At 44.4% G+C, this 288,358-nt stretch overlaps 7 protein-coding genes, 1 non-coding gene and 1 pseudogene across 32 annotated transcripts in view; 5 read left to right on the forward strand and 4 right to left on the reverse strand.

Moving 5' to 3' along the window:
• Nucleotides 1-8,006: 8,006 nt before the first annotated feature.
• Nucleotides 8,007-15,710, reverse strand: LOC139415414 (DNA-binding protein RFX6-like). Its single transcript, XM_071163516.1, has 19 exons — nt 15,515-15,710; nt 14,751-14,904; nt 14,479-14,602; nt 14,301-14,362; nt 14,124-14,201; nt 13,924-13,951; nt 13,634-13,741; nt 13,189-13,266; nt 12,986-13,099; nt 12,843-12,892; nt 12,532-12,691; nt 12,219-12,360; nt 11,998-12,107; nt 11,795-11,912; nt 10,975-11,097; nt 10,560-10,757; nt 9,852-10,370; nt 9,501-9,707; nt 8,007-9,330 (listed from the first exon to the last, which is right to left on the reverse strand). Exons 1-19 carry the CDS (start codon nt 15,708-15,710, stop codon nt 9,158-9,160), a joined length of 2,742 nt encoding a protein of 913 aa, XP_071019617.1. The 3' UTR covers nt 8,007-9,157.
• Nucleotides 15,711-18,934: 3,224 nt separating this feature from the next.
• LOC139415415 (tudor domain-containing protein 15-like) lies at nt 18,935-21,199 on the forward strand (annotated as a pseudogene).
• A 1,660-nt stretch (nt 21,200-22,859) lies between these two features.
• trnal-cag (transfer RNA leucine (anticodon CAG)) lies at nt 22,860-22,942 on the reverse strand. Its single transcript has one exon. It is a non-coding gene; the product is annotated as a tRNA-Leu (tRNA).
• A 5,404-nt stretch (nt 22,943-28,346) lies between these two features.
• Nucleotides 28,347-162,089, reverse strand: LOC139415114 (afadin-like). Of its 25 annotated transcripts, none has more exons than XM_071162938.1 (35): nt 161,764-162,074; nt 89,633-89,828; nt 88,947-89,056; nt 86,883-87,037; nt 86,546-86,706; nt 85,128-85,285; nt 82,177-82,264; nt 79,472-79,630; nt 75,035-75,079; nt 74,109-74,203; nt 73,716-73,969; nt 70,398-70,467; nt 70,115-70,206; nt 69,255-69,316; nt 67,785-67,990; nt 66,486-66,506; nt 65,023-65,168; nt 63,769-63,863; nt 61,735-62,000; nt 61,328-61,471; nt 60,736-60,934; nt 60,329-60,432; nt 58,635-58,715; nt 43,897-43,962; nt 43,474-43,547; nt 42,465-42,583; nt 41,820-42,020; nt 41,375-41,466; nt 40,587-40,775; nt 39,215-40,390; nt 37,948-37,983; nt 36,307-36,441; nt 33,664-34,192; nt 30,206-30,290; nt 28,360-30,028 (listed from the first exon to the last, which is right to left on the reverse strand). In XM_071162938.1, the coding sequence occupies exons 1-35, from the start codon at nt 161,863-161,865 to the stop codon at nt 29,869-29,871; spliced, it is 5,871 nt and encodes a 1,956-aa protein (XP_071019039.1). In that variant the 5' UTR covers nt 161,866-162,074; the 3' UTR covers nt 28,360-29,868. The 25 variants fall into 25 exon arrangements, with proteins under 25 accessions (XP_071019051.1, XP_071019039.1, XP_071019040.1 ...); XM_071162939.1 differs by having other exon boundaries at nt 37,948-37,980; nt 88,947-89,059; nt 161,764-162,060; XM_071162952.1 differs by having other exon boundaries at nt 34,096-34,192; nt 88,947-89,059; nt 161,764-162,060.
• A 24,134-nt stretch (nt 162,090-186,223) lies between these two features.
• LOC139415416 (protein unc-93 homolog A-like) lies at nt 186,224-195,443 on the forward strand. Its single transcript, XM_071163518.1, has 8 exons — nt 186,224-186,313; nt 186,437-186,618; nt 186,997-187,226; nt 187,467-187,589; nt 194,343-194,554; nt 194,674-194,809; nt 194,906-195,037; nt 195,133-195,443. The coding sequence occupies exons 1-8, from the start codon at nt 186,224-186,226 to the stop codon at nt 195,441-195,443; spliced, it is 1,416 nt and encodes a 471-aa protein (XP_071019619.1).
• Nucleotides 195,444-236,774: 41,331 nt separating this feature from the next.
• LOC139415585 (12-(S)-hydroxy-5,8,10,14-eicosatetraenoic acid receptor-like) lies at nt 236,775-238,800 on the forward strand. The gene has a single exon (XM_071163696.1). It carries the CDS (start codon nt 236,914-236,916, stop codon nt 237,928-237,930), a length of 1,017 nt encoding a protein of 338 aa, XP_071019797.1. The 5' UTR covers nt 236,775-236,913; the 3' UTR covers nt 237,931-238,800.
• Nucleotides 238,801-250,584: 11,784 nt separating this feature from the next.
• Nucleotides 250,585-252,373, forward strand: LOC139415587 (hydroxycarboxylic acid receptor 2-like). Its single transcript, XM_071163697.1, has one exon. The coding sequence runs from the start codon at nt 250,620-250,622 to the stop codon at nt 251,559-251,561; it is 942 nt and encodes a 313-aa protein (XP_071019798.1). The 5' UTR covers nt 250,585-250,619; the 3' UTR covers nt 251,562-252,373.
• Nucleotides 252,374-257,817: 5,444 nt separating this feature from the next.
• LOC139415117 (plasminogen-like) lies at nt 257,818-283,072 on the forward strand. Its single transcript, XM_071162963.1, has 19 exons — nt 257,818-258,106; nt 258,784-258,919; nt 259,015-259,121; nt 259,593-259,707; nt 267,939-268,078; nt 268,301-268,421; nt 269,325-269,443; nt 269,684-269,846; nt 270,001-270,125; nt 270,344-270,503; nt 270,841-271,034; nt 273,818-273,966; nt 274,094-274,187; nt 278,037-278,151; nt 278,278-278,352; nt 280,172-280,312; nt 280,423-280,529; nt 280,691-280,836; nt 282,742-283,072. The coding sequence occupies exons 1-19, from the start codon at nt 258,058-258,060 to the stop codon at nt 282,904-282,906; spliced, it is 2,421 nt and encodes an 806-aa protein (XP_071019064.1). The 5' UTR covers nt 257,818-258,057; the 3' UTR covers nt 282,907-283,072.
• An 81-nt stretch (nt 283,073-283,153) lies between these two features.
• Nucleotides 283,154-288,358, reverse strand: part of LOC139415118 (solute carrier family 22 member 2-like) — a 5,413-nt gene continuing 208 nt past the window's right edge. The window contains exons 1-11 of the mRNA XM_071162964.1: nt 288,104-288,358; nt 287,516-287,619; nt 287,272-287,426; nt 286,415-286,583; nt 286,172-286,286; nt 285,983-286,083; nt 284,498-284,712; nt 284,284-284,392; nt 284,073-284,185; nt 283,847-283,946; nt 283,154-283,741 (exon numbers count right to left, since the gene is read on the reverse strand). The exon at nt 288,104-288,358 is cut by the window's right edge and continues 208 nt beyond it. Of these exons, the coding sequence (XP_071019065.1) occupies nt 283,654-283,741; nt 283,847-283,946; nt 284,073-284,185; nt 284,284-284,392; nt 284,498-284,712; nt 285,983-286,083; nt 286,172-286,286; nt 286,415-286,583; nt 287,272-287,426; nt 287,516-287,619; nt 288,104-288,358 (1,524 nt within the window). The 3' untranslated portion in view covers nt 283,154-283,653. The remainder of the gene's footprint in view (nt 283,742-283,846; nt 283,947-284,072; nt 284,186-284,283; nt 284,393-284,497; nt 284,713-285,982; nt 286,084-286,171; nt 286,287-286,414; nt 286,584-287,271; nt 287,427-287,515; nt 287,620-288,103) is intronic.

The raw sequence follows: 288,358 nt of genomic DNA on the forward strand, positions 1-288,358 counted from the left end.
CAGGCGAAATCATGCATCATTAGCTCATTGTTATGGATGTATCCAAATAAATGTCACTAGAAAACAGCTTAAACAAAACAAATGGAGCTACTATGCTGTTATTATTTTTGACGTTTGACGTGAATGTAAATTACCCCTAGTTGGCTAGCTAGCAAGCAAGGGATAAGATCGTTGGCATTGAGTATGGAAATGGAACATTTAGAACGAACGACTGGGTTGCGTCCATAGATACAGAACAAAAGTCTGAACGAACGACCAGCTGGCTTGGGTAGCAACCCTAGATTAGTGTCAGGACCATATCTTGTGGAAGGATGAAATAGGATGAATAAATTAATTAAAATGTAAAAAAAATATGAATATATGACAATCATTATTTGAATATGTTGGTAACCCGTTGTATAAAAGTGATAATGCTCTCGAAGCCGGTGTTTGGAGGATATATTAACAACACCCATGCCAATATCCTCCAAAGACCAGTTTATCGGGCATTATCACTTAATATAATTCAATGGCTATAGTTCATTCTTACGTGTTCTATGTTTGAGCTGCTTTTGAAACCAAAAGTTGAATTGAAAACATTGATATTGTTGAATATGATTTTCATAATAGCAAGCTAGGACTGATGGCTTGGTTAGCTAAACTAGCAAGTCTGTTTGCTTGGTTACCCATGCAACTACTGTCGTTATCTAGTAAACTTGCTAGCTACCTCAGTGGATGTTGAACACATTTATAGCAGCAAATGCGTTAAATTATACCCATGGTATAAAAGGGATAATCAACTCGTGGCTCTATGCGTTCTCTGGAAAATAATGCAACTCTGTGGAAGGTTAGTTCCACTCCAGCACCATCCATCCGTCGTTCATTATTTTCCATAGAACGCATAGCCTCCTGTTGACTGTCCCTTACTTAACATGCAACAGAAGAGTAAGAGAGCAGTGTGTCTTTTTCTTCATTTTGAGTCTATTGATATTGTATGAGCTGATCCCCAATAAGCTAGTGATCATTTACTGATTAAGCTCTCCAACACACACACACCAGATCCAGTACCACTTGCAGCAGCCAATGCAAAACATAAGGCGCAACTTCAGACCTATTCTAAAATGTAACAAATGTTGTTTACAAACATTATTCCATTCCTGTAACATTGCATTTATTTGGTCTGCAAATTGGATCGGTTGTACAATATGATACAATACAAGAGTTCAATAGAGTAATTCAAACCATATTACTACACTTTTAGAAAAAAAGGTTCCAAAAGCGTTCTTCAGGTAGCTAGGACAACCCTTTTTGGTTCCATGTAGAACCCCTCTGTGGAAAGGGTTCTACATGGAACCCGAAAAGGGTTCTACCTGGAACTAAAAATAGTTATTCAAAGGGTTCTCCTATGGAGACAGCCGAGGAACCCTTTTAGGTTCTAGATAGCACCTTTATTTTCTACAGGTGTAGGTAAGGCAAAGAACTAAAGAGGAAGGTTTTAAAGAACCAAAACTGTGTTTGAGTTTCTAATAGACAATTTACCGTGAAGTTCTGCTACATGTATGCGTAGAATGTAAAATGCTTCAATGTAAGCGTGTGCATACAGTACATTTTGCCCCTGCCTTTGACTGACAAACCCCTCCGCTATTCAGTTCAAACTGAGACTTGTTTTCCACAGATGGCATTCAAGCACCCTCTGCTTTGAAATATACAAGAGAATGAGTGAATAAAGCCACTATTCAATCAAAGATGGCACAAAGTGGAAACTATTCACATGATTGGAAACCATTCACATTATAGGCTATACACCTCTAGTTCTTGACAATGTCGAAGACGTTCAATAGAGTTGGTAAGAAAATGAGTCATGTTTAATTAGTGCCTCTGCAGTTAACCTGTGTTTACAACATCAAGATCACATTTAAATGTAAATAGAAACATCAGTTTACTCTCAGCATTTTACAGTTTAATAATTCAACGATGATTAACATTTGAATTATGTCTGGGTGACAGAAAGGTGTAAAGACATGCTTGGAAGATAACTGTTAAGGAGAGATGAGCATACAGATGTAGGATCTTCATTTGAGCTAGTTTGCTACAGCAGGAAAATAATTCTGCAGCAACAGGAAATGTGAATTATTACGTAGATTACAATTTTTCGTTATGGCAAACCAAGTCTGAAATTTCCAAGTGGAAATGACAAACTTTAGAAATCTTTTCAAACTCAAATTGTCACGTCCTGACCTTAGTTCCTTTTTTATGTCTCTATTTTAGTTTGGTCAGGGCGTGAGTTGGGGTGGGCATTCTATGTTTTTGTTCTATGTGTTATAGTTCTATGTGTTTGGCCTGGTATGGTTCCCAATCAGAGGCAGCTGTCAATCGTTGTCTCTGATTGAGAACCATACTTAGGCAGCCTGTTTTCCCACTATGGTTTGTGGGTAGTTGTTTTCTGTTTTGTGTATTGCACCTTGCAGAACTGTTCGTTTGTCGTTTTGTTGTTTTTTGTTCAAGTATTCGTATTGATTAAAAGGTATTATGAATACTTACCACGCTGCACCTTGGTCTTCTCCTTCTCCCGACAACAGACGTTACAGAACTACCCACCACCAAAGGACCAAGCAGCGTGGTGAAAGGGACTCCTGGACAGGTGAGCAGCGCTATCTGGAGTATGAGACAACCTGGGAGGAGATAGAGAGGTGGTCGGTCGACCCAGGGAGAGTGCCGGAGCCCGCCTGGGATTCTCTAGAACAGTGCGAGGAGGGGTACCGGAGAATGGAGTTGGCGACACAAACACGGCTGGCAAGGAAGCCCGAGAGGCAGCCCCAAAACAATTGGGGGGGGGAGGCAGAGTCAGGTTGTAGACCTGAGCCAACTCCCCGTGCTTACCGTGGCGGACGTCGTACTGGTCAGGCACCGTGTTATGCGGTGGAGCGCACGGTGTCTCCAGTACGCGTTCTTAGCCCGGTGCGCTACATCCCAGCTCCCTGCATCTGCCGGGCTAGGGTGAGGATCCAGCCAGGGTGGATGGTGCCAGCCCTGCTCTCCAGACAGCCAGTGCATCTCCTTGGGCCAGGATATCCTGCGTCGGCTCTGCACACTGTGTCTCCCGTGTGTCTGCACAGCCCAGTGCGTTTGTACCTTTCGCCCCGCACGTGCCGGGCTAAAATCACCATCCAGCCAGGACGGGTTGTGCAGACCCTTAGTTCAAGACCTCCACTGCGCCTCCACGGCCTGGTCTATCCTGGGCCTCCTCAGAGGACCAGGCTGTCTCTCTGTCTCCTCCCTCCAGGTTCTCCCCCTGTCCGGAGCCGCCAGGGCCGCCCATCAGTCGGGAGCCGCCAGAGCCGCTCGTCAGTCAGGAGCCGCCAGAGCCGCCCGTCAGTCGGGAGCCGCCAGAGCCGCCCGTCAGTCGGGAGCCGCCAGAGCCGCCCGTCAGTTGGGAGCTGCCATAGCCGCCCGCCCGTCAGTCGGGCGCTGCCAGTCTCCCGCCTGTCCGGCGCTGCCAGAGTCTCCCGCCTGTCCGGCGCTGTCAGAGTCTCCCGTCTATTCGGGGCCCGCTGTAAGGGCCCCCAGTCCGGAGTCGGCGGCGAGGGTCGCCGCTCCAAAGGCGCCATCTAAGTGGGCCAAGACTAAGGTGGAGTGGGGTCCACGTCCCGCGCCGGAGCCGCCACCGCGGACAGATGCCCACCCAGACCCTCCCCTATGGGTTTAGGTTTTGCGGCCGTAGTTCCTTTTTTATGTCTCTAGTTTAGTTTGGTCAGGGCGTGAGTTGGGGTGGGCATTCTATGTTTTTGTTCTATGTGTTGTAGTTCTATGTGTTTGGCCTGGTATGGTTCTCAACCAGAGGCAGCTGTCAATCGTTGTCTCTGATTGAGAACCATACTTAGGCAGCCTGTTTTCCCACTATGGTTTGTGGGTAGTTGTTTTGTGTATTGCACCTTGCTGAACTGTTCGTTTGTCGTTTTGTTGTTTTTTTGTTCAAGTATTCGTATTGATTAAAAGGTATTATGAATACTTACCACGCTGCACCTTGGTCTTCTCCTTCTCCCGACAACAGACATTACACAAATACACTACAGGTTTGCATTTCTGAGCAACAAAGAGTGATCAAATTAAGACCTTACATCTGTAGAAAAAATACAACAAATGGCAAGGCTAGCCTACATCATGACAACAAAAGAATATGCAAAAGAATATGGAAACCTACAGTTATTATGAAGTCCCAATGTATATTTTGCCAGATGTTATCCTCTTCACTGGTTTGCATTCCCACACATAGCAACTACAATCAGGACCTACTCCACAGCATCATAATGGACTGTCATAGCTTAGTTAATTAAAGTCTATTGCACTTAGCAAGGAAAACATAACAAGTAATTATATTACAAGACAGAGGCAATGTGAGGCTAACAATAGCAATGACACTCCACTGTCTTTCACATTGTATTTTCAATGAGGGGTAGGAGTCTGTGGTGAATTGAATGGTCTTTCCTTTCATGTGACTGACTGAATATAGGCAAAAAAATTGTGTGTGTGTGTCAGTGACAGAGAGAGAGGGATTGTGCTTCCTTTAAAATTGTCTGGGTTAGTTAGAAAAGGAGCTCTCTGTCTCTCATATATACAGTCATTTAATATGTTGTGGTTAGGCATTTTGCCAGTCACATAGCTGCTTGTATAAACACTGTACTGTATAGACAAATCATGTATGTCTGTGGTTGCCAAACTTCATCATGCACTTCACCTATCAATCCATTTCAGAAAAAAACAAGCATCCTTTTTAATCATGTCACTATTGAGCCAAATTGGCAAGCACTTAGTCGACGGTCACGGATTTCAAAGGCCTTCAATGTTTGTCCTCTTGTTGTTGGAAGTTTTGCCTCTCACTATTTCTTCGGTGATGATCTGCAATGATTCAGAGTTTCTGTGCCAGAATATGCAGTGAGATTCCCCCAGATATTTACCACCAATGAGAGAAATGCCTACCATGTCTGATGCTGCTCTTCAAATACAGCCACACTGACCTGCTGCTCGCTCCGGGTTAAGACGCATACAGTTGTGGAATTCTTGGACCTCGCGTTAGTCAAAACCCATAAACTGATCGACAACCTCTCACAGGAGGACTGTGGGCAACAGTGAACAGAGAAAATGCAGCTAGTATTCATTCACATTCACTATGATGCACTTTCCAATCAAAGGGATTCCTCTTCATAAACACATGAACTTAAAAATGCCTGGGTAGGAAAACGGACAGGCAAATACAGTCTCCACAAACGGCAGAATAGGAGCTTACTCATATATATATACCACTAAACCATGCATTAACCAATGTTTCCTCAAAAGGTACTAATGCCATAAGGGGTTAGGGTGAAACAAATAGCTTCTCCTCTTTCTGTCACTCTATCAATCAATTTCAAGCTGCAGGTTGATCTTTCTAAGGTTGTTTCTCTGTAATCTTAGATCCCAGTCGTTTCCAGAGGTTAAATTCCAACAGGGACCTGGAAGACCAGTGTGTGGCTAATAGAGTAGGAGAGGAGACAGAGTTGCTTTCCATAACGACTTAAACTAACAGCAGGCCGGGACTTTGGGAGGAAGGCTCTAAGAAGGGTGTGACGGGAGGTTTAGACATCAAATCCCAGGCTTATCTCTACACTGGTCAGGTTTTTAACTGACGACTTTGAAGTCCAGTTTCTCTCCCTGAGGATCAATATCACTGATGGTGTCTTTCTTTAGTATTCAGCGTAATGATATAATCTGAGACATAAAGATAGAACAAGATAACTGTTTTGGATTTTTAGAATGTGTGTTTTATTTATTTGCTTTAGGATTTATAGTGATAGTATCAATATTGATAAGATATTGGAGGAAATCAATATTTTCACCGTCAAAAAGAAAATATGTTTCCTATCTGAAAAGTGATCATATTCAACAGTTCAACAGAGGTCAATTGTTTGCTGTACATTAAGTCTCTAAAATACATCAGATACTGTTCCACCTATTATTTAGTAGCATGTTAACAAAGCTATTGGTTGGAATGTGTATTTGACCTCTGTTTCTCCAAATACAACACACAGTTTAGTAATAACAGATTTACCGTGGGGCCAACCAAAACAGAAATGGATGTGATAAATGTATTTTGTACACTATACTGCCATCATATGGACACTTGCAGACCTACACGTAACTCAAGGAGATTCATCATTCAAGACAAACACCAACCACATCATCATTTTCCAGCTGAATAAGACAGCGTGGCAAAGATCTTGTCGGATAAAAGATCATTTTGTTTTTACTAATACAAAAAAAAAGAAGTAGCAGTTTGATATTTAGCTGCAAATGTAGATTTGTGAATGATCCCATTCAATAAAAGCTTAATCATTGACAGTACAGGACACCTCTAAATATTGTCCTACCAGAGGCTCCAGCAGGCAGTTGTGTGCAATGCACTCATTATAGACACACACTCATTAAGACACAACACAAAGACAAGATGTCAGAGGCTCATAGTGGGCTCTACTCTAACCTCTGACAGAGCTCCTACATTACAGTGTTGCTAAAGGTGTCCGCTCACTGTTCTTCCCAACACTGACATCTGGAGTGGCTTGGACATATTAATGCAACCTGTACAGTTGATATTGTGATAAAAAGGCAGCTTCTAGCATGTAGAGAGCTTTCTATATGGCCATTGTTGATCCTGTATTGCTGATAACGTGGTCTCCAACCCTCACTTTACTGAACTTGTGTGTTTGAGGTATGAGTAAAAAGTACATAATAACCACTCTCCTGCATTGAAGGCTTCAGTGGATATACAGGTGAACTGGACAAGGATGGAGATTATGTTTAAATATGTCCTAGTCAGACCCCTTTTTAAATGAATATCCTGTAGAAATACACTATGAAATGTCCTGCTAAAGTCAGCTAAACGGAAATGTAATTTCACAGTATGACTATACAAATAGCAAAAACCCTTCAAGGTATAAAATGAAGGATATATTTTTGCATATGAAATGATATCTGAGGTGTCTAAGGGTGGTTTTTAGTGGGCCTGAGAGACCCGTGAGGTTAAAGCAGTGTTGTGGTTTGATTCTCTGACATACAACAGTAAAGCCATCAGTCTTACACATCCCTGGATCTCTTGATCTTTGGTCCGCCTGGCCTACATATGGAGACTCACCGCCAAATGCAAAGTTCTGGTTAAACATTGTCCCAACGTTTGCGTTCAGCCTGCTGTTGTTTTTACACTAAAGGTCCCGCAATTGTTGGAGGCATTATTGACTTTGTAATTAAACTATTTTAACGTCAGGATTTGGTCATCATTAGCTTTCAAGCCATCTGTTCCCGTCCATGGGCTGAAATGGATTTTCCCCTTGAGTAGATAAAGGATAACACTGATGGGGAATATCATTAATTTTGCTTTATTTATTCATGTTGTGGAGACAAATGCTGAATCCTCTACTTTAATACATAGCCTGTGCACGTACGTATCAACTCAATACATTTAAATAGTGTATCGCTTCGAAATGATATCATTTCGGCACACAAATGCCCTGGTCAATCTAATGTTACTGATTATGGTTTTATTGGCTTCCATCTGCTCAAAGGCTAACAAAGCTCCATTTAGACAACTCCCCGGAAGTTTCTCTAAAGGGTCACAATGTATAAACAGCTTGATCCCGCTGTGGGTCAAACACCTCTATTGGTTCTAGTTTCTGGTAAACACCTTTATCTGACCATATCTCCCTCTATTGTACAACGAAGAAATCAAATAATAACAGACAAAGCTCAACTTTGATCCACTGCTTCTTCCATTGTCATTCCGGACAGTAATCTTTCTCACCTCACCTGGTGTAGATCCAGTTGAGCCATTAAAGGGATGTGTATTCAGAGTTTTGACACTGGGGCTTTCAATTGAGAGATTAGAGATTGTTATTTTGGATGTACTGACAACCAGACAAATGGCTGAAGAAGCACATGAACGCAAACTAACAAAGTCTCTCTCTCTATCTCTCTCTAATGAATGAAGCCTTACAGTATTATTTAATAAATGTTCATCTGTATTGCAAACAACAGTAATTTCTAAGCTCCTACCTCTCATTCGGTTATATACAGGTCAAACACCTCTATTGGTGTATAAGTAAATTTTCTCCTAATTTTACATTTATCAAAAACTAAGATACAAAAATGTTTTGCTTACAGTTTAGTTTCAACACCGTCTGGCCTAACTCAGATAGAGAGTATATACATTTCCAGCATTAATATTACATTGTAACAGGCTATAAAGGCAACTAAAATAAATAACATGCTGTTTTAAAACTTGTATAATCAATCAAACCTGTCTTACATGAGAGACTATATATTTTACATTTAAAATGTTTACATTCCTGGTATTATTCTACAGGTATTTATTTACATGTTGACTCAGAAAATACACAAAGTCGCCTTTGACCACATGAAGATGAACAGATTGAATTATATTAAAAAGGTTAAATTGCAAATTATTCATTACTTCAATTCATCAAAACATTTGACTGCCCATTGACTGAACAGCTGAGGGCTTCATAAATGGACAAAAGATATATAGGCTACATAAGAGATACTTTAAGCATATTTCTGTCTGTGATCTGAGTCATTGCTTACAGTGACTGAGTGGTGTGGGAGGGAACGGAGGACCTTGAGGAGTGGTGTGGGAGGGAACGGAGGACCTTGAGGAACGGTGTGGGAGGGAACGGAGGACCTTGAGGAGTGGTGTGAGAGGGAACGGAGGACCTTGAGGAGTGGTGTGGGAGGGAACGGAGGACCTTGAGGAACGGTGTGAGAGGGAACGGAGGACCTTGAGGAGCGGTGTGGGAGGGAACGGAGGACCTTGAGGAGCGGTGTGGGAGGGAACGGAGGACCTTGAGGAGCGGTGTGGGAGGGAACGGAGGACCTTGAGGAGCGGTGTGGGAGGGAACGGAGGACCTTGAGGAGTGTTGTGGGAGGGAACGGAGGCCCTTGAGGAACGTTGTGAGAGGGAACGGAGGACCTTGAGGAGTGGTGTGGGAGGGAACGGAGGACCTTGAGGAGCGGTGTGGGAGGGAACGGAGGACCTTGAGGAGCGGTGTGGGAGGGAACGGAGGCCCTTAAGGAGTGGTGTGAGAGGGAACAGAGGACCTTGAGGAGTGGTGGTGGTTGGAGGTTATGTCACAGCTCACGGTCCTCCTCCACTAGACCCCATAAACACAGTGTTGATGGGTGGCAGCGATGACACCATGTCACGTACCTCAGATGATCCCTGGTGAGGAAGCGGTGCATCCTGGGAGTGGAACTGGGCAGGACCTCCATACATGCAGGGTGCGGAGATCGAGGAGGGGAGGGGAGGAGCTAGAGACAAAAACAAGATTATCTTGAATGGGAAACTTACTAGAACAATTATACAAAGCACTCATCGTTTCACCCAGGCCATTGCTACACATTGGTAGTGGAACAATGCCGTTCCCTATTACAATGTAAAGTGCCTTGAGCACTAAATATAAATTAAATCCATCACTGACCTCCAGGTGTGCCCAGTGAGTCAGACTCAGGGTAGTAAGGGCCTGCCGGCTTTCTGCCTGTGTCATCCAGGATGTTGAGGGGGTCGTGTATATCAGCGTATGTTGGGACGGAACGGATACTGCTCACACTGCTGATAACTGACACATGCTGGTCTATCATGGAACCCAGCCTCTGGCTATCCAGGTAGCCACTGTTTCCATAGTACCCTGAAAAACAGAGAGGTTCCTCTATAAGCAGAATACACATTTATGGTACAACTTATTGTTAGGGCCCTGAGTTATTTCTGACTAGGTGACGTGACCAGGGAAAACAGACTACTCAGGGCCTATTTCAATATAATTCATCCTTACCACTGTGTCCTGCTGTTGAGTAGGCAGACTCCTGACAGCCACTACTGTTTAACCCACTCATGACAAAGTTGTATCCACCAGAGTCCAGTAGCTGAACCCCCTGAGTCTCCATCCCAGGATCAGGGACTGTGCTGTAATTGGAGGTGGGTCTGGAGCTGTAGGGGGACACAGCACAGCTGCTGTTGAAGTAGTCTTTGGCCAGGTGCTGCTCACTGAAGGACGGGTAGTGGCTGCTATCGGAGCGGGTGTGGTAGGCAGGGGCCTGAGCGTGTGTCTGGGGCCTGAACACAGCCTGGTAGTTGGAAGTGGTTGGGTAGTAGCTGGGGCTACTGGAAGGCAGGCTCTGGTACATGGTGTCTGGGAACGCTTGGCAGGAGATGTGGGGCTGGATGGTGGTGCAGGCGATCTGGGGTATGACGGCCATGGGTCCCTGGTTGATGACACTGCCCCTGTTCGCCATGGCTGGGGAGATGGGAGGGGTCATCAGAGGGCCACTGTTCTGGGAAAAGTCCATTTGTCCTTGGAGTATAGAGGAAAGTGACTAAGATTTTAGACAATACAATAGGAACATTTATTATTAAATTAGCAATTGTCACACAAACTTATTTATGTTAAACCAATGAAAGTTTCAATAAAGCTCACATACAATCGGGCAAATTCAATTCAGGAACTGACTGAGAAAATGTCACCCTAAAAATGCATTTGCACCTGACAGAGAGAATCCATCTGTTTCAGAGCCTTGGTAGACAGTCATGTTTGCCTGCTGATTAGCTGACAGGGTCATGTATGTGTGTTCTGAGAGGGACTCGTTCTTCACAGACAGATCACTGGACACCGCGCTGGGCTTGTTACGGTTGGCCAGGAAACAGGAGCTAGGGGAGGCAGTGAATGCCGCCTTGCTGCCATCTGAAAATAATCACAACAATGTACCTCAGTGATCCTACATCCTCTACAATTACTCCATACTGCTTCATAAAAACGGATAGCATTAAGATGAATTTCAATAACAACTTAATGAAAAAAAAAACAATCAGAGTTCTACATAATATAATTAGATACTCTATGTATGACATGTAATTGTATATTTTCGATCAAAAGTAAAAACAGTCACGCTTGCGTGTACCTGCATTTCTCATGTATTTATCTAGGATATTCTGGAGGTCTTGTTCTTTGTCATTGTTGAATTGTGTCTCAATAGCCAGAAGGATATACTCATCCAGCAGCATGCGGATTAGGTGGAACGAACCTGGGATGAAAAAAAAACACATCTTAGTTTGCTACTAGCATAACAACCTCTTACTGTCCTAGTTTTTCCCACCAGAAATCAACCTATTATCTTATCACATTTTTCTGAAGCTCAGATGTGCACTATCATGACAGAATATCCAAATATTCTCTAACAACCTTCACCTTACAAATTGTGAAACCGCTCCAAAGGCTGTTCTGTGCACCAATCACCAGGTGCGGAGGGTTTGACCCAACCAGCCCCAGAGGTCTGCCTTCACCTGGGCTTTCATCTCCCCAGGCCTGCTGTTTGACCTGTTGGGCCATGTGATTGTTCTCCAGTCTGTTTGACTTTTGTTTGGTGATAGACCCGTCATGGCCAGGAGGTGAGGAAGGTGCATGGAAGTCTGTCTCCAAACACAGTGCACGCGACCGAGAGATAATGCTTTGTTTACCTGGGGCTAGGCCATTATAATTTATGGCTCATTGTAGCATTCTGTTCAGAGCCAGCCGACCTAACAAAATGATAAGTGTGTTTGTGTCTGTCGTAGTGCCCGACCGGGTATCATTTAGGCTATGGCAGTAGTAATGAATTTAACTAAAAGCTGAAATGACATATAAATAGGCTAGTGTACAGCATTTCCTGAATGTTCTAGATGTTCCATGGATATACACATTATCAGGAGGAACTGTTATAGAGGGATGTAGTCATTTCTTACCAAAACTTGTGGCGTTGTTCAACGTGAGGTTGTGCATAACACGTGCTCCAAAGAAACTCCACTTGAGGAGGAAGTCCTGAGCTCGCTTCTTTATGGACCGTCCGTTCTGCTTCCCAGGCTGGAGAGAAATAGAAAGAAACAGATTAGATGTCAACATCCAATCTGACAACCCCAATCTTAGATTGGAAATGGGGACAACGTACCTTAATGACCTTCTGCTCTACAACAGTGTCCAGCCACTCGATAAAGGATTCCACAGTGGCATTCTTCTTCAGTAGGTCTTTCAGCTCTTGGAACGCTGTTATAGAGTCATCTAGCAACACGAGGAGAAAGCTAATTAACATTGTTCACAGGAATTAACCTGCCAGTGTTTTCCATGTACAATGTAAATGTTCGATGAGGGAAAATGATTCAAGTCTCTCACATTCAGAGTAGAGGTCAGAGTCTTGGTCACCACTTGAGATGGTGAAAAGGGCTTGTGACCCTATGCTGTTCAAATCCACTTGATCTATATCCACCACCATGGAGTTCACCACATTCTGGTCAAAAAGAGCTGGTCTTGCGATCTGTTGTAAAAACAAAAAATGACCAAAAATGACATATGCAAATTCTATATCTTAGAGTCATAATAAAATGAATGATATATAGATATACTTCAAATACTTTTAAATATGTATTTGTAAAGTTCAACATGAACAAAATATGTATATTCTTCTGTGCTGTTATCAGTGCTTTACCTGGGCAAGGTGTAAGAAGGAGGTCTGACGTTTTAGAGAGGACACAAATCTGCGTGCGATCGGGAGCTTCTTCTCTGAGAGGCATTCTGGGAGGTTTTCCAGAGAAGACACCATCCAGTCTTCCCAGTGCTTGGCCAAGTTACGGATGTCTGCCAGAAGACTGCAAACAAGATACTCTTTACACACAACAGTACGTGACCTGGACCGACTGCCATATCTTATGACTAGTAATTCCATATAGCATAAACCTTACAATACATCTGGTGTCCAGGTGAGCAAAACACAAATGTCGAAAGACAAAAATACTCTACCTTTCAGGCATCTCCTGCATCGTAGCAGGGATCAGGACATCTGTCAGAACCTGAAAAATGGATAGCACAACCTGTCCAGTTGAGGTAGGAGTCCTTCAACAACTAATGAGGATGCTGCTCTATGATTCTGGAGAAACACACACCTTATATAGTATAGAGTCACACACACAGAAGATGTCCACGATTATGGAGTTATCCAGCAGTGGTAAAAGATGGTCGGGCATTCCTTGCCAGAAATGCAGCAGAAAATTCTGTATCTGAAACGTAGTAAATATAAATAGTGAGTCATGAGAAAATTTGTCAGAAAAGGCTACAAAATCTTTTGTCTGGATTTTGTATAGAATACCTCTTCAAAGTTGACATTGATGGCATTGTCCAGGATGCACTGACAATGTGTTTTGTACATCATGATGAGCGTGTCCACCTATGGGACATAACGTTTTGCATTTACATTTGAGTCATTTAGCAAATGCTCTTATCCAGAGCGAGTGCATACCTTTCGCACTAACATAGTGTGAAGATAATTCACAACGGTTACAGTCTTCTTGCTACTGAATACCATATGTGATCAGCAATCTTAATCTTAATAATCCTCCTAGGTTTTGGCCTTTCTAGGGAGTTTTTCCTAGCCAACGTGCTTCAACACCTGCATTGCTTGCTGTTTGGGGTTTTAGCCTGGGTTTCTGTACAGCACTTTGACATATCAGCTGATGTACGAAGGGCTATGTAAATACATTTGATTTGATTTGAATGGCACAGAAAGTTGAAGTGTTGATGAAAAAAATACAAACCTTCTCTTTAGAGACAGAACCTTGAAGCACTAGATGCTGTACACTTGGGAATTCTGGGAGCAAAGTTCCTGTTTTGGAGCTGAGGGAGTATTTCCGAGTATATCCTCCCTGTTAAATAGAGGAACATCAAACAGTATGAATGTTTGACGCCGTAGTCTTGTAACAGGTAGAATGTATTAGAAAACATGATTCACGTCACTAAAATCTTACAAGAAGATATGAAAATGAAAAGAAACTGTTATTTGTCTGTTATATATTTGCTAGAGACTGTTCATTCATTACAATCTTACCTCATTCTTGAGTTTGCTCCCTGAAAATCTAGAATCAAATAATAAATCAGACTGAGATTCAATTCCAGAATGTCATTGCAATTTCAATTCCATAGTTGAGTAAGTAGCCTCAGACCTGGCTGATCACTTCCTATAACAAACATTACAGATTGATGTGTATTATGACAATGCTCCAGAGCAAATTCTGTGAATGATCTTACCTCGTCAAGCCTTTTCCTGAGTACACCAAGTGATAATAGGCACTGCTCTCTTTGATGCCAATGCCGTAATAATGATATCTGTCGAATATCAACAACATCCATACATGTTATATTGAGGCATATCATATGACAAGAACAATTCTATTTGAAAAGCAAATATTCCCCTCTACATCTTACTTTGAATGACCTCGGGTCCCAAGTCTTCTTGTTGTAAGAAGTGGAAATTTCTGACGAATTGTCTAATGTGCACAGAGAATACAAAAAAAAACATAATTTACATTTTCCACCACCATAAGTTGTGTTTATCTATAACATCACACCACAAACTCCACCGCATCCTCAAGACTCATATCACCTTGCCAAATGTAGCAGCACAGGCTGGATCCAGTTTCTCCTTCCTACAGAAGTCTAGGTAGTGCGCGTACAGGATGCAACGTGGCAGACAAACCCCTTCACAAACAATATAGTTTTCCTCCAGCCTAGGGAACCAACAGTCACACAAATCAAATGTATAATCAATCATCAACAACAAAAAATAAACATTCACATTCGTAAGAAGGATTGTTACTATACAAATGCATTACAACACAATAAATATTATAAAATGTTGTGACTTTGGAACACTACCATTGAAGGGTGAGCTGAGTCTGTTTCTTCTTGTCTTTTATGATCTGAGTGATGCTTTTCCTCGGGGTCGTCTGTTTGAAAGCCAAATCTTTGGAATACTCAACAAAATCCTGGTCCTCCTCAGAAGACGGGGTTTCATTAGTGTCCTCTGCTTCTGACAGTGTTGTGGGGGAGAAAACAGTCATGAGGTGAAAAATATTTTTCAGTTGTACAGGGCAATGACAAGGTAGGTGGCTAAATGAACCATACAATTAGAAATAAGTATTCCCTATACAGGATTTCCAAGAGTCATGAAAATTAACATAATATAGAAAAATGGGTCCCATGTGGCTCAGTTTGAAGAGCATAGTGCCTGCAACGCCAGGGAGGTGGGCTCGATTCGCAAGTGGGACCGGTACATGGTACGAAAAAATGTATGTCCTCACTACTATATAATTCGCTCTGGCTAAGAGCGTCTGCTATGACTTATTTCTGGTCAGATTGAGTAGAATGTTTAGGCTACAAATGGTAAGAGAGAGGGAGAAAACATGGGATTTGGAATACATGCTTTTCTTTTAGCCTACCCAACAAACAATAAAAAATATACTTTGGTGCAGGCATATTTCAACAAAAAACGATCCACAATTTAATACAGCACAAACTACTGCTTGACATCAACAAGCGCTCAATTTTTAATGGCGTTTATAATTTGATCACTCTTAAGGGAAGAGGGCCTCTCAGCAATCAATTATGTGTAGGCCTATTAATCCGAATTTATTCATCACCTGATTTAATTCCCGAATCATCTTCCTCGTCAAACTTTGAGAGTGAATGTCCATGGAAATCACGGGGTAATTTCTCGTCAGATAAAGCGGTGTGCATAAACTCCTCAGAGGCATCGCAGAATTTCTTGGTTGAAGGTGGATGAACTTGAAGAAATGGGCCATCCCGGATCGGGCTTGTATTCCGTTTCATAGGCATGTTCAATGAAAATATTATGAGGTAAAAAGTAAAACAAAACAAATACAAAATAACTGAAATAGAACATTTAAATGCATGTGTAAGAACATGTACACAGATTGTCTTCATGAGGCAAGTATCCTATCCGCACAAATACAATTCTCTAAATAAATATACTTATATATACTTTTCCCCCAATTTCGTCATCTCATCTCATAATTAGATATCCATTTTCAGTAGCCTAATAGAAAAAAAACAAAGCGCAGTTCTCAAGTCTCTCCCTACACCTTACAATGAAACTCTGATAACGACCTTTTTGGAGTCAATGCTGTGGTTAAAGAACGACGTCACATTGGTAATTGCCTAGGGAATCATTTATCATATTTGCAGAGGACGGGGCGCTGATTCAGTCTATCAATGATTAACTAAAAAGCCAACATCTATCCTTGGTCTGCTGTGGTCCTGCACTGCCTCGCACCTTATGCCGTTAGCAGACAAATAAGTGTTTGCTATTTTAATCTAAAATTGAATCATCTATGCAATAAAGCAGTGTATTTGTTTACGCATAATTATTTCCTGTGGGTTTATGCGAAATACCTAAATGAAACAGTTTTTCAGCAACAAGGATATAGGCCTTGTATCAAATGCTACTCGGGATGTCCCCCTCCAGTGTAGTCAAGCCAATACGTTTTTTTTTCTCTAAAGTTGCATCTGAACACAACAAATCCGTTTCAAACCTGACATTTAATTAAATACCGTGTTATTTTATCGAATATTTAGTTTGCTGGGCAAATTCTCACATAATTCTCCATACATTTCTTAGGGGGGGATACCTTGTGCTATTCTTACCGATGCAGCAGGTACAGTTGAAGTCGGAAGTTTACATACACCTTAGCCAAATACATTTAAACTCAGTTTTTCACAATTCCTGACATTTAATCCTAGTAAAAATGATCTGTCTTATGTCAGTTAGGATCACCACTTTATTTTAAGAATGTGAAGTGTCAGAATAATAGTTGAGAGAATGATTTATTTCAGCTTTTATTTCTTTCATCACATTCCCAGTGGGTCAGAAGTTTACATACACTCAATTAGTATTTGGTAGCATTGCCTTTAAATTGTTTAACTTGGGTCAAACATTTTGGGTAAGCCTTTAACAAGCTTCCCACAATAAGTTGGGTGAATTTTGGCCCATTCCTCCTGACAGAGCTGGTGTAACTGAATCAGGTTTGTAGGCCTTCTTGCTCACACATGCTTTTTCAGTTCTGACCACACATTTTTCTCTAGGATTGAGGTCAGGGCTTTGTGATGGCCCGTCCAATACCTTGACTTTGTTGTCCTTAAGCCATTTTGCCACAACTTTGGTAGTATGGTCATTGTCCATTTGGAAGACCCATTTGCGACCAAGCTTTAACTTCCTGACTGATGTCTTGAGATGTTGCTTCAATATATCCACATAATTTTTCACCCTCATGATGTAATCTATTTTGTGAAGTCCACCAGTCCCTCCTGCAGCAAAGCACCCGCACAACCTGATGCTGCCACCCCGTGCTTCAAGGTTGGGATGGTGTTCTTCGGCTTGCAAGCCTCCCCCTTTTTCCTCCAAACATAACGATGGTCAGCTGTTTAAAGGCACAGTCAACTTAGTGTATGTAAACTTCTGACCCACTGGAATTGTGATACAATGAATTATAAGTGAAATAATCTGTATGTAAACAATTGTTGGAAAAATTATTTGTGTCATGCACAAAGTAGATGTCCTAAAAGACTTGCCAAAACTATAGTTTGTTAACAAGACATTTGTGGAGTGGTTGAAAAACGAGTTTTAATGACTCCAACCTAAGTGTATGCAAACGTCCGACTTCAACTGTATAGGGAGGAAGTTCGATTTTTCTCCGTCCTTTTCAAGGTCACAGCTGTTGACTGCTGATCCGAAGTTGAATGGGTCTTCAATGAAATGAAAGTAGCCTACAGTCATTTCTAACAACAAAAATGTAACAGCCAACATGCTATTTGTCACAGAATGATTGTGTTTATTGTAGCTGCCTGTCAGCTTACATTTGTGGTAGTTGTGTAATTTAGCTACCTTGCAACGCAACCAGCTACATGTTGTAGCTTGTATACTTCTCATGTGTAATGATGTGCGCTGAGAGTCGGGAAGCTAGTTCAGGGAGTGATTATTTTAATTAATAAATGAAACATAATACAAAACAAGTAACACAAACAATGCACAGACAGGAAACAGAAACAATGACGCCTGGGGGAGGAACCAAAGGGAGTGACATATATAGGGCAGGTAATCAAGGAGGTGATGGAGTCCAGGTGAGGGTCATTATGCACAGATGCGCGTAACGATGGTGACAGGTGTGCACCATAATGAGCAGCCTGGTGACCTGGAGGCCGAAGAGGGAGCACACGTGACATCATGACACGTGTGAGGTCACTATGTAGCCATGCACCAGCTAACGTTTGTCTATGATCATTTGCTGTTATGCATACATCTTCACATATTCTAATCTAGGGCAGTAGGTGCGTGGGTAAAATGACCAGGGAAGCTAATACAGGAAGAAAGACATATTACAACCTGTGTGTTGTGATAATTGAATTGTTTTCTGTGAGACTAGTCAGGATCGAGAGGAAGATAAATGGAGCAAAGTACAGAGAGATACTTGATGAAAACCTGCTCCAGAGCTCTCAGGACCTCAGACTGGGGCGAAGATTCTCCTTCCAACAGGACAACGACTATAAGCACACAGCCAAGACATCGCAGGAATGGCTTCGAATGTCCTTGAGTGTCTCCGAATGTCCTTGAGTGGCCCAGGCAGAGCCCGGGCTTGAACCCGATCTAACATATCTGGAGTGACCTGAAAATAGCTGTGCAGCAACGCTCCCCATCCAACCTGACAGAACTTGAGTGGATCTGCAGAGAAGATTGGGAGAAAATCCCCAAATACAGGTGTGTCAAGCTTGTAACATCATACCCAAGAAGACTCAAGGCTGTAATCGCTGCCAAAGGTGCTTCAACAAGGTACTAAGTATAGGATCTGAATACTTACATAAATGTGATATTTACGTTTTTTAACATTTTAAATAAATGTGCAAAAATGTCTAAAAACCTGTTTTTACTTTGTCAGTATTGTGCGTAGATTGATGAGGTGGAAAAATCTTACATTTTAGAATAAGGCTGTAACGTAACAAAATGTGGAAAAAGTCAAGGGTCTGAATACTTTCTGAATGCACTATATATGCATCAAGAAGATCAATTTGTCCTCAGTTGTTCTCTCGTGAATGACAAGCCTTTTGACGACGACGATGTATGGAGAATCTTAGCAACAGAATACTTCAGACGAGCAGTCTCCAACAAAGCTCACTTTGTGCATGTTGTCCACGTAAGGAAAGATGAATATGTGGTTGATTTGTATGAGATGGAAAACATCACATCACAGAGCTCCTGACCACAACCAAGTATGTATAATTCCGGAAATACACTCCCTCTGAGCCTGTGATACTTAAGAACGAGATGGAGAAGAAAATGATGAAACAGAAGTTCTGTAGAAAAGGACAAGTTAGTGGAAATGGATTAAGCACGAGTGGAGTCAACAGGAACTCTCCCAAAGATATGTGGGACATTTCTGAATCGGATGGCTGTGAAAAGAAACCTGAAAGTCCAAAGTCAAGAACCCCAAAAGACAAGAATCCGACTGTGAAATTCAAAGCACTGACATTCGGAGGTGAGATAGCTGTGCAATGCGCTCACATCAACACACCCTCAGATTGTTGGTGCCAGCTGAAAAGCAAGATCCCCAATTTGGAGGAAATGATGGAAGCGATCCAGGAGCATTACCATACACACACAATTCCCGTGCAGGCAGGTGTTTCATGTTGTTGCCAAGTCTGAAGATGACGGCAGATGGTACAGAGCCTGCATTGTCGGAGCACAGTAAGGCGAAGTTGAAGTGATATTTGTGGACAACGGGATAGTAGCAAAAGAGTGTGCACGATCTTCAAGCAATAGTGCCAGAATTCCTTGATCTTGAGGGGCAAGCGTTTAGATGTAGCCTTTACAACTTGATTGAACCTGCAAAAGGCAGCGGTGGTGATTGGTGCACAGAGGCATGAGATTTACTGAAGGACATCACTCAAAGCCACTCAGGGAATTTGACATGCAGTGCACACTTTCAACTGTATGTAAAAAACAATGTTGTTGACCTCCAGAACACTCAACAGAATGCAACAAAGAAGCTTGCGGAAAAAAGGTCTTGCAACAGAAGGGCAAACCTCTATGCAGCTTATGCCATCAGTATTCCCAGACTCTTTTGTCCATTCCTCCTTCAACTTGAGATGCATAAAGTGAAGAGCAAGTCTGTGTCACTCATGTGTGCAGGCCATGGGAGATGTATTGCCAGTTGGACAGAAATACTGAAATGATTGAAGACTTGATGTAGAAAGTCACCATGGAAAGTGAAGAAATTCTGGTCCTGGTATTGGAAAACTTTGCCTGGCATAATATAACGGTAATGGCAAATGGTACAGGGATGTGGCTTGCCCTGTTCAGTCTACTCTGCTTCTAAACATGTTTTGGCTGTGGACTATGGAAACATGTATATTGTTGAAAAAACTACAACTATTTCATGTATATTCCCAGACATTCAGCAGATGTACTGTTCACTCCCATCCAGGCATTGAGATGCAGTTGAACAAATCCTGAAAAAGGACAACTTTGCAGAGGTCAACAAATGGCTGGAGAAATCCATTCTCCACTAGCCACTTCAAGCTGTTGTTGCAGGAAATAATGAGGATGGGACTGTCTCTTTCGATCTGTTTGATGGAGACATAAACATCAATGAGAACGTCAAAACCACTCATTGCTAATCAAAAACACAAGGAGAAGAAAAGCAACAGTGGACCTGTGACTGGTCACGAAGGACACAAAGAGCAATTGAAGAACAAAACTTGATAAAAAACTAGACAGACATCATCTGAAAGTGTTACTGGCCACAACAAGCACCAACATCAAAACAAACAGTCTTTAAATGCTCAAAAAGCAAACCCACCAAAGTGTCCTGATGCCCAGTAAGATTAGAAAGAGCACAGTTAAAAAAATCACATAGTTCAAATGTGAGGAAAGGACAGAAGGAAAAACAGATCAAAGTGATGTAGACAGTTCCTCCAAACTCCCAGAAATAGTTGGCTCCATCCAATTGCCAAAACTTGCACAACTCCCCCTTGTTCCCAAAATAAAATCAGGGTTCCGAGGTCTGGGGTTTGTTTCCCACATCAATGCCGTAAACAGCTCCAAATGTAAAATGATGAACAATCCATTCTGAAAATGGATTGAGCTGTTTAACGCTGAGCTGTTTAAAGAAACCATGGAGAACCATGTTGCTGCTGAATATGAAGAGGATGGTGTACTCTACTGTGCAGTTGTAACAGATAATACATCAAATGGCCATTTTACGGTTGAGGTTGTTGACTATGGAAATTCAGACAAAACACACTCTGACAAGTGAGGAGTATGTCAAAGGACTTCAACGCTTGGCAAAATTAACAAAAGTCGACCAGTGGCACAGGGCAGTTGTACGGCATGCATCTATTTACCTACAGAGGACATCTCAATGGGTTGATGAATGGAGTGTTCATCATCCAGCAAATGGAGGCTGCAATTTCTGAATGTGCTGAAGACCCCCCCCCCCCCCCCCCCCCGAAAGGTAATATGACAAGAGTGTGATGAGGAACAAAGGACTTCAAAGCTATTCCTGATCACCTTTTAAGCATGACTTAAGTTATCTAAATGAAGATTTCAGTATGACAACATCTTCTTGGAGTGTATTTGAAAGAAGATCAATGGTGTTGCTTTCTGACTGGCACAGTTTAGTCTTGATATTCATGTATCATAAATAACTGAAGTGGAATGTCCTTTTGTTTGAATGATATTGTGCCTCTTGCTTATCGAACAAAAATACTATTGGGATATTCAGGCAAACTGCTAAAATGTTATGACTATACTGATATTCAAGTTAGTAATTTGATAGGCCTAGTTTTTTTATATTTGATTATGGTTATTTTCAGTGGTGTAAAGTACACGCCCAATTTTTCAGTTTTTGATTTGTTAAAAAAGTTTGAAATATCCAATAAATGTCGTTCCACTTCATGATTGTGTCCCACTTGTTGTTGATTCTTCACAAAAAAATACAGTTTTATATCTTTATGTTTGAAGCCTGAAATGTGGCAAAAGGTCGCAAAGTTCAAGGGGGCCGAATACTTTCGCAAGGGACTGTAAGTAAAAATACTTTAAAGTACTACTTAAGTGTTTTTTGGGGGTATCTGTACTTTACTTTATATATTTTTGACAACTTTTCTTTTACTTCACTACATTCCTTAAGAAAATATTGTACTTTTTACTCCATACATTTTCCTTGACACCCAAAAGTACTTATTTTGAATGCTTAGCATGACAGGAAAATAATCAAATTCACACACTTATCAACCAAACATCCCTGGACATCCCTACTGCCTCTGATCTGGTGGACTCACTAAACACACATGCTTCGTTTGTAAATGATGTCTGAATGTTGGACTGTGCCTCTGGCTTTCCATAAATACATAAACAAAAAAACAAGAAAATGGTGCCATCTGGTTTGCTTAATATAAGGAATTTGAAAGGATTTATACTTTTACTTTTGATACTTAAGTATATTTTAGCAATTACATTTAATTGTGATATTTAAGTATATTTTAAACCAAATACTTTTAGACTTTTACATAAGTAGAATTTTACTGGGTAACTTTTACTTGAGTCATTTTCTATTAAGGTATCTTTACTTTCACTCAAGTATGACCGTTTTTCCACCACTGGCCACAAAAATAACCAGTTGTGGGAAAAGCACCCAACCGTCAAATTGAGTAAAAGTAAAGATATCTTAATAGAAAATTACTCAAGTATGCCTTTAACAAAATAATCGGACTCATTTCAGTAATTGATACGCCATTTCCATTTTTATAATGCTGTTATTTGTTACAGATTGGTCGTGAATGGATTGTCAATAATCGATGTGTAACAATCGTTTGTTAAGTAAAGATACAATTTTTAAAAAAGAATAACAATTAAAGCCGTCGAGAGTGGATTCAGGTCACAACGCTGTACCATACTGTTAATGTAGAAAAATACACTGTCAGAAGTGGGATTCGAACCCACGCCTCCAGGGGAGACTGCGACCTGAACGCAGCGCCTTAGACCGCTCGGCCATCCTGACTCATGTTAAGCATAGCATTAGTTGGCTATTAGTATAGCTATTTGAACCAGATAAGCTGTTTTTTTTTAGGTTTAGGCATCGAATCTATCTGTAAAATGTAAGTGTTACAGATTCCGTGATAAACTATACAAATAAAGAGTCGCACACTCCATATATCATCTTCCATTAATTTATTGGGTAGACCCAATAATCATCCGGGAGTTGATATATGGATTGTGCGACTCTATTTTTTTGAGTTTATAGTTATTCCCTTGTTTGTCAGCACCTTCACACAAAATAATGTGTCTGGGTGTGCGCCAGTTTTTTATTCTACAGATTCCGCGATAGAAATATAAAGGTCATTTCAGATTGAGCCGACATATGCAGCGTTTACTGTGAATGCAGTCTCCGTTTATTTTTTAAATTTAACCTTTATTTAACTGTGCAAGTCAGAGAAAAACATTATTATTATTATTATTATTTTTACAATGACAGCCTACCAAAAGGCAAAAATGCATCCTGTGGGGACGGGGGCTGGGATTAAAAATAAACATATTGGACAAAACACACATCATGACAAGAGAGACACCACAACACTACATTAAGAGAGACTTAAAACAAAACATATGGTAGCAGCACAACATGGTAGAAACAGTATTGGGCACAGACAACAAGGTATAATTGAAGCGGGAACATTGCCTTTACATTCCATTCACGCTGTAAAATTGCATTTCCGCGATGCGGGTTGAATGTAGCACTAAATTGCTGTCTAGAAATCACGTGCTTTTGCAAGATGTTCTCGTGCTCACTTCCTTGTTAGCATTACATTAGCACACAAAATCTGATAATCATGTTAGTGGGTTGTGGTATATAGCATCGCAGTTAACCTCCTTTAAGCAGGTTTTCTATGCATTTTGTAGCCAATTCATTTCAACCAAAGTGTTGAACATTATGTTATGTGGTTGCAACGTAGCATCTCGTGCAAGGCTGCTAACACATTCTAGACTGCTTCATTGTTTCTTCACTGCTGTTAGACAGCGTCGTCTTTGCCGTTGGACCATCTAATGGTATAGCATTCTCTACAAATTGACCTACACTTGCCTAAAGGGTATAAACATTGCGCTTGCTCTAGTAGCTACTGCAGTGCCTGTTTTGCGTGTTCTTTTGGCATTAATGTGTCACATATCAGTTTGCAAACAATGTAAAAAAATATATCACTAAGTTAATAAAGCCTTATACAAACATGGTCTCTTTTTTTGTTTTCTTGAGTAAAGGAGCTCCAAAATGCATGTGTTTCAGCCTAGCTCAGGGCTTTCTGTGGTGGGGCAAACCAGCAGAAAATCCAGAACGTTGCACCGTGATTGGCTCAGTGTTCTGTCCCTCAAGGGGATACTACGTCACCGCCAAGTCTAAGGGTAGAGCTTGAAAATTCAAGCCCCTTGGGTGCTGCCATAGTTACATTAGAAGTGCCCATCCAAGAAGGCTCAAGGTCATTGGGGGCTCCCGAGTGGCGCAGCAGTCTAAGGTACTGTATCTTAGTGATAGACACATCACTACAAACCCTGGTTCAATCCTGAGCTGGATGTGATTGGGAGTCCCATAGGGTGGCGCACAATTGACCCAGCATCATCCGGGTTAAGATTTGGCTGGAGTAGGCAGTCATTATAAATAAGAAATTGTTCTTAACGGACTTGCCTAGTTAAATAAAATTGGCTTTTGAAGTAGCTTTGATACTTTCAAAATCTTAACTAGCAGTCATCATCATGAATCAAGTCAATAATCTACTGGCAAATCCTTTTTAAGCCTTGTCATATGAAAATAAATTATAGATAGCACGTATTGGTGCTCATTGGCCATTGGACATAAACAGTGGCAATTTTAACATGTAAATCTTGGTGGGGTGGGGGAAAAAAAGCGGGATGCATGCCAGCAAAGCGACAACACAACACTAAACAATACATTAATTGCACTAACGGTGACAAACGGTGCCCACAAACTGTTAGGGCCTACATAAAGCTGTCCTAACATCTTACCATTGCTACAGCTGGCTATCAGTGGAGCCTTGTCTGGCAGCGAAACAGTTCATTCAGCTAGGGAGATATGTACAGCTGAAGTTGGAAGTTCACATACACCATAGCCAAATACAATTAACCTCAGCTTTTCACAATTCCTGACATTTAATCCTAGTAAAAATTCCCTGTCTTAGGTCAGTTAGGATCACCACTTTATTTTAAGAATGTGAAATGTCAGAATAATAGTAGAGAGAATGATTTATTTCAGCTTTTATTTCTTTCATCACATTCCCAGTGGGTCAGAAGTTTACATACACTCAATTAGTATTTGGTAGCATTGCCTTAAAACTGTTTAACTTAAGTCAAACGATTTAGGTAGCCTTCCACAAGCTTCCCATAACAAGTTGCGTGAATTTTGTCCCATTGGAAATTGCTCTCAAGGATAAACCAGACTTGTGGAGGTCTACAATTTTTTTCTGAGGGCTTGGCTGATTTCTTTGATTTTCCCATGATGTCAAGCAAAGAGGCACTGGGTTTGAAGGTACACCTCCAATTGACTCAAATGATGTCAATTAGTCTATCAGAAGCTTCTAAAGTCATGACATAATTTTCTGGAATTTTCCAAGCTGTTTAAAGGCACAATCAACTTAGTGTACAGTGGGGCAAACAAATATTTAGTCAGCCACCAATTGTGCAAGTTCTCCCACTTAAAAAGATGAGAGAGGCCTGTAATTTTCATCATAGGTACACTTCAACTATGACAGACACAATGAGAAAATGAATGAATTTATTTGCAAATTATGGTGGAAAATAAGTATTTGGTCAATAACAAAAGTTTCTCAATACTTTGTTATACACCCTTTGTTGGCAATGACAGAGGTCAAATGTTTTCTGTAAGTCTTCACAAGGTTTTCACACACTATTGCTGGTATTTTGGCCCATTCCTCCATGCAGATATCCTCTAGAGCAGGGATGTTTTGGGGCTGTTGCTGGGCAACACAGACTTTCAACTCCCTCCAAAGATTTTCTATGGGGTTGAGATCTGGAAACTGGCTAGGCCACTCCAGGACCTTGAAATGCTTCTTACGAAGCCACTCCTTCGTTGCCCGGGCGGTGTGTTTGGGATCATTGTCATGCTGAAAGACCCAGCCACGTTTCATCTTCAATGCCCTTGCTGATGGAATGAGGTTTTCACTCAAAATCTCACGATACATGGCCCCATTCATTCTTTCCTTTACACGGATCAGTCGTCCTGGTCCCTTTGCAGAAAAACAGCCCCAAAGCATGATGTTTCCACCCCATGCTTCACAGTAGGTATGGTGTTCTTTGGATGCAACTCAGCATTCTTTCTTTGTCCTCCAAACACGACGAGTTGAGTTTTTACCAAAAAGTTATACTTTGGTTTCATCTGACCATATGACATTCTCCCAATCTTCTTCTGGATCATCCAAATGCTCTCTAGCAAACTTCAGACGGGCCTGGACATGTACTGGCTTAAGCAGGGGGACACGTCTGGCACTGCAGGATTTGAGTCCCTGGCGGCGTAGTGTGTTACTGATGGTAGGCTTTGTTACTTTGGTCCCAGCTCTCTGCAGGTCATTCACTAGGTCCCCCCGTGTGGTTCTGGGATTTTTGCTCACCGTTCTTGTGATTATTTTGACCCCACGGGGTGAGATCTTGCGTGGAGCCCCAGATCGAGGGAGATTATCAGTGGTCTTGTATGTCTTCCATTTCCTAATAATTGCTCCCACAGTTGATTTCTTCAAACCAAGCTGCTTACTTATTGCAGATTCAGTCTTCCCAGCCTGGTGCAGGTCTACAATTTTGTTTCTGGTGTCCTTTGACAGCTCTTTAGTCTTGACCATAGTGGAGTTTGGAGTGTGACTGTTTGAGGTTGTGGACAGGTGTCTTTTATACTGATAACAAGTTCAAACAGGTGCCATTAATACAGGTAACGAGTGGAGGACAGAGGAGCCTCTTAAAGAAGAAGTTACAGGTCTGTGAGAGCCAGAAATCTTGCTTGTTTGTAGGTGACCAAATACTTATTTTCCACCATAATTTGCAAATAAATTCATTAAAAATCCTACAATGTGATTTTCTGGATTTTTTTCCCTCATTTTGTCTGTCATAGTTGAAGTGTACCTATGATGAAAATTACAGGCCTCTCTCATCTGTATACTGTAGCTAAGAAAGTAATACAGTGTGTGTGTTGTGTGTTGTGTAGTAAGCTGTTAGTAGCCCATGTGCATCACCCTAATAATTTGGTGCACATGTAGCCTATAACTTGTTTTTGAGAAATGTATTTGAATATTGTAAGAGCTTTCATTGTCTGCTTATATGCCCCCTTTATTTATCCTACGGTTCTGAGTTGGTGTACAGGGAGAACACTAAGAACGGCCCATGTTCTGAATTCTGTCTCCGTACAAAAAGCTATATTGACTATGTCTGTCATAGCTCGCTTGGCTTAATCGAAATTACAGATTGCCTCTTATCCACTTGTCCCCTTGTGCCATAGTTTGTACATCTCAATTGTCAGTAGAAACCACATTTGTTTAAGCAAGTCAGCCATATCAGCATTTTTTTAAAGGCAGTAAATGAGGCTGTTTCATTGCCAGACAAGGCTTCGCTGATAGCCAGGTGTAGCAGTGGTAAGGTGTTGGGACAGCTTTATGTAGGCCCTAACAGTTTGTGGGCACTGTTTGTCACCCTTATAGTGCAATTAATGTATTGTTTAGTCTTGTGTTGTGCAGTGGCTTTGCTGGCATGCTTCACCCCCCCCCCAAGATTTACATGCTAAAATCACTACGGTAACTAATTAAACAGAACAGTGTCCATGTTTCAGTTTATTAGAAAAAAATGGTTGCAAGTGAGAGTAGAATTTGGCCAGTTTCTGTGCTCCCAGCTGCAGCAGAACGTGCCATTTTCAAAAGGCTTTGCGGTCCCATCATGATCAGACCTATACATTGTTATCAACCCTAACAGTTCAATACCACACCTAACATAGACTTCAATGTTTTCCTTCTGATAGGTGTTGTGTGTTGCACAAAATGATAATCGGTGATGTGAAAATAGGCTGCCCAGTTCCACAGTTTAGGACTGATGCTGCAGGTCTTAATACCTGAAGCCACCCACTGTATGGAGTTTCTTCAGTCACCGAAGAAAGTCTTATAATAATGTAAAAAACAACCTTAGTCCAAAGACAGACATACCAAGGTTAGGCCTACTACTCACGTCAGTAATCAGATATGTTCCTCTCAAATCCATAGTTCCTTGGAGGAGTCTTCAAGATGTGCATGTACACAAGATACATACGCCAGTACACACTGCAAAGAGGTGCATTATCACTATCACAAAGAAACTATAGCTAAAGTATGTAAAGAAAACAATTGTAAATATTTCTATACAAATTTGTACAGAGTTCCAGCATTTTGTAAAATCTGTATTTATTAATGATTTACAAAAGGCTATCATGAAACAATTTAAATGATTCAAATGTGTTACCTAAAATGAGAAACATGAATACATTTGTATACATGTCGGTTAACATCTTTAAAGCTGAAACAGGATATTGATACCGTTACTTTATGGATAATGAACATTAACATAGTCAAATCTGGCCCATGTTCTGAAAAAAATTAATCATATTTACACACAAGATGGAGTCTCTCAAACAGCTGTGAATGAAGAGATGTACTTCATGTAAATAGCATTCTGCCCAAATCCTTAAAACAGCATTTACCTACAGTAGCCTATAGGTCCCAAATGTATTCCATGTTTGTATCGATTTAACCGAATGCTCAAGCATTTTAAATAAACAAAAATCTGTGCAAGTACATTACATAAGGTTCAAATAAATACCTGTTAAACAAAACAAGGTTTTTACTTTGGATTTTTATTATCATTTGAACTGAAAATGAAGTAATTTTCCATCATGGTACGCTTCCACTTTCCGCATACTGGCAATGTATATAACTGGTCAAATTTCACAACTCTGCAAATGACTGTTAAATTCAAACAAAGAAAATCAATACTAAAAAGTGTGGGGGGGGGGGGGGGGGGAAATAGAAAACATAAGACCCCCCCCCCTTCCCAAATTTACAGTGAGAACCAAAAGGTAGGAGTTCCTTATCTCAATTTCCTACGTCACACTTGTATAAAATGCCCTGTTGGATAAACTCTGAACCGTCCATTTCTGAAGATGAAAACCAAATGAGAGCTGTTACTATTAAGAATTGAGAGTTATGTTTGGAAGGAGAGAGATATTTACAGTGTGGGCGTGCACTCAGGTGGACCCCCAGTAAACCAGTTTATATATGTGGAAGTCATAGTGAAGACATATCCTCTTCCAGTGATGCCTGGATCAAAACTAAAGCCACATTCTAAGGAATGAATAATACAGTGTATCACAAACCAGAATGGACAACTTACTCCATTTGAATCAATGAGTATAGAAAGAAGTTCAACTTAAAAGATTGGTCTGGTAAGCCTGGGCATTTATTTAAAAGTGTGAAAATATGTAATGCAGAAAGAGCATAAAATAACATCATAAAATATTCCACATTACATTAAGCTATTAAAATTGTTTAAATGAACAAAACTTTTTCATCCCTTAACCCAAGAACCATTTTACAAACAAAAATATATTCCCCTTCATGTGATTTCAAATTTGTCTTAGTAGTATAATTAATTTTTGTTATTTCTGATTATTTTTTACAGTGCTTTATTATAATATCTGATAGTTTAAGAGGGAAATTAAGCAAATAAATGTCTCACCTATTGCAACGATACATCTAAATTGTATGTAATGCATGTAATGGGTCCAGTTGTTCAATAAAAACAACAAAAAAGGAGAGTCACTGGGAAACAAAAGCTGTCTCTCTTTCCCATTGCTCAGTCGGGGCCTGGCGGTCAATTTTTCTTGCTAAGGCTACTTGTCTACTGCTTTGTATTGAGTTCATTTTCCAGCTCCATGAGTTTTCGCGAGGCCTTGACTTTGTTGGATACTTCCTTCCCTTGGGAAAAAAGCCGCTGGCGCTCCTTGAATGTCATACTCTCCGGGGCTCCTTCAGTTAAAGTGTTTTCCTGTTCTTGACCACTGCAATGAGAAAAGCAACCACAATACGACTTAAAACATATACTGTACAACGTTGTGTGTTCTGAGAATTCCTACATACGTCTCAGTTTCTTATGGTCCTCATTCGGTCTAAAAGTATTTCCTCTGACCCAGTTGAATTGTCTGTTTATGAAGAGAGAGATGCATGGCAGGCCTCACCCTTTCGTCCACTTTTCTCGCGGGTCCTTGTAAACTTCTCCTGATCCTACAAGCCCGGTTGTGTTTCCAGTGTATGAATGAAATCCTATGTTCATTCATTAAATTGGGGAAACAGAGCACATTAGTTAATGAATATGTTTTGTACCATGTTGGGAGGTTAAACCCATAGCGTTTATTTTTTAGATTTTTTAAAAAGCTGCTGGGTACATAACTTCTGTGTAGAACACATCTTTACTAAATGTATTCCCTGGGATAACATTTACCTGCTTCAGTACACAAAGAATATCGCACACCAATGCAAAGTTATTGTGACATAACACCGTGTGAACTGTAAATTGTTGCCAAGTCACAGTCCAGGCTACATATGATCGTTATCTGTACCCAGCAACTTTTCAGTCACGTTCAAATTATACAACGGTGCCTTTTCCACAGACCAAAACAAGCCACAGGGACTAGATTAGCTGTGGGAATAGCGTTAGTACAGTCCAAGGCACGCCTGAAGCAGCAGGGTCTGCAAAACAAGTTTGTGGGATCAAAAGTGGAGGTCAACCACTAAGTCATGTAGCACCCAAGATAAACTGTCATCAAGCCTGTTATGACTAAAACTTTACTTAATAACCACTGGATGTTAGCTAGGAACTCATCAAAGCCACAGGTGGCTGAATGAGGACTGATTCGGTATCTTAACTGGCATTCTAACTTCTAACCCAACACTATTGACCCCCAGGTGACCTCTATCTCTGACCCACAGTAGGCATTAATCAGTAAGATCACGTGTCCGTGTGTGCCCGGGCCAGGCAAACGCAGTTGCTGCTGTCTATCACACTAACCCGGAATTCCCACTAATAGAATCTTACTGGTTGTGTTCCAACCTGCTGTGTCTGAATGGAAGCACAACCATAATTCAAATGCATGTGGATTTTTCTTTGTTTAAAATGAATGAAACTAGGGATAGCAGGGCAGACACAAACACATTGACGTGTGAACCGAGGCAGGTCTCCACTGGCAGGGTCAAGTTCTTCTGGCACAGAACAGGCTCTCGGAGTCTACAGACTGGTTGACAAGTTGGTACCTATCCAAGATCAGTTTGTCCCCTGAGATAAAACTATACCTTCTGAACCCTCCAGTAACTAAGTCACCACAGAAACACAGTTTTTCATGGTTTGTTGATTTCATTCTTTCGGAAGCCAAATTTAAGCTTATACAGAACAGTACTTGGCTTCAGATGTAATTGTAAAAATGCTTAAAAGTCAACCAAAGGTCTTTCTACATTCGTGTGCCATGGATAATGTTTTCCTTTCCTTACACCTGGTTCCAAATATTCACATTAGTCAGATTTAGCTGATATTCTTTTAAGATAAAGTGGAGCAGAAGGTGGAATCTGAGCCTTCTCAAAACCTTTGGCTAGACATCTAGACGTCTTCTCTACCAGAGAGCTGGGTTGCCCTTCTTCTTGATGCTGCCAGTGGATTCGTCTGCCTGAATGTATTATTGTTAACAGAGGGAGCCAATGATTCAGGTGGAGACGGGTCACGTGAACCATGGCATGGCCCTCAGAGGAGGTGGTGGTGGCAAGCAGCAGCATTAGACAATATCACTGACACAGACAGACTGACAGGACAGCCAGAGACACAGAAGGCACAGACAGATAGACAGGGCATACCAGATGAAATCCACAAAAACAGAGACATGGCAGACAGACGGCAGAGACTGGAACAGTCATAGAAGACACAAAAAGGAGTGAGCAGAACACTTGATCGCTGAAAGGAGGAGTGCAAAGCAGCAGAGGCAGTAGATAGCAATGGATATCAGGTCGATTGGATTGAGTATAGATTCAACGCAGGGAGGCGTGTGACGGAGTGAGGCGGGTTATGTTGATGTGGGGTTATAGCAAGGTTAGTGATTGGTCTCTCAATTTGAGTGAGGAATGCAACACAATAACAAAAGGCCCAGACATCATCATCATTCATACTGGGTAGGGGAAGGGCACTGGTGCTGTGTGCAGATGTTACATGCATGGTGACAGTCACTGAACATCTTGACACTGTTAGACTGTGTTGCATTAGTGACATCTTTTCTCCATGGCTGTTTAAAGTGGTCATATCCGCGGGGGGGGGGGGGGGTCACTTTCATATTTTCTTTTAGAACATGTACCAACAAACTCATCTGTCTGGAAAATGAAGGCACAATCCTGTGGTTCCGGACAATGTGAATATTAAGTTATTTACTACAGTAGTCTATGCTACGGCTTACAATGGAACACTGAACATGTATTGTGTTTAGAGTAACATAAGATAGAGATATTAAGGGAAAGGGGGATACCTAGTCAGTTGTACAACTGAATGTATTCAACTGAAATGTGTCTTTTGCATTTAACCCAACGCCTCTGAACCAGAGAGGTGGGGGGGCTGCCTTAATTGACATCTACGTTACACTTGAATTCTGTTCTCACCAAGAGGCTTTAAATATTGTGGTTTGTTGAGCAAAAATGTACAGACTATTCCTAAAATGTAAAACAAAGCTAATCTTTAAACATTTTATGAAAGCATAAATACTGTTTTAATAACTTATAAAATAGAATGTCATTGGTTCCAGCTGTTGATGAAAATAACAGAACGTTTCTACTTTTGTCAGTAGGGGTCACTAAAGGCTTAAATAGAAAACATTGTGTCACAGATGAAGACCATAGAACTAGATTCAAGTGAATTAGTACTGCTCAGTAATCTAATCAGTGATTGGTTGGGAGCCCTGACAGAGCTTTAAACAGCCACAGACAAAGACAATGCCTCACTCAACAGATCTTTCCCCTTTGCCAGGTGTGCAAGTGAGCCTAAAGAGAGCTGCTCCTCTCAGGTCCCACCACAGTGTGTGTGATAGATAAGCCAGTGTCTCAGTGTTCCTTAAAGCCAACACCACCATCAAGCAGCCGTGGGGCCCGCAGGCGGGAGGCCACCCCCTCAGCAAAAACAAACACACATGGGCGGGTGGGCGTTGAGCGGCAACACCAACAGTACTATGATTGGATATCTGGAGTGCTTTCACAGGGAATCACGGGTTGGTAGGTTTACCGATTGCTTTTACTCACTAGAAAGATGATTGGAGGAAGAGGAATGGGTGAGGACAGAGGACATTTTCTGACAGAAGGATTGGGAAAATTAAACAAAAATGGAACCTGATTTGCTAGTGGTGGAGTGGAAATTCCAAAAAAAGAGGACAACAAACTATAACACAAACTGATGGGAGAAAAAACAAATTGATTGGCAACTACAATACAGATCTATTGGATTGTCGATAGAGAAATAGAGTGGGAGAAAGGGAGAAGGGGAAATGGAAGACAGAACGCCTCTGTACTGGAAAAACAGGAACACAAAAATATAACAAAAAACACGAACGACTGAATGAGAGATATGGAGTGAGAGGTATACGGGAGGCGTGTCCTCTCTCCTTTCTGTGTCTACCTTTAAAGTTGCCTGTCGGGATGAAGCTGAGGCTGGGTTTGATGGGAGGGGGAGGGGGCTGCCCTGCAGTACTGTTGGCATTGACAGCCGGCGGCTGGAATGAGCTGGACAGAAAGATCCCATCAGACATAGGACGGGGCTTGCGCGCAGGCGGCTGCGGCTTGTGCGCGGGCGGGAGGTCGCCATAGGACTTCCTGGTGGAGGAGAGCTTAACCTGACCTGCTAGGCCTGTAGTGTCCTCATCCTCCTCGTCATTGTACGAGACAAACTTGGCAGTGTACAAGGCATCAGGGGAGACGACCTGGGTTTTGAGGTAGGAAGTGTTTCTCTGAGGCGGGGGTGGTGGAGCGTTAGTGGCAGTGGTTGCGGGGGATGCAGTGGGAGGGGGGGGCTGAGGCTGGTAGTCCCTGGGGAGGGGAGGTCTGTACAGACCAGGCTCGTCAGGCGTCAGCAGCTTGCGCTCGGCCTCCTCGTGCTGCCGGCGCCGCCCTTCCTCCAGACGTGTGTAGTACTCCTCCTCCTGCCTCCTCTAAGGGAATGGGAAGAGCCTGTTAGTGTGGCCTACTCTCACCAAGGCATGGCTGGCTGGACCTGACTCACTCTTCCTCTGCTGGAGGGAGACTACCCATGGCCACAAGACACCCAGACAAGTCCTCCACCTTATCTTTCCACTATGTGTCTGTATGTCTGTGTGTGTGTGAGGTGGGGGAGACTACTCTGTGTGTACTGGGTTCTGTAATACCTTAGTAGAGAAGCCTAGCGGTAAAGAGCGTTGGGCCAGTAACAAAGGTCGCTGGTTTGAATCCATGAGCCGACTAGGTGAAAACTGTCGATGTGCCCTTGAACAAGGCACTTAACCCTAATTGCTCCTGTAAGTCACTCTGTATCAGATCGTCTGCTAAATGACTAAAATGTAAATGTGCTGTTTTTCCTCTCCTTCCCTCCATGCTGTGTTGAGAACCACCAGAAGTGAGGATGGATAAAGAGACTTCTCTGACAGCTGGGGCCAACAGTTTGAAGTGGTTTTGGATAGACTACAGTCAACTGATCCGATAGGCTTGAAGACTCCAATTCAGGGATTTTTGGAGGGATTCTATGGTTTTAGCTCTGGAAAGTTACCAGCTGGTAATAGAGATTGGTCAGCTCTGGATTCTGTACATGGATCCCCTGGGTTAGTGTGTGCGTAGTGGGTGGTATGGTGGGTAGGTATATGTCATCGATGAGAGGATGGTGGGGGAACAGATATGTATTGTACTCTGGTATGACCACCACAAACCACAGCGAGGGTGGGGCATTCCAATAGCGGTTCCAAGCAGTGCCTGATGGAATGACTATGGCTTCCCAGCAAATGTAAAATATCGTAAAAAGTGACTACCATGCTTTTTGGGGGTAGGAGGGTTACATGCATACATCCATACATAACATTACATAACACAGAGGAAGGGGACCATCATGAGTCCATGCAGTTGGACATCATTGCCATTATTACAGGGCTTCAATTACCAGTGGTGTGAAGATGACTCACAGGAAGACAACAGCTGAATCAATGGTCACACAGTAAAACAAAATGGCACTGGGATGTTGTAACAATGTCACACAAGGCAAGATGAAGGGGTGCTGCTGCTCTCAGACCACTGGTAATTCAATGTCCTTGTAACTAACTGGGACTGAGGACACAAAACACTAGTGCTCCAAAAACATGCTTAGCCTCTGACAGACCAAACACCACCAGGTTTCATTAAGATAAGTCAGCATCCTGTCTGTCTGCAGACTCCCTGTCCACACGCCCTTTGCTCTCTGGCCCAATAACACTTCCCCTGAACACAGGGTACTACTTCCATCACTAATCACTGTCTACTGGCTTCTTCTTATGTTCCTAAAACCCTGTCAGACAGATTACCCTTCACAGTTCTGTGACTGGTTCAATGTAGAGGGGCGTGTTCACAACTCCTCCCACAAGATCACGTACAGCTCTGTGGGAGACTGACCAACTGGGAACAGAACAGTAGAAACCTTGAAAAAGCTGATCATGTTAGCAGATTTCACAAAAAACTACCACCTCAGTTGACCCTTTCCACCCCCTGAAGAGAAGTGATCCAACGGATCGGTCTTTGTTTTTCACTGTGTATTCTGCTGCTGGGCTGTTTTGTTGAGGCACAACTCCTGTTTCACGAGGTAAACTACAATTAGCTGGGCAGATCCCCACAGGGTAATACTATAATTACCATGCAGGTAAGACTCTCTCTGGGTTTTCACTTTGATGTCCTCTGTTAATAGATCTGACTGGGGCATTCTGCTTAAATCTGCTCTGCTGGCAGTGACATCAATCCGTTCACATAACTAGCTTTAATAAAATGGAACGAATAATAATACTGAAAGACAGCTGTGGGCAATGCAAGCATCTGGATTTAATTGCGGTCTATTGCATTCATATTATTTTATAATCGTATTGAAGTCTGACTGAACAGAAATCACAGATAGAAATGTATGATACAATATTTTGCCTGTATGAACATAAATGAGAAATCATATTTTGACAGCACCTGTCTAACCAGCTGTGTGTTAGCTAGCTAGCTATGTGCTGTGTGAGAACTGTGTAGCGTCGATATACGTGGTTCTGTGGGTCCTGTCAGGGAGGTGTACCTTCACATCGACCTCTCGTCTGGCCCTCTCCTCCTCTCTCCAGCGTCTCTCCTCCTCCTGTTTGGCCCGGTCCTCCGCTTCGCGCTTACGGATCTCCTCCAGCTGTTGCTTCCTCCGCCGCTCCTCGTCCTGCAACTACACACAGACACTTCAGCACCATGTACGCGGCCCAGGAACGGCCTACAGTCTAGTGATCTCAGGAGTCCTTCAAAATTGTGTGCTTGGAGATGAATCAGTGGAATATACTTTTAAATCAACTGTTTCATATACTATTCAAATGCATTGTACATTAATGTTGTGAGGCCATACTTCCTAGCGTGAAAAGGTGGAAATATAATTTAGTAACAAACTATCCTCAGCTCTGCAACTAGAGCAGCGCCTACTGCTGCGCTAGTCTGTCTGTGGTCTCAATGCATAGTGCAGGTCAGGTTAGTTCACACAGAACCTCCTGTCATGGGCTCATATCACTACATTTGTTTACTCACTCAGTCACAGCTCCACAGTAAATCCCCAAAGCCCTAAGGACCCCTATCAGGTCTGCATCTACACACATCTACACAAAGGCTAATTCAGTAGATTGGCCCCCCTGTGAGGTACCTCACACTGGCATCGGGTTTCCAGACAAGGGCTTGTTGTGTTGAAAACTTCTAGGTCTAGATATGCTGATGGTATGCTCTGTATGCTGTGTAGAAATCTAGAGGTTATTTTCTCTTTGCCACAGGATAGGTCGTCTGTGGTGAGGTCTGCACTGCAGACAGGCATATGGCGACAGCTGGACATGCAGAATGAATGGCAACGTGCAGCGAGAACAAACAGCAGCATGGCTAGGCAGAGCAGAGGAGCGTCCAGTTCAAGCCTTAGTTACATCACTGATGTCATGGTGACCAAACACAACAGACTGGAAGTCAATCACCGGATGAAACATGATTACAGATGGACAGTAGAAACATTTGCTACACGGTGCAACTTCCCCAATGAGAGGGGAGTTGAGGAGGAGAGCGATGCTATATTGGCTGAGCACCGGCGTTGTTCACACAGAGCTGGATGAGTTGAATGAAGTGGACTGACAATGACACAATGATGGGTTACACCCCACATGCAGATGACCACTGCTGGGGGAGGGTCTCAAATCATGCAGACAGACCCCCACTGCAGGCCAGGCAGCTCCCTGTACTGAAACAGCTGCATAGTACTGAGTTCTCTGGAACAAATACAGTATTTAACCATGCCCCAGGTAGTTCTTTCTTTCTAACCTTCTTTAAGGTTAGATGAGTTATCATACTGATTTTCTTATTCTTTTTGGGATTTTTTTTTTCTTCCAGGGATGATTATTTATGTTATGAGGCATTATTATGTGGTATTGTCTTTAAATGAGCCCTGACCAAATTACTAAGTGTGACTGTCTGTTAGACCACCGTTCCACAGCAGCAGTTATCTAGTGGAGACAGACAGGGTTCCACAGCATCGCAGGGTGACTTCCCCGTACCCCGCCCCACGAGAACAGCAGCCCACACCCCCCCCCCCCCCCCCCCCCCACCCCCCAGATGACAGGGAGGGGACAGAATGAACGAAAAGAGAAATACAGGTGGAACCGAAGACGAGAAAGGAGGATAAGGAGGAGTGCGTAAAGAGAGAACGTACCAAGTCTAGAACAGAGATTGCTGGGACAGCAGTCTGCTGCGGGAGAAGAGAAAAAAACAAATAGAAAGAAAACAGGAAGAACGAGGGAGAAATAGAGTAAATAAATATAAATTAAAAGGAGGGCATAGAAGAAGACAAAAGTACTTTTTTTTTTAGGGGTTTTGGAGGCAGCAGTGATGTGGTGCCAGGAACATTTCTCCACAGAATGGGGCTTATTACTGCCAGCGGCCGAATGAGTGGCCCACTTCCCCTCAGACAGACAACGCTCCGCTCAGTCCCATCCCTCGCATGGAGCTCCAAAGTGCCCCGTTTACAGGAGGAATTTACACATCGTTCCACCACCAACCCCCTGGCCGAAACTAAGACCATCTTTCTCCCTCAGAGACAGACAAGAAGGGGATGTGAGCCTTGGCCTTGCTGGCAGGGACTGCTCACTACATCCTGGAATCATTGTCTCACTAGACAGTCTGGATACAAGGTCACAGCAGACTGAAGATAGTACTGTTGTAACAGTTACAAATGAGAAGCAATACACTGTAGAGGGGTTTATGTTGATCTGTGGTGTCGTCTGAGGGGACTAGCGACATTAGCCCAGGTTAGATGGCATTTTATTCTGGTGTTTTTTTTGCATGTACAATGGTACAACACTTTTAATGGGCAAAAATATGCTACTCTAGCCATCTTGTTAGACCAGGAAAATGAGATGAATCATTTCCAAATGGCCATAATACATTTGTTAAAAATAACCAATTTGTACTTTGCCATGTTTCCATGTAAGTTTGTTGTGTGTCCGGCATCCTCCCTCCCTCCCTCCCTCCGCAGCCAGTCGAGTACAGCAGCTCAGCTCAGCATGGCAAAGCAATGACGTAAGGATGTTGAATGTTTTGCAATGTGCACCTGCATTGTAGCTAGCTACTTCATGGGGTTCCTCATGGGAATTCCATATCCTATTCTGTAACCATTAAGCCCAGTTCCATTTCCTCTTTTCTTAGTGTTTTGCTTCCCATGGCTCGCCCTTCCTTGGCATGAGAAACTTCAGTAGAGGCTAAAAACCTTTCAGAGCACAGAACATTTATAATGGGTGTACTGTAACCAATGATGGGTTCATGTGCATCTAATTGCACTATGAAGATCTTGGGCCACTGGTCTTCCTCCATACACCTTACCTCTGATGTCCGGTATGATTCTCTATACTGTAGCCTACCTTCTCCACATCCTCCTGTTCTCCCCTGTGCACACTAGACCTCTGCTCTCCAGGGCAGCTCACCCTTGCTCTCTTCTCTGCCTCCAGCCGCTGCATGATCATCATGGTGTCCACGTCCTCGTCGTCATCCTCCTCATCTTCCTCATCACTCTGCTTGGACTCCTGCAGTCTCTTCTGGAACTGCCACTCCAGCATCAACTTCCTGAGCCGGTCGCTCTCCTCGGCCGTACGCTCCGGCTTGGCCTGCAGGTCCTGGATCTCCCTGTCCAGCAGATCTACGATGTGCAGCTGCTGCTGCTTCTCCAGCTTCTCCCGGGCGTCCCTCTTCCAGGGGTCTGGGGACAGGCTGTCGCTGGAAGACAGCTCCTCCTTGCTGATGGTGATGTACTGTAGGTCCCGGCGCTCGATGGTGCGGGGCTGCTGCTGGGGGAGCAGCTCTCTGATCACTGTGTCCATTGGGTTACCCTGAGGGGGCAGGGTGCCCGCTCTGGGCAGGGTGGACAGTTTCTCTGGCCTGGGGGGCTGCTGCTGCTGGGCCTGCTGTTGGCCCTGGGGGGGGAGGTAGGGATGGGGCACCTGCTGCATGGGGGACCGGGGAGGGGGCATCTGCTGGTGCTGTGTGGGAGGGGGGAGTGTGCCCCCGTGTTGGTTGTTGTCGTGGGCTACAGGCACAGCTGGGTTACGGACCTGTCCCAGCTTCCTCTCCTGCTCCCTCCTCTTCCTCTCCCTCTCCTCCTCTAACCGGGCCTTCTCCTTCTCATACCAGCGCTGCTGCTCCTCGCGCTTCTTTCGGTCGGCTGCGGCGGCTGCGGCCTGCTGCTGGGTGGCCGAGGGAGGAGGGGGCAGGGGCAGGTCGGGTTGGAGCTCAAAGTCCTGGTAGTGTACGGGGGGAGGGGGCGGTGGAGGGGGAGGGAGGTCCGTGCGTGTGGACTGGGCCACGGGGCCTGGGTGGGGAGCGATGGGGCCGGGGGTCTTCCAGCGTCCCGGGCCACTCTTGTGGTTGCTCTGGGTCTTGTTGGAGGAGGACGAGGAGTAGTTGAGGTGCTCCTGGCTGGAGGTGGAGGACTCCACAGAGGAGGAGACCTGGTGGTGGTTGACCCAGTGTTCCCCACTGCCCCGCTGGTAGTCAGCCTCTCTCTGCTGCTGCTGGTGCAGGTGGACCAAGTCCTCAGGACGCAGGCCGGTTGGAGGGTAGCCCCCTGGGAGGTCACACAGCTCCTCCTGAGAGTGGTCCACCCGCTGAGAGGACAGACACGGCAGTCACACACACATTAACACAGTGCAAGAGCAGAACAACACTTTTTCCCAACTGTATACACCTAATTCCTTTATAAATGAACACGCTTTTCATAGTATATACTCTGAGGGAGGCTATTCAGAGAAAACATTTCTGTATGATTCCTTTGCTCCTGGAGTGATGTCACTGTGTGCACACCTGCATAGCTATGCTGTTGTGGTGGTGGTCTTCCATGGGGCCGGGAGGACCCCTGTCGTCAGCGTATATCTGTCCTGGGGCCGAGTCCATCCGGTTCGTAGACTTGGAGGCTGGGATGGTGAAGTATTCCCTGGGGTAGGTCTGAGTGGGAATAGGATAGGCCTCCGGATGGGGAGGAGAGGGCTCGTCCTATAGACAAGGAAAAAGGGACTACTATTTAACCAGACATTACGGTTGTCTAAGAGATCAAGATAATCGTTCTTGTGGTCGCATAGAGAAGGAATTGTGTTAGTTCAAACCATACATTAAGGTTGGCTACCGGACACCTGATAAACTAGACAATTGTTCTTGTGGTCTTGGATTTCTGGAATCAGTGTTGTTAACGGTAGATGGCGTTGGGGTGCCGTAGTCAGGAAGACCATTGTTTGTTGGTGAGGCAGCACATGAACACAGCACCACAGCTGGGTAGCTAATCAGTAAGTGGTTCGAGAACTGATTAGGATTCATTAAAGGGGAACATGAAAAACAAGAGGTAAAGCTATTTTCAGTAACGCTGCTTTCGGTTTTTACCACCAATGACTCATGACTCATTACAGTTTTGAGTGCTGAGAAAAACGGGTTTAAAAACAGGAAATAACGCAATACTGTACAGTCTCTGCATGATGGACTTCAGCCCTGTCCAGTGGTGTGACTGGTAATGTCTTGGTGTGGTCTCATAACTCGGACAGAGTCAAATTTCTCCTCAGAGAGACATTCCTCTGGCTGCTGTTGCTGCTGTGTTTACTCACGTCAACACACAGGTTGCCCGTGGAGACAGAGGTGATCTTGGTCCCAGGTCCTCGTGTGTAGACGGCCTTCCCTCCCGGACTCTGGCTCTGGTCTGGAGGAGGAAAACGCCATGGAGTCAGAGCTGAGCAGAGGCAAACTCAGTGGTCACACACACACCATACTTTACCCCAGTGGTCACACACCATACTGTACCCCCGTGGTCACACCACATACTGTACCCCAGTGGTCACACCACATACTGCACCTCAGTGAGCACCGTTCACCATCTCTTGCTATGGGGTTTGGAGGCTTTTGTTCCAGCCCGACACTAAAATAATCTCCTAATCAAGACACACTGGCACAAGTCCCCAGGAACAGGGTTGGGTAGCACTGCCCTCCGGACATGTACAGTATGTCACAACAGGCCTAATAAATGTCCCTCTATCACCCCTTCGATCTACTCACTGGCCACGTTGGGGCTGGAGCGGTGGTCGGCCCGGTTCTTCAGTAGCCTCTCCTCCCCGCTCATCTTCTTTGGTTCTGGGTAGGCCTGCCAGTCGGCCTGGGGGCTCTCTGGAGAGCCGTTCTGGACCGAGTTGTTGTACAGTTCAAAGCCTTCGCTCTTTGGTCTCAGTTTACCATTCTTGTCACGCCCTCCTTGCGACGCTGAGAGGGAGAGAGAGATTAAGGAGCCAACCACAGCAGACAGTTCATGCACAACTATCTGCAGTCATGTTCACAGCACACACTAACAGCCAGCACCTCAAACTACAACTGTCTCTCTAATACCACAGAAGTCTATAGGCTGGATGTTGAAAACAAAACAACTCAGACTTTGGCTTCTGACATTTCAATGGAATTTTGAGCCCTAATGACAACTGCTAAGTTTAATTGTGTGTGACTGATTTTTTTTGGGGGGGACGACGACGACAGAGCCAAGCCACAAACCCTGATTATGCTAGTGTGGTAACACTGACTCTAGACCATGACAACAAGAAGGGACATTGTCTACATCTGGAATGGTACCCTGTGGGCCAGTAGTACACTATATAGGGGACCATGGGGGGAATTTTCAGACACCACCATTGCCCTAGCAGAGCAGACCCGTACCTCTGGGCATCATAGGAGAAGGCTGGTTGAGGAGCGTGGCCAGGCCGTGGTAGATGGCTCCCTGTTTGGCCACCTCCAGTGTCACCACAGAGCCTGTCCGCGTCATCAACTCCGCAGCCCTGACAAGAGAACGAGGACATCACATATATTCCTGGGACTCAATCAGAATAGATTGGAATGGAGAGATGATTGAATGTAACAGATCAAAACAAATATGCCAAAGTTGTTGTTTTTCATCGTGGTAGTACCAAGTATAGATGTTTATGAGACTTTCATTGGCAGACAAGGAGTTGACATAACTTGATCAGGAATGGCTTTAAAACATTCCCCATATGCAATAGCATTTAGAAATTCATTTCCCCACAGTTTTAGACTGTCTGTTTGGAGCTCAAGGCCTTGTGGTTAATCACTGGCAAACACATACACACAATAACTTCTCAAAGCAACCAACAAATCCAAGAGTTGGAACAGATTCTCAGCTGAAGAGCAGATTGAGTGTAATGCTTTCATTTCAACATGGCTATTAGATTTTAAAAGTTCAAATCAACTCTTTGAAAACAGAATGTTAGCGATTGAGCACTGAGTTTCAACTGTTCGGGCATTTGGAAACCAAAGGCACACAGACAAAAAGGTTGTGGGTGTTTGAAAGGGTATAAAGGATTAATCTGTGAGAGGCGTGGACCAAGGATAAGCTATTCATTACTATTAGACCCAACATAAACATTGTGGAGGTCATTGTAAGTCAGTGCACTGTAGATAAGTCCCCCGCTCGTTCAACGTGATTGAGCCAATTTAGTTCCATGGTGTGACGGGCTTCTATTGAAATGGCTCTTTGTATCAACTTGGCCTTGATGTTCCCTATCTTGGGTTCTCTTCAGTGCGTTATAAGGACAACAGCAGGACATTACATGTCTTGATTCAATCCTAAACCGAATCTGTACACAAGGGCCAAGTAGTGTTGTGGAGTGACCCGGGGCAAGGCAGGCCAGAAATATTTCTGAGGCATTACCTCTCCTGGGAGAGGCCCACCAGGCTGCGGCCGTCCACACTCAGCAGCTGGTCCCCTGCAGCCAGACGCCCGTCCTACACACACGCAGACACACACACCCAGACACGGACACGCAGACACGGACACGCAGACACGGACACGCAGACACGCAGAGAAAGAGGGTGAGGGAAGAAGAGACAGGTTGTATAATAGCAGCAGTACACACATGTATTTGTCATTGTTGTGAGTCAGTCTAGATTTTTGATTTGAGTAGATTTATTAGGACACCCATTAGCCAACGCCAATGGAGACAGCTAGTCTTACTGTCTTACTGAGGTCCAACATATAACAAAAAAAGACATTACAGCCAAAATACTTCACAATTGACATACTAGATGAGGTCGTTCTGAATACAGGATGTAGTCGTTGATCTAAAACACTCACCATGTCAGCCGCGCCTCCCTTCACAACAGACTTGATGTAGATCCCGAGCTTGTCCTGCCCAGCACCCTGGAGGAAGACCGAGGAGAACATTCAGTACACAGGCCAAGGAGACAGACAGAACACTTGGACATAAAGAAGGTCTGGCTGGGACACTTGGCCCCAGTGTTCTATTGTGACACATGCTACTGTGGCGCAGCTGCTGATCAGCTGGCCTACTGGACTGGTGAAGCATTGTTAACAGCATCACAGACCATTTAGGGTTATAGCACATCACTCAAATCACACAGCTACTGTAGCACTGTCTGGAGGCATCTGTCTGCAGTGAACTGACAGCTAAATTAAACTATTCATCTGGAATCTAGAGAGCCTGAGAGCAGGACAACTTAGATTCAATCAGCACTGTTGACAGAAGTATCAACAAAACATGCTGTTAATAATGACGCTACATGAGACAAGGCCTAAGGAGGGTTGACATGATACTACGTGCCATCTGCTGTTTTGACATGATACTACGTGCCATCTGCTGTTTTGACATGATACTACGTGCCATCTGCTGTTTTGACATGATACTACGTGCCATCTGCTGTTTTGACATGATACTACGTGCCATCTGCTGTTTTGACATGATACTACGTGCCATCTGCTGTTTTGACATGATACTACGTGCCATCTGCTGTTTTGACATGATACTACGTGCCATCTGCTGTTTTGACATGATACGTGTCATCTGCTGTTTTGACATGATACGTGCCGTGCCATCTGCTGTTTTGACATGATACGTGCCGTGCCATCTGCTGTTTTGACATGATACTACGTGCCATCTGCTGTTTTGACTAGCCACTTCAGCCAGTTTAGGTTCCCTTTAAGCGTCACCACATTTGAAAGACCGGGAAACCCTATAATGAGTGGTTCCCCCATCCCTCTGGCCTAACTAAAACTCCAACAAGGCCTCAAATCACCATACCAGTTAATACCGCTTAAATCATTCCACAAACTATTCAAATACAATCCTAGAGTAGTGTGGGAGAATCCTTGAGCGTCAGCGTTTTAGAAAGAGTGGACTAAAAATGTTATTTTGATGAAAAGTATTTTCCCATTGCTGATGGCCTGGCCAGAGCCAGCTGTAATATTTAGGGAAGATCAGGTAGAGATCACATTGAGCTGCCTGGGATAGTACTTGTTCTGTTCGGTTTAATATCATTCCATTTCAAAATAACACGAGAGAACAGTTTACATGGAGCTATGGCCCAATAATACCAGACCACTCTAAAAAGAGCTTTCACCTGTACAAACATAGCAGGCTAGATAGTAGATACAGACTTTACTCCTACTTTGTAACTCCAGAACTCCACTGAACAATTGCTCCTTAGCCCATTCAAGATCGACAATTCAACATCATGCTTGCCTGAAGGAACCCATGGAACAGCATCAAATTAACTTGACAGAGAACTTGGCCATTATTAGTGTTACTGAGAACAAACGGTTCATCTCTGAAGTTGAACATGAACTCCTTCATGAATTCAAGGGAATTAGTACAGCTTCCGTTAAAGCAATGAAACTGCTTTACACTCTCACCTGCATCCGCATGTAGGCCTATAACACACAGTCCTGACCTCTTCAGATGAGCCACCAGTACAGTACAAAACCTTTAGAAACATGTAGGCCTATAACACACAGTCCTGACCTCTTCTGATGAGCCACCAGTACAGTACAAAACCTTTAGAAACATGTAGGCCTATAACACACAGTCCTGACCTCTTCTGATGAGCCACCAGTACAGTACAAAACCTTTAGAAACATGTAGGCCTATAACACACAGTCCTGACCTCTTCTGATGAGCCACCAGTACAGTACAAAACCTTTAGAAACATGTAGGCCTATAACACACAGTCCTGACCTCTTCTGATGAGCCACCAGTACAGTACAAAACCTTTAGAAACATGTTGGGCTCCCGAGTGGCGCAGTGGTCTAAGGCACTGCATCTCAGTGCTAGAGGTGTCACTACAGACCCTGGTTCGATTGCAGGCTGTGTCACAACCAGCCGTGATTGGGAGTCCCATAGGGCTGCGGATAATTGGCCCAGTGTCGTCCAGGTTAGGGTGTGGCCGGGGTAGGCAGTCATTGTAAGCAAGAATTTGTTCTAAACGGACTTGCCTTGTTAAATAAAGGTTAAATAACATATTTTTGTGAGAATGTGTGTTGAGAAGCAAAGGGAGAGAGAAAACAGAACAGGTGTTTTCCTCTAGACAAACCATAGCATCTTGGAGCGGAGGAATATGACAAGCCAGAGAGACAGCAGCCAGAGGAGAGGGAGATCCCAGCCCTCGTCCTCAACGGTCAACAACGCATTCCACTGTGCAGCAGATAGATACCGCCACACAGCATAGCCAGCCTGGTGGTCCTTCTCCTCCACAGCACCAGTTCAACACCTCACCACCACACCAACTTATGCTCCTACTCAAGTGTAGTGACTCACGATAAGACCCTGTATTTACAGAATCAACATTCCAGTCTGAGCACTAATACCTCTTGACGCTGGGCCACGAGTCTTTGGAAGCGACATTAAAGGAGGGGTGTGGGGCTCTGGTGACCCTTAACAGAGATCAGCAGGGGGCTGTGGGTAGAGACTGACTCCAGCTGGAGGTGCCAATAATATACAAGTCAAACACGAGAACCGGGATTGGACGGCTTCACCAGTAAAAGCCACCCATGTGTGGGCCCATTGCACGTCTCACGCGAGGGCTGCCGTAGATGCGACACACTGTTGTTTTAAGGCTAGTGTGTGGTGATCGGCTGAGAAAGGCTGGTGGTCGACACTAAAGCTACGGGAGAGGTTTGGGCGGTCGCCTGCTGACTTGATTCCTCAAAGTGTTTGATGATCTGTTGTGAAGATCTGCCAAAACAACCACTGAAATATAAACCGCTGAGGAGTCAACTACCACACTCCTTATAATGTGATGCTTTACGTCTGATGCCAATGCAAACAATGTAAAGACAGAGGATCTGAAGACTAAAGAGGGCGAGACAGAGAGAGAGGATGGACAGAGAGAGACCGAGGGGATCTGTGGGTATTCGCCCAGAGTAGGGTTCAGCCACAGTAGCGGAGAGGCAGACACAGAATCTGCCTGAGAAAGCTGGGCCATTTACTCTACATTATACCCCCCTCTCCTCCCCACCTTGATGTCCATGTCACTTTATATCTACTGCACCATACAATTGTTCTAATATAGCACAACCACCACCACAGAGCATCAGATAAACAAGAATGAGCCAAGAATATGAAAACCACCAGACCTAAAACCCTTGAATAGAGGGAAGAGTCAACTAAACCAGCAGCAGATACACTGAAGACATCGCTATGTTCAGTCTGGCACTGTTGTGGTAGTCACTATGTTCAGTCTGGCACTGTTGTGGTAGTCACTAATCTGTGTCTTATCACCAGTGCTGTCACTTGGTGCTGGGTGACAGACTCCTCTTAGAGGGGTGTCACCTAAGCCCAGAGGGGGACATTCCAGAGGGCCTCCCGTCCTCCCCGGGGGACATAATGGTCCCCATCACAGAGGGGGGGGGACAGGAGGAAAAGGTGTCCCCTTACCCACATGAGGACTACTGGCCCTCTACCAAGCTGATACAGATTCAGGTTTGTTGTCCTACAAGATGGAAATCTTATCATAGCTCACATTTGGGCAAGTGAGAAACCCAGGCTGTCAGTTTCATCTATACTGCCACGGGGAAGAAACAAACCTGGAAATGCGTGTGTGTGTGAGATGCAACGCCACTTGGGTTGTTGTTACCGACACGACGACGTCATTAAGTCACCAAAAACCCAAATGGTACTTGTGTTCTTTCAGGTATCCAATCTAAAGCCATAACTAGGTGCTACCTGATCTCCCCAAAACATGTCAGAGCTTCTGTTACCACAGAAACATGTAGACTAGTAGAGTATGAGTAATGTTCTAGATGAAGGCCTTTACATCAAGTAGAGATGTGAGGGAAATAGGAGCTCTAACCCAAAGACAGAGAGGGAGGCGGTGTTTCATGGAATCCACAACCCTGTAAGGTAGTAGTCATAGACCGACACAGCAGGAGGGCTACTGTACCCCGCCTCGGCCGCTCAGCCAAAAACACACACTGTGCTAGGCTCATAGGCTCAGTTAGCACAGCATGAAACAAAGAAGGTCTATAAAGCCCATTAATACAACTCTGCAGTGCTTTAACGAGAGCTCTAATTGCTACTGTTTTTTAGTATGACGGCTGGCTAGTGTAGCAGAATACAGGGTAATGTATCTCACCTATGTCACTAAAACCCCTTCCTTCAGACCTAAAACACATAGACCTAACTTGATTTATTCTAGTAAAGGAGAGGAAGTTGACACTAATGGCTGAGTTCACAGAAAGCTTGAAAAAGGAGAGCCACACACCCTAGGAGGTCAGAAATAATTTAATAGTCTAATAACCAGCGTTATTCAATTATTACATCTGCGCTCCTAGAGCGTCTGGCTCTCCATTTCTTTTTCAAATGTTCTACTCTGCCAGCCAGCATCTCGTCTAGCCAGGTGTTCTACTCCGCTAGCCAGCACCTCGTCTAGCCAGGTGTTCTACTCCGCCAGCCAGCATCTCGTCTAGCCAGGTGTTCTACTCCGCTAGCCAGCACCTCGTCTAGCCAGGTGTTCTACTCCGCCAGCCAGCATCTCGTCTAGCCAGGTGTTCTACTCCGCTAGCCAGCATCTCGTCTAGCCAGGTGTTCTACTCCGCTAACCAGCACCTCACCTAGCCAGGTGTTCTACTCCGCTAACCAGCACCTCACCTAGCCAGGTGTTCTACTCCGCTAGCCAGCACCTCACCTAGCCAGGTGTTCTACTCCGCTAGCCGGCACCTCGTCTAGCCAGGTGTTCTACGCCGCTAGCCAGCACCTCGTCTAGCCAGGTGTTCTACTCCGCCAGCCAGCACCTCGTCTAGCCAGGTGTTCTACTCCGCCAGCCAGCATCTCGTCTAGCCAGGTGTTCTACTCCGCCAGCCAGCATCTCGTCTAGCCAGGTGTTCTACTCCGCCAGCCAGCATCTCGTCTAGCCAGGTGTTCTACTCCGCTAACCAGCACCTCACCTAGCCAGGTGTTCTACTCCGCTAACCAGCACCTCACCTAGCCAGGTGTTCTACTCCGCTAGCCAGCACCTCACCTAGCCAGGTGTTCTACTCCGCTAGCCGGCACCTCGTCTAGCCAGGTGTTCTACGCCGCTAGCCAGCACCTCGTCTAGCCAGGTGTTCTACTCCGCCAGCCAGCACCTCGTCTAGCCAGGTGTTCTACTCCGCCAGCCAGCATCTCGTCTAGCCAGGTGTTCTACTCCGCCAGCCAGCATCTCGTCTAGCCAGGTGTTCTACTCCGCCAGCCAGCATCTCGTCTAGCCAGGTGTTCTACTCCGCCAGCCAGCATCTCGTCTAGCCAGGTGTTCTACTTCGCTAGCCAGCACCTCACCTAACCAGGTGTTCTACTCCGCCAGCCAGCTCCTCACCTAGCCAGGTGTTCTACTCCGCAAGCCAGCTCCTCACCTAGCCAGGTGTTCTACTCCGCAAGCCAGCACCTCACCTAGCCAGGTGTTCGACTCCGCCAGCCATAATCTCGCCTAGCCAGGTGTTCCACTCCGCTAGCCAGCACCTCGCCTAACCAGGTGTTCTACTCCGCTAGCCAGCATCTCACCTAACCAGGTGTTCTACTTCGCTAGCCAGCACCTCACCTAACCAGGTGTTCTACTCCGCTAGCCAGCACCTCGCCTAACCAGGTGTTCTACTCCGCTAGCCAGCATCTCACCTAACCAGGTGTTCTACTTCGCTAGCCAGCACCTCACCTAGCCAGGTGTTCCACTCCGCTAGCCAGCACCTCGCCTAACCAGGTGTTCTACTCCGCTAGCCAGCACCTCCCCATACCAGGTGTTCTACTCCGCTAGCCAGCACCTCCCCTAACCAGGTGTTCTACTCTGCTAGCCAGCACCTCTCCTAACCTGGTGTTTCTTTCGCCTCCTGACAGAATGAACATGTGTAGCTAGCTACAACACTGTTTTTAATGAACACATTGTCGGAGGAGGGTGTTAAACGTGTTGATTCGCAGTCATGCTGCACGCCTCGCCCGATGCCAAGAGGAGATTTGTGTCTGTGTGGATTAAGTGTGGCACACATCACACCTGTGATTGGAGCCTCGGCGCATGTGGCTCCAGAACAACACTGTAGACAGCATGTTCAGCCTCGGCGCACGTGGCTCCAGAATACACTGTAGACAGCACGTTCAGCCTCGGCACGTGGCTCCAGAATACACTGTAGACAGCATGTTCAGCCTCGGCGCATGTGGCTCCAGAATACACTGTAGACAGCACGTTCAGCCTTGGCACCAGAATACACTGTAGACAGCACGTTCAGCCTCGGCACGTGGCTCCAGAATACACTGTAGACAGCACGTTCAGCCTCGGCGCATGTGGCTCCAGAACACACTGTAGACAGCACGTTCAGTCTCGGCGCATGTGGCTCCAGAACACACTGTAGACAGCATGTTCAGTCTCGGCACATGTGGCTCCAGAACAACACTGTGGACAGCACGTTCAGTCTCGGCGCATGTGGCTCCAGAACAACATTGTAGACAGCATATTCAGAGGAAAGATCAATGCCCAAAAACATCTGATAGAAACTATCATGCACTTCATTTCTATGAAGAACTTTAATAGGGAGCTGCAGTATCACAAAGTTTTCAAACACTTTTTGGATGAAGTGCCTTGCTGTCCATTTCAATGTTACGCTTCTGTTAACTTTTTACGCCACAATTGTACTTACTACAAGAGCTGTTTTTCGGACAGACACTGACGCCTTTAAATGTGTGGACTAACAAGTGACCGCATCACTCTTAAGTAACTGGTCAACAACACAGGGTGAGCAGGGGAAATGACCCTCTCCTTTGTAGTTTGTGATTAGTTTACCAGGTGTTATGATCTGAGGCTGAGCACACTCACACTGAGGTGGCAAGGTCCAGTAAGGACAGAGAGTACTTCATCTCACACACACCTAGTGCAGCCGCCACCACACACTTTCACAAAGCTAGCACTGCCCAGAGACACACACAAAGCTAGCACTGCCCAGACACACACACAAAGCTAGCACTGCCCAGACACACACACAAAGCTAGCACTGCCCAGAGACATACACAAAGCTAGCACTGCCCAGACACACACACACACAAAGCTAGCACTGCCCAGACACACACACACAAAGCTAGCACTACCCAGACACACACAAAGCTAGCACTGCCCAGACACACACACACACACACAAAGCTAGCACTGCCCAGACACACACACACACACACAGCTAGCACTGCCCAGACACACACACACAGCTAGCACAGCCCAGACACACAGCTAGCACAGCCCAGACACACACAGCTAGCACAGCCCAGACACACACACAGCTAGCACAGCACAGACACCCACACAGCTAGCACAGCCCAGACACACACACACACACACACACAGCACAGCCCAGACACACACACACAGCTAGCACAGCCCAGACTCACACACACAGCCCAGACACTCACACACAGCTAGCACTGCCCAGACACTCACACACAGCTAGCACTGCCCAGACACACACACACACACACAGCTAGCACTGCCCAGACACACACACACACACAGCTAGCACTGCCCAGACACACACACACAGCTAGCACTGCCCAGACACACACACACAGCTAGCACTGCCCAGACACACACACACAGCTAGCACTGCCCAGACACACACACACAGCTAGCACTGCCCAGACACACACACACAGCTAGCACTGCCCAGACACACACACACAGCTAGCACTGCCCAGACACACACACACAGCTAGCACAGCCCAGACACTCACACAAAGCCCAGACACACACACACAGCAAGCACTGCCCAGACACTCACACACAGCTAGCACTGCCCAGACACTCACACACAGCTAGCACTGCCCAGACACTCACACACAGCTAGCACTGCCCAGACACACACACACAGCAAGCACTGCCCAGACACACACACACAGCTAGCACTTCCCAGACACACACACACACAGCTAGCACAGCCCAGACACACACACACACACAGCTAGCACAGCCCAGACACACACACACAAAGCTAGCACTGCCCAGACACACACACAAAGCTAGCACTGCCCAGACACACACACACAGCTAGCACTGCCCAGACACACACACACAGCTAGCACTGCCCAGACACACACACACACAGCTAGCACCTCCCAGACACACACACACAGCTAGCACTGCCCAGACACACACACACACAGCTAGCACTGCCCAGACACACACACACACAGCTAGCACTGCCCAGACACACACAAAGCTAGCACAGCCCAGACACACACACACAAAGCTAGCACAGCCCAGACACACACACACAAAGCTAGCACTGCCCAGACACACACACAAAGCTAGCACTGCCCGGACACACACACAAAGCTAGCACAGCCCAGACACACACACAAAGCTAGCACAGCCCAGACACTCACACAAAGCTAGCACAGCCCAGACACACACACAAAGCTAGCACAGCCCAGACACACACACAAAGCTAGCACAGCCCAGACACTCACACAAAGCTAGCACAGCCCAGACACTCACACAAAGCTAGCACAGCCCAGACACTCACACAAAGCTAGCACAGCCCAGACACACACACAAAGCTAGCACAGCCCAGACACTCACACAAAGCTAGCACAGCCCAGACACTCACAAAGCTAGCACAGCCCAGACACTCACACAAAGCTAGCACAGCCCAGACACTCACACAAAGCTAGCACAGCCCAGACACTCACACAAAGCTAGCATAGCCCAGACACTCACACAAAGCTAGCATAGCCCAGACACTCACACAAAGCTAGCATAGCCCAGACACTCACACAAAGCTAGCACAGCCCAGACACTCACACAAAGCTAGCACAGCCCAGACACTCACACAAAGCTAACACTGCCCAGACACATATCACACCTCACTGTAAACTCACAGTTCAACTTCAGTTAATTTATTGTTTTAACCAATTAGAAGAGAGGACGCACTGCCACAAAATATAGATCTGCTTTATCGCAATGTGTGCTTTTACAAAATCTAAATTAAGTTTTACTACTTTAATTGAGAACTGTTAAGTTTTTCACAAACTAGCTGACAGAGGAAAAATGTAGATTCAGGAAGGGAGCCCACTAAAGCAGTCCAAATGTATTTTATGTTTATTTTTTACTTCAGTCAAATGTACTGTGTCACAAACAAACAGCTCTCCCGACCTGCCCTGCCCTGCAATGAGTCTTCCTGCCCAGGGAAGGGCCCTGTAACCCAGATCTGCTTTATAGGAAATTAGAGCAAAGACATCCTGTCACACAACTACTGTCTGTCTGTCCCTTCACACTGAGGCGGCATTCATACTGTGTGTGAGTGTGCATATCTTAAACCAGACTCCTAGAGGACATAAAATCATACTATGATATGCAGTTTCCTGCCATTGGGTTTAGCACAGGAAAGAATAGTTAATCACACCAAGTCGAGTGCAGTGGACTGGAGTCCTGAGGAAGTTTACTATAATACACACACAAGTCAATTTGTCCACAGCTCTTTGGTATTTAAGCTGAGCTCCATAGTGAGACGTGAACAGCTCCATCCATCCATACACTCATTATTTCAGGCTACGCTACACAATTTGACTGGAGAAAGAAGGAGCAAGGAACTAGCAGCATAATATCATCTCACAAAACAGACTTATTTTTCTCTCTCATCTCTGTCCTTATCTCTATTTCTCAAGATGGAACATTCTGTCTGTGATGACAGCGAATTAAGCAAAGAGAATGTGTCCTTGAATCGGATAAGAAGTGTGTCAGACAGTGCGATCGTCACACTGGGCCAACTCTATGCAACTCCAGATGAACAGGATACAGACACACTTAGGCACCACACTAATCTGACGTCTTGACATCTGCCTGCGGTCTAAATAATTCCAGTATGCTTCCCTCTGTTGTGTGTGTGTGTGTGTGTGTGTGGTGGGGGGCAGGGCTTGCTTGGTTTAGTGGAGACCACACAGATCGGTGTCTTCGCCCCTCTGTCTGAGGTGTGTGATGGTTAAAGGAGGCTGCTAGGCTCTTCATGTGGTTTTCTATTAAACAGGCTCTTCAGTCTTGACAGAGGCAGACGGGGCTCTGGTTTAGAAGGGGGGGATTTAGATATTTCCCTGGAGAGTACAATCCATCTCTCGCTCATTCCTCGTCTGCTATTCAAGTCTTTCATTTTGTTGTTTAATAACTTCTGCCTCTGTCTGACAGTCTGTCTAAAAGCTGCAAGGCTGTAGACAAGGACACACACACACGGCAGGCTCACTGCTCTAATGAAGTCATAAAAACAGTAGTTCACAGAGCGGCGGGAACGAGGGACCTTTCAGGGGCTAACTCAAGCCAGATGTGCTATATGTCAGTCTGATAAGAACCACGTCCAACATGGTCAAATGCACGCGCACACACTCACAAATCATTGGAACCAACGCTCCACAGATTGAAGAGGGACAATTATGGAGAGGGAGACTAGATGTCTGGTCCCCTGGACACACTACTAACCGCATGGAGAGGAGAATACCTAGAGAACAGCATGTTTAAACCTCTAGCAGCTTTTCCTTCCATTCCTACAACACTACGTGGTGGTCATATATCTGTTGCCTTAAATTAGACACTCCCTCCCTCTCTCAGTACCTGCTCCTAATCCAGACAGTTGCAGTCAAACATGGAATGAGTGCTGTCACAAATGTGAGCATCCACCCCAATCCTAACTGACAGTATGAGGCAGTTCTATATGGGCAAATGAGAGTGCTGTCAAATTCTACTAGGCGCCAGGATTCAAAGTGGCAAACTGTCTCGACACGAGCATGGCTCCCATAGAGGTTAGATGATTAGATCTTTGGTTAGGGAGGCAACAAGGCCAAGTGTTAAATTGCCCGTGATAATGTGTGCGTCACCGTGTACAACTTCACCCCAAACAACGTGCGTTTGACAGAAGGGCAATTAGAACAGTGAACTCGCTGGGCATTGAACTAAACATTCCATTTGTCACAGAGAAAGAATGGCAAAGGAAAAAGGGGAGTGATCATTAGCTGGGAACCCACAGCTGGGTTATGCCATGTTCTTAGTAACCACTGTCATTCAGTTGAGTACATGCTGTAGAACCCACCCAGGAAATATAGACTACTGTAGTGGCTACATGTTGTAGCTCTTGCTGTGCCCCAGGGCAGGACTGGCAGGCAGTGAGTGACCAGTGCAACCACATTCTGAGAAGCACACACACACACACACACACACACACACACACACGTAAGCTAATGCTCAGAGTCCCGTCTCACACACAGCCAGCCAGCGAGCTAACCAGCAGCAGGAAACACAGCCCCGCGAGCTCAGAGCACATCCTCCCATTGTTACTGCTGCTACAGCGCTCTACTGGAGGGAGACCATAGAGTTTGTACTCTACCAGCTAATCATTGTATAGCTGCATCTACACTACTGTTCCATCACTATCGCCTCAACATCTTCAAAACAAACAGACTAGCAAACAGACAAACAAGCCAACTTATATTATATTTAAAAAGCACCGAAAGGAATGAGAACATCTGTTAAGTTCGAGGGCCAGTCTGTCTACCTCCAGATTGGGGAAAGATTAATCAGAATCGCTTCCCCAGGCCTTGGGTTGTCGTCAGTGTGGGGAAATGCTGGACAATGAGCAGCAGGACTCCCCTGTGAGGTGGAGTGGAGAGAGAGGGTCAGGATATCCCCCTGTTCTTCCTCATTTGGAACCCAACACTCTGTCCCCACAAAACCCTTTAGGTGAACATCTGCAGAATTTTTTTTATTTTTTTTATTTTACCTTTATTTAACCAGGCAAGTCAGTTAAGAACAAATTCTTATTTTCAATGACGGCCTGGGAACAGTGGGTTAACTGCCTGTTCAGGGGCAGAACGACAGATTTGTACCTTGTCAGCTCGGGGGTTTGAACTCGCAACCTTCCGGTTACTAGTCCAACGCTCTAACCACTAGGCTACCCTGCCGCCCCAGAATAACAGCCTGGAGTAAACAAAACTAGGCCTGTCAGAGCAGAATCAAGGGGACAAAAGTTAAGCAAATCAAGCTCTTGTCCCAGAGATGAAGTTCTGGCCTGTGTGCCTGTATCGCCTTGACAATCATTAACTGTGTGGTCTTGAGATAGCAGCAGTAGAGCAGCTGGATAGCCCAAAATAGCTCAGTAGAGAACCGTCCTAGGTTCCTTACATAGTGGGTCACAGCAATATGATAAACTGGTGTGAGCTGGAGGCTTATTTGGTCTGAGTTTCTGGCTAAAGAGAAATCATACATTTTGAATGAGCAACCCTGCAAAAGATGGAATTTAAACCCAAAACAATACTTGATTAGAGAAAACTCTACAGGTGTGAAATATGAAAGACGGTGTGAAGCTTACAGCAGTAGAGAACACTGAGCAAGTGGAACTGCAGCACATACTGGAGGTCTATTACCTGTGTCTTCCCATCCTCAACCCCCTCTTCTGACAAAACGGCTACACACCCCCCTCCACCCACCACACATACACAGTCACACCTGTATTTAACACAGAGAGAGACAGAGAGAGAGCGCCTCACCGACTCGTCCTTCTTTCCGACCACAGAGAACCACATGGTGTAGGTAGATAGTTCCCGCTCGGCTAGAACTGGCTCGTGCTCAGGCTCAATTAAAAGTCCACAAGGAGGGGCAGATCACAGCCCAGATGTACTGGTGTAATAATCACAGAGACCAGTCAGAGACCAAAACAAAACAGCTAGCGAAGGAGGAGATACTAGGTGCGGCGCAGTGGGAGAAAGAAAGAGGTCCACACTACATTCTACTGTAGGACGCCATATGACAAATAATCAGCAGCCAGCCAGAGTAGGAAATACCATTTACAGACTTAAGTAAACAGTCCGCCAGCGTTAGCCACTCACTACTCTGCAACAGTTTGGGTAAACTTTCAGAGCACTACCCAGCTGTGTTCTGCACTGGGCAAATTACTCTCCTCTCGCTCTCCCCCTCTCTCTCTCATTCCTTCGCTTCTCCAGTCTGCCTCGGACTCATGCCTTCCTTCTGTCTCCTGTCCTCCCCTCCCATTTTCCCCTCCCTCTGCTCTCTCTCCCCACCTCTCTCGGTCTTTCTCCCTAGCTTCCTCACACCACCTCAGGTTGAAAATAGCAGTAAAAACAGAGGGTGTGGCCCCCACCTCCTAAAATACAAAAACTATGCTTTGAAAATAAACAGTTCAGGGAGGCTACTCTATTCGCCCCCCCGCTCATCCTCCATCCGCCTCCCAATCACCCCCCCCCCCCCACCACCATCCATCCGCCTCCCAATCGTCCTCCATCCACCCCCCCCCACACCATCCCCCCCCCCCCCCCCCCCCCCCCAATCCATCTTCTTCTCAGACTCTCATTCATCTGTCAGTGACAGTCTAAAGCCTCATGTCCACCAGACGCGTCAAAATCATTGCCAATGGAGTAGTCCGCAACGCGGCGTTGGGGATGTTGCACTGGGCTGTGATGTGCTTTACCGCATGGTGGTACAAACTACAAAGCTAACCACTTGGCTAGTTAGCCTCCCCTTTCCAGCTAATTATTTCACATTCAACTGACCAGCAACATTTTTTGCATGGAGGCCCCGGTAGCAATTAGTGCTTTGGTGGAACAGGGCAGAGAGCCCAGAGACAGGCAAAATGACCTTCTCCTCCATACTGCAAACCTTTCTGCAGCCTTGCGAAGCACATGTGCGTCAAGTAGCGAAAATGCGGACTAGACATCCGGCAAAACGTATACGCATCTGGTGGACATACAGCATAAGCCCCCAGAAACACACACAGACCAACCCGGGTCAGACCTGGGCTATAATGGTGCCAGCTGAAACATGACGGTCACTTTTTTTTATATATATATATATATATATATATATATATATATATATATATATATATATATATATATATATATATATATATATATATATATATACACACATATATATATATATATATATACACACATATATATATATATATATACACACATATATATATATATATATACACACATATATATATATATATATATACACACACACACACACACACACACACACACACACACACACACACACACACACACACACACACACACACACACACACACACACACACACACACACACACACACACACACACACACACACACACACACACACACACACACACACACACACACTTATCCAGAGTTACGGCAGACTAATGCAGTAAACAACCACAGAAGAGAACCCAGTACAACCTAAGGCTCTTATATCAATCCACACCAACAGTGTTAGAAACAGCATGTTCCACCGGCAATGTTGTTGAACTGAAAATGAGGACACCCTCAGGCAGGTTCTTGACAACGATTGAGAGAAGGGCTTATTTTGGATTATTTATGTGTTCACCAGGCAGTAGTCATCAAGTCTGCTTGAGCATGGACGCAACAAATGTTTCTGGGTTATTTCTTAATTGAATCTGTGTATTTCACATCACTCACATAACACTTCCCTTCCAGCCAGGAAGTCACAAACCTCTTCCAGGAGCACTAGCGGGTATCGACAAAAACCTTATCAATAATGAAAGGAAAGGATTGAAAGATGTCTTACCTTGGCAGCCACAATGCTGAGGCCCATGCCATTGTGCTTCTTCAGGGTGACCGTCACAACTTCCGGTTCCTTCCGCATTTGCTGCAACGAGAGGACACAGCTTAGAGAGCGTTAGCTTAGGAAAAATGTGCTTCTACAGGGCTCTCAGAGCTGGGAGCTCTCTCCTGGACGTTTCTCAGGCAGAATGAGGCGCTGGATGAGGGAGCAGAGGGATAGGCGCAGAGCAGGGTCGTCATACAGAGAGAGAGCTGGGTTGGGGCGACCGCAATGAGAAATGGCGGGGGCTGGAGAGGAGTCAAGAATGAAAGCCACATGCGCTTGGCTCCAGAGGATCTCAATGGGATCGTTTAAAAAGAGGGCTGCCTGGGAGCAGGGTGGGGAGAGAGGGAGAGGGCAGGGCTTTCCACACAGACTGCCTCTCGTCCCTATGGCACTGAACACATTGAGACTCAACAGCCCCAAAGACACAAACAACTCTTCGCTCATGTGCTGAGCTATGCTGTACAGCCACATAGTTCAGACACAGAGAGTGGATACAAAGCCACATTAAGTAACAGGGATCTGGTGGCATTTCTCATCGTGTGATGTGGTGTAGAACAAGTCTTTCTGAATGCCATTGGAGTGATTTCACCAAGTGCTAGAGGGCAGGGCAATGGTGATGCAGGGTTCAGCTGGCTACAATGAGTAAAGAAAACATTCATTCAGACAACAGATATTCTGCAGTAAGAGACTAACTCTCAACTCAAACAACACCTGCCAGCGAGAGCATCTTCTCCAGAGAGAAAACGTTTTTAGGATGACAAAAGTCTGACTGCACTAGGCTAGCTACAGTAACACCTCCTGTCTGGACTAGTGATCAGGGAAACCTACCCGTTGTTGTCCTCGGGGATCCCCTGTCTGTCTCTGTGTGTCTTATTAACCCTGTAATGGTTGCTAACAGCGGGACTCTATGGAACACTAGAGTAGTGATTCTGGAGCAATGTGGTGGAAACATGAGGCGGGGTGCCGGGGTCGCCCTGCCTGGCACACGACCAAGAGCCCATTAATCAAAACCTCAGCGGTACTTAAATGGTTTGGGCGCCCTCCTCCTCTCCGGTCCCTTTACTAGTGTGGGGGCTGGGGCTAATGCCAACCCTGAGCTGAGGTTTCAAGCATGAAAAATGAGAGCTGGGGGGGAAAAAAACAGGGCAATTATACAGGAAGCAGTGTAATTTCTTTTTTTGTGTGATTAGGGTGAGAAGGGTATAATTTACTGCTGTTCCAGAGCTCTCTGGTCACTTATTGGCCTCTGTGGTGTAATTGGTGTTGATTGAAATCGAGCAGGAGGAAGTGTGTGTGTGTGTGTGTGTGTGTGTGCGAGTCTGTTAGTGTTAAGTAGAGTAGGGCAGAACGGTGATTGCATGACAGCAGCATGGGACATTAACGTTTTCCATACGATCGTTGGAAACAAGTGATGCCAAAACATTAAGCCACAAACAGAGAAGTTGAGTAATTGAAATATTCAAGTGTTCTAAACAGCTAAAAGCAGCAGCCTATTCATTCCTCTGTGCTTCTCCGTTACTTAGTAATATGGTGGCTAATGTATAAGGACATGTCTGCGTCATGACTAACAGGCACTAATGTGCATGATCATGCAGCTCAATGTAATGGTGTCCTGCATAGTCCTAAGCTGTAACGGTTGGAGGGACACCTACCAGGTCTGAGTTGTCTGCAGAGAAGTGGCTGTCGCAGTCGACTCCTTCAAAGTGGATGGTCCAGGTCCCAGGGGAGCGCGGGTGAGGGGTTAGCCGACAGAATCCTGCACAGGACACGAGAGGAAATCACAGTTATCTTCTTCTACTTAGTACAGATCTGAGACTACATTTACACGGCAGCAGGAACAACTCTTGGAATCTCTCTCAAACACTCTGATGAGGACAGGAGCAAACAGCTCTAAAGTCTCCTCTTACATAGCTATTACATTCCACTGCCTACGCGTCAACAAAACAAACACAGGCCAGCCCAGCCTCTGATTGGTTCACAACTTTAGGTTTAGACAGAACACAACCGGTGTGACATTCCGAAATAGAGTGTATTTTTGTATCCTCCTCCACACAAGTACCTCTCTGACAAAGGGGGTCCAGGAACTCCTGGAATCCGTTGGGAATGTTCCTCACAACGTCGCAGGAGTAGCCGTCCTCGGGCAGCAGGAAGGGCAGCTGCAGGTCGGGGTCCTCCTCTAGCTGGACCTCTCGTCCGTCGCTACGAGCCAGCTCATCTGCTGTGTTCTCCGCCACGGCAACCACGTGGTCTATAAGCTCCTATAGGGGGAGACACCAGACGGACCAATGGGGGTTTAGTTACATCAGGGGAGAGGGATGTGTGTAATGGTCCTTTGACTGTTTCCTCCATATTCCACAAAGTAGAAACAGCAACCTGGACTGGAAAAGGGAGCTAGGAAGATCAGTCAAGCGGTGAGCTTAGCTAATGTTTACCCCAAAATAACAGCTCAAACTCCAACACATTATGGGAGGAGACTTGTGTTAAGCAATACTTCAAACCGCAAACCCCCATTTCTCCACTTCAGAGTCATTCATTGTATCTCTAGTGTGTGAGTGCGAACGTGAATAGAGGAGTGCGCATGTGAATAGAGGAGTGCGCACGTGAATAGAGGAGCGCGCACGTGAATAGAGGACCGTGTCGTCATGTCTTACTGGGGGGATGTAAGGCTCGTCGGGAGCACAGTGGTAGTTGGTCATGAGGGCGTTGAGCTGCAGGGAGTTCAGCTTGAAGCAGGTGTTGTGGATGTTCTGCACGTCCTGCATGGAGTACTTGTCCATGGTGAGGAGAGTCGTAGCCTGGGGAGGAACAACAGAACAGAGTACAATTAATGACAGAGAAGGACTTGATTTATAGTGACCTTTTGTCCACGCTGAAGTCCTTCCCCTACAACTTTCCATAGGAACAACGGCTCCTAAAGCATCACCCAGAGCTGCTGACAAGTATTCAATAAAAACCATTCTTCTGAGGTAGAAGTGCCCTGCCAACAGTAAGTCACCATATGGAAAACAGTGGGTAGCTAACAGGTGTGCCATGCTGGACAAAGATAGGTGCATCATACCTGTACGATGCGACTGAGGTGGCAGTCAGCAGCCAGCTCCAGGCCCTGTTTCTCTGCCCAGGCCTCGATGTGGCTGAGCTGCTGGCGGAGGATGGCGCCCCAGTAGTGTGAACACAGTCCAGAGTCGGCCTCCATCACCAGCTTGTTGAACAGCCACATGTTGATGAAGTGGAAGAGCTGGGAGAACAGCTGGATGGTCAGCGCCGCGTTGACACGGCAACGACGCAGCAGCGACATGGCGCCCGTCAGGGTGTGCAAAACATCCTCTACGTGGGGAGAGAGCGAGATGGAGGATGAGGAAGAGGGGAAGGAAGAGGAATGTCTTTTTACATTTCCACTACTGCTGGAGTACTTAGTGAATAACCAGTCCACCAAGGTTTCAGTTGATTTCTATACACTATGTCCCCACTAGAGGGCTCACTTTAAAAAAACAAGCAGAGTGACATACGGTGTAGCTGTGAATGTAAATAAACTCTGCAAAAAAAGAAACTGACCTTTTTCAGGACCCTGTCTTTCAAAGATAATTCGTAAAAATCCAAATAACTTCACAGATCTTCATTGTAAAGGGTTTAAACACTGTTTCCCATGCTTGATCAATGACCCATAAACAATTAATGAACATGCACCTGTGGAACGGTCGTTAAGACACTAACAGCTTACAGACGGTAGGCATTTAAGGTCACAGTTATGAAAACTTAGGACACTGAAGAGGCCTTTCTACTGACTCTAAAAAACACCAAAAGAAAGATGCCCAGGGTCCCTGCTCATCTGCGTGAACGTGCCTTAGGCATGCTGCAAGGAGGCATGAGGACTGCAGATGTGGCCAGGGCAATAAATTGCAATGTCCGTACTGTGAGACGCCTAAGACAGCGTTACAGGGAGACAGGACAGACAGCTGATTGTACTCGCAGTGGCAGACCACGTGTTACAACACCTGCACAGGATCGGTACATCCGAACATCATACCTGCGGGACAGGTACAAGATGGCAACAACAACTGTCCGATTTACACCAGGAACGCACAATCCCTCCATCAGTGTCCGCAATAGGCTGAGAGAGTCTGGACAGAGGGCTTGTAAGGCCTGTTGTAAGGCAGGTCCGCAACACACATCACCGACAACAACGTCGCCTATGGGCACAAACTCACCGTCGCTGGGCCAGACAGGACTGGCAAAAAGTGCTCTTCACTGACAAGTCGCGGTTCTGTCTCACCAAGGGTGATGGTCGGATTCGCGTGATGGAAGGAATGAGCGTTACATAGAGGCCTGTACTCTGGAGCGGGATCGATTTGGAGGTGGAGGGTTCGTCATGGTCTGGGGCGGTGTGTCACAGCATCATCAGACTGAGCTTGTTGTCATTGCAGGCAATCTCAACGCTGTGTGTTACAGAGACGACATCCTCCTCCCTCATGTGGTACCCTTCCTGCAGGCTCATCCTTACATGACCCCCCAGCATGACAATGCCACCAGCGATACTGCTCGTTCTGTGCATGATTTCCTGCAAGACTACCATGGCCAGCGAAGGGCCCGGATCTCAATCCCATTGAGCACGTCTGGGACCTGTTGGATTGGAGGGTGAGGGCTAGGGCCATTCCCCCCATAAATGCCCGGGAACTTGCAGGTGCCTTGGTGGAAGAGTGGGGTAACATCTCACAGCAATAACTGGAAAATCTGGTGCAGTCCATGAGAAGGAGATGCACTGCAGTATTTAATGCAGTTGGTTGCCACAACAGATACTGACTGTTACTTTTGATTTTGACCCCCCCCCCCTTTTGTTCAGGGACACATTATTAAATTTCTGTTAGTCACATGTCTGTGGAACTTGTTCAGTTTATGTCTCAGTTGTTGAATCTTGTTATGTTCATACAAATATGTACACGTTAAGTTTGCTGAAAATAAACAGTTGACAGTAAGAGGACTTTTTTTGTTGTTGCCGAGTTTCCAAATGTAACAGTATCCCCCCCACTGTGGCCTGGATGAGTTTAATATATACACAGTAAGAGTGTCAGACTGTGTATGAACAGAGGGGAGTCACCTATTTTGGGCCTTTGAGGGTTCTGTTCCTCTGGGTCGTCCAGGAAGGCAGGCATGTAGTTACTCAGGTCAGACTGCAGACACTGGACCAGGTACCTGAGATAACACAACAACACATTGGTTCTGTACGGTCCACACGGATATGGATAAACAAAAAGACACATACAATGCATATACACGTCCACCTACATGAAGTCAAACACACATACGTTCCCTTGTCCTGAGAGCAACACTTGTCCTGAGAGCAACACACACACATAAAAGACAGATATACAGAAGAATGCAGAAACGTGCACACACACAGCCCTAACGGGACTTCCTCTGGAATCCCACAGTAAACCAGTGGTCTGGCCTGGCCGGCACGGCCACCGCTCTGCTCCGGGAAAAAGACAAAGCACCAGTTGTTTCAGCTAGCCATTCCAGGGAGCAGCGAGCAGAACAGGGGAACGGGAGAGCCGTGGAAACGGGACCTTTCCCCTCTCCCCAGGCCCATACAGCCCTGCTCCAGCCTGGCCAACACAAGCCAGGCCCAAGACATTCCACATATTCACAGCTCCCCTTTGTGTTCCTGCATCCACACACAGACTCCAGAAACAGTACGGACAAGGGCTAGATTTACTTCCTCCAGATCCTTACATGGTCCGAGCTGAAGCAACACAATTATCTTGCTTAACCCCCTGTCCCTCGGCTACTTTTATTGCTCATGGGACATCTCAGACAGAAGTTAGCATGGGCCGCTAACCACTAGCTACCACACTGTGAACGAGGGCCATTTTTCCATGGGCAGCAGACATCTATATTTTGTTTTCCACTCAGGAGAATCGATGCCAGCAATGGCAGGGTACTTCACATTTTGATCTAGAATTAGCATAATAATTGTCCAATCATACTATTACTCACATGTGGTTTGAGTTAGCCCTGATGGCGTACATGCAGACATGACATACACAGGATTGACAGGGTAGTGTGGGCTGCTGCTCCGTGTGACTAGCACACAAACAGAGCTGGGAGCAGGATAAGGTAAAGCCTGGTCTCCAGGTCATGGGTGAGAAAGTGGGGGGCAGAGAAGTGATCAGAAGAGGGACAGGAACAAGAAGTGGGAATGATGGGGCAAAGAGGAGTGGAAAGAAGACAAACCGGGGCAGTTAAAGAGGCTGGCCAAGAAGACGGAGGAGCATCGAACTACATAGAGGAGAGGACCAGGCGTTAGGAAAGAGACGGGGCCAGAGGGTAGGGAGGAAGTCGGGGCACTCACTTGAAGGCCATCTGGACGAGGTGTGCCAGCACGTCCTGGGCGTCCAGTGTGATGCGCGACAGATCCTTGTCCTGCTTGATGAAGTTGAGCAGCTCTGAGGCATTGGCCATCCAGAAAGCCAGGGCCCCCGCAATGTTCTTCTGCTTCTGGAATACACCAATCACAGAGCAGGACAGACCGAGAGAGAGAGAGCAGGGGGTCAGAGAGGAGGTATAGACAGACACGGGGTGAAGGGGGGACTTTCTCAGACTCACAGCCATGAGCAGTAGCAGCACTCAAGGGATAGACTCGTGCACCTGCCACCCTACCCCACCCAAATCCAAGACGTCCAGAACCAGACACTGGCCCCCAGTTATAGCCTCTCACAGAGGGTCAGTTTTGGAGGGGGGCGGGGGGGGGGGGGGGCTGTGCAGAGTAGACTACTGGATTAACAGGCTCTTTGTCATATCAAATAATATATTGAATAAACATATTGTACAGCTAATAGGCACAGATCTAAGATCAGTTGACCCTCACCCAATCCGAACCGTAACCATTTAGGGAAAACTGACGTTAGAACAGTGCCTACAGGAAATGTAATTCCACTTTTATTTTCTTGCTAGCTTCTGTGTGGAGCAGTTCCCTGCATGTCCTAATATAAATGCGGTCTACTTCCTCTAGCAGTAGCTACTGCATCTCTGCAAGGGGACCACATTCCACATCAACCAGTATACAAACAAATACTGGTCTGGGATGGACATTCAGCGCAGTTCTCATGTTTTTTAGCCTGTGAAGCGGTTCTTGAACACCTCTAACATGTAGCAGAGATAAACAGGAGTAAACTGAACAGGCTGCTAAAGCTTTAGAGCCCAGTGTCTGGTCTGTGTGATGAGCTAATGTCAATGTCCCCTTAACACAAAAAATAAGGGATACACAAGGTCCTCCCCGACTTGTCTCGGCCGGCGCTGGTCCGTGTGTATTCCGCACTCGTCTATCCCCACAAAGAAACGACAACACCCCCACTTCAGAACGGCCACAGGACAGAACGCATCCAAAAGAACAACCATGTCAAACCACAGACAAAATTAAAAATGGAGAAGGGAAAAATTCAACAAAAGCTAAAGAACGTTGGGGTTTGTCTCTCATCCACACTGAAGTGCAGTAAAGCATGAGGTCACATGGAAATTACAATTATTTCAATGTTGCCACAATCAGAGATTTGTTGTTGGTTTTAGTACCACATGTTCCAGGTTGAAGGCTGAATGAGGGTTATTATGTTGGTGTTTTAGAGTCCAGCTGTTGGAGAAGGGATTATTTGGCTGTTGGAGAAGGGATTGTTTGGTTGAGGGGGTTTTTGGTTTCTGTTATGGAGAAAAGAAGCATGGAGGACTGAGCAAAGCTTGACTGAGACGATAGAGGGCGAGACTGAGTGAGAGATGAGAGAGAGAGCGCTCTCTCCCCGAGCAACGTGTTAGGTGTCCTACCTGGTCCGCTTCAGGAATCTCCTGTCACAGAGGTGAGGGGGGGAAACAGACAGACATCCCACAGGACAGAGAAAGACTGTCAACAAAAGCCATGGCATGGACAGATTCACACACAAGTATGTCAACAGAACACAACACACAGCACTCACACACACAAATGGTCATGTGAAATACACATGAACTCCACTTTGGTAGTGTATGGGAAATGCCTTTTCCTTTAAATATAGCAAGAGAAGGCACAGACTCTACGGGCAGAAACTAGTTTTGAATGTACCCACAATTCTGTTCCCTGTAGGAGGCAGGGACATTGCTGTGCAGATTGCTTATTTAACGAACACAGATTACATTTCCAATGTCCCTCATGAAGGTTTAAGACTTGGATTTCCAAAATCATCAGGATGATTTCTATAAGATTTCTATAAGACACACACAGAGCAACGCAGACAGATATCCCTAATGCTCCTGCACTGTGTGCCTAGTATGTGTCTGTGACAGACACTGTCAGTGTGTAGAGAGATAATCATCTATCTATTAACAGACTACAATCGGTATGTAAATTGAGTGTCTTTAAGGTTGTATATTGACAGGATGAGGAATCCCAGGAGAACTGACCAGACAAACAGGTCTAAACTCACACCATATTAGAGTGCTGTGAGGAGTCAGTCAAACTCTGCTAGGTTTGATTGTTTTGGACCATTTCTGTTTTTCACACATAACTCAGGGTTGGTGTCCCAGAGTATGGGTATTACTGCTACACTAGTACAAAATGTCATTTGGGTTTTGTGCTGGCTGAGAGTGCTTTTGGAACACCACAATGATCCTGTATTTCAGTGTGTTTCAGTGAATACATTAGGGAGGGGGACACAGAGACGTCGGACACACAGACATAACATGGGCTTCACGCCTCTACAAATTATTCAGTGGAAATGACCTGGTTGAATAAACCAAGAGAAATCTTACAAAATACTACGACTACCGGGTCGACTACCGGGACGACTACCGGGACGACTACCGGGACGACTACCGGGACGACTACCGGGACGACTACCGGGACGACTACCGGGACGACTACAGGGTTTGGGGTTTTGTTTCGGTCCTGGGTCACCTGTATCTCTAGAGGGAAGTGAAATGAACTAATCAAAAGAAAAACATAAAAGTGCAGAGTCCTTTTTCCAGGCAACTGGCTGAGGATATAACGTGGTCATATACACACCAAACCCAGGCCTTAAACCTTGAATGTCCTCCTAATTAGAATGAGGAGGAGAAAAAATACGGCGAGGAGGCAGGATGGACACTCACCTGGATGACTCCTTCCATCATGCTCACCATCTTGTTGACGATGGCTATGACTTTGTGGGTGCGCTCCGAGGGGCCGATGTCGGGCCGGTAGTGGCTGGACATGACGTAGCGACAGGTCATGTACAACACGTAGGTGGGGGACAGCTTGAAGTGCACCGTGGAGCTGTTGGTGTAGTTGATGATGGCCGTCAGGAAGGTATCTTCGGCTGGAGGGTGACAACGGTGCGGTGTGAGTTCACGTGACACAGACAGATGGGTCAGTCCTGATTTTGCTACAGGAGTGACTGTGTGCATGTTTGTGTGTTTACAGAAGGGCCTTGTGATAACATTGTCCCCAACCCTGGCTTCCTGGTTCCCCAGCAGGGGCTGTTTATAGTGCATTGTGAGAGAGCAACTCCCCCCGATATTAGAAATCAAAGGCCTCTGCTCCACGGCCAAACACATAAGCTCACACAACTTCAAATACACAGAGACTGATTTCAGCCGGGCCCAAGACTAGAGTCCACAAACAAGGTTCTGCATATAATAGGGCTTGAAAGGCAAGTTAAAATGGCTTAAACCAATAAAGCTATGCCAAAGGGGGAGCGGGAGAGCCCATCACACACATCAGAAGTAGCAGTATATTCAGTGTGTGTGAATCATTGCATGTCATTCACAGAACAGACTGGTGGGTTTGGCTCCCTATTGAATAGAAGGTAATCAACCAATTGCTCGATCAAGAGAGAGAGGGAGAGAGAGAAAGAGAGAGAGAGAGAGAGAGAGAGAGAGAGAGAAAGAGAGAGAGAAAGAGAGAGAAAGAGAGAGAAAGAGAGAGAGAAAGAGAGAGAGAAAGAGAGAGAGCGAAAGAGAGAGGGAGAGAGAGAAAGAGAGAGCGAGAGAAAGACCGAGAGAGAAAGAGCGCGAGAGAGAGAAAGAGGGAGAGAAAGAGAGAGAAAGAGCCCTGCATGCTACCACCTGCTATTTTCACAGCCTGACTAATTCATGTCGACAGTCATACAGATATGACCTCTATGGTACCAAGGTCTAACAATGTGCGTATTTACATAATAACATTTCAGTTAATGTTGACATGACCGTGTTCAATAAAACCACTAGGGGCAGTGGACAACATTAAAAGCCAGTTGGCGGCAGCTTGCAGACAATGAGTCAATACCTTTCAGACACCAGCTAAATGCACTGTAGCAAGATGGTGTGGATGGCCTTTATCTAGTTATCATTAAGTCACACTATTACTACACAGCAGGTATAGAGAGAGATATTACTAAACTACACAGCAGGTATAGAGAGAGATATTACTAAACTACACAGCAGGTATAGAGAGAGATATTACTAAACTACACAGCAGGTATAGAGAGAGATGGTAAGAGAAAGACTGAGTGAGAGAAGAGAAAAAGCTAGAAACAAAGAAAGAGAGAAAGAAGGGCAGAGTGAGCCAGTACTCAGCCAGGACTCCAGCAGAGAAGGACTCACAGTTGTCCCTGAACTCGATGCTGGCCGGCAGCGTCACTTCTGGGCTCAGGCTGTCCTGGGACCTGCAGGGAGGACAGAGGCTCTCAGTAAATCAGCACACATAGGACCTGTTCACCCCGCCCGTTCACCCCGCCCGTTCACCCCGCCCGTTCACCCCGCCCGTTCACCCCGCTGTTCACCCCGCTGTTCACCCCGCCCGTTCGCCCCGCCCGTTCGCCCCGCCCGTTCGCCCCGCCCGTTCGCCCCGCCAGGTTCACCCCGCTGTTCACCACGTCCGTTCACCACGCTGTTCACCACGCTGTTCACCACGCTGTTCACCTCTCCAGAAGCAGGGCCTGCACACGCTGGTACAGCGTCTGCTCCGGATGTGTGAATGCATGAGCTTCCCTGTGCGTCAGAGTGAGCAGTCGTGTGTGTATACCATGCACGTGTGTATGTGTGTGCCCTGCGATCTGTATTATTGATGAGGGACCCCAGTGCAGCTCAGTGAGGCTCGGGTTTCCCCTGGTTCACAAGGCATGGCTGGAGATGGTGTGTCCGACAGAGCAGGGGACTGTAGCGTGACAGAGTTATGACGTAAGCTACTGTACCACTGCTCTCTAGGCAGCACCACTGTAAACACAGATGCTGTCTCGAGTAGCAGTTGACCTAGCTTCAACTGAGTTACCTAGAGTGGAGATTTCATTTACATTTAGCGGACACTCTTATCCAGAGGGATTTACAGTAGTAAGTGCATTCATTTTCATACTGGTCCCCCGTGGGAATCGAACCCACAACCCTGGCGTTGCAAACGCCATGTTCTACCAACTGAGCTACTAATGTCCCCATTAATTCATTGATTCCAGGTGTGTGTGTCTCACCTGCTGTCCTGCTGCTCCCCGCGGATCATGGGTTTGACCATGCCTCTCTCGCTGCCGTTGGATGAACGCTCCATTTCCAGCTTCCCTGAGCTCTGCAGTAACACAGCAATACACTTCATGGTGGAATGTACTGCTGCCCAACGATGGCACTAAGATTCCTCAAACACAGCAACTACACACACAACATATGAAACACTCTGACCGCAATCACATTCAACCACCACACACGTAGTGCTGAGAACACCAAGGGACACACATTGACATGGAGGGGGAGCTACTGTACCTTGCTGGTGGAGAGGGCCGTCCCACTGTGGAGGTCCCCTTGCAGGTCAAAGGTCGTCTCAGGAACACTTCTGCTTGACAGATGGGCCAGAAAGAGAGAGGTGGCCAGAAAGAGAGAGGTGGCCAGAAAGAGAAAGACAATAGGCTCAAGGACAGAACATCTCCCAGGCAGAGCAGGAGGGACTTTCATTACTGGGAGAGAATGACAGGAGCTCAGACATAATCCACAGCACCACACACACACACACACACATACACACCAGGCGACGCACACGAGCACACACACCAGGCGCATGCACACACGCACGTACGCACACAGACACACACACCAGACGCACACTCACACCCACCAGGCGCATGCACACACGCACGTACGCAAACACACACCAGACGCAAAGACAGAGCTGTCTGTTCTAAAGAAAAGGACTTACTATTTCATATGCTGACCCATGACAAGAGGACGCACACATCCTGATCTCTACAGTACAGCCATACAGTCTGCCCTGAGGGGAACATGTGACTGTAGCCTCTCTTACTGAAAGCTGTGTAATTGACCAGAGAGGACTGGTTCAGGCCAATCACAACACAGTCCCATACTTAGAGCAAAACCCATAGTCTGAGTTTGAACTAAATTGGTGTCATTTGATTTCCATTGCTGTTCAAAGCCATTGAGTTTTTGGAGGTCATGGAGCATGGAGGTCCCATAGCAAACATACGTGTCCCAATGTACAAGTAGCAAGAAATGCACCATAACTGTCCCAAAAGTCCTCTGATCTATTCTCTTTTCCAATCCCTCGTTCCGTCTCTCACCCAGATGTCATCCTCTCTAACATCAGGCCACAGCATTAACGGTGGATTAGGGTTTATCACTACATCCACAAACATGAATAAATTAACCAGCCCAGCCAGCCAGCCCAAATGTTATACATCAAGTCAACGTGGCTGGTCAAATTAACATCCTGGGAATTCTGTCCTTAGTCTAAAGCCCAGATATACACAGACTTAATGACTCTCTAATTAGTGGATCTACATCAACAGTTAGTCTCCGCTCACCAAACGCACTCGAGAAGACATTACTCTGTCTCACCTGGCAGTGTCCCCGTCCTGTTCTCTCTCCCCCTCTCTCTCTGGTTGGAGTAGTGTTTGTAGTGAGCAGAGGAGGCTGCAGCAGTGATCTGTGTGTGTGAGCATGTGGGGCGCCAGGGTCCTGGTCCTCTCTGCCTCGTTAATGACACAGCACTGCAGGCCACACCCCAGCCAGCCAGCCCGGACTGATCAGATTAGAGTGTCCTTACAACAGCCCAAGCCTGGCAGGCAACCCAAATCTACCTCTTTACCCTCTTTTTCCCCATTCTGGCACTTCCGCTCCCCCTCTTTCCCCCCACCCTCCTCTCTTTCCCCCACTCTCTCCCTACCTCCTCTCTTTCCCCCACTCTCTCCCTACCTCCTCTCTTTCCCCCACTCTCTCCCTACCTCCTCTCTTTCCCCCACTCTCTCCCTACCTCCTCTCTTTCCCCCACTCTCTTCCTACCTCCTCTCTTTCCCCCACTTTCTCCCTACCTCCTCTCTTTCCCCCACTCTCTTCCTACCTCCTCTCTTTCCCCCACTCTCTCCCTACCTCCTCTCTTTCCCCCACTCTCTCACTACCTCCTCTCTTTCCCCCACTCTCTCCCTACCTCCTCTCTTTCCCCCACTCTCTCCCTACCTCCTCTCTTTCCCCCACTCTCTCCCTACCTCCTCTCTTTCCCCCACTCTCTCCCTACCTCCTCTCTTTCCCCCACTCTCTCCCTACCTCCTCTTTCCCCCACTCTCTCCCTACCTCCTCTTTCCCCCACTCTCCCTCCCCCACCTCCTCTTTCCCCCACTCTCTCCCACCCTCCTCTCTTTCCCCACCCTCCTCTCTTTCCCCCACTCTCCCACCCTCCTCTCTTTCCCCCACCCTCCTCTCTTTCCCCCACCCTCCTCTCCCACCCTCCTCTCTTTCCCCCACCCTCCTCCCCCACCCTCCTCTCTTTCCCCCACTCTCCCCCGACCTCCTCTCTTTCCTCCTCTCTTTCCCGACCTACTCTCCCCACCTCCTCTCTTTCCACATCTCTTTTCGGCTCCCTCTCTCTGCAGCCAGAGTTAAATTAGAGCTAAACCTGCTGCACCCAGATGGCTCCTCCCCTTCCCGCCCACGTGGCATCTGTTTCCATGGCAGCGATGTGGTCAACTACGGGCTTAGAGTCACATCCCAACCCCAGGGAACGAATCTCTTTCTCACACACACACACACAAACTAATACACCTTTGAGAAGGTCAGAATCCTGCAAAATGGAATTCAGCAGCACTGACTGAGCTGTAGAGATGGGTAGGATACCTGACAGGATATAGGTTTTGACTAAAGATTCAACTATCAGAAGATAGTTTGGTGTACTAAGGCCACAGGGTTCTAGACCAGAATGAGTAGCAGGTAGGCCATGGCTGGGTTAAATGGCACTCTATTCCCTTTAAAGTACATTGGTTTTCACCAGGACCCAGAGGGCTCTAATTAAAAGTAGTGCACTATATAGGGAATACGGCTCCAATAAGGATGCACATGTCATCGCTGGTGGCTGGCAGCGATGTGTAAACAGGAGGCTATGCTGTCATGGCCTGTTCAGAACACACCATTGTGCTGTTCAGTCAGGCAGCTGAGAGATACATCCTGGGACTGATGACACTGGTTTCAGCCGGTCTCCGCTGCTTCCTGTCCCATTCACAGCCATTCCTGTCATCACCACTGGGATGAGCGAGCTAGCTTTCCAAATGTGTCTACATTCGTAGTGTACTGCAAGTGTGTGTGTGTGTGTCAAAGCCATGGGAAGTAAGGGGGGGGTTGAGGGTGCCGCAGCACCCCCTAAAAATAAATAACCCCCCCAGACCCATCTTGGTTGTAAAGATGGGGAGAGGTCTGTACGTAATGAGATGCTCTGATGTTTTGACACCACACTCCACAAAGCAGGTCCTACAGGCTCTAGTTTTATCTTATCTTGATTATTGTCCAGTCATATGGTCAAGTGCTGCAAAGAAATACCTAGTTAAGCTGCATCTGGCCAAGAACAGAGCGGCACGACTTACTATTCATTGTAAATCAGATGGCTAATATTAATACTATACATGCCAGTCTGTCTTGGCTAAGAGTTGAGGAGAGACTGACTGTCGCCATAGGTGTCGGCTAACGGGGATCTTTATAAATAAATAAAAACTATTCTCGCGGCCAGGGTGTGTGTGCGTGTGTGTGCGCCGGTGAGTGTGTGTGAGTGTATATGCTGGCGCCAACACCCCTCACCCCACCTACCCTGACTTGTGCCTGCCTCTCATCATTTGTCCGGGCCCTCCCTTGCCCATGCTGTGGTCGTAGCTGGGGTCCACAAACTTGAACACGTGGGAGGCGCCGAACTGCAGTGTGGCTCCGCTTCGCAGCACGGTGGTCTCGGTGACACGCTGGCCGTCCACATAAGTCTCAGCCTCCAGACTGTGTGGTGTCACTGTCACCAAACCCTCCGTATGCATCAGTTTACAGTGGTGGGGCAGGATACCTGGACCAAACAGCTGGAGGAGAGGAGACACTCAGTATTACTAGACCTTTAGCTCAGATAACTAGCTGTCCAGTCTGCCATCGTAATGTACAGCTACATCAATGTAGCATGAGACAGACAGACAGACAGACAGACAAAGGGCAGGTCCTTACCTGGATGGAGCCGTCGTCTGTAGTGTCTGAGCCCACCTCAGTGACACTGTGCTGCAGGCGGTAGAGTTTCGGTTTGTCCCTGGAGTCTGAGCCGTCTATGGTGGAGACCAGGAGACAGTCAGTACTCACAATATGGAGGGACGCTCGCTCGCTCACTCACTCACTCACTCACTCACTCACTCACTCACTCACTCACTCACTCACTCACTCACTCACTAACACATGACAGAGTCATACACTTCACACACAAAATACATGAGGGGAAATAGACATACAAAACCCTGTTGTCATAACTTCCAGTAGACCAGATAATCTGTGTATTTTGATTAGTAAAAACAGATTTTAGTAAAAGCAAAGCAGCAAATTAGTTAACAAGGGTGGGAAAAAAATATATCTTCTGAAAATCCTATGGGTTTTGCGAAAATCCTCATTTGCAAAAAGCACTTGCTATTGCTAAGCTCAATAATGTCTGGCAGGGGCCCTAAACGTGGCTTAGTGCAGTGGAGTTGACTTAAGGTCCCATCCTAGATAGTGAGGCCCTTCTCTGATTGGCTGAGCCACTGATCAACAAAGCATTCAGGCCAGTAGCATTCAGTTGCCCACAGACACTGATCTAAGGTTTCCTTTCACCGAATTGTTATGGCGAGCATTTGGGGTGGAGAACCTGATCCTAGATCAATGAAAGGGAAACTTAGGGTCAACTCCTACCCGATCTCCTAACAACTAACCACTGATACAAGGTCAGATAGATATTTTGCCATCACAATAATGGTCAAAACAAGAATAACCAATAATCTTCAGGGTAGTCTGATCCTAGATCTGTACTTAAGGGCAGGTTCTACCACAAGTCAACTTCTATCCAGAGAAACACAGCAGTAGATGGGTGTGGTGGTGGAGAGGACGAGAGGCGTGGGTGGTAGGTTTACCTTCGTGGTGCCGATAGGTGTAGTAGCCATAGTGATTCCCCCTCCCTAGGTGAGCAGACATGCAGAGGCGGCAGCAGTAAGACACAGCAGTAAGACACAGCAGTAGGTTGTAGCGACAGACAGAACACACCACAGGAAGCCAGGAGAGAGAAGACACAGCATGGGGTGTAAATGTTGCACCAAGGAGAAAACGCAGAGCCCTTCTTCGCCTCACACACTCACAGTAATAATCACCAATCATTTTTAAATCGCAGAATCCACACTAACACACACAGCCTTCACCTAAACCCTCAACACACCTTGAATCACTTTCCTGCAGAAAGAGCAGATAACCCTTGCCTGGGAGACACACTTTTGTGGCAATGTAAGCAAACAGATTGCAAAATTTCAAATCTTTTAAGTACTAATCAAATCCCTGAGGTTAAAAATGGTTCTGAGAGACAGGGTTAGTGCACTGCATGGTTGGTCAGGGGAGCAGAGAGAGAGAGCGAGAGAGAAAGAGAGGGTCAGTGGAAACAGGCAGCTGTTAGGGCCAGCCCAGCAGTGAGGACTGACCATCATACTGGACCCAACACCTAGGCCAGGGATGGGCAACTTGTTGTCCGCGCCTTTTGTAGGGGGAGGGGGACTCAGCCAGGGTCTCAACACTGGTGCAACTTTGAAACTTGTCAATTAGCCCATGTCAGCTATTTTTTGGAGGTGATTGGTAAGTTAGTCTATCGTCCAGCTATCTAAACTTGTAGTAAGCATGGTTAAATTACCCATGCCTCTTGATCAGTAGTTATATTAAAAACTGCTAACATTCACCTCCACCCTAATTCGGGGGGGGGGGGGGGGGGGGGTGTACCCAGACCCGAGCCACAGCGACTCTTAATGATGTGTTCCATGTTTTTTGTGGCCCCCACCCCCATCAAACCACCCCATTCCTGACCAAGGAAGAACACGAGCAGCAGCTACTGTAGTCCTGAAAGCATTCTCTTGGTGGGGAAGGGAAGAAACCTAGTCAGTTGTACAACTGAATGCATTCAACTGAAATGTGTCTTCAGCGAGTGGGAGAGAGAGGGTACAGTTAGGCTTGGGAAGTATACCGCATACTGGAGCATTTGGAAAAAGCAACGGGATGGTTTTTCAATACTATCAAAACTATTTATTTGAAGTAGAAGAAGTCAACCGATTATGATTTTTCAACGCCGATACCGATTATTGGAGGACCAAAATAAGCTGATACAGATACCGATTTACATTTTTTTTAATTTTTTTTAATTTTTATTTTATTTCACCTTTATTTAACTAGGTAGGCTAGTTGAGAACAAGTTCTCATTTGCAACTGCGACCTGGCCAAGATAAGGCATAGCAGTGTGAACAGACAACACAGAGTTACACATGGAGTAAACAATTAACAAGTCAATAACACAGTAGAAAAAAGGGGAATCTATATACATTGTGTGCAAAAGGCATGAGAAGGTAGGCGAATAATTACAATTATGCAGATTAACACTGGAGTGATAAATGATCAGATGGTTATGTACAGGTAGAGAGATATTGGTGTGCAAAAGAGCAGAAAAATAAATAAATAAAAACAGTATGGGGATGAGGTAGGTGAAAATGGGTGGGCTATTTACCAATAGACTATGTACAGCTGCAGCGATCGGTTAGCTGCTCAGATAGCAGATGTTTGAAGTTGGTGAGGGAGATAAAAGTCTCCAACTTCAGCGATTTTTGCAATTCGTTCCAGTCACAGGCAGCAGAGAACTGGAACGAAAGGCGGCCAAATGAGGTGTTGGCTTTAGGGATGATCAGTGAGATACACCTGCTGGAGCGCGTGCTACGGATGGGTGTTGCCATCGTAACCAGTGAACTGAGATAAGGCGGAGCTTTACCTAGCATGGACTTGTAGATGACCTGGAGCCAGTGGGTCTGGCGACGAATATGTAGCGAGGGCCAGCCGACTAGAGCATACAAGTCGCAGTGGTGGGTGGTATAAGGTGCTTTAGTGACAAAACGGATGGCACTGTGATAAACTGCATCCAGTTTGCTGAGTAGAGTGTTGGAAGCAATTTTGTAGATGACATCGCCGAAGTCGAGGATCGGTAGGATAGTCAGTTTTACTAGGGTAAGTTTGGCGGCGTGAGTGAAGGAGGCTTTGTTGCGGAATAGTTTACACAATAGTTTAAACAATTACAACAATACTGAATGAACACTTATTTTAACTTAATATAATACATCAATAAAATCAATTTAGCCTCGACTAAAATGAAACATGTTCAATTTGGTTTAAATAATGCAAAAACAAAGTGTTGGAGTAGAAATTAAAAGTGCCATGTTAGAAAGCTAACGTTTACATTCCTGAGAACTTATGAAAGCTGGTGGTTCCTTTTGACATGAGTCTTCAATATTCCCAGGTAAGAAGTTTTAGGTTGTAGTTATTATAGGAACTATAGGACAATTTCTCTCTATACGATTTGTATTTCATATACCTTTGACTATTGGATGTTCTTATAGGCACTTTAGTATTGCCAGTGTAACAGTATAGCGTCTGTCCCTCTCCTCGCCCCTACCTGGGCTCGAACCAGGAACACATCGACAACAGCCACCCTTGAAGCAGCGTTACCCATCCCTCCACAAAAGCCCCTCTGCAAGGGGAACAACCACTCCAAGTCTCAGAGCGAGTGACGTTTTAAACGCTATTAGCGCGCACTCCGCTAACGAGCTAGCCATTTCACATCAGTTACACCAGCCTAATCTCGGGAGTTGATAGGCTTGAAGTCATAAACAGCTCAATGCTTGAAGCACAGCGACGAGCTGCTGGCAAAACGCACGAAAGTGCTGTTTGAATGAATGCTTACGAGCCTGCTGGTGCTTACCATCGCACAGCCAGACTGCTCTATCAAATCATAGACTTAATTATAACATAATAACACACAGAAATACGAGCCTTAGGTCATTAATTTTGTCGAATCCGGAAACTATCATCTCGAAAACAAGACGTTTATTCTTTCAGTGAAATACGGAAATGTTCCGTATTTTATCTAACGGGTGGCATCCATAAGTCTAAATATTCCTGTTACATTGCACAACCTTCAATGTTATGTCATAATTACGTACAATTCTGGCAAATTAGGCGGCCCAAACTGTTGCATAAACCCTGACTCTGCGTGCAATGAACGCAAGAGAAGTGACACAATTTCACCTGGTTAATTTTGCCACCGTTACTAGGCCGTCTTTGAAAATAAGAATGTGTTCTTAACTGACTTGCCTAGTTAAATAAAATGATAAATAAAGGTGTTAAAAAAATAAATAATAATTCGGCCAAATCGGTGTCCAAAAATACCTAATTCCGATTGTTAGGAAAATTTGAAATCGGCCCTAATTAATCGGCGAATCCGATTAAATCGGTTGACCTCTAATTTGAAGTTTTCAATAAATGTGAATATTTGTAGCCTTCTTAAGTTAATACCTGAGGTCAACTTGTGCAACTTCATTTCACCGGTCACATTATTTCACATGATGAAGTTTACCGTAGTTTACGGTAGTTTACAGTAGTTTACCGTAGTTTACCGTAGTTCCCCAGAACAGTTGAGCCAGTCACGTGTTTGTTTGTAAATAGCACAACGGGAGAAAGCGGGATCTAGTCAGTCCATAGCGTTCTCTATCGGTGAGTCTCTGCTGTGCAGCTATGGATAATTTATCTGTACAGCAGCCATTTTTTCCCAGTGCTTCATAGTGTTTTTTCCCCTCTGTTCTTTGGTGTACATATGCTGCTCTTCCTTCAGAAAAGCATGCATCACAACTTTGTTCTTGTGCACAATTTGCCTCGTTCACTTTTGCTTTTAAATGTCCACACTCACCGAAAGTGATTCGGTAGCTACACTAGCTATGCTTGTAAAACTTTATGAGTTGGATTTGCCCATCTTGCAATTCGTTTAAGTTCGTTTTCGCTCATTAGCATTTAGCTAACAGCTTCTATGTGAGTTCACTATAAGTTGGGGCTAATTTTGTTAGCATTCTGGTAATAGAGGCCCAAAAGGGCTTTTCTTGCATGTGCCGGTAATACCGTAAATCCCGGGATGAGAGAAGGACGGTATGACAATATGAAAATCTGGATACCGCCCAAGCTTAGGTACAGTCAACTTGGCAGGAGATGCTTCTAGGGCCCACCTCACTCCCCTTTCAGAAGACTAGAAAGTTCAGGGCATCAGGTTTGGTCCATATTGCCTACCATGCCTCTACTGGTGTGTGAATGTCATTGCGCAATTACAGTGATTATACTGTTCTGTTAGCTATGTGAGTAGAATTAACTGTCGTCTTACATCCTGCAGTTCTGTACACGCCAGCATTTGGCGTCGGCTGGGAATGTGTGTGTGTGTGTGTTCTTGTTCAAGAGTGTGTATATGTGTCATATATATGTGATCTGCAGTGCGTGTGTGTATGACACACCTGGGCTGAGCTCCACCAGGTAAGGCAGTTTCTCTGGGGGTAGAGACCCATGCAGGGACATGTCCATGCCCTTCCCCCTGGGGCCCTTGTCCTCTGGCTTGCGACCCTTCTTTGGCACGTAGTCTGGAGGTCTCTTCTTCAGCTGGAATACTAGGTCTCCTGAAACAACACATGCATTATGACCCAGAGCTACCAGGAGAGGGCAGTATAGACAGGGGATTTCAGATTAAAACAATACAATCCTTACAGACAACGGACTATCCTCAACGCAACATGCAATTCATTAGGCCCAAATCTATGGATTTCACATGACTGGAAATACAGATATGCATCTGGGCACAGGTGTCATTTCCGGTCACAACTTGCAGACATGTTTACGTGCTGCTGTGCGTTTTGTTGCTAACCTTACTTTGCTACCTGACAACTTAACGGTTTTTACTTTTTAATTACCATTTATATTTTTTTGTTATTTCCCCTCACTCAACTTTTTTTTTTTTTTTTATACAAATTTTTCGCTCCGGACGCTTTATCTGGACTTGGTTCGTCAGGACTTCCACCAGCCGAAGATAAGTAGTAACATTAACATGATGCCTTCTAATTGCAGTCGCTGTACTCATAATATACAGGAGAACGATCGCCTTACGGCGAGGATAGCTGTGCTACAAGCCCAGCTTCAGACGCAATCGTTAGGCAAGGGTAATTTCAGTGTAGGAAAGGATGAAACAGCGTCTGTGCCACCAGTAAGTACAGATAGTAGTATAAATCCCCCCGCACAGTCCCCGCAGCCGGACAACCTTCTCATGGCTTCTGGAGGGAAATGCTGTAGGAATGCTCAACCGGTGTCGCTCATTCAGTCGACAGAAACTTTCAACTGGCTCTCCCCATTAAGCAGCAAGTCGGAATCAGAGGACGAGCCTTCTCTGGTCTCTACTTCTCCCGTTACGGGGTCTGAGACGCCGAAGCCTCCCACCATTAGCTCTGGCAAATTGAAAACCCTAGTCATTGGAGACTCCATTACCCGCAGTATTAGACTTAAAACAAATCATCCAGTGATCATACACTGTTTACAAGGGGGCAGGACTACCGACGTTAAGGCTCATCTGACGATCGTACTGGCTAAAGCTAAAACTGGCGAGTGTAGAGAGTATAAGTGTAGTCTGGCCCAGGAGTGTGAAGGTGAACGGAAAGGCACTGGAGCAACGAACCACCCTTGCTGTCTCTGCCTGGCCGGTTCCCCTCTCTCCACTGGGATTCTCTGCCTCTAACCCTATTACAGGGGCTGAGTCACTGGCTTAATGGTGCTCTTCCATGCTGTCCCTAGGAGGGGTGCAACACTTGAGTGGGTTGAGTCACTGACGTGGTATTCCTGTCTGGGTTGGCGCCCCACCTTGGGTTGTGCCGTGGCGGAGATCTTTGTGGCCTATACTCGGCCTTGTCTCAGGATGGTAAGTTGGTGGTTGAAGATATCCCTCTAGTGGTGTGGGGGCTGTGCTTTGACAAAGTGGGTGGGGTTATATCCTGCCTGTTTGGAACTGTCCGGGGGTATCATCGGATGGGGCCACAGTGTCTCCTGATCCCTCCTGTCTCAGCCTCCAGTATTTATGCTGCAGTAGTTTATGTGTCGGGGGGGCTAGGGTCAGTTTGTTATATCTGGAGTATTTCTCCTGTCTTATCCAGTGTCCTGTGTGAATTTAGTATGCTCTAATTCTCTCTTTCTTTCTCTCTCTCGGAGGACCTGAGCCCTAGGACCATGCCTAAGGACTACCTGACATGATGACTCCTTGCTGTCCCCAGTCCACCTGGCTGTGCTGCTGCTCCAGTTTCAACTGTTCTGCCTGCGGCTATGGAACCCTGACCTGTTCACCGGACGTGCTACCTGTCCCAGAACTGCTGTTTTCAACTCTCTAGAGACAGCAGGAGCGGTAGAGGTGCTGACCTGTTGCACCCTCGACAACTACTGTGATAATTATTATTTTACCATGCTGGTCATTTATGAACATTTGAACATAATCTCCACCCAGCACAGCTAGAAGAGGACTGGCCACCCCTCATAGCCTGGTTCCTCTCTCGGTTTCTTCCTAGGTTTTGGCCTTTCTAGGGAGTTTTTCCTAGTCACCGTGCTTCTACACCTGCATTGCTTGCGGTTTGGAGTTTTAGGCTGGGTTTCTGTACAGCACTTTGAGATAGCAGCTGATCTAAGGCTATATAAATAAATTTGATTTGAGATAACGGGCCTCAGGATCTCGATGTTATTTTTGTGCATTCAAATTGTCTATCAATCAAATGCAATGTTGTTGTCCGTAGCTTATGACCTTCTATTGTCCCCAGCACAAGGTGCAACTGTGTAACAATCATGCTGTTTAATCAGCCTCTTGATATGCCGCCACACCTGTCAGGTGGATGGATTAGCTTGTCAAAGGAAAAATGCTCACTAACAGGAATGTAAACAAATTTGTACACAAAATTGAACAAAAATAAAGTTTTTACTCATAGAAAATTTCTGGGATCTTTTATTTCAGCTCATGAAACCAACACTTTACAAGTTGTGTTTCTATTTTTGTTCAGTGTAGATTCACTATTAGTTAAAATGAGCTTTTGGCTGTGTATAAATCATGCAATGCTGTCAATGGAAGAGGTGCTGTAAAACTTCAGATACAAGCAGGATCTGAATCTATGATTGGGCCCGTAGTGCTATGGTGTCCTACCTCTGTCGTTGGGCCAGTCTCTGAAGATCTGAAGAGGACACTCTGTATCATCCAGGATGATCTCCTTCCCAGACTTGTCATCTGTGTGCTGCAGAACAACAAAACCACACCCATGAAACAACCACACATTCCACAGCAAATTCCAAATCAACCAAACAATAATTCACATAGAATACCTCAATGCTCAATTATAATGTATATAGGGGCCATAAAAGATGTGTACCAAACCAGCCTTTATAACATGATTACTGCACCTAAGAATGCTCCAGTTCCTCATGCTCCAGACATAACCTCTCTCCCTCCTACTCTCCACTCACTCTGGCTGTAGTGATGACCTGTCCAACACAAGACGCTGGCGAGGCAAATGTCCATGTCTGATTGGAGCATTTGAAATGTTTCCTTTTTTAATGACTCGGATGTATAAATGAGAGGCGGATGGTGGAGGGACTGAAGGGGGAGGGACTGCTTTAATGTGATTGGCTGTGACCGAGGCCAGGATGTGAGGTGGCGAAGGTTGACGCTGAAGCATGGAGATGTTTGTCACACGATGACAGGCGATATTAGGCCAGCCATGGTGCTGCTGCTCTGCTATCCCTACCCTGCAACCACACACACACACACACACACACACACACACACCTGCTGGCCTGGCACTTTGGAGAAATGCAATTCAATTACTATCAAACAAAGGCCTGTGCCAACAGACCCCTTCATGCTTTAATCTGTCAGACCACAGGGAGGAGTGTGGCCGGCCAGATGGGAGATACGGAGAGAGAGATGGATGAAGGGAAGGAGAGAGGGAGTGAGACACACACACACACACACACACACACACAGAGACAGAGAGTGCAGCCGGCTGATTAAATACTGTATGTAGGGTTTAAATAGGACCTAGGCCAGTTACCGCAGAAACATTAAATCAGCTTAAAATGTGGCCCGGCAACACCCACCCTGTCCTCTAGTTCACCCCGGAGACAAATGGAGGGGAAATCGAGCAAACATTCATTCCTTACTCACACCTCCATTTTCTAAATAGGACAGCATGGCGGCTCAGGGGTGTGTATTACACAAGGGTGACCTAAGCTCCTCTTGTGAGGCATATATACAGTGCCTCACAAGCCTACCCATTACATGATGCAGCCATGACTATGCTTGGAAATATGGAAAGTGGTACTCAGTAATGTGTTGTATTTGCCCCAAACACACCACTTTGTATTCAGGACAAAAAGTTAATTGCTTTGCAGTATTACTTTAGTGCCTTGCTGCAAACAGAATGCATATTTTATTTATTTTTAAAATTCTGTACAGGCTTCCTTCTTTTTACTGTCAAATTAGGTTAGTATTGTGGAGTAACTACAATTTTGTCAATCGATCCTCAGTTTTCTCCTATCACAGCCATTCAATTCTGTAACTGCTTTAAAGTCACCATTGGCTTCATAGGGAAATCCCTGAGTGGTTTCCTTCCTTTCCGGCAACTGAGATGGAAGGACACCTGTATCTTTGTAGTGACAGGGTGTATTGATACACCATCCAAAGTGTAATTAATAACTTCACCAAGCTCAAAAGGGATATTGAATGTCAGCTTTTTTTCAATTTTTACCCATCTACAAATAGGTGCCCTTCTTTGCGAGGCATTGGAAAACCTGCTTGGTCTTCGTGGTTGAATCTGTGTTTGAAATTCACTGCTCGACTGATGCACCTTACAGATAATTGTATGTGTGGGGTACAGAGATGAGGTAGTCATTCATGCAACTTATTATGTGACTTTACCACGTTGTCACTCCTGAACTGGCTTGCCATGACAAAGGGGTTGAACACTAATTGACTGAAGATATTTTAGCTTTTCATTTTTGATTCATTTGTAAAAAAACATAATTACACATTGACATTATGGGGTTTAGTTTGTAGGCCAGTGACAAACAACCCCATTTAATCCATTTTAAATTCAGATCATAACAAGAACATGTGGAAAAGGTCAAGGGGTGCAAACACTTTCTGAAGACACTATACAAACGTTTCACTTTTGTGAACTGTGCTCCCAAACTAAGAGTGTTCCCTGTAAAACTGTGACCACAAGTGGGTGCGTGATTTGATGATGCTATAAAACTAGAGATACAAGGTGAGAAAGGTGAGTCTGTCATATTGTATAACTGTGTACAGCAGTTGTAGTCCAATTTAAGCTGGTACACCATTTTTTCTTTCAGAATTTCTGAGGACCCCATCCCACCCCAAAGCTAACGACACAACCTTAAAAATCACTATATTTATTTTTAAGTCAACAAATAACCTTCATTACATTTAAATCTCTTATCAAAATGAAAAGAAACCAAAAAAATAAATGTAATAAAATTACAAATTCACATTCTTACTCAAAAAGATGTGTATATTGTCCTATACAATAATGTGTACTCACTGTTCTGTTCAATTTCTTTTTTATTGTTTATTTTGATGACCCCACTAGGGGCCACAACCTCGACTTTGAATACCACTGGTGTACAGTAATATATAGAGCAGGGTATTGACCTCTTACCCAACGAGGTCCGGAGCCTGCTGGTTTTCTGTTCTACCTAATAATTAATTGCCCACACCTAGTGTTCCAGGTCTAAATCAGCCCCTGATTAGAGGGAAACAAAAATGCAGTGGAACTGGCTTCGAGGTCCAGAGTTTAGTTTGAGGGATCTAGAAGCTTGGTAGGTGAGGCTAATATGGAGGAGCGATCACCAACCCTGGTCCTGGTGAGCTACATGGTGTGCAAGGATTTTGTACCAACACTAACAACCCTGATTTAACTAATAAACTGCTCATCTAGGGTGTGAAGAGCTGAATCAGGTTGGTGCTGGGTTGGAAGAAAGGCCCAAACCCGCTATAACTCTTCAGGCCCAAGGTTGGCTTCTAATGGGGCAGAGTAACGTCTAGTTGTGTTTGGAATGGAGTGGTGTGCTGACTCTTACCCTGGCAATGCAGTACTCCCGGGGGTTCTCCTTCTCCAGGCCGTACTTCTCCAGGGCCTCCACCACAGCAAAGTCTGCCATGTCTGTCGTGGACAGCAAGATGGTCTTATAGGGGATATTGGGTTTCAGACTGTCTGCATAGATCCTCAACGTCCCCCCTAAGAGACAGAGACAGGACACTCGCACGTGTGAGCATATTCCTTGGATTATGCTAATCTATTAGAGATATTTTACTTTCCATTGTGGGAATATTCCATATAGCAGTATTTCTCCCAATCAGCACTCTGACACACACACTTTATTTTTTATCTTTCCCTCTCAGACTAAGCACTGGCTCTGAGTTGAGTTAAAAGACAGGGCTGTAGGGCTAAACTGCTGCCCTATTTTACACAGGGCTTTATCCTCTGGACTGGGACGAGATAGAGAGGAAATATGAGAAGGAACTGGGATAAAGGTTTATATCTGTGCCAGAGAGGGGTATTTAGCTGGGAGTGAAGAGGCTGACCAGACCAGAGGGCTATGGCCTCCCGATTACATAACCTCGGAGGTCTGGGCAACATAACCTCGGAGGTCTGGGCAACATAACCTCGGAGGTCTGGGCAACATAACCTCGGAGGTCTGGGCAAAATAACCTCGGAGGTCTGGGCAACATAACCTCGGAGGTCTGGGCAACATAACCTCGGAGGTCTGGGCAACATAACCTCAGAGGTCTGGGCAACATAACCTCGGAGGTCTGGGCAACATAACCTCGGAGGTCTGGGCAACATAACCTCGGAGGTCTGGGCAACATAACCTCGGAGGTCTGGGTAAAGAAGTGTCAGGAGGTAGAAAGTTGCCCCGAACCACAGATCTAGGGATTAGATTACCCTAGATTCAAGACAATGTTTTTACTTATTCTAAACACTACGAGATGAATGCCTTTTTAAACAACAGTTATGCCACCATAACCACTTGACCAAAAAAGTTCTGGGATGCAGAGGTCAGGCGGACCAATTCTTTTTTTTACACGTCACTAACTATGGGAGAAGAAAAATAACCTTCTGAGGCCATTTTTGGTGTTGCAGCTTGCTGTTCCTGCATTGGTTGGCAGAGGGCTGTAAGCCACAGGGAACAAGATGTGAGGACTGGCAGTACCAGACAGTGTGTGGTGTTCACAGAGGACATTGGCTAAAGCGGGTTAGAGTGGACCTCTGCTCTGACTGATCCAGGACTTATGTAATTACAGTATGGTGACAGGGTGTTCTCTACTGGTCATAGACGGGACACGACAAGAACCAGAGACAATGGCTTTTGGACTTCACCCTGACACACACGCTCGGCTCTCACACTCGTGTCCTCACACCGCTAGTCTGTTCAAATAAAAGATGAATAACACATTGTAAGTTTTTAATTGACAGACAGTCCCAGGGTGAGTGTACCCGAGTCTGGCCTGCCGTCGCTGCTGCGGAACTCCTGCATCCTCTTCTCCAGTTTCTGCTGCCGCCTCCTCTTCATCACCACCTCAGGGTTGGAGATGGTCCGGGTGAAGCTGTTCTCCGGCATGTCCTTGTACACCTCCGCCGCCAGTCTGGAGTTCTCACTGGAGGAGCAGGAGAAATACATTCAGAAGTGCTCCTTGGGCTCCATTTGCTTTACCATGCCTGTTAATATACTATCAGGTGGATGAGGGGACGTTCTTCATCAATTATATAATTTTCAACCAGCAAGACTAAGTAAGTAAACATTATATAAAGCGTGTGACATTGCCCTCTTTACCCATCTTCTCTGCTCAGTGCTTGCTCATCTCCGTCAGAAATGTGAGCCTCCTTCTCTCGCTTCTTCTCCTTCTTCTTCTCTTTCTTGGACAGTGTCCGTTTGAAGTTCTGGATTACTCCCTCCTTCTCCCTCTCCGGCCCGTTGCTCTGCGCCTTCTGTGGTGAGAAAGGGCACGGAAGAAAGAGAAAGAGTGAGAGAAAAAGAGCGCAAGCAGTTACGATGGGAGAGGGTGTGAGGTTTGTTATTAAGGCAGTTCACTTAGTCTAATTGTGTCATTTAGGTGATCTGTGGTATTAGGAACTGGCTGGCTGGCTGGAAGGTTGGCTGAGGGCTATGTAGGATTCAGTGACCCAGGGCCTCCACACAGAGGGAAGTACTGGGGCATACCTAACACCTAGAGTCTGAGGCCTGGGCACCACTCTGCCAGCTAGTCGATTCAGCTGACAGACAAAAAAAAACATGGCCTGAGTTCAATCAAACTGGCAGTCCCACACATACTTAAGACTGGCGTTTATAATGCTGCATATGTAAACAGAATAATAACCAGCTGACAAAGGATTTCATTGCTTTGGCGGCAGTAGTTTTGTTTGGCCATTTCACAAAAAGCAGGCTGAAAAGTCAAAGCCTAATGTGAACTGACAGAGGCATAGACTTGGCCATAGAAAGCAGAGAGAGAGAGCGCGAGAGAGTGGGCCTTTTCAGAAGGGATCAGTCAGAGTCTAAATCCCCATAAAGCATTAGATGTGTTAAAGCAATCCAGTGTTCCAGGCCTGCCCTGTCAAACGGCTGAGCAGGGGACTCTTCTGATAGGACTGACTCTCTTTCCACTTCCCAGAAGCACTCCAGATGTCCTAGTGTGGTTAAAACACTCCAGACATTTCTGATGTCCTAGTGTGGTTAAAACACTTCTGATGTCCTAGTGTGGTTAACACACTCCAGACACTTCTGATGTCCTAGTGTGGTTAAAACACTCCAGCCACTTCTGATGTCCTAGTGTGGTTAACACACTCCAGCCACTTCTGGTGTCCTAGTGTGGTTAAAACACTTCTGATGTCCTAGTGTGGTTAACACACTCCAGACACTTCTGATGTCCTAGTGTGGTTAACACACTCCAGACACTTCTGATGTCCTAGTGTGGTTAAAACACTCCAGCCTAACAACACTTTAGGGAGTCCTCCTAGTAGCAGATACTTTTAGGAGAGGGTGTGGTTTCAGATCTGGTCCTCCTGCTATGACTGGACTTACACACCATTTCAGTCTGGGTAAGATAATCAAGCTTGTGTGTGTGTGTGTGTGTGTGTGTGTGTGTGTGTGTGTGTGAGAGAGAGACTGAGTGCGTGTACACAAACATGTGTATATTTTAGAGCTCTTTACTGCTCTCCTGGGCAGGGGAGGTTAAACTCTCACTGGTCAGTGTAGCCACCTGTACCAGAAGATTACACACATAACGCAATCATACATCTCAAACACAACCACACACTACTGCATTTTAACACACATCTCAAAACACACCCAGACACTACTGCCTTTTAACTAGAGCCAGGGGGGAGAAGCATTTATTTGTCTGAGGAAATGGAAGCGAGGCTTGGGGCACTGAGGTACTTGAAGTCAAGTGCTCCACTATAAAAAAAACATTTGCATCTCTCTGGGGTGCTAAAGAGCACTAAAAAGGTCTCAGAGCAGGAGGCACTTCATTGCATCAGAGTCAAGATGGACATAAACACACTGAACAGTCAGTCCCATTGAACAGCCTCTAATGAAATATAGACTAACAAGATCATAGCGGTGAACTTGATGGTTGGGTATTTAGTTACAGTGCTACAGAGTAACGTGATAGTGTTATCATGACAGAGGTCCTGCTGTGCAGCAGTTGGAGTAGTTTTACTGAGGGCCACATCTAAGACTTGCCTCGATCCACTCTTTTTCAACAGTGTTACGCAAATTCACAGGAATCCACAAACCTCGGCATATAGCGCACTACTTTGTTTAGCTGAAGCAGAAACAGACTGGAAGACAGGCTAGCCTAAGGCTGATCTGCCTCTTGATGTTGTTGTTGACACTCACCTTGGGGATGATGTCGTTCTCATTCTTGAGGACGAAACGTCCCTCGCGGTCGTCTTTGTTCCAGTTGAGCTGCACAACCAGTGGCTTCTCATCCAGGTCCAGCTTCCGTTCTTCTGTCAGAGAGGGTGGAGTCTACCACTTAACACACTGTTAACCCACCAGTTTACCTATACCCCTATACAGCCAGCTAGCTAGCTCTGGGCTATATATTAACATAGATAAACATGGATTAGGATAAGCTTAAGATAGTGTTAATGATTTACATAATGTGGTAGGACTGCAGTTTATAAATATTACTATTTAAGAAGCTGGTCTAAATTAGCTTTCATGACCGCTGCTAGTGGAAAACCACACGACTGTGCTATGCAGGCACACACGTACATGCTCTGCCTATCTCTCCGTATGATGAGTGTTCAAAGCCTGAACTGCGGGCTGTTGATCTCAAGTTCACATTAAGCACCATGGGAGTTGGATACCGCTCTCCTGTTTTTGCCCTACTGCAGGCTAACAGTGTTTGTCTAGTAACCCCAACAGAGTAGCTAACGCAAAGCAGATTGTCAAACCACATACCCAAACAACCCTCTTCAATACCCTTGGTCTAAGCTACTTTACTACAGACCCACCCTACAAATCCACACCCATCCATCCACATATCCAACCATTGACCCACCCACCCCCACACTTACCCCCGCTGACATGGACCTCGTAGAGGGAGTATTTGGGCGAGGAGAGCATCCTCATGTCGGGCCGGAACTTCTCGGCCAGCGTCTCGATGACATCCTGAGTGGTGGCCGTGGAGGACACGCGGATACACTTGGTGGCAAAGTTCCCTGCTACGCGGTCCTGGAAGTAGAAACGCATCACGCCGTGGAACTCCAAGTCCTGGAGAGAGGGAAGAGGAGAGAAAGGGCGAGGTGAGGGTCTGTCCTTTACTTCAGAACTGGTGACGACCTAAGGGTCAAGTTTGGGATTTTCTTTCCTTCTCTCAAACACTCCATGCAACACTGCCTTCGCATCTTGAACCCCCCCCCCAGGTTAGGCCAATCACAAAGCTAGTCAAACGTACAGGCCACTTTCACCGCTCTCACTCGCTGTCCGATAGAAAAGTATGAACAAACACTGCAGCAACTGTAGAAGGCATCAACTCAACTTCCTGGTTAGGAGAGTAAGCCTAAACCCCTGCTCTCATCTTCTCCTTGCACTGTGAAGTCTGGAGCAGCAGTCTTGTTTTAACATAGCCTTACTTTGACAGCAGTAAGCTGTGGATGATATTTGAGCGAGGAGAATACATTTCTCTGGGACAAGAGAAAAGAGGACAAGTAGCCCAGTGATAACTGTCCCTGTTCCTAACACCACGGGGAGCTAAGGGAAGAAGAGCCTGGAGGAACCTGCTCTCCTTCGTTTCAGTACAATAGACAGGCAGGCGCTTCATACTGTAGCCCTGCCAAGCTACAGTGATTGTGTCTGAGGAATACGAGCTTAGCCAGGAAAGCGATAACGGTCAAGTTTGTAACACCAGAACACCCTTCAATAATCATATCATACAGAGCTCATTACCAACCACACCCAGACACTACTCCTGGCCCTGTCATGTCTCAGACAGACTGCTCATTGTCTCCCACAGGTAACTATGTGAGTTGCAACTATCAACGGTGTGCCTGTCATTTCCAGCTAAACCAGCCTTCTGTAGAGAGTTATAGAGGATGTAAGCTGGTGGTACCTCCAGTGAGTTAATTATAAAAAAGGGGCTTAGAAGGGATTCAGGGTCAGGACTGTATGTGTGTGTGTGTGTGTGTGTAACAGCCAGCTCAGGTTCAGGCCCTGAAGGTAGATGACAAAGCAGACTATACACTCCAGCGCTCATCTCAGTCTGTTCAGCTAGAGACAGAAATAGCCTGCTTGACCACACAGGACCTTGTTGTGAGTACTGCACACTACAGGTGATGCCAGGGGCAACACACAACCACATGATATTTATACCTAAACAATAAAACCCATGTGATTGTCTTCCCCTGGGCAGTCCAGTATTACATGTCCTCTGTCTCCATTCCCTCAGAGTGACATCAGCCTAACCCCAGGGACTCATGGACCAGAATCACTCATTCTCGGCCAATGACAGCGGGAGGAATGAATGAAGTCGCACCAACCAGAACGATGGATTCAGTAGCGTCACTGTGCGTTTCCTTACCTCCGAGAACTTCTTCCTAAAATTACTGCTCAATATGTGTGTGTGTGTGTGTGTGTGTGTGTGTGTGTGAGAAAGAGAGAAAAATAGAGGTGTGTGTAAGAGAGGGATATAGAGAAAGAGTCCCACAAAGACCGCTACAGTGGGTTAGGAAAGTATTCAGACCCCATTCACTGATTCCACATAGTTACGTTACAGCCGTATTATGAAATGTATAAAATAAAAGAAATTCCCTTCAATCTACACTCAGTGACAAAGCAAAAACTGATTTTTTTTCTGCAAATGTATAAAAAATATGTAACTGTGATATTTCAGTTGTACAAGTATTCAGACCATTTCATCAAATCAAATGTTGTTATTTGTCACGTGTCAAATACAGTGGCGAGAACAAGTATTTGATACACTGCCGATTTTGTAGGTTTTCCTACTTACAAAGCATGTAGAGGTCTGTCATTTTTATCATAGGTACACTTCAACTGTGAGAGACGGAATCTAAAACAAAAATCCAGAAAAAAATCATACAATATGATTAAGTAATTAATTTGCATTTTATTGCATGACATAAGTATTTGATACATCAGAAAAACAGAACTTAATATTTGGTACAGAAACCTTTCTTTGCAATTACAGAGATCATACGTTTCCTGTAGTTCTTGACCAGGTTTGCACACACTGCAGCAGGGATTTTGTCCCACACCTCCATACAGACATTCTCCAGATCCTACGGGTTTCGGGGCTGTCGCTGGGCAATACGGACTTTCAGCTCCCTCCAAAGATGTTCTATTGGATTCAGGTCTGGAGACTGGCTAGGCCACTCCAGGACCTTGAGATACTTCTTACAGAGCCACTCCTTAGTTGCCCTGGCTGTGTGTTTCAGGTCGTTGTCATGCTGGAACACCCAGCCATGACCCATCTTCAATGCTCTTACTAAGGGAAGGCGGTTGTTGGCCAAGATCTCGCGATACATGGACCCATCCGTCCTCCCCTCAATACGGTACAGTCGTCCTGTCCCCTTTGCAGAAAAGCATCCCCAAAGAATGATGTTTCCACCTCCATGCTTCACGGTTGGGATGGTGTTCTTGGGGTTGTACTCCTCCTTCTTTTTCCTCCAAACAAGGCGAGTGGAGTTTAGACCAAAAAGCTCAATTTTTGTCTCATCAGACAACATGACCTTCTCCCATTCCTCCTCTGGATCATCCAGATGGTCATTGGCAAACTTCAGACGGGACATGCGCTGGCTTGAGCAGGGGGACCTTGCGTGCTCCTCAGGATTTTAATCCATGACGGCGTAGTGTGTTACTAATGGTTTTCTTTGAGACTGTGGTCCCAGCTCTCTTCAGGTCATTGGCCAGGTCCTCCCATGTAGTTCGGGGCTGATCCCTCACTTTACTCATGATCATTGATGCCCCACGAGATGAGATCTTGTATGGAGTCCCAGACCGAGGGTGATTGACCGTCATCTTGAACGTCTTCCATTTTCTAATAATTGCACCAACAGTTGTTGCCTTCTCACCAAGCTGCTTGGATATTGTCCTGTAGCCCATCCCAGCCTTGTGCAGGTCTACAATTTTAATACTGATGTCCTTACACAGCTCTCTGGTCTTGGCCATTGTGGAGAGGTTGGAGTCTGTTTGATTGAGTGTGTGGACAGGTGTCTTTTATACAGGCAACGAGTTCATACAGTTAATACAGGTATTGAGTGGAGAACAGGAGGGCTTCTTAAAGAAAAACTAACAGGTCTGTGAGAGCCGGAATTCTTACTGGTTGGTAGGTGATCAAATACGTATGTCATGCAATAAAATGCAAATGTATTAATTACAAATCACACAATGTGATTTTCTGGATTTTTGTTTTGGATTCCGTCTCTCACTGTTGAAGTGTATCTATGATTTAAAAAATACAGACCTCTACATGCTTTGTAAGTAGGAAAACCTACAAAATCGGCAGTGTATCAAATACTTGTTCTCCCCAACAGGTGACCTTAATGAAATGCTTACTTACAAGCCCCTTAACAAACAATGCAGTTTGTGTTAACAATGTGAAAAAAACGAACAAATAATTAAAGAGCAGCAGTAAAATAAGAATAGCGAGGCTATATACAGGGGGTGTCAGCACTTTGTTGAAGCACCTTTGACAGTGATTACAGCCTCGAGTCTTTTTGTGTATGACGCTACAAGCTTGACACACTTGTCTCGAAGCCACTCATGTGTTGTCTTGGCTGTTTGCTTAGGGACGTTGTAATGTCGGAAGTTGAACCTTCACCCCAGTTGGAGGTCCTGAGCGCTCTGGAGCAGGGTTTCATCGTGGATCTCTCTGTACTTTTCTCTGTTCATCTTTCCCTCGATCCTGACTAGTCTCCCAGTCCCTGCCGCTGAATAACATCCCCACAGCATGATGCTGTCACCACCATGCTTCACCGTAGGGATGGTGCCAGGTGACCTCAATCCTAACCTGTGACTGGGGGGGTCATCTATGGTTCATTTACAGAACCAAACTAGTCCAACTAGACACCTGGGAGAGCTCAGCTCACACACATCCTCCTATTTCAGGAAACCTGCCTCCTGAGTCATGAAGAATCCCATCCACACACACACTAACCATGCAGACAAACACATGTACCCAGAGGATATTTCTTTGAAGGTAGTGGACTTGACAAAGAGAAGGGTGAGAAGACAGATGAGGTAAGACACTACTCTGTGTGTGTGTCTGTAGTCTGCATGGTTACCGTGTACAGCTATGGACAGGACCTCGGAACTATGAGATACCCAGCTAGCTCACATCCACCCCAGGACTGCCTCCACAGACAGTCTCCCACTCTTTGCTCATCTGACTAGTCTCCCTCTGACAGAGGCCTGGCCTGAGCCGCTTAGAGGTGATAAATCAGCTTCACTCCAATACAGCTCCTTTCATCCCTATACCCGCTTCACATTCCAAAATTCCTCCCTGCCTCCTCAGGCACAGCGTCTGTCTGATGATATATATACCCCACATCCCTCTGTCCTGGGGCAGAAATATTGCTGCTGTCATCCCCACCCAGCCTTATGAAAATTCATGTGGAGGAGAGAGATATTATTAAAGAGTGGAATGGGGGATATTAGAGGGGAACTTAAACCATAGCTGATATGGCCAGGGAGGCTCTCTGGACATGGATGGTGGTAAAATCAGAGCCTTGTCTATAGTCCAGGAAAACATGGACGGACAGCAGAACAGACTGATGGGTTTGAGAGACCATGCTGAAGTTATTATCGTGATGGGCCAGTCTACTTCACATACAGTCTGACTGACATCAATCTACTAGCATCAATGCAGTCAATATGCTAGAGCTTTAATGAAAAGCTCCATTCACCTCAGTAAAGCCTTTAAATAAATAATTGGAAGTCTTTTGAAAAGTAGTATGAGAATTCCAACAAGCAAAAGAAGATACATTACTATTTTTGTAATAGTAAATAACTTTTCACAACGTCACAGTTTTCTTTCCAATTCAAGTATACAACATGCAGTTGCCCATCAGCCCAGCAGGTGGCACTGCCATGTCACAGTACACTAACTGTAACAAAGCAGTACTCTAACGCTCATCACTCCATGATGATATCGTGATGTAAACAATCCCATAACAAATTCAGTCCACCCTGACTCCACCTGCCTATACCGTTCAGTACCCCTGAGACGAGAGCAGAAGAGTAAAGGCACTTCCATCAGCACTGGTTCAAGTAAAAAATCTCTCCCTCTGTCTACCTCTGGACCAGATGCAGGCTCACTAGTGGGCCGATGAATGTACATCTGGGGTTTTATCTCTAGTTAAACAGTGTAGACAGAGACCAGCTTTATAAAGGCTATATGATCATCTCTAGTTATAAACAGTGTAGACAGAGACCAGCTTTATAAAGGCTATATGATCATCTCTAGTTATAAACAGTGTAGACAGAGACCAGCTTTATAAAGGCTATATGATCATCTCTAGTTATAAACAATGTAGACAGAGACCAGCTTTATAAAGGCTATATGATCATCTCTAGTTATAAACAATGTAGACAGAGACCAGCTTTATAAAGGCTATATGATCATCTCTAGTTATAAACAGTGTAGACAGAGACCAGCTTTATAAAGGCTATATGATCATCTCTAGTTATAAACAGTGTAGACAGAGACCAGCTTTATAAAGGCTATATGATCATCTCTAGTTATAAACAATGTAGACAGAGACCAGCTTTATAAAGGCTATATGATCATCTCTAGTTATAAACAGTGTAGACAGAGACCAGCTTTATAAAGGCTATATGATCATCTAGTTATAAACAGTGTAGACAGAGACCAGCTTTATAAAGGCTATATGATCATCTAGTTATAAACAGTGTAGACAGAGACTAGCTTTATAAAGGCTATATGATCATCTCTAGTTATAAACAGTGTAGACAGAGACCAGCTTTATAAAGGCTATATGATCATCTCTAGTTATAAACAGTGTAGACAGAGACCAGCTTTATAAAGGCTATATGATCATCTCTAGTTATAAACAGTGTAGACAGAGACCAGCTTTATAAAGGCTATATGATCATCTAGTTATAAACAGTGTAGACAGAGACCAGCTTTATAAAGGCTATATGATCATCTAGTTATAAACAGTGTAGACAGAGACCAGCTTTATAAAGGCTATATGATCATCTCTAGTTATAAACAGTGTATACAGAGACCAGCTTTATAAAGGCTATATGATCATCTCTAGTTATAAACCATGTAGACAGAGACCAGCTTTATAAAGGCTATATGATCATCTCTAGTTATAAACAGTGTAGACAGAGACCAGCTTTATAAAGGCTATATGATCATCTCTAGTTATAAACAGTGTAGACAGAGACCAGCTTTATAAAGGCTATATGATCATCTCTAGTTATAAACAATGTAGACAGAGACCAGCTTTATAAAGGCTATATGATCATCTCTAGTTATAAACAATGTAGACAGAGACCAGCTTTATAAAGGCTATATGATCATCTCTAGTTATAAACAGTGTAGACAGAGACCAGCTTTATAAAGGCTATATGATCATCTCTATTTATAAACAGTGTAGACAGAGACCAGGTTTATAAAGGCTATATGATCATCTAGTTATAAACAATGTAGACAGAGACCAGCTTTATAAAGTCTATATGATCATCTCTAGTTATAAACAATGTAGACAGAGACCAGCTTTATAAAGTCTATATGATCATCTAGTTATAAACAATGTAGACAGAGACCAGCTTTATAAAGGCTATATGATCATCTCTAGTTATAAACAATGTAGACAGAGACCAGCTTTATAAAGGCTATATGATCATCTCTAGTTATAAACAATGTAGACACAGACCAGCTTTATAACGGCTATATTACTTCACTTGCTTCTACTTCACTTGCTGTGGCAATGTATACATGTATGGTTCCCATGCCAATAAAGCCCCTTAAATTGAATTGACTGATTAGTTGCCGTACTTTCGAGAACACAAACACTCGCATCTTTCATAGCGAACTAGCGAGGGACGGGGAGAGGGGAGGCTCACATCATAGGCAGGTCCGCCGCCAGACAGCCAGTCAGAACCGTGCACTAGGACTATATGCAATCAAAAGTTGTATATCACAATGGAATGTTGTATCTCACAATTTCTTGGCTTGCAATGTCTCGCAACTTCATTAAAGCAGGACCTATCATCAATGAATAGGCTACGATATTCTACACGCAACTGACCAAAGACTGAACACACGCTGGCATCATTAGCGAAGATAAAGAGCCGTCGAGCCAGCGCGAGGCTGTATTGCATTAGTGGAAACCAAGACTGTTCTCAGGGCAGGTATGCCCGTTTTGACTAGCAGAAGTGACTTTTCGTAGCAGGTTAGGAGAATTAGAGGTTAATGTAAGGGAAGGGTTAGCTAAAATTGTCCCAGATTACACGACAACCAGGCCTGCCCTGAGAACTGTCTTGGTTTCCACTAATGCAACGCTGCCAGTGCAAGGGAGAGAGGGGATGGGGCAGGCAGAGAGAGAGAGAGAGAGAGAACCCTGGTGCACGTTTTGGTAATCTGTATCCTTTTTGAGCGCCTCGCAAATTCACTAAAAGTATCCTAAAGTTCGCCTCTGGTTTTATTTAAATTTCACACTTTTCCCGAGGCCTTTATATCCAATTGTCTACATCGTCTATAAGAAGGAAAATAATGTTATGATAACGGCACTGTGATTTTAACTTTGAGAAAGGGAGAAAAAATAATGACTTTCACACCCCTAACGACCAGCCTATCACGTCTGTCAGGCTAACTGATGAACAAACAAAACAACAACCTGCCTAGGCCATCGCTAACCACTGCCAGGCAAAGAACTGGCCCCGGTCACGTGACCAGAGCTCAAAGGACTACAGAGGAGGGGGTGGAGAGAGAAGGGAGTGGTTGACGTGGTAACAGGGTTAAACCAATGCCCCTGCTAAACCTGTATTTGGCATAGTAACAGCCAGCGGTCAGGTCAACCTTTGTCAAGACCAATATTCAGGGCCTGAAGAGAGACACAGTCATCTATTCTCTGTAGCACCTTCCTCCTCAGCATGAAATATGCCAGGAGAAATCACTGTCTTTCCTCCTCAGCATGAAGTATGCCAGGAGAAATCACTGTCTTTCCTCCTCAGCATGAAGTATGCCAGGAGAAATCACTGTCTTTCCTCCTCAGCATGAAGTATGCCAGGGGAAATCACTGTCTTTCCTCCTCAGCATGAAGTATGCCAGGGGAAATCACTATCTTTCCTCATCCAGCAGAGTTATGTCAGTGTCCTGGATTAACACGACTGACTGACTGAGTGTGTGTGTGTGTCTCAAACCTCTCACACACACTGACCTTGTCAGCAGAGAAATGGAGGGGTTCGAGAAAGCCACGTTACCACAGACCTAGAATCAGCTGAGGCAACCTGATCCATTTACTGCTGTTAATCATCCACCATTACCACAGACCTAGAATCAGCTGAGGCAACCTGATCCATTTACTGCTGTTAATCATCCACCATTACCACAGACCTAGAATCAGCTGAGGCAACCTGATCCATTTACTGCTGTTAATCATCCACCATTACCACAGACCTAGAATCAGCTGAGGCAACCTGATCCATTTACTGCTGTTAATCATCCACCATTACCACAGACCTAGAATCAGCTGAGGCAACCTGATCCATTTACTGCTGTTAATTATCCACCATTACCACAGCAACATCAACCCAGCTCCCTGCACACATAGCATGTATGCTGTCCCTCTTCCTCTCTTCCACTCATCTCCCTTTCTCATGTAAGACCATGTCTGCCAAGCAGCTGGCTGGAAGGAGAGCACTTAGCAGGCAGGTCATTGGCTGGGTGGGAGGAGAACAGGCAGGTTATTGGCTGGGTGGGAGGAGAGCAGCCAGGTTAATGGCTGGGTGGGGGGGGAGCAGACAGGTTATTGGCTGGGTGGGAGGAGAACAGGCAGGTTATTGGCTGGGTGGGGTGGGGGTGGGGGGCAGGTAGGGTACTGGCTGGGTGGAGGGGGGGGGGGATTGGCTGGGAAACGTATCACAGCGTTCTCTCTCTCATTGCATGAAAGGGAAATAAAGCATTACATCATCGTCCCCAAGGCGGCAGGGTAGCCTAGTGGTTAGAGCGTTGGACTAGTAACCGGAAGGTTGCGAGTTCAAACCCCCGAGCTGGCAAGGTACAAATCTGTCGTTCTGCCCCTGAACAGGCAGTTAACCCACTGTTCCCAGGCCGTCATTGAAAATAAGAATTTGTTCTTAACTGACTTGCCTGGTTAAATAAAGGTAAAATAAAATAAAAAAGGCTCTGACTGGACAGGCTGGAGAATCTACACAGCTACTGTAGGGACAGGGACATACTGGAGAATCTATACAGCTACTGTAGGGACAGGGACAGACCTGGAGAATCTACACAGCTACTGTAGGGACAGACTGGAGAATCTACACAGCTACTGTAGGGACAGACCGGAGAATCTACACAGCTACTGTAGGGACAGACTGGAGAATCTACACAGCTACTGTAGGGACAGGGACAGATTGGAGAATCTACACAGCTACTGTAGGGACAGACTGGAGAATCTACACAGCTACTGTAGGGACAGACCGGAGAATCTACACAGCTACTGTAGGGACAGACTGGAGAATCTACACAGCTACTGTAGGGACAGGGACAGACTGGAGAATCTACACAGCTACTGTAGGGACAGACCGGAGAATCTACACAGCTACTGTAGGGACAGACTGGAGAATCTACACAGCTACTGTAGGGACAGGGACAGATTGGAGAATCTACACAGCTACTGTAGGGACAGGGACAGGCTGGAGAATCTACACAGCTACTGTAGGGACAGGGACAGGCTGGAGAATCTACACAGCTACTGTAGGGACAGGGACAGACTGGAGAATCTACACAGCTACTGTAGGGACAGGGACAGACTGGATAATCTACACAGCTACTGTAGGGCCAGGGACAGGCTGGAGAATCTACACAGCTACTGTAGGGACAGGGACAGGCTGGATAATCTACACAGCTACTGTAGGGCCAGGGACAGGCTGGAGAATCTACACAGCTACTGTAGGGACAGACTGGAGAATCTACACAGCTACTGTAGGGCCAGGGACAGGCTGGAGAATCTACACAGCTACTGTAGGGACAGGGACACACGTGGAGAAATAAGCTACTTTGCATACAACACAGTGACAGTGCTGCTTAACTAACAGGCATCATGGTATTAATGCATTTTGAGTCCTGCTGTGACGTGGCTGAGAATGAGAGCAATATGCAGCAGCAGATTTGACTCCGGCAATGAGAGGCTAGATTGGGTCTTAACTGAGCCCAGCACATGAAAGGGCAGAGGCTCAGTCAGTCAGTGAGCTGGCTGAGATTTAAAGGAGAGAATGAAGATTCCTCTCTGTTATCGCTTCTCTACAGCGAGGCCAGATTAGGCATTTCCCAGGTGTTCTTTATCAGATAGTGACTGAGGGGAGAGAAGTGCCTGTGAAATGTAATTGGGTCAGTTTACATAGAGGGCCAGAGAAATGCCCTGTATCAACACACTAACAACCAGTAAACACAGGCTGAGATAGAGGAGAGATACAACATGGGGCAGTGATCCTGCCAGGGACAGACCTATCGGATATCTAATGATTTCTATAGTTCATAGCAACTTCTTTTTGAGTAGTCTGATTTAAGGCAACTTACATATCAATTATCAACTCACCTATAAAACATGTAAATGATTATCAGGAACTCCATTTCCCACCCCCACTGTATTTGTTTATTAACAACGCCTTGGTTTTGCCCACAAAGAGATAGATGTGACCTGTCATAGTAGTTGCCAGGCAGATGATGCCATGGGGAGAAACATCCAAAACATATGATCTCATATGGCACAGACAGGTGAGAGGGGAAAGAATTCCTGATGAAAACAGGCCTGGGGCCTCAGACAGAAAGTTATAAAGCCTCAATAGAGTCCCTACAACAACCCTTCAACTCTTAATTCCAGACCAGCACTGAAAAGTAGTAAAATTGCAGAGGATCAACCCTATATTTGTCTCTCTTTAATCACTGGACTTGTCCTTTATGTAGAACAGTGTTTTGAAGAGGGAAAACAAGGCTAATACTGTCTATTGTCCTGTGTTGGCTAAAGTATAGACAGTGTTCTCTTTTCCAGAGAAGGAGATCACAGCTGATGCAGGAGCAAAGCACTACGGTCAACCCTCCTCTTCTTTCTAGCTGTGGAGACAGAAGTGTGTGTCGGCGGGAGTGGCCTGAACACGCACACAGAGCGGAGAGTGAGCGAGTGTTTATCGCAGACCTACATTAAACGTGACAGGACAGGCCGCAGAACGGACAGTGTGGTGGAGAGGAGAGACTCACAGCCTTTCAGGTCAGTCCATCAGCAGCGCAGGCAGAGCACCTCTGTATGAACCTCTTAGCTAGCATGCTGTCAATCCCCCAAACATTCTCCACACATTCTCCTGTGTCGTTACTTGGCCATTAGGATTGTTCTGATTTATGCGCAACTCTGGGTGAACCCAATTCTCCAGGAGTGGAGGCTTTTTCTGCTCCATCTCCCTCCACTGAGATAAAATAGCAGTCAGTTGTTGAAAATGCTTCAGTTCTGCTTGTTGACAACACACTGCTGGACAGGTGGAGCGAAATTACATCAATCTAACGTTGCCTATTTCCAGTGCCCAAAATAACAGTCTTGCTCATAATCCATTACAGCCAGCTCAATGTAACTTCCTTCATGCAATGTAATTTGGGGCCAGGTAAATCACTAAGTTCCAATCAATTAGGCTTCACTGACTTCTATAGATTCTAAATAGCTTAATCTGTTATGAAACCACACGTCTGCATTTTCCCTAATGTGTCCACTGGGCCCAAGGAGAGCAGCACATTATGCTTGGGGCAGTAGTAGCACCTAATTCACCCGGAGCAGAATTCCCAGTGTGACACTCGGACATAGTCCCATGCCCGTGAAGGGGAGGAGGGCTAGGGGATGGGATGAAGAGGCCCCAGGGGGACTGTGGCCGTGGGGCCACTGGACCAGGCATGGATGAAAAGTCAGTTCTCTGGGCCAGAAGGAGCTATAGGACCAGTGATTTAACACCCTACACAGCTGCTGCTGCTGCATGCTGACACAGCAGCTGTTAAGATCCCACTGGATCCCACTTCAACACCAACTGTCATTTGGACAGGAAGGAACTAGTCTTAACCAGCATATCAACAGCGGTGAGGAACAAACTTGTCATTACAATTGAGAAGGCAGAGCATAGGACAGCAAAGGTAGTCAATAGAAGTCAAACCGCCCTGGCGCTCTTGATGATGGACTGGTGTGGTGATGGAAACAGACAGCCCAGTCAGATTAGTCCATCTCCCTCACAGACAGCGGACCAGAATAACACGGCAGACCCAACCCAGAGTCTGTAGCTCTGGCCTGTTGGCAGCTGTCAGCACAGCGTGGGAGACTTCTGCAAAGACAAGTCTACCACACACCCATTCACACCACTTGGTAGCACATCTCTGGGCTCAGCTGATGTCACTAGCCTTGTCACCAAACACTGCACTTTGACACGGAGGACAGTAGCAGGTGAGAAACGGGGTGCAGGTCAATCTTCCCTCTAAGCTGTGCGAGGGAGCGCAACAGTCCTGAGAAGCTGCCCCGGGACTAGAGCTCAGCCCACGGAGAGAAGCACGAGATTAAACTTAACACAACATTCTAGAAATGGTCACCAACCGGCATTCCTAGTCAATCGGCCAACATTTCTGTAAAATAGTTCTTACTCAGCACTGTCAACACTTTGTATTCAACATGTTTATAAGCCATAAAATGCGTGTTTTTCCTATTTCCACTCAGTGCTACAACAAGCAGTGCAGCAGTAATGAATGAGGTGGAAAGCATCTATAGGCTGGCATTGTTGTTGTTATTAGCGGCTTGGGTCTTTTTTAATGTCGAGGAATATTTCACTTTGTTTATAGGAGTAACAACATGAACTCAAGTTTCACCATCAGCTGGTCAGTGTCAGTGGAGGGAAGGGAGAGAGGAGGGATGTTGAGAGACGGTCAGCCTCAGCGGAGGGAGAGATCAGCAGACTGAGGGGTCCATCAGATGCAGGCACCATCAGCCCAGTAAAATAAAAAGTGAATTATTTAAACGTATGCGCACTCAGTTGTGCCTCATAAGTCATACAACAACGTATTTATTACCGGTGTGATCGTTTAGCATACCTCAAAATGTTGTCATTTAAAAAAGATGCCTGATATGCAAGCAAAGCCAATATGGGGTGATCATGTATTGGGCCTATAGCTTACTGCAAACATTGTTGCTAAAGGAGTGTTTTTAATTGGTTAATGCTGCACAGGCTTAAGTTCTACGTAATGTTTAAAAAAACAAATCTGAGCATCTTATGGAATGTAGCCCTACATTGAACACCACACATTGGCTGCTACTGTAGGCTGAATGATCCATGTTAAAATACTATTGGATGCATTTTCTCCCTAGTTTTTAATGGTAGGCCACTCTGGTAGGTCTATGATCAAATAGCCACAGTAGTCTACTTAGCTTGGAGAACAACAGCGGGTACAGCCTCAGTGTCCACAGTAAGCACGCGCTGGAAGTTGCACAGAATTTTCATAACATTCAAGTTTGCGCTCAGCAGACCAGAAATGATCTCAGTGCCATTTTTTTTTAGGGAATATTGGTGCAGGGTAACATGAAGCCATCTTCTTCAGGCGTAGTCATTTTGCATTATGTACTGCCTCCTGCCTTATACTCTGCTCAATTTAGAATGAGCAGTTGGAAACTGCATGTACCAATAAACTGTTACACCCCTACTTCATCAGAATCTGTCTCCGTTCATTCAATGAAGCCGGCCGTGGGCAGTAGTAGTAGTAGTAGTAGTAGTAGTAAACAGGCCAGAGCTGAGGTAGCTGAGGAGGAGTCACGTGGGCGGGGGAGGTGTCTGCCTGGCATGGCCTTAGCGTAGCGGTCTAGCCTAGCGTCAGAGTCACACTGGGACGGGCCTGAGGAGAGGCGGGAAGGCTAATCCTCATGTCTGAGCTGCAGTCTGCATGAGAGGAGGAGGGAGTTAGCCCCCTCTCTTTCCTTCTCTCTCTGTAGTACAAAGACCCAGGCTGGGCCCCAGCTCAAACGCACTAGCTACGTAATAAACAAGCTCGTTTTCTCCAGCCGTGTGTATGTTAGGCTGGTGGCTTAATTCATTTTACTTAATCTTAGAGCCCCCCCAGCCTGACAATACTCTGGACCACCTGCTATTCTCATAAGATCCATCTAAAAACATTGCTCAGACTGTGTGTTTGTTTGGCTATTTGTCTCAATTTTGTCTGGGCAGAAGAGGCATGTGCAGCTGTACGGCTACCACATCTGGGGTCCCCATCTGTCAGAACCACAGTCAGCACGTGCAGCTTGGCCTTGTCACTTCATCATAGGAGGGAGCAGCTAATCAAATACAGTACAACCACAAGCAAGAGGACCAATCCGAAGCGTTGCTTAAATCAAGGGTCAAGCGTTTGATGAGTAGCTTGCTACTAGCTGGTCTCAGGATGGGGAACATTGGAACTAAGCCAGCTTTGAGCCGACTGTTGTCCTACTAGCGTGACCTGAAGAAACTACAGTAGTGTATTCAGTGCAGTGACCCCCCCTTACCTTCATAAGCCCTGGGCTTATCACACACATGACCTGGGAGGTTACCGTGTGTACAGCAGAGCACAGAGCACACTTCCCCCTCGTCCTGTTAACCCTCCAATCAGGTCACAGGGTTGGGTGTGGCGCTATTAACGCCCCTGCTCTCAGCAGAGCGGAGGGACTGCCAGAAACATCTAGGCTCAACCACCACACACCCTAACCTAAGCATTAAAATGAATAACACAAAACAGACAGTGATTCTTCCTTCTGCAGCTGAGGCCTGTAGTGTGCAGGGCCCTGGTTATTGGAAATCACAAAATCTGATTAGAAGCCCTGTTTGTGTACCTGCGCAGATTAGAGTCCCTGGAGTCTGGCTGGCTTGCCCTGTGCTCTACTGTGGCTGGCTGACTCTGGGTCTGACGTGGCAGAAGGTGCTGCTGCCTCACCACCCGGCCCAGGGGGAAAAACCAGAATAATCATTCCCCGGGAAACACAGCCCTGTTACTACTGGTTGCTGGCCTGGCCTGTGTCCAACCACCTATTCCTCTGTTTTTCTCTTCCCATCTCACTCTCCTTCAGTCTCTTTCTTCCTCATTCTCCATCTCTCTCTCAGTGAAGGGGCCAGGCGAAGGGTTGTGTGCAGTAAGTAGGAGAGGCATTCCTCTCTCTCTTGCACGCTCTCCACTGTGCTGCTCATTGCTCGTTAGGACAAAACTCTCCCATCATGCACCACTGCACACTCATCTCTGCACACTGCGCACAAAATAACCAATAGTTACATTTTATTGTCCGGAGCGAGAGAGCGAAAGGGGAGAGCGAGAGAGAGTGCGAGCAAGACAGAGCAAAAGGGGAAAGCGAGAGAAAGAGGTGGAGGGAAAGAGAGTGGAGGGGGGAAGTAGAGAGAAGCCCCCAGGGCAGCATCTTTAATCAGTGGCTTTAGGAAGACATTCACGGGGGCGATACGTCGTGGAGGGTGACAAGAATCCAATAATGGCCCCGTGCCCTCGTGTTAGATACAAGAGCAGCACTTGCACAGCAATAACACAGAACCTATCCAACGGAGCTGCTTGCCCTGACCCCAGGACTCATTAACAAGGCCTGGAGAGGAAACACAAACAGGAATGTGGGAAAGAGATGGTAGAGGAGAAGTGGTGGGGACATAGAAAGACACTAGCAGAGAAAGGGTGAATCAGAGAAAGATAGCACAGCAGACCCTTCTCTTCCAGCCCTACATCTAACAAGGCTGTCCTAGACTGTGGTTTTCATCACCCTGCTATTAAGGCTAAGGTAAAACAGGCCCCAGAGAGAGAGGCCAATGTTCTCAACAGGCTAGGCCTGTGAGCTGGTGACCACTGAGAACATACACTGCTACTGCTAACACACACACACCCCCCACCCACCGCAAACACACACCCTTTTTTATTAGGTGGTAGATCAGCTTTAATATTGCAGATAGATTGTTGCTTACATCAATGTAATTGCCTGCATCATTTCTAATCCCCCATATATTTTTGGGGTATATATATATATATATGTTTTTTTTTTGGGGGGGGGGGTAAAATAAATAAATATATATACACTTAGGCTTCTACCTTCAGTTTATACATACTACACACAATCTAATTTACAATAGTTATATTTAGTTTGTTTTTAGTCCCTCTATTTCTGATGTCCATCCAGTTTGATTTCTATTTGTAACTGTGCTATTTCATAAAAGTTCTGAACCTATATACATTTTACAGACCCCGTATGTTTTACATTGGTTCTCTTGTTATTAGTCCCACCCTTCAGCTCCATTCAACCTCTCCCATCTCTCTCTCTCAACATCATCCATATTGAATTTCTATTTGTGCTGTGATGCTTCATAAAAGTACTGAACCTTTCTATTCTCCGTTTCTACAGATTGTAAATTAAAGACAATTTTTTTTTGCTAAATAATGATTATATTATTGATCGATTAACTATGACTTTCCAAATCACCCAGTACTGCTATCTGCAGCATTAGTTCTAGGTACAGTGCCTTGCGAAAGTATTCGGCCCCCTTGAACTTTGCGACCTTTTGCCACATATCAGGCTTCAAACATAAAGATATAAAACTGTATTTTTTTGTGAAGAATCAACAACAAGTGGGACACAATCATGAAGTGGAACGACATTTATTGGATATTTCAAACTTTTTTAACAAATCAAAAACTGAAAAATTGGGCGTGCAAAATTATTCAGCCCCCTTAAGTTAATACTTTGTAGCGCCACCTTTTGCTGCGATTACAGCTGTAAGTCACTTGGGGTATGTCTCTATCAGTTTTGCACATCGAGAGACTGAAATTTTTTCCCATTCCTCCTTGCAAAACAGCTCGAGCTCAGTGAGGTTGGATGGAGAGCATTTGTGAACAGCAGTTTTCAGTTCTTTCCACAGATTCTCGATTGGATACAGGTCTGGACTTTGACTTGGCCATTCTAACACCTGGATATGTTTATTTTTTAACCATTCCATTGTAGATTTTGCTTTATGTTTTGGATCATTGTCTTGTTGGAAGACAAATCTCCGTCCCAGTCTCAGGTCTTTTGGAGACTCCATCAGGTTTGCAATTCTTCAGCCATTCCTGGACCTGTGACCAAAAACAAGCTAAATATGGACAATACCAAAATAAATGATCTAATGACTGCCTCCTCACAGCAAAATCTGCAGAGCTGGGAAGATATATATATATATATATGGGGGATACATTCTATTGGTTGCAAGAATTTTGTATAATCATTTAAATCCGGCGTCGAGTCAATTCATAAACCATGTGCCACGGAATAGGTATATCGAAAACCTCTTCACAACTATTTTGTAATTTATAAATGGCACAGCTATACATTTTTTGGTCCTTAAATGAAACTGGTATATATTTTTATTTATCACACACACACACACACACACACACAGCTAACACACACAGCTAACATTTAGAAGCTAACATGTAAAACTGACCCTCTCCCCCTCGCTCCAGGGAGAACAACATGCTTCGTTACAGTCAACAGCAGTAAGACATGCTTAGTCAGCCCAAAGCATGGCACAGCTACCAGAGACACACCAAAGACCCCCGGCTACATCCCCACTTGCCCGTCATTATCAGCTGTGTGTCAGACTGACTGGGAATCAGTGTGTGGCCGTGAATAGAGACAGCCGCTGGCACACTGAGCTGACTGGATTTGACCTGGGTCCTGCCATGGAAGGAGCAGACCTGGGGAGGGGGAGAGAACAAAGACCCTTTTCACTGAACACTTGTTGCCTCCCCCTCGGCAAATCTCCCCCTCCCTGACTCACGAAAGAGGTTTAGAGCAGTTTCGGTAGCTTCTCTCTGGAAGAATGACCAGGCTGCACGTACAGTTTGCACACACAGACTAACCTGAGGGACACACACACACACAGACTAACCTGAGGGACACAAACACACAGACAGACTAACCTGAGGGACACAAACACACAGACAGACTAACCTGAGGGACACACACACAGACTGACCTGAGGGACACACACACACACACACACACACAGACTGACCTGAGGGACACACACACACACACACACAGACTGACCTGAGGGACACACACACACACAGACTGACCTGAGGGACACACACACACACAGACTGACCTGAGGGACACACACACACAGACTGACCTGAGGGACACACACACACAGACTGACCTGAGGGACACACACACACAGACTGACCTGAGGGACACACACACACAGACTGACCTGAGGGACACACACACACAGACTGACCTGAGGGACACACACACACAGACTGACCTGAGGGACACACACACACAGACTGACCTGAGGGACACACACACACAGACTGACCTGAGGGACACACACACACAGACTGACCTGAGGGACACACACACAGACTGACCTGAGGGAGACACACAGCGGAGTGTTATTATCAGTGAGTTGTACACTGTAGCGCTACAAAGGGAGGAGTTACAGCAGTGCAGGCTGATTTATTTGCTGGAATGTGGGAGACCAAGGGCTGTCAGGCCTGTCTGATCACGGCAGTAACTGTCTCCTAGGTGACGAACGCAGCTACGGCAAATTAAAACATCCAAACCAACACGGATGGGACAGTAGACGTTGAGGGGGAACAACAACGTATACATACAACACTGTGTTGAACTCACCCTGTTGACCTTTTCATCAAACTAACAGAGTCCTGCAGGCGAACAGGACTGAAACATGTCAGTGAGGAGAGAGTACCGTGTAGCAGCTCATTCCTCATCCGTTACAGAGGGAGCGCGGAGGGGAGAGGAAATGGAGATGACAGCTCATCACATAGTTGTTTCTTGGTTGGAGGGGCTACACTCTCTCCAACCTGCTCTCTTTCTGAGTGACTGTACACACACACAACCACCCACGTAACCGCACACGCGCACCCACACACACAGCAGGGCCTCGGTCTGCACTGCAGACTGGAAATCACTCCCTCCAAGATCTCATTTCCTCTTCTCCTCTCCTCCATTTCCTGTCCATTCCATGACGTCTCGAGCGCTTCAAAGTGTCTATTTAAACCAGATATCAGAATCCATTTGGAAAAGCAGCAAAGAGAGACTGAAAGACAAGCGGGGAGAGCATTCCCCCCACCTCCTTATCCCCACCCCCTCCCCTCACAGCCCAGTGCTACATTCTCCAGTCTCTTTACTGTTGCTATAATCCCCTAAGGCAGAAGACTAAGGTTGTTTTCCTTCTCCAAAGCCTCCCTTTCATACCTGGCCAGGGTTAACACACAGAGACTTCAGCTCCATAGGCTGTGATAAATATGCTAATAGCAGCGTCTCCCAATTCCTACACACAGAGTAGTGCTTCAGATAAGGCCTGCCTCCCAGCTCCCGCTCTCACACACACAACGGGTTGTTTTGAAATGTTCACTAGCCTTGGGGGGGGGGGGGGGGCCCTCAAACCTTTCAACGCAGGTTCAGGGGATTTATATTTATATAGCTCTATTTCATTCTGGATGGTGTTTGTGTACGTGTGTGAGAGAGAAAGCAGAACAGTCAAAAGCATAACCTAACTGTATGCCAGTCCTCCCCAGTAGGCAGAGAACACAGAGAAGCAGTTAACACTGACCAGTCACTTCCTGTAGTAATCACACTCCCACTTCCCCTCATTCAACCCCACCTAAACAATGGTAAACCTGCCCAGTGCCCTGCATACAATGCAGAGCTGGAGGGGCAGCTAAACCACAGTGCGCTAACAAAGTGAAAACTCATTCCCTTTCACACATGCTGTGTATCAAGGCTAGAGGTCGACCGATTAATCGGAATGGCCGATTTCAAGTTTTCATAACAAATCGGAAATAGGTATTTTTAGATTTGGCAGTTTACATTTATTTTTTATTTTTTTACACCTTTATCTAATCTTTATTTAACTAGGCAAGTCAGTTATTAACACATTATTATTTTCAAAGACGGCCTAGGAACGGTGGGTTAACTGCCTCGTTCAGGGACAGAACGACAGATTTTCACCTTGTCAGCTCAGGGGATTCAATCTTGCAACCTTACAGTTAACTAGTCCAACGCTCTAACTACCTGATTACATTGCACTCCACGAGGAGACTGCCTGTTACACGAATGCAGTAAGAAGCCAAGGTAAGTTACTAGCTAGTATTAAACTTATCTTATAAAAAACAATCAATCATAAAATCACTAGTTAACTACACATGGTTGATGATATTACTAGTTTATCTAGCGTGTCCTGCGTTGCATATAATCGATGCGGTGCGTATCGTTGCTCCAATGTGTACCTAACCATAAACATCAATGCCTTTCTTAAAATCAATACACAGAAGTACATATTTTTAAACCTGCATATTTTGCTAAAATACATCCAGGTTAGCAGGCAATATTAACCAGGTGAAATTGTGTCACTTCTCTTGCGTTCATTGCACGCAGAGTCAGGGTATATGTAACAGTTTGGGCCGCCTAATTTGCCAGAATTTTACGTAACTATGACATATTACATTGAAGGTTGTGCAATGTAACAGGAATATTTAGACTAATGGATGCCACCCGTTAGAAAAAATACAGAACGGTTCCGTATTTTCACTGAAAGAATAAGCGTCTTGTTTGAGATGATAGTTTCCAGATTCGACCATATTAATGACCAAAGGCTCGTATTTCTGTGTGTTATTATGTTATAATTAAGTCTATGATTTGATAGAGCAGTCTGACTGAGCGATGGTAGGCACCAGCAGGCTCGTAAGCATTCATTCAAACAGCACTTTCGTGCGTTTTGCCAGCAGCTGTTTATGACTTCAAGCCTATCAACTCCTGAGATTAGGCTGGTGTAACCGATGTGAAATGGCTAGCTAGTTAGCGGGGTGCGCGCTAATAGCTTTTCAAACGTCACTCGCTCTGAGACTTGGAGTAGTTATTCCCCTTGCTCTGCATGGGTAACGCTGCTTCGAGGGTGGCTGTTGTCGTTGTGTTCCTGGTTCGAGCCCAGGGAGGAGCGAGGAGAGGGACGGAAGCTATACTGTTACACTGGCAATACTAAAGTGCCTATAAGAACATCCAACAGTCAAAGGTTAATGAAATACAAATCAAATCAAATTTTATTTGTCACATACACATGGTTAGCAGATGTTAATGCGAGTGTAGCGAAATGCTTGTGCTTCTAGTTCCGACAATGCAGTAATAACAAGTAATCTAACTAACAATTCCAAAACTACTGTCTTGTACACAGTGTAAGGGGATAAAGAATATGTACATAAGGATATATGAATGAGTGATGGTACAGAGCAGCATAGGCAAGATACAGTAGATGGTATCGAGTACAGTATGTACAAATGAGATGAGTATGTAAACAAAGTGGCATAGTTTAAAGTGGCTAGTGATACATGTATTACATAAGGATACAGTCGATGATATAGAGTACAGTATGCATATGAGATGAATAATGTAGGGTAAGTAACATTATATAAGGTAGCATTGTTTAAAGTGCTAGTGATATATTTACATCATTTCCCATCAATTCCCATTATTAAAGTGGCTGGAGTTGAGTCAGTGTCAGTGTGTTGGCAGCAGCCACTCAGTGTTAGTGGTGGCTGTTTAACAGTCTGATGGCCTTGAGATAGAAGCTGTTTTTCAGTCTCTCGGTCCCAGCTTTGATGCACCTGTACTGACCTCGCCTTCTGGATGATAGCGGGGTGAACAGGCAGTGGCTCGGGTGGTTGATGTCCTTGATGATCTTTATGGCCTTCCTGTGACATCGGGTGGTGTAGGTGTCCTGGAGGGCAGGTAGTTTGCCCCCGGTGATGCGTTGTGCAGACCTCACTACCCTCTGGAGAGCCTTACGGTTGAGGGCGGTGCAGTTGCCATACCAGGCGGTGATACAGCCCGCCAGGATGCTCTCGATTGTGCATCTGTAGAAGTTTGTGAGTGCTTTTGGTGACAAGCCAAATTTCTTCAGCCTCCTGAGGTTGAAGAGGCGCTGCTGCGTCTTCTTCACGATGCTGTCTGTGTGAGTGGACCAATTCAGTTTGTCTGTGATGTGTACGCCGAGGAACTTAAAACTTGCTACCCTCTCCACTACTGTTCCATCAATGTGGATAGGGGGGTGTTCCCTCTGCTGTTTCCTGAAGTCCACAATCATCTCCTTAGTTTTGTTGACGTTGAGTGTGAGGTTATTTTCCTGACACCACACTCCGAGGGCCCTCACCTCCTCCCTGTAGGCCGTCTCGTCGTTGTTGGTAATCAAGCCTACCACTGTTGTGTCGTCCGCAAACTTGATGATTGAGTTGGAGGCGTGCGTGGCCACGCAGTCGTGGGTGAACAGGGAGTACAGGAGAGGGCTCAGAACGCACCCTTGTGGGGCCCCAGTGTTGAGGATCAGCGGGGAGGAGATGTTGTTGCCTACCCTCACCACCTGGGGGCGGCCCGTCAGGAAGTCCAGTACCCAGTTGCACAGGGCGGGGTCGAGACCCAGGGTCTCGAGCTTGATGACGAGCTTGGAGGGTACTATGGTGTTGAATGCCGAGCTGTAGTCGATGAACAGCATTCTCACATAGGTATTCCTCTTGTCCAGATGGGTTAGGGCAGTGTGCAGTGTGGTTGAGATTGCATCGTCTGTGGACCTATTTGGGCGGTAAGCAAATTGGAGTGGGTCTAGGGTGTCAGGTAGGGTGGAGGTGATATGGTCCTTGACTAGTCTCTCAAAGCACTTCATGATGACGGATGTGAGTGCTACGGGGCGGTAGTCGTTTAGCTCAGTTACCTTAGCTTTCTTGGGAACAGGAACAATGGTGGCCCTCTTGAAGCATGTGGGAACAGCAGACTGGTATAGGGATTGATTGAATATGTCCGTAAACACACCGGCCAGCTGGTCTGCGCATGCTCTGAGGGCGCGGCTGGGGATGCCGTCTGGGCCTGCAGCCTTGCGAGGGTTAACACGTTTAAATGTCTTACTCACCTCGGCTGCAGTGAAGGAGAGACCGCATGTTTTGGTTGCAGGCCGTGTCAGTGGCACTGTATTGTCCTCAAAGCGGGCAAAAAAGTTATTTAGTCTGCCTGGGAGCAAGACATCCTGGTCCGTGACTGGGCTGGATTTCTTCCTGTAGTCCGTGATTGACTGTAGACCCTGCCACATGCCTCTTGTGTCTGAGCCGTTGAATTGAGATTCTACTTTGTCTCTGTACTGGCGCTTAGCTTGTTTGATAGCCTTGCGGAGGGAATAGCTGCACTGTTTGTATTCGGTCATGTTACCAGACACCTTGCCCTGATTAAAAGCAGTGGTTCGCGCTTTCAGTTTCACACGAATGCTGCCATCAATCCACGGTTTCTGGTTAGGGAATGTTTTAATCGTTGCTATGGGAACGACATCTTCAACGCACGTTCTAATGAACTCGCACACCGAATCAGCGTATTCCTCAATGTTGTTATCTGACGCAATACGAAACATCTCCCAGTCCACGTGATGGAAGCAGTCTTGGAGTGTGGAGTCAGCTTGGTCGGACCAGCGTTCGACAGACCTCAGCGTGGGAGCCTCTTGTTTTAGTTTCTGTCTGTAGGCAGGGATCAACAAAATGGAGTCGTGGTCAGCTTTTCCGAAAGGGGGGCGGGGCAGGGCCTTATATGCGTCGCGGAAGTTAGAGTAACAATGATCCAAGGTCTTTCCTCCCCTGGTTGCGCAATCAATATGCTGATAAAATTTGGGGAGTCTTGTTTTCAGATTAGCCTTGTTAAAATCCCCAGCTACAATGAATGCAGCCTCCGGATAAATCGTTTCCAGTTTGCAGAGAGTTAAATAAAGTTCGTTCAGAGCCATCGATGTGTCTGCTTGGGGGGGGATATATACGGCTGTGAATATAATCGAAGAGAATTCTCTTGGTAGATAATGCGGTCTACATATGATTGTGAGGAATTTTAAATCACGTGAACAGAAGGATTTGAGTTCCTGTATGTTTCTTTCATCACACCATGTCACGTTGGCCATGAGGCATACGCCCCCGTCCCTCTTCTTACCAGAAAGATGTTTGTTTCTGTCAGCGCGATGAATGGAGAAACCCGTTGGCTGCACCGCTTCGGATAGAGTCTCTCCAGTGATCTAGAGAGAAATAGTCCTATAATAGTCCTATAATTCCTATAATAACTACAACCTAAAACTTCTTACCTGGGAATATTGAAGACTCAAGTTAAAAGGAACAAGCTTTCATATGTTCTCATGTTCTGAGCAAGTGACCAAATTGAACATGTTTCATTATTTATTTGAGGCTAAATTGATTTTATTGATGTATTATATTAAGTTAAAAGTGTTCATTCAGTATTGTTGTAATTGTCATTATTACAAATAAATGTAAAAAAAATATATAATATATATATTTTTAATCGGCCGATTAATCGGTATCGCCTTTTTTTTGGTCCTCCAATAATCGGTATTGGCGTTGAAATCATAATCGGTCGACCTCTAATTGAGAGACCACACACTATAAGGCTAGCAGTGTCTTCATCTACATGGGAGTTCTGGTCAGTGTGCTGCATTGTCATGGAAACATGTTGCACCCCTGTCCCCGTCCCATCCCCCTAGAGCTGACATCATGATAGATGGGTGCCCTCCCGCACAACCAAACCCATGATGCCCTTGTCTGGTGAGGGGTGCAATGTGACCAGTCTCCTCCCCCCTCTAATCATCTCACAACCTCATCACCCCATCCCACTGTCACGGAGAGAAAGGCCTTCTAGCTAGCCCTGTCAACCACAGGCCTGTTTTTAGATTGGAAGGACCTTCCTCCACCATCCATCAGACAGGGAAGTGGGAGGAGAGGATCTCTCCATCCCACAGGGATGAACGCCTCCGGCTGTGGTGTGTGTTGTCGCTGGCGTCAGCGTTCTTCCAGGAGGGCAGCTCTAGGGCCTGCTAAGCCCCTCTGTGCCCCCAGGCGGACCCTAGTAGAGAAGGGGGAGGGGGGACAGCAACCCTTCCTCACTGGCCTGTTGTCCATCAGCACCACTACTGGAGGGGAATTACAATGAGTCAGGCCCCTGGGAAGCACAGTCGGTGCCCAGGAGCTCAGAACATGGGCTGTGTGTCAGATATGTCGGTCTATGTCTTTGAACATACAAGTATACACTTTTACTTGACATACTTGATTTGATGCCTTGGCCAGTGGACACAATTTTTTCCACAGAACATAGTCATAGAAAACCAACTGACATGTGTTCCAATGTAGGTACAGTCTGTATGGAGTCATTGGATGTCGAGTTTTATTATGGTGCAGCGTCTCAGAGATTCAGCTCTGCTGGCCTCAGTAAAAGGTGTGGTAGAAAGGGAGGGAGAAATGGACACGTCTAGGCCTGTAGAAGGTCCAGGAGGAAAGGCCTTTTGACCTAAATGATTACCTGACAGGAAACATCCACTTCCCCTGCAGCTCGTTAAAGGGGAGTATGGGAATGAGAAACCACCCTCACCTCACACTACATACCCCCCCCTCCTCTCCCAAGAGCCAGCCTTCCTGAGGATAAGAAAACATTGACCTAACTCACCACCTCAGGAGTTTGGGTACAGAGCCACACCCTGCTAGCCCTGCTACACCCAGCCTACAGCCCCACACAGAGACCCTCACACACCCTGCTAGCCCTGCTACACCCAGCCTACAGCCCCACACAGAGACCCTCACACACCCTGCTAGCCCTGCTACACCCAGCCTACAGCCCCACACAGAGACCCTCACACACCCTGCTAGCCCTGCTACACCCAGCCTACAGCCCCACACAGAGACCCTCACACACCCTGCTAGCCCTGCTACACCCAGCCTACAGCCCCACACAGAGACCCTCACACACCCTGCTAGCCCTGCTACACCCAGCCTACAGCCCCACACAGAGACCCTCACACACCCTGCTAGCCCTGCTACACCCAGCCTACAGCCCCACACAGAGACCCTCACACACCCTGCTAGCCCTGCTACACCCAGCCTACAGCCCCACACAGAGACCCACACACCCTGCTAGCCCTGCTACACCCAGCCTACAGCCCCACACAGAGACCCTCACACACCCTGCTAGCCCTGCTACACCCAGCCTACAGCCCCACACAGAGACCCTCACACACCCTGCTAGCCCTGCTACACCCAGCCTACAGCCCCACACAGAGACCCTCACACACCCTGCTAGCCCTGCTACACCCAGCCTACAGCCCCACACAGAGACCCTCACACACCCTGCTAGCCCTGCTACACCCAGCCTACAGCCCCACACAGAGACCCTCACACACCCTGCTAGCCCTGCTACACCCAGCCTACAGCCCCACACAGAGACCCTCACACACCCTGCTAGCCCTGCTACACCCAGCCTACAGCCCTACAGAGACCCTCACACACCCTGCTAGCCCTGCTACACCCAGCCTACAGCCCCACACAGCCCCACACAGAGACCCTCACACACCCTGCTAGCCCTGCTACACCCAGCCTACAGCCCCACACAGAGACCCTCACACACCCTGCTAGCCCTGCTACACCCAGCCTACAGCCCCACACAGAGACCCCCACACACCCTGCTAGCCCTGCTACACCCAGCCTACAGCCCTACAGAGACCCTCACACACCCTGCTAGCCCTGCTACACCCAGCCTACAGCCCCACACAGCCCCACACAGCCCTACACAGAGACCCTCACACACCCTGCTAGCCCTGCTACACCCAGCCTACAGCCCCACACAGAGACCCTCACACACCCTGCTAGCCCTGCTACACCCAGCCTACAGCCCCACACAGAGACCCTCACACACCCTGCTAGCCCTGCTACACCCAGCCTACAGCCCCACACAGAGACCCTCACACACCCTGCTAGCCCTGCTACACCCAGCCTACAGCCCCACACAGCCCCACACAGAGACCCTCACACACCCTGCTAGCCCTGCTACACCCAGCCTACAGCCCCACACAGAGACCCTCACACACCCTGCTAGCCCTGCTACACACAGCCTACAGCCCCACACAGAGACCCTCACACACCCTGCTAGCCCTGCTACACCCAGCCTACAGCCCTACACAGAGACCCTCACACACCCTGCTAGCCCTGCTACACCCAGCCTACAGCCCCACACAGAGACCCTCACACAGCCAAAGTTAATATACACCCAGCCCACAGCCCCACACAGAGACCCTCACACAGCCAATGTTAATATACACCCAGCCCATAGAGACAGACCTAACCTGAGGGAAACCAGCCCCTTAAAGCAAACATTAATTTCCAACACAAATACACAGTTGGTTAGCCAGAGGAACAACATCAGATTCCATTTCCGCCCCAGTCAGCCAATGAAAACTGCTCAAGTGCACCAGTTTTATCAAACCTTGATCTGTCAGAAACTAACCCTGTGTAAACAACAGATTGGAACAGGAGCCAGGCCTGGTAGTAATGGGGAGAGTGTTGTGGGTGTTTTGGCATGTGTGTGTGTGTGTGTGTGTGTAGATACTGCAGGAAGGAACAGGGAGGTACATTGAGTTAGCTGCTGGCCTGAGTCTCACTGTGGCCCAGAGTTGTCAGTCAGACATGGCCTGTGGTATTTTCCCACCCAGTGAGAAGGGCAACACCGTCATGGGGAATGTGGCTGTGCAGTTTCATTATAAAGCTGTCAGTCTACCTCACTGGTTAGAATGGTTAAACCTGCTTCACATATGTAATATCACATCATAGCACATTGATTAGAAAACGTCCACATCTAAATGTCCCTAATGAAGTGAGGAAACGGCCAAACTCAGCGAGACCACATGTGGCTTCAGAACACTGACACAGAACTGCTATTGGCAAGTGTTGATGTGGGTCAGGCCAAGACAGATCGCTGCAAACCAGCGTTGTTGTCACTACAAGCCAACGTACACAATGGCACTCTCTCCAATACTCTCACACAAACACACAGTGTGCTGAAAAAAAACAAAAAAAGGAAGCACTTATTCTGTGGCAATTAGTGAGTGGATATCTAGAGGGAATAGACAGCCCATACAGCGACGTTACTATTGACTAGTGACCACAGACCCTCTCCTCTTACAGCTGCAGCGTGCATTTCCTCCTGACCCTACAGACACACACACACACACACACACACACACACACACACACACACACACACACCTGGATAGCACTCATCTCATCCAGAGTCCTACAGCCCTGTCTTTCATTTCCTCCTGACCCTACAGACACCAGGCCTTATGAGTGCATCATGAGCACGCACGCACACACACACACACACACACACACACCTGGATAGCACTCATCTCATCCAGAGTCCTACAGCCCTGTCTTTCATTTCCTCCTGACCCTACAGACACCAGGCCTTATGAGTGCATCATGAGCACGCGCACACACACACACACACACACACACACACACACACACACACACACACACACACACACACACACACACACACACACACACACACACACACACACACACACACACACACACACACACACACACACACACACACACACACACACACACACACACACACCTGGATAGCACTCATCTCATCCAGAGTCCTACAGCCCTGTCTTTCATTTCCTGCCCAGAACTCCATACTGACTGAGATAGAGCCAGTGGGTTAGGACACAAGGCCAGGTTTTGTTAGGATACAAAGATGGGAGAGCGACAGCGAGGGAGAGCGAGCGAGTAGGACCCTGTCCTTTGAGGTAACGGTCAGTCTGGTTAGGTTGGTTCTGGCTGGAGTGCCTGCGAGTCTTCCTGCTGTACCGACGACGCAACAGGTTACACATGGATTGAACTGAAATTGTGAGAGAGGGAGAGGGTCAAAGAGAGAGAAGAAAAAAAAAAGAGGGTGAGAAATGGAGTGAGACACTCAGCTGTCTGAGCACTGTAGGGAAAAGGGGTAATTAGACTGTCACTGAGGGAGTTCCACGAAGACAGACATGAATAGTTGATGTGGGCTTCTCAGAGACAGACAGTGTCAGACTCAGGCCACTGCTAAGTGGATGTGTATTGTGCTGCTGGACACAAGCCACAGAATAGAGCAGTCAAAACACGCAGGTAGCATTCACATGAAAGAGCTGGGACTGCAGAATTCTGCCGACAAAGACGATCAACAACCAAGAAAACAACAATACGGTCAGTCTAGTCTGTGAGACTACAGGAAGGGCAGTGTGAATGTGGATGACTGCGTTGCAAGTGTGTGTGTGTGTGTTCGGGTTTCCCCTTGCAATGCAAAAAGGCAGACGGACGGACCACTCAAGCTCTGTGCACTAAGTAGCTGGTCTGTCATACATACAGATGTAACACAGTGAGGACCGTTAAGCTAAACGAGTTGACAGGCCTTCAGATCCCCAGGCTCGCCGAGCTGCCCAGGTCACAGACAACAGGAAATTACTACTCCCACAGAGCAGAGCTGAGAGAAGCAATCTAGCAACAGCTGGCATGGAATCCAACAATCTTTTTTTTATACCCCAAACTCTAGTATTGTATCCTGATTGCTTGAAGTGTCCTGCTATAAGCTAGTCTAATCAGCTTAATTACAATTACATCAAGTCCATAGCTCACCCTGTAATACCTTACCTTACTGTGAAGAAACTGTCACCTGATAAACTGAGTTGACCAGCCAGGCCATTTAATTTTATTATTTATTCTAGGACCACACACACACCCCTCCCCAACTGCTTTCCTATGCACGCACACACAGAGCTTTATCACATTGGTAAAACAAGTCTGCAGGCACCTTTGTGCCTCTGCGTGTGATATTCCCATCTACATGACCAAATGCAAAAATAAATAAATAGGCCTTTTAGTTTAGCAACAGCACCACAGCAACAGCACCACAGCAACAGCACCACAGCAACTGCAGAGTCCTCGAAAAGGTCATTAGTGAGGAGAGATGCTGTGCATCCACCCAAGTTACAGGAAGAGATGGACGGCTGGGTGATGGCTGTCTGTCAGTCAGCTGCAGGCTAGCTCATTAATCAGAGATGGAGAGAAAGCATATAACCAAGCAAGAGAGAGCTAGAAAGCGAGAAAGAGAGCGCTAGGCAAAAGGCCTGAGGTGTTTCAGCAGCAGCATTATGAGAAGCTGTCCTGCCCTGCCCATCAATAGTCTATCACAGGAGCTGCTGGGCCTGGAGGAGGCACAGTGTGCCTTGTGTTATGAACCACAGAGCATCAAAGAGAGGAACTCTTTCATTCACTCCCTCTCTCCGACACACAGAGACAGATGAAATCACCAGTTTCACAGAGCAATGGGGTTCTCGCTCAGGAATAAAATAGTTTTTTAGATTTTGAAACCCCCATACACCCGTAGGCCTGCCTTTGACTTTTAATACACTGCAGAGCAGGTTTTTTTTGTTGCTAGGCAGCATTAGCTAGTGCTGGTTGGCTGTACCTGCGTCAAAACTCTGGTATTTATCATCCTATACCTTCTTTATAAATAGTGAGCCAACATGTTTTCATATCAAATCAAAATCAAATTGCAGTAGCGAATCACAATACATACAGAATCGTGAGAATTGCAACACATTTCATATCAGCACCAAAGCAGTGTTCTCCCCATGATTTTTAACAAAATGGTACTGCTGAATATGGCGGGATAACACATTTTTCACAGTACACACAGCCAGTACACACAGCCAGTACACACAGCCAGTACACACAGCCAGTACACAAGGTGGCGCAGCGCCCCATATACATTATATTGGGAGAACCCTGCTAAGTATCGTGATAATATGGTAATTGTGACGTCCCTTGCAATTCCCAGACCCACTAGCCGGCTAGTTAGCACCTGGAAACACTTAGCTTCAAACAGCTAGCAACGGCGGCTATGCTAGGAAAACAAAATCATTTCATTTCCTGCTTCCAATTCCCCCCAAACACCTGACCCTTCCAGAAACCTCTGGAGACCAAGCAAGCATTAAGTCATTTGGGATAAATCCACAATTAACAGGGATAACGGGCCAAGGTGTTCCTATAGAATGAAGATGGAAATAAGTAGAGTTAAGACTGACCACACTTTCAAATCAGGCTACTGGAGAGAGGAGAGGGGAGGAGAGGGGAGGTGGAGGAGAGGGGAGGAGAGGGGAGGTGGAGGAGAGGGGAGGTGGAGGAAGTGGAGGAGAGGGGAGGTGGAGGAAGGGGGAGGTGGAGGAGAGGGGAGGTGGAGGAGAAGGGGAGGAAGTGGAGGAAGGGGGAGGTGGAGGAGAGGAGGAATTGGGAGGTGGAAGAAGGGGGAGGTGGAGGAGAGGGGAGGTGGAGGAAGGGGGAGGTGGAGGAAGGGGGAAGGGGGAGGTGGAGGAGAGGGGAGATGGAGGAAGTGGAGGAGAGGGGAGGTGGAGGAAGGGGGAGGTGGAGGAGAGGGGAGGTGGAGGAGAAGGGGAGGAAGTGGAGGAAGGGGGAGGTGGAGGAGAGGAGGAATTGGGAGGTGGAAGAAGGGGGAGGTGGAGGAGAGGGGAGGTGGAGGAAGGGGGAGGTGGAGGAAGGGGGAAGGGGGAGGTGGAGGAGAGGGGAGATGGAGGAAGTGGAGGAGAGGGGAGGTGGAGGAAGGGGGAGGTGGTGGAAGTGGAGGAGAGGGGAGGTGGTGGAGAGGAGGAGGAGAGGGGAGGTGGTGGAGAGGAGGAGGAGAGGGGAGGTGGTGGAGAGGAGGAGGAGGGGGAAGGGGGAGGTGGAGGAGAGGAGGAATTGGGAGGTGGAAGAAGGGCGAGGTGGAGGAGAGGAGGAAGGGAGAGGTGGAAGAAGGGGGAGGTGGAAGAGAGGAGGAAGGGAGAGGTGGAAGGGGGAGGTGTAGGTGGAGGAGAGGGGAGGTGGAGGAAGGGGGAGGTGGAGGAAGGGGGAGGTGGAGGAGAGGAGGAGGAGGAGAGGGGAGGTGGAGGGGGGAGGTGGAGGGGGGAGGTGGAGGGGGGAGGTGGAGGAGGAAGGGTGAGGTGGAGGAGGAAGGGTGAGGTGGAGGAAGGGGGAGGTGGAGGAGAGGTGGAGGAGAGGTGGAAAGGGGAGGTGGAGGAGAGGTGGAAAGGGGAGGTGGAGGAGGAAGGGGGAGGTGGAGGAGAGGTGGAGGAGTGGGGAGGTGGAGGAAAATGGAGGAGAGGGGATGTGGAGGAAGATGGAGGAGAGGGGATGTGGAGGAGAGGTGGAGACTAGAGACAGGGGTAAAGTGAGGGAGACGGAGAAGGGGGAAATAGATGCGGAGAATTGAGGCAGCTCAGGCTGTGTCTGACAGTGAGCACGTAGTAGAGTGTAGTGAAGGTATGCACATGACTCCAATCACCAGAGCTCGGCTAAATCAGCAAACCATCAAAGCAGAAAACAATTTGGCTTCCCTCAATCACAATAATGAATGATGTAATAAAGCAGTCAAACGTGATTAACACATTTTAGGATCGAACTTGACACACACAGAGAGAGAGAGAGAGAGAGCAACACTTCCTTCTATAAGGGAGATCAGAGACCTGGCAGTGTGGTGCGAGGAAAACAACCTCCCCCTCAACATCAGCAAGACAAAGAGGCTGATCGTGGACAAAAGGAAACGGAGGGGTGGGCACGCCCCCATCCACATTGACGGGGCTGTAGTGGAGCTTCAAGTTCCTGGTGTCCACATCACATCACTGGGGCCGAGCTGCCAGGATCTGTAAGCGAGGCGGTGTCAGAGGAAGGCCCTCAAAATTGTCAAAGACTCCAGCCACCCAAGCCGTAGACTGTTCTCTGCTACAGCACAGCAAGCGGTACCAACAGAACCCTGAACAGCTTTTACACCCAAGACATAAAACTGCTAAATAGCTAATCAAATGGATACCCGGATGTCCTGCATTTACCCTTTTCTGAACCTCTTGCACTGACTAAACACACACACACACACTGACATCGCACACACACTTTCACCACATACGCCGCTGCTACTGTCTATTATCTATCCTACTATATATGTACATAGCTACCTCAATTACCTCGAACCCAGCACGTCGAATCGGTACACTGGAAAGAGAGAACACACACCCAAACCCTTGCCCTGTTCAGTGTGTTGTTAGGGACAGAGAACAGTGTGTCAGCTCTGATCCCACTATGGATTCTGACCTCACCGTTAGCTCTTCACCAATGGCATGACAGTTATGTGGCAATACATAACGCCATGCTGCCAATGGTAACGGCTAACCACGCTTCTTACTGGAACACCAGGCAGCCATAAGAGAGCAGAACACGCTAACCAAGGCCTCAACTACAGAACCCTGTTCTCCATACACTCTTTTGTAACAGTGAGAGTTGTTGGACAGTGGCAATGTACTCTGGCCCCCCAAGAACCACTTGCTCATGAAATAAGGCCCCAGCAGAGCAGCAAGGGTTTTGACCTCATCTCACCTTTACCTGGGTGAACCCCAATGCTGAGCCTCAGCTGTGGCCCTGGACAATCCTAGACTAGCTCTATCCATCTACTGCAACCTTTGATACACGCAGCAGCAACAAATGAGGGCCATTGATACAACAGATGAGGGCCATTGATACAACAGATGAGGCTATGCACATTAGATTTACACAGGGCACATCCACAGGGCTGGCAGTGGAGTCAACTTAGCCTGGTAGCCAGAGGTGTTGGCTCCAAAGAACGTAGAAACACATCAGGCTACAGTTAACTCAATGAAACCACTGGTAGATGACTAAGTTCTTAGCTCAGCCAGGCTGTAATGACATCAGTGCCAAATGCTAGATGACTACAGCCGTAGTACAGAGAACGCTTGTGTAGATTTCTCTGGAAGTAAAGCCAGCCTCTCCACAGCAATAGCAGCTGGGTCAGAGTCGTACCACCCAGAGGATCAATGGCTGGCATGCTGTTCAGGGGGATCCAGTGGACAACAGGTTTCAGTCAACTGTCAGCCAATTATTTCTCACCCTGTGGAAACACTGATCTGGATTAGTCATTGTTGATGGGTATTGAGATTATTGGGTGTATAATTTGTCACTGGATAAACACAGGGATTAAGTGACACTCAATGCTGGTGTGCTGATTTCCAGTGGCTCAGGTTAAACAGAGGGGCTGAGAAAGGCGTAGTGGGGTATAGATTCGTCTCTGAGCAGAGCCTGGGAGCCTAAGGCTAGAGGGTGGTGAGGAAGGAAGGAATGTTCTCCTTCAGTGTGTGTGTACTATTAAGGTGTCCACCCACGGTGCTCAGAATGACAGACATTTTGCATTACCATTTTGATTATGGGTTGCATCTTAACAGAACATGTACCTGATGTAATTTTCAAATATTTGCCAAAATGCAATGTGCGGGAAACCACCATTCTAAACAGCCCACCTGGGAAACCACCATTCTAAACAGCCCACCTGGGAAACCACCATTCTAAACAGCCCACCTGGGAAACCCCCATTCTGAACAGCCCACCTGGGAAACCACCATTCTGAACAGCCCACCTGGGAAACCACCATTCTGAACAGCCCACCTGGGAAACCACCATTCTGAACAGCCCACCTGGGAAACCACCATTCTGAACAGCCCACCTGGGAAACCACCATTCTGAACAGCCCACCTGAGTGGTTCCATATGTGACAGAGTTGAAAATCTCTGTTAGAACTTTTGAAAGATGCAACAACTAGGATGGTTTGCCAACAGCAGAGAAATGGCATGGCTGGGTCCAATAGGGAAGTACATTAACCAAAATTATAGAATTAATCCTGTCTATACAGAAATTAAATCCTTAAAAACACTTTACCAGAAAGCATGAGTTAGCCACAGAGGAATCATTTCATTCTTTATAAAAAATTATCTGTGGATTGTTTCAAATCACAAGCTTGTAGGCCTATGTGTATTCAGGAAGCCTGTGTGCCAATAGGCCTAGCTGATTATTGAGTTGCGGCCGTCAGTGAAAAGCATCTAAAATATGTCTGAAGATAACGGGTCTCGAGTATAATTTAAAATGTTGAGACAAGGGGAGGGGTGTTTGGCGAAGATATAGGCGAGTCTCTCCAAAACGGCACAGCTGTCTCCCTCTAATTATTGAGCATTCATTGTGTGAATAGTTTTTCCTTTGATTTAAAATTAAAATAAATTACCCATTACATGTCACAAGTAGTTAGAGGCCATAATTTGGTTACATTCATTTCTGTTAATGCATGTATTGCAGTTATTTACAGTTGAAAAGTTATTTGCAACCTGCTAAAAAAAATGTGTTTATTTCATAACCATCATTTATGAGATTTGTAAATGTTTTCATTTTCTTTTGTTTGGAGTGCGCCGTGTGAGCAAGTGTCTGGTCTCTCTGTCCTGATGATGTTGAGGGAGCGTACACACAGAAGTACCTGGCCATTTGCGCAGAAACGTAGAATTATTTCTTTAACATCCCATTGTGAATTATAATTATTACAACTATAGCTCCTCACAGTAAACTATTTAAAACCTTTCCAACAATCTCTCTCTCAGTAATCCTCGGTGTGAAAGATGGAAGTTATTAGCCTATAACTTCCATGCGCTCATTTCTTAGCCGCCATTGGATCACGGTGTAACAACGAGTCCATATGGCAGAGGATGCTGCTCTCGTATTAGTTCACTTTTCACTTTGAGATTATCATCATTTTAATTCAAATGTGTATGATTGACCACGTGACAATGATTCTGAGAACGAAAACATTATTGAAATGAAACTGTTCCACGAAAATACGCATTTGAAAATCATAACTGGCACACAGAATGGTAGCATATATTGTAAACTTCCCCAAACTTCAAACTCACGCTCCACCTATGAAGACTTTATAAAATAATTCCCTCCACATTTCCATGGTCAGATTTTGCCTGAAGCAAGGTAAGACATGCCTCATAATATGAAATAAAACATTCAGATTTCAAACCATTAAGTATATTTTCAAAATGCATACTGCCTTCAGCTCACCCACAAGTGGTGGGTGACACACTGATAGCCTGTTGCCTGCAGTTGAATAGTGAATGGGAGGAAATGTGTAACTTTTTAATTGTGCAGCAAAAAACATAACATATGATTGCGTTTAGAATTGTTGCGCAATGAATGGGCTTCTAAAAGCAGGTTTTAAATTTGCAGCGAGCCAAGTAGCTACAGGAGAAACCCGCACAAAACAATATGCTGGATAAATAAGATACATGATGACTAATGAAAATATACAGGGCAATTTAATTCCAATAAATGATGCAAATTAACCTATAGACCAATAAGCAAGGAAATTAATAAAAAGCATGAATTTGCAATAGGATGTTTTTGGCTGACTTCCATTTATACATTTTTCATCCAAAAGCCCAATTGCTGGCTAATGGAAACCCTGGTGTGTGTGTCTGTGTGTGTGTGTGTGAGAGAGATAGGCTGAGCTAATCCCTCTGCTCAATTCGTACCAGGCCGAGACAGCAGAACAGGAATGCACAGGCCTGCCCACTGAAAACATGAAACGCCAACCCTAATTACTATAGCAGAGCGAGAGCGGAGAGCGGGGAGAGGGAGAGAGAGCGGAGAGCGGGGAGAGAGAGCGGGGAGAGAGAGCGGAGAGCGGGGAGAGGGAGAGAGAGCGGAGAGCGGGGAGAGGGAGAGAGAGCGGAGAGCGGGGAGAGGGAGAGAGAGTGGAGAGCGGGGAGAGAGAGCGGAGAGAGAGAGAGGGTGCAGAGAGCGGGGGGAGAGAGAGAGAGGAGAGGGGGGCAGGAGCGGAGAGCGGGGGAGAGAGAGCGGAGAGCGGGGAGAAAGAGCGGAGAGAGAGAGCGGAGAGCGGGGAGAGAGAGCGGAGAGCGGGGAGAGAGAGCGGAGAGCGGGGAGAGAGAGCGGAGAGCGGGGAGAGAGAGCGGAGAGCGGGGAGAGAGAGTGGAGAGAGAGAGGGGAGAGAGAGCGGAGAGCGGGGAGAGGGAGAGAGAGCGGAGAGCGGGGAGAGGGAGAGAGAGCGGAGAGCGGGGAGAGGGAGAGAGAGTGGAGAGCGGGGAGAGAGAGCGGAGAGAGAGAGAGGGTGCAGAGAGCGGGGGGAGAGAGAGAGAGGAGAGGGGGGCAGGAGCGGAGAGCGGGGGAGAGAGAGCGGAGAGCGGGGAGAAAGAGCGGAGAGAGAGAGCGGAGAGCGGGGAGAGAGAGCGGAGAGCGGGGAGAGAGAGCGGAGAGCGGGGAGAGAGAGCGGAGAGCGGGGAGAGAGAGCGGAGAGCGGGGAGAGAGAGTGGAGAGAGAGAGTGGAGAGAGAGCGGGGGGAGAGAGCGGGGGGAGAGAGCAGAGAGAGAGAGCGGGGGAGAGAGAGCGGAGAGCGGGGAGAGAGCGGAGAGCGGGGAGAGAGCGGAGAGCGGGGGGAGAGCGGAGAGCGGGGGGAGCGCGGAGAGAGAGCAGAGCGCGGAGAGAGAGCAGAGAGCGGGGGGAGAGAGAGCGGGGGGAGAGAGAGCGGGGGGAGAGAGAGCGGGGGGAGAGAGAGCGGGGGGAGAGAGAGCGGGGGAGAGAGAGAGCGGGGGGAGAGAGAGAGCGGGGGGAGAGAGAGAGCGGGGGGAGAGAGAGAGCGGGGGGAGAGAGAGAGCGGGGGGAGGGAGAGAGCGGGGGGAGGGAGAGCACAGAGAGGAGAGAGCACAGAGAGGAGAGAGAGCGGAGAGAGCGCAGAGCGGGGGGAGAGAGCGGAGAGAGAGAGAGCAGAGAGCGGGGGAGAAAGAGCGGAGAGAGAGAGAGCAGAGAGCGGGGGAGAGAGAGAGCGGGGGAGAGAGAGAGGGGAGAGCGGGGGAGACAGAGCGGAGAGCGGGGGAGACAGAGCGGAGAGCGGGGGAGACAGAGCGGAGAGCGGGGGAGACAGAGCGGAGAGCGGGGGAGACAGAGCGGAGAGCGGGGGAGACAGAGCGGAGAGCGGGGGAGACAGAGCGGAGAGCGGGGGAGACAGAGCGGAGAGCGGGGGAGACAGAGCGGAGAGCGGGGGAGACAGAGCGGAGAGCGGGGGAGACAGAGCGGAGAGCGGGGGAGACAGAGCGGAGGAGACAGAGCGGAGAGCGGAGGAGACAGAGCGGAGAGCGGGGGAGACAGAGCGGAGAGCGGAGAGACAGAGCGGAGAGCGGAGAGCGGAGGAGAAAGAGCGGAGAGCGGGGGAGAAAGAGCGAAGAGGAGAGAGAGAGAGCGGGGGGAGAGAGAGAGCGGGGGGAGAGAGAGAGCGGGGGGAGAGAGAGAGCGAGGGGGAGAGAGAGAGAGCGAGGGGGAGAGAGAGAGAGCGGGGGGAGAGAGAGAGAGCGGGGGGAGGGAGAGAGAGCGGGGGGGGGAGAGAGAGAGCGGGGGGGGGGGAGAGAGAGAGCGGGGGGGGGGGGAGAGAGAGAGCGGGGGGAGAGAGAGAGAGCGGGGGGGAGAGAGAGAGAGCGGGGGGAGAGAGAGAGAGCGGGGGGGAGAGAGAGCGCGGGGGGGAGAGAGAGCGCGGGGGGGAGAGAGAGAGAGCGGGGGGGAGAGAGAGAGAGCGGGGGGAGGGAGAGAGAGAGCGGGGGGGAGAGAGAGCGCGGGGGTGAGAGAGCGCGGGGGTGAGAGAGCGCGGGGGTGAGAGAACGCGGGGGTGAGAGAACGCGGGGGTGAGAGAACGCGGGGGTGAGAGAACGCGGGGGTGAGAGAACGCGGGGGTGAGAGAACGCGGGGGTGAGAGAACGCGGGGGTGAGAGAACGCGGGGGAGAGAGAGAGAGCGGGGGGAGAGAGAGAGCAGGGGGGAGGGAGAGAGCGGGGGGGAGGGAGAGAGAGGGGGGGAGGGAGAGAGAGCGGGGGGGAGGGAGAGAGAGCGGGGGGAGGGAGAGAGAGCGGGGGGAGGGAGAGAGAGCGGGGGGGAGGGAGAGAGAGCGGGGGGGAGGGAGAGAGAGCGGGGGGAGGGAGAGAGAGCGGGGGGAGGGAGAGAGAGCGGGGGGAGGGAGAGAGAGCGGGGGGGAGGGAGAGAGAGCGGGGGGGAGGGAGAGAGAGCGGGGGGAGAGGGAGGGGGGGAGAGAGAGAGCGGGGGGAGAGAGAGAGCGGGGGGAGAGAGAGAGCGGGGGGAGAGAGAGAGCGGGGGGAGAGAGAGAGCGGGGGGAGAGAGAGAGCGGGGGGAGAGAGCGGGGGGAGGGAGAGAGCGGGGGGAGGGAGAGCACAGAGAGGAGAGAGCACAGAGAGGAGAGAGAGCGGAGAGAGCGCAGAGCGGGGGGAGAGAGCGGAGAGAGAGAGAGCAGAGAGCGGGGGAGAAAGAGCGGAAAGAGAGCGGAGAGGGGAGAGAGAGAGCGGGGGAGACAGAGCGGAGAGCGGGGGAGACAGAGCGGAGAGCGGGGGAGACAGAGCGGGGGAGACAGAGCGGAGAGCGGGGGAGACAGAGCGGAGAGCGGGGGAGACAGAGCGGAGAGCGGGGGAGACAGAGCGGAGAGCGGGGGAGACAGAGCGGAGAGCGGGGGAGACAGAGCGGAGAGCGGGGGAGACAGAGCGGAGAGCGGGGGAGACAGAGCGGAGAGCGGGGGAGACAGAGCGGAGAGCGGAGAGCGGGGGAGAAAGAGCGGAGAGCGGGGGAGAAAGAGCGGAGAGCGGGGGAGAAAGAGCGGAGAGCGGGGGAGAAAGAGCGAAGAGGAGAGAGAGAGAGCGGGGGGAGAGAGAGAGCGGGGGGAGAGAGAGAGCGGGGGGAGAGAGAGAGCGGGGGGGAGAGAGAGAGCGGGGGGGAGAGAGAGAGAGCGGGGGGAGAGAGAGAGAGCGGGGGGGGGGAGAGAGAGCGGGGGGGGAGAGAGAGCGGGGGGGGGAGAGAGAGCGGGGGGGGGGAGAGAGAGAGCGGGGGGGAGAGAGAGAGCGGGGGGGAGAGAGAGAGCGCGGGGGGAGAGAGAGAGAGCGGGGGGGAGAGAGAGAGAGCGGGGGGAGAGAGAGAGAGCGGGGGGAGAGAGAGAGCGCGGGGGAGAGAGAGAGAGCGGGGGGGAGAGAGAGAGAGCGGGGGGGAGAGAGAGAGAGCGGGGGGAGGGAGAGAGAGAGCGCGGGGGGAGAGAGCGCGGGGGTGAGAGAGCGCGGGGGTGAGAGAGCGCGGGGGTGAGAGAGCGCGGGGGTGAGAGAACGCGGGGGTGAGAGAACGCGGGGGTGAGAGAACGCGGGGGTGAGAGAACGCGGGGGTGAGAGAACGCGGGGGTGAGAGAACGCGGGGGTGAGAGAACGCGGGGGAGAGAGAGAGAGCGGGGGTGAGAGAACGCGGGGGAGAGAGAGAGAGCGGGGGGAGAGAGAGAGCGGGGGGAGAGAGAGAGCAGGGGGGAGGGAGAGAGCGGGGGGGAGGGGAGAGAGCGGGGGGAGGGAGAGAGAGCGGGGGGAGGGAGAGAGAGCGGGGGGGAGGGAGAGAGAGCGGGGGGGAGGGAGAGAGAGAGAGCGGGGGGAGGGAGAGAGAGCGGGGGGAGGGAGAGAGAGCGGGGGGAGGGAGAGAGAGCGGGGGGGGGGAGAGAGAGAGAGAGAGAGGGGGGAGGGAGAGAGAGCGGGGGGAGGGAGAGAGAGCGGGGGGAGGGAGAGAGAGCGGGGGGAGGGAGAGAGAGCGGGGGGGAGAGAGAGAGAGAGGTGGAGGAGAAAGCCCTTGCTTACATCTACTAGTGCTGGAACTGCACACACACCATCATCCTCCGATTAATGGTAGCAGCCGTTTGAACCCATTGGAATCTCTTCATGATGGAGTAGCACAGTTCAACTAAAACATTGGCTGCTGGAACTGGGCCTTTTAGCTAGTGGGCTTGGTCTCTCCCTCTCATGGTCTTTCTGCAGGAGCGCTGGGAGGTTGTGAGAGCGCAAGTTGCTCAAGCCCAGTTTCTCCCCTTTGTGATGGCCTGTACAAGTGTTCTAAGAGACCAAACACTGCTTGCACCTTTTGCTAATAACAACAGGCACTATGCCCATGCTCCTTTGAAGAGGGCTTTTGTGATGTGTAGCAGCACAAGCAGGGAGACTCCCCCTGACAGTGTCTACGGCATCAGAGTTCTCCTTCCCTTCTCCAAATCTCCCGACAGATGAGATGTCAAAACAGGTTCTTTAAAGCATCCCAAATTCCCTTTTACACCAGCAGTGCTTTCATCTCCCAAGTTTGACAGGACAGCATTTCTGAGGTTTAGAGGCGTAAAAATATGACCACATATGCACAAATCATCACTTCACTTTACTGTTGCTGGGTGTATACTGTGTTGAGAGAAGACCCACCAGATAACCTACAATGCAGACCACAATAAAAAGCTTCCATCTATCTTCACAGGATCTGGTAGCCCCTAACCACAGATACAGGGTCAGATTGTCATAACCCAAAATGGTTATGGTAACCTGATCCTAGATCTGAGATTAGGGGGTAACTTCTACCTACTGCTGGGTTTGTTGGCCCTTTGATGGTCCAAATAATTCTGTCTCAGTTAGCCTTTCCCCTTTCCCAGAGGGCAGCAGGGAGAGAGTGTCCAGTAGAGAGAGGAAGGAGGATCTCTGTGACGAACACACTGACAGAACCAGGTGATTTACAACACACACCTCTTATCAATCAGTGTGACAGACAGGGACAGGTGGGGACTATACAGGCTGTCTGCAGTGTGGGAGTGAAAGTGACAGCACATTCCAAGGCTTGGTCTGTGCTGGGGTCACCTCTGACCCAAGGCCTTCGGGTGTCCCGTGGGAACTCACACAAGGTCAAGTTAAGTTCTATTAGTCATATGTACCGTCCAACGAAACACTTACTTGCAGGTTCTTCCTCAACAATGCAACCGCAATAAGAAATAATAAGATACTAACAAAGTAAATGGCCCAGTAAAATATGTATATTTTAGTGTAAGTATAATACAGGAAAGCACAATTTATAGTCCAATACTTACCTGTGTTTTGGGGAAGGGTGGGATTGGTCAACCCCCAGAGTCAGCTAGCGAGAAGCACAGTCTTGGGAGAATCATCACTTCAAATATGCAAGCATAAGCCAGACACCAAAACCATGAATTGATCTCAATGGAAAATTTGTATGGTGATTTTGTTCACAGATCTCAAGTTAGGATTTGGCTCTCTGAGAACTTCAACTACTCAAAAGATAGTTCACTTTTAGATGTTTTAAGTCAAAAATATCAACGCCATCTCTGTCTAGGCTCAGTAGGCTGGTCTTTAGTCCAATGTTATCTAATAACAGCCTTGACCTTGCTTCCACTTCACCTCACTTCAACCCATCAAAAATCCTCTCCAGTCACAGCCAGCACTATCTATGTTCCACTTTGAAACGGAACGCACTCTGAGGCAATGAGAAGTCCCAATTTGGAACTTGACAGAAAGAAACACCACCACATTTACAAGGCGAGACAGTTCTATTTAAATCTTTGGGAGTGGCGGTGTTAGAACCGCCTGACGAAGCCATTGTGAGCCTGTTGTTTGAGGCGGGGGTAGCCAGATAACTAATAATCCTGCATGCAGGCAGCCATAGTGCCGGCCATCTGCGGAGCCTGTTCCTAGGCAGACAGACACGCAGGCAGGCAGGCAGGCTGACAGTAATGCCTTCTCCCCGTGTGGGCTGCAGGGGTGCAGGCTGATGCTAATGCGCTCCGTCAGATTTAACATTCTCCCAGCACTAATGCTTTTAATGAGGAGCTACCCCCCCTCACCCTCAGTATTCTCACACCATCCTCACCACCGCCTCACCCATGCCAGCCCAGAAATATTATCACACCCCCTACAGGTAGGTAGAGCCCCATGATGACAGGAGATGAGAGGATTAGGGGAGGGCAGAGGGGCCAACATGTTTTAATAGAGCTCTGGCTGACAGGCAGTCTGGGTCAGATGCAGCACCATGCGTGGATGAATGGATCCAGCTGTGGAAAGACGATGGATTTCAGCAGAACTAACTGTTTAATGAAGTACTGAACAAAGCTCCTAAAAAGCAAGGCCATCTTTACAGCGCAAAGTATATCTAGGATAATGTCCCCCTCGGCCCTCTGCACACCATCATGACAATACTCATCCTGTTTCTCCACTACGCCAGCCAGCCATAAAGCACAAGCTATGTCCATGTGTATGTTCCTGTCACTAGTTTTATGTAACTAGACAAGTCAGTAAGGCCCATCAATCAAATGTATTTATAAAGCCCTTTTCACATCAGCCGATGTCAGCAGACGTTGCATGTAAGTGTCAAGTGTAGACACGACCTGATACATGGAGTGTGTGTACAGAACTTCCTCCCCATCTGTTCACGGCAGCCTATATCCGCACACTTAAACTAAATAGTGCCGCAGCAAACTGCACACACACATCGTCCCACACAGGTAAACAGCTGAGGACATACTGTACACACAGTACAGAAGGGAGGGAGAGATGGGAGATTGCTGGGCCACAGCCAGAACTTACATTATGCAGTACCAACACCTGTGACTAGACATTCAAGCTACAGTGTTGTCTGTGTATGTGAGTGTTCTCAATCAAAACAGAAATAGGCCAACCAGATTTTTTGACAAGAGGAAACATCAAGGGAGTAACTTACTGTAATATATGAGTGAACAATCAGCAGAGTGAGAGAGTCTTCTAGTTCATTTGAGGCTGCTGCTGCAATTCACATAACAGCGATCCAACAGGGGAGCACAGCAGGAAGTCAGACAGGTTCCCAGCCTGACCCCAATCAACACAATGGGCCTTTTCCCATCAACACCTGTCTGCTGAAGTCAAACTGGGGCCAGACATGGGGTGTATTCATTAGTCGGATTCCGTTGCAAAAGTTTCCTGTTGCAAAACATTTTGCAACAAAAAACGTTAACTCCAACCGCTCTTCAACGTGACGTAAAAGCCATTGTGCTCTTAAAAAAGGAATTTGTAGTTATTTACATTTAAACATTTTGCAACAGACAAAACAATTTACAACATAATCCGACTAATGATTACACCCCATGTTCAGCAGGGTGGTATGTTGGGCAACGATCAGATAAGTATTTTCTGTAGAATAAGGAATTCAGTATATCAGTTCCATTAGTGATCTTTCGATCTGCAACCTTCCACAACATTTGTGTGGAGACTGAACGAGGCCCATCAGCATCTCCATAGCATGCCCTACACCAGGACAAGGCAGCCCAGAGGGCATCCAGTCAACATCTCCCCAGGCAAGGCCTAGTGATAAGAGCACACACTCATTCAGGGCCCAAGGTTAGGCTAAAGGCAATCAGTACACGGTCCACCCATTCACAGCCAGTCAGTCCACCCCCACCCCACAGTCAGCACCATAAAAGGCACTGTTGACTGGCATGGCAAGGCACTCTCACTCTGCAACACTTCACAAAACTAAGTGGCTGTGATGGACTTTGACCCAGTTACGCTCCTACTACAACAATATAAATCAGTGGTTGAACTAATCCCACTCTACAAAGGCTTTATCTGCTTATTTACACCCAGCGGATAAGAGCTGCCAAGATGAACTAACGGTTTAACCAACTACCTGTGGACATTCAAACATGGCGCCATCTTAGGGGTTGTGACAAAGGGATTTGAAAAGTAATGAGTCAGGTGACTCACTATCGTTGATCTGGTTTTGTTGCCGTCTAATTTTAGGCCCTGATATGCCTCACAGTAAGTGTAATCAAAGCATTAAAGATGATCATTGTTATGACTTTACCACCTTTAACCATAAGGGGGGAAACTGTAAGCTGCCCTAGAATCAGAATCTAGGGCAGTGGTATTCAAAGTCGGGGTCACGAGCCCTACTGGGGTTGCGGGGGAATTGCAGTGCGGTCGGCATTTCAAATAATAATACAAGTACAGATCATTGTACGGGCATGGCAAGGCAAACATTTTTGCGAAAGATCATTTGAATAATACTATTTTATTGAGTAAATCTATTTATTGGTTTCTTTTCCTTTTGATAAGAGATGAAAACGTAATGAATTTAAATTGATTTGTTAATGTAAAAATAGAAATGTACTGATTTGAAGGTTGTGACATTAGATTGGGGGTGGGGTCAGCAGAAATTCTGACAGAACAAAAACGGGTCCCCAAAGAAAATAACTGAATACCACTGATCTACGCTCAACGTCATTGAAGTGAACTTAATTCTAATCATTCAAGATAACAGATCAGGCATATCAGGCCCACTCTCCACACTGAGTCTTAACACAAGGGTCCCCGAGGGGTGTGTCCTCAGCTGTACTCTCTGTTCACCCACGACTGCATGGCTTGGCACGACACCAACTCCAAGTTTGCTGACGACACCACAATTGTAGGCCTGATAACCAACAAAGACGAGTCAGCCTATAGGGAGGCGGTAAGTGAACTGTCATTGTGGTGCCAGGACAACAACCTCTTCCTCAACGTCAGCAAAACAAAAGAGTTGATTGTTGACTTCAGGAAGCAGAGGAGGGAACATGCCCAATCCACATCAACAGGACTGCAGTAGAGAGAAGAGGTTTTATGTTCCTACTGCTGCATCATCAAGAGCATCCTGACCAGTTGAATCACGGGAATTGCTCCATCCAGCAGGTGGTGAAGACAGCCCAGTACATCAATGGGACTGTGCACCCAGCCATCCAGGACATCTAATCAAAACAGTGCCGGAGGAAGGCCCTCAGCATCAAGGACCCGACACACCCCAGACACGAGCTGTTCTCTCCCTTACCGTTGGGCGGACGATATCGGAGCATGACGCCTGATACCAACAGGCTCAGAGACAGTTTCTATCAAAGAGCCATCAGACTGCTGAACACTTGAAATGGACTGACCACCTGCTCGGATTCTCCGCACCTTGGCGCGCACACACACACAATCAGAACTGCTGCTATCAGACTCCTATTATGATAGCTAAATACAACACAATTTAAACACTGGCCCACCAAATGTTTATTCTGCTGAGCCATATACTTTAAGGTGGTATTCTTAACTTGTATTATTTCTTATTGTTGCTACGTTGTCGAGAAGAAACGTGCAAGTAATAATTTCATTGGGACGGTGTATACCATGTGTATCCCGTACATACGACTAATAAAACTTGAAACGTCTAATCACATGAAGAGCAAGATACATTTTATTTACCTTTATTTAACTAGGCAAGTCAGTTAAGAACAAATTCTTATTTTCAATGACGGCCTAGGAACAGTGGGTTAACTGCCTGTTCAGGGGCAGAACGACAGATTTGTACCTTGTCAGCTCGGGGGTTTGAACTTGCAACCTTCCGGTTACTAGTCCAACGCTCTAACCACTAGGCTACCCTGCCGCCCCATAAATGAAGCCTGCCGGTCTCTGACATCACTTATATCCTCCCTTACAGCCATGGTCTTAATTCAGCAAACAGGGCCAGTGGGGTGGATGATTAAGGCCTATGGTTAGAGAGAGGGGAGGTGGATGGCTGAGTAAAGCCCTCCCCCAGGCCACATGTCAGTCATAGGGAGGAGGAGAGGGAGAGGTTACTGATTGATCAGGAGTCCAGGACAGTCAACAAGCCTGATGGTTGGGATGACGTCACCTCAGTCCCACCTCCTACTCTTGCTAATTCTCTCCCTATATCCAACTCTACTTTCCAGTCTCCTTCCCACTACTCCGGTCCCGCTCTCCTCCATCTGTGTTATCCCTGTTTGGAGGATGCCCTCTCTCTTGGTGCAGCACCTTATGAAGTCAGCCCAGTCTGTTTGAGATGCATTGATCTCTGTCTCTGCAGCACAGTACAAAGGGGATTGGGAAATTCGTTTACAGGGAATTTCACATGAACACCGTCTCAGGATTTACAGCACTTTTCTCGGTCTCACAAGGCTTGGTTCGAAGAAAATCTTGACTTTAACAAGAAAATAATACACTAAAATACTGAAGTTGGGCATATTCAACAACATTCAAGCAATGGCTCCAAAATGCCTGAAGCAATGGCTCCAAAATGCCAGGTCTCAATCCTAAAGTACAGCAAATGGGCCAATTTCTGTGGCCTTTTGCTCTAGTGCATTTCCACCAAGTGCGTGAAAAGCATAAGTTCACACAAATGGGCCCTATAAATCCTGGAGGGTAGGTCAACCCTGCAATTCTGGTGTTTGACAAGCCGTCCTCCCACGACAAACTGATCTGAGAACAGTAATTAGTGTTGTGCAGGGCTTTTAACTACCTAGTGAGCAGGCAGCCACCTCCCCCAGACATACAGTGTAGTTTATATGGGAACTATTAGACAGGGTCTGACAGACACAGCAAAGTAGTGATAGGGGGCGGGGGTGGGAAAATCAATGGTTAAATATAGGGAAATTATTTTCACTGTTTATGGTATCGTTTTGACAATATCGTAATATTTTTGTGCTCGTTGGCTGTACCTGCACCAAAACTCCAGTATTGTCTTCTTAACTTGTTCTACATCTGTCTTTTTGTTTGTTTTTTTTAATAGGGAGACAATTGTTTTTCAGCACTTTCAATTACATGACTGATCAAAAAAACGTGTTCAACGTCCCTCTGCAGCAGACATATGGAGAGCAATATGACTGGAACATTGAATCGTAATGAAATCACAGTATCGAATCACAATACATATCGGTATCAAAGTATCATGACAATATTGTATTGTGAGGTCCCCTCTATGTCAAATTTATTTTAAAGATACTTTATGCTTGAAAGCCCATTCTGTTGACTTCTGTGCAGACAGTCAGAACAACTGACCATTCTGTTGACTTCTGTGCAGACAGTCAGAACAACTGACCATTCTGTTGACTTCTGTGCAGACAGTCAGAACAACTGACCATTCTGTTGACTTCTGTGCAGACAGTCAGAACAACTGACCATTCTGTTGACTTCTGTGCAGACAGTCAGAACAACTGACCATTCTGTTGACTTCTGTGCAGACAGTCAGAACAACTGACCATTCTGTTGACTTCTGTGCAGACAGTCAGAACAACTCAAGAACTGCAGGGTCAGTCAGAAAGAAGAGGGTGCTGACAACACGCCAGATACAACAACATGTCACCACGTGTTTGAGAACAGCCTTGCACAACGACGTCTGACAAAACATATCATATCACTCAAAGGGTTCAGTCACATATCGGAGCTTGCGCAGTTCTGAGAGAACCGAAGCAGAACAGTGAAAAGCACCAACCGCTCCAAATCATGGTCAGGAGAATCACAATCAGGAGAGCTAGATTAGACTTCTAAAAGGGAGTTAAAACAAATTTGAAACGTTCAATCTAATAAACACTAACGTATCTAACAAAACTTCCAGGCAGCTTGGGGACAGACACGGCTATTAGTGCAGGTCTGGGGAGGGAATGGAGGCTACAACACTCAATGGAGATACTATCAACACAGGGGCCAAGACCTCAGGGTAGATTTTATCAGTCTGAGAACAGACACTTTCCTCCTGACAGCCCTTACATCACCCTCCACTACCAGCTCTATGGACAACCAGGTCTCCTGAAAGCAGCCCCTCTCCTATACAACTCAAAGAGCCCAACTCACACTTTGCCTAGACAAAGATAATGTATTGTAATGGAGGACTAATTGGCTTGTCAGGTTCTCTCTAAAGGCCTTCCCACATATAGGGCCTTGATCTGGAAGTGACTGGTGGGTTTCCAGCTTCATACGCAGTCAGACAGGAGGGGTCCTACTAAATAACATCTCCTCTGGGAGGCTAGTGGTGGTGAGACACACACTAGGACCCGTCGTAACCATAGCAGCCACTGTGGTGGTGGTGGTTGTGAAAAGCCAAGAGTGGAGAGCTGAAAGCCACCCAGCCAGTCAGTCCATCACCCGGTTTATGTTAAGACGCAGCATTACAATCTATCCCTCCTTAACCTTCACTCCCTCCATTCCATCGCTCTCTCCACGCACCGTGAAGTCTGAAGGGGACATACTTCGGCCGGCGTTAAGAGCGAGTCGTCCCATTATGGGGAGAGCGGCACATCGCTGAAATGCCATTAGGTCCCTCGCAGTGCTTAGTTCAACAAAGAGGCTCTCCCTCTCCAGTAATAAAAGACAGATGCACAGCTGCAGCCTCCGCTGGACCACTGCCCCTGAAGGGCCTTAGAGAGAAGACACAAGGCGGGGCAAGAGAGGCCAGAATCCAGCCACATCCTCCTCTACAGCTGGAGGGTCATACCAGAAAGAGTGAGAGAAGAGAGTCAGTGAAAACAGCCTTTATCACTTCTCCCTGATTCCATCTCTAGAGCTGTGTGTGGTGCAACATTGACTAAACATCCAGACAGTGCAGCATGGCTAATAAAACCATGGTAAGCATGTTAAATTAGCTACATGGCACATTTCTAAGAAAAATCTCAAAGTGCACTGCGTGGGGTCAGCTGATACAAGCACATCTGCACTAACTCTCTCCACTTAGCTAAACAGCTAGATACACAGCTAGAGACCCATGGAGCTAGACTGACATTATAGACATGTTCCAACAGCAAAAACACCAACATTTTTACTACAGAGAGGAATTCGCACTAGTACCATATTCCCATTAGAAAACCTGGATACAAGTGTGAGAAGCCTAAAATGTTTTTTTTTTTTAAATGGCTTTCGTTTAATTTTAATTGAATAGAGGAAAGACTAAACTTGAAATTATTTTTAATGCTTACACCTTAAAGTCAATGTTGACAGTTCTATCGTCTCAATTTTAAAGCTAAAAACCACACGTTCTCTCAAGGTCATGAGAGGACCAGCATTAAACACTGCATCTTCTGAAGAGGGAAAAGGTCAACAACAGCTCTGTATAGCAGACTCAGCCTGAGGATATGGAGCTCTGGCAGGGATGACATCAGTCTCAGACCTCCACCACAGGGGAGTCTCTGCAGGAGATCTTCCCCCAGGAACGAAGCCCTGTTCTGGGACACGACTCAAAGGAGACCTGGATCTGTATCTTTGCTGGCCCCATGAAACAAACTTGGCAGGTGTCACCAACGTCAGTCACCCCATCAGTCGAAAGTCAGAGGGGACGGTTCAGTAGGATCGGCGAGGATAGACTAGGAGCTGGAGGTATTTACAGGTGCTTTGTGGCTGATGACAGTAGTGATGTGCAGTTCAAGAACGAGTAATGATTCGTTTTTCTGAGTGACATTTTGGCGTTCGTTTGACCTGCTGGCCGCAATGACTACAGCAGGATTAATAAGCACTCCTCCAGGTCATCGGCTCTAGAGACGCTCTTCGACCAACAACTAAAATAAATCATGCTGCTGGCAGAAATAACAGCTTAGAGAAGGAAAATACATGTTTGGAACTGCTAATTGATCACATGGTGCAAGAATGAACACAATTAATTGGTTATTAAATTCTGGTCAACAAACTAACTCGAGAACGGATAGTTTGGGCTGCTGCAGTTCGAACGATATTGTGCTTATCACCCTCACGGCAGTCAAGAAATGCATTTCGCCAAGAGGCATTCATTGTAAATAAGAATTTGTTCTTAACAGACTTGCCTAGTTAAATAAAAATCTAGTCCGTTGCAGCCACAACTAGACCTCGTTTCAAATGTATCAAGAAAATCGTATTCTATGTATAGCAAATTAACATTGTTTAACTTTTACAAGTCTGTCACAAATGACAGCTCCAATAAGCCCCTTAAGGTGAACAATGTGAACAAGAGGCATGTAGAATTATGACTCTTTCGAGTTGTCATTTCATCGTTCACCAGTAGGGGGTCCCGCGAGCATTACTGACCGAAATGAACGAAATTAGTCGAACGATGTTATTTTTACTGAAAAGATCAGAACTTCCCATGACTAGATGACAGCCCATCTGATAACAGAGCCTGTTCCAGGTCGTTGTTCAAAATGAATTCCAGCTGCATGTAGTCATCTCCCCAGGAATCTGGGTTATTAATCTGACCTTCCTTAAACATGCTGTGAGGCGTGACCGCCTTATGGGAACAGCTCAGCCGAGGAGGGGGGGGGGGGGGGGGTCCTCTACTTTCTAAGTAAATATTTTTTGACTTAAGCAAGACTTCAGAGGAACTGGGGGGGAACCTCACGCTACTCCCAGTTAATGTTTGTGGGCTTCTTCATTCTCCTCAGTAGAAACTAATGTCACACCCAGACAACCCCTCAAGGTCTATCAATACACTGTTAATCAGAGCTTTAATAGCTTTCATTACACTCGAAACAAACCTCCTCCTACACCAGTCTATTTCCATCTTCTCATCTGCTAAGCATGTGGTGTGTCATAACCTGCAACTCTACCTCCCTCTATGGAGTCTCTTGTTGGTTGGCCCTCCCTCAGTACATACAGCAGCAGTATCCTGTGTTAGTGCTGGAATGGAACAAATGTCTGCTGCACATCCCGAAGCGCCCCAGGCCTGAAGAACACTGCTCTATAGCAAATCTCTCCGAAGTGCTCCATATGAGTGCATCTCCTATGTCCCAGGTGTGAGTTGTGCCCAGTCTGTTCTGTGTTGAGCATTGTGGCATAGGATGGAGTGAGTGAGGACCAGGGGTGTGTTCTAAATTAGCTGATGCCATGCAACTGCAAATTAACTGTGGCAAACACTTCACTGTGCCTGCCTGCCGACCAGGCTGGGCCTTGATAAACAGACAGATCAAGGTTACGCGATAAACCAACAGTGGCCGATTGTTACCAGGGGATGGCGCAGTATTTACTGTGCCCACAAGGAGGAGGGGTAACTTCCTTCCTGGTTCTGAGGTCACAAGGCCCGGCATGATGAGAAGCTCCGCTGTGTACAGACAGAGCAGTAAATCCCAGGAGGAAATGGGAGATGGGCCGGTCTGCCTGCCGCTTCAGTAACACAGACCATTTAGGGGAGGTACAGCGTCTTAAATTACCCTTCAACTCAGGCCGTTTGCCTGGCTGACACTTGACATGCAGCCGTTGTTCGACATGGTCCTGGCTGAGCAGACAGGAAAACAGCATTCCCTCTGTTACACTGCAACAGCCTCTCTGAAGGCATCACTATTTAAGCAGAGCTGGAAAGTATGGGTGGTGAAAGAGACCCCTATACACTGTGTACTTGCCAATAATATCCATTGATTAGGTTTTATGGATAAAATAGCTAGATGAATGGGGACATAGTTCTGAGTTGAACCTGGCAGGTCACATGGTTGGCTGAGTGGGTATGTGGGTTATCCCATCACTGGGAGCTCAGACCAGGTCATGAACCATTACAGCACAGGGAAAACAAACAAAGGATGAGCTGAAGTTGGTTCTTTTTTCTCTCCCTTGATAAATAGCGTTGTTTCTGCCAAAGAAAAGTTCCCGTCTCTCCTAATGGAGCCCAGTGAGAATTGCAATCCCAGTCCCAGCACAGGCCTCCTATTGTTCTTCATTGGGACGTTATTCAGTCTTACTCGACAGCTCACGCACTGACAGGCTAGAGCACACAAACTCCCTTTTGACCAAACTGTGGGCAGCCAGAGCACACAATGTTTTTATTTGTATTTATTTTTAACTGCGGTTCTACACATGCAGCCCCATGCTTCCCTATAAATGGAAACTTCCATTTACTGTTGCTTTTCCCCCCACTGCCTTCCAGTATCACAGGAATGACAATAAGAGAGAGGAGAGTCTTGTTCTAGAAGAACCAGTCAGTATTCTCCTGGTTGCGTCAGTAAGAGGGACTGCTGTGTGCTGTGCTGCTGTGGTTGAACATCACATGGGATCGGGCTGACTCCACACAGCACTGTTGTTTTAACAATAACTGCATTTCTGCACTACTGTCACTCTGTCTCCGGACAAACCAAAGAACTTTGTTCCGTTTGAGGAATCAATCGATGTTTAAAGCTGGTTAATGGCTTTACGTAAGCCCTCGCTGTGAAATATTGGGTTGTGGTGCAACACGGTAATGTGTGATTACAATGTATAGATTTTCTCACACACGCAGGTTGCATGTCAGTGAGCTGTCCACACAGCCTGTGTGTGACCTTAGTGTGATCTGTATGGTCCTACTTTGTGTGGAGAAGAGATGTGACACACAAGCACACACTGAATTATGCAACAGGGCACCCGCACCGTCCACTTCTAGCAGCTTGGAGAGGTGACTTTGGAGAGGTGACTTTGGAGAGGTGACTTTGGAGAGGTGACTTTGGAGAGGTGACTTTGGAGAGGTGACTTTGGAGAGGTGACTTTGGAGAGGTGACTTTGGTACAAAGAAGAAAGAAAAAAAGTGCTGACGAACATTAGCCAATTATCGGAGACTGGGAGACAGCAAAGCTTTACAAAATTGACCGCAACCTCGCACTATCGAGTCAAAGGCCGGTCAGTCCTTAGTAAGTCTGGTCACCTTAGGACACCTGTGTTAGCAACAATAACCAGGTGTAGTGTAACCATAGAACCCTGCCCGGGACACTGATGCCAACCACTTCTCAGGTTACAATGGTGTCTGCAGATGAGACAAGCCATGACAGGCCTGTGTTGTTTTTACCCTGGAAGGAAGCCTTCACACCACAGGTATGGCAGCGGTTCTAAATATTACCGATTCATGATGTTGCTAAGTACTTATGTATTTTGTCTTCAGGAACTGATGCCTGATAACTGCAGAAGACTGAAATGGGCCAGAAATGAGCCAAACATTAAGAATAACTGTTCCGTGAAACTGCGCCCATTACTCCAACAAAGACATATTGGGATTTGACAAAACAGATAATTGTCTTCTTTCCTCCCACCTAAATCATTTGCAGGCCCATTCCCAGGTTTCAAATCACATTCAACATAGCAATGAAAGCACATCACACACTCTGCCAAATGCTATCAATCCAGTCAACTGGCTCTCCTCTCCAAGTGTGAGCCAGACTGCCTGCCTCATATGGAACACATCTTCTGTCAGATTACTGTGTGTGTGTGTGTGTGTGTGTGTGTGTGTGTGGGGGGGGGGGGGCAGACACCACACAGGAGCCCACCACTAAACACATGGGCCTGAGGGGAGACTTCTGGGAGCTGACCACATCCTTACACAAAACTGTTCCCACACAGGGTCCTCATACCCACCCCCAACCCACATCAGCTAGACCACACATCTGGGCCCAACCTGAGTCAGAGCACTCGGTCACTCAACGCCATCAGGCCTCTCCTCCACTGGCCTCCATGTACAGCCCAGCACCAGACTACTGCTAGCTAGGACGTTCCAGTTCCACTGTTTAGAATGAACCCAGCAAGTCAACCAACGGAAAAAGAAAAACATGAGTGCAAAGGAGAAACCAACTCGTTTGAAGGGATTTTTCTGACAGTTAAGATTAACAAACATGTGAGTGTGGAGCTGTGTGTAGGGAAGCCTCGGTCACAGCGGTCATCTTTCAGACAGCCATTGTCTGCTTGGCAACAATATTATGTGTGTGGACAGGCCCCGCCGGCGGTGTTCCACTGCCCCAGGTCTACATGGGTGTGGGTTGGGTAGGTGGGCCAAAGTGAAAGAGCTGCGGAAGGAGACCCTAAAAGGCCTCCTTCAGGTTCAGTCCTGGAATTAAAACACAAATAAAAAGGAGACCCATATGAGAAGCAGCAGATGTTCCCAGTCTAACTTTTGGCATTTCAGGCGAGGCTGCCTCAGGCACGGTATTCCCCACACACACACACACACACACAAACACACACCCTCGCAAAGAATACAAATACCAACTGGCCAATTCTACTGAAAAGGACATAAGCCTTTGAGTTATTGCGTCCATACTATCCTTGTCAATCATATATTACACACATACACACTGTACTTTAAGGGGCTCACCTAACTTTTACAAGACAAACCTGACTTGTCTAAAGGATCCTACAGTGCTTTCTCCTACCCGATCATTCAACCGCGACTCCCCCTCAACCCCGGCCTGTGATCTAACAGGCATTTATCAGCCACAGAGGAGCTGACCAATCCCCAGTCATCTGAGCAGGGAGGGCTGGTCTTGTCCCCCGGGGACTACAGGGGAAAGAGGGGCTCTCATTCCAGCATTCTCTCCAACCTAGCTCCCTGTCCACCCACAAACGCCCCCCCATTCCCCTCTCTGACCCACCACAACCCCCCTCCCACCGGATGGCTACGCTTATCTTTCCTGCTCAAACCAAACAGAGGGCCGACTCAGCACACCCCAACCCCCCTCCAACAGTGTGACAGAACGGTGCCTTTCCTGTGTAAAGAGATAAGGCCTAGGCTTGTAGGGCCGGGGGCCATTCTCAGGTATTTCCTACATACAACAGTAAAGATGCTCACTACCCTGGGCTGGCCAAACATTATTTATACGAATCTCTACATTTATGTTATTACATTTTAGTCATTTAGTAGACACTCTTGTCCAGAGTGACTTACAGTAGGGCATTCAACTCAAGATGGCTGGGTGGGACAACCAGTCATATTAAGTACATTTTTCCTCAAAGTAGCAATCAGCTAAATCAGAGCTGGGAAATGGGAAGAGTGTCAAGCGCGAGTGTTAGTTTACGAAAGGTGTGTGTGGGGGGGGGGGGGGGGGGACTCTGCTGTTTTCAAGGAGAAGCTAGTTTCACCATTGGAGTGCTAGGACAAAGAAGAGCTTGGACTGGGCTGAGCAGGAGCTGCCCTCCCATAGGGGTGGGAGGGCCATGGTTGGGGTGTAGGGTTTGAGCATAGCCTGAGTAGGGAGGGGCAGTTCCTCTTGCTGCTCTGTAGGCAAGCACCATGATCTTGTAGTGGATGCGAGCTTTGACTGGAAGCCAGTGGAGTGTGTTGAGGAGCAGGGTGACATGAGAACCTGGGAAGGTTGAACACCAGACGGGCTGCAGCATTCTGGATATGTTGCAGGGGTTTGAACGCACAAGCGGGGAGCCCAGCCAACAGCGAGTTGCAGTAGTCCAGACAGAAGAGGACAAGTGCCTGGATTAGGGCCTTCACCGTTCCATCTACTGGGATATGATGCCACGCACCATCATTCATTAACTTGAGTAGAGGCATTTGAGGGGGGCTGGCTTGATCTCACAGGGTCAAAGATGAGTCGCCAGCACTGCCGAAAGCAGCATCAAGGAGTTTGAGCAGGACAAACAGTACCATCAGGCATACAAAAGAGATATGTCATACACAAAGCGGGGTTCTGAAATACAGACATGTTGCAGTCCTAATGTAAGTGAAACAACCTGACATGCAATAGAACATTGTTCAAGAGAAAAGCTATTCAGGAAAGAGGATGAGGACAAAGACCGCGCACCACCATGAGAACATTGACTCATTTGTTGTCATAGAGAGAGAAAATGGTTCTCTGGTACACAAGCACAACAAGGCCAATGTATAGGCTACATAGTACTGTATGCACAAGGGCCATTCAACTCTAGTTTAATGAGCAAACTCCAATTGGACATCAGAAAGCCAGCAGTAGGTCCATTAGACTGGATCTGCCAGGAGGCGCTCTCTCAGCAGGTCGAAAATGAGAAGAGGATATCCTGCCGTCTCTAATCGCTCTCTCTCCTACTGCATTCTGTTCCTCATCATAAGAGAAAATTGAGGTTTAATGCGTCTTTACCTTTCACAGTTCCAGAGATTTAGATGTGCTTTCAAACTTTAGGCTGGTCCCAAATGTGGCCATCACTCAAACTAATGGGAGGGCTGCCAACTGTCCCAATAAAACAGTAGTCATCTGGACAAAGTGGATTGGAGTATTAGATCTAGCCCTGAAGATTAAACATCTATCTAATAGTTACATTATTCTCCAGAAGTATTACAGGGGAATCCTGTATAAGGGATTTGTATGTGATGTTCACTCAAATACGCAACAATCACCAGACACCATAAAGGAAGTAGGCGAGGCACGAGTCTTACCATCTCAGGTTTCAATTCAGACTACACGTTCAGGCCAGCATCATTCTAGAGCTAAGCCAACTCCCATACCAGTCTATCCTCTTGAGACTTGTTGTTGTTCATAAACATGCGTGTCACAGCCCTCTCAGCACAAACCCAGAGACATTCCACACACCACCCCGCCCACTGACAGACTGTACTAAATAAAAAAGACACCATTCCGTAATGTGAAGGACGACCACAAACTATTTAACAGACAAAAACATTTTTTTTTTAAATATTTGGCAAATGGAAGGAGACATTTCCAGCAACTAAAGCACAAAGGGTGGCTGAGAGAGGTTTGAATTTCCCCTGGCTAAGCAGACTCAACACAATGTTTTTTTTCCACATGAGGAAAGTCCTGTAACAATAAGCCCAATATCAGACATTGAGCCTGCAAATATCAAATTTCCTCCAGTCAGAATAAGGAGTGGAATATAATACCGGGTTGTGTGATCTCTATTAGTTTGTCAAATAGGCAAAATGGGAGCTGAGAGGAGGGTGACAGACAAGTCATCAGCCCACAATGCCCGTCTGATCCTGTGAGGTCACACTGAGTGACAGAGTGTCTGGCTCTGAATGACAGAAGGAACAGCCAAGCAGAGGACTGGGTGTGTTGTGTGGACCAGTAAGGACCGGGGGCAAGGGCTGACTGGAGTGACTGTCAGGCCTCCGAGGTTTAATGGGGTCTGAAAGCCAAGGCCAGGGAATACAACATAACATTTTTGTTGAACAATCAGGAGACCACTTCTAATCTAAGCCATTTTGAATTTGGGGTGTTACCGTTTAATGCAATGTGCACCAGGCACCAGCCAGAGATGTTTGGTTAGTGGTGTTTCTCAAACGCTCATGCGATTGCAAGGTTTGCAAAAAAATGGCCAATGGATTGATGCAAATAATCATAACAGCCTTCTGTCAGGTAGGCTACTTTGTAGTTAGCATTTCATTGAGAAGGTTTTTTGGGAAGCCTTTCCATCTACCAGCAGACCTTTATAATTAGCATTATTGCTAACGGCTACAGAAATTGTAGATCCGACACACAAGGGCACCACACAACGCACAGAGACGGGAATTCCTGTGCCGTTTCAGAAACGTTCCGGAAAAAATAATCACTGATGCATTTTATTCATGTCTTATGATTAACATGAACTTCCCAATAAGTTCAATACATTTAGTTGATTTTCTACTAAGTGCAATGCATTTATTCAAGTTTCATATGTCACGTGCACAAGTACAGTGAAATGCCTTTCTTACAAGCTCTAAACCCAACAATGCAGTACAAAAAAAAGAAAAGAATAAGAACAGGAGAAAGAAGCTACATACAGGATCAGTTCTAATACCCTATTTACAATGTGCAGGGACACGAGTGATGGAGGTACATATGTAAAGGGATAAGGTGACTAGGCAACAGGATGTATGATAATTTATGCTGCTGCTACTCTGTTTAAGATTGTGTGTGTGTGCGAGATCCACATCAGAATAACAGTATCAGGGAGAGGCAGAGACGCATTCACATGAAAGCACCTGTGGTAACGGCATAGGAAAAATAAAGTCACCGTCCTTACCACATCATGTGACCAATTAGCCAAAGTGCAACATTTGTTAATGGAAATGTGTTCTGCTTTGGATCACTCAACATAATACAGCATCAGGCATAGATTAGACAGACCAGGAAGTGTAATAGCCAGTCTGGCCATGAGATAAGGGCCATAATTCAATTTGAAGCCAGTAAGACAAGTTGTGTTCGTGATCTTTGGGCCACTTCCTAATGAACTGAGAGCCATTACGCTAACAGAGATTTCTCAGCTAAATACAGTCACACACAGGCAGCCAGCCTTGAGCAGTGACATAGAACTAATTTACAGCTTTATCTCCCAGTAGAGGAGACGGAGGAGAGCGGGATGTACAGATTTATTAAGAGCTGGGGGATTCGATCCTGCAACCTTTCGGTTATTAGTACAACACTCTAACCACTAGGCTACCTGCCGCCCCAGTATGAGCCGCAACAAACAGTCACAGAGGGAATGACTGATCCAAATACACAGTCAGGATGTGCTAATCCCAGACAGCCCACTCCCAGGTTCCCACATATAACCACTCTCTGGATTATAAACTCACAAATTACAGCTGTTGGACCTGTGGGTAACTGTGTCTATTCTGTGTAAAGTATAACTACAGTACACAGCGAGCACACACACAAGGATGCTTCAGTGTGTGTGTACATTTCCTGAACAAATTTATTTTTTTTAAACGCTACAAGTGTTGGTTCCATGTTTCATGAGCTGAAATACGAGATCCCAGAAATGTTCCATACGCACAAAAAGCTTATTTCTCTCAATTTGTGCACAAATGTTACATCCCTGATTGTGAACATTTCTCCTTTGTCAAGATAATCCATCCACTTGACAGGTGTAGGTGTGGCATATCAAGAAGCTGATTAAACAGCATGATCATTACACAGGTCAACATTGTGCTGGGGACAATAAAAAACCACTAAAATGTGCAATTTTGTCACACAACAGAATGTTGATACAGACTGGTTTTCTGATCTACGCGCCTATTTATTTTTATGTATCTGTGACCAACAGATGCCTAACTGTATTCCCAGTCATATGAAATTCATAGATTAGGGCCTAATTTGTTTATTTTAATTGACTGATTTCCTTATATGAACTGTAACTCAGTAATATGACTTGCCTAGTTAAAAATAGGTTAATAAAATCTTTGAAATTGTTGCATGCTGCATTTAGATTTTTGTTCAGTGTATTTCAATGCAGGGGAAAAATCTCCATGGAGATGGTAAACCTGAAATGAAAGTGTAAAGAAAATAGGTGTGACAAATCAAACACAATGGCTTTGATCAATTTAAATCTTAAGACTTGATGAAGCAAGACCGGCACCATTGGTTGAGATTCTGCTCGTGTATTTATGGTGATAGGTTCTTTACCTCAAAACTACATTAAATCACATTTTATTGGTCACATACACATGGTTAGCAGATGTTAATGCAAGTGTAGCGAAATGCTTGTGCTTCTAGTTCCGACCGTGCAGTAATATCTAACAAGTAATCTAACCATTTCACAACAACTACCTTATACACACACAAGTGTAAAGGAATGAATAAGAATATGTATATATAAATATATAGATGAATGATGGTTGTGCAGCATAGACAAGATGCAGTAGATGGTATAGAGTACAGTATATACGTATGAGATGAGTAATGTAGGATATGTAAACATTATTTGAAGCGGCATTGTTTAAAGTGACTAGTGATACATTTATTACATCCAATTTTTAATTATTAAAGTGGCTAGAGATTCGAGTCAGTATGTTGGCAGCAGCCACTCAATATTAGTGATGGCTGTTTAATAGTCTGATGGCCTTGAGAGAAGCTGTTTTTCCAGTCTCTCTGTCCCAGCTTTGATGCACTTGTAATGACTTCACCTTCTGGATGATAGCGGGGTGAACAGGCAGTGGCTCGGGTGGTTGTTGTCCTTGATGATCTTTTTGGCCTTCCTGTGACATCGGGTGGTGTATGTGTCCTGGAGGGCAGGTAGTTTGCTCCCGGTGATGCGTTGTGCAGACCTCACTACCCTCTGGAGAGCCTTACGGTTGTGGGTGGAGCAGTTGCCGTACCAGGCGGTGATACAGCCCGACAGGATGCTCTCGATTGTGCATCTGTAAAAGCTTGAGTGTTTTCGGTGACATGCCAAATATCTTCAGCCTTCTGAGGTTGAAGAGGCACTGCTGCACCTTCTTCACCACACCGTCTGTGTGGGTTGACCATTTCAGTTTGTCCGTGATGTGTACGCCTAGGAACTTAAACTTTCCACCTTCTCCACTAATGTCCCGTCGATGTGGACAGAGGAGTGCACCCTCTGCTGTTTCCTGAAGTCCCCAATCATCTCCTTTGTTTTCTTGACGTTGAGTGGGAGGTTATTTTCCTGACACCACACTCCGAGGGCCCTCACCTCCTCCTTGTAGGCCGTCTCGTCGTTGTTGGTAATCAAGCCTACCACTATAGTGTCGTCTGCAGACTTGAAGACTTAGTTGGAGGCGTGCATGGCCATGCAGTCATGAGGGAACAGGGAGTACAGGAGAGGGCTGAGAACGCACCATTGTGGGGCCCCAGTGTTGAGGATCAGCGAGGTGGAGATGTTGTTTCCTATCCTCATCACCTGGTGGGCGGCCTGTCAGGAAGTCCAGGACCCAGTTGCACAGGGCGGGGTTGAGACCCAGGGTCTTGAGCTTAATGTTGAGTAGAGAGGGTACTACGGTGTTAAATGCTGAGCTGTAATTGATTAACAGAATTCTTACATAGGTATTCCTCTTGTCCAGATGGGTTAGGGCAGTATGCAGTGTGGTTGCGATTGCGTCATCTGTGGACCTATTGGAGCGGTAAGCAAATTGGAGTAGGTCTAGGGTGTCAGGTAGGGTGAAGGTGATATGATCCTTGACTAGTCTCTCAAAGCACTTCATGATGACAGACGTGAGTGCTACGGGTCGATAGTCGTTTAGCTCAGTTACCTTAGCTTCCTTGGGAACAGGAACCATGGTGGCCCTCTTGAAGCATGTGGGAACAGCAGCCTGGGATAGGGATTGATTGAATATGTCCATAAACACACCAGCCAGCTGGTCTGCGCGTACTCAGAGGACACGGCTAGGGATGCCGTCTGGGCCGGCAGCCTTGTGAGGGTTAACACGTTTAAATGTTTTACTCATGTTGGCCGCGGTGAAGGAGATGCCGCAGACGTCCATGTCTGCGACGGGGCTGGTTTTCTTTTTGTAATTTGTGATTGACTGTAGAACCTGCCACATACTTCTCGTGTCTGAGCCGTTGAATTGCGACTCTACTTTGTCTCTATACTGACGCTTAGCTTGTTTGATTGCCTTGTGGAGGGAATAGCTACACTGTTTGTATTCTGTCATTTTCCCAGTCGTCTTGCCATGATTAAAAACAGTGGTTCGCACTTTCAGTTTTGTGCGAATGCTGCAATCAATCCACTGTCACCGATGCACTTGCTAATAAACTCGCTCACCGAATCAGCGCATACATCAATGTTGTTGTCCGAGGCTGTCCGGAACATATCCCAGACCACGTGATCTTGAAGCGTGGAATCCGATTGGTCGGACCAGCGTTGAACAGACCTGAGCACGGGCATTTCCTGTTTTAGTTTCCGTCTATAGGCTGGGAGCAACAAAATGGAGTCGGAGTAAGATTTTCCGAAAGGAGGGCGAGGGAGGGCTTTGTATGCGTTGCAGAAGTTAGAGTAGCAATGATCCAGAATACTGCCAGCCCGGGTTGCGCATTCGATACCTTGATAAAACAAGGCTCCCTAAATTTCAAATTAGCTTTGTTAAAATCCCCAGCTACAATAAATGCAGCCTCAACATATGTGGTTTACAGTTTATATAGAGTCCAATTAAGTTATTTCAGGGCCATCGAGGTGTTTGCTTGGGGAGGGATATACATGGCTGTGATTATAATCGAAGAGAATTCTCTTGGTAGATAATGCGGTCGACATTTGATTGTAAGGAATTCTAGGTCTGGTGAACAAAAGGACTAGGGTTCCTGTATGTTGTTATGATCACACCACAACTTGTTAATCATGACACGGAACCCAAACCGGCTGTGCATGTGCGCCATCGTGCATAAATGTATTTTGTCCCCCCACACCAAACGCGATCACGACACGCAGGTTAAAATATCAAAACAAACTCTGAACCAATTACATTCATTTGGGGACAGGTCGAAAAGCATTAAACATGTATGGCAATTTAGCTAGCTAGCTTGCACCTGATAGCTAATTTGTCCTATTTAGCTAGCTTGCTGTTGCTAGCTAACTTGTCCTGGGATATAAACATTGAGTTGTTATTTTACCTGAAATGCACAAGGTCCTCTACTCCGACAATTAATCCACATATAAAACGGTCAACCGAATCGTTTCTAGTCATATCTCCTCCTTCCAGGTTTTTACATCTTTGAACTTATATGGTGATTGGCATCTAAACTTTCATAGTATTACCACAACGACCGGCAACAAAGTTCATCTTTCAATCACCCACGTGGGTATAACCAATGAGGAGATGGCACGTGGGTACCTGCTTCTATAAACCAATTATGAGATGGGAGAGGCAGGACTTGCAGCGCGATCTGCGTCAGAAATAGGAATGACTTCTATTTTAGCCCTTGGCAAAGCAGACGCTTGTTGATGCTTGCAGGCAGTGTGGGTGCAATAATTGAATAACATAGATTCCTACATTTATTTTGCTCACGAGCGGTGTAGTCTGGGTATAAGGCATACCCCCCCCTTCTTACCAGAGAAATGTTTGTTTCTGTCGGCGCGATGCATGAAGAATCCGGGTGGCTGTACCGACTCTGATAACGTATCCCGAGTGAGCCATGTTTCCGTGAAACAGAGAATGTCACCATCTCTGATGTCTCTCTGGAAGGCAACCCTTGCTCGAATTTCATCTACCTTGTTGTCAACAGACTGGACATTGGCGAGTAGTATACTCGGGAGCGATGTGCCCGTCTCCGGAGCCTGACCAGAAGACCACTCCGTCTGCCCCTTCTGTGGAGCTGCTGTTTTGAGACGCCTAATTGGATTTGATCCATTGTCCTCGGTGGTGGTCCAAACAGAGGATTCACTTCGGGAAAGTCGTATTCCTGGTCGTAATGTTGCTCTTCTATCCAATAGTTCTTCCTGGCTGTATGTAATAACACTTAAGATTTCCTGGGCTAACAATGTAAGAAATAATACATAAAAAAAATTGAAATACTGCATAGTTTCCTAAGAACGCAAAGCGAGGCGACCATCTCTGTCAGGGCAATCTATTAATGTTCAGTGCACTCAGAAGGTATTCAGACCTCTTGAATTTTTCCAAATGTCATTACGTTATAGCCTTATTCGAAAATTTATTAAATAAAAAAAAATCCTCAATCTACACACACTTCCCCATAATGACAAATCAGAAACAGGTTTTGAGAAATGTTTAACATTTCTGCAGCATTGAAGATCCAAGAACACAGTGGACTCCATCACTCTTTAATGGAAGAAATGTGGAACCACCAAGACTCTTCTTAGAGCTGGCCGCCATGCCAAACTGAGCAATCGGGGGAGAAGGTCCTTGGTCAGGAAGGTGAGCAACAACCCAATGGTCACTCTGACAGAGCTCCTATGTGGAGATGGGAGAACCTTCCAGAAAGACAACCATCTCTACAGCCCTCCACCAATCAGGCCTTGATGGTAGAGTGGCCAGACAAAAGCCACTCCTCAGTAAAAAAGGCACATGACAGTCCGCTTGGAGTTTTCCCAAAAGGCACCTAAACAAGATTCTCTGGTCTGATGAAACTAAGATTGAACTCTTGGCCTGAATGCCAACCGTCGCTTCACGTCAGGCACCGCTCATAACCTGGCCAATACCATCCATACGGTGGCAGCATCATGCTGTGGGGATGTTTTTCAGCGGCAGGGACTGGGAGACAAGTCAGGATTGAGGGAAAGATGAACGGAGCAAAATACAGAGAGAGATCCTTGATGAAAACCACTTCTAGAGCGCTCAGGAACCCAGACTGGGGCGAAGGTTCAACTTCCAACAGGGCAACGACCCTAAGCACACATCCAAGGAGTACAAATGTAAAACTTCAGTTTTTTTTGTGTGTGTGTGTGTGTGTGTGTGTGTATGTATATACAGTGCCTTGCGAAAGTATTCGGCCCCCTTGAACTTTGCGACCTTTTGCCACATTTCAGGCTTCAAACATAAAGATATAAAACTGTATTTTTTTGTGAAGAATCAACAACAAGTGGGACACAATCATGAAGTGGAACGACATTTATTGGATATTTCAAACTTTTTTAACAAATCAAAAACTGAATAATTGGGCGTGCAAAATTATTCAGCCCCCTTAAGTTAATACTTTGTAGCGCCACCTTTTGCTGCGATTACAGCTGTAAGTCGCTTGGGGTATGTCTCTATCAGTTTTGCACATCGAGAGACTGAATTTTTTTCCCATTCCTCCTTGCAAAACAGCTCGAGCTCAGTGAGGTTGGATGGAGAGCATTTGTGAACAGCAGTTTTCAGTTCTTTCCACAGATTCTCGATTGGATTCAGGTCTGGACTTTGACTTGGCCATTCTAACACATGGATATGTTTATTTTTGAACCATTCCATTGTAGATTTTGCTTTATGTTTTGGATCATTGTCTTGTTGGAAGACAAATCTCCGTCCCAGTCTCAGGTCTTTTGCAGACTCCATCAGGTTTTCTTCCAGAATGGTCCTATATTTGGCTCCATCCATCTTCCCATCAATTTTAACCATCTTCCCTGTCCCTGCTGAAGAAAAGCAGGCCCAAACCATGATGCTGCCACCACCATGTTTGACAGTGGGGATGGTGTGTTCAGCTGTGTTGCTTTTACGCCAAACATAACGTTTTGCATTGTTGCCAAAAAGTTCAATTTTGGTTTCAACTGACCAGAGCACCTTCTTCCACATGTTTGGTGTGTCTCCCAGGTGGCTTGTGGCAAACTTTAAACGACACTTTTTATGGATATCTTTAAGAAATGGCTTTCTTCTTGCCACTCTACCATAAAGGCCAGATTTGTGCAATATACGACTGATTGTTGTCCTATGGACAGAGTCTCCCACCTCAGCTGTAGATCTCTGCAGTTCATCCAGTGATCATGGGCCTCTTGGCTGCATCTCTGATCAGTCTTCTCCTTGTATGAGCTGAAAGTTTAGAGGGACTGCCAGGTCTTGGTAGATTTGCAGTGGTCTGAAACTCCTTCCATTTCAATATTATCACTTGCACAGTGCTCCTTGGGATGTTTAAAGCTTGGGAAATCTTTTTGTATCCAAATCCGGCTTTAAACTTCTTCACAACAGTATCTCGGACCTGCCTGGTGTGTTCCTTGTTCTTCATGATGCTCTCTGCGCTTTTAACGGACCTCTGAGACTATCACAGTGCAGGTGCATTTATACGGAGACTTGATTACACACAGGTGGATTGTATTTATCATCATTAGTCATTTAGGTCAACATTGGATCATTCAGAGATCCTCACTGAACTTCTGGAGAGAGTTTGCGGCATTGAAAGTAAAGGGGCTGAATAATTTTGCACGCCTAATTTTTCAGTTTTTGATTTGCTAAAAAAGTTTGAAATATCCAATAAATGTCGTTCCACTTCATGATTGTGTCCCACTTGTTGTTGATTCTTCATAAAAAAATACAGTTTTATATCTTTATGTTTGAAGCCTGAAATGTGGCAAAAGGTCGCAAAGTTCAAGGGGGCCGAATACTTTCGCAAGGCACTGTATATATATATATATATACACAAAAAAAATCTAAAAACCTGTTTTTGCTTTGTCATTATGAGGTAGTGTGTGTGTGGAAAAGTAAAGGTGTCTGAATAGATTCTGATTGCACTGTATATCCAATACACTCTTCAAAACAACACTTCATGGGGCTTTCTATGAAACCACAATCCTTCACACAACCTCCAATGTATGAGTTAATATAACAGTTTGTGGTGAATTGGCACAGAGATTAATGTTAATGTTTATGCGGGAAAAAATTGTGTTTTCTCAATGACATTCAAATCAGCATTGAAAAAAGGCGCAAGTTTACATTTGTTCAAGTCTGACCATAAATCAGAGACTACTATGATGACACACCAAATGTGTTTGATGGATCGCGGGAAAAGAGCAAGAACAGGCTTTTGTAGGCTACAGCCCAAGCCATGTCTTCCAATGGTGAGACTGCCTTCAGCATCAAAAGATTATCCAACTTGATTAAACGCTTGGAGGTAAGGATAACAGCGGTGGTGTAGTCTATGGCGATATGGATATCACTTACTATTGATATCTACATTGCACATTGATGTGAATCACACTGCTGCTCTGTCATTTTTCTATTTGCGCCTTACGGATTGTGGATGGCTGTTCACAAATCTAAATGTGTATTTGAACCCAATAATTGTTAAATTCAAGAAGTCTAAGCTGCCTATCAATCATTGTTTTTGAAACCAGTGAACAGCCAGTAAAAAATGCACTCTTGCAACAGCTGCATAACGCAGATCCCAGCCTATGGAATAAAAGTGAGGCATTTATTGCTCAATCTAATTAATGCTAAAGGACACATGCTCAAACTCGCACACTTTTGATTGCTCCTTTAAGTCTCTCTAGTTCCTACATCCATTTTTAGACTTTGTAATGGAATATCTACATAGGCGTACAGAGGCCCATTATCACAAACCATTACTCCTGTGTTCCAATGGCACGTTGTGTTAGCTTATCCAAGGTTATCATTTTAAAAGGCTAATTGATCATTAGAATGAAGAAGTCTACATAACCAACCCATTAAGTAAAATGTAACATCCATATATGGCCAGCTATGTAAACTTTAACATGGATTTATCCTGCAATAGATGCCGTTCAATTGGTAACATACATTTCTGTCTTCTTCTAATGCCTCAAACGCTACGGGATCGGTGAATTTCTCTTGAATTTCAAAGATGAGAATATGCATACCCTTGCTTCAGGTCCTGAGCTACAGGCAGTTAGATTTGGGTATGTCATTTTAGGCAAAAATTTTAGAAAAAAGGTGTCCAATCCTTAAGAGGCTGTTATGGGGGAAGTAATCTAAAAGTAACTGAATGTAATCAGATTATGTTACTGAGTTTGGGTAATCCAAAAGTTACATTACCGATTACAATTTGACAGGTAACTAGTAATGGATTACATTTAGAAAGTAACCTACCCAACCCTGGCAACAAGTCACATGCTAGAGAGGGCTGCAGGACAAGAACCTCATGTTATACATGACCTTGAGAAATAACAACCCCCCCCCCCCCCCCCCCCCCCCCTTCTCAAGGCCACCTGACATCAGTCTTTTGCTAATGGATGTTGAAAGCAGATAAATTAACAAGGTATTTCATGTTGTCCTTGTTTAAGGCAGAACACAACAACAGCATGGTTAAAAACAAACTGGGAATAAACATTATCCATCAAAGGGTCAGATGTTCCGTTTGAATATACATTATGTTGCTCTGATCACTAACTCAGTCCTCTTTCCATTCAAAATATAACAAAAACTAGCTGTGCTTTCATTTGGTTGGTAGCAGTAGCACACAAAAGAGACAGGCGCTTAATTTCTGGCCAATCCAACCCATAGTCAACATACGCAGCATTCCCCCAGGATCACAGTCGGCACACATTGCACACAGAGGGCGTATATGACAGGTTCTAAAAGGTGAACCGTTCCACTGACATCAACAATCAAATCCCTGGCTTCCACATGGATGGAATGGAAACCCGGATTACGACAAAACTGTTTTCTGACAAACAGACCCAACCTTCTGACAGGATGCAGTGCTCCACAGGGCTTTGATTTGGGCCAGTCAAAAGTTTCCATCCACCCTCTCTCAAGCCATGCAGCTAATGAGGATCAATACGAAGTTGGTGAGGAAAATGCTGTTTGGTTGGTTTTAAAATGTAAGCCTTTAAGACTGCTGGTACTGTATTTTGGCCCTACTCCAAAGGATAGAGACTTGGTCAGCAGTTACAACTAGTTGAATATCTTATAGCATTGATCAAGACTATTAAGGGGAAAGGGAAAAAAGGAAGTGAATTCCACAGGACATAGAGGAAAGAGATACACTGACCCACCTGCTTTAAAATAACCAGCCATGGGGTCATGCTATAAAACCATGTCATTAACATCTTTGCAAGAAATGTATACTTTTTTGGCTGAAGGAGCGGTTGTCACACATGGGCTAAAAATGACATAGAAGCCTTGATTAGAGGTCGACCGATTATGATTTTTTAACACTGATACCGATTATTGGAGGACCAAAAAAGCTGATAGCGATTAATTGGACGATTTAAAAAAATATATATTTGTAATAATGACAATTACAACAATACTGAATGAACACTTATTTTAACTTCCTATTATACATCAATAAAATATATTTAGCACTCAAATAAAATGAAACAGTTTCAATTTGGTTGAAATAATGCAAAAACAAAGTGTTGGAGAAGAAAGTAAAAGTGCAATATGTGCCATGTAAAAAAGCTAACGTTTAAGTTCCTTGCTCAGAACATGAGAACATATGAAAGCTGGTGGTTCCTTTAATATTCCAAGGTAAGAAGTTTTAGGTTGAGGTTATTATATGAATTATAGGACAATTTCTCTATACAATTTGTGTTTCATATACCTTTGACTATTGGATGTTCTTATAGGCACTATAGTATTGCCAGTGTAACAGTATAGCGTCTGTCCCTCTCCTCGCCCCTACCTGGGCTCGAACCAGGAACACATCGACAACAGCCACCCTCGAAGCAGCGTTACCCATCGCACCACAAAAGCCCCTCTGCAAGGGGAACAACCACTCCAAGTCTCAGAGCAAGTGACGTTTGAAACGCTATTAGTGCGCACCCCGCTTACTAGCTAACCATTTCACATCGGTTACACCAGCCTAATCTCGGGAGTTAATAGGCTTGATGTCATAAACAGCTCAATGCTTGAAGCACAGCGACGAGCTGCTGGCAAAACGCACGAAAGTGCTGTTTGAATGAATGCTTACGAGCCTGCTGGTGCCTACCATCGCTCAGTCAGACTGCTCTATCAAATCATAGACTTAATTATAACATAATAACACACAGAAATACGAGCCTTAGGTTATTAATATGGTCGAATCCGGAAACTATCATCTCGAAAACAAAACGTTTATTCTTTCAGTGAAATACGGAACCGTGCCGTATTTTATCTAACGGGTGGCATCCATAAGTCTAAATATTCCTGTTACATTGCACAACCTTCAATGTTATGTCATAATTACGTAAAATTCTGGCAAATTAGGCGGCCCAAACTGTTGCATAAACCCTGACTCTGCGTGCAATGAACGCAAGAGAAGTGACACAATTTCACCTGGTTAATATTGCCTGCTAACCTGGATGTATTTTAGCAAAATATGCAGGTTTAAAAATATGTACTTCTGTGTATTGATTTTAAGAAAGGCATTGATGTTTATGGTTAGGTACAGTCGTGCAACGATTGTGCTTTTTTCGCAAATGCGCTTTTGTTAAATCATCCCCCGTTTGGCGAAGTTGGCTGTCTTTGGTTAGGAAGAAATAGTCTTCACAGAGTTTGTAACGAGCCAGGTTAGCAGGCAATATTAACTAAATATGCAGGTTTAAAAATATATACTTGTGAATTGATTTTAAGAAAGGCATGGATGTTTATGGTTAGGTACACATTGGAGCAAGACAGACCTTTTTCGCGACTATATACCGCATCGATTATATGCAACGCAGGACACGCTAGATAAACTAGTAATATCATCAACCATGTGTAGTTAACTAGTGATTATGAATGATTAATTGTTTTTTATAAGATAAGTTTAATGCTAGCTAGCAACTTACCCTGGCTTCTTACTGCATTCGTGTAACAGGCAGTCTCCTCGTGGAGTGCAATGTAATCAGAGCGTTGGACTAGTTAGCTGTAAGGTTGCAAGATTGAATCCCTGAGCTGACAAGGTAAAAATCTGTCATTCTGCCCCTGAACAAGGCAGTTAACCCACCGTTCCTAGGTAATCATTGAAAATAAGAATGTGTTAACTGACTTACCTAGTTATATAAAATTATAAATAAAGGTGTAAAAAATAATAATAATAGGCCAAATTGGTGTCCAAAAATACCTATATGCGATTGTTATGAAAACTTGAAATCGACCCTAATTAAATCGGCGATTCCGATTAATCAGTCAACCTCTAGGCTTGATGCAGAATGTTATTATGTTAATGACATCCAACAATCTCTAACATTTTGTTGGCAAGTTCATGAACAATGGAGGAAATACAAAATTGACATAGGGTTGTGGGTGTGGAGAGCAATGACTATAATGGGGAGGGGGGTGTGTGTTGCATGTGAGACATGTTAACCAAACCATCACAAAAGCAAATTATATTTAAGCAATAAGAGCAGGGGAATACTGACTCAGGACTACAGGAACACAGCAGCAACAGTTAGGCCTAGCTGACAGTGAGGCTGTCCTTCTGTCCAAAGCTAATTAATCGGATCAGAGGGGACCCCCATCACCCCCAATGCTTTGACTTGTCTTGCAACTCGGAGCAAGGAGGTGGGGTTAGCTGGCTGCTGCCTGCGCGCCTAAAAAACACGTTACCCCATGTAGCAAACTGTACACACACACTAACAAATATTAGCTAGATCTGAAACCCATCAGACAAAAACAACAACCACGTGCGTGTTGGATGCAGTAAATATAAACACGACAGGAGACGCAAGAACACGACTCATTTTAGTAGCTAGTATAGATTAGAAAAGAGATAACTAGCTAACCAACCATCATCATAAATGGTCAGTGTCAGACCATTTAACGATAGTCTAGCTAGCTAGCCAGCCATCGGGCTATATTGAGACACCCAGCAACAGGTTAAATATTTAACATTGTCTTAGCAAACACTTATTTGATATAGTAGAAGTAATGCTTATTGACACCAACTAGCTACCTTACGGCCTAGTGACATAGCTACATGATGAGTGGCAAAGAACATGGCTTTAATGAGTAACGTTATGTTCCTTTAGTTCATTACTGACTGGGCTAGTCATCATCCCAACTCAACACTCTCGATAACGTTAGAATGATATCTAAGATAGCTAACTAAAGAAGCCGGTGTTTAAAATTGCTGCTATCCATAATCATGGTGCTGAAATACAAAATGACCAAACGACAATCTAGCGACATGAGCTTACTACTGTTAGCTAATGTGTGCTTCACTTGTTTACAATGTGAACGTAGCTAATTTTTTTAACCAGCACAATACATGCAATACAATTGTTTGTCTATCTGTAAATAGCGAGATTTGGAGTCGTGATTTTCCAGGTAACCGTCCACGTTGGATTGCATCTGTGTGTGTTTAGATGCTAGCTAGCTTGGTAGCGAATAGTTAAGTGTGACTACAAGTATACAATCTATTGCATCAATTACTGTATTCACCTCGTCCGCCATTGCATGCACTTGCCACAGCTATAAACCGAAGCGTGCTGCTGGTGGTGAGCAAGAAAACAGCCTCGAACTGTCTTTCTAGCTAGCTCTCAGACATTACGTTAGCTGGCGCCAATGATCCTGTTGTCAGGTTGGTTAGCTCAGTAGCTAGTTTGATTTGAGATTACGGTGTGGATAATTTGTTTTTCGAGTTTGAGACAGTTGTGGTCATTTGACCATTTCAATAATACTATACAGGTATTTGTTAACAAATGTGTTTGGTTGACAGTTTTTCATAATTCATTATCAGACTAGAGAATCCGCACGCGTATCCTCTGGTCTTCTTCCCATTTAGGAATGATTGACTCTCGCCCGACGGGTGCGGCCTGTGCTCAGGGAAGGTCCACGGACTCACCTCGGTGGGTTGGCTGATCTCGAACAGGTCAAGCCGGTTGGCGTTCCAGTGGTTAATGATATCGGCTAGTTTCCGCCGCTCATCCTCCCTGCTCCCCGACATTCTGAATCCCGAATGACTCTCTACTGAAGAAAAATCCCCTTACAGCGATAAAAAAAAACTCTGATCCGATAACTTCACGAAAAAAATGCACCCAGGATCTGGGCTCTATACCGTTCGAGTGTTTCGCTGTCACCGGTAGCTGTACCTCTTGCGGACCGCTCCTGCTGTTTCCGCGTTCTCCTCTCTCGCTTACCGCACCCGGTTCTCTCTCCCAGGGAAGCAAATGGGACTATTTCAGCGCGCGCTCACGCCCTTACAATGTGCCCTGCACGAGCACAACAGTGATGTGTGCCTTTCCCTGCGTTAACTAGTTCGACTCCAGTACAGTGTCCAGTCAATACAATACATATATAAACATTTCAATTGTCATTTGGGTGACCATGAGAATGGTCAATGAAACTTTGTAAATTCACAGACAGGTCATTGTATTTTACTGTAATTTAATGACTACTGAATCTTTTCAGGAAAATATGAAGTATTTGTGTAAATTGTCATCTAATTCTATGTAATCTAATATGACAGTTGGCCTATGTGTTTTATCAAGTAAACAAGCATTGAAGGGAACCCTGTCTCCCTCCTTGTCCCCAAACAGATCTGAGTCAGCAGGTTGAACAATATGGTTGAATGTCACACTGGCTACCATGGCAATGCCATCATCCTGTGACCACACCCACTGAGACAGAGGTTTGTTTTGGATCTAAGAAACATGACATAGGCCTACCATGTGATTGAAGGTTCAAATGGTGATAGCCTCCTAAGTGATACTCATTTATTGCTACAGCAACATTCTGACTCTGAAGTAAGTTTGGTACAATGATCTAGACTAAAAGCGTTGGAAAGGTCAGCATTGAATACAACAACCTCTTGCTTTAGTGTGTGCTGTAATTGTCAGACAGGATAATGTAATGTTGTATGGGATCATAAAAATTGGGATGAACAGAGCTTTGGCTCATGTCTGTGTGGCCTATCCGGCGTAGCTTTCGCTCCTGTGCTCATGCGAAAGTGGAAGGGCCATGGGGCGTGCACAGTCAGACAGCATCACATTAGACCTGACGAGCCCAGCTGTGCAGTCCTGGGCAGCAGTCAAGTCAATGAGGCAGGCAGGGCTACTGTGGCCACTGACACAATATGAGTTCATTTACATCATTACATTGCGTCAGTACTGGGCTGCCTGCGTGCTAAGGCTATATGGACACACATGGCTGGGCACGATACAGCTAAGTAGAGTCTATACCATCCTACAGAGCAAGACAAAGCATTTTTATACCAGGGCCAGGGGATAGAGTAGAAATCAGAGGATAAATGGATGTTTTCTGTCTACTAAGATAGTACTTTACTCTTCATCAAAGAGGACATCTAAATGCACCAATCATTCCATCAGACACAAGTAAATAAAGACAAGGTCAGTCAGTAACATTCAGTTGGACATATATTGTGAATGAAAATTACTTTGGTTTAGTCCATCTTAATTTCTGTTTTTACCTTGTAACTGACTATTTTTGCTTTGTGCCATTTTACTGAGCTGATGAATGCTTGTGCTAGCATGGCTCTTTTTGCAGAGGTGTGATTTCACCTCCCACCATTTTATATCTATATCAGGGGACACATTTCACACCATAATGGAATTTCAATTATCACAATTAAATTAGCCTTATCCCTAGCCTGGCCAACAGAGGGAGATATGTGTGTTGGAAAACTGGAGTGTGTTGAGTTCAACAGAACAGTGTGCAACGTTTAATTCAAAGGAAATGGTACTGAACGACCAGTTGGAGAATGGTGGGATTATGTTTACCCAGAGAGTGATTGTGCATGCTGTGTGCTGCAGGATAAATGTGTTTTAAAATGATCACACCCATATTGATCAGGCCACACATCTCCACACCCATGGAATGGGAGAAAGCATACCTCAACGGTTACTAATTACTGCAGTGGGCTAAATCAGGGTCACACAGAGTGTTTCTTGGTAGTCTTAAACAAATATACTGTGAAACAAAAGTACACACCTCATACACATGGCTATGGGCTTAAAAAAATAAGACATTTCAGATATAGAGTTGAAATGTATTAAATGTTGAGTTTGCATCCCGATATTACACTGGAAATACTGGATTTATTAATTATGAATTAATGAAAAATATACCATTCGACCCATGAAGCCATTAGGTCATTTGACTGCAGGAAACAGAACGGTCCATACCGTTTAGGGGAAACGTGTGTAATTCAGTATAAACCATCATGCAACATAGAAAAAGTTGAACCAAACTGAATGCATCCCTGGGGAAATGTTTAGATATTAGATGCAAAGGACATGTTACTGTATACAGTATATGTAATGTTGTCAACATGTATGCAAAATATCATCAAAAGGATAGCTAACCTAAAATTAACAAAGGCAAATAACATATTTTTCTATGTCACCATGGTACTAAACAGCAATAATGTGTCATCACAACTTAAATAAGTCACATTCTGCTGATTGAGTTGACTTCTCCACCATCCCAAAGGTTGTGCAGATGTCTTGGAAAAGTGTAACAGTGGCTAGATTTTGTTATTGGGTGTGAAAACACACTGTCAAATGAATTGCGTCCCCGAAGAAGGAACCTCTCACAGACGTGATGAATTTCACATTTGAGATCAGCCTACCAAACAAATACACAACACACTCAAGGTTAGAGAGAGGCTCTCTTGACTTTATTCAAGTTCAACTGTACACTGGAGAAGACACATTTACCCTGAGAATCAGAACAGTCTTTATTACAGCCATATTCTAGATGTCAAGAGGAAGGTCTCAATCAACCACCTTGGAGTTGCCAATACATTAATCAGCTGCAGCACCAGCAATATAATGGTGTTTTTTACAGTGACAGTGTCCTTTGAGACCTCTCTCTCAACCCTGTGCCATCCTGTTACGTGTCACACCAAAGAGGCTTAGATTGGAACAGCTCCAGCCAAGGTGTCGAGGCAGACAGGGCTGTATAAATATTTGCTCTGGCAGAGTTTGGATTTGATGGTCAAAATGGCAACTGTTGACAGTGAAGGCACAGTATACTCAAAATACTGAATGTAACACCTGAGCAAGAATAGGTCAGTCAGGTCAATATAGATGCCTATGAATCATAATTTTGATAAAGAAAAAATTAATAAAGTACATAGCTATTTTAAGAAAAAAGTCCAAAAAACCAAAACTCCCTCATCAACCTGCTGTAAGCATGGGCATGCAGTTGAAGTTTGTTATTGTTGCCATGGCGCAGGTGTTGTGCGGAGGAGTCGGGTAATTATGTAATGGCCTTCAGGCAGTGAGAAATACAAATCATTCACATTTGTTTACACTAATAAGAACCTAAGAGAGTGGAGAGGAGTTTGGAGAAACATTTGTTTACACTAATAAGAACCTAAGAGAGTGGAGAGGAGTTTGGAGAAACATTTGTTTACACTAATAAGAACCTAAGAGAGTGGAGAGGAGTTTGGAGAAACATTTGTTTACACTAATAAGAACCTAAGAGAGTGGAGAGGAGTTTGGAGAAACATTTGTTTACACTAATAAGAACCTAAGAGAGTGGAGAGGAGTTTGGAGAAACATTTGTTTACACTAATAAGAACCTAAGAGAGTGGAGAGGAGTTTGGAGAAACATTTGTTTACACTAATAAGAACCTAAGAGAGTGGAGAGGAGTTTGGAGAAACATTTGTTTACACTAATAAGAACCTAAGAGAGTGGAGAGGAGTTTGGAGAAACATTTGTTTACACTAATAAGAACCTAAGAGAGTGGAGAGGAGTTTGGAGAAACATTTGTTTACACTAATAAGAACCTAAGAGAGTGGAGAGGAGTTTGGAGAAACATTTGTTTACACTAATAAGAACCTAAGAGAGTGGAGAGGAGTTTGGAGAAACATTTGTTTACACTAATAAGAACCTAAGAGAGTGGAGAGGAGTTTGGAGAAACATTTGTTTACACTAACAAGAACCTAAGAGAGTGGAGAGGAGTTTGGAGAAACATTTGTTTACACTAATAAGAACCTAAGAGAGTGGAGAGGAGTTTGGAGAAACATGTGTTTACACTAATAAGAACCTAAGAGAGTGGAGAGGAGTTTGGAGAAACATTTGTTTACACTAATAAGAACCTAAGAGAGTGGAGAGGAGTTTGGAGAAACATGTGTTTACACTAATAAGAACCTAAGAGAGTGGAGAGGAGTTTGGAGAAACATGTGTTTACACTAATAAGAACCTAAAAGAGTGGAGAGGAGTTTTGAGAAACATGTGTTTACACTAATAAGAACCTAAGAGAGTGGAGAGGAGTTTGGAGAAACATTTGTTTACACTAATAAGAACCTAAGAGAGTGGAGAGGAGTTTGGAGAAACATGTGTTTACACTAATAAGAACCTAAGAGAGTTGAGAGGAGTTTGGAGAAACATTTGCATTTAAGCAAAGGTACAGTAAAAAATCACATTACTTGTGAAATATTAGCTCTTTAAAACATATAAATATTTAGGGGAAAGGTGTACCTATTCCCACTGTCATCATTCTAAGGATGCTGAAACACTACTGTATTAACACTCTGTGCTGTATTCTGTGGCCACTGAGGTGGAGATATACTGTATAACCCCAGACCGGAAGTTATCTGCTAATATGGTTTCCTGCTGTGGTTTTAACTTCTACTGTGTCAGACAGAACTTTTTCAGTTCAGTATATACTTCCACACATATTTAGTCATTCTGAATAGGTTTACAGTAGGTTATCAACAACTCAATGGTTAATAGCCTACTTTTGGTTAATACTTTCACTATATGAAATGCTCAGGAATTTATATTTAAAAAGTTAAACCTAAATTAATTCAAAAAGTTTTAGATATGAGGCTTTAGATATGAGGCTTGTGCTTTGAAAGACTGACCCCATTCAAAGCCAGTTTAAAGTTACAGGAAGTCAGCCTTGCCATAATAGAAGACTTTGAGCCCACAGGAAGGTGCTGCCTCCACAACTGCTACATATAGATGAATTGTCTCATTGGCACCACACTGGACAATAGGACATCAATCAAGGAGCACAAAAAGGAATCTGTGGTGGAGCCCTGCCAAGCTGCTAATAAAGATACAGTAGACTAGACAGTGCATATTGATGAGGGCATCATGGGTAGTGTTTCTGGTTCACAGAGCAATGGCCCTCCTGTCTTATTGCTCTTATTGGTCCAGTAGGGGAGGCAACCAATGAGAGGCCATCTTGCTCTGCAGTTCCGTTCCAGTTCCATTGTGTAGACAGATATACAACATTATACAGTACTATTGTTCCAGATTAAATCATTTGAATATGACAGATTACATTTTAATCTAAAATGGTAAAGTAATTAGTAAAATTGATTATTTGGTTATTCATTTTCTAAATCAATGTTGCCTTTCTTCTGTGAGTATTTTGCAGCTTCTCTTTGACACAACCAGGACATCTCAGTTAAATTACTGCTGGTACAAAACCGAAGCTTTATAACATTTAGATAAAAATCCCCTTGAAGGCCTTAAGGACAGTCATTCATATAGCCAGCTCTTGCATATGTCCTTTAGAATAGCAGACTGAGGCTACACTCTCATCTTCATTTCCATGGTGACATCATATGAATATAACCCCCCAGCAATTTGTTACGAGAGCTTTACAAATTAGCTTCAACAGAGAATTAATTCATGGAAAATGTGGCTCTCCGCAGTAGTCAGTGTTTTTGTGAGCAGAAACATAAAACTACAGTAATGACTACTGTACTACTGTTTGTTTTGAAGTAGCTAGCTAGATGATTAAGGCTGAGAACAATGTCTCTGTTCCTGGTCAGTGTACTAAACATCAGTCTGTCATGGGAGAGGAAGAATGGAATTCATTAGATTGGATAAAATAAGATGAAACAACCATGTGAAACCATAACTCACAAGGAGAGGTCATAGGGAGAATGAAGTACACACAGGCACACACACACACTGACACGCACACAAACACACAACACACACACACCCACACACAATTACATCACTCATGATTGCTCCCACATGAAAAAAATATTGTAGTATTTACTGTAGTATACTATAGTGTTTTTGCGGATTGTAGTATATTGTAGTATTTACTGTAGTGTTTTTGCAGCGTGTACAATACTGTAGTATAGTTTTTGCAAACATTACTGTCGTATTTACTATAGTGTTTTTGCTTTATTATCTTTGACATAGAAGCGGAGACTTTCTCATTCAGGAAACCTACTGGAGAAATACTAAAAGAGCAAATTTGACATAACCTGTAGGTAGGACTGGGGTCTGAACGGATAGCTCAGAGCTTCTGCTCTTTTCTATAACCTGTAGGTAGGACTGGGGTCTGAACGGATAGCTCAGAGCTTCTGCTCTTTTCTATAACCTGTAGGTAGGACTGGGGTCTGAACGGATAGCTCAGAGCTTCTGCTCTTTTCTATAACCTGTAGGTAGGACTGGGGTCTGAACGGATAGCTCAGAGCTTCTGCTCTTTTCTATAACCTGTAGGTAGGACTGGGGTCTGAACGGATAGCTCAGAGCTTCTGCTCTTTTCTATAACCTGTAGGTAGGACTGGGGTCTGAACGGATAGCTCAGAGCTTCTGCTCTTTTCTATAACCTGTAGGTAGGACTGGGGTCTGAACGGATAGCTCAGAGCTTCTGCTCTTTTCTATAACCTGTAGGTAGGACTGGGGTCTGAACGGATAGCTCAGAGCTTCTGCTCTTTTCTATAACCTGTAGGTAGGACTGGGGTCTGAACGGATAGCTCAGAGCTTCTGCTCTTTTCTATAACCTGTAGGTAGGACTGGGGTCTGAACGGATAGCTCAGAGCTTCTGCTCTTTTCTATAACCTGTAGGTAGGACTGGGGTCTGAACGGATAGCTCAGAGCTTCTGCTCTTTTCTATAACCTGTAGGGAACACAATATATGGTCTATACATGGCATCTAATTTTCACAGTTATGGGTGACACCAGTTGAGATATGGGGGAGGGGAATGGGAAGGGTATATACAAATTAAATACTGTAGTATTTACTATTGTTTAAAAAAAGTGTAGGGATTTTTCTGACTGTAGTGTTTTTGCAGACATCACTATAGTATTTACTATAGTATTCTACAGTATACTACAACATTCTATAATAAGTACACATGATCGAGGGATACTACAGTGTGTAGTATAGTATTTTTTTATTTTTTTTATTTTTTTATTTCACCTTTATTTAACCAGGTAGGCTAGTTGAGAACAAGTTCTCATTTGCAACTGCGACCTGGCCAAGATAAAGCATAGCAGTGTGAACAGACAACACAGAGTTACACATGGAGTAAACAATTAACAAGTCAGTAACACAGTAGAAAAAAAAGGGGAGTCTATATACATTGTGTGCAAAAGGCATGAGGAGGTAGGCGAATAATTACAATTTTGCAGATTAACACCGGAGTGATAAATGATCAGATGATCATGTACAGGATGGCATATTGGTGTGCAAAAGAGCAGAAAAGTAAATAAATAAAAACAGTATGGGGATGAGGTAGGTAAAAATAGGTGGGCTGTTAACCGATAGACTATGTACAGCTGCAGCATTCAGTTAGCTGCTCAGATAGCAGATGTTTGAAGTTGGTGAGGGAGATAAAAGTCTCCAACTTCAGCGATTTTTGCAGTTCGTTCCAGTCACAGGCAGCAGAGAACTGGAACGAAAGGCGGCCAAATGAGGTGTTGGCTTTAGGAATGATCAGTGAGATACACCTGCTGGAGCGCGTGCTACGGGTGGGTGTTGCCATCGTGACCAGTGAACTGAGATAAGGCGGAGCTTTACCTAGCATGGACTTGTAGATGACCTGGAGCCAGTGGGTCTGGCGACGAATATGTAGCGAGGGCCAGCCGACTAGAGCATACAAGTCGCAGTGGTGGGTGGTGTAAGGTGCTTTAGTGACAAAACGGATGGCACTGTGATAAACTGCATCCAGTTTGCTGAGTAGAGTGTTGGAAGCAATTTTGTAGATGATATCGCCGAAGTCGAGGATCGGTAGGATAGTCAGTTTTACTAGGGTAAGTTTGGCGGCGTGAGTGAAGGAGGCTTTGTTGCGGAATAGAAAGCCGACTCTTGATTTGATTTTCGATTGGAGATGTTTGATTTGAGTCTGGAAGGAGAGTTTGCAGTCTAGCCAGACACCTAGGTACTTATAGATGTCCACATATTCAAGGTCGGAACCATCCAGGGTGGTGATGCTGGTCAGGCATGCGGGTGCAGGCAGCGAACGGTTGAAAAGCATGCATTTGGTTTTACTAGCGTTTAAGAGCAGTTGGAGGCCACGGAAGGAGTGTTGTATGGCATTGAAGCTCGTTTGGAGGTTAGATAGCACAGTGTCCAAGGACGGGACGGAAGTATATAGAATGGTGTCGTCTGCTAAACTAAAGTTTACTATTGAATTCTATAGTAAATACTGTAGTATTCTGTAAACTGTAATGTGTTTCCATGTGGGCTGTCATACCGGACTATGAAGACAGATAATATAGGAGGCTGTGTTAGCTGGAATTTCCATTTGGAGCAGACGAATGGGTTGGGTTACCTACAGCTGTAGAATGGGAAACAAAACGAGAAACAATGTGGAACATCTTTTTTTTTTGTCTTGCTGAGCTACCCTTACCATCTGTAAGTCATAGAACAGAAATCGAAAGAGACTCATTACCAGTGAGTCGTTTTTACCTGTGTCTGCCAGTGCCACCCACACATTTAACATTCTTTACAGAAGGAGGAGGAGGAGGAGAGAGGGTCTAAATATCACATATGGTTTGTGGTGTCCAGTTCCATTTGTGGAGTAAGGGAGGGCAGTAATCTGGAAGGGTGCCTGGTATTAGAGAGGAGGTAGAGTACAGTTGGCACTAAGACCAGAGGTGAGGAATGGGTATCTCGGGTCAATTTGTGGAGTAAGGGAGGGCAGTAATCTGGAAGAGACGTTACTACCCAGAATGCCTGGTATTAGAGAGGAAGTACAGTACAGTTGGCACTAAGACCAGAGGTGAGGAATGGGTATCTCGGGTCAATTTGTGGAGTAAGGGAGGGCAGTAATCTGGAAGAGACGTTACTACCCAGAATGCCTGGTATTAGAGAGGAGGTAGAGTACAGTTGGCACTAAGACCAGAGGTGAGGAATGGGTATCTCGGGTCAATTTGTGTAGTAAAGCATTATCTGACCTTCACTTCTTACTCTCCTCAAATTGCAAATGGATGGGATTAGTGCTCGCAATGATCAGTAGCTAAATGTGAGCCGTTTAGCACCATAAATGTGATATCATAAAATAGGATGGGAAACAATAAGAACTGACAAGGCAAAGAGGGCAATTACCTATTATGACAGTATGAAAAATAGTCTACTTAAATGTGCGCTATGTTATCAAGAAAGACAATAAAGTCTTAGTCGGACAGCTGAAAGGACTTTGAGGGATTGGATGTTCTAAAATTGGTGAGACTTTAAAAAATTCTCCAGTGGCTTCTTCTCAACTGACAAACCTGAGAGAACAGATGCAGCAAAGCTGCCTGGTTCCATTACCCAGGGACGCCGTGAGAGTCACAGCCCCAAACACTAATCTGAAGATCATTCCATTGTTCTAAGAGGCCTGACTGTAGCAGACAAGGCGTTGAACGGTAGGTAGTGCAACCATACACAGTGACATTTGGAAGGAACATGGCTTAAAAAGGTGAAACACTAGATACTGTATGTGTGCAGTGCACCTTTGCATTTCTACTCAGTTCATTTTTTATTATAGGCCCTCAGCATTGCTTAATGTTGTTCACTGCCCCACTAAAGAGACAATTAGTAACCCCCACCTCCTTGGTGTACAACATGTTTTATTAGCCAAATAAAGCAGTTTGTGAGACTTTCTTCTCACACCGTTTCTCCCATAATGACTCAACATACTGCAGGCTTCATTCGAAAACCTTTCCCACTCACTCACTCAATGATTGAACACACCACAGCAGTAAAACTATGTATCCTCCCTTAAGTTAGCAAACAAATGGGCCCTGAATGGGAACAGAGCTCCCCTAACCTCGAAAAATTGCAGGCACTTGGCTCCTCGTAACCCTCCTCCCTCACAGCTGGGCTTGATATTAGTGTGGTTTTACAGGCAGGCAATGCGTCAAGCAGCTCTCTCTCTCTCTCTCTCTTACTCACTGACCCACAGGACGACTTGGAGAAAGTGTCTTCTCTCAAGAGCTCCTTTCTCCCCGCTGATTAAATGGAGATGGTGGGCTGTGGGCAGACAGTGCCCGCCCGCCTCTCCTCCCTGAGGAGCCTCTCTGGCATCGAACGCAGTTTCCGTGGCAATGGCTTGGCATGGAGGAAGCCTCACCTCATTAAGCCACAGAGCCTATCAAAGAGAAGCCATAACTATCGACCCAGTGCCCACTGACTTGACCAGAAGAAAAGCTAATGTTACATTTTAGCACTGTGATTTATATGACCACTCCCTTATTTTCAGGCGGGTTACAGACTTATTCTAAAATGGATTAAATTGTTTTTTTTTCCCCTCATCAATCTAAACACAAGATTTACATAAATATTCCGACCCTTTACTCAGTACTTTGTTGAAACACCTTTGGTAGCGATTACAACCTTGAGTCTTCTTAAGTATGACGCTACAAGCTTGGCACACCTGCATTTGGGGAGTTTCTCCCTTTCTTCTCTGCAGGGTTGTATTCTCTGCAGGGTTGTAAGTGCGGCTTGGCAGGGTTGTATTTCGGAGGACGCACAGCTCTCGACCGCCGCATTTCCCAAGTTGCAGCGATGGGACAAAACTGTAACTATCAATTGGAAATGACGAAATTGGGGAGGAAAAGGGAGTACAATTTTAATACAAATAAATAAAAGGATCTCCCAGAACATTGCTCCGCTCATCTTTCCCAACTAGTCTCCCAGCCCTGCCGCTGAAAATCATCCCCACTGCATGATTCTGCCACCACCATGCTTCACTGTAGGGATGGTGCCAGGTTTCCTCCAGATGTAACGCTTGGCATTCAGGATTCAAGAGTTTAATCTTGGTTTCATCAGACCAGAGAATCTTGTTTCTCATGGTGTGAGAGTCTTCAGGTGCCTTATGGCAAACTCCAAGCGGGCTGTCATGTGCCTTCTGTCTGGCCACTCTACCATAAAAGCCTGATTGGTGGAGTTCTGCAGAGATGGTTGTCCTTCTGGAAGGTTCTCCCATCTCCACAGAGGAACTCTGGAGCTCTGGAGTGACCATCAGGTTCTTGGTCACCTTCCTGACCAAGGCCCTTCTCCCCCATTGCTCAGTTTGGCTGGGCAGCCAGCTCTAGGAAGAGTCTTGGTGGTTCCAAACTTCTTCCATTTAAGAATGATGGAGGCCACTGTGTTCTTGGGGATTTCAATGCTGCAGAGATTTTTTGGTACACTTCCCCAGATCTGTGCCTCAACACAATCCCGTCTCAAAGCTCTACGGACAATTCCTTTGACCTCATGGCTTGGTTTTTGTTCTGACATGCACTGTCAACTGTGGAATCTTATATAGACATGTGTGTGCCTTTCCAAATCATGTCTAATCAATTGAAAATACCACAGGTGGACTCCAATCAAGTTGTAGAAACATCTCAAGTATGATCAATGGAAACAGGATGCACCTGAGCTCAATTTTGAGTCGCATAGCAAAGGGTCTGAATACTTACGTAAATAAGGAATGTGTTTTAAAATATTATACATTTGCAAAAATGTCTAAAAACCTGTTTTTGCTTTTTCATTATTGTGTATTGTGTGTTGATTGCTGAGGATTTGGATTTATTTAATCAATTTTAGAATAAGGTTGTAACGTAACAAAATGTGGAAAAAGTCCAGGGGTGTGAATACTTTCCGAAGGCACTATATACAGCGCTATAGTCTCATAATGACAGAGGTATACAGACTGGCTGGCGAAGGATGCCCACACAGCAGCCTACTTGTCCCAGCTTCACAAAGCCCTGCCCAGCTAGGCCTTAACTGGGAGGTACAGGGGGGTTGCTAGCTAGATTAACTGAGCTGCCTGCCCTTGAAAAAGTGTAATTCCTCTCTGGCATTGTCCAGCCGGCGAGGAATGTACCATCCCAGCCTTTTATGTCCAGCATGGGGCCCACGTCCCCCCTGCACTCTACAGCGAGCAGCCCTACAAACTGGGCTCCTGCTTGTGGTTAGTGCATTCCACACTGTGTCAGCCAGCCAGGCCAGCCCTATTTGAAAGGACGTTGTGCTTGAGCGAGCGCTGCTTTTCATGCTAATGCACTGTTTCACGAGTGTGTAGCCTCAATCTTCCCATCCCTCAGCGCCACTTTATTAAGTAGGCTTTTGTTATCACCAGACAATGTCATGGAAAACATAACAGCCACAAAGACAAAGGCATCTAGACAACTGACTCCCAATTAAATCAAAGCATTGGCATCAGCATTGCTGCGACACTGTGCGGTAACATTGTAAAGTGCTAACATTGTGTTTTGAGTGTGATTGAACATAGCTTTCAGTAGGTGTGTGACAATCCAGGCTAGTTTCCAGATGTTTACCCATACAGAGAGACAACAGATCAGTCTGATACTGGCAGCCCTGAAGATTGAGTGTGGGCGTAATTCACGATCTGACATCTCCTTGCAATGCTAGACAACGTGTCAAAAAGCTGTCATACCTGCTTGTACTGGCATCAAGTGACAATCATGTACTGTAGGCAAGGTGGCTGATGATGTCCCAATAAAGGGGAAGTGACAGTGTCATATAAGAACATGAGTCAACAACAAATTAGGTGTGTCTCATCCTTCCTCTTACTCCTGATAAAGTTATTTTGTCAGTTCAATCAATCAATCAATCAACAAAATGTACAGTTGAAAGTTTGGACACACCTACTCATTCAAGGGTTTTTCTTTTTTTTCTACATTGTAGAATAATAGTGAAGACATCAAATGAAATAACACATGGAATCATGTAGTGACCAAAAAAGTGTTAAACAAATCAAAATATATTTAAGATTTTAGATTCTTCAAAATAGGCACCCTTTGCCTTGATGACAGCTTTGCACACTCTTGGCATTCTCTCAACCAGCTTCACATGGAATGCTTTTCCAACAGTCTTGAAGGAGTTCCTACATATACTGAGCACTTGTTGGCTGCTTTTCCTTCATTCTGCGGTCCAACTCATCCCAAACCATCTCAGTTGGGTTGAGGTCGGGTAATTGTGAAGGCCAGGTCATCTGATGGTCATCTGATGCAGCGCTTCATCACTCTCCATCACCAATTTGGACTCCGACCAAAGGACAGATTTTCACCGGTCTAATGTCCATTGCTCGGGTTTCTTGGCCCAAGCAAGTCTCTTTTTCTTATTGGTGTCTTTCAGTAGTGGTTTCTTTGCAGCAATTCGACCATGAAGGCCTGATTCAAGCAGTCTCCTCTGAACAGTTGATGTTGAGATGTGTGTTACTTTTGAACTCTGTGAAGCATTTATTTGGGCTGCAATTTCTGAGGCTGGTGACTCTAATGAACCTATCTTCTGCAGTAGAGGTAACTCTCCTTTCCTGTGGCATTCCTCATGAGCGCTTGATGTTTTTTGCGACTGCACTTGAAGAAATGTTCAAAGTTCTTGAAATGTTCCGTACTGACTGTCTTAAAGTAATGATGGAATGTCGTTTCTCTTTGCTTATTTGAGCTGTTCTTGCCATTATATGGACTTGCAAAGAAAAAGCATTATCTCAGACTGGCCAATAAAAAGAAAATATTATGATGGGCAAAAGAACACAGACACTGGACAGAGGAACTATGCCTAAAAGGCCAGCATCCCGGAGTCGCCTCTTCACTGTAGACGTTGAGACTGGTGTTTTGTGGGTACTATTTAATGAAGCTGCCAGTTGAGGACTTGTGAGGCATCTGTTTCTCAAACTAGACACTCTTATGTAGAGTTGAAGTCTGAAGTTTACATACACCTAAGTCAAATACATTTAAACTCAGTGTTTCACAATTCCTGACATCTAATCCTAGTTTAAATTCCCTGTCTTAGGTCATTTAGGATCACCACTTTTTTTAAGAATGTGAAATGTCAGAATAATAGTAGAGCTTTTATTAGTACAGCTTTTGGAATGTTGTTTCTTTCATCACATTCCCAGTGGGTCAGAAGTTTACATACACTCAATTAGTATTTGGTAGCATTGCCGTTAAATTGTTTAACTTGGGTCAATAGTTTCGGGGAGCCTTCCATAAGCTTCCCACAATAAGTTGGGTGAATTATGGCACATTCCTCCTGACAGAGTTGATGAAACTGAGTCAGGTGCGTCGGCCTTCTTGCTCGCACACGCTTTTTCAGTTCTGCCCAAAAATTTTCTATAGGATTGAGGTCAGGGCTTTGTGATGGCCACACCAATACCTTGACTTTGTTGTCCTTTGTTGCCATTTTGTCACAACTTTGGAAGTATGCTTGGGGTCATTGTCCATTTGGAAGACCCATTTACGACCAAACTTGCTGACTGATGTCTTGAGATGTTGCTTCAACATATCCACATAATTTTCCTGACTCATGATGCTGTCTATTTTGTGAAGTGCACCAGTTCCTCCAGCAGCAAAGCACCCCAACAACATGATGCTGCCACCCCCATGCTTCACGGTTGGGATGGTGTTCTTCGGCATGCAAGCATCCCCTTTTCCCTCCAAACATAAAGATGGTCATTATGGCCAAATAGTTATATTTTTATTTAATCAAACCAGAGGACATTTCTCCAAAAAATACGATCTTTGTCCCCATGTGCATTTGAAAACCGTAGTCTGGCTTTTTTATGAAGGTTTGGAGCAGTGGCTTCTTCCTTGCTGAGCGGCCTTTCAGGTTATGTCGATATAGGACTCGTTTTACTGTGGATATAGATACTTTTGTACCTGTTTCCTCCAGCATCTTCACAAGGTCCTTTGCTGTTGTTCTGGGATTGATTTGCACTTTTCGCACCAAAGTACGTTCATCTCCAGGAGACAGAACGCATCTCCTTCCTGAGCAGTATGACGGCTACGTGGTCTCATGGTGAATATACTTGCGTACTATTGTTTGTACAGATGAGCGTGGTACCTTCAGGCGTTTGGAAATTGCTCCCAAGGATGAACCAGACTTGTGGAGGTCTACATTTTTCTTCTGACGTCTTGGCTGATTTCATTTGATTTTCCCATGATGTCAAGCAAAGAGGCACTGAGTTTGAAGGTAGGCCTTGAAATACATCCACAGGTACACCTCCAATTGACTCAAAGGATGTAAATTAGCCCATCAGAAGCTTCTAAAGCCATTACATCATTTTCTGGAATTTTCCAAGCTGTTTAAAGGCACAGTCAACTTAGTGCATGTAAACTTCTGACCCACTGGAATTGTGATACAATGAATTATAAATAATATGTCTGTAAACAATTGTTGGAAAATTACTTGTGTCATTGTCACGGTCTTTCTCCTCTTCATCTGAAGAGGAGAGGCAAGAAGGATCAGAGGACCAATATGCGGCGTGGTATGTGTTCATAGTGAATTTTAATAAAGAGAACACTGAACACTATACAAAAGAGTAACACAAAACAATAAACCAAATACGACCGTGAAGCTACAAATGAGACCTGTGCTGACACAAGCCACTAACATAGACAATCACCCACAAACAAACAGTGCAATCCAGGCTACCTAAGTATGATTCTCAATCAGAGACAACTAATGACACCTGCCTCTGATTGAGAACCATACTAGGCCGAAACATAGAAATCCCCAAATCATAGAAAATCAAACATAGACTGCCCACCCAACTCACGCCCTGACCATACTAACTCTCAAGAGATGCATCTGAACAACAAAACCCCTTCCCTGTAGCTGCTGTTTCTTCTCCTGGTCCTTGGAATAAAAGAGCACTTGAAGAACATGCATTTCCCACAGTCACCTGCAAGGAAGCGTCAGGGCTGTAATTTGGCAGTCTAATTAACGAGGCATTTTGAGCAGTCTGAAGCCTTGTGAAGGCGACGTAGGCAAGCAGGCAACACATCCCACTCCAAAGACAGAGGCAGAGCTAGAATAAACCTGTCAGGGCCATTCCAACAAAGCCCTGAGAAGAGGAGTGGGAGACAAAAGAGGAGCTGAATAATTTATTTTGCAGAAGGGAACTCTCCCGCTCTCTCTCTACGTTCGACCTTGACGTTCCTTATTATTCCAGGCATCAGCCAGGCAATCCTATCATTAACATCCCCTACGTAACGCCCATATATCCCCCCCCCCCTTTCGCCTCATGCTTCCCCTCTCTCTACAAACTGCTGTCACAAGCCTCTTTTCATCTCCATTAGAACCAGTGGTTACAGTTCCACGCTGACTGTTCAAGTGTTTCATTGCGCAAAAATAGAACCCACAAGCACACAGACAGAGACATCCTTCGGCCAAAGCTTAGTCGATGGTGTCTGGTCTGTTTATTTAGGGTGGGGGGGGGGGGGGGGGGGGTGAACCAGGGTCTCCAGATTGGCAAGATGGCACTATATCTGTCTTGGCACCAGTTGGCCAAGGGGGAGGGGTTGGGTGTCCAGGCTGGCCCCTCACAGTCTTTGTGCCCCTTGGTTTTATAGGCTTTTTTCTGATGCAATAACACAACCAATTTGCATATGTTTGAGTGTTGCAGATCTAGTGAAGTAGATTCAGAAGTGTGTCTCCATGGAAACCTGTATCAAGGGTATCAGGGTCAAACTCAGCCAATCATACTAGACTATTCTACAGACTATTTGTTTTTTGTGCACCCACCCTCACTTTCTTTCATTCTCTCTTCCCCCCCATTTCTGTTGTTGTGGGGCACAAACACATGTCAGAGGCCCAATGTCGCTTTTGCTAAATAAATACATTTTGTGGTGGTGTCAGCGTCTGTCTGCCATTGTGCATTGTGCTGGGGGCAGCAACAGAAAATGCCCCACAGATCCTGCGTTTACATCAGCAAACGGTTAACAATGGGCAGTCTGAAAGTGACTCACACCTGTCACTGTCACCAGCGGCTATCAGCAGGAAAAACAGGTCTCGCCTGCTCCACTACACGGCACACACACCTGGCACACACCTGGCACACACATGGCACACACACCTGGCACACACCTGGCACACACATGGCACACACATGGCACACACAAACCTGGCAAACACATGGCACACACTAGAGGTCGACCGATTATGATTTTTCAGCGCCGATACTGATACCGATTATTGGAGGACCCCCCCCAAAAAAAAGCCGATACCGATTAATCTGCCTATTTTTTTTATTTGTTATTTGTAATAATGACAATTACAACAATATTGAATTAACACTTATTTTAACTTAATATAATACATCAATAAAATCAATTTAGCCTCAAATAAATAATGAAACATGTTCAATTTGGTTTAAATAATGCAAAAACAAAGTGTAAAAGTGCCATGTAAGAAAGCTAACGTTTAAGTTCCTTGCTCAGAACATATGAAAGCTGGTGGTTCCTTTTAACATGTGTCTTCAGTATTCCCAAGGTAAGACATTTTAGGTTGTAGTTATTATAGGAATTATAGGACTATTTCTCTCTATACCATTTGTATTTCATTAACCTTTGACTATTGGATGTTCTTATAGGCACTTTAGTCCTGCCAGTGTAACAGTATAGCTTCCGTCCCTCTCCTCGCTCCTCCCTGGGCTCGAACCAGGAACACAACAACAACAGCCACCTTCGAAGCAGCGTTACCCATGCAGAGCAAAGGAAACAACCACAAGCTCAGAGCGAGTGATGTTTGAAACGCTATTAGCGCGTGTTAACTAGCCAGCCATTTCACATCGGTTACACCAGCCTCATCTCGGGAGCTGATAGGCTTTGAAGTCATAAACAGCACAATGCTTGACACACAACGAAGAGCTGCTGGCAAAACGCACGAAAGTGCTGTTTGAATTAATGTTTACACGTCTGCTTCTGCCTACCACCGCTCAGTCAGATACTTAGATACTTGTATGCTTGTATGCTCAGTCAGATTATATGCAACACAGGACACGCTAGATAATATCTAGTAATATCATCAACCATGTGTTGTTAACTAGTGATTATGATTGATTGATTGTTTTTATAAGATAAGTTTAATGCTAGCTAGCAACTTACCTTGGCTTACTGCATTCGCGTAACATGCAGTCTCCTTGTGGAGTGCACAAGGACTAGTTAACTGTAAGGTTGCAAGATTAGGTCCCCCGAGCTGACAAGGTGAAAATCTGAACGAGGCAGTTAGCCCACCGTTCCTAGGCCGTCATTGAAAATAAGAACGTGTTCTTAACTGACTTGCCTAGTTAAATGAAGATTAAATAATGGTGTAAAAAAATAATAATAATAACAAAACAATTAGGCAAAATTGGTGTCCAAAAATACCGATTTCCGATTGTTCTGAAAACTTGAAATCGGCCCCAATTAATCGGCCATTCCGATTAATCGGTCGACCTCTAACACACACACACACACACACACACAGTCAGGAAAAACGAATGAGCTCACGTAAGGTCATGTGGTGGCTGGGGGAGCTAGGCTAAGCATGCAGGTTTTTAAATACACTAAACGTCTCTTAACATGTCAAGTAGTTGCATGTCACACTGCACTGCAGGGATGACCACCCTCTCTGATACACTCTGGTAGCTTAAATAGGTGGTCTCAGTCAACTCCATTCATATGGCTGAGATTCAGGAAAGACCCCTATAGTGCGACAGTCATATAGGATGTGACCTACATCCTAGTGATACAGTGTGACCTACATCCTAGTGATACAGGCCCAGCAGTGGTGTAAGTTACTTAAGTAAAAGTACTACTAAGTTGTTTTTTGGGGTATCTGTACTTTACTTTACTATTTATATTTTGGACAACTTTTACTTCACTACATTCCTAAAGAAAATGATGTACTTTTTACTCCATACATTTTCCCTGACACCCAAAAGTACTCATTGTATTTTGAATGAATAGCAGGACATGAAAATTCATGTACTTATCAAGAGATTGTCCCTGGTCATTTCTACTGCCTCTGATCTGGTGGACTCACTAAACACAAATGCTTCATTTGTAAATTATGTCTGTGTTGGAGTGTGCCCCTGGCTATGTGTACATTTTTAAATAAGAAAATCATGCCTTCTGGTTTGCTTAACATAAGGAATTTTAAATGATTTATACTTTTACTTTTGATACTTAAGTATATTTAAAACCAACTACTTTTAGTGAAGTCAAATTCTATAAGTGAAGTCAAATTCAGAGAGAAAACCCAATAGGCAACATTTCTAATTTAGCCAAAGCCTTTGTAACACTCAAAAAGAGAGTCAAAAAGTAGTGAGTGCATTGATAGACTGACTCATACCAGGTCTGAAGTGTTTGACTGAAAATATAAATCCCTCAGGCATGAGGTCACTGTTAAAGGTGGTGTTCAGTTCAGTCATAGATTAATAAATACTCAAATTGTATAACAATGGGCCAACACTTAGACGCGTACTAGTGTACTCTTTTAGAGTACAGTAGTCACTAAGTTTGTTGAGTTCGGCGATGTTGACCCCAATGCTTCCCACAGTTGTGTCTTGTTCAGCTTCCCAAGGGAGATTAGACCTCCAGTTCAGTGCATGCATGTCTGGGATTCCACAGGAGATTTGGGTAGAGTGCAGGAGGTAGGAGAGAAGGGAATGAAAGGGGAAAACAGGGTTTGTTTCCCATGAAAGGTCAGCCTGACTGACTCTGCTGGTGAGAATAACACACAGACAGGTGGGTGCCTGAAGATAAGCTAGCTTCACTGAAACACTGTTCCTTTCCTATGTGTGTGTAAATCAGTAAATCAATACCCCGGGGACTATCTTATATACATAAGGCCTGGACTGATTTAAAGCCATAGGTAATCACACATAACGTAGATAGAGATTTCTGTACGGATACTGGCTCTATAAGCAACACATACTGTACAGTACAGAACCGCTAGCTCAAGTTTTAACGTCCAGCAGAGCCCCCTGATGGCAGTCATGAGTAGCACACGTCCTGCCAATGAGATGATGCATTAACATTGCAGAAAGGTATGTGTCTGATCTGGAGGTCCACTGGAATGAGCTAGAAGCTCTTTAGCAGGTCCGGTTTAGGCTACTTTAATGAAGCACCCAGTGGGGAGACAGACAGGCCCCAGGGTCCTCTCAGCCAGCCGATAAACACACGGCGGACCGAATAAACACAGCCTGCCAGACCGCCTGTCTCTGAGGGGGCCGAAACAACAGGAAGTGCAGGGAAAGGCTAGGATGCAATGACCTCTGAGTGACTCTACGTTAGGAGGCCCTTTGCTTGTGCTGTGTTGAGTCTTTGCTAGGGCTGTTTGGTCTGGAAGGCCCGGCTGTACTGGGAGAGCCTTGGTCCCCTGGCGTGTGCCACAGAATACTTTTTCCTCTGTCATACTGAGGACAGAGAAGAAAAAGAGAGGAGAGGAGAGGAAGAGGCCGACTGCACTGCATAGCAGAGCACATCTGGCCAGAGCGCAACAGAGCAGACGCACTGGGCAGACACTGGTTGAATTAACGTTGTTTCCACATAATTTCAATTAAATGACGTGGAACCAACATGGAATAGACGTTGAATTGACGTCTGTGCCCAGTTGCGAGTGAGTCAGAGTCCAAGCTGTCTATGATCCATACTGCTGCCTCCTGGGAGAAAATGATTATTAAACAGTCCTCTCCGTACACCATAACAGGCTGAGTTGAATCTGTGCTTTTTGAAATGTAAAATCCACTACTATAATAACAGTACCATTACTGTATACAACCTGGTAAAGAGGACAAACAGAGGGAACTATACATCAGGCATCTCTTAAAGTCAGTTAGCATTATAGACTGAGTATACCTAACATTAGGAACACCTTCCTAATATTGAGATACACCCCCCCCCCCCCCCCCTTGCCCTCAGAACAGCCTCAATTCGTTGGGGCATGGACTCTACAAGGTGTCGAAAGCGTTCCACAGAGCAGGGCATGTTGACCCCAATGCTTCCCACAGTTGTGTCAAGTTGGCTGGATGTCCTTTGGGTGGTGGACCATACTTGATACACACGGGAAATTGTTGAGCATGAAAAGCCCAGCAGCATTGCAATTCTTGACACAAACCCGTGCTCTTGGCACCTACTACCATACCCTGTTCAAAGGCACTTCAATATTTTGTCTTGCCCATTCGCCCTCTGAATGGCACACATACACAATCCATGTCTCAATTGTCTCAAGGCTTAAAAATCTATCTACGTTGATTGAAGTGTATTTAACAAGTGACATCAATAAGGGATCATAGCTTTCACCTGGTCAGTCTGTCAGGAAAAAGCAGGTGTCCTTAATGTTTTGTATACTCAGTGTATAACCAACAGCATTGGCCTTCACCTACTGTGAGTAGTAGTCTTAGCAGTAGTAGTAGTCGATGTACCTGGTCCTATAAAATTGGCCACGTTTACAAGTTAATTTATGGTGAAACATATCAATACTCCTGATAAAGGGTGGCACGCACACATCACATAGGCTGATGAACTTGATGAACTATCAATCACGCATTACATATCTTGTTGACATTAAGTGGGACACAGTCAGTTGTACTGTAGTGGGCAAGATGTGATATTAGTAGGATAAACAATTATTTGAATTATCTACCTATTGCCATAGGTCTTTTTGAGCCCTGAAAAGTAAGTTTTACAAAAACAATAAGGAAGAAAACAAATTATGTTTTACATTTTTGGCTTTTCCATAACTATCAGTTAACCTTTGCACCCTGGTATCTCGTTTGAGTGGAATGCATTCGCCATGCACAGCTGAACTAAACTGTGATGATTATGTGCCTGAAAGGGAATCAGAGCAATGTAAATCAAAAAATACTGACAACTTCACAATTCATATTTAATGGCTTAAATCTTTGGGTTGGGGTCAAACCCAAAAATGTGCACTCAAGTAGAATGTTCAATTCAACTGACCCCAACCCTGTTACCAGGGGCGGCAGGTAGCCTAGTGGTTAGAGCGTGGGCCAGTAACCACAAGGTTGGTAGATTGAAACCCCTGAGCTGACAAGGTAAAAATCTGTCCTTCTGTCCTTGAACAAGGCAGTTAACCCACTGTAACTAGGCCGTCACTGTAAATAAGAACTTGTTCTTAACTGACTTGCCTAGTTAAATAAAGGTTAAATAAAAAAAACACACAGTATCTAAAGTCACTAAGCCTCTGGTTCAGGAAATTGTAGGAGTTAAGCAAACAGCCCAGGGATGCTTTCCCTATAATATTGATAACAATGTTTATTTATAAGACAGGGTTCATACACATTTTGACAGATGGAATTTCATGACTTCTCCATGAGTTTTAACCAAATTTACTTGACCAACAATTGTCAGCGTCTCTATTTACATATCGAAAAGTAAGCGTATGTGGTGTCGACACTGGGAGGCTGCTCTGTGATCCCAAGTACGATCTCCTGTCGTTGTGCAAGGCACTCAACCCCCCACAAAGTAGAATAACTGTTAGGCAACTGTATAAAAAAAATGTGGTCAACTCTCAGCCTGTAGAGCTACTGGGTGTGCAGGCTCTTGATAAAGCCCTGCTCAAGCACATCAGAGACAGTATATCAAGGTCCAGTTGAGCAGCTCATTTCTACAATGTGGTTTGTTCGAGGGGAATAAATGCCTGCACGCCCTTTAGGAATAGAAGTCTCCACACCCTTTAGGAATAGAAGTCTGCACACCCATTAGGAATAGAAGTCTGCACACCCATTAGCTTTCCTGGAGGATGGTTGATGTAGAACATTGCAACATTACCATCAAATACGTTTCATGCCTTTTGAAATCATTTGCCCATTCAATATATCAAAGCTCTATTGGCTATGGTAGGCTGCAAATCTTTCTATTCAGCAGAAACAAGAACACACATTTTCTTCGGGAAATGTACCTTTTCTAGATTAGTCATATTTATATTAGCTACCTTGGAAGTGTTTACTTTGCATGTTGACTAGCAGCAATTGAGTTGCATTGCCCCATACATTGGATGAACCAAATCAACTGGAAGTATCTACAAAACAAGTTTTGAAGCCACATAATCCAAAAAGAAAGGCTACATCTAATATTTTTTCGTACAATTACTGTTCGCAATTCAGAAATTATTATTTTGATTCACATAACTCTATTCACCGCGATTGAACCCGAATACAATGACCAAGTGAATTGTTAATTTCGTCCCAAAAAAAGTGTTAAATTAATAATCGGAATCGTTCAAAAAATGTAATCAACTTTGAATTACCTTATTCTCGAGTGTCGTTGGAAGTTTTTTGGGGACATGACGAAAACATGAATCATGGTAATAATAGCTAAACAGTTAGGGTACAATATTTTTTTTGAATTGGCTACCTAGCTATAAATCTGTTCTCTATCATATGTTCTAGACTAGGCCTACCTACCTGCCTGCCACTGCAATGTCCGACTTTCTCCCTCTCTTTTAGCAACGGCCCACTTCTCTTGCACAGATGCAAGTGATGTGCGCAAACACAACAGACGCACTAAAGTCCATTCTGAGCCTGGTTTATATGTTGATTTTGATTTGATTGATAAAATGTTTTGTATTTTGCCTAAATCATTTCAATTATCAGAAATGATTCATTTCCATTACTTTCCCAACATTTTTCGGATTGGATAATTTCCCAAAACTTTTCCACAGTGGTGTTAAGTAGGCTAGTTAAGTAAACATACTTTAAAGTACTACATAAGTAGTTTTTGGGGTGTCTGTACATTTTGAATACTTAGCAGGTCATGAAAATTGTCCAATTCATGCATTTATCAAGAGAAAATCTCTGGTCATTCCTACTGCATCTAATCTGGTGGACACACTAAACACAAATGCTTTGCTTGTAAATTATGTCTGAGTGTTGGAGTGTGCCCCTGGCTATCTGTAAATTAGAAAAACGAGAAAATCGTGCCTTCTGGTTTTATTAAGGAATTTGACATGATTTATAGGTCTACTTTTGATACTTAAATATAATTCAAGCCAAATACTTTTAGACTTTTATTCAAGTTGTATTTTACTGGGTGACTTTCACTTTTACCTGAGTTATTTTCTATTATGGTATCTTTACTTTTACTCAACTATGACAATTAGGTCATTTTTCCACCACTGCATTTCCAGACCTGGATAACATTTTAAAATGACATTTATTTTCCAGGATTTTTATGACAGTATTAACCCTGTAAGAGCTCTTCAGCAGAGGACACATATCTAACAGTAGAACGGAATGAACTTTGTCCCCAATTTAACCAGCTTCACTATATAAAGGCTCAGTGTTTTTACCTAAGACTTTGCTTTGACAACCGTCCAGTGGAGTTGTAATCTGGAATATATAGGTATTCACGTTGCAGAAATGATAGACCGAAATATGAAAAATGTTCTGGTTGTATCCACTGGATTTTTATCTCTGTTCACAGCGTATGGAGGACTTCAGAGTTTACAGGTAACTCAAGATACTGTCGTGTCAATCATTACATAGATGATTGTTTGAATATTAAGGTACAATTCAACACTGCAATTTCTGGTTGTTGATAATTGATGGCACCATCCGTCTCCTGTGTTACAGAGCAGTCTCAATGCCGAGGATGGGATGGGGGTGACATCTCTCAGTGTTATCTATGCCTCCATCATCCTGTCATCCATGTTCCTAACACCCACTCTCATCAAAAACCTGGGCTGCAAATGGACTATTGTTGTCGGCATGGGCTGCTATGTGACCTATTCAATTGGGAACCTCTATCCAGGATGGTAAAGCAAACTGGCTAAAACCTGTTCAGACCTTCATTGTTTACAACTTTCAACAAGCTGTGTTTCTTCTTCGTGATTTAAGAGCAAAATTACAATACAACTAATCATGTACCTCCCTACCTCAATGAGTAAAACATTTGGCATAGTACACATATATTAACTTGTTGTTACCAAGTAGAGTTGGGATTATTTCAGTACTCTGTGAGTAGCTTAAACTAATTATGTGAAAGTAGTGTTCATCAACAAAGTTGTTTACACACATGGTATGAATCCTATCCCTCTCTGCTATGCTTCCTGGACTGGCCTGTCAGTAGTTGTGTTAGTTTACAAACTGTAGGCAGTGTCTGATGCTAACCATATTAATCTGTCCTCTTCTAGGTACACTCTGATCCCCACCTCTGTGATCCTGGGTATGGGAGGTTCTCCACTATGGTCAGCCAAGTGTACCCTTCTCACCATCTGTGGCAACCTGCAGGCCCCTAAAGAAAACAAGGCAGCAGCGGATGTTATCAATAAGTACTTTGGCATATTTTTCTTGATATTCCAGTCTTCGGCTGTATGGGGAAACCTCATGTCGTCGTTGATATTTGGTTCAGATACAGATATACGTAAGTAGCAAGTGCACACATACACACACAAACAAACACACACACACACAAGTATGCACACACGCACACACAGAACAAATGCAACTTATTTGTGAAAGTAGTAACATTTCTAAGTTAAAGGGTGACTGTAGGATAAAGTGAATGAGATCCATCATGTGCAGTGTACATTATGAGAGGTGTTCTTGCCCAACCATCCTCTATGGTACCATCTGTCATAATGATATCTTTATGTTCTCCTAGCTGACATCTCTGAAGAAGATCTACAATATTGTGGTGCAGGTGTGTGCATTGATATCAATGTAAACTCCACGACCAAAAGACCAGCACAAGAATTAGTCTGGACACTAGTCGGCTGCTATATTGGTAAGAACCTACTATTGTTTGTCAGTGTTACACTTTGACACCTGTTAGGTCCTGAACAAACAGAGTAAAAACACAAACAGACGACTAGGAAAAGTTCAAAACAAGTTTATCCACCCACTGGGTCATACAGCTGAAAGACAAGGTATGATTACACAAGCACATATATTTATAACCTCCTACTAGGTGGGGTCAACTCCTTACACATCTAGATAGCCGATACATCTCTGTTGCTAGGCAGGAACTTAGTTGATTCCTCTTACTGGTGTAGTCATGGCCCTGCCTGATGCTAGAACCTTGGTGGGTGTGGAAATGTATGTGTTTGAGATAGAACTGTAGTAGGAGGGTCGTTGTGATGGGCTTCTCTGGCCCCCCTCCCAAAGGTTTCTTTTCACTTCATCTGTTGACTTGACCTGGAGTCGAATTCCTCTCTCCTTCCTAGTTCCGCAGCTGACCTGCCTCAGCAGAGACTAGCTGTTTCCTTTCGCCTCCCTCCTTAGTAGTGTTGATATTCAACAATAACATGTTTGAACAGAAAAATAACGTTCTGCTCTTCCCCTTGTCTCACTCAGTAACTTTCCATACACCACCTTCCTATTCACCCTTCATTGACCCCAACATATACATTCCTTATATTTTAAGTAATCAATAAGTTCTAGTATGGTAACATTAATAAGTATATTTCAAGCTAGAATCCAACAAGGCTAAGAGGAAATGTTGCAATTTTAATGCTAATTCCCTGCAATTCTACACATTTTGCCATGGGGCAGAGAATAAAATGTGCTGTTTAAAAGCAAATTTCCTGAAATTCTACACATTTTGCTATCATATACTACTTGGGGGCCCACCGATCTCCATATATATACAGTACCAGTCAAAAGTTTGGACACACCTACTCATTCAAGGGTTTTTCTTTATTTTTACTATTTTCTACATTGTAGAATAATAGTGAAGACATCAAAACTATGAAATAACACATATGGAATCATGTAGTAACCAAAAAAGTGTTAAACAAATCAAAACATATTTTAGATTTTAGATTCTTCAATGTAGCCACCCTTTGCTTTGATGGCAGCGTTGCACACTCTTGGCATTCTTTCAACCAACTTCACCTGGAATGCTTTTCCAACAGTCTTAAAGGAGTTCCCAAATATGCTGAGCACTTGCTGGCTGCTTTTCCTTCACTCAGCGGTCCAACTCATCCCAAACCATCTCAATTGGGTTGAGGTTGGGTGATTGTGGAGGACAGGTCATCTGATGCAACACTCCATCACTCTCCGTCTTGGTAAAATAGCCCTTACACAGCCTAGAGGTGTGTTGGGTCATTGTCCTGTTGAAAAACAAATTATAGTCCCTCTAAGCGCAAATCAGATGGGATGGTGAATTGCTGCAGAATTCTGTGGTAGACATACTGGTTCAGTGTGCCTTGAATTTGAAAATAAATCGCTGACAGTGTCACCAGCAAAGCACCACCACACCATCACACCTCCTCCTCCATGCTTCACGGTGGGAACCACACATGTGGAGATCATCCGTTCACCTACTCTGCGTCTCACAAAGACAAGGCGGTTGGAACCAAAAATCTCACATTTGGACTCAAACCAAAGGACAGATTTCCACTGGTCTAATGTACATTGCTCGTGTTTCTTGGCCCAAATCAAGTCTCTTCTTCTTATTGGTGTCATTTAGTAGTGGTTTCTTTTCAGAAATTAATCCATGAAGGCCTGATTCATGCAGTCTCCTCTGAACAGTTGATTTTGAAATGTGTCTGTTATGTGAACTCTGGCAGCCCATTTATTTGGGCTGCAATTTCTGAGGCTGGTAACTCCAATGAATGTATCCTCTGCAGCAGAGGTAACTCTGGGTCTTCCTTTCCTGTGGCAGTGTCACCTGTGCTCCTCTCCGGTCTCTAGGTCAACAGGCTGCTCGTTATGGTGCACACTTGTCACCATCATTACGCGCATCAATGCATTGATGCTCACCTGGACTCCATCACCTCTTTGAGTCCCTGCCCTGTATATTTCCCTCCCTTTTCTTCCTTCCTCGGGTGTCATTGTTTCTGTTTCCTGTCTGTGCGTTGTTCATGTTACTTGTTTAGTATTATGTTTCATTTATTTATTAAAACACTCACTCCCTGAACTTGCTTTCCGACACTCATCGTTACAGGCGGTCCTCATGAGAGCCAGTTTCATCATAGCGCTATATGGTTTTTGCGACTCCACTTGAAGAAATGTTCAACGTTCTTGAAATGTTCTGCATTGACTGACCTTCATGTCTTAAAGTAATGATGGACTGTGGTTTCTTTGCTCATTTGTGTCATGTTCGTTGGAATGAATATCGGATGTTGAGTTCCACATCATTTATTATAAAGTGAAACTTAGCAAAGCAAAAACAATAAGCAATAAACAACAAACAACAAACCGTGACTACAGAGATGCAACGTGCACTAACTCAAAACAATATCCAATAACCTACAAGTGGAAAAATACCTTTGACTGGTACTGTTTATCTATCTGTACAGTGGGTTGCAAAAGTATTCACCCCCCTTGGCATTTTTCCTATTTTGTTGCCTCACAACCTGGAATGAAAATTTATTTTTTTTTAGGCGGTTTGTATCATTTGATTTACACAACATGCCTATCACTTTGAAGATGCAAAATGTTTTCTATTGTGAAACAAACAAGAAATGAGACAAAAAAAACAGAACTTGAGCGTGCATAACTATTCACCCCCCCCCCCCCCCATCTAGCCACTGGGATTTTTTTCCCATTCTTCAAAGCAAAACTGCTGGGTTCTGTTGGTGTACAGCAATCTTTAAGTCATACCACAGATTCTCAATTGGATTGAGATCTGGGCTTTGACTAGGCCATTCCAAGACATGTAAATGTTTCCCCTTAAACCACTCAAGTATTCTTTAGAAGTATGCTTAGGGTCATTGTCCTGCTGGAAGGGAAGGTCTCAAATCTCTGGAAAACAAACAGGTTTCCCTCAAGAATTTCCCTGTATTTAGTGCCATCCATCATTCCTTCAATTCTCAAGTCCCTGCTGATGAAAAACATCCCCACAGCATGATGCTGCCACCACCGTGCTTCACTGTGGGGATGTTTTTCATCAGCAGGGACTGGGAAACTGGTCAGAATTGAAGGAATGACGGATGGCACTAAATACAGGGAAATTCTTGAGGGAAACCTGTTTGTTTTTCATAGATTTGAGACTGGGATGGAGGTTCACCTTCCAGCAGGACAATGACCCTAAGCATACTGCTAAAGAATACTTGATGATGTTGATGATGTTCTCAGGGTGATGAGAGGTGTTGGTTTGCGCCAGACATAGCGTTTTCCTTGATGGCCAAAAAGCTCAATTTTAGTCTTATCTGACCAGAGTACCTTCCTCCATATGTTTGGGGAGTCTCCCACATGCCTTTTGGTGAACACCAAATGTTTTTGCTTATTTTTTTCTTACAGCAATTGCTTTTTTTCCAGACACTCTTCCGTAAAGCCCAGCTCTGTGGAGTGTATGGCTTAAAGTGGTCCTATGGACAGATACTCTCCACCGTGGAGATTTGCAGCTCCTTCAGGGTCAGCTCCTTCAGAGTCTCTGTTGCCACTCTGATTAATGCCCTCCTTGCCAGGTCTGTGAGTTTTGGTGGGCGGCCCTCTCTTGGCAGGTTTGTTGTGGTGCCATATTCTTTAAAAAACGTAATAATGGATTTAATGGTGCTCCGTGGGATGTTTAGAGTTTCTGATATTTTTTTATAACCCAACCCTGATCTGTACTTTGTCCCTGATCTGTTTGGAGCAAGTCCTCGGTCTTTATGGTGTCGCTTGCTTGGTGGTGCCGCTTGCTTAGTACTTTTGCAGACTCTGGGGCATTTCAGAACAGGTGTATATATACACTCAGATCATGTGACAGAACATGTGACAATTGGTTGCACAATATCTTATTTAGGGGCTTTATAGCAAAAGAGGTGAATACATATGCACACACCACTTTTCTGTTGTTTTTTTTAAATAATTTTTTTCATTTCACTTCACCAATTTGGACTATTTTGTGTATGTCCATTACATGAAATCCAAATAAAAATCAAGTTAAATTACAGGTGCAATGCAACAAAATAGGAAAAATGCCAAGGGGGATGAAAACTTTTGCAAGGTATTTGTATATACAGTGGCAAGAAAAAGTATGTGAACCTTTTGGAATTACCTGGATGTCTGCATAAATTAGTCATCAAATTTGATCTGACCTTCATCTAAGCCACAACAATAGACAAATATAGTGGGCTTAAACTAATAACACACAAATTATTGTATTTTTCATGTCTATATTGAATACATCATTTAAACATTCACCGTGTAGGATGGAAAAAGTATGTGAACCCCTAGGCTAATGACATTTCCAAAAGCTAATTGGAGTCAGGAGTCAGCTAACCTGGAGTCCAATCAATGAGAGGAGATTGGAGATGTTGGTTAGAGCTGCCTTGCTCTATAAAAAACACACAAAATTTGAGTTTGCTATTCACAAGAAGCATTGCCTGAAATCTCTGGAACATGCTAACATCTCAGTTGACGAGTCTACGATACATAAAACGCCAAACAAGAATGGTGTTCATGGGAGGACACCCCGGAATAAGCCACTGCTGTCTAAAAAAAACATTGCTGCATGTCTGAAGTTCGCAAAAGAGCACCTGGATGTTCCATAGTGCTACTGGCCAAATATTCTGTGGAGAGATGAAACTAAAGTTGAGTTGGTTGGAAGGAACAGACAACACTGTGGAGGAAAAAAGGCACAGCACAGCACACCAACATCAAAACCTCACCCCAACTGTAAAGTATGGTGGAGGTAGCATCATGGTTCGGGGCTGCTTTGCTGCCTTAGGGCCTGGACAGCTTGCTATCATTGACTGAAATTAATTCTCAAGTTTATCAAGACATTTTGCAGGAGAATGTTAGGCTCTGTCAATTGAAGCTCAACAGAAGTTGGGTGATGCAACAGGACAACGACCCAAAACACAGAAGTAAATCAACAACAGAATGGCTTCAACAGAAGAAAATACGCCTTTTGGAGTGGCCCAGTCAGAGTCCTGACCTCAACCCGATTGAGATGCTGTGGCATGACCTCAAGAGAACGGTTCACACCAGACATCCCAAGAATATTGCTGAACTGAAACAGTTTTGTAAAGAGGAATGGTCCAAAATTCCTCCTGACCGTTGTGCAGGTCTGATCCGCAACTGCAGAACATGTTTGGTTGAGGTTATTGCTGCCAAAGGAGGGTCAACCAGTTACTAAATCTAATTGTTCACATACTTTTCCCACCCTGCACTGTGAATGTTTACACGGTGTGTTCAATAAAGACGTATAACTATGTGTGTGTTATTAGTTTAAGCAGACTGTGTCACATTTATGACCAATTTATGCAGGAATCCAGGTATTTCCAAAGGGTTCAGATAATTTTTCTTGCTACTGTATACACTATATATGCACAAAAGTATGTGGCCACCATTCAAATTAGTGGATTCGGCTAGTTCAGCTAAACCCGTTGCTGACATGTGTATAAAATCGAGCACACAACCATGCAATCTCCATAGCCAAACATTGGAAGTAGAATGGCCTTCCTGAAGAGCTCAGTGACTTTCAATATGGCACCATGATAGCATGCCACTTTTCCAACAAGCCAGTTCATCAAATTTCTGCCCTGCCAACTCTAAGTGCTGTTATTGTGAAGTGGAAACATCTAAGAGCAACACCGGCAGCAACAGGACCGCCAAGTTCTGAAGCATGTAGCACGTAAAGATTGTCTGTCCTCGGTTGCAACACTCACTACCGAGTTCCAAACTTCCTCTGAAAGGAACATCAGCACAATAACTGTTCATCGGGAGCATCATGAAATGGGTTTACATGGCCGAGCAGCCGTACACAAGCCTAAGATCAGCATGCGCAATGTCAAGAGTCGGGTGGAGGGGTGTAAAGCTTGCCGCCATTGGACTCTGGAGCAGTGGAGACGCATTCTCTGGAGTGATGAATCACGCTTTGCTATCTGACAGTCCGACGGATGAATCTGGGTTTCGCTGATGCCAGGAGAATGTTACCTGCCCAAATGCATAGAGCCAGCTGTAAAATTTGGTGGAGAAGGAATAATGGTCATGGGCTGTTTTTCATGGTTCGGGCTTGGCTCCTTAGTTACTTTGAAGGGAAATCTTAACGCTACAGCATAAAATTACATTCTAGATGATTCTGTGCTTCCAACTTTGTGGCAAAAGATTGGGGAAGGCCCCTTCCTGTTTCAGCATGACAATGCCCCCGTGCACAAAGCAAGGTCCATACAGAAAGAACATGACTGGCCTGCACAGAGCCCTGACCTCAACCCCATCGAACCCCTTTAGGATGGATTGAAATGCTGACTGCGAGCCAGGCCTAATCGCTCAACATCAGTGTCCGAATTCACTAATGCTCGTGGCTTTACAGAAGCAAGTTCACGCAGTAATATTCCAACATCTAATGGAAAGCCTTCCCAGAAGAGTGGAGGCTGTTATAGCAGCAAAGGGGGACCAACTACATATTAATGCCCATGATTTTGGAATGACATGCTCGAAGAGCAGGTGTCCACAAACTATATATATATACACACACACACACACATGTACATACATTTCATACATCGGGGGCCTGGGGCATGAGCTCTGCATGACCGTTTGGTAATCCAGCCCTGCAGGTTGATGCTATTGAAATGTTCTAATGTTTGTTTCTGTTGTGTACTAGGGGTGGGTGTGCTGGCCATGATCATAGTGGCAGTATTTCTGGATAACATAGACAGAGATCAGGCCCAGGAGTTCCGAGGGAACAGAGAACCATTCTGGAGCACCTTCCTGGCCACGTTTACACTCCTGAAAGACAAGAGACTCATCATTCTCATCCCTTTGTCCATGTACAGTGGCTTTGAGCAGAGTTTCCTCTCCGGTGAATACACAAAGGTGAGGAGACGATACATGGTTCTTACCCTGCCTCGAGGAATCCAATGTTCAAGAATTCTTTACCAACGGAAGAGTGGCTAAAAGTTGTTTGTGAACTTCTTTTGTTGTTTCTTTTGCAGAACTATGTGACCTGTTCATTAGGAATCCATTACGTTGGATATGCGATGATATGTTTTGGAGCCACAAATTCGTTATGTTCCTTTATGTTTGGGAGGTTGGCAGAATACACTGGAAGAGCCCCACTGTTTTGCTTGGGTAAGAAGAGCTTTCCAATAAAGACATTAACATTTTCATTGGTATCCTATACGACACACTTAAAATCAAATCACTTACTACTCACCGCTCTTACAGCTGCGGCGAACAACTTTGCCTGTATCATGGCCCTGTTGTTCTGGAGGCCTCACCCAGACCAGCTGCCAGTGTTCTTTGTGTTTCCTGCTCTCTGGGGCATGGCAGATGCGGTATGGCAGGCACAAACCAACTGTGAGTTGAGTTATTGAAATGTATTACTGTGACATGCTAGGTACATCAAATATTTTGTACAGAACAGAGGTAACAGTGGTTGTTTTTATTTGCAGCACTGTATGGGGTTCTCTTCCCCAGACAAAAAGAGGCAGCGTTTGCTAACTGCTGTATGTGGGAGTCCCTGGGGTTCGTGATAGCCTTTGCCTACAGTACCTTCATCTGTCTAGACACCAAGATCTACATCCTCCTTGGAGTTCTGATCCTCTCCATGGTTACCTGTTTGTGGGCAGAGTACCAAGAACACAACAATCCTACACTTCCGGTGGAGGAGGGAGTATATGACAAAGACTATAAAAAGGACACAGACCAATACACAGACTACTCAAAAAACATACATCACATCATTGCTCAGACCAGCTTGTAGACAATATGTGGATTTGATATGTAGACTTATGCAACAGGTGAGTCTAATCCTGAACGCTGATTGGTTAAAACCGCATTCCAGCCGGTGTCTATTCCACAAGTTACCACCAGCTAAATCTATGACGTTAAAATACCTTTTTACTCTGTTTCATCTGACTGTGCAATCCACTGTCTTATCAGCCCAGCCAGGCAATTTAAAATTGATCTCCACTATAAAAAGCATCTAGACATTATCTCACATTTTTTAGACTAACATTTAGTTTTCAACAGAGGAGATTTATATAAACCTTGCTGACTGTATCTCTGACATTTGCAACATTGTTTCAATATCCAAATTCGATCTCCAGCTGTCCCATAGTAATGAACACAGATTATGTTGTTATTCTGGCTGCACTGTTGACGTGACTAAGTTAGCTAGCAAGCTTGGGATAAGAACGTTGCCAGTCAGTATGGCAATGGAACATTTAGAACGAACACTTGTGTTGCGTCCATAGATACAGAAAAAAAAGAATGAATGACTGGGTCACATCTATGGCTACCGAACCGATAGAATGAACAACCAGCCAGCTTGGGTAGCAACCCTAGATTTGTGCTGGGGCTATATCTTGTGCAAGGATTAAATACTATGAATTAATCAAAATAACATTTCATGAAAATACAGTGCCAGTCGAAAGTTTGGACACACCTACTCATTCAAGGGATTTTCTTTATTTTTATTATTTTCTACATTGTAGAATAATAGTGAAGACATCAAAACTATGAAATAACACATATGGAATGTAGTAACAAAAAGTGTTAAGAAAATCTAACTATATTTAGATTTTAGATTCTTCAAAGTAGCCACCCTTTGCCTTGATGACAGCTTTGCACACTCTTGGCATTCTTTAACCAGCTTTTCCAACAGTCTTGAAGGAGTTCCCACATATGCTGAGCACTTGCTGGCTGCTTTTCCTTCACTCTGCGGTCCAACTCATCTCAATTGGGTTCAGGTTGAGTGATTGTGGAGGCCAGGTCATCTGATGCAGATCTCCATCACTCTCCTTCTTGGTTAAATAGCCCTTACACAGCCTAGAAGTGTGTTGGGTCATTGCCCTGTTGAAGAAATAATGATTTGTCCCACTAAGCGCAAACCAGAAGGGATATAGTATTGCTGCAGAACGCTGTGGCAGACATGCTGGTTAAGTGCGCAGTGAATTCTAAATAAATCACAGATAGTGTCACCAGCAAAGCACCCCCACACCATCTCACATCCGCCTCCATGCTTCACAGTGGAAACCACACATGCAGAGATCATCCGCTCACGTACTCTGCGTCTAAAAAAGACACTGTGGTTGAAACTAAAAATCTCATATTTGGACACATCAGACCAAAGGACAGATTTCCATCAATCTAATGTCCATTGCTCGTGTTTCTTGGCCCAAGCAAGTCTCTTCTTATTATTGATATCCTTTTGTAGTGGTTTCTTTGCAGCAATTCGACCATGAAGGACTGATTCACACAGTCTCCTCTGAGCAGTTGTTGAGATGTGTCTGTTACTTGTGAACTCTGTGAAGCATTTATTTGGCTGCAATTTCTGAGGCTGGTAACTCTGGGTCTTCCTTTCCAGTGGCGGTCCTCATGAGAACCAGTTAACTCTAATGAACTTATCGTCTGCAGCAGAGGTAACTCTGGGTCTTCCTTTCCAGTGGCGGTCCTCATGAGAACCAGTTTCATCATTGATGGTTTTTGCGACTACACTGGAAAAAAATATTCAAAGTTCTTTACATTTTCCGGATTGACTGACCTTCATGTCATAAAATAATGGACTGTTGTTTCTCTTTGCTTATTTGAGCTGGTCTTGCCATAATATGGACAGGGTCTTTTACCAAATAGGGCTATCTTCTGTATACCACCCCTACCTTGTCACAACAAAACTGATTGGCCCAAAAGCATTAAGGAAAGTAATTCCACAAATCAACTTTTAACTAGGCACACTGTTAATTGAAATACATTCCAGGTGACAACCTCATGAAGTTGGTTGAGAGAATGCCAAGAGTGTGTAAAGCTGTCGTCAAGGCAAAGGGTGGCTATTTGATTACTACATGATTCCTATGTGTTATTTCATAGTTTTGTCATCTTCACTATTATTCTACAATGTAGAAAATAGTAAACATTTAAAAAAAAAATGCCTTGAATTAGTAGGTGTGTCCAAACTTTGGACTGGTACTGTATGTCAATCATTATATGAATATGTTGGCAACCTGTTGTATAAAAGTGATAAGGCCCTTGAAGCCGGTGTTTGGAGAATATAATGGTATGGTTTGCCGGCCTTCGACTTCATCTCAGGCCTAACAACACCCGTGCCCATATATCCTCCAAACACAGGCTTCTTCGGCGTTATCACTTAATTATGTGGGGGAATGACATCCAGTAAGAGGAAATCTGGATATCATGATTCTGACACAGTCATATGTCTACCCCAATGGGACACTTTTCTTCGTATGACAAAATGAGAGGTTTTGTGGATCTCTATATGTAACGTATACGCCGGGAGTCAGGAAACAGGTGCAGAAGTTTAAATAATGAAACGATACAAATGAACCAGTGGACCAGTAATTAGTAGACTGGCGACGTCAAGCACCGGAGGGAGGGAGCAGAATAAGGCGAGACAGTACCCCCCGTCATGCGGCTCCAGCCGCAGGATGATGCCGGCCAGGAGGATAGCCCTGAGGGTGTGGAAAGGGCCGATTCAGGCGGATGAGACGGAAATCTCGGATGATGTCCGCCACCGGGACCCAAGAGCACTCCTCAGGACCGTACCCCTCCCAGGCCACTAGGTACTGGAGTCGGCCCACATGACGTTGGGAGTCCAGGAGGGACGTAACAGCATAGATGGGGGTCCCCTCGATGTCCAGGGGAGGTGGAGGGGTGTCGTGGGGGACGGCATCAGGGACCTGGATGGAGAGGGAACCCCCATCTATGCTGTTACGTCCCTCCTGGACTCTCATGTGGGCCGACTCCAGTACTGAGGAGGGAGATCTGGTAGTTGGTGGTGAGTTTGAGACAATAGGTTAACTCATTGACCCTCCGGAGGACCTTGAAGGGCCCCACAAACCTGGGGCTCAGCTTCTATCAGGGCAGGAGTTTCCTGGTGGAGAGCCAGATGCGATTACCAGGATGGAACACAGGAGCCTCACTGTGGTGGCGGTCCATACCACCTCTGTGCCCCCGGAACCACTTGTCCACTGCAGGAGCCTCGGTCTGGCTCGGAGTCCACGGAGCCAGGCCCGGCTGATATCCCAGCATGCACCGGAAGGGAGTGTCGAAGTGAGTTCTGGGCGTTTACTGCCCAGGGAACGAACTCCTTAGGAACCTCTCCAGCTCCTGGTAGGTCCTCTCCTCCTGCCCATTGGACTGTGCCCGGTTCCCAGATGCGAGGCTGACCGTGACCCCCAGCATCTCCATAAAGGCTTTCCAGACCTGCTACGCGAACTGGGGACCATGGTCGGAAACAATGTCCTACGGAAGGTCATATTACAGGAAGACCTTCTTGAGTAGTGCCTCGGTGACCTGGAGAGTGGTAGGTTGGGATAAAATGACAGAATTTTGAGAATCTGTTAACAACCATAGTGGTAAAACCATCAGAAAGGGGGAGATCAGTTACAAAGTCTATGGACAGATGTGATCATGACCGCTGAGGCACGGGAAGGGAAGTAGTTTCCCTGCTGGAGTGCGCAGGGGAAATATGGAGCATGAATTGACATAGTGGGTGACATCCTGCGCCAAGGTGGGCCACCAGTACTTCTCATAGAGGGAATGGATGGTGTGGGTGATACCTGGGGGTCCAGTGGCGAGGGATGTGTGTGCCCAGGTCAACAGCCGTAGATTCGTTCTGAAGGGCAGGTATCAGGAACGCGTTCCCTCTCCAGAGCCTGGGAAAGGTCCACATCTAAGTCCCAAAACATGGGACCTACGATACGGGAGGACCGATTGATGGTCTGGAGGGCACTTACAGGACTCTCAACTAGCGTGGAACCACAGGATACGGGAAAGCAGGTCCTCCGGTATCCTGGTCCCCAGGCTGTGATTTTCATCCTTGACCAGGAGTTGGTGGGGTTGTGATGTTGGAACCACGGGAGGCCAACGATTACTTTGTGTACGGGTGCGGTGGTGATGAGGAAGTGAAGGCTTTGCTGGTGCATGGGTCCCATGATGAGGTTGAGGGTGCTGTGATGTGATGTGCGTGATTGTGTCGGATCCCAATGGTTGTTTATCCAGGGCTTGGACCGGAAAAGGAGAGGAGAGCGGGTATGGGAGGAGGCAAGGGCCTTGTCCAATAGGGCTGTAGATACAACACAAGGGACAGCCAGCCAGTGAAATTGAAACCAGAAAGTGTTTGGCGGAAAGAGATGATGGAATACTCACCCAACCCCGGGAGACAAATGATCATGGGGCTATCCCTCTGCCCTCGTGGACCCCTGGTTATGACGCACTGGACACTGCTGAAGCTGGGGCCCCTTCTGACCACAATAGGGACAGAGCCCCAACTGTTTCCGACAGCGTCGCTCTGCCACGAGGAGGTGTGGACCCTACCTCCATGGGTTCAGGCTCTGTCTCAGGATGGCCATAGGAGGAGGGTGAGAGGTGCTAACACTCCCGAAGAAGGTTATCAAAATGGATGGTCATCGCTATGAGTGCGTCCATGGAGGGGTTGTTATTGCAACATGCCAGCTCCGTCTGGAGGCTGCTAAATCCATCTGCTGGAGGCTGCCATGGTCTGGAAGGTGAGGGTGTACTCCGCAGTGGTCTGGGCAACCTGCCGGAGTTGGAGTAGGAGCTCACTTCCCTCTCTGCCATCTGGTGGATGATCGAAGACCGACCCTGAACCTCTCATTGGAACTCAGCTCCTCCATGGCTGTGGCCCACTCCAACGGAAATGACCGTGGCAACCTTTGGCCTCTCAGTGGTAAGGATCCCGTCATATTTGTCTGAGAGGGACAATCGGGCATCGCTGACCTGGGTGGACTGCTGGATGGGCTGAGGGACTGGCTCGCTGAGACGATTCGTTGTAGAGGGTCCTCCGCGTTGGAGAACGTGGAGGACCTCATCCATAGCTGTACCTAGTTGCACCAGTTGGTCGTGGTGTTGGCGGATTAAGTGTCCCTGTTCGCCAACCCTCTGGGTGATGTCTGGATTTTCTGCTGCTTCCATTTGTTGAGGTAGTATTCTGTAATGTATATGCCAAGAGTCAGGAAGCAGGTGCAGAAGGTGAGTTTAATAATGAAACAATACAAATGGAAAAAACGAGTTGCGTATGAAAGGAAATAATGAAAGGAAATAATACTACCTACTGACTAATACTACTTAGTGGCTAAATAAAGGGAGAGTAATCAGGGTGATGATGAAGTCCCAGGTGTGCGTAATGATGGGGAGCAGGTGTGCGCAGTTATGGTTGTCATGTGTGCGTCAGGTGTGCATAATGTGGTTTGCCAGGACCGGTGGTTAGTAGACCGGCAAAGTCTAGTGCTGGAGAGAGGGAGCAGGAGTAGGCATGACACTATAAATGTATGGATAACTATCTTGACCATCAATTATGTCTAATAATTTTCTATGGTTGAACTTTTTATGCAGAATTTCTATTACAATTCTGATTTAAGTGTGATAAATGTATTTTTATGCCATGGCTGCTATGTTGAATTCACATTACATTATGTTATGCTGAACTGTAACAGAGTGAAATACAGCACTGAACGTCACTAATGAAGTAGATGAAACTTGAATCTACCATAGTTAAAACTATTTAATGACCAGTTATTCTGCAGTCCCAAGTCTTTGTGCCAACAACAGGAGTAGAAGGATCACAGCAGGGTCATCACGCATCATGAACCTGCTCCTCAAGACTCCATCATACCACATCTGGATATGTGTGCAACGAAAGTTCAACATTCACCTTCTGCTACTATTTCGGTCAAGCTGTCTACTCATACAATTTGATGCATACAAATTGATGCATACGTTTGATAAATCCAACATACTGTATGCACCACACCGAACGCAATGCAACTACAACGCAAACGCAGCATTCCAATGGAAATTAATGTACTTCTGGTGTAACAAAACACAAACGCTGTTGGCATCACATAATTGTTTTGGGCTTATCATGAGTTTACTCAGGGTGGCACTGTGTTTCTTCAACCACTAATGTTCAATAAAAACAAATGATTTACCTTTCAGTGAAAGACTTCTGGGGCTCTATCTTCAGTGGCCCTAGTGTCAAATGCACTTCATGGAGGGTGTGTAATCTAGGTGTCCATGCCCATCATGAAACGAGAGATGAGTTACAGGTGAAACTCTTATTTAGAAGTTAGCTGTAACATGTAAAAAGTGCTTATTTACGTTTCATATGTTCAAAACCCAAGCTTTCGCTTAGGCCTACTATAACGAAGGCTGGTTCAACAGTAATGCACGTGTTTTTTATCCTGGCGATTTTATTATATCATTACATTTTACATTTATTTATTATTGTTTTAAAAACCAAATGATTGCTTTCTTTTCGTAAAATTGTATTTTAACCAAACATAAGAATTATTCATATTCCTGGTATTATGGTGACAAAGTCCGTGGCGCGCTTGCAATGCAACTTCTGGAGATGTGTGAATGCGATCTGATCTGTAAAAATATTTCCGATTATGTTAATAAAATATAGGGCTATTTGGGAGCAGTATAACTGTGCGTGGACATTCTCCCTTTCTATTTATATTGGATCTTTGTCCAGCTATTGTGCAAAGTTTGGATGTGCGTAAAAATCCTTCATAGTCTGCGTTGTTTTAATATTGTATGCCCACGGGGATAAATGATGGTGCCCATAAGTGTGACATAGCCTATTTAAAACAAGTTGTTGTTTTGTTTCGAATTATTCGTTTTCTTTTTAGGCCTTATCAACAATTCATAATATTGCTTATTGACAACGTTTGGCATGTCCATGCTCAGCCATTATGCAATTTACAGTAGGCCTAATCCCTATATCAGTGTGAATGCTATTGAAACAATGCGATTACTTAGAACAATGTGGATTGCAAATGGGTTCAAGTTAACGTATTTGGCAAAGATAGGTCTACATTTTGTACTAATTAACTATTGTTGCTGCTATGGGATGCAATGTGGTGCACACAGTTGGAAACGTATATCCAGGATGGTAAAGCTATTACTGAAATATATGTTATAATATGTTATGTATGATGTGGCTTTGCTTTGTGAAAAAAATATCCATACTGCACCTACTGTATACAGTCCTAGCTTGTTCAAACATAGGCTCTTGGTTTATGATAAAACCTGATAACAAGAGTTATGACAACACAACTAAGCTCAGCAGTAATTTAGACAGAGAGTGCTTAGATATACTGATAAGAGGAGAAATGCTATGGTAATAAATGGTTATTGCCAAACCATAAAATATATCACTAATGTCCACATAGTAATGGAAATGTTCATGGTGCATATGTTAAGGTTAACCTGAAATGCCTCAGTGTCCATTGCGTGGCCACACTAACCTTTAATATTAAATGTACCCCAAAAGGACACACAACCTCTATTAGGTCTATTAATTTCTCACTGTACTATACTTTAGTGATAATGCCCGGTAAGCCGGTGTCGAGGGCCGGAAACCCGTGCCAATATATCCTCCAAACACCGGCTTCGAGGGCATTATCACTTTTATATAATGGGTTACCAACATATTCAAATAATGATTGACCTATTTTCAATAAAAACTTTATTTTAAAGTTAATTAATTTATTCATACTATTTCATCCTTCAACAAGATATAGTCGCGACCCAAATCTAGGGCTGGTCGTTCATTCTATTGTTTCGGTTGCCAGAGACGCAACCCAGTCGTTCAGACTTTGTTCTGTATCTATGGACGCGACCCAGTCGTTCGTTCAAAATGTTCCATTGCCATACTGGCTGGCAACGATCTTATCCCTTGCTTGCTAGCTAGCCAACTAGGGCTAATTTTTCATTCTCGTCAAACATCAAAAAAGAATAACAACAGTAGCTGCATTTGTATTTGTTTAAGCTGTTTTCTAGTGACATTTATTTGGATACATCCATAACAATGAGCTAATGAGGCGCGATTTCACCTGGCGTAGAAAATCGTCTGGACACTGTTGAGGAAGTAGACAACAACAACACAGCTAACACAATCACTTCAAACACTGAAGCTGTAAAGAGTTCAAACTAGCTGCACTTCGTTTCATTTGACCTTTTTTTAATTTACATTTCTTTGTATCAATAAAAATGATGCCAGCTGATTTATGATTTTAGACTGACTGGGAAACGCTGCCGGTCTGTCTCGTCCCGACTCCCGACACATCCATTACTATGGACAGCTGGAGATCGAATTTGAAAATTGAAACAATGTTCCAAATATCGGAGAGACAGACAGTAGGTTTATACAAATCTCTGCTGTTGAAAACTAAATGTTAGTCTAAAATAAATGTGAACTAATGTCTAGATGCTTATTATAGTGGAGATCAAGTTTATAACTGTTCTGGTTGGGCTGATGAAACAGTGGATTGCACAGTCAGATGGAACAGAGTTGTTATAGTGTGGCCACTATATAAATAATTACATTGAATATGTTATTGTACTTACCTGCAGTATAGTATGATTACTATTCATGTGTTCATGGTTATTATTGGCATTGGCCTTGACCGTGACTTTTCCCCTTTGATGATGTCATCACCCAGAGTTGTACTTGTTCAATGCAACTCTAACAGAGGGCGCCACTTTGAGAGGGTGTAATTGAACAGACCAGGCAGATTATGATCAATACTCGAGGATTTCATATTATTATTATTATTTTTTCTTTTGTGGGGGGGGGGGGTAAACTGACCCTTACCTATATGAAGTAACAGAAGGTAATTGGAAAACACGGTGATCACACGACTACACGGGCAGAAGAAACCGAAAAGGGCAAGGCATGGCTGAACAGACGCTTATCACCTCAGATGCTAGCAGCGAGACAGAAGCACGCAGCCCACGTGAAGCCTTTCCAGAACTCGAGGAAAAATACTCCTTATTCTCACCACTGCCACCTACGCCGAGTAAGAACCCCTCTACCAAATACAGAGCAGTCGAAAAGTCTTCTACCTGACATTCTCAAAGCCATCTTTGAGTAACTGGCCATCATTGAAAAAACAACAGACTACCTCCAAATCATTAGTCTATCTCAGCCACTGTGCAGCAACTTCTCAACCAGGTGTCAACCCACAGCGAACAGAATATCATCGAAGTCCAGCGTCACAGCCGGAGATGGAACCTGAAACTACATGGGGTGCGAGAAGAGGACGGGGAGAACATACGGAGCGTTACCATTGACATCCTCGGGAAAGTAGCACCCAGGATTCGAGACAACCTCCAGGATGTCGTCGACGTGGTCAACCGCATGTGAAAGCGAAGGGATGACGGATCTTCGAAGACAACCATCATGCGGTTCACAATGAGAATCTATAGAGATGTCGCATGGAAAGAAGCCAAAGACTCCAGGTTTCTTGTGGAGAATAAACTACGCACCAAAGAGGCTCTCACTACAGAAGATGCTGCTGCAAGGGGAACACTTTGGCCAATGGTAAAAAAGGCTAGAGAAGAAGGGAAGAGATCATCTTTCAGTGGCCCTTTTGCATTTATCGATGGAAAGAAGATCGATTGTCATTACGTTAAGTGAATGTCATGAGAGTACTGAATGTTTTGAAAACTCTGTGCTCAGGTATATAGCTACACTAACTTACAATTGATGTCCTATTCTTTCTAAGTCAAATGAGCGTTAAGAGTTAACTAAATTACTCTTTGAGTTAATAAGTTGATTGACATTTGTACATTCACCCTGTTTTATATCACCAGGTTAGTAAATGTGAATATGGGTTCATCATAACTACCTCGGTTTAGGGTAGTCCAGTTCTTTCTCCAAGCTCAGGATTCCTTATTAACTACTTATCTTACTAGTTCAAGTAGTTAACCAGTTATTCATATCACTACACTGTATTTGTCTTAATTTAATTTTTGTCAAGTTATGCAACGTTTTGAATTCAATGCAGTAAACACTATCTCTAAATGTCAGGGGTCCCCCCCTTTGTTCAGGGACACATTCCATTTCTGTTAGTCACATGTCTGTGGAACTTGTTCAGTTTATGTCTCAGTTGTTGAATCTGCTGAAAATAAAAGCAGTTGACAGTGAGAGGACATTTCTTTTTTTGCAGAGTTTAGTCACCTGATAACTATTTAGATAGATTTCCACCTAGAATAGCTCAAAGATCTCAGAATAGTGACATCATTACCCAATTTTGCAGTAAACTGACAGTGATCGATACATGGCACTTCTTAATATGAACTTAAACAAATACTCCTGGTGTAATAGGGCAATGACGGCCAGATCCAGAATGGATCTGTTTCTCATTTCTCCCCCACTGTTACAGTATATACAGGAAGTAAATCATAAACATGCTCCTTTGACTGATCAGAAAATTATATTATTGAAGTTAGAATGTTCTGAAAAATCCAGTGGTATTCGAGGATACTGTAAACTTAATAATTCACTCCTAAATGATCCAGTCTTTAAGAAGAGCATAAAGAACTTGATCATAGACTCAAACGATTTGGAACCAAAGCATGTAAGTAACTGGGAAATATTTAAATTCAAGGTAAGATCTATCACCATTACACGCAGTAAGGAACTAAAGAAGCAAAAATGTTTGAAAGAAGATGAGCTTGTGAATAAATTGAATGTTCTCTTATAAAATGATACCCTTTCAGCAGAGGAAGAAATATTTTAATACATCTGGAATAGAACTAGATCACATGTTCATTGATTTAGCTAAAGAGGCCTTTATTCGATCTAGACCAAAATGGGTTGAGGAGGGTGAGAAAAACAGAAACCATTTTTTTGCTCTTGAAAAAAGGAACTATAAGAGAAAATGTCTTTCTGCCTTAAATATTGACAATGCCTCGTGTAAAGACCCAAAGATCATCTCTAACTTTGTGTATTCTTTCTATTAAAATCTGTATAAATCTTATTTTAATGAGATTGAATGTGAAAGTTTTATAAAACATGTCCATGGTCATGTTCCAATGATTTCTGATGAGTTCAAGTCCATATGTGAAGAGGAGTTTTCTACAGTAGAGATTAGAGATGCTCTTAAATCTATGAAGGGAAAAGCACCTGGAACAGATTTTATTTCTGTGGAGTTTTATTTACACTTTTCGGAAACATTTAGAGGGACCAATATTTAACATGTTCCAAGAATGCCTAGCTACGGGTGAGATCATTACTACCATGAAACAACGTGTTATTTCCTTAATACGAAAACCTGATAAAGATCCTATTTTCATTGATAATTGGAGACCTATTACATTATTAAATACAAATTATAAATTGATAACTTTAGCATATGCTAATAGACTTAAAATGGGCCTAAACCACCTTATTAATGAAACCCAAACTGGTTTCATGAAAGGTTGCCACATCAGCTGTAACATTAGGTTAGTTTTAGACTTGATTTATTATGCTGATTCAGTTGTTTTATTCCTCAATTTTTATAAAGCATTTTATACAATTGAACACAATTTCCTCTACATTCGTTGTACACTTTTGGTTTCGGGACTAACTTTGTCTCTGTTAACAATATGTTTTATAAAGATATTAATAGTTCTATTATGATTCATCGTAACACATCTCAAATATTTCATATTCACCGTGGTGTACGCCAGGGTTGCCCTATTTCAGCTTTCTTATTCCTTTTAGTTGTAGAATTACTATCTATTAACATTTTAAACAACCCTGAGTTAAAATGTATTTCAATATTTGGAAAATAAATAAATACATATCTCAATTAGCAGACAATACAGCTATGTTTCTAAAAGACAAGGATCAATTTGCTTATTGCACTTATATTATCAAATCATTCTCTTCTGCTTCTGGTCTGAAACTTAATTAAATAAAGGTGAAATATTGTCCCTGCATTACTCAAATGACCAATCTGTTGAGAATATCCCAGTGAAAGATAATGTGAAATATTTACATGGTAAATATTTGTACATGGTAAAAAAAACATATTGTCTGTCAACATCCCAATTTCTCTCAGATTAAAGAAAACAAAATCAATTTTTAATAACTGGCTCCAACGTGACCTCTCCATTATTGGAAGGGTTTTATTGTCCAAAGCAGAGGGTCTGTCACGTCGTCTACCCTGCTCTATTCCTATTTGTAGCTGATCAAACCAGCAAGGATATCATCAAAACTTTCCAAGCCTTTATATGGAAAAATAAACAACACAAAGAAGTCTGTAATATCAAACCAAAGAACTGATGGTGGGCTTGATGTACTAGATTTCATTGTTATCAACAATACCTTTAATGTAAACTGGATAAAGAGATGTATGCTTAGCTTGGAATCTATATGGTACTTCATTCCCTGTCATATTTTTATGAAATTGTGTGGTCTTCAATTTTTGTGGAAGTGGAATTATTCTCCAGCAAAATTACCCATCAAACTGTCCAAATTTCATGAACAAGCCCTTTTAGCTTGGAAACTGTTATGTCCACAACTTCTCTCCACACAAGGCACTTCTGTGGAACAAGAAATATATTGTTGTTAAAAACAAGTCTTTGCTCTTTCCTAAGTGGTTCGAAAGAAATATTATATTTGTGCTTGATTTATTTGATAAAGAAGGACATATACTCTCTTATAGAAAGTTCTTACAAACATATAACTTCCCAATACATTATAAATCATTTAATTCTATATGCAAAGCAATACCTTCAGGACTCAATTAATGAAATCTCATTTGTGTTTTGGTAAACATTTCATGATAGATGCACAACTTATGTTAGAAGGTTTCCCCCTGCTGGATAAGAAATGTAAATACTTTTTCACTCCAAGAACAAGATCTCTCCTTAAGGGAAATTCTTCTGGAATGCACATATTACTGAAATTGAATGGAAGAAAGCTTGGTTGCTCCCTCACAAATGTTGTATATCAAATAAAGTAAAAGAAATTGACTTTAAAATCTTGCACAAAATATATCCGTGCAATAACTTGTCTAAATTCATGGATTTAGAGGACATGCCGTTTCTGTGATAAAGAAGGAGAAACTATTAAACACATTTTAATGAGAGTGACTCTGTGAAGTTATTTTGGAGCGAGGTAAGTATTTACATTTTTGATTTCATCAATAAGACTTATGTATTTACAATGCAAGATGTAATATGATATTATTCAAATGAAAACTAAACCACTGAATTAGTCGTTCATTTCTTCATTCTTTCTGGTAAATTTTCTATACACAAAAACAAATATTTTAAATCTGTCCCTGAATGCAATATATTTTTACTTGAAATCCAATATCTAATAAAATCTCTAGAATTAGTCAATAACAAAAAAAAGCCACTGTATTCTTACAACAAGTTTATACAACTGTAACCCCTGTTTTTTTTAAAAATTCATTTTGTGGATCTAGTTGCTCTCTTTCAGACTCACCACAATCCAAAGCCTCCAGTGATTGTCCAGAGGTTCAAATTGAACTGCCATATTTGGAAAACAGGTCAATATGTTGCTAACTTTGTTGCTGAATTACGTGACCTCTCTGAACATTGTGAGTTTGGGGCTATGTTAGAGGACATGCTGCGTGACAGATTAGTCTGTGGCATTAATGAGGACAGCATACAGTTCCGTTTGCTGGGGGAAGCCACACTGATTTTCAAGAGAGCATTGGATCTATCTCAAGGGATGGAGATGGCCGCTAGTAATGTCAAAAATATTCAAAAGGCCAACAGTGTAAGTTGTGCAGTACGTCAGGGGACAAAAGAGGCAGCAGGAAAAAGGAGAAAAGCAGTGGAATGTTTCAGATGTGGGGGAACACATTATGCAAACAACTTAAAGTTCAAGGTTACTGTCTGTCACAAATGCAACAAAAAGGGACATTTAGCTCAAAAAAAATGCAGGGGTCCTAGGAGCAAGCCAGAGGGTGGGCAGACTGGGCAGGGCAAGTTCACAGCAACGAAGTCACAGTCAGCAGCGCACCACCTAGAGAGCACAGAGGAGGCGGAAGAGCATTGTTCCTACAACATGTTTAATGTGAGTGAGCTGTGCGCAGAGCCTATCTATGCAAAAGTGGAGGTAGATGGAAAGTAGATGAGGATGGAGGTTGACACGGGGGCCTCTGCCTCTGTTGTCAGTGAGGAGACCTACAAAACAAATGTGGGGCTCAAAACAGGCTCCACCCTCACACCGGCAGGAATCAGACTGCTACGTACACCGGGGAGACCATACCATTACTGGGGGCTCTGGAGGTGGTAAGCGAGAGCACGGCTCCTGTTGGTAAAAGGGAATGGGCCTAGTTTACTAGGGCATGACTGGCTCAACAAAATACAACGGAACTAGGGTGAGATAACACACACGAGTGACTGAGGATGTAATTCAAAAGTACTCTGAGATTTTCAAAGATGAACTGGGCACACTGCAGGGCACTGCAGTTAAGCTGTTTGTGGATCCTCAGGCCGAGCCTTGCTTTTTCAAGAACAGGACAGGGCCTTACTCCATGAAAAATAAAGTTGAGGATGAGTTGGAGTGGCTGCAGGAAACAAACATCATTACTCCCATTCAGTTCTCTCACTGGGCAGCTCCAATCTGCTGCGGGGGATCCCTCATGTAGCAGTGTACATGGATGACATCCTGGTTACAGGGGAGACGGAGGAGGAGCACCTTCACCATCTGGATCAGGTGTTAGAGAGATTCTCCAAGGCATGGCTGTGCCTGAAGTGTAGCAAGTGTACATTCCAAGCACAGAGCGTGACATACCTAGGTCACAAGATCACAGTTCAGCATCTGTGTGCTGTGGAGGACAAAGTCAGGGCAATCAAGGATGCTCCAAATCCCAAGAACGTGTCCTAGCTCAGGTCGTTCCTGGGCATGGTCAACTACTATGGTAAGTTCCTCCCTGAGCTGTCAACAGTGTTGACTCCACTTTATCAGCTGCTCCACAAAGACTGTAAATGGAAGTGGGGGCCAGCTCAAGAGAAAGCTTTCAAGGAAGTGAAAGCACTACTCCAATCAGCACAACGACTGGTTCATTTTGACCAAGACATAGAGATCATTCTGTCATGTGACGCCTCGCCCATGGCGTCGGGGCAGTACTCGGTCATCAGACGGAAGATGGGTCACAGAAACCCATTGGATTCGTATCATGCACACTGACGAGGGCTGAGAAGGGTTATTCACAGTTAGACAAGGAAGGTCTGGCCATATTTTTTTCTGTGAAACGCTTTCATCAGCACCTCTACGGTCATCATTTCACCATATGCACGGACCACAAATCACTGATGAGCCTTTTCAGTGAATCAAGATGCGTTCCTCCCATGGCTTCAGCAAGGATACAGCGATGGGCTCTCACACTGTCAGCTTACCAGTACACTATAGTGTACAGAGCGGGGAAGGACAATGTAAACGCAGACGCGCTCAGCCGTCTACCGCTACCAGAGATGCCCGCCATAACTGTGGTGCCTCCCGAGACAATTTTCCTAATGGAGAGATTGTCAAACTCACCTATTAATGCCAAACAGATCAAACAGTGGACAGACCGGGATCCTATCCTGGCCCAAGTGAAAGATTCCTCATGCAGGGCTGCAGCCATAGAGGATGAGGGACTGAGATCTTATACAAAGCGCAAAACTGAGCTGAGTGCGCAGGATGGCTGCATACTCTGGGGGTCCAGAGTGGTTATTCTGCCCCCTGCCTGTGCACAAGTCATGGATGAGGTCCATGAGGCTCACCCGGGTGCCTCCCGGATGAAAAGTTTAGCCAGATCTTACTTATGGTTGTCTAACATGGATCATGTCGTAGAAAACAAAATGAAATTATGTTCTGAGTGCCAGATCAACCAGAAGATGGCAGCAGGTTCACATTGACTAGTACCTTAAATCTACTGACATGGAACTGCCATGGTCTAGGTCATGCAATAAAACGAAAAAAGATACTGTGTGCTTGTAAGGAAAAAGCAGACATTGTGCTATTACAAGAGACACACCTCTGTGATGCCGAACATGATATACTCTGCAGAGCTTGGGTGGGACAGGTGTATTTCTCATCTTTCAAATCAAACAGTAGAGGCACATCCATACTTATCTATAAACCTGTTCCATTCATAATTGACAAAAACATATCTGATCTAGAGGGGAGATTTATTCTGATAACTGGGTCACTGTATGGGCAACCAATTACTATCTTAAATATATACACCCCTATCACTGATACTCCTGCTTTCATGTTAAAAATGATAACCCTGTTCAATGAGCATTGTGTTTCCTTTGGAGTGCTGGCTGGAGATTTTAATTGTACCCTCAACACAACCCTGTACAAATCATCTCAAGTCCCTAACACAAACCCTAGATCTGCAAGGATTTTGAACTATCTTACTAAAGAGATGGGACTGATAGATATCTGGAAAGAGACTAATAGCTCATCTATGGACTAGACATACTACTCTAATGTCCATAACGCCTACTCTCGTATAGATTACATTTTTATCCCAAAGATTTTCATAAATTCTGCCACGTGTACAATCGGACCCATAGCACTTTCAGATCACGCCTTTGTCTACCTCCGCTTTGACCTCTGCAAAAACATCCCAAGGTCAAAGTGCTGGAAATTCAACACCTCCATGTTATCAAACAAAGCATTTGCACGAAATTGCACTTTGTGGTTTTTACTGCAAACTACATACTTCGGAGAGAAAACATAGGGATGCAGAACTCCATTCCTTCCTAGAGGGAATCTCAATACCAAAACTATCAGAGACCAACAAAGAAGATCTCAACTCCCCCTTCACTCCTGAGGATGCCACCTAACAAGTCCCCAGGCCAAGACGGATTTCCCAGAGTTCCACAAAGCTTTTTGGCCCAAGTTTAGCTCTATTTTCATGCCCATGCTGGATGATTTTTGCAAAAACTGAGCTCTCCCAGACTGTATGTACACAGCCCGCATTACAGTGCTGATTTCGACTTGAAAATGCAGTAATTACCAAATTGCTTGCCAAAAGACTAAATACTCTTCATCCCAAAATAATAAAAGCGGACCAAACTGGATTTATTAGAGACAGGAACTCTTCTGATAACATTTGCTGTCTTTTTGATATTATTGATCAAGTAAACGCACAGAAGACCCCTGTCCTGTTGGCTTCACTGGATGCTGAGAAGGTGTTCCACACCCGTCCTGCTGGCGTCGCTGGGTTCTGAGAAGGTGTTCCACACCCCTGTCCTGCTGGCTTCACTGGATGCTGAGAAGGTGTTCCATACCCCTGTCCTGTTGGCTTCACTGGATGCTGAGAAGGTGTTCCACACCCCTGTCCTGCTGGCTTCACTGGACGCTGAGAAGGTGTTCCACACCCCTGTCCTGCTGGCTTCACTGGATGCTGAGAAGGTGTTCCACACCCCTGTCCTGCTGGCTTCACTGGATGCTGAGAAGGTGTTCCACACCCCTGTCCTGCTGGCTTCACTGGATGCTGAGAAGGTGTTCCACACCCCTGTCCTGCTGGCTTCACTGGATGCTGAGAAGGTGTTCCTTACCCCTGTCCTGCTGGCTTTACTGGATGCTGAGAAGACGTTCCACACCCCTGTCCTGCTGGTTTCACTGGATGCTGAGAAGGTGTTCCACACCCCTGTCCTGCTGGCTTCACTGGATGCTGAGAAGACGTTCCACACCCCTGTCCTGTTGGCTTCACAGGATGCTGAGAAGGTGTTCCATACCCCTGTCCTGCTGGCTTCACTGGATGCTGAGAAGGTGTTCCACACCCCTTTCCTGCTGGCTTCACTGGATGCTGAGAAGGTGTTCCACACCCTGTCCTGCTGGCTTCACTGGATGCTGAGAATGTGTTCCACACCCCTGTCCTGCTGGCTTCACTGGATGCTGAGAAGGTGTTCCACACCCCTGTCCTGCTGGCTTCACTGGATGCTGAGAAGGTGTTCCACACCCCTGTCCTGCTGGCTTCACTGGATGCTGAGAATGTGTTCGACAGGAAGGAGTGGAGCTTTCTGTTCTCGGTCTTAGAAAAGTTCAATATGGGCCCAAATTTTATTAAATAGATTTTGTCCCTATACTGTCATCCAAATGCCATGGTGACTACTAATGGTCTGAATTCTGACATATTCCCTTTGGGACGTGGCACAAGACAGGGATGCTCACTGTCCCCTCTGCTCTACTTGTTGGGGGCGGAGCCTTTGGCAGAGGTGATAAGGAGCAATCCAAGTATTATGGGTGTTTCTGCAGGCGGTCTTCAGCACAAGATTTCGCTCTACGCAGATGATGTCTTGCTCTACATATCCAACCCTGAGAAGTCCCTCCCTCCCATTTTAGACACAATTGCTCAGTACGGCAAGTTTTCAGGATATAAGATACATTTGAACAAATCCACTGTTTGCCCTCTCAAACATGAGTGACATGTCTGGCCATGGAAGAACTGGGACATTTTCTGCTTCCAGGAACAGATCCTTGCCACATGGGGCCGTGCATTATCATGCCAAAACATGAGGTGACGGTGGTGGAGGAATGGCACGACAATGGACCTCAGGATTTCGTCACTGTATCTCTGTGCATTCTAATTAACAAAATTCTATTGTGTTTATTGTCCGTAACTTATGCCTACCGGTAACATAACCCCACCACCACCATGGGGCACTCTATTCACAATGTTGACATCAGAAAACCGCTCGCCCACTTGGCGCCATGCACGCGGTCTGCGGTCGGGAGGCTGGTTGGACATACTGAGATTGTCAGTTGGATATGCTCTCTGCAAGGTTTTGTATGTCTTCTCGATCATATGAACATCCTTTTCTAACTTAAATAAGATTCCCTCAGGTTTGGTCTGATGTCCAAAAGACTTCAAAATGAAATGTCATGATATGTCATTTTTGTTATGTATTTGAAACTATATACGTTCATTTGGTCAGTCCAAAGTTACTTTTTAATTCTGTCATGGAAATAAGTGTATTTCCTGATACCAAGTAATTTACGGTTTCTATGCCTTTAGTTTTCCATGTGGACCAATTTATCTGTGAATTCTGAAAAGCTATCTAAGGATTGTTCCATAAGGTTGCGCTTTTAGGGAGTGATATTGGTTCTTGTAGAATACGTTTCATTTTATTCCATGTTGTTATAGTGTTCTTAACCATGAAGTTCTTAATGTTCTTAGCTTTATCCAAATAAAGTTTGGAGAGAACCAATTTCTCAACACCGAACACAACCCCATCCTTGCATCGGATCCCAATTGCTGTGCTGCTGTTTTCTACTGCCTTCATGGCATATTCCACCTGGAATACCCTTCCATCAGGTGAAAAGGTGGAGGCAGACAAGTCGTACCCAGTTCTTATTGAACTCATTGTGTTAAAAAAAAAACACACCAGGGGTCACTTCACAGTCCCCAAGTCCAAAACAAATTCACGGCAATGCACAGTATTATACAGAGCCATGATTGCATGAAACTCCCATCTCCAATTACCCAAACAAACAGAAAAATGACCTTAAAAAGATTCCGTGGATGAGCATGTGCATCTTTAATATGTACCCATTGTTCCTCTTTAGTGATTTAACTATATATCTGGAAGGTTAAAACCACCCTCAGACTTAGGAAGATGTCAAACTTTCCTTATTAATTTCATTTGCCCACAAAGTCTGTTATAACCGAGTATACTTTTTAAAATAATGTCTTTGGAATTATCGAAAATAAATACAAAAACTTGCCATTCTGAAGATGAGAGAACATTCTACCTTTAAGCTTTATGAGAAGATTACTCAATTTAATTAGATCTGGTTTCATATTGAGTGTCTAACCATTATTGAACTTTGGTTCAAAAGTGTTCATACATTATGAAGCAATTATTGAAAAGTAAAATCAGGCTTGTAATGCTTAAGTTTCTAAGAATTGGCAATGACTATATTCATTACATGTATAAATACTTAAAAATGGGCAGAGTCACTAATCTGACACAGCCCATTGTAAGTCGATATGTATTATTAGTGGGGTGCTTAAAGACCACTTCAGAACACATTTTTTTACTTGAATAACTTGATACTAATTACATTTAGCCTAACAAGTTGACTGCATGCAGACAAATGTCTATCTCAGACAAAACATGAGATAAAATACAACATAGACCTCTAAAATTGTCAATGGTGCAGTGAGCTGACAATACAATGTCAGGTTGATCTGAATCACAGTATGGAATATGGAGTACTGCACATAAATAAAGGTTTCTTCAGGTTTCTATGGGTGTTTTAAACAGAATGTATTACTTGATTGTTTACCAGACTGATATAAGATGCATACTGACTGTGCCCACCTTACTGGACAGACAGGTGATTTGTTGAATGCAGGATTGGCACTTCTGTTGTTCAGGAATCTGAGGAACAAATATCCATATTGTGGACATGTTATAGCATCCACTATTCTGGTTGATGCCCTTCTACCTACTGTATAAGTGTTGTTACTTCAGGGAACGTTGTGCACTGTTGTTTCATAATGGCAAAGGTCAGGACTAAGGTAGAAAAGGCTGACATAAGATGAGTTGAGAAGGAAGTAAACCAGCTGAAAATGATCAATGGCCACAGATGGAAGCTTTTGTTAGGTCCCTGTAAATAAAATAAAAACAAAACCCAAGTATACAGTTAAATCTCTTAGAAATACAGCCAAAAAGCTATTTCCTGTTAGGAGAAAACTGTGAGCCTCAAGGCTTTCATATGGTCTGTAGCTATATTATTACAGTTCACGGCCCCTCTGAATTTGCAACTGGAAAACGGTCAACTGTTGACCTCCTTCTGGCTGGATTTCCACTGATACTGAATCAACTTTAAGATATCCTCTCCCTCATCCTCTGACTTGCCGCCCTATGAATTATATGCTGATAAAGAGCGCTACTGACACCTTGATACAACTGATGATTGATACAATCATTGACACTAATACTTTCAAGTTTTTATGTCACATGCACAAGTACAGTGAAATGCCTTTCTTGCAATCTCAAAACCCAACAATGCAATAATCAATAACACACAATAACACACGAGAATGAAGAATAAATATGAACACCACCATAAGTAAGTAAGCATACTATATCCTCTCTAGGCTAGGGGGGCGGTATTTTCACGTCCGGATGAAAAGTGTGCCCAAAGGAAACTGCCTGCTACTCAGGCCCAGAAACTAGGATATGCATATTATTAATAGATTTGGATAGAAAACACTCTGAAGTTTCTAAAACTGTTTGAATGGTGTCTGTGATAGGCAGGCGAAACCCCGAGGACAAACCATCCAGGAATGATTTATTTTGAGGTCACTCTCTTTTCAATGGGTTTTCTATGTGGATCTAGATTTTTAAGGCACTTGCTTGCAGTTTCTATGGCTTCCACTGGATGTCAACAGTCTTTAGACATTGGTTGATGTTTTTCCTTTGAGAAATGACGAAGTAGGGCTATTCAGAACGAGGGTCGATTCTAGTGTACAGTTGTAGTTGGGGTGCCCGACTTGAAAGCTCGCTCCACTTTGTTTTTATCCGCTATTGAACGCAGTTTATCCCGTCTTAAATTGTATCAATTATTTACGTAAAATACCTAAAGTTGTATTAGGACATTTGTTTGAAATGTTTGGACAAAGATTACAGGTAACTTATTAGATATTTTGTAGTCGTGTTGCGCGAGTTGGAAACAGTGTTTTTCTGGATCAAACGCACCAAATAAATTGACATTTTGGAGATATAACAACGGAATTAATCAAACAAATGGACCATTTTTGATGTTTATGGGACATATTGGAGTGCCGACAGAAGAAGCTCTTCAAAGATACGGCATGAATTATATCGTTATTTCAGAGTTTTGCGCCACGCCTGGTGGGATGAAATATGATTGTCTGTCTTTGATGGGGTACTGTCCTCAGATAATCGCATGGCTTTCGCCGTAAAGCCTTTGAAGTCTGACACCGTGGCTGGATTAACAAGAAGTTAAGCTTTATTTTGACATATTGCATGTGTATTTTCAAGAATGTTAAATATTTACAATTCTGTAGTTTGAATTTGGCGCCCTGCACTTTCACTGGATGTTGGTCAGGTGGGACGGTTGCGTCCCATCTAGCCTAGAGAGGATATACAGGGTTAGCTCCAATACCATATTTACAATGTGCAGAGATACTGGAGTGATGGAGGTAGATACTGTATGTATAGTGTAAGGTGACTAGGCAACAGGATATAAGACAAGTTGCTGCTACTTTGTTTATATGTCAGTGGGTGTGCGTGTGTGTAGAGTCAGTTTAAATGTATGCAGTGGCGATTTTAGCATGTAAATCCTTGTGGGGCAAATTACCCATTTTTTTTAGATGCATGCCAGCAAACCTAAACCTATATGGGAGGGTCTGGGTGGGCATCTAACTTCGGTGGCTGCTCTGGTTTTGGACGCCGCCCCCTTCTTTACACTGAGCCCCCTGCCCTTGTAGCACTGACCCGTGGATCATCGCCGGAGGCTCTGGACTGCGGATCCTCACCGTAGGCCCCGGGCTGGGGAACCTCGCTGCGTGGATCATCGCCGGAGGTTCTGGACTGTGGACCGTCGCTGGAGGCCCCGGGCTGGGGACTTTCGCTGGACACTCTGGATTGGGTACTGTCGCCGGACGCTCTGGACTGCCGAGGCGCACTGTAGGCCTGGTGCGTGGTGCCGACACTGGTGGTACCGGGCTGGGGACACGCACCTCAGGGCGAGTGCGAGGAGCAGGAACAGGGCGTACTGGACTGCCGAGGCGCACTGTAGGCCTGGTGCGTGGTGCCGGAACTGGTGGTACCGGGCTGGGGACACGCACCTCAGGGCGAGTGCGAGGAGCAGGAACAGGGCGTACTGGACTGCCGAGGCGCACTGTAGGCCTGGTGCGTGGTGCCGGCACTGGTGGTACCGGGCTGGGGACACGCACCCCAGGGCGAGTGCGAGGAGCAGGAACAGGGCGTACTGGACTGCCGCGGCGCACTGTAGGCCTGGTGCGTGGTGCCGGCACTGGAGGTACCCGGCTGGGGACACGCACCTCAGGGCGAGTGCGAGGAGCAAGAACAGGGCGTACTGGACTGCCGAGGCGCACTGTAGGCCTGGAAATGCAGGGTGCTGGCACAGGATGCACTGGGCTGTGCAGACTCACCGGAGACACAGTACGCAGAGCCGGCTCAGGATATCCTGGTCCAAGAAGGTATACTGGAGACCAGGAGCGATGAGCCAGCACCCTCCTTCCTGGCTGGATGCCCATTCTAGCCCGGCCAATGCGAGGAGTTGGAATATAGTGCACGGGGCAAGAATAGCGCACTGGAGACACTGCTCCACCGCATAACACGGTGCCTGGCCAGTAACACGCTCCCCACAGTAAGCACGAGGAGTTGGCTCAGGTCTCCGACCTGACTCATGCAATCTCCTCGTGTTCCCCCCCCAAAAATGTTAATGGGGCTGCCTCTCGGGCTTCCGTGCTAGCCGTGTACCCTCATCTCGTCGCCGTTCCTCTCTTCTCCGGTATTTCTCCTCGTAGTATCGCGTTCCGTTTTCGCTAACTCTATTTCCTCGATAGAAAGGCGATACTCCTCCGGCTGCGTCCAGGGTCCTGCTCCGTCTAGTATCTCCTTCCAGGTCCATTTCCCCATTAAACGCTGCTCCTCCTTTTCACGCTGCTTGGTCCTGTTATGGTGGGTTCTTCTGTCACGGTCGTCATAATGAGGAGACCAAGGCGCAGCGTCGTAAGCGTACATACTTATTTTAATGAAAGAACGAACACTGAACAAAACTATACAAAACAACGAAACGAACCGTGAAGCTATTATGGCTAGTGCAGACAGGCAACTAAACATAGACTAAGAACCCACAAACTACCCAAGGAATATGGCTACCTAAATATGGTCCCCATTCAGAGACAACGATAAACAGCTGCCTCTGATTGAGAATCAATCCAGGCAACCATAGACATATAAACCCCTAGACATACAAAAAACCCTAGACAATACAAAAACTAAACAAACCACACTCGTCACACCCTGACCTAACCATAATAATAAAGAAAACAAAGATAGCCTGTCACGCCCTGACCTTAGTTTTGTCTTTGCAACTCTGCCTAGAAGGCCAGCATCCCAGAGTCGAGTCATGTTTCAGTAATGATTAACATGGTTAAATATTCGTAAATCTCTGCTTGATTTGGCTTTTGGTATATTTGGAATTTTTAGAGATATTCTGTATTTCCACTGAAGAAAGCAATAATGAATCAACACACTACTGTAAATAAAAGGGGACACTCACCTCAGGGCCACCTATTATAGTGGCCACAGCTGTTATAAAACTGAAATTGCTGTCCGTAAATAAATGTTGAGAAATGCTCAGTCTGATGCCATACGGCTCAGGGTTTCACAGCCCTATAATAATAGAAGTTAAATCAGCTAAAAAATGGTTTATTTACAATCTATGGGGTATAAGATGTTGGGAAGAGTGGTATAAATCAAATCAAATTGTGTTTGTCATATGCGCCTAATACAACAGGTGTAGTAGACCTTACAGTCAAATGCTTATTTACAAGCCCTTAACCAACAATGCAAATAAAAATAAAAAAACAAAACAAAGAAAATATTTACTAAATAAATTAGAGTCAAAAAACACAAAATAATATCGGCTATATACAGGGGGTACCGATACTGAGTCAATATGCAAGGTTACAGGCTAATCGAGGTCATTTGTACATGTAGGTAGGGGTAAAGTGACTATGCATAGATAATAAACAGCAAGTAGCAGCAGTGGAAAAACAAAGGGTGTCAATGTAAATAGTCTGGGTGGCCATTTGATTAATTGTTCAGCAGTCTTATGGCTTGGGGGTAGAAGCTGTTAAGGTCCTGGATGGCAGGAAGGCGGTCAGGATGGTCAGGATGCTCTCGATGGTGCAACTGTATAACTTTTTGAGGATCTTTTCAGTCTCCTGAGGGCGAAAAGGCATTATCGTGCCCTCTTCATTACTTTCTTGGTGTGTTTGGCCCATGATAGTTTGTTTGTGATGTGGACACCAAGGAACATAAAACTCTCGACCCGCTCCACTACAGCCCCATCGATGTAAATGGGGGCGTGTTTGGCCCTCCTTTTCCTGCAGTCCACGATCATCTCCTTTGTCTTTCTCACGTTGAGGGAGAGGTTGTTGTATAGGAGAGTCTGAAATGAATTAAATACCCTAACCCCAAGCTATGTTCAATGTCAGCAGCAATTTCCAGTGAGAAATGATCAATCTGAAGCCATTCGGCTGTGGGTTTCACAGCCCTATAATAATGATACAAGTTATATCTCCTTAAAAAGGGTTTAATTACAACCTATGGGGCTAAGGTTTGATTACACCTGTAATGACTAATTATATCCGTCACGTCCATTGTTGCTTATCCATTATTCACTAGTTATATCAATGTAATTGATTTTGTGTGTTGTAACACCCAACACAATGTTGAAAAACAGAATGCGTCCCACCAGTAGATCGCATAACTAGACGTGGGCCCAATGCTGCATCCAATGTAACGGTAGAAAGTGAAAGCTGTAACAGGGACACTAACCAGGGATCATACGTGGTACAGTGAGCTCTAACGGCCGTTGCCATTGGGCAGAGGCCGTAGTAGCCCTACAATGCTGGCATATGCCTTGTGACAATAGCCAAAGTATATAACATGATTGACACAACTGTAATAATCATCATGAAACAACCTTGGAAGTGACATGTGTAAGACAAAATGATTCATTATTTTACATTAACTGGTTTAACTGCATTGATATGGCTTAATTTATCCTAGTCCAGACTCGTTATATTTGCACATTTAAACCAAACATAATTTTTGAAGGTCTTCTGTTTCCCCACATTTACTTATCCAAATCCGGCTTTAAACTTCTTCACAACAGTATCTCGGACCTGCCTGGTGTGTTCCTTGTTCTTCATGATGCTCTCTGCGCTTTTAACGGACCTCTGAGACTATCACAGTGCAGGTGCATTTATACGGAGACTTGATTACACACAGGTGGATTGTATTTATCATCATTAGTCATTTAGGTCAACATTGGATCATTCAGAGATCCTCACTGAACTTCTGGAGAGAGTTTGCTGCACTGAAAGTAAAGGGGCTGAATAATTTTACACGCCCAATTTTTCTGTTTTTGATTTGTTAAAAAAGTTTGAAATATCCAATAAATGTCGTTCCACTTCATGATTGTGTCCCACTTGTTGTTGATTCTTCACAAAAAAATACAGTTTTATATCTTTATGTTTGAAGCCTGAAATGTGGCAAAAGGTCGCAAAGTTCAAGGGGGCCGAATACTTTCGCAAGGCACTGTATATTAGCATTATTTTGGTGACAACCTGGTTGATTAACACATTCAATTTTTGACATAAATAAATGTGGTACACAAAAAAAGGCAGTGTAGAACACCATTACCCAAAATGCATTGCTCAAATAAATTTCAAAAGATTGTTCTGAAGTTTGCCCCCAAAAATGTAAGATGCACAAAAATGTGTGTATTTTCCTACGAACTAACCCATACACAAACGCACAAAATCTGTTTAAATACTTTTTGAACATGTTTGCACAAATTGAGTGTGAGATTTTGTTGGCTGGATTGATAGCATGGCCAATGTATGTAACCTTTTCTGGCCCATGGTGCTGTGTGTGGATGTTTATCCTTTTAAGCTTGTTTATCCTTGCTGACAGATGTTTTAAATCCTTAAATCCAGACTTGGACCACACACCCTCACCACCGCAGGGGAAGCAAAATAGTGATTGCTTCGTGATGCTTGCAGTTAGCCATTGATTACTTCCAAACCACTCATTGTTTATTGCCGATGAGCACCGACACTTTTTATCTATAATTTATCTTCATATGACAAGGATTGAAAAGGATTTGCCAGTAGATTGTCGTCATGATTCGTGATGATGACTGCTTATCTAGCTTGCTAGCTAAGATTGTGAAAGTATGATGTTGACATGATCAGTCCAATCAAAGCTGGTGATAATGTGATTTGACGTCATTTTATCTGTGGCCTATGACCTTGAGCCTTTTTGGACGCCACTTCTAATGTAAATTTATGGCAGCACCCAAGGGGTCTTGAACTGCTTAGCTCTCCCTGTAGATTTGGCAGTGAGGAAAGGAAAGGGGGATACCTAGCCAGTTGTACAACTGAAATGTGTCTTCTGTATTTAACCCAACCCCTCTGAATCAGAGACGTGCGGTGGGCTGCCTTAATCAACATCCATGTCTTCGGCGCCCAGGGAACAGTGAGTTAACTGCCTTGCTCAGGGGCAGAACGCCACATTTTTACCTTGTTAGCTCAGGGATTCGATCCAGCAACCTTTTGGTTACTGGCCCAACACTCCAACCACTAGGCTAGTGTCCCTATGAGTGACAGAACTGAGCCAATCACCACAGAACTAAAGAAGATTACCAATGCCTAAGCTCTGTATTTTCGCAGGCTGCCCTCCCCCACCACAGAAAGCTTTGAGCTAGGCTGAAACACCTGCATTTTGGAGTGGCCTTACTGATGGTACCAGTTGGTGCCAGACATCATGCACTGGTACCACTTGCCGTGCGAAAGCAGAGAGAATAGTCTATGGCTTGGATGGTTGGAGTCTTTAACATTTTTCTGGGCCTTCCTACCACACCGCCGGATATACAGGTGAAGTCTGAAGTTTACATACACTTAGGTTGGAGTCATTAAAACTCGTTTCTCAACCACTCCACAAATTTCTTGTTAACAAACTATAGTTTTGGCAAGTTGGTTAGGACATCTACTTTGTGCATGACACAAGTAATTTTTCCAACAATTGTTTACAGACAGATTATTTCACTTATAATTCACTGTATCACAATTCCAGTGGGTCAAAAGTTAACATACACTAAGTTGACTGTGCCTTTAAACAGCTTGGAAAATTCCAGAAAAAGATGTAATGGCTTTAGAAGCTTCTGATAAGGCTAATTGACATCATTTGAGTCACTTGGAGGTGTACCTGTGGATGTATTTCAAGGTCTACCTTCAAACTCAGTGCCTCTTAGATTGACATCATGGGAAAATCAAATGAAATCAGCCAAGAAGTACAAATAAATCCCAGAACAACAGCAAAGGACCTTGTGAAGATGCTGGAGGAAACCGGTACAATAGTATCTATATCCACAGTATAACGAGTCCTATAATCGACATAACCTGAAAGGCCGCTCAGCAAGGAAGAAGCCACGGCTCCAAAACCGCCATAAAAAAGCCAGACTACGGTTTGCAAATGCACATGGGGGCAAAGACCGTACTTTTTGGAGAAATGTCCTCTGGTTTGGCCATAATGACCAGTGTTATGTTTGGAGGAAAAAAGGGGAACGCTTGCAAGGCGAAGAACACCATTCCGACCGTGAAGCACGGGAGTGACAGCATCATGTTGTAGGGGTGCTTTGCTGCAGGAGGGACTGGTGCACTTCACAAAATAGATGGTATCATGAGGTAGGAAAAGTATGTGGATATAATGAAGCAACAGCTCAAGACATCAATCAGAAAGTTAAAGCTTGGTCACAAATGGGTCTTCCAAATCGACAATGACCCCAAGCATATTTCCAAAGTTGTGGCAAAATGGATTAAGGACACAAAATCAAGGTATTGGAGTGGCCATCACAAAGCCCTGACCTCAATCCCATAGAACATTTGTGGGCAGAACTGAAAAAGCATGTGCGAGCAAGGAGGCCTACAAACCTGACTCAGTTACTCCAGCTCTGTCAGGAGGAATGGGCCAAAATTCACCCAACTTATTTTGGGAAGCTTGTGGAAAACTACCCGAAACATTTGACCTAAGTTAAACAATTTAAAGGCAATGCTACCAAATACTAAATGAGTGTATGTTTACTTCTGACCCACTGGGAATGTGGGTCAGAAGCTGAAATAAATAATTCTCTCTAGTATTTTTATGACATTTCACATTATTAAAATAAAGTGGTGATCCTAACTGACTAAAGACGGGGAATTTTTACTAGGATTAAATGTCACGAATTGTGAAAAACTGAGTTTAAATGTATTTGGCTAAGGTGTATGTAAACTTCCGACTTCAACTGTATACATATACATCATTGTGTTGGGTGATTTTAATATTCCTGTTGACAAAGAATGTATTAATATTTCACGGCCATACTCTGGACCTAGTTATTACCAAGGGGCTTTCTACTGACATATCCTCTATTGTTGAAGTTGCTTTTTCTGATCAACACTGTGTATTTTTTACTACCTTGTTTCCCATAGAATACCTATTATTAAGAGACAGATTTTATTGAGTGTATGAACAATTCTCCACCACCAATTCTGCCTTCCACTTGTGATGATTTAGTTGATAACTTTAATAGCAAATTAAGGGTAACCATTGATGCCATGGTGCCAGTAAAGTTGAAAAAGGCCACACCCAAACAGAGTGAGGAAATTAATCATTTAAAGAGAAATTGCAGAAAGGCAGAGCGAAAAAGGAGAAATATTCTCAGTGTGCAACTTGTCATATATAACAAAGACATCTGAAATGCTAGACGGGCTAATGTTTCTAACTTGATCACTAATAATCAGAATAATTCAAGAGTGTGTTTCTCGACAATTGATGCCCTTATAAATCCTACCCCTGCAAACCTTTGTGAACTTTCCTCCACATCTAAATGTGATGAGTTTGCGTTATATTTCAGAGAAAAGATAACCAACATTAGGCTGGGTATCAGTCAAGCAAGACCTGATGAGAAGTTTGATGATAGGTGCTGTCATGTCTTTAGTATCATTAAAGGTGAAGACTGTTATTTTATCAAATCAATTCTCTGTAATTATCATTACCTGATTAAACTAATCATGTCAATTTAATTAACTAGGAAGTCAGGGCACCACGGAAAATGTTCAGAGTACAAAGTTATAATTTTTCAGATATTTTAATATCTGATCAATTAGTCTTCTATTAATGAATTATTATTACCTTCATCAGTCTCATCTGAACATTGTAAATTGTTGTGCACGAACCCCGCATTACTATAAATCATCCATACACCAATTGGCTTAATTATTTACTTACTAACTAATTGAACAATTACAGAATATACAATACATAATAACGTTATACCGTCCCAAGTGGACTAAACAGAATCACTTTGGGTAAAACACAATAGATTCAGAGAGAAGAGAAGGGGTTTTGGAAGGAAGACTAAGGAACATTGTTTTTTATCGGACCTGGGAAGCTATTCTCACATAAATACAAATGCCACTAACGATCGCTCATTCGGAAAAGCAATGCATTGTATTTACGTGAAGCTGGTGATGTGAGGCTCTGGTTTGCCCAGTCGATGTCGCCCTGTCCTTTGTGGAATCTTCTGGGTCGTCGTGTGAGAAGTTCACGTGGTCTGAGAGGTTCATCTCACTCTGGAGATTTGTCCACGTTGGTTAGTGTTCTCATACTAGATTTGCTACCCTTCCAGCTTCAGTATGTTAGGACTCACTTCTTCTTGGGTGATCAATAGTTCACGTGTAGAGCAAGCTCCCACGTTTCCTGGCCTGTATGGTTGACATTAGAATCCGCCCTTTTAAACGTGAGGACAAATCATAATATCACATTATATCATTTCGCAAATAGTTTCATTTTTACGCATTCATTTTATACAATAATTAGATACAAGTCTCATAACTGAGGGACACGTATGAACAGAGTTAGGGTAATGTGGCTGTATTGTCTTTCATGAGGTCACACACATGAAACAAAATGGACCGGGTCGTAGCTGGCTTCTCCACCGACCGTTTGCACATTCTCCAAAAGAGGAATATTGTTCAATTATCAAATTCTGTGATGTAGTAGAATTGGGCGGGAGAATCCTTTTGTCTTATTGTGAAACTCTCTCTATACCGCATGGTTATGGAGAAAGGAGTCTCTGTGGTATTCACGACGTGGTTGTAAGGACGTAAAAATGTCCCCTCCTGTTAGGAGGGGGGGTGGGGGGGGTTTGTTCACATCTCTGCTAGCCAATTCACTGAACGGGCTAGCGTCATGACAGTGCCCTAGCCTACCACTCAAAGGCACTATGGATTGATTTCCCCTGGTTAACACAGACATGCTCAGGAAAATGATATCACAACTTAAGGCTTCTATCTGCCTTCTCGATCCTATCCCTACGACCTTCTTCAAAACAGTTTTTAATTGCATATCTGAAGAAGTGCAAGCTATTGTTTATAACTCCCTGTTCACAGGCACTTTCCCCACTGCACTAAAAACTCCTGTGGTGAAGCCCCTTCTGAAGAAAAGTTTTCTAGATTCTTCAGCTCTTAGCAATTATTGGCCAATTATCTCCAACCTTCCATTCTTAAGCAAATTTCTTGAGAAATTGTTTTTCAAACAGCTTTATTTTTTGTGCCAACTCTATTCTCTCTAGAGAGAGAATCTAGCCACACATTTGAATCCACAGGCAATACAGATTAAAAACCAGCTAAAAAACCTAGGTGTTAACTTAGATTCCGAACAGAATTTCGAATCACAAATTAGAAATACAAACAAAATAGCTTTTTACCAGCTGAGAAACATTGCCAAGGTGCTGCTGTTTCTCTCTCAGACTGATACAGAGAGACTCATCCATGCCTTTATTACGAGCAGGCTTGACTACTGTAATGCTCTCCTGTCTGGTCTACCCAAGAAAGACATTGGTCAACTGCAAAACATACAGAATGCTGCAGCACCGGTATTGATCAAGATCAGACAGAGCACACATTACACCGGTTTTAAGGTCTCTGCACTAGTAGCCTGTGATTTTTAGAATTCATTTTAAGATTCTTCTATTGGTTTTTAAGTCAGACAGGATTTTAATACCCAGTAGGTCCCTCAGGTCCTCTGGCACTGGCCTTTTAACTATCCCAAAGCCTAGGACCAAGAGGCATGAAGAAACAGCCTTTAGTTATTATGCTCCCAGCCTCTGGAATAGCCTGCCAGAAAACTTGAGGGGGACTGTGGACTGTGGACATATTTAAAAGAGGTCTTAAAACACACCTTTTTTGCTTTGCTTTTCCTTAGGGTGCTTTTCAGTCGTTCAGTTTGTCATTCTTATTTTTTTGTGTGTTTGTAGTGTAGTAAGTATATCAGCTTATATTTTCATAGTTTTTCCCTGTAAAGCACATTGCGTTGCATTCCATATCTGAAATGTGCTGTATAAATAAAGCTGGATTTGATTGGGTTATTACTCAGGTACAGTATGTGTCTTCTTACAGTGCTCTCTGCCTCTGTAAGATGCAGTGATTGTGTCTTCTGACACAATCACTGCTCCCTGCCATTTGGTAGTGTTGTGCAGGAGCACCAAGCTTGTCACAAAGCTCCACATTCTCTCTGGTCAGGGCTTCCACCTGGGTCTGCAGCAGGCCATGAACCTGGGACAAGTGGGACTCCCTCTTAGAGAACTGCTCCTGAAGAGTTTGAATCTGCTTCCTGAGATCCTTCATACACACACACACACACACACACACACACACACACACACACACACACACACAGGATGAGACCCAGTGAGACAGTGCATATTTGACTCATGTTCACAGTTTGAGTGGGATGAATGGGGGTTTGTTTATACAGCTGTAGGGAAGTTTCTGTAATGCTATAAACTGTTATCATCAGTTCACAATAAGCAAAGAAGATGCATTTCATTTCATCCATAAATGGGTACACGTCTGACTGTTTCACACTTAGCAAGTATGACATATTAATACCAGTTGGGCGACATGCAGTAGAGGTCCTGTGTGGCTCAGTTGGTAGAGCATGGCACATGCAAAGCCAGGGTAGTGGATTCCATTCCCAAGGAGGACCAGTACGAAAATGTTTGCACTCACTACTGTAAGTCGCTCTGGATAGTGTCTGCTAAATATGTCATTTGTTTTAGGCCTCAAGGTTTAATGAGATTCTGAAGGACATATTTACGAAGGGCTATGAAGATCAGATTGACATAATGTCTTTACCTGAGCCTCACCAACGTCTAGGTTAGGAAGAAATGGTTGATTCTTCAACACCTGGTCTTCCGTATGGGCGAATGGGGATCCGTGACTGCTGTGGTGGCTAATCTCTGTCACCACACTCCATTTGGTTCATTCTCTTTCTGTGTGAAACTCACATTTCAGTGGAAATTAAAGAAAAAAAAGAAAAGAACGTGATACACTTCTGATATTGCAATTCAGGAAGTGCTCAAACTCTTAAAGAGAAATGTCAAAACGTTTCAACTTCATATTCATATTCTTGAGCACCACCGCAACATCAACATATGTGAAAATTGTGTATTTCCATGTTTTGTAGAAAAATATAGAGGAAGATAAATGTTTCCAATTACATCATAGGTGTGCATTGTGTGATTTTTAACCAATTATGAGTAGCCATTGGTTGATTACATTGGAAATATTTATCTTCCTCTATCTTTTTTTACTACAAAACATAGAAACGCGCAGTTTTCACATACAGTATGTTGTTGTTCGAGATGATAAATAAGAGGTTGAAATTGTTTGACATTTCCTTTTAATAATCTTGTGAAATTTACAGTTCAAGTAGGAAGTTTACATACACCTTAGCCAACTACATTTAAACTCAGTTTTTTCACAACATTCAAGTAAAATTCCCTGTCTTAGGTCAGTTAGGATCACCACTTTATTTTAAGAATGTGAAATGTCAGAATAATAGTAGAGAGAATTAGTTATTTCAGCTTTTATTTCTTTCATCACATTCCCAGTGGGTCAGAAGTTTACATACACTCAATTAGTATTTGGTAGCATTGCATTTAAATTGTTTAACTTGGGTCAAATGTTTCAGGTAGCCTTCCACAAGCTTCCCACAATAAGTTGGGTGAATTTTGGACCATTCCTCCTGACAGAGCTGGTGTACCTGAGTCAGGTTTGTAGGCCTCCTTACTCGCACATGCTTTTTCAGATCTGCCCGCAACAATCCCTATGGGATTGAGGTCAGGGCTTTGTGATGGCCACTCCAATACCTTGACTTTGTTGTCCTTAAGCCTTTTTGCCACAACTTTGGAAGTATGCTTGGGGTCATTGTCCATTTGGAAGACCCATTTGCGACCAAGCTTTAACTTCCTGACTGATGTTTTGAGATGTTGCTTCATTATATCCACATACTTTTCCTACCTCATGATGTCATCTATTTTGTGAAGTGCACCGGACCCTCCTGCAGCAAAGCACCCCCACAACATGATGCTGCCACCCACGTGCTTCATGGTTGGGATGGTGTTCTTCGGCTTGCAAGCCTCCCCCTTTTTCCTCCAAACATAACGATGGTCATTTGCAGTTCTATTTTTGTATCATCAGACCAGAGGACATTTCCCCAAAAAGTCCGATCTTTGTCCCCATGTGCAGTTGCAAACTGTATTCTGGCTTTTTGTGGCTTCTTCCTTGCTGAGCGGCCTTTCAGGTTATATTGATATAGGACTAGTTTTACTATAGATATTGATACTTTTGTACCAGTTGCGTCCAGCATCTTCACAGGGTCCTTTGCTGTTGATCTGGGATTGATTTGCACTTTTTGCACCAAAGTACGTTCATCTCTAGGAGACAGAACGCATCTCCTTCCTGAGCGGTATGATGGCTGCATGGTTCCATGGTGTTTATACTTGCGCACTATTGTTTGTACAGATGAGCGTGGTACCTTCAGGTGTTTGGAAATTGCTCCCAAGGATGAACCAGACTTGTGGAGGTCTACATTTTTTTCTGAGGTCTTGGCTGATTTCTTTTGATTTCCCATGATGTCAAGCAAAGAGGCATTGAGTTTGAAGGTCAGCCTTGAAATACATCCACAGGTACACCTCCAATTGACTCAAATTATTTCAATTAGAGGCCTTCTATCACACACGACGATCAGAGCCCCATACACAGCAGAGCCCCATATGTGCACTGACATGCTGCCACTGCAATCCATAGACCCCACAGTTCCAATAACAACACTTACCTTACGAACCTGAAATGTCAGAACTCTGCAAGAAACTGCAAGTCCAAAACAACAGAACACCTGTCATGACATGGTAAAGCTCATACGCGCGCTGCATCGCATTTACCAAAGTTGATGAACCAAGGCAGCCAGAGGCGCAAACTCACCTTAAGCAACCTGGAAACTATGTACTTGCTCACTGCCACGGCAGCCCAAGGCTCAAACCTACAGGAAACTGATAACCCTGATAATGCGCACTCTGTGCACTTTCCGCCCAACAGGGTAGACAAAGCTCAAACCCATAGGAGAACTGTGATAACCCAGACAAAACGCTGCCTAACATCGAATTGATAATGACTTGATAATGCACTTTTGCACACCACCTCATGGACGAACCATGGCAGCCCAAGGCTCTAACCCACAGGGAAACTGTGGTAACTCGGATAAATGCGCAATCTGGGAGCAATTACATCCAAGCGATAAAACCTCACAAAGGTATGTGGGGAACCTCAACTCACTGCAGCACAGATATCACCAATCGTCATGCCCCTGAATAATGCTAAAGAAGCAACCACACCATTCTCACAAACACAGGCCATGCAACCGCCGTTGTTCACTGGAAGCAAACAGAGGAGGTGAGTAAAGGAAAGCTGGAAAGCCAGAGACCTGTAAGACATAGGCATAACCTTGGGAGCAACTGCATTAAGATGTAACCTCACTTTGGAGTCGCAAGGCTTCGAACTCCAAACAGAAAGGGTTTACTGATAGCTTGTGGAGATCCAACGCGCTTGGCCGACGCAAAGGCCATGAGCAAGGCAGTCTTGTAGGAAAGGACCTTCAGTTCCACAGACTCCAATGGTTCAAATGGAGACTCACACAGAGCGTCCAGGACCAATGCCAGATCCCAGGTCAGTGCCATAGGCCAAGACCCTGGTCCGAGCCGACACATGCCTTTCAGGAACCGCACCACCAGAGGAAGAGACCCTGAGGTAGAGCCGTCCATCCCTACATGACACGCCAAATGGCTGCCATATAAACCTTCAATGTGGAAAAAGAAAGGCCCTGTGAAAAAAGCTCTAGCAAAAACATCAAAATGTCCAACAAAGAGCTCTGAAAAGGATAAACTCCCTCAACCTGACACCAACCCTCAGATGCGTGCCGCTTATATGATTACAGCCTTCTCGTAGAGGGTGCACACACCGACTTTATAGTCGTAATCACGTTTGAGTGTAAACTCCTAGCGGTCAAATTCAACCTTTTAGGGGCCAAACCCACAGATCCCATATCTGCGGTCATGGGTGCCAAATCCTTCCATGCACCTGGGACAATAGAGCCCGATGACACAGAACCCCCAACTGGTCCCATTTCTGGGCCACCAGTAAGTTGGGGGGGTCTCCACTCCATAGGCCAGATCAGCCCAGTAAAATAAAAAGCTAATTATTAAATGTATGCTCACTCAGCTGTGCCTCACAAGTAAAACAACAACGGCTCTATTACCGGTGTGATCATATAGCCTACCTAAAATGTTTAAACATTTTTTTAAAATGTACGGCCCGAACAACAATTCATTGGCAGGGCAATACAAGCAAAGCCAATATGCGGTGATACTGTGTTGAGCCTATAGCTTACTGCACATACATCATTGCTACAGTACAGTTTTTAATTGGTTAATGATGCATTGGCTTAAGTTTTTGAAGTCATGTTAAAACAAATCTGTGATAGATCTCGGCTTGCATTTTGACTCAAAAAGTGATCTTGAAAAGGTTGGTGACCACTGTTCTAGAGTTTTCCCTGTTAACACTATCAACGTTTCCCTTTTAGTTAGTAAGTTATTAGCCCCAGTTATAGATAATTTGTAATCCCCTTTAGGGGAGTGATTGCTTCCTACAAGAGCACAAAATGTGTACATTCCTAGACATCTTTGAAAAGCAAGTCTTGTAAAGAGCTTTTTTTTTGTCTTAAAGGGGCAGTGTTGTATTTTGAGACAGTCTTGAATACGCTAAGTAGCCAATAAGAAGAGGGTAACATCATTTGTCTAATTCTCTGTAATATGGTTTGGAAATAATAATGCATTTTATTTTGTAAAGTGGCTTCTTGCATCAAATAACACAACAACATTTTCAGTCACCTCCTTGTCTGAAGGACAAGTGGATAAACAGGTTAATGTCAAGCCCTGCATATTTTTTTCAAAAGTCTGATGGAATGTAGGTCTACATTGGCTACTACTGTAGGCTAAATGATAGAACAGATATTTCTATGTTAAAATGTTATGGGATTAATTTTCTCCATTGTTTTTGATGGTAGGCCACTTTGGTAGGCCTACATTATGATCAAATAGCCACTGTAACCTACCTGGCCACTGTTAAAACTGTAACTAACAGCGGGTACAACCTCAGTGTTCATAGTAAACTTGCGCTGGAAGTTGCACAAAATGTTCAAAACATTAAAGTTTGCACTCAGCAGACCTGAAATTTTCTCAGTGGCAAAAATATTTTCAGGGAACATTGCTCTGAACACTGCCAGAGAAATCAGAATGAGCCTCACTTGGCTGGGATGACACCCCTATTAACTCCCCACAAAGTCAGCACAACTCTCAATGGACGTTAAACCCAGCCGGAAACAATGGAGACAATGGTCCCACGAACTGGTCAGAGCCAAGGCCTCCTAAACGTGTTTCCACCCGAGGCAACAGGACAGCACCCATGAGTATATTTTTCATTGTGAAACCACATGCCCTAGGGGACGGTCAGTGGTTCAAACTTGGCTGGTTAGTCTTTTTGAACTGACTCTTACCTCTGGCCATCTGACTCAAACAAGGAGCACTGGCTACACAAGCAGAGCAGAAAGAAGTGGGTTTTTAGCAAACACATAAAAATGATACCAAGACCCAAAACTTGCAACACCTAGGAGGACGAGTACTCTCTCCCCACTAACAGACACCTAAGTCGGAGCCAAATCTCGTAGCCTTCGTGTGCTTGAAAAGTTAGTAAATTGTGTGAAACACGTTCTTACTTCAGGTGAGCTGAGACTGAAGAATTGAGGAAATGGGGCTTCCGATGAGGGGCTCGGCATCCATTGGCTCGTTTGGCAGGATTTCAGTTTGTTTCAGGTGAATAGGATTGGTCGTTAACTCCCCATAGTATGTTACACCGAGTGACCGACTGACAGGGAACTGCCGAAGGTATACACAAAAAAAACATCCCTCAGGATGCCAAATTCCAGCTCACCTGTTTACTTTTCCTTTATATGAATTCTGCAGGGAGCTACAAGGAAATATGTAGCATAGAAAAAAGGTCACGTCTCATACACAGATGACAAGTAGGGGGCAGTTTTTTCAATGTGTGAGTTGATGCATGTGTTGATGCAGATCTTCAAACATTCACTTCTCAAATGTATTACTTTATGTTTGACTGCATTGTTTGTTTCAAGGTCCCTAAAGTTGGTTGGTGCCTCTCTAGTATGCATTGGTTAAAACAATGTTAAATTCAAATCTCCCTACCATCAAATCTAAGCCAATATGACACCAATGTCGATGAACACGTTAAACAGGCTGGTTAGCAATTTTGTTTGCCAAGTATTGTCTGCGCCTACCTAGCTCAAATTCTAGATGTCGGATTAAAATGAGACTATAGCATCCATAAAGTGACCATTGGAATGAAAACATTTCAGATTGACTAAATTTGTAGATGCAACAGTTTTTATTAAATGTATAATTTATTGCAGTCACATGCACATTTCTGTCCATTAAGAACCAATGATGTGCTATCTTTCTGTAACATTTCTGACAAGGCTAACATATTTTCAACCGAATCTCAGAGTTCTATCTAACTGGGTCGAGCAGCTCTGGGGAAGTAGATCAAGGGCATTGCCAAAATCCCTAAGTATCCCTGTGAGGCCCAGATCTTTTGGCAGAGGCCAAATTAAAGGTTACAATAGCACTGCCAATGGCAGACTTGGCTGCTAAAAGAAAATATGGCTTTGCATGTGGAAATGTTGTATAATGCACCTTTAACAGAAAATCACCTTCCGGTGTAAAAACCATGGAAATTAAAAAAAACATGTTTTAAGTAAGAAGGAGGCATTGGTCTGAAGCCGAAAAATAAAATACATTCCTATGAGCACCACAATGACTCCACCCATGCTCTACCAAGGTTTTACACCACACAGCTTTGACCTAATACAGTAGCTATGTTGGTCTATTGTACTTCCAACAATGTGTCTGCAGGTTGCTTAGGGTTCAAAACATCTCAAACAGCCTAATTCATACTCTTCAGAGGAATAATGGACTGTAGAGTGTCAAATGTATATGTATATGTACAGTATATAGGCTGCATGTATTTTTAAATGTAGGCCTATTGTAAATGTGTATTATTGTAGCATCACCATCTTTATTGCAAAACTAAATACAAATACACACAACGTTAAGCTACACAGCACACCAATTGATAAAACAGGACCATGTTTGCAAAACAAGTGTTTCTGAGCTTATGTCAACATTACACAGATAAGCTAATGGTTCCAGAAATCAGGAATGGAGACAGGCTCTATAGACCTTAATATATGAGTGACTGTGTCCAACACACCACCACCTGTTGTTATGTTGGGCATCTACTGACCCCCAAAGAATATGTTATGAATTATATATATTTTCTCAATGACATATATTGCTAAGGTTTAAGGAAATACAGGCAGGCACCACATTACTACAAGACAAAACCACTCGCTCAATCAAGAATGATGGCCTTGTAAACATAATAGCAAAGCTTGCTTACATATCATTTAAAAAAGCTTGAAAAGTTAGTGGCATGGGATCCAAAACTATAACAAATCACATTATTGTGGGAGCACCTCCTCTACGAGTATGAATTAGGCTGTTTGAGAAGGTTTGAACCCTAAGCAACTGCATACACATTGTTTGAAATACAATAGACCAACATAGCTACTGTAGTAGGTCAAAGCTGTGTGCTGGAAAACCTTGGTAGAACATGGTTGGAGTAGGCATTGTGGTGCTCGTGAATTTATTTACTTCAGACCAATACATCTCACGTAAAACATATCTTTTTGTTTTTATTTTTCATGACATATTCCCTACAATATCCAAAGCTTATTTCATAATCTACATCTCTACAATGTATGAATTGTTTCTAGCTACAGTATGTATGTGTGGGTTTAGAAGAGACAATAGGATGTTGTAGGTGGTAATAGGCCACACCCCTCATTAAGTCCTAAATCTCACATTTAAAAGTTAATATTCTGTTAACTCACACCCAAATAACGTTGTTGACTCATCCCATACTCGTATTTGTGGACAAAGCATACATTTGAGAGAAAAAAAAACAACCTCAAAACTATCTCAAAAAGACCTTTTCAAAATTGCTTGCCATTTCGTCATAGAACATGATGTCATGTTGGCCCATTGCCTGAGCTGGCCAATCAGTGGTCTACTTAAATTAATATTTTTAATGACGGGTATACGCCCACACCATTCTGTTATTGGGGTACGCCCACACTGTCACGTGGAGCCCCTCTCCGGCGCTGGAGGTCACCAGGCTGCACATTATTACGCACACCTGTCACCATCGTTACGCGCAGCAGCGCCTCATCAAACTCACCTGGACTCCATCAACTGCCTGATTACCTTCCCAATATATATCGCTCCCTTTAGTTCTCTCCCTAGGTGTTATTGTTTCTGTTCCATTGTTTCATGTCTGTACGCTACTCTTGTTTATTGTTTTCTTCAATGTTCATTTAGTTCACTCCCTGAACTTGCTTCCCGACTCCCAGCGTACACGTTACACACACCATTCAAACCACAGAAAAGCTGCTTTTTAACATACTAAATTACAATTTTTTTGGAAGGAAAACTATTCCACTCAGATAGTACTTAATTATAGGTCACATTTCATAGACTTCTGGAAACACTGGACAGTTACTTTAAAGTCTAGTGTTAGTTGATCAGAGGAAGAGGTAACTAGGAGCAGTTTGCACATTGGCTTGCTCCTGGTGTTTAACTTGATCCTCTTTTACTCCGTTCATTATGTGCCTGTTTAACTTGCTCTATTTATTATAATAAAAAACAACGTTTTCATGAAATCTCCTGCCTTTTCAAGAAGAAGATTTAATGTGAGAAGCCCTCGGGCCTCTTCTTCACAATGCAATGTTTTCGACTATGTACAGAATCTCTCATGGGATTTAGCTGCTTATTTATTTGACCCGTGGTGACTCGTCTACTCAGGCATGGGAGGTGCTTAACCGACAAGTCTGAACTGAGTGCTATGCTGTCTGCGTGCTGGGGGGAATTACTTCCAGACTGAAATGCAGTCCTTCAGTTTCACCAAGTCTGCATACGGACTAGGACCTTGCTTGACTACCATCAAACAGACCTGATTTTCATGTAAAGTGAGGAAATCTTAGGAGCTGAGTACTTTCGAGGACTGTTTGTCTTTCTCATTAAGGATTCGGACAGAGTCTGACTGTAAAGGGGACAGCTTTCGATGATGAAAGCAATGGAGAACGGCCATCCAAGTGATAACTGCACAGCAGAGAATCTGCCACTGTACACATTTTACGCCTCTGTGATGATCATGGAATTCACCCTGGCTCTGCCGCTCAACCTCTCAGTGCTTTATCTATTCATCTTCAAGCTGAAGTTCTGGAAATCTAAAACCAACAACATTTTCCTGTTCAATCTCGTCTTGGCTGACGTTCTTCTGCTTATATGTTTGCCAGTAAAGGCATATCATTTTCTTAATGGGAATCGGCGGAGTACAAAGGGAGGGACCTGCAAAGCCATGCTCTTCATGCTGTTTCTGAACCGAGGTGCCAGTATCGCCTTCCTGACTGTGATTTCAGTTGATCGCTATTTCAATGTGGTTCATCCTGGGAAAAAGAACTTTGCCAAGGCTTTTAAAAGGTCTCCTCATATCTCTATCCTCATCTGGCTACTGCTGCTCCCCCTGACTATCCCCACCATGCTGAAGTCCTTTGAGTGCTGTAATAGTTATGGGCGTGAAGATGACACTCTAGTCGAGGACGTCACTGACACTCTGAGAGAGGTTGTGTTTTTCACCCAGATTCTCATCCCTTTCTTTGTGTTGGTCTACTGCACGGTCCGCATTGTTAACAGACTAAAAAAGAAGACCGTAGGGGATAATACCAAGCTGCGTCGAGCAGTGTTTCTGGTCACCTCAGTAATGTTGGTATTTTCTTTCTGTTTCCTGCCTTGTACCATAGCTAGAATGGTTCTGTTGATTGTGAGAGTTGAGAATTTACCCGGAGCAGAAGCTATAGTTGTTCAAGTCTTTGACGGTCTCATGGTTTTGTCCTACATGGATTGTTTAGTGGACCCAATTGTGTACTGCTTAAGCAGCACTAAGTTCAAAAGCCTCTATCTGACAACGTATTGCCGCTGTCTACTGAGCAAAAATGCAGAAATAACTGAGAGCACAATCTCAATAGGAAACAACTCAAGCCCAAAACGCAACAACAATATATTGTTGCATAGTAGGTAAAAAGAGGACATGAAAATGACTGTTTTATTACTGACTTCATGACTGTTCTCATGGTAAGACACTCATGTTAGTTTGCCAAACCAGACGTGTTTATGTTACCATCAGCATGTTAAACAGCTCATAATGACTGTGTTGTTACTAATTGTCTGGGTCAAATAACAAAGATGTGTCGTAGCTGTTGTTTTTATGGCTGTCTCTCTGGCCATTCGTCCATTTATCTTATTATGTCAGGGGTTGAATACTTATTGACTCAAGACATTTCAGGTTAACACTTTACTTGACACCCATCGTCATAACACGTAATGGCACAGTCTTAACCATGTCATAAACTGTCCTAATAGGTTCATAACACTGTCATGACCAATATATTTACACCTGTTGTCACATATATTGCGTTATTTTATGGCTGGTTATGAAACCTATATGAGGGTGTCAAAATGCACAAAACCTACCACGGTAAAAAAAAGGGCACCCACAAGACTCATTGAGCAATTATTACAAGAGCAGAAGAAAACTGACCAATCTGATGAGTATTTGGCAAAACTATTTTGAACTGGAATAAATGCTGCCCTTATTAACAATGACCAACACAATTCCAGTCAAAATAGATTGTAAGACATTCTGTAGCCTACCATTACTATAACCAACCCAAATCCATTTGTTGCCATTATCATGTATCCAAGTGGTTTTCAAACTTTTTGACCTGCAATCTCCAAAACAGAGTGGTAGAAAACAGGAAACCCTGTTCACGCAAATGCGCATGTGCACACGGTGATGCATTTTTAAAACTCAAGATGTGCTACAGAAATAAACTACGTTTTACACCTGCATTTGGAGCTGAAAGACTTTCATGTTAGTGGCCAATATCAACTATGGATATATCTGTATATAGCTATGTACATTTATTGTTATGTACATTTCTTGCTATGTGTGTTATTGTTATGTACATTTCTTGTAATTCTTTTGATTGATTTGATTTAAAAAAAAAATATTGTTTATTTGGTAAATATTTTATTAACTCCACTTCTTGAACTGCATTGTTGGTTAAGAGCTTGTAAGTAAGCACTTCACAGTAATGTCTACACCTGTTGTATTCTGTTCATGTGACAAATACAATTTGATTTGATCATGTCACTTCTCTGTTGCCCAGAGCAAGCAAAATCATACAGCCTACTTGTAGCAGAAGTTGAAGGAGCGGATGGAAAGCATGTTATGGCTGCACCGCGTCATCACATTGGAGGGCAGCCGGCCTCTAGAGTGCTCATTGCCAGCCAAGTAGCCCTGTTCTTCCTCACAAACATCATAATAAATTCCCCAGAATATGTTACACCTTCATCCCATAATATTACATCTGCCTATTTTAGACATATAGCCAGTATCCACCCAAACTAGACCTATCTGAAATAAGAAAATCATAAAATCGCCAGGTAGCCTAATGTTCTGGCAAAGATGATTCAGTAGATTGCAAAATTATATTTTATATGGATGATAAACTTTTTACCAGGCCAAACTGAAGGAACTGAAACAAGTCACTAATCTGAATATGTGGGCCCACCTTTGCTCACCAATGCTGATGGTCAACAATCAAGACACACAACTTTTTGAAAAGGGCACTTTGGAGTCTGGAAGGGCAAAGGGGCACAGGTAGAGCCTTATCTGTGCACTTGCCTGATTGTAATGAATTGTATATACAGTCATGTTCATTTTTTCGTAATATTTTAAATAACTTGTAGAAAATAGACTTCATGACACTGTCAATGACCATCCTGTGTCACTTTACTTGGACTAAGAACATGCACTTTATGACACAGTCAAGAAGCATTATGACAGTCATTATCATATATCTGGCCTGTCACGTATATGCCCTTATGTCAGTCATCAGTCAAACAGAGGGGGGCTTGTCCTGCTCTTGAAACCTGGTCCTGTATTCATTCCAGTCATCAGCAACAGAGCATTGGAGTATGTTTTTATTTTTTTTATATCACCTTTATTTAACCAGATAGGCTAGTTGAGAACAAGTTCTCATTTACAACTGCGACCTGTCCAAGATAAAGCATAGCAGTGTGAACAGACAACAACACAAAGTTACACATGGAGTAAACAATAAACAAGTCAATAACACATTAGAAAAAAGAAAAAAAGAGTATATATACATTGTGTGCAAAAGGCATGAGGAGGTAGGCTGTAACGGTTTTCTGTATGTGAAGGAGAGTCGGACCAAAATGCAGCGTGTCGATTGCGATTCATGTTTAATGAAAAAACACACTAAACACAAACACTACAAAAACAATAAACGTAACGAAAACCTAAACAGCCTATCTGGTGAAAACACATAGACAGGAACAATCACCCACAAACACACAGTGAAACCCAGGCTACCTAAATATGGTTCCCAATCAGAGACAATGACTAACACCTGCCTCTGATTGAGAACCATATCAGGCCAGACATAGAAATAGACAAACAAGACATCCAACATAGAATGCCCACCCAGTTCACGTCCTGACCAACACTAAAACAAGGAAAACACACACGAACGATGGTCAGAACGTGACAGTACCCCCCCTCCAAGGTGCGGACTCCGGACGCACAACTTGAACCTATAGGGGAGGGTGTGGGTGGGCATCTGTCCGCGGTGGCGGCTCTGGCGCTGGACGTGGACCCCACTCCATAATAGTCTTTGTCCACCTCCTTAGCGTCCCTAGATAGGTGACCCTCCTAAGAGACAGCTCGGGACAGAGGGGAAGCTCGGAACAGAAGGACAGCTCGGGACAGAGGTAGCTCGGGACTGATGGGTAGCTCAGCACTGAGAGGAAGCTCAGCACTGAGAGGAAGCTCAGGCAGGTGGTTGGATCCGGCAGATCCTGGCTGGCTGGCGGTTCTGGAAGATCCTGGCTGACTGGCGGATCCGGAAGATCCTGGCTGACTGGCGGATCCGGAAGATCCTGGCTGACTGGCGGATCCGGAAGATCCTGGCTGACTGGCGGATCCGGAAGATCCTGGCTGACTGGCGGATCCGGAAGATCCTGGCTGACTGGCGGATCCGGAAGATCCTGGCTGACTGGCGGATCCGGAAGATCCTGGCTGACTGGCGGATCCGGAAGATCCTGGCTGACTGGCGGATCCGGAAGAGTCTGGTCGACTGGCGGATCCGGAAGAGTCTGGTCGACTGGCGGATCCGGAAGAGTCTGGTCGACTGGCGGATCCGGAAGAGTCTGGTCGACTGGCGGATCCGGAAGAGTCTGGTCGACTGGCGGATCCGGAAGAGTCTGGTCGACTGGCGGATCCGGAAGAGTCTGGTCGACTGGCGGATCCGGAAGAGTCTGGTCGACTGGCGGATCCGGAAGAGTCTGGTCGACTGGCGGATCCGGAAGAGTCTGGTCGACTGGCGGATCTGGAAGAGTCTGGTCGACTGGCGGATCTGGAAGAGTCTGGTCGACTGGCGGATCTGGAAGAGTCTGGTCGACTGGCGGATCTGGAAGAGTCTGGTCGACTGGCGGATCTGGAAGAGTCTGGTCGACTGGCAGATCTGGAAGAGTCTGGTTGACTGGCAGCTCTGGCTGCTCCATGCTGATTGGCTGCCCCATGCTGACTGGCAGCTCTGGCTGCTCCATGCTGACTGGCTGCTCCATGCTGACTGACAGCTCTGGCTGCTCCATGCTGACTGGCAGCTCTGGCTGCTCCATGCTGACTGGCTGCTCCATGCTGACTGACAGCTCTGGCTGCTCCATGCTGACTGGCAGCTCTGGCTGCTCCATGCTGACTGGCAGCTCTGGCTGCTCCATGCTGACTGGCAGCTCCATGCTGACTGGCGGCCCTGGCTGCTCCATGCTGACTGGCGGCCCTGGCTGCTCCATGCTGACTGGCGGCCCTGGCTGCTCCATGCTGACTGGCGGCCCTGGCTGCTCCATGCTGACTGGCGGCCCTGGCTGCTCCATGCTGACTGGCGGCCCTGGCTGCTCCATGCTGACTGGCGGCCCTGGCTGCTCCATGCTGACTGGCGGCCCTGGCTGCTCCATGCTGACTGGCGGCCCTGGCTGCTCCATGCTAACTGGCAGCTCTGGCGGCTCCTTGCAGACTGGCAGCTCTGGCGGCTCCTTGCAGACTGGCAGCTCTGGCGGCTCCTTGCAAACTGGCAGCTTTGGCGGCATCCTGCAGACTGGCAGCTCTGGCGGCTCCTTGCAGACTGGCAGCTCCCTGCAGACTGGCAGCTCCTTGCAGACTGGCAGCTCTATGCAGACTGGCAGCTCCTTGCAGACTGGCAGCTCCTTGCAGACTGGCAGCTCCTTGCAGACTGGCAGCTCCTTGCAGACTGGCAGCTCCTTGCAGACTGGCAGCTCCTTGCAGACTGGCAGCTCCTTGCAGACTGGCAGTTCTGAACAGGCGGGAGACTCCGGCAGCGCTGTAGAGGCGGAAAGCTCTGACAGCGCTAAACAGGCGAGGCGCACTGTAGGCCTGATGCGTGGTGCTGGCACTGGTGGTACTGGGCCAAGGACACGCACCAGGCGGGGAGCTGCTACCGGAGGGCTGGGGTGTGGAGGTGGTACTGGAAAAACCGGACCTTGCAGGCGCACTGGAGCTCTTGAGCACCGAGCCTGCCCAACCTTACCTGGTTGAATGCTCACGGTCGCCCTGCCAGTGCAGCGAGGTGGAATAGCCCGCACTGGGCTATGCAGGCGAACCGGAGACACCGAGCGCAAGGCTGGTGCCATGTAAGCCGGCCCAAGGAGACGCACTGGGGACCAGCTGCGTAGAGCCGGCTTCATGGCATTAGGCTCGACGCTCAATCTAGCCCGGCCAACACGCGGAGCTGGAATATACCGCACCGGGCTATGCACCCGCACTGGAGACACCGTGCGCACCACTGCATAACACGGTGCCTGTCCGGTCTCTCTAGCCCCCCGGTAAGCACAGGGAGTTTGCGCAGGTCTCCTACCTGGCGTAGCCATACTCCCTGTTAGCCCCCCCCCCAATAAATTTTTGGGGCTGCCTCTCGGGCTTCCTTGCCAGCCGTGTTCCCTCATATCGCCGGCTCCTCTCTCCGGCTGCCTCAGCTCTCCTAAGTGCCTCCACCTGTTCCCATGGGAGGCGATCTCTTCCAGCCAGTATCTCCTCCCAAGTGTAACAGCCCTTGCCATCCAAAACGTCCTCCCATGTCCATTCCTCTTTACGCTGCTGTTGCTGCCTGTTGACACGCTGCTTGGTCCGTTGGTGGTGGGTGATTCTGTAACGGTTTTCTGTATGTGAAGGAGAGTCGGACCAAAATGCAGCGTGTCGATTGCGATTCATGTTTAATGAAAAAACACACTAAACACAAACACTACAAAAACAATAAACGTAACGAAAACCTAAACAGCCTATCTGGTGAAAACACATAGACAGGAACAATCACCCACAAACACACAGTGAAACCCAGGCTACCTAAATATGGTTCCCAATCAGAGACAATGACTAACACCTGCCTCTGATTGAGAACCATATCAGGCCAGACATAGAAATAGACAAACAAGACATCCAACATAGAATGCCCACCCAGTTCACGTCCTGACCAACACTAAAACAAGGAAAACACACACGAACGATGGTCAGAACGTGACATAGGCGAATAATTACAATTTAGCAGATTAACACTGGAGTGATAAATTATCAAATGGTCATGTGCAGGTAGAGTAAAAGTAAATCAATAAAAACAGTATGGGGATGAGGTAGGTAAATTGGGTGGGCTATTTACCGATGGACTATGTACAGCTGCAGCGATCGGTTAGCTGCTCAGATAGCAGATGTTTAAAGTTGGTGAGGGAGATAAAAGTCTCCAACTTCAGCGATTTTTGCAATTTGTTCCAGTCACAGGCAGCAGAGAACTGGAAGGAAAGGCGGCCAAATTAGGTGTTGGCTTTAGGGATGGTCAGTGAGATACACCTGCTGGAGCGCTTGCCACGGGTGGGTGTTGCCATCGTGACCAGTGAACTGAGATAAGGCGGAGCTTTACCTAGCATGGACTTGTAGATGACCTGGAGACAGTGGACAACATTCCACAGGCCACAATAAACTGTCTGATCAACTGTATGCAAAGGAGATGTGTTGTGCTGCATGGGGAAAATGGTGGTCACACCAGATACTGACTGGCTTTCTGATCCACGCCCCTACCTTTTGTTAAGGTACAGTATCTGTTAACAACAGATGCATATCTGTATTTTCAGTCATTTGAAATCCATAGATTGACTGATTGCCAAATATGAACTGTAACTCAGTAAAATCGTTGAAACTGTTGCATGTCGCGTTTATATTTTTGTTCAGTATAAATGTTAAAAATATTCACTACTGAATGTCCTGAACAAACATATCATCATAGCTGAATCTGGATCCCGGAAAATGCCTAGGAGTTAAGAGGAATTGTTTTAGTTTGTAGCTAGCTCAAGCAGAATGTATGACCAAAGATACTGGTAACCTTTCATCTGTGGTTCATCTGTGGTGTGACTGTTCGCTAGCAAGCTACTTACCAGCATGCCGGAAAAAGCACTGTGTTGTGACTGAATGCCATAATGTAAAATTAACCTTACACTAAGGGGGATATGCTGTGAAGCATGTGAAGACAGACCCAACATACTGTAAGTCAGTTATTCATTTCAAATCTACATACATTTAGCATTTCAAGCACACAAAAATGTTAAGTACAAACATTGAAAAGTTTCACAAAAATGTGCACGATCAAATATTGCATAACTGAGTACTTCAAAAACACATTGTAGAATGAGTAGATCACAGCATCAACTAATTTATAGCATCATATCTCCGAACAGTAAATAAAATGAATTTAAATTCACTACCTATTTAAAAACATTAAAACATTTCCCCATAGGAGAACCCTTTTTGGTCCAGGTAGAACTCTGTTTGGTTCCAGGTAGAACTCTTTTGGGTTCCATGTAGAACCCTCGGTGGAAATGGTTCTACATGGAACTCAAAAGGGTTCTTCAAAGGGTTATACTATGGGGACAGCCGAAGAACCCTTTTAGGTTCTAGATAGCAGCTTTAAGACTAAGAGTGTAGACAGTGTGGTAAACCGTGGGGTGGTGGGTTGAGTTTGCAGAGATTGACACAGAGACAGGGAGGTTTTAGTCCGCAAAAACAACTTTACTAGGACAGAAAATAAACATAACAACAAAAATCACTTAGGTTTGGCGCAGTCCTTCTCCTCTACTTTTGCTTGGTGTCGGTCTCTCCCCGTTCTCCTTTGCGGTGTGCTCTTGGGACAAAACAGCCCCTACCCCTGTTTCAGACGCGTCTGTCTGGACCAGGAGGTTTTTTGAGAAGACCGGGGTGACGAGTACCGGGTACGAACATAGTGCATCCTTCAGGGCCTGGAACGCCGCCTCTGTGTCCTCCGTCCATCGCACCGTCTGGGGTAGTCGTGCCTTCGTTAAGTCTGTGAGGGGAGAAGCTATTGCAGCAAAGTTAGGTACAATCTACTGTAGTACCCGGCAAACCCCAGGAATGACTTCACCTGCCTCTTGGTTCGGTGGACCGGCCATCCCCTAATGGCAGCGTTATTTTTCTTGGGGTTTCACATTTCCCCTCCCGATCTGATATCCCAGGTACTCCACCTCGGTGTAGCCCAGCTTGCACATGTGGGGGTTCGCGGTCAGACCTGCATCCCTTACCGCATCAACCACTGCCTGTAACCTACAAAGGTGTGACTCCCAACTATCACTGTCCACAATTATGTCATATCCAGATAAGCAGCTGCGTACTCACTGTGAAGCCGCAGGACGCGCTCCATGAGTCGCTGAAAGGTCGCTGGTGCCCCGTGGAGCCTGAAAGGCAGAACCCGGTAGTGGTCTAGCCCCCCCGGGGTGGAGAAGGCAGTCTTCTCCTGGGAGGCCGCTACCAGTGGCACCTGCCAGTACCCCTTTGTCAGGTCCAAGGTGCTGACGTATCTTGCCATCCCCAAGCGGTTGATCAGTTTGTCCACCCGGGGCATGGGGTAGGCATCGAACTTACAGACCTCGTTCAGGCCCCGGAAGTCATTACAGAAGCAGACGGTTCCGTCCAGTTTCGGAACTAGCACTACGGGGCTAGACCACTCACTGTGTGACTCCTCCAGTACCCCCATTTCTAGCATTGTCGTCACTTCCCGCTGGACCGCCACTCTTCGGGCTTCTGTTATCGGGTATGGCCATTGGCGCACTTTTTCTCCCGGACATTTGTGGATATGATGTTCCACGAGATCTGTGCGCCCCGGCACCTCGGTGAACACGGCCGTATTCCGCTGGACCAACTCTCTGAGCTCTTGTCGTTGGGTCGGGCTGAGGTCTTCCCCCATTGAAACTTCGCCCGAGGGCGGGCCCTGCTGTGGCCGGGTCCACGTTACGCACAGTGCCTCGCGTGCGTGCCATTTCTTCAGTAAGTTCACATGGTAAAGCTGTAGGGGTTTTCTCCGCCCCAGTTGGCGGACCTTATAGTTGACGTCGCTTACCCGCTCAACGATGTCATAGGGCCCATGCCACATAGCCAGGAATTTACTCTCTGTTGTAGGGATCAGCACCAAGACCTTTTCCCCTGGTTGGAACTCTCGTGGTTGGGCTCCTCGGTTGTAGACACGCTCCTGGGCACGTTACGCCTGGGGCCATGTGCTCTCTTACCACTGGCCAAATCGCCATCATCCACTCCCTCATCTCCTCCACATGTTCTACTACGCTGAAAAGAGGGGGTTGGCTGCTCTTCCCAGACCTCCTTGGCAAGGTCCAGCTTCCCGCGGGGCCGGCGGCCATACAGGAGCTCAAAGGGGGAGAACCCCATGGATGCTTGGGGTACCTCTCGCACTAAAAACATCAGGTTGGGCAGCAGCTGGTCCTAGTTCCTCCCGTCTCTCTCAATGACCTTCTTCAGCATCTGTTTTAGGGTATTATTGAAGCGTTCCACCAGCCCGTCCATTTCTGGATGGTACACACTGGTCCTCACTTGTTTTATTCGTAACAGATTGCAGACATCTTTCATCACACAAGACATGAACGCGGTGCCCTGGTCCGTCAGAATTTCCTGCGGAATACCCACCCGGCTAAATAAATGGAAGAGATCCCGTGCAATACCTTTTGCTGCCACCGTGCGTAGCGGGATTGCCTCAGGATACTGGGTGGCGTAAACCACGATTACCAGGATGAATTGGTGTCCCCTCGCGGTCTTCACCAACGGACCCACCAGAACCATTGCCACACGCTCAAATGGCACTCCTATAATGGGCAAGGGAACCAAAGGGTTTCTATAGTGCACCCTCAGAGCTGTGATCTGGCATTCCGGGCAACTACGGCAGTAGCCCTCCACGGCATGTGTGACGTAGAAGTCCGTCACTGGCTGCGGGCAGCATTTGGTTCTCTAACGCACGCAAAAGTATTCGGCCCCCTTGAACTTTGCGACCTTTTGCCACATTTCAGGCTTCAAACATAAAGATATAAAACTGTATTTTTTTGTGAAGAATCAACAACAAGTGGGACACAATCATGAAGTGGAACGACATTTATTGGATATTTCAAACTTTTTTAACAAATCAAAAACTGAAAAATTGGGCGTGCAAAATTATTCAGCCCCCTTAAGTTAATACTTTGTAGCGCCACCTTTTGCTGCGATTACAGCTGTAAGTCGCTTGGGGTATGTCTCTATCAGTTTTGCTCATCGAGAGACTGACATTTTTTCCCATTCCTCCTTGCAAAACAGCTCGAGCTCAGTGAGGTTGGATGGAGAGCATTTGTGAACAGCAGTTTTCAGTTCTTTCCACAGATTCTCGATTGGATTCAGGTCTGGACTTTGACTTGGCCATTCTAACACCTGGATATGTTTATTTTTGAACCATTCCATTGTAGATTTTGCTTTATGTTTTGGATCATTGTCTTGTTGGAAGACAAATCTCCGTCCCAGTCTCAGGTCTTTTGCAGACTCCATCAGGTTTTCTTCCAGAATGGTCCTGTATTTGGCTCCATCCATCTTCCCATCAATTTTAACCATCTTCCCTGTCCCTGCTGAAGAAAAGCAGGCCCAAACCATGATGCTGCCACCACCATGTTTGACAGTGGGGATGGTGTGTTCAGCTGTGTTGCTTTTACGCCAAACATAACGTTTTGCATTGTTGCCAAAAAGTTCAATTTTGGTTTCATCTGACCAGAGCACCTTCTTCCACATGTTTGGTGTGTCTCCCAGGTGGCTTGTGGCAAACTTTAAACGACACTTTTTATGGATATCTTTAAGAAATGGCTTTCTTCTTGCCACTCTTCCATAAAGGCCAGATTTGTGCAATATACGACTGATTGTTGTCCTATGGACAGAGTCTCCCACCTCAGCTGTAGATCTCTGCAGTTCATCCAGAGTGATCATGGGCCTCTTGGCTGCATCTCTGATCAGTCTTCTCCTTGTATGAGCTGAAAGTTTAGAGGGACGGCCAGGTCTTGGTAGATTTGCAGTGGTCTGATACTCCTTCCATTTCAATATTATCGCTTGCACAGTGCTCCTTGGGATGTTTAAAGCTTGGGAAATCTTTTTGTATCCAAATCTGGCTTTAAACTTCTTCACAACAGTATCTCGGACCTGCCTGGTGTGTTCCTTGTTCTTCATGATGCTCTCTGCGCTTTTAACGGACCTCTGAGACTATCACAGTGCAGGTGCATTTATACGGAGACTTGATTACACACAGGTGGATTGTATTTATCATCATTAGTCATTTAGGTCAACATTGGATCATTCAGAGATCCTCACTGAACTTCTGGAGAGAGTTTGCTGCACTGAAAGTAAAGGGGCTGAATAATTTTGCACGCCCAATTTTTCAGTTTTTGATTTGTTAAAAAAGTTTGAAATATCCAATAAATGTCGTTCCACTTCATGATTGTGTCCCACTTGTTGTTGATTCTTCACAAAAAAAATACAGTTTTATATCTTTATGTTTGAAGCCTGAAATGTGGCAAAAGGTCGCAAAGTTCAAGGGGGCCGAATACTTTTGCAAGGCACTGTATGCTTGATTGCGAAGTGGGGGTAGGGCCAATCACTTACTCCAGTACGCCATCCACCACAATCACCTGGCCCCTATTATTCTGGAGATTGGGGTGTTCTAACTGGGCCGTCCCGAACTGAGCCGTGAGGATTCCCAGGTTGGGAGGTCCGTCTAGGGCCTCCACCTCCATAAAGGGGAGCCTGAGGTCTTCCTCGCACGGTGGCTCGCTTGCTGGAGTGGGGTCGTCTCCCTCCTCCGGGTCCGACCCATGTAGCCTACTATCATGGACATATATAGACACATTAATCTCTTAATTTTACATGACGTGTGTTCACTTATCTGACAAGGCATTAAAAAATATCTGAAAAATGTGTTTATCTGAGAGTCGCCTCCACACCAAATTTTTTTTGCAGCTTTGAAATTGTCCACTAGTAGGAATTTACACAAAACTGTCAATAACATGAATAAAACATCTGATTTGCTTGTATCCATAAAAAAACGGTATAGATACCAACAACCACAGTAACTGGTTTAAACATAAAATAGCAGAAATGTTTTATATTTGTATTTTTTATTTGAACCCAAAGATGGAAGTGGGCTTAATGGGTATGTGGGCTTAATGGGTATGTGGGCTTGATGGGTATGTGGGCTTAATGGGTATGTGGGCTTAATGGGTATGTGGGCTTAATGGGTATGTGGGCTTAATGGGTAGGTACACTTACCCTTCATATGGTTTTGAAAAAAATATCCTGAAAAATGTGTCCGTCATCTCAGACTTCTCTGAACTGGCTACTAACTGCCATGGGTTTAAATCATGTTGGGTATACACCCCAAAAAAACTGGCTTCCCTCAGGACACCAATTTCCATGTGGTAAAAGCAAGTTAATCTGCTAGTAAATCTATCCAATTCCTTAGGATACACTCCTCTTCTTGAAAACATCACAACCATTTTGTAGCATTTTTAACATTCCTGCTCATCTGAGATATTTTCAGCTAGGAACTAACTGCCTGTTGCTTCACATTGTTGCTCTTTGTCTGTTTAATTAGTCAAATGTGTTTTTTTATGAAAACCTCAACTCCATTTTCATTCCCATGGATGTTGTGCAACTGGAAGCATGACTATGCACTTACTTGCTCCATATAGGAATTCCACAAGGAGATACAAGGACGTGTTTAGCAAAGAAAAGAGGTCACTTCTCATAAACAGTTGACAAATATGGGAAAGGTTGTTATTGTCTGAGTCAATGCAATGTTTTCCACTATGTCCTCATTCTCTCGTGTGACCAGCTGCTTATCTATTCGTTCTGTGGTGACTTGCCTATTCAGGCTTGGGAGGTGTAGCTCAACCAACAAGTCTGAACAATTTACAACTGAGTACTTGTTGTCCTATGGACAGGGTACTGTATGCTGCCTGCGTGCTGGGGAGAATTACTTCCAGAGACTGAAGTGCAGTCCTTCAGTTTCACCAAGTCTACACACGGATTAGGAGCTTGCTTCGCTTCCCTTAAATAGACTCACTTGTTTTGTAAAGTGAGGAACTATTTTGGAGTTGAGTACTTTAGAGGACTGTTTTTACTTCTTGTTAAGGATTCTGACAAGATCTGACTGACTTTTTCTGACTGTAAAGGGGACAGCTTTCAATGATGAAAACCATTGCCATCCAAGTGATAACTGCACAGCAGAGAATCTGCCACTGTACAAATTTTACGCCTCTGTGATGATCATGGAATTTACCCTGGCTCTGCCGCTCAACCTCTCAGTGCTTTATCTATTCATCTTCAAGCTGAAGTTCTGGAAATCTAAAACCAACAACATTTTCCTGTTCAATCTCGTCTTGGCTGATGTTCTTCTGCTTATATGTTTGCCAGTAAAGGCATATCATTTTCTTAATGGGAATCGGCGGAGTACAGAGGGAGGGACCTGCAAAGCCATGCTCTTCATGCTGTTTCTGAACCGAGGTGCCAGTATCGCCTTCCTGACTGTGATTTCAGTTGATCGCTATTTCAATGTGGTTCATCCTGGGAAAAATAACTTTGCCAAGGCTTTTAAAAGGTCTCCTCATATCTCTATCCTCATCTGGCTACTGCTGCTTCCCCTGACTATCCCCACCATGCTGAAGTCCTTTGAGTGCTGTAATAGTTATGGGCGTGAAGATGACACTCTAGTCGAGGACGTCACTGACACTCTGAGAGAGGTTGTGTTTTTCACCCAGATTCTCATCCCTTTCTTTGTGTTGGTCTACTGCACGGTCCGCATTGTTAACAGACTAAAAAAGAAGACCGTAGGGGATAATACCAAGCTGCGCAGAGCAGTGTTTCTGGTCACCTCAGTAATGCTGGTATTTTCTTTCTTTTTCTTGCCTTGTACCATAGCTAGAATGGTTCTGTTGATTTTCAGAATCAAGGATCTACAGGATGCTGAGAATATAGCTGTTCAGCTCTATGACGGACTCATGGTTTTGTCCTACATGGATTGTTTAGTGGACCCAATTGTGTACTGCTTAAGCAGCACTAAGTTCAAAAGCCTCTACCTGACAACGTATTGCCCCAGTCTACTGAACAAAGATGCAGAATCAGCTGACAGCCCTAACTTGACAGGAAACAACTTAAATAAAAAATGCAATAACAATGCACTGTACACTGTAAAGGGGTTGCCCTGAATTTGACAGTAACTTACAGGAAGCTCAGTGGAAAGTCAAATTCTGTATTTCATAATACAGTTAACCTAATGTAATATAAATGTGGTATCAAAGCAAGTACTGTGTTATGACACACAGTACGATACCGTAAAATTGACTGTATGCTACTGTGAAAAAGTAAATGCTACCGTAATCAGAATTAATTCATGAAATTCAATGAGGGGATGGGTTTGTATTTCACAGGATTGTACTGTATTACAAGGGATTGGTGCAAGCAGGTTGGCTGCTAGTCAAAAATTGTTTACACATATTTGGTGCTTTATATCACTTACACTTAACAAAGGCTTCCAAACTGGCAGTGACTACAGGACAAAACAGACCAAAAGGACATGGCAAAATGCCTGCTGCCACTCCAATCTGTTTTAAATGTGAAGGGGCAACATAACCACATAGGAGTTAAATTGATACAGCGTTCTCACTCACGGGTGCAACAAATATAGCCTCTTACAAGGCAGCCTCAAAACATGTTTTTCTTAATTAAATGGTTTTATTTAACAACAATAACATGCACCAACTAGTGGTAAAAAGGTTTTTGGCACTCCAAAGATATGGTATGGTACTGTGTTCTGTGGGGTGGAATTACAGTACCATTTGAAATACAGCAATTCTTTCCCTGCCCAGAACACTTTCCAACAATGCACCATAATTTACAGTATGCTGCAGTAATACCCGGACCCAGTTTTCCTTGCATGAAAATTAAGCCGTGATTAGGACTGCCTATTTGTTCTCATGATGAGACATTCATGTTGGTTTGCCAAGCCAGACTGTGATTCACTACTACTGTGATTCACTACGTTTCTGTTATCATCAGTCATCTGGTTTCTTTCACCTGTGATGTCATCCTTCATGTTAAAAAGCTCATAATGACTCTGTTGTTACTAATTGTCTGGGTCAAATAAATATTACTCTTATGATCCATAAAAAGTGTGTTGCTATTGTTATTAGTTCTACTACCACTACTTCCCACAGTCCTTGGGAGCGGGCCGTGTCAGTGGCACTGGGTTATCCTCAAAGCGGGAGAAGAAGGTGGTTAACTTGTCCGGGTAGGGAGACGTTGGTGTCCAGGACATGGCTGGTTTTCCATGAGCAACCTACACAACATACACCTAGCTTACTACACAACATACACTTAGTATTACTTTCTTAGCTGCAGTAAAAACTAGGCAAAAAAAGAAACGTCCTCTCACTATCAACCGTGTTTATTTTCAGCAAACTTAACATGTGTAAATATTTGCATGAACACAAGATTCAACAACTGAGACAGGAACTGAACAAGTTCCACAGACATGTGACTAACATAAATGTAATAATGTGTCCCTGAACAAGGGGGGGGGGGTTCAAATAAAAAGTAACAGTAACAGTCCGTATCCGGTGTGGCCACCAGCTGCATTAAGTACTACAGTGCATCTCCTCCTCATGGACTGCACAAGATTTGCCAGTTCTTGCTGTGAGATGTTACCCCAGTCTTCCACCAAGGCATCTGCAAGTTCCCGGACATTTCTGGTGGGAATTGCCCTAGTCCTCACCCTCCGATCCAACAGGTCCCAGACTGCTCAATGAAATTAAGATCCGGGCTCTTTGCTGGCCATGGCAGAACACTGACATTCCTGTCTTGCAGGACATCACGCACAGAACGAGCAGTATGGCTGGTGGCATTGTCATGCTGGAGGGTCATGCCAGGATGAGCCTGCAGGAAGGGTAACACATGAGGGAGGAGGATGTCTTCCCTGTAACGCACAGCGTTGAGATTGCCTGCAATGACAACAAGCTCAGTCCAATGATACTGTGACACTCCACCTCCAACTCGATCCCGCTCCAGAGTACAGGCCTTGGTGACGATAAACGCGAATCCAACCATCACTCCTGGTGAGACAAAACCGCAGCTCGCCAGTGAAGAGCACTTTTTGCTAGTCCTGTCTGGTCCAGTGACGGTTGGTTTGTGCCCATAGGCGATGTTGTTGCCGGTGATGTCTGGTGAGGATCTGCCTTACAACAGGCCTACAAGCCCTCAGTCCAGCCTCTCTCAGCCGATTGCGGACAGTCTGAGCACTGATGGAGGGATTGTGCGTTCCTGGTGTAACTCGGGCAGTTGTTGTGGCCATCCTCTACCTGTCCCGAAGGTGTGGTGTTCGGATGTACCGATCCGGTGCAGTTGTTGTTACACGTGGTCTGCCACTGCGAGGACGATGAGCTGTCCATCCTGTCTCCCTGTCTTAGGCGTCTCACAGTACAGACATGGCAATTTATTATCCTGTCCTCATGCCTCCTTGCAGCATGCCTAAGGCATGTTCACGCAGATGAGCAGGGACCCTGGCGTCTTTCTTTTTGTGTTTTTCAGAGTCTGTAGAAAGGCCTCTTTAGTGTCCTAAGTTTTCATAACTGACCTTAATTGCCTACCGTCTGTAAGCTGTTAGTGTCTTAACGACCGTTCCACAGTGCATGTTCTTTAATTGTTTATGGTTCATTGAACAAGCATGGGAAACAGTGTTTAAACCCTTGACAATGAAGATCTGTGAAGTTATTTGGATTTTTACGAATTATCTTTGAAAGACAGGGTCCTGAAAAAGGGGTGTTTCTTTATTTGCTTAGTTTACATATCTCCTTGGGATATCGCATATTTATGCAGCAGCATACAAGGCATTTTTGGACTCTGGAAGGTGGCGCGGTACTTTTTGTGGGCAAAGAAATTGTCATCAAATTGTGTCATCAAAGTCTGGCATTCTCTGGATTTATGGTGCTTTCAAGACAACTGAGAACTCGGAAAAAAACAAGATCAAATCATGACGTCAGTGATCTTCAGGTCGGAGCTCTAGAAAGAGGCCCGAGTTCCTGACTTGGAATTCCGATTTGGATGACCGTTCACAACGTGTTTTCCCAGTTGGAGCTCGTTTTTTTAAGAGATCCCAGTTGTCTTGAACTCAGTGAAGTCTGAGATTTCCAAGTTTCCAGTTGTTTTGAACGTGGCAGAAGTCATGCTGGATTGAAAGCATGGCCAATGTATTCCACCTTTTCTGGCCCATGGCATTTAAATGTTTATCCTTTTCAGCTTGGAAAAGAGACCCTTAAACCCAGACTTGGACCACACACCCACTTCACTGAATAGCAGGCTAGTGATTGCTTTGCAACGCTTGCAGTTAACCACTGATTTTTTCCAAACCACTCATTGTTGAATTTGCGATTTCCAACTTGTTGTGTAATGTTTATGTCCTATGGACGATGAGCGCCTATACGTTTTATCTATAATTTCTCTTCATATGACAAGGATTGAAAAGGATTTTGCAGTGACATAGTGTCCCCATGCGTGACAGAACACTGAGCCAATCACGGCGCAACTAGAGAACATTTCCAACTCCTACGCTCCGTATTTTCCGCTGCATGCCCCACCACCACAGAAAACATTAGGCTAAAACACCTGCATTTTGGAGCTGCCTTACTCAAGATAACAAAAAAGAGACCATGTTTGTACGCGGCGTTATTAACTTAATGATACTTTTTTTGACATTGTTTGCAAACTGATGTGTGACATGTATTAATGCCAGATGTACAAATCGGTCGGCCGTGGACAGGAGTGTATTATCGGCTGAGCACATTAAGCCTAGATGATAGGGGAGATCAAGTGCACCACTAGCGGCTGCCTAGGCTACAGTATTATGCGTGGGAATAAATGGGAAAAGATGTCCAAAAATACAATCATTTTCTGGTGTTTTTACAGTCTATTATGCACAACAATGAAAAGTATTTGCACATATATACACTGAGTGTACAAAACATTAAGAACACCTGCTCTTTCCATGACAGACTGACCAGCTAAATCCAGGTGAAACCTATGATCCCTTATTGATGTCACTTGTTAAATCCACTTCAATTACTGTAGATGACGGGGAGGTGACAGGTTAAATAAGGATTTTTCAGCCTTCAGACAATTGGGCCATGGATTGTGTATGTGTGCCATTCAGAGGGTGAATACTGCTCGTTCTGTCCAGACACTTTAATAATGGAAAAATTGATGTAATAAATGTATCACTAGGCACTTTAAACAATGCCACTTCATATAATGTTTACATAGCCTACATTACTCATCTCATATGTATATACTGTACTCTATACCATCTACTGCATCTTGCCTATGCCATTCGGCCATCACTCATTCATATATTTTTTTATGTACATATTCTTAGTCATTCCTTTACACTTGTGTGAATAAGGTAATTGTTGTGAAATTGTTATGTTAGATTACTCGTTGGATATTACTGCATTGTCGGAACTAGAAGCACAAGCATTTCGCTACACTCGCATTAACATCTGCTAAACATGTGTATGTGGCAAATCAAATTTGATTTGATCTGCATGAATGTGCCTTAGGCATGCTGCAAGGAGGCATGAGGACTGCAATATATTGCAATGTCTGTACTGTGAGACGCCTAAAACAATGCTACAGGGAGACAGGACGAACAGCTGATCCGAACATCACACCTTCGGGACAGGTACAGGATGGCCACAACAACTGCCCGAGTTACACCAGGAACGCATAATCACTCCATCAGTGCTCAGATTGTCCGCAATAGGCTGAGAGAGGCTGGACTGAGGGCTTGTAGGCCTGTTGTAGTAAGGCAGGCCCTCACCAGACATCACCGGCAACAACGTTGCCTATGGGCACAAACCAACCGTCGCTGGACAAGACAGGACTAGCAAAAAGTGCTCTTCACTGACGAGTCATGGTTTTGTCTCACCAGGGGTGATGGTCGGATTCGCGTTTATCGTCGAAGGAATGAGCGTTACACCGAGGCATGTACTCTGGAGCGGGATCGATTTGGAAGTGGAGGGTCCGTCATGGTCTAGGGCGGTGTGTCACAGCATCATCGGACTGAGCTTGTTGTCATTGCAAGCAATCTCAACGCTGTGCGTTACAGGGAAGACTTCCTCCTCCCTCATGTGTTACCCATCCTGTAGGGTCATCCTGACATGACCCTCCAGCATGACAATGCCACCAGCCATACTGCTCGTTCTGTGCGTGATTTCCTGTAAGACAGGAATGTCAGTGTTCTGCCATTACCAAAGAATTGCCCGGATCTCAATCCCATTGAGTACGTCTAGGACCTGTTGGATCGGAGGGTAAGGGCTATTCCCACCAGAAATGTCCAGGAACTTGCAGGTGCCTTGGTGGAAGAGTGGGGTAACATCTCACAGCAAGAACTGGCTAATCTTGTGCAGTCCATGAGGAGGAGATGCACTGCAGTACTTAATGCAGCTGGTGGCCACACCAGATACTGACTGTTACTTTTAATTTTGACCCCCCCCCCCCCCCCCCCCCCTTTGTTCAGGGACACATTATTACATTTCTGTTAGTCACATGTCTGTGGAACTTGTTTAGTTTCTGTCTCAGTTGTTGAATCTTGTTATGTTCATACAAATATTTACACATGTTAAGTTTGCTGAAAATAAACTTTTGCCGGGTTTATCTGTCATGCACTAGGTAACCTAATTTTGTAATTTCCCCTCTCAGAACACCTTACCTGTCAATCATATCTGAGGCAAAATGAATGAGGGAAGGAGCCATTGCTGTAATTCTTGCAAAAGTAAATTGTAAGTAACTGAAAAGAGATGATTTAGTGAATTGCTCTACAACAAAAGTAGGTAGTTTTGTAAAGTTTGCAAAATCAAATCAAATTTATTTATATAGCCCTTCGTACATCAGCTGATATCTCAAAGTGCTGTACAGAAACCCAGCCTAAAACCCCAAACAGCAAGCAATGCAGGTGTAGAAGCACGGTGGCTAGGAAAAACTCCCTAGAAAGGCCAAAACCTAGGAAGAAACCTAGAGAGGAACCAGGCTATGTGGGGTGGCCAGTCCTCTTCTGGCTGTGCCGGGTGGAGATTATAACAAAACATGGTCAAGATGTTCAAATGTTCATAAATGACCAAAAGAGGACATGGGTCTCTATTAGCTGATAATTAACCACTAATATCGATTTTAGACACAGATCACAGATCATTTGTCATAAAAATGCTCTGAAACAAAAAATCTGAAACATTTTCATCTACTTTTATTTATTGCATAAACATGTTACTCAACACTTCTGTCTCTGCCTTTAATTTCTAGTAAGGTTTTTGAGATGTGTCTGTTTATGCATACAGAGTGATGTGACATCACAAAACATTATTGATTAGAATACAAATGCCTTATACAGTATAAAAAGGAGTTATGGATGAAAAATTCTACCACCAGGTGAGTGCGGTGGGGAGGAGCTGTAGCCTACTGTACAATACATCAAGAAAGAACTATGTATGTGAATGTACTAAAATCCCATTGACATACACAGCCTGACCTCTGCTCCATGTCCTTGTTAGGCCAATGATTGACTGACGAGTGAAATCTATTTGTCTTACTGACATGGCTAAAAAGACACAAAACGTATTGAACTGGTGAGTTTGTATACGCTGCTTGACAGTGCTCATCATGGACCTGTACAAAACAACGTTCTTGCTAGGCACTCTTTTATCTGCAGGTAAGATATAGCTGGCATCATTTTACGTGTTGGAAGTTGAAGTGAACTGAAGGATTCCCACACAGTGTTTATTCACAAATTAGTCCTTCTATCTGTTCCCTTAAGTTGTTTGCTAGGTACCTGTGTCTACGAAGTTACTTCACGTGTGCTTAATTCTTCAACATAATCATTTTGTAAGATTATCTTCTGTCAAACCTTATAACTGAACCAGTTAGTTTAATTACATTGGATGTATTGTTCTTAGTTACAATGTATTACAGTGTATTGTAATTACTTATCTATTAGCCTTTATTTAGGGATAGGTTTACTGCTGTAGTGGATGTACACTACAGTGGAAGAATGAGTAACTGCAATACTTGTTACACGGTACACAGTAATAAGAACAATGTAAAGTGTTGAAACACTGTTTATCACATTAACGCTTCTATGTATTTTTCTTACTTGTAAATTGTTTTGAAATAACTTGTTTTTTTTTGTCTGTAGTGTATGTCCACTCCAGAAATCACTCATCTGTCAATAGACCTTCATGTTGTAACCTCTATGTTAGTGGTCTGTAACAGCAGTTTATACCTAGAACCATTGGGTTTAAGCATTGCATCACAGAGAAAGTGTAGGCAAACAGGGCCCGGTCATTTTTTCAGTCATACTCAGTATTTGTTATCTGTTTGTCCTTCTAGTCAGTGCGGTTGTCCTGGAGGAATATGCAAAAACAGAGGGAGCCTGGATTCTCTCTTTGGTGAAGAGGGAGTATTCAGTAGGCACAGTCCTAGAATGTGCTATCAAGTGTAACATTGAAACAGCTTTCACTTGCAGGTATCATTATGCTTATGGTCATTAATAGTAATAATGAATTTATTTTGGGGAAATGATTTCATAGTCAAAATGAATTCTGAAATGTTTCTTGGTAGGTCCTTCATGTACGTTGAAAAGGATCAAGAATGTTTGACAATACCAGCAAATGGCAAAATAGAGTCTGTTCTGAGAAGAACCAGCACTTCTCTATATGAAAAGAAAGGCAAGTCCTAATGTTGTTCTGATTTTTCTTGATAAGTAGCTACAGATTTTCCCTTGTTAAAAATGTATCAACCCATACAAAAATGTCCATTCATGTATTACAAATATTAGAATACAAATGAGTTTCATGCGACTGTATTGGTCAACATTATTTTTGGTTAATATTTAGCTAACTTTTGTGGAATGTCCAGAAAGAGGTTTGGACTGTGTCAGTAAACAAACCTAAGAGTTGAAGCAGATTATCTAAACAAGAGAGTCCAATCAGTCCTTCAGTGGGAGGCACATAGGGTATATCAAATTCCATACTGACCATATATGATAACATCTCAGATAGTAAAAGCCTGATGATGCTTTTTAATTACCCAAGGGGGGCATTTGGTACACTGCTGAACTTGCTCAATAAAAAGTCAAAGATTACTAACCAATCAACCCACCTACTACTGTTGAGACATCTTATTCTCTGTCTTTACAGAGTACTTGATGGAGTGTGTAAATGGAATCGGTATGGACTACAGAGGAACAAAGTCCAAAACAAACTCAGGGAAGACTTGCCAGAGATGGGCATCGAAATATCCACACAAGCCTAAGTATGCTCTGCCACAACTTGCACCAGATCCGGCGCCAGAACGAATCAGTTGGACAGGCCTTTGATTTCAATAAGCTGGCACGTTTTTAAACGGGACTTGCGCGTTCACAATTGTTTTTAATTGCTGTAATAGTAACGACCATAGGCAACTCGTGAGTTTCAAGTTTGGGGAAATTTACAACTTATCCTACCATTTCTACCAATCTGCGTGCCAGTAATGTATATGTATATGCGCATTTTCGTGTAACCGTTTCATTTCAATAATAACGTTTTACTTTCTCAAAATCATTGTCACGTGGTTAATCATAAAAATATGAAGTAAAATCATAATCTAAAAGTTAAAATTCAATTATGGCGAGAGCACTAGTCTCTGCCATTTCGACACATTGATACTCTGTGATCCATTGGCGGCTAAAGAAACAAGAGCATAGAACTCAGAGATGCCGCAGTAGGCCTAGAACTTCCATCGTCAACCAAGTAAAATAAATAGGCCTAAAGTCAACAGATAAAAACAGTAGAAAATATCCTGATACAAATTCCTGTTCTTTCAATCATATTCATCTCTCTAATCTGCCTGTCTACCTCCCTTTCTATCTGTCTTGAGCTATTGCTAGTGAAGTGCAACAATGTATTAAACCATCACTTGGTCAGTCCCGGAGCTTTCGCTAGCGAACTTGCAACATTGTATATATCCACTAGCCTATTCCGGGCCCTCTGAGTTTCCTGGGCCAGTGAGTTCGGGACAGAAAGCTGTTTTTAATGACGTTTACTCTGGATACATGGGATATATTTTGCTCTTTCACACCAAGGCTTGGTGATTGGGCGTGTTGGAAAGATTTTTCAAATACTGAGGAACTATCAGTTGCAATGCATGTATAGAAAAAAACAGACTTCGTTGAGTTGAGTGAGGCGAATAAAAAAATGGTGGTGTATGTGGTGAGTTAAGCCAATCAGAAATCAGACATTGTCAAATGGGCACTTTCCTACATATTCATGCATTCTGGAGAGAGACGCAACATATCTTCGCCACACCCCCTTCTCCTTTTCTTGATGCAACATTTTAAATTATACTCAAAGCAAATTATGTTAACATATTTTAGACGCTTTTCACTGACAGCCGCAACTCAATCAGCTAGACCTATTGCCACGCCCACTACCCAAATTCCCGGCAACCCAAATGTTTAAATAAGATAACGAAACTCTGGCTCCCTGGTATTTTGAGTTATTTTATTTAGAGATGAGTAATTATATAATTTAGGCGAAACATCCATTTACTTTCGGGCAACCCTGCAACATAGCATCCTAGCAGTCCACTGTGCACCCGTCGACTTTGGTTTCCAACCAGGGTTGCCAGGTCAAATTCAAATTTCTAAAACAATGACAACTCATAACTTGCTAAAAAGGCCTGAAAACATTTTACAGCAAGAGAGTAGTTACCATATCTACACAAAAACCCATTTTCCATAACGTTATCGAGACAATTAAGAAGGAATATCATAGTAACTTGTAATGTTAGAAGCAAAATTCAGGTTTCCTCAAAATAATAATTATTGCAAGCTATGACATGACTTAATTTAGGAATTTTAATATGTGACAAGAGAAAAGATGATTCGCCCTTAATTAATAAACTCGCCAGATCATTTTCCATCAATGGATGTCGATTTAAGGGGAAGGGAGTATAGTATATGGCCAATACACCACGGCTAATGGCTGATCTTAACACGACGCAACACAGAGTGCCTGGATATATTGGCCATATACCACAAACCCCCAGGGTGACATATTGCTATTATAAACTGGTTACCAATGTAATTAGAACAGCAAAAAGTAATGTATTTTCATACACGTGGTGTATGGTCTGATATACCACGGCCTTCAACTAATCAGCATTCAGGGCTTGAACCAGGTTTATAATTGTAAATAAATCCCTTTGCACATGTGCATGATTATAGATAAATCTGACAGGAGAGTTTGAGTGATGAAAGTTGGACAGAGGATCTTGAAATCGATGATCAAGAAAAACTTGGATGAATAAAAAAAACTAAATGTTGGGCTATTTTCTGGCTGTTATAAATGGCCCATTTTCAAGAATGACTTGTCATTTCAATAGGTATAGGCAGGGGCGCCGTATGGGGGTGGGGTGGGGGGGGGGTGTGACTGTAAAAAAAATCAATATTAAATTATTAACCTATCATCATTAATATAATATTTTATTTACAATGTACTAATAAAACTAACGGTTTATAAAAAAGATATAAAAAAATAAACATTTGTTGGCAAAATTAAACATCCAGAGAGCCTCTGTATTGCTGAGAACAGACTGAGAATAAGATATATCTCAAAGTAATGGCTGGATTGCCATAAACTTTGTGCACAATCAAGACCCCAAGTGGAAGAAACCTATTGATTTGGTGACGACTTGACCTTTCCTCTAGCGCCACTATCAGGCCTTTTCGTTTCCATTTCCATTTTGTTTTCCATTTCCACTTTTACAGCTGCTTATTTTCTAGTTGGTATGTACGTATACTTAGTTCACAAATCTGCTGCTGATTTTATTATATTGTTTGTTATATCATTCTATAGATGATAATGTTAATTCATTTTAATTGAAGAGGTACATTTAAGTTATATTTATTTTAAGTTATTCATTAATGTTAAGAGAATTTTCTATTCTAGAATTTGACCATTAAAATGACATTTAGACTGTAAAAGATGGCCTTCAGCACATTTCTTATAGAGGGTATCAGTTTTGCATCAAATAGTGAATTCCACTGTATGCAGAATGTTGCATGCATGTCTGCACAGTGTTATATTTTCACAGCTCACTGTCAGTAAATATCGTACAATAAATATTGGACTACAAGAGAGTTCCAAGCCTGCAAAGGTAGAGTTATTTAAAGCTTTGAATGGGTTGATTGGGTTCTGTAAGTGTGTGCTTACAGCAGCAATTGGTGTAGCTGCAGGGTTGTTGGGGCCTGTGGTGGTGGGGCCTAATGTGATATATTTTCATTGTGCACAAAATCCCTGGCAGCGCCCATGGGTATGAGCTACAGACTAAAATCGATTTTTTTTTTTGCCATAGTTTGCTAAAATAAAGGCAGGTAGCCTATAGCCCCTGATAGACCTATATCTCATTTCAGATAGTCTTCAGTAGCCTAGACAAGATGTAGACAAGATGTAAACTGAACAATTTAGCCGCTTGCTTAGTTCAAATTAACAGACTAATTTATTCAACATAAATAGCGAGGCGATTTCGCAATAAGAAGTGCTTGAAGTGCTTGTTTCCAGTGTTTATTATTTGAATTTGTTTACCGTCAATCTAATGCGTTGATAATAACACAAGGCTACAACAACAATAAACTGAAGGTATAGGCTATAAATTGGTTTGTCAGCTCCGGGTAGGCTACATAAGTGGCACACATTGATTTGCAATGACTCCAGTGATATCATAATTTCAACATATATATTGTATCAAATGGTAGCCTACAGTGACATTACCATTAATAGGCTACCTGATGGGCAACAGAGGCAAATGTATAATTCTCCACATTTGGCCTAATGTCCGTTTCAATTAGGTATTTTTCCTATAAAAAATAACCACAAGAGGGAGTTCCATAACTTCCATTTCAAATTTCCAATCGGGGAGCCCCCGAGACCAAAGACTGAGCATGCATAAAGCACTGCCGGCCAAACCCTCTCCTACCCGGACGACGCTGGGCTAATTGTGCGCCGCCTCATGGGTTTCCCGGTCGCGGTCGAAATATATGTATATTTAAGAGAAATGCCTTGGCGGGCGCGGTGCAATTTAGAAATAGCCCAAAAACCTGCAACATCGTTTTCAAAGTAGCCCAATTAGGTAGAAAACCGCGAACATGGCAACACTGCTTCCAAGTCACAAAATACTGAAACCAGAGAGCTCTATATAATGACGAGATAATCATGTCTCCACCTTAACAATGGGAAAGTGAGATACCTAGTCAGTTGTACTACTGAATTGCATTCGTCTTCCGTATTTAACCCAACCCCTCTGAATCAGAGAGGTGCGGGGGGCTGCCATAATCCAGACAGCATCGGATGAATGGTCAACACTTACTTCGCTTTAACTGAGATTGATGAGTCTTCCTGTTGGCGCACGTTTCGGTCAAATAAATGATCAATATTTCACATTTTTTATTTAATATTTTTATTTGGACGGGCAAGGGGGTACATTAGATTGGGCCAGGCCATCAATAGCTGTCCCTGACTTGTACAATATTTCTCATATTCCTATTAAGTATTTTATATCCATAATATGGACAACCCGAAGATTAAAACAAAAATGAGTTGTAAACGTTTTGTATAATTTTTTGCCTACAGTTTTGAAAGTAGTGGAACATAATTACAAATAATTTTTAGACTTCAACTTGACCACAAGAACCCCAAACAGATATAATACTTAACTAAATCATTTCAAACCTTGCTATCAAAACTTGCTTACATTTGTATCCCTTCGGAAAGTATTCAGACCCCTTGACTTTTTCAAAATTTTGTTAGGATACAGCCTTATTCTAAAATTGATTAAATTGTATTTATTCCTCATCAATCTACATAGAATACCCCATAATAACAAATTACATTTTTGCAAGTTTATAAAATACAGAAATATCACATTTACATACATATTCAGACCCTTTACTCAGTAATTTGTTGAAGCACATTTAGCAGCGATTACAGCCTTGAGTCTTCTTGGGTATGACACTACAAGTTTGGCACACCTGTATTTGGTGAGCTTCCCCCATTCTTCTCTGCAGATCCCCTCAAGCTCTGTCCAGTTGGATGGGGAGAATTAGTGCACAGCTATTTTCAGGTCTCTTCAGAGATCGGGTTTAAGTCTGGGCTCTGGCTGGGCCACTCAAGGACACCCAGAGACCTATCCTGAAACCAATCCTGCATTGTGTTGGCTGTGTGCTTAGGGTCGTTGTCCTGTTGGAAAGTGAACCTTCGCCCCAGTCTGAGGTCCTGAGCGTTCTGGAGCAGGTTTTCATCAAGGATCTGTCTGTACTTTTCTCCGTTCATCTTTGCCTCGATTCTGACTAGTATCTCAGTCACTGCCGCTAAAAAGGCCTGATTGTTGGAGTGCTGCAGAGATGGTTGTCCTTCTGTAAGATTATCCCATCTCCAAAGAGGAACTCTAGAGCTCTGTCAGAGTGACCATCGGGTTCTTGGTCACCAGCCTGACCAAGACCCTTCTCCCCTAATTGCTCAGTTTGGGGGGGGGGGGGGGGTGGCCAGTTCTAGGAAGAGTCTTGGTGGTTCCAAACTTCTTCCATTTAAGAATGATGGAGGCCACCCTGTTCTTGGGGACCTTCAGTGCTGAAGAAATGTTTTGGTACCCTTCCCCAGATCTTAGCCTCGACACAATCCTGTCTGAGAGCTCTACGGACAATTCCTTTGACCTCATGGCTTGGTTTTTGCTCTGACAGGTACTGTCAACTGTAGGACCTTATATAGACAGGTGTGTGACTTTCCAAATCATGTCCAATCATTTGAATCTTTCACAGGTTGATCCAATCAAGTTGTTGAAACATCTCAAGGATGATCAATGGAAACAGGATGCACCTGAGCTCAATTTCGAGTCTCATAGCAAAGGGTGTGAATACTTATGTAAATAAGGTATTTCTGTTTTTATTTTTAATACATTTGCACTCAAAAAAAAACTGTTTTCACTTTGTCATTATTGGGTATTGTGCGTAGATTGCTGAGGATGTTTTATTTATTGAATCCATTTTAGAATAAGACTGTTACGTAACAATATGTGGAAAAAGTAAAGGGGTCTGAATACTTTCCGAAGGCACTGTATCTAGGGTTGGGAAGGGAGGATATATTACTGGAAACTTTGAGTTTACCAGTAAACTACCATAATTTTCATGTCTTTCAAGGATTTTGTGTAATCTATCACAAGACATCTTGTGGCCTTATCACATGTAAAATATATGAAATAATTAAATAACATACAAAAAATATATCTACAGTACCAGTCAAAAGTGTGGACACACCTACTCATTCAAGGGTTTTTCTTTATTTGTACTATTTCCTACATTGTAGAATAATAGTGAAGACATCAACACTATCAAATAACATTTATGGAATCATGTACTAGCCAAAAAAGTGTTAAACAAATCAAAATATATTTGAGATTCTTCAATGTTGCCACCTTTGCCTTGATGGCAGCTTTAAACACTCTTGGCATTGCATTTAATTGAATGCATTTCAATTAACAGGTGTGCCTTGTTAAAAGTTCATTTGTGGAATTTCTTTCCTTCTTAATGCGTTTGAGCCAATCAGTTATGTTGTGACAAGGTTGGGTTGGTATACAGAAGATATCCCTATTTGGTAAAATACCAAATCCATATTATGGCAAGAACAGCTCAAATAAGCAAAGAGAAACAACAGTCCAACGTTACTTGAAGACATAAAGGTCAGTCAATCCTGAAAATTACAAGAACTTTGAATGTTTCATCAAGTGCAGTCTCAAAAACCATCAAGAGTTATGATGAAACTGGCTCTCATGAGGACTGCCACAAGAAAGGAGGACCCATAGTTACCTCTGCTGCAGAGGATAAGTTCATTATAGTTACCAGCCTAAGAAATTGCAGCCCAAATAAATGCTTCATAGAGTTCAAGTAATATACACATCTCAACATCAACTATTCAGAGGAGACTGCATGAATAAGGCCTTCATGGTTGAATTGCTGCAAAGAAACCACTACTAAAAGAGACCAATAATAAGAAGAGACTTACTTGGGCAAAGAAACACGAGCAATGTACATTAGACTGGTTGAAGTCTGTCCTTTGGTCTGATGATTCCAAATTTGCGATTTTTGGTTCCAACTGAAGTGTCTTTATGAGATGCAGAATAGGTGAATGGATGATCTCCACATGTGTGGTTCCCACCGTGAAGCATGAAGGAGGAGGTGTGATGGTATGGGGGTGCTTTGCTGGTGAAACTGTCAGTGATTTATTTAGAATTAAAGGCACACTTAACAAGCATGGCTACCACAGCATTCTGCAGCGATACGCCTTTCCATCTGGTTTGGGACAATCATTTGTTTTTCAACAGGACAATGACCCAACACACCCCCAGGCTGTGTAAGGGCTATTTGACCAAGACAGAGAGTGATGGAGTGCTGCTTCAGATGACCTGGCCTCCACAATAACTCAACCTCAACCCAATTGAGATGGTTTGGGATGAGTTGGACCGCAAAGTGAAGGAAATGCAGCCAACAAGTGCTCAGCATATGTGGGAACTCCTTGAAGACTGTTGAAAAAGCATTCCAGGTGAAGCTGGTTGAGAGAATGCCAAGAGTGTGCAAAGCTTTCATCAAGGCAAAGGGTGGTTACTTTGAAGTAAAAATGAAGAAAAACCCTTGAATTTGTAGCTGTGTCCAAACTTTTATTGTATATAGAATGACAAAGCTGTAAAACATTATCTTACATATAAACCATCAATTTAGTGAATATAATTTGTGTTTAATATGAGTGTTTCAGCATTAAATACCCTTAACACACTTTGATTTATTTTACTATGTCAATATGTATTTGTTGTCAATGTTTTGAGGTCAAACTGGTGGCAGTTGTGAAAAAAGTAAATAGTTGGAAGAGGTAATTGAAAATTGAAAATAATGCCATTGTTGATTAGATGCTTTGTTCCATTAATTATGCTATTTTCTCTTGAACCATATGGGCTATCTACTAGAAACTCGTAGACAGATATACACAGATGTAAAAAAAAAAATGAATAGTCTATATACATACACATTTTTGAAGTTACTCAAGTATAAATTACCAAAAGTTATGATAGTTTGCCATTTATTTTCTGTTAATTACCAAAACGACTGAAGATTCCAGTTAACTTTGGTAAATTACCGATAGCCTTGCAACCCTACATATATCGCTCTACTATCCACGAGAATACTGTAGAACAGATTTCCAAAATTAAAATCACTTGGAGCTGATTTGCTGGTGTTTTTAGTCTGTTATGTCCAACAATAGAAAAAAAAAATTTGCTCAGAAAACTTGGAGGGACAAATCAAATCACCCACATCCTGCAACAACAAAAAAAATCAAATTCATACAATATGTTATGAATTTGTAAGTGCTTAAGATCCTGTTCAATCTCTTAAGTAACTTGTGAGGCTAGATTTCTTAACACCTAAATTAAATCCACGTTATCTTTGTGAATGTCTCTTACAGCATGACTCCATCAACACACCCCAAAGCCGACCTGGAGTCCAACTTCTGCAGAAACCCTGATGGGGACAGCAAAGGTCCATGGTGCTACACAACAGACCCTGACACCAGATGGGAGACCTGCAATGTCCAGAACTGCAGCGGTACCCTCAATATCTTGTTATGTCCCAATAAGCTAATGAAACAGCTGTTGTCATGTTGGCACAAAAGTTAAGATTTCAAAAACACTAAATTACTATCTATATTTAACAAAGAGTTGACTACTTTTTTTAGTCACTCGCTCATCATGACAGTTCAATTAAAAAAATGCAGTGGATGTAATTTGGAAGTGTTTTATTTCTAAAGTGCTGTGGTTTGGTCCATAGAGGAATGTATGCACTGCAGTGGTAAGAACTACAGGGGAAAGATCTCCACCACTGAGAATGGCTACACCTGCCAGCACTGGAACGCCCAGAAACCTCACAACCATGGCTACATTCCCAGCGCGTAATAGGCTCTCTCTCTCTCCCTCTCTCTCTCTCAGTAATATCTGTGTAATAACTCTGACTGTGAGCTCCAAACATATTGGGACAGTGACACATTTTGTATTGTTTTGTACTCCAGCCCTATCGATTTTGAAATTATACAACGACTATGAGGTTAACGTTTAATTTGAGGGTATTTCCATCCATATCGGGTGAACTGTTTAGAAATTACAGCACTTTTTGTACATAGTCCCTCCATTTTAGGGGACCAAAAGTATTGTGTATTAAAGTAGTCAAAAGTCTTTGGTCCTATATTCATACCATGCAAAGACTAAATCAATCTTGTGACTTTACAAATTTGTTGGATGAATTTGGCGTTTGTTTTGGTTGTGTTTCAGATTATTTTGTGTCCAATTGAAAAGAATGCTAAATGTATTGTGTCATTTTGTAGTCACTTGTATTGTAAATAAGAATAGAATGTTTCTAAACACTTATTCATTCATGTGGATTATTATGATTATAGATAATCCTGAATTAATTGTGAATAATGATAAGTGAGCAAAGTTACAGATACACAAATATTAGCATGTCTTGGGGGAATGATATTTGTGCGGGTGTAACTTTCTCCTAGGCCGTCATTGAAAATAAGAATTTGTTCTTAACTGACTTGCCTAGTTAAATAAAAATTTACAAAAACTGCTTTAATTTCTAAACTGCTTTAATTTCACCCGTTAAGGATGAAAATACCCTCAAATGTAAGTTTATAATCTGCACTTGAACCTCATAATTTCAAATCCAAAGTGCCGGAGTACAAAAAAACAAAAATGTGTCACTGTCCCAATACTTTTGGGCTCACTGTATATGTCTAACCATGTGCTCCTTCATCTCATCTCTCCCCCACCCCCCACCCTCCCTGTCTCTCCAGTCTCCTTGAGAAGTACCTGGAGGAAAATTACTGTAGGAACCCAGACGGAGACCCCAGACCCTGGTGTTTCACCACCAGCCCCTCCAAACGCTGGGACTTCTGCTCTATCCCTCGCTGCAGTGAGCTATCATAGATATACAACACTATTACTAGTATATTGTCTATGGCTTTCGTAACCTGGACCCTTTCTACTCCATACTAGCGACCCTGTCATCCCATTTATTATTTTCATCTTGTATCTCTTTTGTCTCCCATGACCTCTGTTTCCCCTGCTCTTTCACATAAATATAAACAATTGAATTAAAACATGAGTTTACTAACTCCCAGGGAGTTTTCCTCACTCTTTCCCTCTCCCCTAGCCTCTGACCCTCCCAGGGTGGTGGAGGAGCTCACCTGTGCCACAGGCGACGGCAGTGCCTACAGGGGAACCATCGGAGTGACAGCATCTGGGAAAGCCTGTCAGGTCTGGGCAACTCAGACGCCCCAACAGCACAACAGAACTCCAGACAACTACCCATGCAAGTAAGATAGACCCACGAGATTGGGCAACTTGTTTTTACTCAATCAAGAACCAAACGTTGCGTTTGTCAGTGTAGTAGATCAGTGTTTTAATGTCTTATAAATACAGGCTGACTGTGATTTAACCAATATGTGTGGTTGTTTGTGCTCCTGTCAGAGGCCTGGAACTGAACTACTGCAGGAACCCAGACCATGAGAAGATGCCCTGGTGCTTTACTACAGACCCAGAGACGCGCTGGGAGTACTGCAAGGTGCCTAGCTGTGGAGATGTTCCTGGACCAGGTCACTTGACACTGCAGCATGATGATGATGATAATGAAGATTACATTGATGATGTTTAATGCACTGGATTTATATAGCTTTCCCAAATGCTAAAATCACTATATACTAACTACATAGCGAAACTCATGTCATCCACTAGCAATCCATACAGCCTACATTTTTCACCAAAATTCATATTTAATTTGGTTGATGTGGCTCATATTGTTTTTAAACCTCAGATTACGCAGCTCCCCCTCCAGCTGAGGAAGACTGCTATGTGGGCGACGGGACCGACTATCGTGGTATGGTGACAGAGACCATCAGTGGGAAGAGATGCCAGTCCTGGAGCTCGATGACACCTCACAGTCACAATAAGACACCGCAGGTCTTCCCTAAAGCGTGAGGCCTAGAGCATAGTCAAATAATCTCTAACCACTGGGCAAAAACTGGTTGAATCTACGTTGTTTCCACGTCATTTCAAACTACAAAATCTATGGGATGACACTTAATCAACGTGGAAAACTGATTAGATTTGCAAAAAGTCATAAACATAAGGGCATTTAGAACTTGTGTAAATCAAAACTAGATGTTGAACTGATTGATGTCTGTGTCAAGTGGGCAATGTATATCTCTAGCTTTATCTCTGTCTTCTACTATCTAGTCATTAAAAGCCAAACAATGTAATATGTCATCTTCAGTGTCTGAGGACATTATGTCTTTTATATGTGCTTCACAGCGATTTGAGAAGAAACCTGTGTAGGAACCCTGATGGCGACCGTGCACCATGGTGCTACACCACTGACCCCTCTGTTCGTTGGGAGTTCTGCAGTGTGAATAGATGCCCAACTGCTCCCAAGCCTACTCCTAAACCTGACAAACATGATCAGCCCGAACCAAAACCCTCCCAGGCACCATCAGACGACAGCAGAGGTAATCTATCCATCCTTTCATCAGTGCTTGGGAAGCTATTTTGAAAATATACAGTGATCTCCAAAAGTATTGCGTCGGTGACACATATTTTGTTGTTTTGGCTCTGTACTCCAGCAATTTGGATTTGAAATGATAAAATGATTGAGGTTAAAGTGCAGACTGTCAGCTTTATTTTGAGAGCATTTTCATCCATATCTGGTGAACCGTTTAGAAATTACAGCACTTTTTGTACATAGTCCCCCTATTTTTGGGGACCTAAAGTATTCACTTATGTGTGTATTAAGGTAGTAAAATGTCAAGTATTTGGTCCCGTATTCCTAGCATGCAATGACTACATTAAGCTTGTGACTATACAAACTTGTTAGATGCATTTGCTGTTTATTTTGGTTGTGTTTACGATTATTTTGTGCCCAATATTAATTAATGGTAAAAAATATATTGTGTCATTTTGAAGTCACTTTTATTGTAAATATGAATAGAATATGTTTCTAAACACTTCTACATGAATGTGGATGCTACCATTATAAAATATAATCCTGAATGAATCATGAATAATGATGAGCGAGAAAGTTAGACAAGAATCATGCCACCAAGACATGCTAACCTCTCACCATTACGATAACAGAAGAGGTAAGCATTTCTTGGGGGGGGGGGGGGGGGATGATATTTATACCTCTGTAGCCTTCTCACTCATCATTATTCACGATTCATTCAGCATTATCCATAATCATAGTAGTATCCACATTAATTAATTGACAAGAAAAAGTTGAAACATCTTGAGTCAAAAAGTATTCAACCCCTTTGTTATGGCAAGCCTAAATCAGTTCAGAAGTAACAATGTGCTAAAAGCTGCAATATGTAACTTTTTGGGCGATCCAAACAAATTCAAAACAAACATGAGTTATAGATCTGTCATTGTCATTGAAAGCAAGTCTAAGAAGCGGTATGTATATATGTTCTATGTGCGCTATTTCTATGCTTCCCGTTCTTACATTTCGTTTTTGCTTCTTTTACTTTCGGTTTTGTACACCAGCTTCAAACAGCTGAACAATATAATGTGTTTGCTTTTGGAAAATATATTTCACAGCAGTTTAGATGGTACAATGATTATTTACACTATACTTGCTTATTTTGTCAAATTAACAAAAATTAGGCTTAACTATTAGAATTTTAGCAACCAGGAAATGCTGGTGCAATTTCTGCATAGTGCATCTTTAACATGTCTCATAATAAGTTGCTTGGACTCACTCTGTGTGCAATAATAGTGTTTAACATGATTTTTGAATGACTACCTCATCTCTGTACCACACACATACAATAACCTGTTAGGTCCCTTAGTCGAGCAGTGAATTTCAAACACAGATTCAACCACAAAGAACAGGGAGGTTTTCCAATGCCTCGCAAAGGTCACCTATTGGTACATGGGTAAAAATATAAAAAGCAGACAATGAATACCCCTTTGAGCATGGTGAAGTTACACTTTAGATGGTGTATCAATACTCAGGGATTTCACCATGACTTTAAAACAGTTACAGAGTTTAATGGCTGTGATAAGAGAACTGAGGATGGATTAATAATATTGTTGTTACTCCACAAAACAAACCTAATTGACAGTGAAAAGAAGGTCTGTACAGAAGAAAAATATTCCAAAACATGCATCCTGTTTGCAACAAGGCACTAAAGTCATACTGCAAAATATTTGTCAAGGCAATTCACTTTTTGTCCTGAATACAAAGTGTTATGTTTGGGGCAAATCAAATAGAATACATTACTGAGTACCACTCTCCATATTTTCAAGCATAGTGGTGGCTGCATCATGTTATGGGTATGCTTGTAATTGTTAAGGACTGGGGATAAAAAAATTACAGAATGGAGCTAAGCACAAGCAAAATCCTAGTGGAAAACTTGGTTCAGTCTGCTTTTTACCAGACACTAGGAGATGAATTCACCTTTCAGCAGGACAATAACCTAAAACAGGAGGACAAATCTACACTGGAGTTGGTAACCAACAAGACAGTAAATGTTCCTGAGTGGCCAAGTTACAGTTTAGACTTAAAGCTGCTTGAAAATCTATGGTAAGACTTGAAAATGGTTGTCTAGCAATGATCAACAACCAATTTGACAGATAATTTTGAAAATAATAATGAGCAAATATTGTACAACCCAGGGGTGCAAAGCTCTTAGAGATTTACCCCGAAAGACTCACAGCTGTAATTGCTGGCAAAGGCGATTCTAACATGTATTAACTCAGGTGTGTGAATACTTATGGAGATAAGATATTTTTGTATTTAATTTTCAATACATTTGCAAAAATGTCTAAAATGTCTAAAATCGTATTTTCAATGTCTAAAAACATATTCATTTTGAATACAGGCTGTAACACAACAAAATGTGGAAGAAGTCAAGGGGTATGAATACTTTATGAAGGCACTGCAAATCTGAAATGCCATAGACTACAATTCACTTTAGGTTCATTTACTACCAGAATGTGTAATTTAGCCTATTTAACACAAAAACTATGTTTCAAGTGAGAATTAGGCAGGGCTGATCCCGAAAAAGAAAGGAAAGTATTGCTTACTTTACCCACATTTTATTTTAGACAAAAAATAAGTGTGTGTAGTTCCAGTAGTTAGCTACACCTCTACATAAAAATATAGTAATTAATTACTGAAAACACTACCTAGATTAGAATTCAGTTCAACATTTATTAATTCACCCTACATTGTCAATGTTGAGGGAAGAAATGTTATCCCTGGTATTGTTTTCTGTTGACTGGCTTTCAGATTGCAAGGTGGGCAACGGGGGGACATACAGGGGTCCTACTTCCATGACCATGTTGGGTGTCACCTGTCAGAGTTGGAGTGCCCAGAGCCCCCATCAGCACGCCAGCTTCACCCCTGAATCCCACCCTGACAAAGGCATGGAGTCCAATGTAAGTTCAAGGAGTCTTCTTATAAGACATATTTAAATCATGTCAGATGATACTGCAAAAGTATTGCATATGACAGACATTTGGGAAGATGTACTTACATTTATTCAGCGCCCCTTTTCACTTTTAGAATTGTAGAAACCCTGACAATGATGTGAATGGACCATGGTGCTACACCACAGACAGAAACCAGAAATGGGACTACTGCCAAATCCCAGATTGCGGTATGTGGACTACTGTGACCAGGGTGCAAATTGTTGGGGAGCCAGGGGGGCTCAGCTCCTCTGAATGAGACATTAGCTCTACTAAATACAACAAAGTCAACATTTGGGGGGTGTCTAAATAATGCTAATTTAACCATTCTCCTTTTTTAAATGCAGTGGTAAATACACTGCTCAAAAAAATAAAGGGAACACTTAAACAACACAATGTAACTCCAAGTCAATCACACTTCTGTGAAATCAAACTGTCCACTTAGGAAGCAACACTGATTGACAATACATTTCACATGCTGTCGTGCAAATAGAATAGACAACAGGTGGAAATTATATGCAATTAGCAAGACACCCCCAACAAAGGAGTGGTTCTGCAGGTGGTAACCACAGACCACTTCTCAGTTCCTATGCTTCCTGGCTGATGTTTTGGTCACTTTTGAATGCTGGCGGTGCTTTCACTCTAGTGGTAGCATGAGACGGAGTCTACAACCCACACAAGTGGCTCAGGTAGTGCAGCTCATCCAGGATGGCACATCAATGCAAGCTGTGGCAAGAAGGTTTGCTGTGTCTGTCAGCGTAGTGTCCAGAGCATGGAGGCGCTACCAGGAGACAGGCCAGTACATCAGGAGACGTGGAGGAGGCCGTAGGAGGGCAACAACCCAGCAGCAGGACCGCTACCTCTGCCTTTGTGCAAGGACGAGCAGGAGGAGCACTGCCAGAGCCCTGCAAAATGACCTCCAGCAGGCCACAAATGTGCATGTGTCTGCTCAAACGGTCAGAAACAGACTCCATGAGGGTGGTATGAGGGCCCGACGTCCACAGGTGGGGGTTGTGCTTACAGCCCAACACCGTGCAGGACGTTTGGCATTTGCCAGAGAACACCAAGATTGGCAAATTCACCACCACCCTGTGTTCTTCACAGATGAAAGCAGGTTCACACTGAGCACGTGACAGACGTGACAGAGTCTGGAGACGCCGTGGAGAACGTTCTGCTGCCTGCAACATCCTCCAGCATGACCGGTTCGGCGGTGGGTCAGTCATGGTGTGGGGTGGCATTTCTTTGGGGGGCCGCACAGCCCTCCATGTGCTCGCCAGAGGTAGCCTGACTGCCATTAGGTACCGAGATGAGATCCTCAGACCTCTTGTGAGACCATATGCTGGTGCGGTTGGCCCTGGGTTCCTCCTAATGCAAGACAATGCTAGACCTAATGTGGCTGGAATGTGTCAGCAGTTCCTGCAAGAGGAAGGCATTGATGCTATGGACTGGCCCGCCCGTTTCCCAGACCTGAATCCATTTGAGCACATCTGGGACATCATGTCTCGCTCCATCCACCAACGCCACATTGCACCACAGACTGTCCATGAGTTGGCGGATGCTTTAGTCCAGGTCTGGGAGGAGATCCCTCAGGAGACCATCCGCCACCTCATCAGGAGCATGCCCAGGCGTTGTAGGGAGGTCATACAGGCATGTGGAGGCCACACACACTACTGAGCCTCATTTTGACTTGTTTTAAGGACATTACATCAAAGTTGGATCAGCCTGTAGTGTGGTTTTCCACTTTAATTTTGAGTGTCACTCCAAATCCAGACCTCCATGGGTTGATACATTTGATTTCCATTGATAATTTTTGTGTGATTTTGTTGTCAGCACATTCAACTATGTAAAGAAAAAAGTATTTAATAAGAATATTTCATTCATTCAGATCTAGGATGTGTTATTTTAGTGTTCCCTTTATTTTTTTGATCAGTGTATGTTTTACAGTGGTAAATATGAAAATAAAAGCTTTCAAATGAAACAAACACCCCCACCTCTCTGTCATGGTTTAAACCATTTATTTCTACGTGGCTGCACAAACCTCCCTGTCCACAGCACTGTTCACTCAGTAGTGCTGAATTTTGGCCATTGCTGAGCTCCTTTTAAAAGCATAGATTTTCCTTTGCACTTGCTCATTTTCGCCATTTGTTTGCCATGCCTTTATTCCAATGCATTAGATTTATCCGTTGATTTATCGTTTGGTTTTGTCAGTCAGCTGTTTAGAGCACTCATTGCGGTGTTCTCTGAGCCGTCCTGGCCAGAAGAAGTAGACCATTTATTTAGCTTTATTCTTTTCTATCAATATTTGTTTTCTTTCCTGGATCAGCTGATGATGGTTGCCAATATTACTAGACAACTAGCCTACAGCTAGACACCAATCTGCATCCAACCCATCCAACATTAATGACAGTAGACCTATAGTTGACTCTTTTGGTTAGAAGCATTACATTTTGCAATGGCATAGGCCTACATTATTTTGGATTTGTGTGCCCATGAGAACGGTTTTCATGGCAAAACATAATTACATTTTACGTAGGCATAGTTATACTTACAGTGCATTTTCCGAGATCTCCAAGATCCAGGAATCGTACTGGATTTAAGTTCAATGTTCTAATTCAATTGTTAAATGCTTAATAATTACAAATAACACTGTCATAAATGTAATTCATGAAAGGAAAGAAATGTAGTGTTTTATGTCACATGGTCTATGAAGACTCCAAGCATTCAACTCATGAATTATGACCAGCTCATGAACTAAGACATAATCATGTTTTGATTTAACTCTTGTGTTCATGTGTGTAAAATTGCCTCGGCTGAGAGGGCAGGCTACCAGCAGTGGTGTAGGCCTAGTGGAATGTATGTGCAGCTAAATGCAGTTTAACCACCCTTTTCAGAAAAATGCAGTGAAAGTATAGGGAGCGTTCTTTTTTTCACGTGACTGGAAATCAGAGTTTACCCACCAAGTATTTTTTTACCACTACACCACTGGCTACAGAAAGGCCTATTTGAAGTGCATAGTACTAGACCTACACATTGTAGCCTAGTTTAGTAAATTGACCCTGTGTGTTAGGGTGACCGTCCAGTTTTTCCTGGGACAGTTTCAGCCCCATTTCAGGAGTCCCGACTTTTCAGGCTACCAAAAAAGTACATTTGCCAGCAAGCCGTTCAATTAATGTAGGCCTACTCAATGGCAATCACTGAATGTCACGTTCTGACCTTTATTTCCTTTGTTTTGTCATTATTTAGTATGGTCAGGGCGTCAGTTGGGGTGGGCAGTCTGTTTGTTTTTCTATGATTTGGGGATTTCTATGTTTCGGCCTAGTATGGTTCTCAATCAGAGGCAGGTGTCATTAGTTGTCTCTGATTGAGAATCATACTTAGGTAGCCTGGGTTTCACTGTGTGTTTGTGGGTGTTTGTTTCCGTGTCTGTGGTTTTCACCACACGGTACTGTTTTGGGTTTCGTTCATTCCACGTTTATTGTTTTTGTATTCAGTAGTTCATGTGTACTATTTCTTATTAAAAGAACCATGGACACTTACCACGCCGCATATTGGTCCTCCGATCCTTTTCGCCTCTCCTCTTCGGAAGAAGAGGAGGAAATCCCTTACATAGGCACAACTTTTGGTGTTTTGTAAACAGATGTGTATTTCCGTTTCTATTATTTTGGAGTGGAGGAACATGCACAGGTAGCCATCTTTTTGAAGTGATTTGTTTGACAATCAGATTATAGCATCATTAATGGTTGTGTTCATGCCACATTAAAAGCTAATACATTTTTACCTTAAATTACTTCTTTATTATAGACCCATAAAAAATATTGTGCACCCAATAACCCCCCTACCCCCCACCCCGAATGTCACGGCGTAATTCGCACTCTGATTGTGAGTGACAGTTTCTGTTAATCATTATACAAATGGCTGTTGTTATAACACAGTTGCTTTAACCAGATGTACTGTATGTGGTCACTGTATGTATATCTGCCTGCATTCTATCTGGTCTACATTGTAGAATTCACAAATAAAAGTGTATTTTTGGTCTCTAGCTGGCTTGAAATGTGGGCAGCCTGTTACAAAGCCCAGGAGGTGTTTCGGTCGCATCGTTGGAGGTTGTGTATCCAAACCCCACTCATGGCCCTGGCAGATCAGCCTCAGGACTAAGTATGGAGGATAGCATCCCATTCCCTTTCATGAATCTCATTAACATATTGATAATTACATACAATAAGACAAAACAATATCTCACAGAGAACTTACTCACTTACCCTTCTGTCTGTCCCTCTGCAGCACTGGCGTCCATTTCTGTGGAGGAACTCTGATTGCCCCTCAGTGGGTTCTCACTGCTGTCCACTGCCTGGAGAGGTGAGAGAGCAGCCCTCATCAGTGCCCGTATGAGGCTTACTACTCACTAAACCTATACCAACCAGAAGGGAAGTTATACATACTGTGTAGTAGTGGCCAATGTTTCCTCAAATTATTTTTGGCTTTAAGCAAATTTCATGTCTGCTGAGTGCAAACATGAACATTGTGAAAATCCTGTGCTGACACTGACGCTGTAACTGCTTTAAGTTACTGTGGCCAAGTAGGCTACTGTGGCTATTTGATTATAATGTAGACCTACCAGAGTGGCCTACCATCAAAAACAATGGCGAAAAATGCATCACATAACGTTTTAAGATGGAAATAGTTGTTCTATCGTTCAGCCTACAGTAGCAGCCTATGTGTGGTGTTCAATGTAGGCCTACATTCCATCAGACTTTTGGGAGAACAAAAACATGAAGGGCTTGACGTTAACCTGTTTATTCACTTGTCATTCAGACAAGGAGGTGACTGAAAATGTTGTGTTGTTTGATGCAAGAAACCACTTTACAATTTTTTTAATTTGTATTATTCCCATACCATTATTACAGAGAATCAGACAAATGATGCTACCCTCTGCCTACTGGCTACTTATCTTATTCAAGTCTGTCTGAAAATACAACACTGCCCCTTTAAGACATAAAACAATCTCTTTACTTGACTTGCTTTTCAAAGATGTCTAGAAATGCACACGTTTTGTGCTCTTGTAGGAAGCAACCAATCACCCATTGTTGACAAGAAATTAGCTTTATCTGGCGTAATATCTCACTAACTAGCAAATAGTATGAACAAATGTGTACAGGTGGCTACATATAGCTCTCGCTTGATCTCAGAACAAGTGACAGCTCATGACAGCTCATGCTGTCCAATTCAAAGGGAATGGCACCGATCCATATATGGCCATGGCTATTTGCATAAAGGCCTCCTGCATAATGGCCTCCTGCAGATCTGATTGGTTATGGGTCTGACAGGTGTTGCATGGTCAATCCGATGTCTGCATGGTCAATCCGATGTCTGCATTGGCCATACAGCATTTACGGTGATATTGCCTCAGCAGAAGTCAGGTCATTGCGCTTTGCCGAGCTTTGCCGAGCAGTCCAGAGCTGTTGTGAAAGAAGTTGTCAAGGAAGTGAGTTTGTGTTTATGCAGGACCTCCCACCCTCACCTATAGTACCGTCAACCAATAATGTCAATCTGGAGCTATATGGAGCCCCACTGCAATTTGGTACAGAGATCAAGGGCTCCCGAGTGGCGCAGCGGTCTAAGGCACTGCATCTCAGTGCTAGAGGCGTCACTACATACCCTGGTTTGATTCCAGGCTATATCACAACCGAACGTAATTGGGAGTCCCATAGGGATGCGCACAATGGGCCCAGCATCGTCCGGGTTAGGGTTTTTACGGGGTAGGCCGCCATTGTAAATACGAATTTGTCCTAACTGACTTGCCTAGTTAAATAAAGGTTAAATAAATACAATTACATTTGGCATCTACGTGCCTCAGGAGGTTCAGGAAGCTCCGCTATTGCGTCACACCATCCATATGGAGCCTCCGACCACATTGTCGGATCAAGGCTCTGAGTCGTGCATGTCAGTGCAATAGAATCCTATGCCAATGTGATTTGCATACGATAAAATATATTACACAGTTTGTTTGCATAGTTCATTTTGTTTCGGTATGTTACATTGAAAGTTGCCAATATTGCGTGAGTGTTAGCCTCCTACACAGAAGAAAAACAGCATTACTGTTTAGTCATGTTTACTGCGAGGCCTAATTATGGATTACATACAAGTACATCTGTCTGTGTGTGTGTGTGTATATCAGCTCAAAGAGGCCATCTGCCTACATGGTTGTATTGGGAACGCATACAGAGGGAGCAAATGAACCGTCCAAGCAGGAGCGTAAGCTGGAGAAACTGATCCTGGGACCTGGCAAAACAGACATTGCACTTCTGAAGCTAGAGAGGTGAGTGAGGCCATTTCATTGTCTTTAAAAAAACACAATATAATGTTTTATATGTTTCTTGCTGTTTGGAGGTCCGAAGCTGTAAAAAGACTTGTGTGATTGATTTGCAGCCCTGCAATCATAAATGACAAGGTTTTACCAGCATGCTTACCTGAGAAGGATTATGTGGTACCACCTGGAACAGAGTGCTATGTGACAGGATGGGGAGAGACACAAGGTTCAAGAGTCATGCATGTTTTTTCCCCTCATGGTTGCTCTCATAACATGATACAAAATTAAGTTATTCTTCTGTCCAGGACTCCATTACTTTGTTGATGCAAATATACCAATAATGTTTTTATATTTTCCGACATGAAACATTGATCTTTGTGTTTGTAGGAACTGGTGGAGAAGGGCTCCTCAAGGAGACGGGTTTCCCTGTTATAGAAAATAAAGTGTGTAATCGTCCAGCCTACCTGAACAACAGAATCAAGGACCATGAGATGTGTGCTGGGAACATTGAAGGGGGAGCAGACAGTTGCCAGGTATGCATTGATGTTGTGTTTCTCTTGTCCAGACGCTGTTTTTGTTTAGTTTCATGTTTATTTTTATTAAACCCTCAACCTGTACTTGCTTCCCAATTCCCAGCGTCTGTCGTCTCAAGGCCTTTACTGTTACGCCCTGATCGGTTTCACCTGTCTTTGTGTTTCACCCGTCTTTTGTCTCCACCCCCCCCCTACAGGTGTCGCCCATCTTCCCCATTATCCCCTGTGTATTTATACTTGTGTTCTCTGTTTGTCTGTTGCCAGTTCGTTTTGTTCGTAGAACCTACCAGCATTTTGTTTCCCTGCTCCCGCCTGTTCCTTGCTCCTGTTTTCTAGTTTCCCGGTTCTGACCGTTCTACCTGCCTGTTGTCCTGTACCTTTGCCCCACTACTCTGGATTACCGACCTCTGCCTGACCTGACCCTGAGCCTGCCTGCTGTCCTGTACCTTACACCCTCTCTGGATTATTGACCCCTGCTTGCTTTGTTTGACCTGTCGTTTGCCTGCCCCTGATTGAGGAATAAACTTTTGTTTCTTCAACACTGTCTGCACCTGGGTCATACCTTAAAACATGATAGTTACAATAAGACCTTCTTCCAGTCTTCAGTAGTCCACTGGCAATGCTTCATGGCCCAGGCAAGCCTCTTTTTCTTATTTTGCCATCTTAGCAATGGCTTTCTTACTGCCACTCGACATGTCAAACCTGCAGCTCGAAGTCTTCGCTTCACAGTTGAAACTAAGACTTGCTTCGACCAGTGTTAAGCTGTGCTTGAAGCTGTTGTCTTGTGAGCCGCCTCACACGCAAGCTTTTCTCTCAGAAACTTGTCTTCTGATTCTGTTGTGGCTTTTTCTGTCAGACCTCTTCCTGTCAGTTTCCAAGTGCCTTTTGATGGTGTAGGAAACTGTACTCACTGACACCTTGGCTTTCGTTGCAATTTCTCTAAAGGAAAGACTTACACTTTTTATGGGTTATAGGGGTCTGTCTTCATTTAATTTCCTTTTTCTCACCATTATGATAGCAATATACAGTGGGGCAAAAATGTATTTAGTCAGCCACCAATTGTGCAAGTTCTCCCACTTAAAAAGATGAGAGAGGCCTGTAATTTTCATCATAGGTACACTTCAACAATGATAGACAAAATGAGAAAAAAAATCCAGAAAATCACATTGTAGGATTTTTAATGAATTTATTTGCAAATTATGGTGGAAAAATAAGTATTTGGTCACCTACAAACAAGCAAGATTTCTGGCTCTCACAATGTGATTTTTGTTTTGTCTGTCATAGTTGAAGTGTACCTATGATGAAAATTACAGGCCTCTCATCTTTTTAAGTGGGAGAACTTGCACAATTGGTGGCTGGCTAAATACTTTTTTTGCCCCACTGTACTGCCCCACTGTCCTGTAGTACAATACTGTCCAAATAATGCTTAAGAGGGTGTAGTAACAGTCTGTTCCAACACTGCTTTTATACAGACAGAAGGATTGTAATTAATCAACAAAAGTTGTGACACCTGTAGGAATTGTTAGCATCAACTTTCAAGGCTGAAATTACTTCCATTGCTGCAGAACAGCTGTAAGTTGTTAACCCATTACTTGTTCCCTGAGAAATGCCTTTTTTTTAAAACTCTGAAATGTACATTCTTTTTCAGTTTTTTGTAACTGAAACTTTTATTTTTAACCTCTGGCAGTTTACCGCTTACCTTTTGTACCATTTCAGGTTATTCACTGGACTTGAACTGCTTAAAAAAAAGTCTATAGTGTACATGCTCAGCAACAACTAGTAATCATTCAATTTCAGTAAGGACTGTGTGATTGGTTGTATACTGCAGTTTCCACAATGAGTTTAAGTTGACTGCATTGGAGTGATGATGATCATGTTGGTGATGATGTTTTTGACTTCTTCCAGGGTGACAGTGGCGGCCCTTTGGTGTGCCATGCTCAGAACACCTTTGTTCTCCAGGGAGTGACATCTTGGGGTCTGGGCTGTGCTAACGCCATGAAGCCAGGAGTGTACGTCAGAGTATCGAAGTTTACGGATTGGATTAACAGTCAGATAAAGATGAATTCTTAACCCTCTACTATACATCCATAATCTCGAGGAATGGATCATTTGAGCCCTAAATGTAGTTTTAGTAAGACTTGAAAGTACAAATTAAATACCTGTCGTCAGTGATTTCTTCCGAAATTGCAAGGTTCATTGTTTTTGTTTAGAAAATAAAATAAAATAATTCTATTGATAAGCAATCCAATTATATTCTAGCCTGGTACACAACCATGGTGTTTGACCACATGTTAAAAAAAGGTAACAAAGGCTGACATTTTGTAAGAGCTTGTGTCATTAGGTTCTTTGCTGGGAAACCTTTTTATTAATTTCGGTCAGGTCAGTCAAAAATAAATGTATATAATATTTAACATGACTGGGGTATATTAACATTTGGGATAACTACAGACAGTTTAGAATAAGAAACTTCTCAAAACACACTAGAGAAGATGACATTTCTGGCAATTTCTACCATAAAACTAGTGTAGGAATGATAAGGGATATCATTTGGGGATTTCCAACTGAAATATTTGTTTTCAATAATAGAAATCCCCATTGTGTATTTTAACAGCAAAATTATTATTATGATAATTATTATGATCTAAAATGATGTCCTGTACAGTAATACATATAAATAGCAGCACCTCAAAAACATGAAAAGATTCACATCAGCTAGTGTTGGGAAACAACAAATGCAAAAAAAACATATAGGCTAAGCTACATAAATTCGTGAGTTCAGTATGCTGTCAATCTTGTGAAGAGGCGGAGCAAGATCGATCAGACGATTGTAGCTTCTTTGTTGGTCGTCATGTCAGTGGGCAAGAGATTTGTCAGTTGTTGACTCTTCGGATGGTTTTCTTTGTGTCTGTTTTCAACGGAATATGTACAATAAATCCATATTCCCCAAACAAATCCTCTAACACAATACAGTGCAATTTAGTTTAGTTTGAAGTGATAAATAAAATCATACCTGTTTGGGAACTCAATGTCATCGATGGTCTCAGGAAGTCTTACACCTCTGGTCTCAGGCAACAGCAAGACTAAACCTCCAGCTATGCACGCTATCGCCCCTGTGGGGTACGACAAAACATATTACCACATTGAGTGTCAGACAGAAATGGACTCCTCAGACAGAAATGGTCTCCAGTGTATAAGCATCTTATAACAGGTTAATTTGTGTTTTAATCATCATGTACCAAATATGATGAGTGGCAGCTCCAGCCAGATGGTAGCCAGTCTGTAGAGCAGGAACGGGGCCACGATGCCTCCGATGTCACACAGAGTAGAGCAGACTGACACACCTAGGTTCCTGAGGGAAGAAACAGTTGTAGTATTTTTTCCAGAATTTTTTCCCCTGCTTTGTTATTAGTTCTCAATTTTGAGATGCTCCCCCCTGGTAAACTTTACCTGACAAAGGTGGGGTATAATTCAGTGTTCACAAACACCACCATCTCAAATGCCATGGTGATGCCCAACCGGCCAATGCAGGCCACAACTGTTTTGACCCAGAAGTGACCTGCAGGAGAGAGAGACATTACTGTACTGTATGTACTCTGCACATTAAATAAGACGGTATACTACCATTTTCTAACAAGTTTTCTTTCAGATATTGCACACTTACTATCTGGGATCATAGCAGTGATGAAGCAGGATACTCCAGCTACAATGTTGGCCGTGGCAAAGGGAAGACGACGTCCAATACGATCGATGGTGAAGAGGATTAGGAAGGCAGCAGGGAACTCTACCAGTCCAGAGATCAGGAAGTCAATGTAGACGTTTCCTCCTGCGATTCCCACACGCATGATAAGACCCTGGTAGACAATAGCACTAGTGAACCTGTGAAGATGATGATACATCATCCAATTAGGCCAGGAAAAGAGAAAGGGACCCTGTCATAAATGTATATGTAACGGGTTGAAGTTATTTGTGGTTCTTGAACACACCCTCTTGTCTCTGCCAATCACAGGTGCACCTCCTTCCAATTAAGGGTGTGGCTTTTTGTATGAAAGCTGAGCTTTTCCCTTGTTTCAGGGGATATTCTGAGAATCTCTGTGAATAGTAAATATGTGCCAGAACAGAGGGATAGGCCAATGATTGATATATGTTTCAGTAAGGTTGGCTTCTTAGCGGTCATAGCAATGCTTATCAACTAAACAGCAGAGATGAAATGTAAGTCACAGAAAATAGAGGTGGTTGCAGCTGCAGAGAAGTACTTGGGGCTACAAGATTTGACTTCAGAAGTGTTACAGGGTGTGTTGAGTGGTAGTGTCCTGTCCTATCTGGCCAATGGCCTGGAGTAAGATCAGAGAGGGTTAAAGTAGTGGAATAAGGTGATTGGTTTGAATGAGTATAGGGTTAGTTGGTAGGGTAATTCAAAATATATTTGTATCTTTATTTTATTTCCCCCTTTTCTCATTTTGTATCACAAAGTGTAATGGATTTATACTATAGTTGAATTGGGGGCGGTAATGCAACATATTGGATGCCAACAGCCATTAAACTCCACCGAAGAAGATGTTTCAGGGGATCGACAAAAAATTGTAAAGTCTGGCATTCCGTTGGAAGACAAGTTTAATCGGGAGTAAAGGTTCTATGGCAAGAGTGCCTGTTTCCATTGGTGCCACTCTCCTTCCCCCTTGGCATGTTCTCCAGGCTTGTTGGTATGTATGATGTATTGTATGTTGCCCAGAGTTAAACAGAACATTCTGAAGCGAAACCTTGATTATTGAATACTGGTGATGATGATTATTGAGATGATGATATACAGTGACTAAATGATTTGTTGGTCAGCAGATTCTGCACAGAGAATGCTAGGTACTGAAGATGTCCCAGTCTAAGCTTTCTGTTGGTCCTATTGTGAATAACATATAATGTTGCATTCTACCTGGCCTGTTTATTCAAATGCTAAACCCCTGCTGTTAAATAACCTGTATGTTTAGTTTAGTCCCGAGGACCTCACGTATAAAAAGGTGGAGTAGTATCAGCTACAGGAAAGAGTATTTATGGTATAATCTCCCACGTTACATATAGCTTTTGTGCTGTTGTAATTTTAGCTTAAAACATTGGTCAATAGATGTCTAGCTATTGTTTGCAGCATGGGTTTTACCAGTTGAACATGAGGATGAAGGTGTGTTTTCTCATGTTTGGAGTTCTGACCAGATCCAGGAACGAGGCAGTTGAGGTCTGTGCATTGTCGTCTCTCAGCGTCTGTAAGACAGGTTAGGCTATGGAAGCTATCATCAAATCTAGTTTAGTAGTGCCTTTTTAATGATGTATGTCCTGAAACATTTCTTACCTCAATGTTCTTGTAGAGGGTTTTCTTGTTTTCCTTCGCTATTGCCTCAATGATCTCCTTCGCTTTGGTTGAGTTGTTCTGAGAAAGAAGCCATCTTGGAGACTCTGGGATCAACCTGGAAGCCAAAATGTGAGACGCAACATCAGGTTTTTAGAACCCTGCAGACATGCAGTGTAGAAGGGCATTGGACACGGTGATCCTACAACAGGCCTGTACAATATCTGAGGTGATCACGGGTCTTACCAGAAGTAGGTTAGAAATATGAAGTAAGGAACAGCGAAGGTCACCTGCAGCCAGCGCCAGTCAGTGATGAGGTAGGCAATGAGGGTCAAAATGAGAATGCCTACACTGAAGAACATCTGTAAAAGCACGCCCACCATCCTCCTGTACTCAACTCCCACTAGCTCGGTGACTGAGGAGACAGGTCAGCAGTGTTAGTAATTTAACTACATTTTGCAGTAGCTTGGTGGTAGTTTGAAATCTAGGTTGTGTTTTCAGTAGTTAGCTACACCACTACATGGCAAAAGTAACTGCTGGAACTACACTACATTTTGTGCAAAAATAAAATATTGGTAGGCAAAAATGACATTTTTAGGCATTAGACCTGCCTAATTCCCACTTGAAACAGTTGTTGTGTTAAATAGACTAAATTACACCTTCTGTAAAAATCTGACTCCAGAGTGATCTGTTCTTGCAATTTGTAGTCTATGACATTTCAAATGTACATATAATATATCACAAAGTAGTTTGGATGTAGTGAACTACTTTTTCAAAGTAACTTTAGTTAAGTCAACGATATGTTTCTTAAAGGTAGCTATTGCGGCTTAACTTCTTCCAGTGTGAAGCAATCAGTAGCTTGGTCAATTATATTTTCAGACTAGCTTCCCTAACACTGCAGGTAAGACATACTGTACAATAAAGCATGTAACCTTAAGTAAAGCAAGAGTTATTACTGAAACATAATTTGACCATCCTCCTCAGTTGAAAGTTGCATAGGAAATAAACTAACTTCCTATTTGCTAAACCATAGACTAATTTGCTGCAAATGATCATGTAGTTAATACATCAACTTTTGTGGGACAAGGGATGTTTTTTCATACTAAGCACATATACAGACATCCAGCCTCCTTTAACAGCAAAGCCAAAGATTGTGCGAAATACAAGCATGGATATATAGTTTGGAGCCACTGCTACAAGTATTCCAGCAACCCCATTCAAGAGGTTGGACATCAAGAAGCTCCTTTTTCTGCCGAACCTTCAAACAAGAAGAAAGAAAGAGAATGTAAAAACAGCATCTAATGTTGAAAAGAGAATCTTTCATCTGTGTTTGCTGAGTAAACTTACCTGTCAGCCAGGTATCCAAAAGTTATGCTTCCAACAAGGAAGCCCACATTCAGTGTAGCCTGGTACATATCCACCACCCAGGCATCATTACATACCAAGTCAAACTGAAATTAAGAAATACCTCATAATTCACTGCCATATTATAGGGATACTTTGGGATTTTGGCAATGAGGACCTTGATCTACTTCCCCAGAGTCAGATAAACTTGTGAATACTATTTTGTATGTCTCTGTATCCAGTAAGAATGAAGTTAGAGGTAGTTTTGCGAGCAAATTAGCCCAATGACTGAAAGTATATGGGTATCTGCTAGTGTGCTAGCAGATACCCGCTAGTAGATACCCATAGACTTCCAGGTATTGCGCTAAAGCTAGTTAGCAAATGTGCTAGTGCTTGTTAGCAACTTCCTTCAAACTGCACGCAGAGACATTCAAAAATGATATGCACAAGTTAATCTGACTCTGGGGAAGTAAATAAAGGGGCTCTTTGACAAAATCTCAAAGTATCCCTTTAATGTCTTAAAACATGAACTTGTTTAGTGTTACATAACAATACAAGTTATTGTCTAATAAAAAAAGAGAACGTTCTCACCTCGGTCACAAAGGACTGCCTGCCTTCGTAGTCATACTCCCAGCCTTCCTTGCAGGAGGTCATGGGAGCTTTGCTGCGATGGGTGTCGGTGAGGTCAGACTCTGGGTTGTCACAGGTCAGACCTGTATTGTTCCAGTCCAGGTCATACTGCTCACACTGACTGTGGACCAGCACTCCTGAGGTGTTGACCAGAGGGACGGTGATCTTTCTGGCATCCATCTGGTTCCAGCCACAGCTCTGCCGGATCTGACTCAC

This window comes from Oncorhynchus clarkii, chromosome 8 (assembly GCF_045791955.1).
Source record: "Oncorhynchus clarkii lewisi isolate Uvic-CL-2024 chromosome 8, UVic_Ocla_1.0, whole genome shotgun sequence".
Lineage (NCBI taxonomy): Eukaryota > Metazoa > Chordata > Actinopteri > Salmoniformes > Salmonidae > Oncorhynchus > Oncorhynchus clarkii.

Coding starts and splice junctions, on each gene's coding strand:
- LOC139415585 (XM_071163696.1), top strand. CDS start 236,914: ATGATGAAAGCAATGGAGAACGGCCATCCAAGTGATAACTGCACAGCA.
- LOC139415416 (XM_071163518.1), top strand. CDS start 186,224: ATGATAGACCGAAATATGAAAAATGTTCTGGTTGTATCCACTGGATTT. Junction 194,810..194,905: donor AGCCCCACTGTTTTGCTTGG/GTAAGAAGAGCT, acceptor CCGCTCTTACAG/CTGCGGCGAACAACTTTGCC. Junction 195,038..195,132: donor ATGGCAGGCACAAACCAACT/GTGAGTTGAGTT, acceptor TTTTATTTGCAG/CACTGTATGGGGTTCTCTTC.
- LOC139415117 (XM_071162963.1), top strand. CDS start 258,058: ATGGACCTGTACAAAACAACGTTCTTGCTAGGCACTCTTTTATCTGCA. Junction 271,035..273,817: donor ACCATCAGACGACAGCAGAG/GTAATCTATCCA, acceptor ACTGGCTTTCAG/ATTGCAAGGTGGGCAACGGG. Junction 273,967..274,093: donor ACAAAGGCATGGAGTCCAAT/GTAAGTTCAAGG, acceptor TTTCACTTTTAG/AATTGTAGAAACCCTGACAA.
- LOC139415414 (XM_071163516.1), bottom strand. CDS start 15,710: ATGCCTATGAAACGGAATACAAGCCCGATCCGGGATGGCCCATTTCTT. Junction 14,202..14,300: donor GGGACCCGAGGTCATTCAAA/GTAAGATGTAGA, acceptor GATATTCGACAG/ATATCATTATTACGGCATTG. Junction 11,098..11,794: donor GAACAACGCCACAAGTTTTG/GTAAGAAATGAC, acceptor TTTTCATCCCAG/GTTCGTTCCACCTAATCCGC.
- LOC139415114 (XM_071162937.1), bottom strand. CDS start 161,865: ATGTCGGGGAGCAGGGAGGATGAGCGGCGGAAACTAGCCGATATCATT. Junction 89,060..89,632: donor CGAGGTCCATGTCAGCGGGG/GTAAGTGTGGGG, acceptor CCTCTCTGACAG/AAGAACGGAAGCTGGACCTG. Junction 70,468..73,715: donor AGAGGCAGGCACAAGTCAGG/GTAGGTGGGGTG, acceptor TCTGTCAAGCAG/AAGTGTTCCTGAGACGACCT.
- LOC139415587 (XM_071163697.1), top strand. CDS start 250,620: ATGATCATGGAATTTACCCTGGCTCTGCCGCTCAACCTCTCAGTGCTT.